The sequence below is a fragment of the Lissotriton vulgaris genome, chromosome 12 (genome assembly GCF_964263255.1).
Source record: "Lissotriton vulgaris chromosome 12, aLisVul1.2, whole genome shotgun sequence".
NCBI classification, from domain to species: domain Eukaryota; kingdom Metazoa; phylum Chordata; class Amphibia; order Caudata; family Salamandridae; genus Lissotriton; species Lissotriton vulgaris.
In genome coordinates this window covers 719,987,452-720,275,809 of record NC_141700.1, presented here as the reverse complement: position 1 = coordinate 720,275,809, position 288,358 = coordinate 719,987,452, and the positions used below count along the sequence as shown (strand labels likewise).

The 288,358-nt window shown below is 43.1% G+C and overlaps 1 protein-coding gene, 3 non-coding genes and 1 pseudogene across 6 annotated transcripts; 1 reads left to right on the top strand and 4 right to left on the bottom strand.

Moving 5' to 3' along the window:
• Nucleotides 1-1,476: 1,476 nt before the first annotated feature.
• On the bottom strand, nt 1,477-1,550 carry TRNAN-GUU (transfer RNA asparagine (anticodon GUU)). Its single transcript has one exon. It is a non-coding gene; the product is annotated as a tRNA-Asn (tRNA).
• A 17,054-nt stretch (nt 1,551-18,604) lies between these two features.
• TRNAP-CGG (transfer RNA proline (anticodon CGG)) lies at nt 18,605-18,676 on the bottom strand. Its single transcript has one exon. It is a non-coding gene; the product is annotated as a tRNA-Pro (tRNA).
• Nucleotides 18,677-25,624: 6,948 nt separating this feature from the next.
• On the top strand, nt 25,625-25,719 carry TRNAI-UAU (transfer RNA isoleucine (anticodon UAU)). Its single transcript has 2 exons — nt 25,625-25,662; nt 25,684-25,719. It is a non-coding gene; the product is annotated as a tRNA-Ile (tRNA).
• A 39,328-nt stretch (nt 25,720-65,047) lies between these two features.
• Nucleotides 65,048-251,509, bottom strand: LOC147678117 (hydroperoxide isomerase ALOXE3-like). 3 transcript variants are annotated; one of them, XM_086945974.1, is made up of 14 exons: nt 251,080-251,294; nt 219,111-219,315; nt 215,954-216,038; nt 192,440-192,562; nt 191,055-191,158; nt 178,884-179,056; nt 157,243-157,386; nt 149,964-150,167; nt 148,946-149,032; nt 140,812-140,981; nt 79,859-79,980; nt 77,409-77,509; nt 76,390-76,560; nt 65,048-69,622 (listed from the first exon to the last, which is right to left on the bottom strand). In XM_086945974.1, exons 1-14 carry the CDS (start codon nt 251,224-251,226, stop codon nt 69,443-69,445), a joined length of 2,016 nt encoding a protein of 671 aa, XP_086802100.1. In that variant the 5' UTR covers nt 251,227-251,294; the 3' UTR covers nt 65,048-69,442. The 3 variants fall into 3 exon arrangements, with proteins under 3 accessions (XP_086802100.1, XP_086802101.1, XP_086802099.1); XM_086945973.1 differs by lacking the exons at nt 65,048-69,622; nt 76,390-76,560; nt 77,409-77,509; nt 79,859-79,980 and adding exons at nt 104,752-105,857; nt 113,067-113,237; nt 114,111-114,211; nt 116,066-116,187 and having other exon boundaries at nt 251,080-251,509; XM_086945975.1 differs by lacking the exon at nt 76,390-76,560.
• LOC147678118 (small Cajal body-specific RNA 14) lies at nt 167,605-167,733 on the bottom strand (annotated as a pseudogene).
• Nucleotides 251,510-288,358: the final 36,849 nt, after the last annotated feature.

Below are 288,358 nucleotides of genomic sequence, written 5' to 3'. Positions count from 1 at the left end.
TGCAACCAAAATAATATGATGGACGGAGTGCTAAAAACTTTTCAGACACTCACCCCCAGTCACTATTAAATCTGGGTTAAATCCATAATCGCTCACTTCACCACCCCAGCTCAGACCCAGCCATATGCAAATCAGTCTTAAACCTGCTTGTCGTGATAACAGTCCAGTTGAACTACCACTCCAGGTCTTCATTGGAATCGGAAACAAGCATCCTTGGACCAGTTTTGGGGTAACACCCCTCACCAGCCAGGCTAGCTTGAATCCAGTGGCAAAGTGAGCAACGGACTGGCAGTTCAGGCTGGACCATTCCCAGGGAGAGCTGGGTCAAGACTGATTTGCATATGGCTGGGTCTAAACTGGAATGACATTTACCCAGACCTGTGACTGAGAGACTATGTTTGATTGGCTCAGCATTTTGTCCATTTTTGATTCTTTTGCTCTATAATATTATAATGGCATGAAGGGGAATAGAAATCCCAGTTTGCAATTTTGAAAACTGTACTGGGTGAGTTACTCACCTCTGGACCTGCTAACTTGGAGAGATCTGGTAAAGGGAAAATTGTTAAGGAACTTGGAGGTGACTCTTGATTTTGTTACAATGGGCCTCTTCTCCCTTTCTGTGTTACTCAGTAAACTTAAGCATCAGTGTGAAGTGAACTACTATTTGATTGTCTTTAGGTGCTCTCACTTCTTTAAAAGCATCTCTATTCTCACAATGAATGTACAAATATAAACCGGAATCGCCATTTTTGACTGACATAATTAAACCGTACGCAGCATGATACATACAGCAGAGTGGCGCAGCGGAAGCGTGCTGGGCCCATAACCCAGAGGTCGATGGATCGAAACCATCCTCTGCTAGAATTACTTTTTTATTGTTAGAATCGCGCTGCTTCACATTTTATCCTCATAAAATTCCCTGCTTTCCCTTTTAAATGTTTTATGTTCATTAAGCACATTATTTCTTGCGCGGACCTCGCGGTCCCCACAACTATCACAGGGAATCACCATGATTCCGGGGGTTCGGTCCTTATCGAGGATCTTTTCGCGTTCTGGCTCCAAGCAGAGGCAGGAGTTTTTTTTTTTTTTTTAAAGCGCAGGCGTCTGCGTTTAGTCCTCGAGATACCAGTACTTTCCCCTGAAAGATTCGAGCCTCACATATATTGAAACATTTCCAAAACCATCTAACGCTGCGCTCATATTCTATTTGAACTATCCACACACCATCTAACGCTATTTCATCGGGTCGCCCTGTAGGTGTCGCTGTCCTCTGCCCCGTTTACACCTGCTCAGGATGTGAACAGCGCATACAGGCTTTGGAAGAAATCACGCTATAAAGGGCTCACAAACATGCGAGCCCTTCCGCTGTGTAGTGACGTTTTATAGATTAATGAGTTTAAGCAAAATAAGTAGTCAACACCCAGTTGTCATGTAAAACAGTATGCTACGCTAATATAGCACACCAAAAGTAATTCCCGTCCCTGGGTGGGCTCGAACCACCAACCTTTCGGTTAACAGCCGAACGCGCTAACCGATTGCGCCACAGAGACTGCGTGAACTGCCGTGCACTGTAGGTCTTCTCGAATGTAATTAATCGTGGTATGTCGTAGAATTAGGCTTTGGAATGCTCATGGATACTACCACCAAAGTATGTGCTTTGAAGTGTGTTTTTTTTAAAACATTCCCAGTAAGCAAAAAAAAAGATGACCCAGTAGTCCTGGAACTGAAATGCTGGCATTTTCAGGCGATTGTTAATATGTGGTCAGAGGTCAGACTTGCTGTAGGAAAGCCAATAGATGGAATGGGCTGACTCATTACCACGTGTTGTGTGCAGTGGTGGGTGTGCATAGGCCTTCGGATGATGACCGCTGGTCAAAAGGCCCTTAATTCATGCATTTCTATGTTTTTGGGGAAAACATGAATGATGATGAAACAGCTAAAATGATCTCTAGGTCAGATTCAAAGAGTGAAAATGGCTCTGACATTTTAAGCAGGACAGCTTTTGCACAGCAAGAAGGCTTTGCATGTTATTCATAATGTGCACTCCACACGTAATCTGTCTGTGGTAACCCGCGCTGTAGTGAAAGTTAATCACTTCTACTGATGATTCTGCATCTGAAGTGCTGAAAAGTATGAAGATTAAGGACTTGTAAATAACAGAAAATAGTGCCTATGTGACTTTTACTGGAGTTGTCTCTATTTAAAGAGAACCGCTCTTTCATACGCACTCCTTTTCTTAAATTAGTTACAATTTCCTTTTTCATTTTTTAAAAATGTCTTTATTGGTTTTGGAAACAGGCATTATCCAAACCTGCAGCAGTTGCAATGAGACATTCGCACATGGCTATATATCAAGATGAAAGGATATCACATTTTATTGTAGTCTGTCAGCAAGGTTCTGCATATGCAACAGCAGCAGCTCACCATTACTCAAAGGACACAGAAGGGACTTGGCTATCAGGAGTGCAGAAGGTGCATTGGCACCAGGGGCCAGCTGAGCGAGATGCCCACCGAACACCTATTTGGTGGTATTTTACACTCAGTTCTGAGGCCATAAAAGCCTCTTTCCCTTATTCGCATTAGGACACAGGGCAGCCTTGCTACACCACTGGACAGAGGCAACCCAAACAAAATTGTCTTCTGCTCTCCTGGTCATCACTCAACACACATTGTTTGGGGGTGTCGGATGCAGAATACCCCAGTGAAGGAACTGAACACAGTAGGCAAGTGACTGTCTACGAGTAAACCTTTATTGTATTATTATTATTATTATTATTATTATTATTATTAAATTTCTAAAGAGCTCAGCTACCCGTAGGTTTCCCGGCGCTAAAACCAAAAAAAATGAGGGGAGAGAGTCAGAAGAGAGCTGTTAGATGTCAAATAGCCAGGTTTGTATCTGTCCACGGAACCTGAGATAGTTAGGTTCAGTTCGTATATGATGAGGGAGAGAGTTCCAGAGTGAGGGAGCCAGCCAAGCGAATGAGCGGCCACCCATTCTGGCTTTCTTGATTCTAGGAACCGACAGTAGGTTTTGATTAGAAGATCGGAGATTGCGAGCGGGATGGTATGATTGTGCCAGGGGGGTTTAGATAAGAGGGGGCTAAGCCGGAGTTTATTCTGTGAATGATGCAGAGGGCCTTGAATTTTGTCCGATTTTCAATTCGGAGCCAGTGCAGGTAACGAAGGGCATTGGAGGTAGGAGAAGTGTTAGGTAATTTAAAGAGAAGTCGTGCAGCCATGTTTTGAACTGTCTGCAGCTTACGCGTCACCTCTTTACTTGCTCCCAGAAGAAGGATGTTCCCGTAGTCCAGTCTTGAAGTAATAAGAGCCTGGACCACTGTCTTCTGAGTATGCAAGGGAAGCATCCAAATGATTTTTCGCAACCACTTAATGATAGTGATGCAAGTGGATGATGTTTTAACCACATGGTTCTTCATAGACAGTTGGTTATCAAAGGTGACGCCAAGGTTGCGAGCAGTTATAGATGGAATGGGTAAAGGGCCCATTTGTGAAGGCCAATACTGGGGTCCCCATAAGGTGGTGTTGGGACCGAACAGAAGAACCTCAGTTTTACCCCCATTTAGTTGAAGTTTGTTGTCTAACATCCAGGCTGCGATGTTACTCAGACCTGTACGGAGGGAGGAGGATGAGGAATGAGAATCAGAGGAAAGGGAGTAAATAATCTGAGTATCATCGGCGTACGAGTAAATAGTGAGCCCAGCTTGCTCTGCAATAGCAGCCAAAGGTCTGACACAAATTGAACAGCAAGGGGCTCAAGATGGAATCCTGCGGTACACCGTACGCCGATTTAAAAGTTTGAGAGGCAGAGGACGAGGAGAAAACTTGAAAAGTACGGTCTGAAAGAAAGCTAACAAACCAGTTGAGAGCTGTGCCGACAATACCAGATGATCTGAGGGCATTGATAAGGATGGCATGGGAAACCGTATCAAATGCGGCACTCAGATCAAGTAAAATGAGTGCCACGGTTTCACCCTTATCAACTCGACCCCTGATGTTTTCCGAGACCCCTAACAGGGTGGATTCAGTCGAGAAGCCACGTCTGAACCCAGATTGAGATGGATGAAGTAGTCCACTAGCCTCAACATGTGTTGACAATTGAGAGTTGATGTGTTTTTCCATAATTTTGGAAAAGACTGGAAGAAGTGAGATTGGGCGAAAATTAGATGGGATACTAGGGTCTGCATTAGGCTTTTTTAGCAGGGGTACTATCATTGCATGTTTCCAAGCAGCGGGTACTGAAGCTGTGTTAAGGGAGGTGTTAAGAAGATCCACAATCAGCGCAAGAGAAGAATGGTCTAGTTTGTCTAGTATGTGGGGAGGAAGGGGGTCCAGAGGAGAGCCGGACTTAATTTTGCGAATTATGTCAGAGAGAGTCGTGATGTCAAATGGCTCCCAAGTGTCGGTCAGAGGAAAGGAGGGAGAACTGATGTCAGGATGAGTTCTGGAATCACAAGAGATCAATGGTACTAAGGGAGTGGAGGGAGTATATGGACCTGAAGTAGAAGACGAGTCCTCTAGTGCCAGCTGTTCAGTGAGTAAGATAGGGGTGGATGGGTGGGACAGCTCAGAGGAAGGGGTAGATTTCTCAAAATTGGAATAGATGGTGTCTATTTTGGCTACAAAGAATTCGGCCAGTGAATTACACTGCGCAGCATCTAGGCTTGGTTGTTTGGGTTGACACAGAGCGCCCGACAAACTCTGAACTACCTTAAAGAGAGCTTTAGGGCGATTTTTTGCTTCAAGAATGGTGATATTAACATGCTCAACTTTAGCAATTTTACATGAAGAGTGGTATTTGTATAAAGCGGCTTTATAAGTTTGTTGTAGGCAGGAGGAGTCCCCTCTGCAACTCATTCTTCTACATACGAGTAAGCTGGTCTTCACCCATGCAGCATCAAGACTGTCCTTACATTAAAAAAGGTCTCCTTCTTGTCCAGACACTTATTGTCTCATTACCTTCCCCGGAAGTGGTCACTGGCCTGGGGGGGTCTATTGACCTCCAGTTTACAGACCGCACTGCAGGGTCCTAGCTTCCCCTCTAAAGCTGCCTGGGGAAATCATGTACTCTGTTTGTATTTATTATTTATTACAGCGCAAGCCATGCCAGAGATTATTCAGCTTCAAACATCAGCTAGTAAAAACCAAGGTAGGACAATCTGGTCCTTGCTAGATTAGGAACCCAGGCTGCCTCAGTTGAAGCCTAGTAACCTGGCTTAATTTTTTTTTTAGAAAATCCCTCTTTGGCCATGCTTGCTAAACTGTTAGAGGTAGATGTTTTTCCAGACATAAAACTACCAATTGACATGAAAATGACATCACTCGAAATGACATCACGTGACCTTTGGTACAAGGGTGACATCACAAGAAATCACATCATAGGTGATATAGATTAAAGCAAATGTTTTTGTGTCTTTTAACATTGATGGCATGAGAAAATTTGACATAAATAACTGAAATTTGAGCACTACCACTGCCTTTAATTAGCAACCAATCTCTTCAGAAGAAAGGGTGGCTGTGCGGCAGCAGCTGCAGGCATGCACTTGAAAATACTGCACTACCAGTGGTGATGGAATGATTTTCAGAGTCGGGGTGCTGTAATCACAGGCGGCTCCTCGGCTATGGCGGAGGAGCATCGCCCCACCTGCTGAGGGTGTAATAAAATGATACTAAGACGAACTTGGCGATAATAGGGTTACCTAGTTGGCCGCACTATACGAGCAGTCTTACAAAACTTACTAATGTTGTTACGCTCAATCCCCTCCAGAGATACCGCCCAACCTCCCAGAAAACAGGTAAATAATCAAAGATAGGAAGGAGCGTACTAATCGAAATTCTGTCTGTAGAATCTGTATTGTGAACTTTGAGAATTGTTGAACTGAAGTAAAAAGAAATCTGTGAACAACTCAGAAGACGTCTCTATGGAGAATTGTTATTGTGAATTCAAATTATTCAATGTGAATTTCGATTAGTACGCTCCTTCCTATCTTTGATTATTTATAATAAAATGATAATAAATTGGTTTTATTATCATTTTAATATTCCCGTTTCCGTATAGAGCCAGCCAAGCCTAGGCAGGGCAGGGCTCGGCTGTCGTTACAGCCAGCACGAGAGGTGCAGCATGATGGTTTGGCTGGCCGTCTTATGTTGGCCAATCCATCAAGCACACTCAAGTTTTTCCAACCTAGCTATGTTGTACAGCTGGGTTGGAGAGCACATGCTCCCAGAAACTTTCTGAGTGGCAAACCAATCAGCTCATACCAAGACTGGCGCTGCTCTCATGCCATTGAGAGCAGTGCCGGGATTGGGTGGGGAGCCTGTGCTGGTGTTCCAGAGACGGCTGGGAAAGAGGGAGCAAGATTTCACTCCAGTCCAGAGCACAGCTAGCTTTGCGATTCAAATGTATTTAGCTGAGTGCTGTGGAGGCCCCTTGAAACACCACATGAAAACGATGAAGGATTAATTTCTCTTTATTTTCCGGAGCGCCTGGAACAGCTTGTGAACCTTCCCGCGGTCGGCGCCAATCACCTAAAATGGCCGCCTTCCGCTTCCGGTCCCGCCCTTCCGTTTCCTGTCAAAGTGACGCTAGACCGTCACCACATATCTCCCCCCTTTTATGCAATGACACAACAGAAATTCTAGTCCTTACTTGTAGTCCATATCAAAGTCCTTGAACCTTCCTGGCATCTTTACAATCCTTCCCGCTCTCGTCTTCTTTGTACCATCTCCCACCTTGCCACTCTGTATCTCTCTGTCACTCCTTCCACTTACTTCCCCCGTAGCGCTCTTCATCACCTCCCTGTCTGTTTTTTCCATGCTCCCGCCTTCCGTTCCTTCCTCAGCTCTGTCTTCTCCATTCCCTTCCGTACTGCTCTCTCCTACTTGCTCCCCACTTTCTTCTACATTACTCTTGTTCCTTCCGTTACTTCCTCCTACTCCTTCTTCTACATTCTCAGTGTCGTCCTCCGTCTCTACTCCCCACTTCAGGATCTTGCTGCATTTCGCCATTCTGTCCTGTGACCACACTTTATCGTCACTGAGTAAGGCCGACAAGGCATACGGCTCTATTACTCGTAGGGGTGGTGAGAACTTGCTCTCCCCTTTCCTTTTTAAGATGGCTGACTTCACTCTGACCCAGTCGCCTTTCTCCAACTCCATTCCTTGCACATTATGTCTCTTGTTGAAATGTTCCGTGTACACATCCTGTGCTCTCTCTAGGTTCCTTCTGACCACCGCCGGTGACCATTTACTTTGCATCACCATTTTTCTCCATGCCATGTTATCCTTCGTGAAGGCATCCCTTCCTCTCAATACTTTGAAGGGACTGTACCCCGTGCTGCCAGGAGTTATGCAGTAGGCCCATAACATCTTCAATAATTCTTTCTCCCAGTCCAGTCCATCATCAATAGCCGCTTGGATGGTTCCCATTATCACTCTATTGAAGCGTTCAACTTGACCGTTGCCCGCTGGATGATAGATGGGGGTGTGATTTACCACAATGCCATTCCTGGATGTAAACTCTTCCCACTTCACTGACACAAACTGCGGTCCGTTGTCGCAAGTGATGACTTTAGGGATTCCTTCCCTGATGAAAACGTTGCGTTGAAAATCTACTACCGCCTCTGTATCCACTTTCTCCTTTATAGCCACCTCAGGCCACTTAGAATACCAGTCAACCATGACGATGGCATACTTCTGCACTCCATCCTTGTTGAGGACGGGTCCCATGACATCAACTGACACCATTTCCCATGGTCCTTCCGGCACTGGGAACTTTCCTAAAGCTGGTCTCATCACGCTCTGGGATTTGTCGCCAGTACGCCTGTCGGGCCAGGGCCTTGGTTTTGGTGATTCCCTGGTGCCCTTCATGTAGGAGTGCCATCAAGTGTTCAATTATGCCTTGCGGTGGAACCACTTTGTCGCCTCTTAGAAGAAACACTGGATTCTCTGCCAGAGACAGCTCATCTCTTACTTCCCAGTACCGTCTTAGTGCCTCCTTTCAGTGCCTCTTCTCCGGCCATCCGTGGGTTACATATCCCTTGATCACTTCCATGTCTTCATCTGCCTTGTAGGCCTCTTCCCAGTCTTGTGCGCTAATCACCCTTTCCATGTCCTGAATGGTGGCCACTATGTATCCTTCCCACTTAGGGCGCACTTGCTCGTTCGCTTCCTCCATGGCTGCCGCTCGACTTAAAAAAACTGCTACTTTGTTCTGCGGTCCTGGTTTATGTTCAACTTTATATACGAAGTCTAGCAGACGCAGTGTCATTTTGGCAATCCTCGGGGTGGCGTGCGCATGCCGCTGGATGTCAGTACCTTGACCAAAGGTTTGTGATCTGTTCTCACCAAGACTTTTGCACCCCACAGATACTGCCTAAATCTCTCCATCGCCCAGATGACAGCCAGCATCTCTTTCTCAATGACGCTAAACTTCTCTTCGTTAGGCGCCAGAGATCTTGAGGCAAAACATCTCCCCACTCTCCGACCGCTGCATTAGCACCGCTCCCAGGCCACGGTCACTTGCATCTGTTGTCAGTATCGATTCTGCATCCAGGTCAAATCCCAAGGTCGTGGCTCCCCCACCAGAATAGGAGGTCAACACATCATCTGTACCTAACAGTGTGACTCTACTACAAGCAATCCAATACCCCCGAGAGGCACTTGAGGGCAAGATAGGCGAGATGTGCTCAGAAGTATCCATCTTGCGCCAAGACTTAGGTAATGTATCAGAGAGGGTGACAGTGAAGGACACTAGACTTTTGAAGGTGGAAGCTGTGGTACACAACCTCAGGGGTGGGGTTGAGGAGCTCTGCAAGATCAACACAGATGTTGTCAGGAGGATGTAGAAAGTTGAGTATGAAGAAATAATCTCCACTTCGTCAGATTTCTGGAGGGGGTTGTTGGTACCACCACAAATGAGTTCTTGACAACATGGCTGACAATCACCCTCCCTCAGAACAATTCTCCATGGGCTTTGTAATGAAACCGGCACACAGAGCCCTAGGCAGAAGGCCCCTTCTATGGGTCTCAACGTGACCCATAATAGCAAAGTTTCTCAACTTCTTAGATAGAGACATGTCCTTTACAAGGCACATTACAAGGGGGATTTGCTCCACAAGAACTACAATACTATGGTGTTCCCAACTATGGTCGAGAGATGCAGCATCAGCGCCATATATTTGGCTCAGGAAAAACAAAAGTATGTACCCTCCAGCTACAGTACCTGATCATCTTGAAAGATGGGTGCCAGGCCTTAGACCAGTCAACAGAGGCAATGGAGAAGGGGATGCAAACCTACTTCAGGTAACACATATTGTCAACGACTTCCCCATCAGGATCTGGTGAGGGGAAATGATCCTCGGGACCGAAACGTCTACATCCTCTTGTCGTCAAAATAGCAGCACTGGAGAAAGATGCAGGAGGCCCGGGACAGCAGTTACAGATCTAAACCCTGGACCCTGGTGTCAAAGCCCTTGAAGGGGCAACTACATAGCCGGAACAGTGTCCAGATGGCTGCGGCCCACTGTACCCTTGGTTAGGGCACAACTGAATTCGGATTCTGGGCACGTGTCTCCTTACGCAGTTTTGCTTTCTCGCATTTTTATTTTATCTTGCCCTTTTCTCCCTTTTCTTTCTCCTTCTTTTATATGTCATTTAGTGTTGACGTTTTCGATTTTATTGGGGGCTGGGCGACAGGTTTTTTCTTGCCCATAGTTATTATATAATGAAGCGTTACAATGTGGCAGGGAGAAAGTCGGGGGTGAGGAGTGTGTTGGTTCTTGAGGGGTGAATTCCAATGTTTTTCTTTCTTTTCTTGGAGTTACTATGTTTGTTTTTGGAGACCACATACAGTCACAGTGACACATGGGCGGCAAGAGGCACGTGAATGTGCGTGAGGCAACTACACAAGTACGCTGTGGTGGTAACCACCACCCATACCAACCCAGGGCTCTCAGTGTTACCATGGAATGTTAACAGGCTGGGAAATAAGATCAAATGTGGTTTGGTAATGAACTATATTAAGCATGTGCAACCTGACATAGTTATGCTACAAGAGACACATCTACAAGGCACTCTGTGCCGTTTTCCAGGGCGGGAAGCATACATGGCCTTGGCCCACTCGGGTTATACTTTGAGGTCCAGGTGTGTGACAAAATTGATAAACCCACCCCTTCACAGTGGCCCGTACTGAAACGACCCGCAAGGTACATATGTGGGAGTAGGGGGCATGTGGGGTAGGCAGGAGATTACCATTATTTGCCTTAAATCCATACCCCGGCTCTAAGCCTCAACACTGGCCAAAGTGGTCGACATCCTTTTAGAGACTCTCAGTTCTCTTCATATTTTGGGTGGGAATTTTAATGACGTGATGCAACTATGGCTAGACTGCCTGGTCTGAGACTCATATGGGGAGGCCACAACTACCCCATTGGCCCGATTTGTAGATACACTGGGAGTGGTCGATCCATGGAGACGCAAACACCCAGACGCCCAACAGTATTCTCTGGGGCTCATAGAGCCTATTTGTGACTAAACTATATTTTTGTACTTGACAGAGATGTGGGGGAGGTAGCCTGAGCAGAATAATTGTTTTTTCCTACCACTCCCCTCTCCTCGTCCAACTGGGAACAAAGTGTAAGCCTCTGGCCATGGAGTGGAAACTAAACACTTGGAATCTCTGAGATCAGGGCACGGATATGGGCCATAGGGTAATCACTGAACTCTTCTTTGTAGAAAACGAAAACTCAGTTGAATCAAGAGCTGTGTTATGGGAAGCCTATAAAACCATTCTGAGAGATAGGGAGCAAAACCTGGTCTCCCAAAATAAAAAGTGGGAAGTGCTGAAATTAGAACACCTAGAATGCAAATCCTCTGCCTAGAGGATCAGTACATCGACTCGCTTGGCCCTCTTACTCTACTCTTTAGACAGCTAGAGACCCTATGTACAGAATATTGCAATTGTCACAGGCTAAGGCTAGACAACAGAGGCTGGTAATGCTGCACCTGTTATATGAGGTTGGGGACAAGACAAGGAAGCTTATCGCCTGGGTTAGCAAAAAGGATTGAAGGCCAGCTGGGTAAGTGATATGAATGAATGAATGAAAGTATTTATAGAGCGCACGATGGCCAAACGGCTTCCTGGCGCTGAGAGCTCTAGAGAACAGAACAGACAGGGCAGAGGAGGTTAGCGGGGGTAGGCCTGGGCAAACAGGAATGTTTTGAGCGCTTTACGGAAGTGTGAAAAGATAGGGATAGAACGCATAGAAAGAGGAAGGGAGTTCCAAAACCGGGGCGCAAGGACAGAGAATCTGGTTCCACCAGTGCGAGTTTTGCGGAAACGGGGAACAGTGAGGAAGGCAGAGGAAGATGATCGGAGAGTACGAACAGGGGTGTGGGTAGAAATCAGAGAGTTGATGAACGTCGGTGCAGAGCGATCAAGAGCCCGATAAACAAGGCACCCTAATTTGAACAGGGATCTCTGCAGGATAGGTAACCAGTGGAGAGATTTGAGGACAGGAGTGATGTGGTGAGTTTTGGGCAGATGAAAGATGAGACGGGCAGCCTGATTTTGGATTGCTTGAAGGCGGCGAGTTTTGTAGGCAGGAATACCCACGAACAAGATATCAGAGATATCTGGGTGACAGCCCACACCACAGACACCCAGGTTGTCCAGGTGTTTGCCAATGTCAATAGTTCGTTCTACGAGGTTCTCCCTTTGAGTGATCCCACTGCCATTACCTACTATCTGGACGGCATTCTGTCCCCGGAAGCATTGGAAGGTGACCTCACCGTCACTGAGATACAGGCAGCGGTATCCAATCTTAAAACAGGCAAACTCCTGGGGCCCAATAGCATCCATGTTGAGTTTTGTAAATGCTATCTTGTAATTCTGGGATCCCATTTGTTAAACCTATTTCAAGAAGTAAGTGAGACAGATATTCATCCCCTGGACCTTCAAACAGCCACCATGACAGTCATCCACAAGGAGGGCAAACCACGAGAAATCATATCGCCCAATTTCACTTTCAAATACCAAGGTTAAAATCCTGACCACCATATTGGTGACATGCCTGCTGCAGGTCATTACACCACTCATTTATAGGAAACCAGTCGGGATTCATGCCAGATCGCTCTCCTCGGTTGACCCTATGTGGAACACACAATTGGATGTCTGTGGTCAAAAACCAAACACCCCCTCATGTTTTTCTGTCCCTAGATGCATAGAAAGCTTTCTGTGTGGGACAGTGGCCATTTCTGGACTGCACACTGATCAAAATTGAATTTGGGCCTAGATTTAGAAACTGGATGCCAATGCTCTACCAAGCACCAAAGGCAGCAATCCAAGTCAATGATTTGTTATCCTCTGAATTTCCTATCGGACGGGGACACGGCAGGGATGTCCCCTCTCCCTCCTCCTTTTTGCCCTTAAGGTTGAATCTCCATCTTGCCACATCCAGGTGCACCCCAATATTTATGGTTTCTGGACCATGGCTACTGAGGACGCAGAGGAGAAAATCTCCTTCTATGCAGAAGACATTCTTTTATATATCACTTAACCCCTGACTAGCATTCCCATGCTGTTCCACACACTAGAAGAGTATGGGCGAAATTCAGGATACAAAATTAATTGAGACCAGTCCAGTATATACTACCCGTGATCTGTACAGAATTGCCTCCCCCCCTCCCCCCCCCCACTCTCACCTAGCAACCTAAAAGCAACTCCTTAGGGTTTTAAGTGCCTTGGAATATTCATGAAACCTCATAAAGAAACATGCCATCGTCACAACCTTGGGTAGTGTCCTATTTCCAGAGGGGTGCGGAACGGTGTAAAGAACTGCCCCTAATGCTACTAGGCTGGGCAGCCCATTTCAAAAGTCTCACCTTACCGCAAATATTGTGCATCCTTCAGAACCCACATTTCCCACTCCTGAGTACCATGTCCACTGACATTAATGGAGATGTGCGATCTCTACAGTGGAAAAGTAGGCACCCCAGGATTGCAGTTAGGACTTTACAATGAAACCCCTATAATTGTGGTATAGGCCTCCCCGATATAGAGGCCTATTATTGGGTGGCTTTTGATGCTCATTAATGATTGGGTACACACACCACAGGACCACCCTACATACAGACTGGAAAGGCATACCTTAGCCCTCCGCTCTCACTTACACTATCTCTACGGCGGTAAAGGCCACCAAAACCTACTCCCGGCAACCCAAGTGACCCTGTGGCTGTGAGACCTGGCAGCGAGAAGTATTGGATGGGCCTGAAAAATCACAAAGTCAATTCCAATGTGGAGGGGGACATGGTTGAGCGAGATTGGCAAATTACAAGGATTTGGGGCATGGGATTCAATTGGAATATCGACTGTAGGAGATGTCCTGAAAAGTGGAGCGCTTAAACCCCTGACAACTTTTTGTACCAAATATGATTTGCATTAGTCCCAGTTCTTTAAATGTGTGCAACTAAGACATGTATGGCTTGCCGAGGGCCTAACAGGTACTGAGATACCGGACTAAGCCCCATTGAGTATCTGAAACACGGTGGATATTCCAAGGTCCCAACTTCTCTTCAGTGCTCTGGGCCTAGTAGTTGCGAAACGAGATGTAGCAAGAAGGTGGGGGGGGGGGGCAGAAAAAGTCACAACTATTCAAGAGTTGAAGAGAGGTATAGACCTTTATAAGGTGTCAAAACAGGTCACATAAATCAGCAGGGACTACCCACGAAAACCCCGTAAAATATGGGGCTGGTGAATCAGCTACTATGGGATTAATCATGTAGACCTCCCTATCGACACTTTGGCAAAAGCAAACCATGATACGTCACGGGTAACTTGGTCAGCAAATAAGAATGTTGTATTTCCTTTTGTGGTTATGGGTATAGGCCTGTCTGCACTGCAGTGTTTTGACTCCTTTGTACTTACTACCTTACCTATGTGTATTTACAGCTGCACAACTCTCCAAAACTCATGTATTTATCCTCCATATCATTGTTGTGTGTTTTTCCACGTGGTAATAATTAAAATTGTAAAATAAAAAAAGATGCATAAAAAAAAGGAAAATCACTAACCTAGCTGAGAAACAACTAAAATGTGTACAATTAAGTAGGCCTAAATCCAAGGGCAGCCTGCCAAACCTGCAACTATCCCAAGATTCCATATGTATTATTTAAAGCCAATAACCACTGGTTCCACCACAGCCTTCTGCCTCGATAAAGAGTTTCAAGGTCTTCCAGGGGCGTAGCTCCCACTGGTGCAGCAGGTACAGTGGCACCAGAGGACAGAGAGGACTGAGGGGGCCACTGAAGTCTCACTAGTCATGTACTTTACAAGTCAAACAGCAAGCAGGTCGCCCCTTTCTTCCTTATACTATGACACTCTGGCAATGCTACTGGCCTTAACATGTGTAGTAAGTGACATATAGATGCAATTAGAGTACACAACTACATCATTCAAAGTAGCAGCAGGAATGAAACATGAATAAGCAAAAATAAAATGTATTCAAATAGAAAATGAATACACCACATACAGACGTTTTATACAAAAAAAAGGTTATTTTTAGGTCGAGCCCTGAGCCAGCGCACAAGCGCTGCTCTGGGGTAGATCTGGGGTAGTTGAGTATGGGAGAGAAGCCATGCCCACTTCTCCGCCCATCTTTTTCATTGGCTTGTGTCTCTGTCCTTCCTAAATACTACCTTCCGATTGGTTTATAGGCTTGTTAGTCCCTCCTTATGACAGCCATGTCGTCATTTGAATAGTTCCAAGGCTACTAGCCCCTTTACTTCAAGTGTTGCACAGTAACTGTTTTCTTCCTGTGCCTTCTCCCCCACCCCGCCTTTCCTGCAGTCCGTGCGTTCTTGCCCCCACACTCTCGTTGTTAGTGCCTTCTCGCTTCCTGCCGTCACACCCGTTTTCAATGCGAGTCCTATTTTATTGCAAATACTTGTTCCCCCTGGGCCACTTCCATATCCGGAGCCTCCGTAGTCATCACTCAGCAGCCTATGACAACATGAGACAAAGTGAAAGTATGCACAGACAAGTTCGAAGAACCAGGAGGTGCACTGCCACATGACTGGAAGAGGTGTGGCGCAGCAGTCAGGGTGTCTGACTCTGGATTGCAGGGTTCACAGTTAAATCCCCAGTGGCAGATTAGCCCAGCACCATATGACTCTGGCCAATAGCTTGTTTCATCTTCCCAATAGCCCCCAGCACCGGGACACCTCTCCGGAGGTAGCTGTGTCCAACTATGAAAAGTTTGTTTTTTTCTTGTCCAACTATGAAAAGTTTGTTTTAACCAGGTTTCGTTTTAATTCTTTCTTTCATATTGTTACCTTCCCCACTGAATTAAACTGGTCCCACGATTTGATTAAATGCCCGTGTGATGGAATATCATCTCAGTCCACATTACATGTAACTATGTTCTGTCGATACTATGAACAACCCCGCAAGCGCTGGATTATCCCCCTTCTTCGTGCAATGGGCCTGAGAACTTGTCGTCCAGCTTATCTGGCCCTGCAGTCGTTAGACTCACAAAATGCCGCTAAATGTGTAGCTCTTTTTTTTAAATCATGCTTGAAAATTCGTTGTACAGTTTGAGCTACCGATTTCATGATTTTACACCCTTCTGTACATAAACTGTCATTATTGTTCTTATCTATATTTTTTTAAAGTCAATCAGTTTTTATATGTAATATTCATTGTGATTTAAACAGGTACTGTACTTATGATGTACTTTTTATGATTTGCTAAGTGCCAATCGAATAAAAGTTTTGGAATTGAATTGACTCTGGCCAATAGCTTGTTTCATCTTCCCAATGGCCCCCAGCACCGGGACACCTCTCCGGAGGTTGCTGTGCGCTTTACAAATGCTGCTATTTCATTTCATGTCTGAGTGCGCATGGAGCATTGTCTGTGCTTATTGTAAATGGTGGCAGGTACCTTTTACTATGAATGCAAGTGTGTGTATGTGTTAGAGAGAGCGCGACTGGGCATGTGTGTGTGTATAGACTCTTCTGAATTAAACAGGAGGGGATTCAAATATTTGCTACAAGTCTTTGTAAACTAATTTTGCCTGTATAAAAACAACAAGTTTTGTGTGGGCGTCTCTCGGGAAATTGCTTCTGTTCAGATTTGTGTTGAAATGGCACTGCAGATGTTGTGTAACTTTGGCATATCATGTCAATCACAGTCACACTGCGTCAAGCTTAAGTGGGTCCCCAGGGGACTAGTAACCCCCCTCCAGGTAGGTCAGGCTGCATGGGGTATGCATGGGGTATCTATCAGCCGCTCAGGATGCTCCGGAAGCACCGCTTAGCGCGCAGCACACACGTTTTCTGTAGGTAGATAGATGATTTGCTGTGCTGGAGCAATACTGCTTCTGGGACTCCTCTGCCAGGTCGTGATATATCAGGATGGTTCATTTGCTTCTCTGTAGAGTTCCCTTTAAATTTCACTGTAGAGGGTTAACCTTGGTCCCTGTGCGGAATATATGGCTGATATACCACATTGTAGTGTTGCCTTTAGCATCACTGTCCAGCCCTTCAAGCAACAGTGATAGTCCATAACGTACAAGCAGTTTGGCAAGTGTGTGCTGTGATATTTTTCCTTTCTAATGAGATGCTTGTATTTAACATAGAAGCAAGGAAACAAAAGTGCAAAACAGGCAATTGCACCTTTTTAGACGCTTTTGAATTATTAATGGAAAATGCTTGCGCAGTCCCTTCTTTAACGGCCATTGTGCAGATGTACAGTTAGTGCTCATGCAATACAGGAGTGTGTCCCTATGCAGGGCTTTAAGTTGGATGAAAAAACTGTGGGTCTCTCAAATGGGCGTGGCCTATGTAATTAAGGTTGTGACTTAAAAACACGTAAGCTAAAAATATGTGCTTAGCACAGAGGCGCAACTAGAGCCAAATTTCGGGGGGGGGGCTGATTAAAGGTTCAGCCCCCCCCCCAAATTTTTTGGGGGGGCTGAACCTTTAATCAGTAGGCAGAGTGGAGCTGCAGGGCCTCCAACAAGGGGTGAAACAACAGCAAGGCCTACTTAACATTCAAATGGTCTTTTAAAGACCTGTGAAACGTTCGGGAGCGGCTCTGTGTGTGCCGGGATCTGTCTCATCCCGGGCTGCCACACACGACGGGGGGGGGGTTGAAGCCCGGTGAGTTCAATGGGTGCTGCACGCCTGGCTTTGCATAGTGTGCCGTCCGACTTGTATTTTGCTGTTTCTGTCATTGCATCCAGCTATATGATGCAACAAGTAAAATCATACCTACAAGTCAGGACTATTGACTTTGCCAATGGTTGGTAGTTATATAAGATAAATAAGCAGCAACCATAGCTTGTATATAATATTGAAAAAGGTTCCCCTTAAAGCCCTGGTGACACCGCAGCAATGTTGCTGCTCCTGAGTTTCAAAAAGTGAAGGGAAATTCAGGGAGAAAATGACTCTTTAAAGGATTTCCCTTCTCCGCCAACGCTCACCTGGCATGACGTTATGCTTTAACTTCTCTTCTACTGAGAAGTGGGCAGTGTGAGCCCACACACATGATGTACCAATATGCTGTCACTGCAGTCTGAAAAACAGAACGGACAGCCTGAGCCCATGGAGACCCGTTTCGAGGCTTCTCCTAGAAAAGCATTTGCAATGCAATAGGTCTCGCATTTGCACGAGTTTAAGCGATTGGGATTGTAAATAGGGCTGGACTGGCCATAGTGGGCACCGGGCAACCCCCCGGTGCACCGCATGGGTGGGGGCTGGTTTTCTGCCCCTCGGGGCCGTTTTTGTTACAGGGACGTTTTTGCAGCATAGCTGCAAAATCGCCCGAAAACCGGCCCGACAAAGAGCTTGGCAGTACCTCCAACCCCCCGAGTGGGGAGGGGGGCCGGCCAAGCACTTTGCCAGGGCCGGTTGTGGGTCCCAGTCCGGCCCTGATTGTAAATGACAATGACTTTTATTTATGTTTTAAAAATGAAAACAAAAATAAAAGGCATTGTCATTTGCAATGTCAATAGCTCAAACTCACATAAATGCGAGACCTATTGCATTGCAAATGCTTGTTTGGTTAGTGAAAGCACGGTGCATCCTGGTGCGTTAGAACGTATTAAAGAAAGAAGTGTGCTGACGAGGAAGTGCGCTCTGTTTACTTTGCCTTTCCCTCGCAGCAGTTTCCTTCATTTAAACGACTTTCAGAATCTGTGTCGTAACTACGAGGCCAAATACATGTAAACATTACCAATAAGTGAGCAGTTTAAATGCAACACGCAAAATGTTTTGAAAAAAAATATTTGTTTTCAGGAGACTGGTTTCGAAATAATGATCCACAAACGGGCTGTATGGAAAGGACACACTGTTTATTCCTGATTAAAATAAAAAGCTGCATTACAAAGTTTGAACGTTCAACTAGTATAGTTCTCAAAAGAAAATCTTAACTATGCCTTTGCGACAAATAAAAGATTAAATTAATATTGTGTAACGTAATTGTAGTAACTCGTGTTTATGTAAAGCGCTCCAATCCGAAAATAATCACTATAAAAGGATTACTTACCTTTTAAAAAAAAAAAAAACTTTAAAAAAAAATAAAAATGGGCTCGTCCGGGATTTGAACCCGGGACCTCTCGCACCCGAAGCGAGAATCATACCCCTAGACCAACGAGCCAGCTGTTTTCGTACTGTCAGGCTGACAACCTTTGTAACTGCTTATCCCCAGTGTACTGTTGCGTGTATGACCGAGTCATCGTTAACAACTTCTTTGTAGTCACAGCTACACAGCTGTCCTTGAGTGACACAGAGGGCGATTTCGTAACCTCCACCTGAGGATACATTGAACATTTCTCAGTGAACTGACTTGGACCGATTCGTCACTGATTGGTTAAGAATGGATTTATGACGTTTTAGGAATTCCCTTTCAGTTTTCAGACCAGCTTTGTTGCAGTCTCTTATCGACGAGTTCATTGTGCAGTCTTTGTGACCGAGCAATCAGCGCCTCTCGGTACGGGTGTCCTCACTGCAACTCCGAGAAAGGGAACCGGAGTGAAATGTGTCTAAGAATCGACACAGCCAAACCTAAGTCCATACTAAGACCAAACAGTCAGGAGACAATAGTCACAATAGTGCTCGGCAATACCCTGAAACGAGCAAAGCGAAGTAAAACAATTTAAAATACCCAGGAAGAAGTTGAGGGCCCGCATTTCAGCTGCAAGCATGCGCATCATTGGCAGTCTTAATTAATGTAAATATCTTCAACATGTTTCAATTTCTTGGATATCTTTTAAAACATTCTCCAGAATACCCTAAAATGAATAATTATGAGAGTTAACTATTGCATATATATAGAAGTGATACCTCTTCTTCGAGGTCGATATTAATTACATCAGGTTTTGTGTGAAATCTATGGTGGAAAGCCAGATGAAGAATTTTCATGAAAAAAAGGCCTGATTGTGGTCGAAAAATGAGGCGCGCAGCGATTCATGGCCCCACCCCAAACGTAGTCTACATTAACTTTCAGCCACATTTATTAATGTTTACTCTCTGCTCCTATCAAGACATCAACCTTTCTCCCATAACCCCTCCCCTTGCCCCCCATCCTAGGCTCACTGCTCCAACAGCTGACCTGCGAACACAAGGGTTTATTGGCATCAGAAAACATATAAAGTCTCTGCTTTTTCATAACTTCTATCTATTAAGAGGTGCCCGTGTGGAGAAGATGGCAGACCTATCGAAGTACTCTGAAACAGTGAGAAATCGACATGTCTGTGCTATACAAGACTCCATAAGTGAATAATAAACAAATATAGTACCTCCTGGTCACTCTGCAGCTCTGCAGACATGCTGTCACACTCCTACCGTTCCTATGTGACTCTTAGAGTATATCCATATGTATCCCTTCCCTATGTATATAGAGATAACTCTAATCACTAGCACATGCAGTAGACCTTTGTACTATCTACCATTCCTATGTGAGTCTTAGAATTTATCCATTTGTATCTCCTCCTTGTGTGACTTTACATCTTGTACATTTGCAATTTTTTCTGTGTGTTTCCTCTTTGTAACGCATGTAATCCTAAGTCCTTATGTTTTTCAACTGGTTCTTATGTAAAGCGCTCTGACACCTTCGGGTAAAGTTTGCGCTATATAAATCGCATAAATCGCATAAATAAAAATAAAATAATTATGTGACATTCTCAAGAGCTCTAGGCTACCAGTACCTTGCTTATAGCCAGATGTCCACTTGTGAGTGGTGCACAGAGCCCTTTCTGTCACTCAGATGGTAAGAACCCTCTTTCCGTGACCTGCTTCACAACAGCGTTCTCCCTTCTAGCAGTGGGGAGCACCCTTTGTCCAAATAAAATATCATTTACTTCCTTAAAATGTGCATAAAGCTAATGAGTTTGGAGTATTAATTTCAGATATTTAATACCTCAGCAGGAATGTCCTGGAGACGCACGATTCTCCGTCTCACCCATCGAAATCTCTTGGAGCATCGAGTAAGAACATATTCAAAGCAAATGGGGAGAAAGGGGAATGGGACAATTGAAACTGATGAGCAGTAGCCTCATTCGGCAGGGATTGTATTTCATTGGAATTATGATATTTCTGAGAAAAGAGAAGAGGAGACCCTGTAATAGTAAGGAGAGATTGTAGTAGGTAATTGATAAGAATAGTAAAGCAGTTCTCTATAGACAATAAAGTAGCTGTTTATCGGGTAATCATAGCTTCAGCTGGCCTTCTTTGTGTCTGTGTAGCTATACACACATAAGGCTCAGCTATCTCAAAAGTCATAAATAATGTCCTTTATTCAAATGACACAATTGAATGACCAAATATGGACAAATTAATACCAGATGACCAAACAATCTCAGTTTGAAAGGGCAGTGGCTTTTTCCCACACTGCAACTCAGTTACACATAAATGCTCCAGGCGTCCATAGGATATGTTTAATAAACAATCCGATTGTGGCGTTGGTTCTGTAGAAATCAGAAGTGCAGAGACAGAATATTGATTAAAAAATATTGACTTGCACAAATATAGAGCTGCAAATATCGTGGGTCATAAATTTCAACATTCAGATTCTCGTGGTCAAGATTTTCGATTTCAGGTAAGTAATATTGATGGTAAAAATATCAATGTGTGTCATATCGTTTGCAAAATATTGTTTGTTTATTAATGTTATGCATTTTAGTATTTGTTTTATATGTGTTTTGTATTTTTTTATAAGAATCGTTTGTATGTTTAATATATGTGTTAATTTTTTAGTAGTTATTTTATTTTATTAGTTGAATTTTGCATTTTTATTTCCATAGCATGTTGTGGGGTTATAGGGGAATAGTTTGGGAAGTAATTTAATTATATTAAATGTATTTATTATTTTTTATATATTAATATTTGTTTCTTTGAGCTGTTACAGTGTTAAATATGTACAGTAATGTATTATTAATTATTAATTGTTTGTTAATGAATTGAAATTACATAATTGGCTATTAATTATGGTAACTGTGTAATTAATCTTAGGTGTGTGTTGTGGTGTTTATATGTGTTAAGGGTGGGAAGGAATTTATTTGTAATTGATGAATTGATAATTGGCTGTTAATTAATGTTAATTAATTAATTGGTAATTGATTATGGTAATTGTGTAATTAATTTTAGGTGTGTGTTGTGGTGTTTATAGGTGTTAAGGAAAGGATCTAATTTATTTTTAATTGATAAATAAATAATCAGATGTTAATTCATTTCAATTAATTATGTTAATTGTGTAATTAATTTTAGGTGTTGGTTTTGTGTTTATAAGAGTAAGGGGCGGGAAGAAATTCAATTAATTAATATATAGTTGTTGATTAATGTTAATTATTTGATATGTATTTTGGGTAATGGTTTATTTTTTTGTCTGTTGGTTTTTACTTTTAAAGGTGTAATGGGTGGGTATTAAATACATTTTAATTACATTGTTATTAGTTGTTAATAGTAAGAGAATTTTTATTTTATAAACATGTTTAATTGTGTTTTATTATTTTAGGTGTGTGTTGTGGATATCATAGTGTTAAAGTGTGTGTAGTCAATTAATGTTTATTAGTGTATTATTTATTAATAATATTTTTTAAATTGCTTATTAATTATGTTAATTGAGGAAATAATTTAATTAGAAATGTTGAAGTGTTTTGTTATTGGTGTGGTGATATAGGGTAGGACATATAATAAATACATTTATATAATAATCAATGTATTTGTTAGCAAATATTTTCTAGTTTAAAAGAATGTAATGTTATAAATCTATTTAATATTTTACCATATACATTATTTGTAGGATTTTTAGATGTAATTAATATTATAATATTTTTAATTTGTATATATTTAATATATTTGATTTTTTATTTCTAAATATTGTTAATTTTTGTAATGATTTTTTATAATTTTTAATGTTTTTTATTTTTGTTTTAACTGTTTGAGTTTGAATATTAATTTTGGTCTCTTCGCTAGCCAACACTTTCCCTACTGTTTCAGTCACTGGAGTAGGAATAGTAATTGCTACCTCTCCACTATCTAACACTTTCTCTACTGCTGCATTCACTGCAGTGGGGATAAACATTTTTGCCCCTCTGCTATCAAACAGTTATTCTACTGTTGCATTCAGAGGAGTGGGAATAGTAATATTCACCCCTCCGCTATCCAACACTTTCCCCACGGTTGCACTCTTTAGAGTGGGAATAATAATTGTATCCCCTCCGCTATCCAACACTTTCCCTACTGTTGCTCTCACTGGAGTGGGAATAGTAGTTTTTACCCCTCCGCTATCCAACTCTTTCCTTACTGTTGCACTCTTTGGAGTGGGAATATTAATTTTTTTCCCATCTGCTATCCAACACATTCCCTACTGTCGCTCTCACTGGAGTGGGAATAGAAATGTTTGCACCCCCACAATCCAGCACTTTCCCTACTGTTGCACTCACTGGAGCTTTAATAGTAAATGTTATTATTTTGCTATCCAAAACTTTCCTTACTGTTGTACTGATTGTATTGTGAAATTGAAGTTGGATATTTTGTAATAGTTTAATTCCTTAAATTATTGTAGAAAGTTTTTTTTATATTTTAAATTATTGATATATATATTTTTACCCTGTCCTGAGATAGGTCTGGTATTTCTGCTTTCTATACACACAACACAGAAAAGATGCCTTCCAAAATGAGTGAACGTTTGAGTGTCTGTTCAAGCAAAGCTATGTAGCCCTCTAGAGATCCTCACCAGAAGGAGGTTCTGTGCTAGGACTACTAATTTGAAAAGAGAAAGAGTTCTTTTTAGGTATTTCCTTTGTACAGCTTTAGCAGTCTGCTGGCCAGACATATTCTTTCCAATAATTGGGCTTATGATAAATAAACTAACAAGTTCAAGAAATGTGAGGGGTTTTATTAACATTTTTACATTTAATATGGCATCTCAGTGCTTTTCTAAGGAAGAACCGGTTGAGCTACATTGAAGATAGCTTTGTGACTTTTTTCATTTTAAGGACATGTTTAACAATACATGTTTACATGTCATACTTTTAAATACCATGCACCCTGCCATTTGGGCAACAAGGCTGACTTAGGGTGCTCTATTAATATTTAAAAGACAGGCTTTGACTTGTCAAAAAGGGTTATTTTGACAGGCATGAATTTGTAGTTTAAAAACTGCACAGCCAGGCTGCAAAATGTTAGGCCTACAGTCATGTTTGCACTGTCTCTGAGATGGGAGGCACAATGGGTGCTGCAGCTCACATTTGACATTTAACTTACAAGTCCCGATACTGAGGACTTATAGGTATGTGAATTATACCAATCAGGGGTATTCCAATTTCATCAAGTTGAAAGGGGGAACAGAGGCACTCTTTTACGGTTTAAAAGGGGCAGGGCTTTAAGTGGACGGGGTCTCTACTGTGCTGAGCACTGGCAGTTTTTTAAAGGGAGCCTCGAAACGGGTCTCTTTCAGGCTCAGTTTTGTGTCCTGGCACAAGCGGTCCGCTGTTTTCCGGACTGCAATGACAGCAGGCACATCGATGTGCGCTTGCTCACTCTGCTCTCTTCTCACTAGTGGAGCAGTTAGGGCATGATGTCATGCCAGGGGAGCGTTGTAGGGGAAGTGAAATCCTTGCTTCTTACATCTCCCATAAGTCTGCTTTTTAAAACACAAGATGCCAAGCGATGTTGCTAGTGAGGGGGCCCTATTGAATAGCGCACACTGCAAATTGCCACTTCTCTTTTTGAAGCTCAGGAGCAGCAGCATTGTCGTTGTGCCACCAGGGCTTTAAGTGGAAGCTTTTTCAATATTGTATACAAGCCATAGTTGATGCTTATTTATCTTATGCAACTAATAACCATTGACAAAGCCAATAGTCCTGAATTCTTATAGGTATGATGTTACTTGCTGTATCATATATCTGGATGCAATGACAGAAACAGCAAAATACAAGCCGGTTTAAGCCACGCCTTTAATTACATTGGCCGCGCCCCTCTGAGAAACCCCCCTCCCCACCCCAGGTTTTTCATCCCACTTAAAGCTCTGAAGAGGGGTAAATTGTAAAGAGTTACGCAGTCAGCAAAAACAGGCAAGGCAAAAATGTGAGGGTACACCCCACCAAATATATTAATATCCAACAATGGTGCAGTTTGAATCAAGAACCAAGAAGCCTGGCACTTTGAAACAGTAGCGCAAAAATAGTCCAATCCAATATCTCGGTATACCCTTTTTTGGACAAGTGGGTCATCTTTGTATCGCCTTCAAAAAAATTCTGGATTTCTAAGAAGGATTGAGAAAAGGCATAAGATTTGTAGGAAAGGGGATTTTTAATAAACTTTGTTAATTGTTTAACGAGTTGTCAAATTTGTACGAAACTAGAACTGTCCAGTATTTCCTGTTCCGAAAAAAGGAACATTTCCGAAACTAACCAAAGCGGCGTATTGATATTTATCTACAGTAGATACATATCAAATATTCTCCTCCCAGGGCTTGCATTTTGGTTAAATCCTACCACTTTCGCGCAGACTGCCTGCAATGAATGCACATACATGTACAAACCTCTAAAATAATCTAAATGACCGTCATAAAACGAAAGTACAGTTACGCGAAGCATACCTGAGTTCAATAAAACTCTGCCCACCTGAGCTTAGACCCGCTAAATTGTAACATTTTTTATCACCCTTTCCTCACATAGTGGCAGCTCTTGAAAAATGATGCGCTGACGTTCAAACACGCACCCTCTTAAACATACTTTGCAATCACCGGCATCTCTTTCGCTGCACCAAAGAATCGTTTGTCGCCTGGAATGGGCAGAAAAGGGGATGCACCATTAGTTTGTGTGTTCATTAAGTTGCAATGTTTTTAGCGCCTCCACCGTGCTCGTTTGTTCTGGTCCGTACACGGGATTCTAGTTGGCCATGCAAATTGCAAGTTTCTTTTTAGCTTGTCTTCTTAATTTGGTTAATATTTTAGAAATATAAAACATTTGTGCAATATCTTTGTGCTACTATGTTAATGCATTGTTTATCAACGTGTAAAATGGAAAATGTATTTCAAACAGATTTCCACAGGCACGCGTGTGTGTACTCTTATTAAAAAGTTGTTGACTCTACCAACATGGCTCCAGTGGCGCAATCGGTTAGCGCGCGGTACTTATACAGCAGTACTTGCAATGAGCAATGCCGAGGTTGTGAGTTCGAGCCTCACCTGGAGCACGACATTTTATATCAAAACACGCTAAGAAACAATGATTCTTTATTACATTTACATTTACATGGTTTAATTCCTACATTTCGTCTGTGCAAAGGTACCTTGGAGATTCTAGTGGCGCCAGTAAAATGCAGCTCATCACGGCAAATGCCATCATTTTCAGACTTATTTCTCTTCCTGGACCTCTGCCTTGAGATTACATTGGGTTGTGCTATTTATTTTTCATTATTGGTATTTTTAAAGTGACAACTGGAGCAACGAGGTGCTTTACAATACAACTCAGTATTCAAACTTGGTCAAATTACAATGCTTTTTCGTTTCCTGGAAGAAAACACTTTTACATCTGTTTGTTCCTGTAATTGGAGAGCTTTAGGCGCCTTTCACGAGTTAAGACGGGAGGCGCTTTAAGCTACAAATGGTTTCCGCAATTTCATTTCCACTACAAGGTGCAACAAAGGTAAATGAACGCGGTCATTACAACGACCGCCTTGTTAAAACGCATGCCATTACTCCCCAAGTCGGAAAAAATACTTGCTCTAGTAGGGGGCGCTGGATGTTGGAATAGTATAATTTACTATTCCAGCTCCAGTCTGTGCAACAGTAGGGAAGATGTTGGATTTTAAATAAAGCACCTTCTTGCCCCTAGAGCAAGTAATTATTCCGACTTGCGGATTAATGACAGACGTTGTAACAACGCGGTCGTTGTAACAACTGCGTTGTAATGGCATGCAATCTCCTGGTTTCATGGTAAACGATGTTTACCCTTTTGGGGGTATTATTTACAAGCCCTTGCGCAGCAGATACACCACTTTTTCCCATATTTTTGTCAAAGAGGTGTCCAGGCGGTGCCAAGTCTAGTGCTTCTTTATTCATCATGAATGGAGAAGCAGTCAACTTTGTATTGACCAGATAGTTACATTACAATTTTGGACATAAATAAATGGATGATTTAGGCCAACCTCAGAGTGGTGCATTGGCGCCATCTAAAGTCAAAGTCAAAGTCAAAATTATGTTTATTATGACCGTAGTCTTTAAACAAACAAGCAGTGAGCATGACACACTAAGAGGAGTGTATACAGTAAAACCTATACTTATTTCTTAAAAAGTTATTCTTTAAAACAATTCTACATTTCAATTCCAAAAATACAAAGTCCAGTTATAAAATCCTAGTCACCTCTAAAAGTTACAAATGCCTTAAAACGTGTTATAAAAAATTTAAAATCCTAATCACTTTTCTCACCATCCTAACAGTTTCGGTCAATAAAACTTCATACAGAACTACATTTTTCCCTAGGTTCTCAGTACCTCTGGATCACCTTTAGAAATTTCCCTAGGGCAATTGCAATGTCAATGGAGGGTACTTCTGTTAGGAGGCTGGCTGCCTGCGTCCTTGTTTTAATTCCGTATTTTAGGAAAACTGGGCGCAGCCATAGTTTTCTCTGTTCAAGGAGAAACAGGCAGTCCAACAGAATGTGCAGCCAGTCACACTTAGTTCTCAGGTTACACTTGCAGCGGCCTTCTTGATCTAGGAATGTGACTTTGAGCTCTTTGTTTATTATCCACGGGTTAATCCCAATTCGACACCTCAGGATCTCTTGCCTAAACCCGCGGTTAGGTAGTCTATCAAGGTAGGGGAACCAGTTTCCGTTGGGCCAAGCCTTTAGCATATGTGCCACTGATTTTTTGTTTGTTAAATAGCTTAAATCAATTGCTTTAGAAACTTCCCTCCCCTTTGTTTCAGCTCCCCTTTGGTACTTATTACCTGCAACGTTTCCTGGTCCCAATCAATCTCTAGTGAGTTGCAGATTCCTTTCAATTTGTCCCTGCAGACTTTTGCCCATTTTAACTCACTTCTCAGTATTTCATTGCGACACCAATATGCGACTTTTTGGCTCTCGGGGTCTTCCAATCTCTTCCAAAATCTAATCACGGCCATCTGGGATTGTATTTTCCAGGATTTTGAGGCTATTTCTAGCCTGATGGCTTGTGTCATCGAAGATCGAGGAAGGGATAAGAGTCTTTTTAAGCAATTTCCCTCTATCACGTCCCAGGACCCTTTACCGCTCAAATAAAGGATCTCTGCGCCATATAAAATTTGAGAGGGTATCATTGCTTCGAAGGCTCTCAGCATAGGTCGGTGTGACATCTCTCCATACACCCCATTAAACCTTTTTAACCCACATATGGAGGAAAGTGCCTTCGCTTTTTGGGTATCCAGATGGGAGTTCCAATTTAAAACTCTATCGAACCACAAACCCAGATATCGATATTCATTAACCGTCTCCAGTTTGAGGTCGCCTATATACCAGGAAAATGTACTTATCTTTTTCCTGAAGCACAGGGTTTTAGTTTTATCTAAATTGATTGTTAGGAATTTTCTGTCACAATATGTTTTGAAGGCGTTAAGCTTCCTTTGTAGGCCCCTCTCGGTCTGGTCTACTATCACCAGATCGTCTGCGTACAATAGGCAGGGTATTTTATTGCCATCCATTTTGGGGCTGGCGCTGCCCTCCACCTCTAAATGTGCCGGGAGATCTGACAGGGAAGATTGAGAAGAGCTGTGGGGCCAGCACACAGCCTTGTCTTAATCCATTCTCTATGGGTATTTATGGTGTTAAGGATCCGACCTTATCCTTAATTACTTGCCCCCAGTTTTCCCTGTGGAGTTCTTTTATTATAGTGAGTAGATCATTGGGAATCTTCAGCCTCTCTAATAACTCCCATAGGCAGGCCCGATCCACTGAATCAAAGGCAGCTCTGAAGTCGACAAAACAGCAGCATAATTTGCCGTTCTGTTCCGTCGACTTCTTCGCCATCGCCCATAGTGCAAATCCGTGGTCTATTGTAGAATGGCCTGCTCTAAATCCCCCCTGTTCTGTGGGTATTATTTGAAACTCATCTACCCATACATTCAATTGTTTCAACAAAATTTTAGAGAACACCTTCTCGCCTATATCTAGCAGATTGATTAGCCGATAATTTTGTGGCTCTTCCTTGCTCCCTTTCTTATGAATTGGCCTAATTATTGCCCCTTTCCAGGTTGGTGGCATTACCCCTTCTTTTAGGACTACCTGGAACATCTTGGTAAGAAATCTTGCCCACCATTTTACCTCGGATTTCAAAATTATAGCAGGAAGATTGTCCGGACCTGCTGCTTAGCTTAAGTTCCCTTATTGTGCGCTCGACGTAGTCTTCATTAAATTGTAGTAATAGGTCATCTGAGATTTCTTGCCATACTTTGTGCTCCACCTCCTCTCTAGAAGCCCTTGCCCCATACAGTTTCCCTATATACCCTTCCCATGCAGCCTCACTCACCACACAGTTCAGGTCTCCATCTGGTGTTCCCGCTACCGACTTTACTAATCTCCAAAATTGCCTTAAGTTTTTATCCTCTATGGCTTCTAGTAGTTCTAGCCAACACTTTTCTTTATAAACCCTTTTTGCGTTAGTTACCATTATCTTAAATTCTTTTTTCAGTTTGGCTAGCTGGGCCTGTCTCTCAGATGTAAAGTTATTTTTTTGTCTTCTTTGTGTTGCGCGTATCTCCTTTTTCTTATTTTGGCACTCCACTGAAAACCCTTTACATTGATTTATTTGTTTAGCCATTATGCGATGGTTCCCTTTTAACTTTATCTTTAGGCATTGGACCACCTCTTCTAGTTTCCCTATGAACCATTCCAATTTCTTATTCTCACAGTTTTCCGGTGCTAATTTAATTTGCAGGGCCTTCAATTTTTCCATATATTCTTCAGTTAGGCGTGTCGTCACCCGTTTGGGATATTCAACCTCCTGGGTGATCACCCTTTCTCTCTGTAGTTCACTTCCCCCTATCATTGATATATACAGGAGTTTATGATCACTCACAGCTTTTTGATCTAACCTAAACTCTCTGATCTGGGTGAAATTCCAGGCCTGCAGGAATATATAATCTATTGGGCATTTCTGTTGCCCTGGGATGAATGTCTTTCCTGCTGGGGAGTCTGTCTCCGTTCTCCCATTTACGCAATGAAAGCCTCTCCCTCCCAGGGTGTGAACAAGGTCGAGATCTTGTTTCGAAATTTCCCCATCTGGGAACTTAGCCGGGTTTATTCCATACACCTCTAACTGTTCCCTATTCCATTGGTCTGCTTTTTTTGGATTTAGTTTATGGTTAAAATCCCCCATTATCATTATTGACTCTGCGGGATATTTTTCTAAAAAACTGTCTACATCCTCTTTGAAGTACTTCATTTCCCTTTCATATTCCTCCCCGTTATCCCACTGCATGTATACATTCATTAAAATCAACATTTTATATTTCTGATCCACCTTCATGAGTTCAATTCTGCAAGCTTGTGCCCATTTGCATTTTGTATTCAACAATTTAAAGTCCCTCATCGCTTTTGTGGATATCAATGTCAGCAGCCCCCCCGAGGGCCGTCCATGGTTTTTCTTTATGGCTGACTGCTGTATCTGAGCGTATCCGTCAAATGTAGGGGTGTTGTCGCATAACCAGGTCTCTTGCAGGCAGGCAATGTCCACTTTATTTATGATTTCCTTTATATACTCACGTTTTTGCTCATTGCCTATCCCATTTATATTCCAGGTTAAGAGACCTAAATCTTGCGACCCCCCTCCATCCTATTCGACGTCACTCAAATCGCCTTCTTCCTCCATATCCAAAAGATTACTTGGGTTGCCTTCTTCCATTGGATTACTATGGGTCGACCAATTGCCCCATGAGGAGTCGTTCCTTGTGTTATTTATTACGACATTCAGGCGGCTTAGATCCTTCTCCGTTTCTCTACAGAGGATTACTTGCCTCTTCTGGAGCCCGGCATGGTGATTTAGGAAGTTTTTATCATTGGAGGTTTTTATTTCCCTCTCTGGGATAATCCTTATTCCCTGTTGAGTTATCTCAATTGAGGCTTTCAGGATTGCCCTTTTTACTAGGCCTGAGTGGAGGGTAATTTTTGTTATCTCCTTTCCATACCTGTTTTCTACAAAACCAACATGTTGTAGATGTTTAGTACCAATCCCTCTCAAGCTGTCGCATTTTTGAAATGCGGACAGAATCCGTGCCCTATTTAGGGGACCTGGATTTCCTGTCGGCTTCTCTTTCCTCCCAGGAGGTATTGGGTCCAGAAATAACCAATTGTTCTTATCCCTCTCCGATAGATACGTGTTTGTTACCAGCGCCTGTTGAGAGTCGATTGGTCTCCCCGTTTGCCGTCCGTTCCTTCTCTCATTGGGATCTTCATGTAGCTGGGGTCTTACTGTCCTTTGAACTATAACTTGTTCATCCCTATGCCTTACTTTCTGTTTCGTCGTACGGAGGGAGGGGATGGTCTCAATTGCCTCCTTGCATCTCAGCGATTTCCTTTGTACCCTCTGGGTCCTTGGGGACTTTGGGTCTTTTGACTCTACTTGCGTGGGTCTAATTGTTGTAAAAGTTGGTGCTGATGCATTCAGGCCTGACTGTATCACTCCCGACACTGTTTCCTTCCCTTTTTTCTTCCCTACTTGGTTCAATTTCCTGTTTTTTCCAGACCTGGTCGTGGTCCCACGTGTGACATATCCCCCGCGCCTTTTTATCAACATAGGTCTTCTTGATATATATACGTTGTCTGCAGACTCGTCTGCCTCCTTTGCTGATTGTTTTGCGGGTTGGGGGTCACTTCCCAGGGATACACTACTTTCTTCTTCTATTATTACCATGTCACTTTTCTCCCTTGACAGGGTTAAATTCATAGACATTTCCTTAAATGGCATTTTGCTCTTTATTTCTCCTAGTTCTTCTTCTATTTTCTTTAGGTGTTGTTTTTGAGCTTTCATCAGACCATTATTTGAGAGACTCACTTCCAGGATTCCTTGTAATGCCTTCTGGAGTAACAAGATTACCTCTATCAGCGAAGATGTAGGTGTTTCCGAGATCGCTGAATCCTGTATTGTGTTTCTGGCAGGATTTACTGGGTTGCCAGACCTTTTGCTCTCATGATGCATTGATGATTTTTGCAATTGGTAGAGCTGCTGGAATTGATCTGGCGCGCCTCCCCAGATAGCGCTCTGGTTCTGCTCTTCATTTCCCCTGGGGTCTTCGTTTCTTAGTGACAGCTGAGAGAACAGTTTGGGAGATGATGATAGTCGAGGCGCCGAGATTTGGTCATTTAAGCTTTGAAGAGTTAGATTTATAGTAATGTGGTTCTCCCCCTCCTCTTTGCTGTCCGGGCTCGCCTCTTCGTGGTTTCCTCCCTTTTCTAGCTGTCTTCGACTTTCGTCCGGTTTGCCGGGGTTTCCATCAATTTCCCCGACAATTTCCACTATTTCTTCATCTATTTCTGATGTAATCGCTGGGTTCAATGATTTATAGTGTTTCCCCACGAACTCCTTTATGGACTTTGTCACTCCCGTGTTCTCTTTCTGTTTGTTATTCGTTTGATTGCCACCTCTTTTTGCCTTCTGTGCATTCTTCGCTACTTTTTTAACTTTTCTTTTCTTTCTTTTACCCTTACTATTGTCCGGGGATGATGCTTGACTTTCTTGGCTCTCTTCCAGAGATTTTGAGCCCTCCGTTATTTTACTCCTCCCTTGTTCGTCCCCTGTACGTAAGTTCGTCCCTCTTTTGGGGACCATTGCTGGGTACAAGAGCTGTTGTGTAAATGAAGGTGTTACACTTGATTATTAAATTTCTCTATTTCACGTTAATCACTTACCTCTGTTCTGCCTAGAAGCCTTCCGCCTGCTCTCCTTCCGCTATTCTTGCCACACTTGCCCTTTCTGTCGTTTTTTTAATGGACCTCCTGCTTCACAGTAGCTCCCGGCTTCTTTGAACCTATGTTTTTAGTTACTTTATTCTTCCTTGCTGCCTTACTGCCTTTAGGACTCCTCCCTTACAGAATTGTGGACTCCTATTTCCCTGTTTCCCTGTTTCCCTGCTGGCTCTGCTGGTTACTACTCCAGCCCCAGCTAAATGTCCGGGTCAGCTTTGGTCAGAGGGGTACTATGGAGTGCTAGCGCTGTCTAGGAGTTAGCGCTGAAGTGTGGCTTGCACTAAATTAAGGCTGCCGCTTCACTAGAGTCCCTCTTCCGTGACTCTTGCCTTGACTCTTGGCGGCTCACCGGCTCGCGTCTCCTCCCCCCCGCGGGCTCCGTAGTGCACCCAGGCGGGGGACGGAGTTTCTAGCGGTGCGCTTTTTCCCGCTTTCCCGCAATCAAGGCGCTTGCCGCTTACCGCTGGTGAAATGCGAGCGGTCGTCCAGCGGCGGTTGTACTGCTGTGAGTGCGGGCACTGCCTCCGTACTCTCTCCGTGGCTCCGACACTCCGACGCTCTCCGTGACTCTCCTGCTCCTGCTTGGCTTCCGCTCGACTGCTTTGGTCTGGCGAGGGCGTGGCGTGGCTCAGGCAGGCTAGGCTAGGCGAACAGAGATCACCGTATCTGCCCTCCTCTTTCTAAACCCTCTCCTCAACATTAAAATCTTTTTCACATCTGTAAAGTTTGGCGCCATCTAGAAGTGGGAGTGATCTACAACTTCCCCCACAGTCTTAAAGTTTCTTGTAGGCATCAACAGTCAGGTGAAGCGGAGATACACATTTAGTGAATTTAAGACTGTGATAATGTATTATCAGAGAGTAAACCACCGGATGGAGGATGGAACAAGGGTGAAATCAATACATCAGTCTGTATTTGTACAGTGCAACCACTGTCACCTTTAAGGGTATCTGGGGCGGGGGGATCTGTGTCACTGTCGAAAAAGCCAGGTTGTGAGCTTCTTTCGGAAGTCTGCTAGGGAGGGTGCTGAACCGAGGTGGCGTGGCAGGGCGTTCCAGGTCTTGGCCACAATGTAGAAGAAGGAGCGGCCCCCACTGTGGTTGTAATGGATGTGGAGGGTGTGTGAGAGTTTGAGAGAGGCAGATCGCAGGTACTTTGCGGGTAGGTAGAAGTGCTGTTGAAGGCTGATGTAGGAAGGTCCTTAGTTGTGAAGGGCCTTGAAATAACAGGAAATAACAGCTTCTGCCTAAAAAATCTTGTTCTATTCCCTGACTTTTTCCTCCTTATGCCAAATTGTATATGTCTGGGTACAGGCTTGTGCCCTTCTCTATGGAAATGTTGAAGGTATTCCTTCAGAATATTCTTTGCTAAAACTAAAAATTGGACGTCTGTCCGGCTGGACAAGTCACTATTTAATATAGTGCCATTGTGTCTATATTTATTTTGTGCTACTATCTTTTTGTGCTTGGGACCACTGTTGTTTTTCCAAAAACGGGCCTTGAATGCATGCATGAGGATCTTGAACTGGCATCTCTTCTGGATGGGCAGCCAGTGGAGGTTTATGAAGTTGGGGGGTGGTGTGGGTCCACCAGTGGAGGTCCAGGATGAGTCTGGCCACGGTGCTCTGTATGGTCTAATGTCTAATACAAAGGTTGGTGGAGCCTGGTTTGCACAGAATGTGGATATAGTTGATGTGAGAATAAATACATGTTTCTAAAGATAAAAGGGAAGCTTAATACCAAAGGACGTAGTAAAAAAAGACTTAAATAAACTGGTGTCTCCCTAAGACAATATCCTGGTCTAATGTTGGGTATGCCTGGATAATGGCTAATGGTGAGTTGAGTGGGTGAAATGGCAAACATTTTTGCAATCCTCATAAAGCTCCATGAGAAACAACCTCACAAAGATTAGACAGTGTTTTGATTTGTCACATCTGCCTGAAAATAGTAACTTTTTCGACAATTTGTGTCTCAAAATTTAAACTTACAGAGAAAAGTAGTGTATACATTACATTAGCCATATGAATCAAAAACACTGCCAAAGATAAGTTTGCATAGAAAAAGCACACATTGGCTGGGTTCAGTTTGCATGTAAATTATCTTTAAACGTGAAGATAAATTTTGCACATGGGAAGGGGAAGTTTACCTGTGGAATTGCATTAACATTGTTGAGGCTAAAAATTAGGAATGCCATAAAAAGTAGTTAGCAAAAAAGTCTTAAAACCCTGTTAGACCTGGCATCTTTTTTACGTGTCTCCCCAGTCTTTTTGCTTTCTGACCTCCAGATTTTGATGGTATGCTGGACTTCGTTTTTGCTGCTTTAGTGTCTCTGCGAGCTTTCTCACTTGTATTCAGTGTTAAAGTGCAAGTGCTATTACTGTAAATTATTGTTAGATTTGAGGGTCTCTAGTTGGCACAGGTAGGTACTTGTGACAAATAGGGACCCTCTCCTCTAGTCAGGATAAGGGAATTACACACCCAAAATAACCCCTGCTCACCCTCTTGGTAGCTTGGCACGAGCAGAAGGGCTTTACTTCAGAGGCGTTGTAAGTTAAGCAGTTGTGACCACATTCAGTAACCCAGTGACAACACTATAAATGGACACCACACAGGTTTTATATAAAAAATAAGTATACTTTATATAGAGTTACCACAAGACCATAAACGACAAAAATACACACTATGATTACTTTAAGGTGGTAGATTTAAGCTTAGTTCAGTTGAGTTCTTAGATGCAACACTTTGCATCAATGTACCTTAGGTTGCATTGTGCTTCCATGACAAGCAATGTTGCAGCAATGGGAAATGCGGCAAAGTTCAGATACAAAGAAATAAAGAGGTGAAGATCTTCCAGAAGCGGCATGCTACTCGGGGATGCGAGAAGGTCTCGGTTCAATGTGTGGACTGCAGCAGCGACACCCTTATGATGCGGCGGCAACAGCTTCAGCGGCAACGCTCTTCTCCACGATACATGAAGCTTCCGCTTAATGAGACAACTACAGCGGCAACATCCAAGATGCGACGGCAGCAGCTCCGACGGCGGCACGCTTCTCGGGGATGCGAGATGCTATTGGTCGATGCGGTGCAATGCGACAGTTCCAGCGGCGGCACCCTCCTTTGGTGTTGCGACGGCAGGCACAGCGATGGCGACACGCTCCGACCTCGTTGCAAGATTCTTCTCCTGATGCGGTGCAGTGCGACAACTACAGCAGCGACACCCTCCTTTGGAGTTGTTTTGCAGCAGCAGCGATGGCGACACGCTTCCTCTTTGTTGCGGCACGCTTCTCTCCGATGCGGTGCAGTGCGACATTTCCAGCTGTCGACACCCTCCTTCGGAGTTGCAACGGCAGGCCCAGCGACGGCGACACACTTCTTCTTGTTGAGTCGCACTTCCAGCTCCTTGCGACACTCAGTTCCTCAGAAGGCCCAAAACAGCAGCAGGCACTCCCAAAAGAACTCTGGGGAGCTGGGGGGTGAAGTCTGTTGTCCCTGAGACTTCAGCAGGAAGCAAGTTCTTTTCCAAGCCCTTGGAGATCCTTCACAAGTTGAAAGCAAAGTACACAAAGTTCCTTTCTCCTTCCTTTGGCAGTAAGGCAACCACTGGAGGCCAATCCCCCAAGCAGCACTTCAGCTTGGGAATTGTCTCTCCTCAGTTTCCTCAGGTTCCTCTCCTCAGTAAAGGTTTCTTCTTGTAGTCCAAAGTGATCTAATTTCACGGACCAAAGACTTACTGAAAAAGTATTATATGGTGTAGTGCAATAAGTTTGATTTGTTAAAATGTATTTGGACCTTATATACACTGTAAGTACACTGTCTATATACCTTGCACTATTAGTGCAGAAAGCCAGGAATAATAAAAGCAAAACGTTCTATAGCACTGGAAAAACACTGTTTCTGTTGTTTTTAATGGCACCAAAATGAGTAACCACTGATAACCACTGTTTTATCAAGGTATTGAAATCACTTGAAAGCATTGAAAAAAAACCACCAGAATTTACCAAAAATAGAAACTGAAAACAGGAAAGCCTATGTATAGTGCATTTACTACACTAAAACTACAAAGGACTCCCATAAAATGTTTTCAGTGACCGTGTGGGTGTAGTTTTGCCAATGTGATTGTTCCTCGAGTGTCTTCACCAGATATCTTTAGAAAGTAGAACTGCAGAGAAACTTGGACGATTTGCACTTTGCAGAAGTAAGTGCTTCTTTGTTTGGGGGAGATGCGATCATATTCCTAGGCATGAGGAACCAGCCTCCAAAATGGGAGGGAAAGGAGCTGGGGGGTTCTTTTAGTGAGCTGCCCATCATCCTTGAAAATGGGCAGGAAAACATTGTGTACTGCTAATAAATATAGGGCGGGATCAAATGGGTGGGGCTTGTAGGCAAGTTTACATACCTTTAGTTTGTGAAACTTTAGACTACAATCTCTGGTCTCAGCAGCAGATGATAAGAAAGAAATTCCTCGTCACAGCACTGTATGAGATTTTGCATTCGACAAAAGCAAGGAAGAGAAAACATATTTGCTTTGCCATGGCCATGCTCACGAAGTTAGGATGAATAGTACTTTACAGAAGTGGTGCTTCAACTTGGGCACCTGTTTTATTATATTATAGGAGGGTGCACATGGGTTCACTCCCTGGGCCTATTTCCACCCTGGGGACCCCATTTCCTATGGCCTGGCCATTTTATTATTTTTATTAAATAGAGAGGGGGCCATGAGGCCCCCCTCCCCAGGCCTACATTGGCCCTGGGGACCCTATCCCTGGGGCCCGGCCATAGTTCTCAGGGTGCCCCCAGGGTTCCCAGTCTGCACTGGGATCATGGGGAGTGCCTCAAGGCTCCCACGGTCCCTGCCAGCTTCCTGCCACCTGTGGGAGCCAGAATTGCTTTTATACATAGGGAGCTGCTGAGTATGCAGCTCCCTGTGTCTGAAAACAATTAATCTGTTGCCCTGCTCGCTTGAGAGCGGGCATGAAAGAAGATGAATGCTCCTCTTCCAGCAAGCAAGAGCATTGATGCTCTCACTTGCTGAAAGCAGAATGTTTGCTGTGGCTTGGCAGAAGAGGTTAAAACTCCCACCAAGAAAGAGCAAACAGCTATGTCCCCGGGGTGGGCACCCCGGGACATAGCAGGAGCTGGCCCTTGGGAGTGATGGTCCCCCGGGCCATCCATGACTCCAAGAGGGGTTGTGCGTGGCTCCCTCATTACATTAAACAACCCCAGAGAGGTCATGGTTCCTGGGGCTGCAGAGGTTCTGTGCACCCCCATATTATTTTAAAGAATTGTGCCAGGGGGGTGGCAGTCCCCAGGGCTGCCGGGTGCTCTGTTAGCCCCCGGATAATGTGATGTTTAGCCTAGTGGGCCCATCCACATACATGGGAAGGTGGCGATCGCCGGGGCGCAGATTGGCACACATACATATTGTAACGTGCCCTGAGGAGGTGATAATCCCTGGGGATGCAGGGGGTGCGCAAGCCCCCCTTCCTTACTTAATAACTATTTGCCCAAGGGAGGTGGTGGTCTCCGGGGCAAGAAGGTGCTGCGCGGACTTCCTCATCTGCATGCATACAAACCAATGCCTTGGGGTGATGGTGGTCTCTAGGGTGGAGGCCAGCGTGCCCCCTCCTATTTCACTGGAATGCCTCCTGGGACCTGGCCCACGTGGGGGTTAATTAAAAATGTATTTATTTATTTTTGAGATTTTTATTGCGCGAACAATTACCCTAGGGTGTCTCGGCGCATGTGTGAGCTAGCAGGACCACAATGGTAGAGTTCACTGGTCAAACAGCCATGTCTTTACGAGCCTCCGGAAGCTCATCAGGTTGGGGGCATTTTTAATATTTAGTGGAAGAAGGTTCCAGAGTTTTGGTACAGCCACTAAAAAGCGGCGGTCTCCCCAAGTTGCCGTTCTAGTGCGAGGTACAGATAGAAGGCAGGTGTTAGCAGATCTCAACAGTCTTTTGGGGGTGTACAGCTGGAGTGCCTCAGTCAAGAATTTGGGTCCTGTGCCATGCACTGCCTTGTAGGCAATGCAGAGGGCCTTGAACTTAATGCGGCTCTCTACTCTAAGCCAATGAAGCTGGCGGATGGCAAGGGTAGTAGACTGGCGGCGAGGAATGTTTAGGAGAATTCTGGCAGCCGCATTCTGTACAGACTGTAACTTTGACAGCACAGATTTCTGGGTGTTGAGGAAGAGGGCATTTCCATAATCAATTTTGGAAAATACCAGAGTGGTAACTAAGGTCTTCCCGGCAGAGGAGGGGAGATAAGGCAGCAATTTCTTTATTTTCTTTAGCGTGAAGAAAGCAGAGGAGACAACCTTGTTGACATGAAGGTTGAAAGTTAGTTTGCTATCAAAGATGACTCCCAAGTTCCTCGCTTTTACCACTGGGACGGGTGGAGAGCCCAGTTGATTGGGCCACCAGATGGAGGACCATTCTGGGGCGAGGTTGCCAAAGGTCATAACCTCGGTTTTATCCGAGTTAAGCCTTAGGCAATTGGAGGACATCCACATACTGACAGCAAGCATGGCCTCCTGAAAATTAGCTGCCACTGCTGTACCGTTCTTGTGGATCGCCAGCACCAGTTGGGTATCGTCTGCGTAGGAAGTTAAACGCACCCCATAGGCCTTTATTACCCTCGCTAAGTCCGCTACGTAGATGTTAAATAACGTGGGACTTAGCGAGGAGCCTTGTGGTACTCCACATGGTAGTGCAGAGACGGGAGAGTAGAAATTACCCAACTTGACTGTCTGGGTGCGGTCGGCCAGGAAGGATGAAATGAGGTCTCTAGCCGAACCGTCTATCCCCAGAGCTGTGACACGGTCGACCAAAATAGCATGGTCGACCGTGTCAAATGCTGCGGACAGATCCAGAACAATTAAGATGGCCGTTCCTCCCTGATCCATGATGGTTCTAATTTCATCAGAAGCTTTTATTAGTGCGGTCTCCGCCCCGTGTCCCTTCCTAAAGCCAAACTGCGTTTCGTCTAAGAGTTGGTGCGTATCGACGAACTATGAGAGCTGTATATTCATCAGAGCTTCGCAAATTTTGGCCGGGAAGGGGAGACAGGCAATGGGTCTATAGCTGACCGAGGCGGAGGGATCCAGGGAGGGCTTCTTCAGAAGAGGCTTAATCACTGCCTTCTTCCACGGGGCTGGATAACAGCCGGTATGAAAGGCAGTGTTGCAGATTTCCATGAGTGGGTGGGAAATCACCTCACTTAAATTAGCCATCACTAAGGGGGGGCATGGGTCCAAAGGGGATCCAGACTTGGTGATGGAAATGAGTCTGCTAATTTGGTCTTCTGAGGTGTCAGCAAATGAAGAGAGAGGGTCATGGTTAATATGGGGAAATTCCTTACTGCTGGCAGTGGATCTAGCCCCTGTATCTCCACCAAAGGATGCATAGATATCTGCCACTTTAGTAGTAAAGAAAGTGGACAGTGCGTTACAAAACAGTTGGGAGGGTTCTACTCCGAGACCCGATGGAGGTGTAGATAGGGAATTGACCACTGAAAACAGTTCTCTGGCCGAATTCCTAGCATTCTTTATTTGGGTCGAAAAAAAAGTAATTTTCCGAGTAGTGATGGCCTTTTTATATATGGTTAAGGCATCTTTGTAGGATTGCTTAGCTATGGGGCAATAGAATTTCCTCCAGCGTCTTTCTAAATTCCGACAATGTTGTCGGTGAAGTCTAAGCTCTTCTGTGTACCATGCCGCCGATGGCGACATTCTATTAGGTTGGATGGACTTTTCCGGAGCGACCTGATCAGCAGCGTTCCTAATCCACTCTTGGAAATCAGAGGCTGAGAGGACAGAATTGGACCCTATAGTAGGGGAGGATAATGTCAGGATGTTTGCCATCTGAGGGCGTGCAAGCCAGCGCTTGTTTTTTTGTGTAAATATCGCAATTTAATTGTATTTTTTTTGTTATTGTATTTTTGGCCTGTTGGGGTCCCTCTGGGATATTTGGACCAACTTAAGGGGGTCAGGGCATTCCTACCCTGCCCCCAATTAATGTTTTTACTGGTTTCTTTTGGAACTTGGTTAAAGCCAAGTCCCAAGATGACTGCCAGCACTTCCTGGTTTACGCGTGAGCAGCCAATCAGAGCTCTGCATGTCCCTGCATGAGCTCGTTATTTTTCGCAAAGTCAACGGATTCACACCAAAACCTGAAAGTGTGATCTGCATAACCAAATCTTCTTTTCTGGCAAATTTGGTGCAATTCCGTCCAGAGCTTTGGGCTGCAGCATTGACTAAAGGTTCTATGGTAATTATAATATGAAACACACCTTTTTTGGACCCCTTTTTTTGGACCCTGGTTGACGGATCACCCGGACACTTTCCATGCTCAACAAGACCTAACATTAAACTATTTGGGGAAAACTTTGTGAAGATTCACCAACGGGTGCCAACGTTTTAGGCAAGTCAAAAAACGCTTGCCAACATAGCCCAAACTATAACCACCTACTGGTGGTTGCCAATAGGTAGTTATAGTTGGGATCTGGTTTCCATAGAAAGAAAGCTGTTGTTTTGCCAATAACTTTGATGCCAATTGATGAATCTTCACAAATATTTAAAAAACTTATGCTTTAGTCGGGTCAGCTGCTGAGTTGAATGATTTGGATTGATCTGACAAGTGGGTGCTGAGAAAAAAGGGTCCCCAAATAGCATTTTCCCATAGAGATTTTGAACACAACTACAGCCTGAACTGCTGAACAGAATTACACCAAATTTGGCAGAAAGCTAGATGTCGGTCCAGAAAGTGTTTTTATGTGATTTGGTGTAAATCTTTAAAGTACTTTTTGAGATATAAAAGGTAAAACGTATAAATATATAAGGACATGAATCCACGGATCCTCACGCCAAAAAAAGAATCTGATTAACTACAACCTGACAGAGAAGCTGTGGCCCCCATTTTCCTTTATCAGAAAACAGTCTGTAGGACTGACATTTTGGCTAAAATGCTCATGAAGGGGTCAGGTTAGATATTCTCTGACCCCATGGGGGGGATATAAGTGGTCTGTAAGCAAAAATTGTTAAGTTAAATTGCATGTACTTTTGTTGTTGTTGTTTTCCAAGAACCACAAATCCATCCCCAGGGCTCAATGTAGCCAACAGTGTAAGTTTGCTGGGGGATCTGTGGATTTTGGCAAGCGCAAAAAAATATATGTATATGTATATATACACAGACCCTCTCAAACTGCCAAACAAGCACTCTCACAGTAACTCTCACACCCAGACAAACCCTTTCACACCCATTTTCAGAGCCACAGATACACTCTCACACCGACTGTGACACTCAGGCACACCCTCTGACACTTTGGCACACACCCAGACATACACTTTCCCACCCACTCTCATACCCAGACACACACTGAATCACACCTACAGAGACTTTATCACAGCCAGTCATACCTATGGTCCCTGGTGCGGGACTGTGGGGGCAATAGAGATTATGGGGTCAGGGTACAGGTCGAAGAGTAAGTAATGGGCAGTAATTGCCTACAATATTTTTTTTAAAGTTTTCTTAGATCCGTAGACTTACCTGCTGGGGTCAGGCTGGCCCCCGGTGTAATTCCACAGGTGGATCAGAGCAATTAAAAAAATGAATTTACAGATTAAATTAACAAGTGTTTCGGAAAAAGGGTGGCTTTGAGAAAAGTATTTGTATTTATTGTATGTATATGATGCCTACATATATGAGTGGATGCAGAGTTTTAAGTTTTTCAAAAAACACCCTGTTGCCTTTGTCGGTGAAGTGAACGCCATCTCTTCTATATATTCCAAGCACAGGTTATTATTGTGGATGGAGCCATGCTATGGTCTCTGAGGAATACTGAAACAGTTTCTAGCACACTCTCTAGCTTAGAACACAAAGCTGTGACCCACAATCAACACTCTAACCATTTTGAAGGGTGGAGTAGTAGCACAGAGGAGAAGGCTGCAGCTGAATGAGGCAGTTTCCAAATGAAATGCAGTTGAAAATGGAGGGTGATATGAACAACTTGAAAGAAAACATTTTATTGGTTATTTTAAATATGTTGGTGCATACGTTAGGTAGTGATTTTGTGAGAAAAGTAAATAGATGTTGGATTGACTTTTGAGAAAATAGAAAAAATGTAGCTGTTTGGGATATGTGGATTATTTGAAACATTTAACTACACATGCAACATTACTTTACAAGTAAGCATGGTGCTTGCAAAAACTGTTATAAACGTCAGACCTACTGGTCCTAGAGAATGTTGCAAATTACGTTATCATGGTAGCTAGGCAACGGGAGCATGTGGGGAAGGGAGTAAAAAAGAACAGACTGTAAGTTTGTATTTGCAGATCTAGTGGAAAAATTGATAAAAAATATGATTCAGTGTTAAGAATTTTTTTTTATTCAACCAGGAGTATATAATGGGATTTTCTGACAATAAATAGCAAAAACTAATTTTTTACTTCCGTGTTGATCAGTTAAATATGAAAAAGAGATTGTGATTTGCTTTGTGATTGAGTACCTTTGAAAGTAAAGGTCGAACAGTTGCCATCAATCTTTGCCATTTAGAAGGGTGGTGTAACATACTTCTGAAAGGTTTTTGTGTATTTATAGTGAGGAGAAATTTTAACTGATACTGAGAGACAAATATACAGACCAACCAACACACGTAAAAAGTATGTGTAGTAAAATGAAGTTTAATTAAAAAAGTATTACCACTTTTTGTTCCTTGAATAATGTACGAGAGTGGGCACAGGGCCTGCCTATAGTTCAGTTCTTGTGAACCACATTCCTCCTCATTTAAAAAAACATAGAACTACACTAAAAAAGCTAGGGTTACAGAAATGTTAAACCGGACGTGGCTAGGAAATAGAATTAAAGAAAGTAGAAATTCACAGAAAAACACAAAGGTCACAGGAAAGTTATAGTTAGGATTTTTTTTTAAAAAACTTAGAAATTCACTGAAAAAAACAAAGATTACTGGGACTTTATAGTTAGGTAATGAATTTACTCGCATAAAACCATAGAACTTTAGCAGGTAGTTACCAGACCTAACTATAACTTGCACCCCCACAATGCACTGCCTATGACACTGTATATATTAAATCACTCATGACATGGTCAGTGACATTGCTGATGACATCTCAAATTATATCACTGATGATATCCTTGACCTACAGACTCACACAACCAATTTGCAGGCCCATCCAAACCTCTCATACTTCATTCACACCCTCACATAACTATTCACATACCCTTTCACATGCCAATACAAGTGCACACAAAAACACACTCATTGTAAAAGTCACTTAAACATGCGTTCTCTTACTCATATAGCCAGTCCCAGAACCACTCACCTTGCCATGCAGTTACTCTCACCCCAACTAATACACCCATAAGGTAATTAACACAGCTATACAGCCACTTACACAGCTAATATAATATGCACATATTTTCATACTAACTGAGCCACTCACACACTTACACCCACTCACACACCCGCTTACTTAGCAAAACAACTGCACAAATATCAATTCATACAGACTTTTAACCATAGACAATAAACCACTCATCCATACAGCTACTCTTACACCAATTCACTTGCCCTTAGAACAAATAACACAACCAGTCACTCACCCACTCAGTCACTCTAATAGACACTAACGCATATCCTCATTATCACTAGTCGGTGATACAAGAACACACTCACCCATACAGTCACAGATATATCTATTCACTCATACATTCACTAGCACATACTAACTTACCAATATAGATAGTGACACACCCTGTAGCCAAGTCAAAAATACCCTTACACAGCTACTCAGTCAACTATACAAGCACTCAAAGAGTCAATGACTTACCACTACAACTACTAAGAAAATCCCACACTCACACATACAAGTCACACATTAACTTGATTAGCCATATAGGTACACAGAAACACACTCACTCAGTAAAACAGCTACTGACAACTGTACAGCCATTCACACAACAACTCAATTACAAATGCAGACACACACATATCCACTCACATCACATATCTTAGAAATACTATCACTAATCAGTAGGTCTGGAAGAATACTACATTAATGTATGCAATACCTTAGTATGTATCTTTAACTCATGTAAATATTTTTTGACACACTTACGCAGTCTGGCTGATGTCATCAGTGATGTAATTTGAGATGTCATGAGTGATACCATGTCATGAGTGTTGTAAAATGTGATGTTATAAGCAGTGCATTGAGGGGGTACAAGTTATAGTTAGGGCAGACAACTATAACTGCTGAAATTCTATAGTTTCGTGCAAGTAAATTCAGTACCTAACTACAATGTCCCTGTAACCAGCCATTATAGTTACCTGACCTAACTATAACTTATGCCCCAGAAATACACTGCTTGTAACCTGGGTGTATGAGTAGATGCATACATATCTGAGTGGGTCTTTGAGTGAGTGCATGAGCGTCTAATTAGGAAAACACACAAGATTTGCCATTGTGCAACATTCCGTCCATCATCTTGTGTGTTGAGCGTCTAATTAGGTGCATGACTGTGTGAGCGTCCAAGTGGGCCTCTCAGTGAGTGTGTGAGTATCTGAGTGGGTCTGTGAGTGGATGCATGTGTGTCAGTGGGTCTGTGAGTGAGCAAGTGAGTGTCTGAGTGGGTCTGTGAATGGGTGAGTGAGACTCTAAGTGGGTCTGTGATTGTATATCTGTGTGTCTAAGTGGGCCAGTGAGTGAGTGCGTAAGTGTCTGAGTTCATCTGTGAGTGGGTGCATGAGCCTCTTAGTGTGTCTGTGAATGGGTGCCTGAGTGTCTGAGTGGATCTATGAGTGGGTGTGTGAGTGTATGTTTGGGTCTGTGCGTAGGTAAATGGGTCTGTGAGTGGGTGTGTGAGTTGTCAGGCCACAGTTGAATGGGGCTGGGGCAGTATTCCCCCCACCCCTGGCCGATTTTGGCCCTGGGGACCCCAATCCTTGGGTCCTGTCATAATTCAATGGGGGAGAGGGGCCAAACAGTCAGCACACAACACAATACAAAGAAAATTCTACAAGCAATTTTTACAAATCATGTAAATTTTAATAATAGAAATGACATAAATTATTAAAATCCAATAAGAAGAATGAAGCTATGAATGTTTATTAGTTTAAGGCACAAAGTGCCAAGAAAATGTAAAACACTGATCAGAAGTTTGTTGTTCTCAATTGACTGGCGCTTAGGTGTAATTTTAGGCCGACCAAGATGGAGTGGAAGTAACATACACGAAGCAGGTCATTGTTATCAATGTCTTCATTATAGGACTTAGTGTACTTTTTAGAAGTCAAAGCTCTCCAGGCTGTATCTGATAAAGTCCTCTTAAAGTCAAACATCCATTGGAGGCCCTGCCGAAGCATCTGGTTTTAGTGGGAAGATCTTCCTGTGGGAAAATTCAAATTGTGTGCCCACTGAAATTTTATCGCTGGCCGGGTGCTTTTGCAACTTTATCCTGTGAAGATTTCTACCTTCAAACTTTTATTGAGTTAAAAAAACTCACACAGGACAGAGTTGGAAGCTGTAGTTGCACAGGTCAAACCAAAGTCAGAGCAAAAAGCTCCAAGTGGGACAAAGCTTTTTTTTTACGCACCAAGGTCTTACCTTAGGTGGATAGCTTTGGGTGGTTACTAGTCCCTGTCCACGTGGGTTAAATATTTTTTAAGAACCAACCTTTCCAACATTTTAGAGTAGCTCCACTCGGTCACTTCTAAGGCTCCCATGACCTTAGGGACAACATTTCCAGTCCTGCAGAGGACATCAGCACAGCCCAGTCCTGGTTCACTTGTCACTTGTTCACTAGGTACTTCAGGAAAATACCACTTGCAACTTTTTGTGCCCCTCTAGCCACAGAGGTGGTCAGCCTCCCAACTTTTGGAGTTCTCTTTTTAGTCCTGGGTACAAGTAGGAGCAACTCTAGACCTTCAGGTCTACACACAGAGGGCAGGCCTGTTTCTCTTCTGTTCATCCATTGGTCCAGAAGTGTTCAAGAGGGGAGAAGTTTCACTTTTGTACAATCACTAGCCAATAGGTCAGAGTGACTCCTAGACACTCCCTAACCAAAGAGAAAAATGTTTCCAGGAAATAAACCTTCCCACTGTTACAGCACATCCTGTCTGCCTTAATGTAAACTTTCCCAGAGTGTACTATTCTTACATAAATCTAACATGGCATAGCTTTTCTGCCCTTGGAGAAGGCTTGTGTCCCAGCCTGGGGTGTGTCTTGGTAATTGATCCATCCCCTCTCCTCTGGGACCAGCTCCCTCTCCTCCAGGGCTGGTGCCAAGCTGGCTATAATTTTCCCTGGAAACAAAGTTCCTCTCTTCCCAGCATCTCCCTTTACAATTAACTATGAATGGGCACTTCTCACCCTTACCCTTTCAAGCTAATTACATTCCTGGGCCTCCTCAACTGCCCAGTCAGTCATATTGTATCAAAGAGCTCACTTCCATGTTACCTCTGTGTGAGCTTTTGTCTGTCAGTCTTGCAGGTGCTACTTGGTTTGTGGGTGCATCAGTGGCTGAACCCATGACCTCCTGAGCTGGCATGAGGAACATGTCCAATAAATTCTCTTTCCAGGGGTCTTTGATTTCTTGCTCTTACTCCTTTTTACAGTGATCTGGGTTAATAGCTAGGGAAGTAGGCAGAGCTACCTCTGTCCATAATGTGACTTATTTGGTCCTCTTGTGAACCACAGACTTGGGATTCATGCTTTCATTTATCGGCTCCCTCTGCAAAAACTGCCCAACATTTGACATCTATATTGTTTTTGGGGTCTTTGAACTTCTTTTGCAAGTTTCCTAATCTCCCAATATCAAATGTACCTTACTTAGAAAAGGCTTTCTTACTATTCTCATTAGTAAAACCAGTTTTATAGATATTTGCATGTGACTTTCCCATGTGTATTGCATGTTATTTTACGATATCGTTTAGGGCGGAGTCCCTTTCAGTAGGGCTCACTAGGTTTACATTTTCTGCTCATATCACTGCTTCTTATCTTTCATGCACACTTGGAAAACCTCTGCCAGCCTCGTGCACACAACTCATCCTGTAGACAGGAGCTGAGAGGAAATGGGAAACAGGCTCAGGGTCCCCTCATTTATTTCTCTAACTGATCTTGTGGAGAGGGAGTAGAAGGAATCATATACTCACAACCAAAAACACTCTTTGCAGAAGGCTGTCCTTCAGCTGGGCCTGGATTAGCTAGAAATGAGGCCGGGCAGCTAGATTAGAGGGCTTCGTTCTCACACACATTCATCCTTCAGGTGTCTGTGCTTCAGGTCCTGGTGCTACTGCTTATCTTCCCCATCTCTACACTATTTCTAGAGCTTGCTCGCTTTAAACTATGGATTCACACTCTGTCTCAATCTCGAGACTCCTTCTATTCCTGCATACCTGAAAATTCCATGATCCCAATGTCTCCTGCCCATATGCCTCTATTTGCGGTACCATGGGCCTCATTTATGAAAAGTGACGCATCGCTGCGTGAAAACAGCAATGTGTCACTTTTCACTGCAGCCTCCTTGCGACACCAATGATGCGTCATATTTAGAGAATGACGCATCATGGCGCAAGGAGTTACAGATACGTCAGTATTTCTGACGTATCTGTATGAACAAAAGTGACGCATTGCTGGAGTGTGTCACAAAAGTGACGCAACTCCAGCAATGCGTCCTTTCACATGGGGCAAGCCCCATGTGAAAGGGCCTGCGTCAGTCTTACGCCTGCTGTGAGGCAGGCTTAAGACATTTTCGCATTTGTGTCCTAGAAGTGGCGCAGTGAAATCTTATAGATTTCACTGCGTCACTTCCATGACCCTTTCTTACGTCAAAACGCCCCCCTTGCATACATTATACCTGGCGCAGGGGTTTACAAAGTGACGCATCTACCTAGATGCGTCACTTTGTAAATATGGCGCAACAAGGCACATTTTTTACGCTGCTGGTGCGTCACAAAAAGTGACGCACCGGCGGCGTAAAAGTGACGCACGGCCTCCTAAATGAGGCCCAATGTGCTTTAAAACAGGTTGGTTCTTATTTACTCCAATGCTGCACTTGGCAGACTGCTCTCCTGAGCAGGTACCGATTGAAACCGCTGCTTTGCACACGGCACTTTGTATTGTTCTGTCTGCTCTTACCATCTGTCATCGATTAAAAATGCTCCTTTGCACTTGGCATTTTATATTGTATTATTATATTGTACTGTCTACATTTACAATAGGTGGGTCGTTTTAGTCTACAGTGTGCTTTAAAATAGGTTGGTCCTGGGTTTGGATTGCAAATTACATTTGCGGTTTCCTCCGTTATTGATCTTTGCCCATCGATTTCCTGATTGAGCTAAAAAGCCTGCTCTGGTTTATGTTGCATCGATCAAAATGCCGTTTTGCCCTTGGTATTTTATATTGTGTTGCCTCTCTTTACTATAGACTGCTTTAATGAATATTGCTGAACATTCTGACAAATATAGTTCTGTCTGTTTTTATAATGGGCTATTTTAATTTTTGTGAGCTGAATATTTGTAATTGTAAAAAGAACAATTGATGGATGGAATACTCAACAATATCATACATTCACCCCAGTAACAGAGATCCGGGCCTAAATCCATTGTTTTGTTTCTCACCACGCCATTCCAGTTTAGATCCAGCCATTTGTAAATCAGTCTTGACCCTGCGTCTTATGGGAACAGTCCATCCCGAACTGCCAGGCCAGGTCCTCCCTGGATCGGAAACAAGAATCCTGGGACCGATTTTGAGGTATCACCCCATATCAGCCAGACTAGCTTGACTCTAGTGGCAGGGTGCGCACGGGACCCACGTCTGGGCATAGCCGTCCCACATGGGGTGACAAATGCAAAAAGAACAATTGATAGATGGAATATATCATAGGCCCCAATTTACAACACTGAATACAAAAAATACTCTAGACCCTTGAGTTCCTACAACATCTACCTTATACCAAAATCAAATCCAGAGAGGATAGGCACTTCTCAGTGGCAGGGCCCAGTCTCTTCAGCATCCCCTCCACCTGTGGAACTCCAACACCCTCCTCTCCTTCAGAAAACAATTGAAAGTTGTGAGCTAAATACTCAGCCCTTTCTTGATTTCCTAGCAGCGGCGTCTACTCCTCTAAGGCAGAGGATCGTCGCCCCACTGCTTTGTAGCAGTGCAATGGTAAGGGGAACTTGATTTGTTTGAAAGCACATATCATAAGAAGCAAACGCGATACATGTGCATCAGTATAACAAAGAGGCCAAAGCCATAATGGGCCCAACATTGCTGGCAACATGTTTTAATTAGGCCTGGGTGGAGTTCGCAGAGTTTTACTTCGCGGGACTCCACGAAGTGACAGGAAAACTCTGCTGCACTTTGTGGAGTTACGACAGCGACAGCGAATGATAGGTTGCGCTGCTTGCACTGATTTTAAGTGCCAGCATGAACGGCCCAGCAGATTTCTCAGCATGAGCGGTCACGACCTGCCGCGACTGCCTGCATTGAGAAATACCGCAGAGAGGAGGTCCAGCACGATTTTTGTCTCGCAAAACTCTGCAAACTGAACTGGCGGAGCAGAATTCCTCACCCACCCCTGTTTTAATGCACATTTGGTAAATGTTGAATATACTGAAATAGTGTATGTTCATCAAATGGAGGGATGAGGAAAAATAGTGTCCGTTTCTTTCCCCTAGGTATGAGACAAATTTAATCAAAAGTGAAAATGGACACTAGTTACACCTTTTAACCTTCGGTTTAAAGGATGAAGAGTACCCTCAAAAACTCAATGCATACGGAGGTGCGGTATATATGGTTCATCCGCCCCGCATTGTAGTTGTGGCAGTTATCATCGGGTTGATCTTCTGTGTGTGAACTGCCAGCCTCACCCGAGGCACCTCTGGGTTATATGGTGCAGTGTCCAGAGATATGAGGGTTTCCCCACTATACACAGTGCAAAAAGGAAAGAAAAAAGTGATGTGCAAAACATTATTTAAAAAAAGGGAAATAACCCCAAGGATTTATTTAAGGGGTATATTTCCACTAATGTTTAAAATAGGACTGTACTTTACGTAGAACGAGTTACTGGGTCTACAAGTGTTTAGTAAGAAAGCGTCGACATGTTTCAGCTCCTTGGGCCCTACGGGTCTATGGAGCTTTCGTCTGGACTTGTACAAAAAAGACACACAAACATAGAGATTATACTCACACTATTTGTGCAGTATCAGTTTGTCAATTTTCGAACTCTGAAAAAGAATTGCATGTTACTGTTCAGATACATTTTTACCACAATACAGTTTCTTCATATTAGTGGGGCAGTGAGTAAACTTTGCTCTGTAGTAGAACTGGTTTTGGTCTTGCTCTATTATCAGAGAGTAAGGTTACAGGGAGGAGGGGTTCAGTAGTTGCTAGTGGCAGGGAGACTATGGGGTACTCAGCAGGTTTTGATAAAACTTTACGGACTCATGGAACGTTATAATAAACCATGGCTGTAATGCCCAAACTGAACAATTGCATAATATGTAACGGAGCTTTTAGCGAAGACATGCGGGGCCCAGAAGGTAGTTAAAGAGAGGCAGCGTCCTATCTAAGTTAGTGGAATGCTTCTCCATGACTGGGAAGACATTGCGCGTTGTTTTTAGACATGCCCCCCCATAGAGTAGTTAGAGAGAGGCTGCGTCCTAACTGAGTTTATGGAGCGCTTCTCCGTGACAGGGCAGATATTGCGTGGTGTTTTTAAAAAACATGCCCGTGGGGAATGGCTGAATGGTGGGTATAGTACACAGACAAGAGTCCTACCTTTAATAAGAGATCGTTTCGCCACCTCAGGGGAGTTCGCTTACTAAAGCCCCGAGCTGTTTGAAAAAGAGATGAATAAGTACTTTAAAGTACGGCTTAGAAAGTATCTTGCCTGTAAAACCCGTGGTTCTCCCCCAGTCGCCATTACCCGCGTGTAGGAAGTCTCCTGACTTGTGCTGGCTCTGCCCCCGGATATCATTGGTGTTCCGGTAGCGCTGTTTTTAAAGGGGAAATGTTGAAGCCAGTAAGTTATTTAAAGGAGCCTCTTTATTTTCATAAAGGCGGTGTTACGGGAAACTCTGTTTTTGTGAGGATAATGTTAAGGATAAAGGAAACTGAATTGCGTGCATGTAGATACGTCGTATCGTTTAGGTATTTATTTTAAACAGAAGGGGGGGGCCTCATTACTGACGGGGATTGTACCCTTCGGTTTCTGAAGGTGATCGTTGGGCATAGTATGTTGGTTGAAGGACAGTAGGCATCATTATTTAAAGGAGCCTCTTTAATTTCATGAAGGCGATGTTACGGTGACTCTGTTTATGAGAGGGTAATGTTGGGAATAAAAAGGCTGAATTATGTGCGTGTGAATACATCGTATCGTTACTGTAGATACGCAGAGGATTGTGTATTTTTGGAGGGGCCTCTTTACTAACAAGGATTGCTCCCTTTGGTTTCTGAAGATGGTCGGTGGGCATAATATGTTGGTGAAAGATAAGCGTCAGCATTGGTTACACTGGGCTTATAATGTATATCGCTAAGCTTAGTTACATTGGGCATTTGTTTGTTTACTGAATGTTGTATACAGGCGGTTGGTTAGACGGAGGATCTATCGTGCAAAATGGTGCCATGCGATATCATCATTGAGGCCATACTCACAGGTACGCAAACGATCAACCCACCGTTGCTCTTTTTCATATAGCACCTTTTCAGCATTATTTGACTTGTCGGTCAGCATCTCGATCACTGTCCAGTGTATCTCATCACAGGAGTGATTCATTTCTATAAAATGTGAACACAATTTTGAAATAGTCCCAGTAAAGGTTTTTTATATCCCAATGGACAGGCTAAGAATTGAATAGATGAAGAAATAAATTAACATCTATGCACCCCCTACACCTAAAACTCTCCTCAGTTTGCCAGTGCTTTTTAATGCAAATTCAGATCCCACAAAGCTCTATCTGATTAATTGGAATCTACCATTGAGCCTAGTCATCAAACATCAAATCAATGGGCCCGATTCACAGAACTAACTTACTACAAAATCATAAACTTACTACAATTTTGGTATTCACAGAAGGCACTTACTCATTTTGGTATTCAAAGAAGGTACTTTCTCATTTTGGTATTCACAGAAGACACTTACTCATTTTGGTATTCACAAAATGCACTTACTCATTTTGGTATTCACAGAATACACTTATTCATACTAACTTCATGTCCGCACTTGGGTCGAAGATTCCGGCCCGTTGGTGGAGATTCGGGCCCGGTGGTGGATATTCCGGCCGGAATATCCACCACCGGGCCGGAATTTCCACCACTGGCCGGAATCTCCACCACCGGGTCTGAATCTCCACCACCGGGTCTGAATGTCCACCACTGGGCCGGAATCTTCACCACCGGGCCAGAATCTCTGGCCCGAGTGTGGACATAAAGTTAGTATGAGTAAGTGCATTCTGTGAATACCAAACTGAGTAAGTGCCTTCTGTGAATACCAAAATGAGTAAGTGCCTTCTGTGAATACCAAAATGAGTAAGTGCCTTCTGTGAATACCAAAATGGTAGTAAGTTTAGGCTTTTGTAGTAAGTTAGTTCTGGGAATCGGGCCCAAAACATTTAAATATTGAGAAGCAGAATAGGCTCCACAGACAAAACAGACAAAGGATGAGTTTTCAAATTATAAATATGTATTACAGGTTACAATGGTTTTATAAAATTCTAAATCATCAAGCTAATAACAATCAGTAAATTAATGCATTTGTTAATTATGAAGTTCAAATCAATCTAAGTCATATAAGAAAAAGTACAAATGAGTATGAGTATGAGCATTCTACTTTGCTCTAAGCTGTCTAAGAAAGGAAGAAAAGCAGGTTCTGCTAAGTTGGGGAAAAAGGTTCTGAACTCTCATCTCCATTGAACCAGTTAAATTACACAATTCTCACATTTGCCACCCCTACACATGGTTCTCATAGAATTCTCCAATCAGGTTAAGGAACACAGAGATAATCTAAGCTCGTAATTTTCTCAGGATTGTTGATAGAGAAACTTTTTTTCACATCCTTCCAATTTACAGTTATTTGCAATATAGCGAGATGCATTGGACCAGCCTCTATATCAGTAGGTGCACTGTAACAACATAATAAAACATTCTGCAATTATCAAGTTTCTCACATGGGAAAGTAAGCAAAGTAACATTACACTTGTTAATTGGACCTTCAGCTTCTCTTTGAAATAAAAAGTCACTTGTTTATGAAACAAGATGGCAACCAGACATTAGCCATTTTAAAATGAAGGACTACATTAGCAATGATGTAACTAAACGTGTGTGCTCACAATTTAGGGCCTCATTACGATTTTGGTCGGAAACTAAACTGCCCAACTCCTTGTCGGATTCAGTTCCAACTGATTTCAGTGGGATCATGTGTTACGATCGACAACATAGGATATTATGGGGAAAATGGGTGTCTGCGGAAAACCTTGCACCCTGTTGTGGGTACTCCATGGTGCCTGCCACACTGTGCATGATTTTAAAGGAGGTTCCCTTTGGTAACCCTCAACTCCAAATGGGAGGCCTGAGGATAAAGGGGGGCCTGAAAGGGCCCCCAAAGTCAGTTTCAGACAGCCTTATTGTGTCTGACAGACCGAGTCAGAAAGGCTGTTGGAATCTGACATCGTAATCGTTCGGGTGGAAACGCTGTCTGTTGAGCTGTACGAATCAGCTCCGGCCGACTCGGATTCTCTGAATGCCAGTCGTAACTGATTCGAAAGGACTGAACGTTTCCCCTTCTTACCACGAGTATCATAATCGGTCGGTCAGAATTGTTTCCGACCGAGTCGGGTGGATGGGTTTCGACATGGTCTAGGGGAATCTGACGTCGGTCAGAGGCTTTACGACCGAAATCATAATCAGCCCCTTAGTGTCAACTTAAATGAGAAACATTTAATATTGATGAAAATCACCATCAATACCTCCATGGGCGTAACACAGACCCCTGCAGGCCCCACGTTACGGGGGGCCCCCAAGCTCCAGGGACTCCCTCGGCACACAGTACATTTGCTGACAGGCAAGGTTCGTCTGGAACATACTTTCAAAGTAACGCCCGCAGCTGAACCTCATAAATTAAATGGTGCATACGTGATGCAATTTTGCGCTGCACACAGCTGTGTGGTTTTCAGCCAAAGTGTGAGGCATAAGTTCAGCCGCGGTGCGTCCATTGGGGCGTAGGGGCGTAGCCCCACTAGCCCACATGGACCCGCGGCTGTGCAAGGAAGTTATATTTCATTTTATTAATCCTCATGTGCAGGCCGTCAGGAATCCGGGCAGCACCCGGCGTATCCGGGAATCGGGGAGTGCTCGGGCCTCGGGGGAGTGCTCAGCGGCAGGGGGGCTGGACTGCTGTGCAGCTTGAGTTGAGTGACAGTCCACGTCACTCAGCTGCAGCAGCAGAGGTGTCCCGAGGCTCGAGTGCGCAAGTGAAGCTTGGGCTGAAACTAGCCCAAGCATGCGCATTGTTATTCTCCTGCTAGCGAGTCTCCAGGCCGCCAGGGGGGTGCTGGGTTTAACCAGGCAGGCGACAGCCCCCGGCGATAGAAAGGGCGACAGGGCGAGCACGCAGTGTGCCCCCCTACACCAGGATTGGCCAGTCAAGGCGCATTTACGTATGTGCGTCCGTGTGTATAGTCCTCTGGGTCGATACACAAAAGCGAAATGAAAGCACACAGCCACGCATCTTTCTCGTTTTAGCGGCCCAGAACTCAGCAGCTGAAAGCCGTGCTCAAAGGCGGCTGCACGCCGGTACGTTCGTGTTTTTATTTGATGTGTGGAGACGTGAAAACCATAAAGCTCCGAACACATGTGCATTGACTCAGCTGCAAACGCCCATCTGTTTGCGGAAACGGGTCGGATGCTCAGTTGAAACGCATTCGAATTCAGCCGACGAAGACAGATGTAAAATCGTGTCGACAGGTAAGCCCGGCACACTCACACCCCCTCAAATCAACGCCAGGCTCGAATTAAGGAGACAGGTCGACATGTATACCGAAAATACCTCAGGCACACGCAAGAGAACATGTTTGTCTGTCCGTGTATGAAACACTCGAGAAGGCGGGAGGAATGCAGAGTAGTGCAGCCAGGGGTCAGCCAACTTTCGCACAGCGCCTCTGTCCCTCCAACCCCCTAAATGCAGCGGCTTTTCGGTGCGCAACCCCAGAGTGTGTTCTTTCAGACGTGGCATTGTATATGTGAGCAGTTTTTACCCCGCTCGACATATGTGTTTATGAGGGTGCAGCAATGCTGACCACAGACCAAATGTACATACAGCTCGCCTCCAAGTGATGTGGAGAGAGAATTAATGACGTGGCACAGGGGAGCTGCACGGGGATGTCTCACTTTCGAGAGGGCTAAACTGATTAGAAAATAGATCATGTTCATTGTCCTTTGTCTCTTTCACTTATCCTCCGGCCTTCTGTCGTGCTGTGTATTTGTTACACACTTTCTTCAGGAAAGTAGTGGCAGGGGAGAGGGAAGGGTTATTGGTGAAGTGGCACACAGGGAGCTTTGGCAACACCGAGGGTGGGCATGGCAGACAAAGGTAGGGTGGGGAAAACGGGAGGTAGGGAAAACGGGAGGAAGGGTGGGGAAAACGGGAAGGGGGACCAGGACACACACGGGGTGGGTTTTTTACACACTGGATGAATATGTTACATACCATGTGTTACACACATGGTATTTGAAGTGCACGACGGGTGAGGTGGAAAGTTTACGTACAGGGAAATGGTTCACACACGGTGTGGATGGGTTACACGGATTATGAGTGAGTTATGCTGAAGGTGGGTGGGTTACATCTCGGGTATCTCAAAGTTCAGAGTTTGGGTTAAACAGGGTGGGTATGTTGCCCTCATGGGATATGGGTTGCACATAGTTTATGCTCTTGGGCACAGGATGGCTTAAAAATAAGGTAAATGATATACATTCATGTTGGTCGAGCTTACACACACTTAGAGGATGGTTTAGAGGGTGGTTTACTTAGAGAGTGAGCAGATTACGTAGTGAGTGGCTGAATTACGACAAGACCTACTGTGTTGCGCCGATAATTGACGTGGGTGTCACACACATGATTAGTAGGGTACAAACATGTTGGACTAGGTGCACAGCAAGCATGGTGGATGGGTTACCAGGGAGAGCCTTATAGATTTATAGACAGTGGTTGAGTTAACTAAAGGGCGCATTGGTTGCATACAGGATGGATGATTGCATACTTCTTTGGTGGATTAGGAAGGGAATGGATGCTTCCCTTGCAGGGTTAGTGGATCAAAAACAGTCTGAAATGGGTAATGAAAAAGGTTGCGGGACTACACACGAGTGTACCAGGTACACACATAGAGTGTGGGTTACACAAAGTATGAGTAGGCTGCCCCGTCTCTTTCTGTCTCACTCGCTGAAACGGTGCTTCGATCCCTGGTGAAATGGATCCAAAAAACAAAGAACAACTTTTGTTGTGATGCCTGTTGTACAGTCTGTAATGTTATGCTGTATTTCTTGTGTTCTGCATTATATAGTGGTGTTTTATTGGCCTGTTGTTCTAAGGTAATGCTTGTGTGCCATTTTGATTTGTTGCCATCACTGCATTATCACTGCATCCATTATACTATTAACCCTACCAATTCACTCTCATATCACACTATCTCCACTAACACCCCACTTCACAGCTGTACTAAAAACTTCCATCAATGCATTAGTAATGATACCCCACACCACCAGGCTACCAACTTCGAGCTCCTTTATCACCCTCACCACTACCCGTCCTGCTAAGTGTTGTGCATCACAGGTTGGTGTAACGCATTTTAGCGCCTGTACTACCTCACTAAAATGCTGTGACAGGTTGAAGAGCCCTGTGTGAATTATTCGAGGTGCTGCAGCTCAGCGCTGCCGTACAGTCATCACTTACTAATCTCTGCTGTTTGTGGTATCTGAGGTAGTTGCAAGAGTGTGAGCTCGGCCCAGGACCAAGGTTGCCATGAATACCAAGTCATCGGAGTATGTGCCAGCTTCTTTACTTTATGTCTGGCACACAGATATAATAACAGGGATACAGTAACAGAGGCAAGCCAGGTTCTCATGTCAGAGGTACAGTAACAGAGGCAAGACAGGTTCTCATGTGGCAGAAGGCAATGTTAGTCTCTGTAATTGTGGTGTTCAGAAAAAATGCACATCAATCCTTGGCCTCTCTGCAGAGAGCCAAGAGTAGCTGTCACATGTGTGCTAATTGTAATCGATTTCTTATTTTTAGCTCTTTCCATGCACTGTAATCTTGGTTTTACTTGCAAAAAGTGTCACTTTTAAGTGTTATACATTTGGTCGTTGAATGTCACAGGAACAGCGCAATTTAGTACCCAGCCTTACACGTCACAGAAACGCAATATTTATGTGCATTTAACACTATATACTTTGTGTGCCCTAACTTTATCAACATGGAGTGAAGCTTGTAGAAATAAAGATCAGACACCTTAATTGTAATCCCGGACTATGCATACTAAACTGAGTAAGCTCTTCTACATCAAACCTCTTACTAGTTTATGTGGAACAGATTAAGTAGCACTTTCACTGCAGGGTCTTTCAGTTCTAATATTAAATTTTAAATATGTGGAATTGAATGTCAGTTACACAGCGGAATAGCGTGGGTTGGTTGCTAGCGCCAGGGTCAGGGCAAGTATTCTTTCACTTTTCGTTAAAAAATTTGCGCCTCTAAAAATGCCCCTAAGAATTTTACGCAAGCCCCCAGGGCAACTGCCTCTCTGCGCCCCCCACCCACCCCCTAACGCTGCACCACACGTACATATCCAAATTGACTTTACCCTCAGAACAGGAAACTACACTAAGATATAGGTTTCATAAATTAGTACAGAGAATATAGTTTTTTAATACCACTATTAATGGTAATGAGAAATGTTTTCGCATTGATAACCTTTCATACGATTAAGTGTCTAATGTGTTATTTTGCTAACTTCTGAATCCCATATTAATTTAAACCATCTGTCTTCCTGGCAAAGATCTTTATAAGGCAGAATTTTACCAGCACTGTTTGCTCCTCCTTTCTTATCCGTCTCAGTGCAGTGCTGGATGAACAATGTGCTTCTGCATTTACCAAAGCAGGCCTTCTACCTTCTAGTTTGCAGCTACTTACACCCTCACATGGTTTCTGTGACCTCAAAGCTAACATTTCATACCATCGTTGCATTGTGTGTATTAGTCAGACAGTATACAGTAGAGAGTGTGCATGCATAACACAGGATGTCCTTCTTATACGTAGACTCTGGTCAGTATGCAGGTCAAGGTTTAAACCTTTTTATATGTGTGACCTGTGATCAGTTCACAGTCAAGCAATGTACACTTTCATAAATATGTCTTGTGGTCAGGGAACTGTTCTAGGACTGGATGTTTTGATAGATGTAATGTGTTGCAAATGTGCAGATCTGTTACTGGAAAAGTGGAGAAGTGTGGCTCACTGGTTAGAGCAGGCAGACCCTGAAGCAGAAGTCAGACCCGGGACCAGGGTTCAATTCCCGACGTGGCAGTGTCTTGAGCTCAAATGTCCACGGACTCGATAATTCTCGCTTCGGTGCCTGACCTAATCATGGGTTCACACTCTGCAACTCTGGGCATTAAGCTTGCTTAATCTCCACAATGGCCCCCCGCGGCGGGATGCCTGGCTTTCACCTTGGGGATACCCTGTAGGGGCTATCTCACAGGGAAAAGCCAGGACGGGTTCCCAAGGCAAGCGCTTAGAGACCCCTGGGTGATAAGCTCTATATAAATCCAAAATACAATACAATACAAAATCTCAAACACGTGGCCTGTGGTCAGTGCCAATGAAGGAGTAAAACCTTTTTATTTGTGTGACTTATGCTCAATGTGTGGGTCTCAGATTGGACCTTTTCATATCTGTCACTTGTAGTCAGTCTGCAGGTCTCAGACTGGACCTATCATACATGTGACTTCAGGACCATGTGCAGTCCAAAGACTTGATAATTTCACATATGTGGCTTATAGTTTGCATGTAGGACAAACAATGGACGGTTTGATATACATGATTTATGGTCTGTGTGCAGGCCGAAGACTAGACCCTTCATGGCACATTCCCACCATAACTATGGCCTCAGCGCCTATTGTGAATGCTGCCGTCTTTGCTGTTCTCTGTTAATTTGGAATTTAGTGGAGTTTCTTGTTCTCTTGAGGAGAGTAGTCTTACTGGATAGCGGTTGGCATGATGGACCCGATTAACGTATTGCCCGGTGATTGACTATGTTGGAGGAGGTGGTGGCTAAATCCTCCTACTGGTGTCTGTGTTCACCAGCCTCCCTGTCTGGCTTTGCTATTCCTTGCTCCATGCAGTTGTTTCTGAATTTGTAAAGGCTGTTTCCCAACTGCTGTGCAACTTCTGCTACTCTTAGAGCTGAGATTTTCATGAAAGTCTTATAGTCTGAATTCAGCAGCGTAATAGGACGGAATGTATGAAGCTCTGTGGTTATACTGAATAAGCAGCTACCTATGTTATGCCATCTATTAATGTAATAACTGCACTTTCACAATTGCTTTATTACCCTTCCTGGTTTCTCAAATGTGCTTGAAAATGCACGATTTTTCTTCTTTTTTTTCAAAATTTTCTTGGGGGGGGTTATCCCCCCAAACCCCCCTTTTGGGGTTCGAGCTCGCTCGCTGCGCTCGCTCGCTACGGTGCTGTATGCAAATCACTTTGCGCCCTACCACTTTCAAATGTCACCCACCGCCCCTGAATGCTTGTGTGCCATTTTGATTTGTTGCCATCACTGCATTATCACTGCATCCATTATACTATTAACCCTACCAATTCACTCTCATATCACACTATCTCCACTAACACCCCACTTCACAGCTGTACTAAAAACTTCCATCAATGCATTAGTAATGATACCCCACACCACCAGGCTACCAACTTCGAGCTCCTTTATCACCCTCACCACTACCCGTCCTGCTAAGTGTTGTGCATCACAGGTTGGTGTAACGCATTTTAGCGCCTGTACTACCTCACTAAAATGCTGTGACAGGTTGAAGAGCCCTGTGTGAATTATTCGAGGTGCTGCAGCTCAGCGCTGCCGTACAGTCATCACTTACTAATCTCTGCTGTTTGTGGTATCTGAGGTAGTTGCAAGAGTGTGAGCTCGGCCCAGGACCAAGGTTGCCATGAATACCAAGTCATCGGAGTATGTGCCAGCTTCTTTACTTTATGTCTGGCACACAGATATAATAACAGGGATACAGTAACAGAGGCAAGCCAGGTTCTCATGTCAGAGGTACAGTAACAGAGGCAAGACAGGTTCTCATGTGGCAGAAGGCAATGTTAGTCTCTGTAATTGTGGTGTTCAGAAAAAATGCACATCAATCCTTGGCCTCTCTGCAGAGAGCCAAGAGTAGCTGTCACATGTGTGCTAATTGTAATCGATTTCTTATTTTTAGCTCTTTCCATGCACTGTAATCTTGGTTTTACTTGCAAAAAGTGTCACTTTTAAGTGTTATACATTTGGTCGTTGAATGTCACAGGAACAGCGCAATTTAGTACCCAGCCTTACACGTCACAGAAACGCAATATTTATGTGCATTTAACACTATATACTTTGTGTGCCCTAACTTTATCAACATGGAGTGAAGCTTGTAGAAATAAAGATCAGACACCTTAATTGTAATCCCGGACTATGCATACTAAACTGAGTAAGCTCTTCTACATCAAACCTCTTACTAGTTTATGTGGAACAGATTAAGTAGCACTTTCACTGCAGGGTCTTTCAGTTCTAATATTAAATTTTAAATATGTGGAATTGAATGTCAGTTACACAGCGGAATAGCGTGGGTTGGTTGCTAGCGCCAGGGTCAGGGCAAGTATTCTTTCACTTTTCGTTAAAAAATTTGCGCCTCTAAAAATGCCCCTAAGAATTTTACGCAAGCCCCCAGGGCAACTGCCTCTCTGCGCCCCCCACCCACCCCCTAACGCTGCACCACACGTACATATCCAAATTGACTTTACCCTCAGAACAGGAAACTACACTAAGATATAGGTTTCATAAATTAGTACAGAGAATATAGTTTTTTAATACCACTATTAATGGTAATGAGAAATGTTTTCGCATTGATAACCTTTCATACGATTAAGTGTCTAATGTGTTATTTTGCTAACTTCTGAATCCCATATTAATTTAAACCATCTGTCTTCCTGGCAAAGATCTTTATAAGGCAGAATTTTACCAGCACTGTTTGCTCCTCCTTTCTTATCCGTCTCAGTGCAGTGCTGGATGAACAATGTGCTTCTGCATTTACCAAAGCAGGCCTTCTACCTTCTAGTTTGCAGCTACTTACACCCTCACATGGTTTCTGTGACCTCAAAGCTAACATTTCATACCATCGTTGCATTGTGTGTATTAGTCAGACAGTATACAGTAGAGAGTGTGCATGCATAACACAGGATGTCCTTCTTATACGTAGACTCTGGTCAGTATGCAGGTCAAGGTTTAAACCTTTTTATATGTGTGACCTGTGATCAGTTCACAGTCAAGCAATGTACACTTTCATAAATATGTCTTGTGGTCAGGGAACTGTTCTAGGACTGGATGTTTTGATAGATGTAATGTGTTGCAAATGTGCAGATCTGTTACTGGAAAAGTGGAGAAGTGTGGCTCACTGGTTAGAGCAGGCAGACCCTGAAGCAGAAGTCAGACCCGGGACCAGGGTTCAATTCCCGACGTGGCAGTGTCTTGAGCTCAAATGTCCACGGACTCGATAATTCTCGCTTCGGTGCCTGACCTAATCATGGGTTCACACTCTGCAACTCTGGGCATTAAGCTTGCTTAATCTCCACAATGGCCCCCCGCGGCGGGATGCCTGGCTTTCACCTTGGGGATACCCTGTAGGGGCTATCTCACAGGGAAAAGCCAGGACGGGTTCCCAAGGCAAGCGCTTAGAGACCCCTGGGTGATAAGCTCTATATAAATCCAAAATACAATACAATACAAAATCTCAAACACGTGGCCTGTGGTCAGTGCCAATGAAGGAGTAAAACCTTTTTATTTGTGTGACTTATGCTCAATGTGTGGGTCTCAGATTGGACCTTTTCATATCTGTCACTTGTAGTCAGTCTGCAGGTCTCAGACTGGACCTATCATACATGTGACTTCAGGACCATGTGCAGTCCAAAGACTTGATAATTTCACATATGTGGCTTATAGTTTGCATGTAGGACAAACAATGGACGGTTTGATATACATGATTTATGGTCTGTGTGCAGGCCGAAGACTAGACCCTTCATGGCACATTCCCACCATAACTATGGCCTCAGAGCCTATTGTGAATGCTGCCGTCTTTGCTGTTCTCTGTTGATTTGGAATTTAGTGGAGTTTCTTGTTCTCTTGAGGAGAGTAGTCTTACTGGATAGCGGTTGGCATGATGGACCCGATTAACGTATTGCCCGGTGATTGACTATGTTGGAGGAGGTGGTGGCTAAATCCTCCTACTGGTGTCTGTGTTCACCAGCCTCCCTGTCTGGCTTTGCTATTCCTTGCTCCATGCAGTTGTTTCTGAATTTGTAAAGGCTGTTTCCCAACTGCTGTGCAACTTCTGCTACTCTTAGAGCTGAGATTTTCATGAAAGTCTTATAGTCTGAATTCAGCAGCGTAATAGGACGGAATGTATGAAGCTCTGTGGTTATACTGAATAAGCAGCTACCTATGTTATGCCATCTATTAATGTAATAACTGCACTTTCACAATTGCTTTATTACCCTTCCTGGTTTCTCAAATGTGCTTGAAAATGCACGATTTTTCTTCTTTTTTTTCAAAATTTTCTTGGGGGGGGTTATCCCCCCAAACCCCCCTTTTGCGTGTTCTACTTTTCTGCATAGAGGGAATCTGATTATAGGGGCAGTAATGCGTTCTGGCGGTCAGGATCTCTGCTATTTTCTTTTGTTGTCACTTTTTTGTGCTACAGTCTATTTGTAGAACCAATGTATTGCTTCCATACAGACAGCTTTCTGAAGTCTGCTTACATTGATGTGAAAAGAAGTTGATTTTGATTTTTCTTTACAAAATGCTGAGCTGCGCCTGAGGACCTGTCTTTTCCCTGGCAGGATAGCTGTAGTTAGTCACAAGTTATTGTGAATGTGTGTCCTCTTTAGTTCATAGCTGCCAAGGTTTCAGATTGCTAAGTGGGACATTGTCATCAATTTAGTGTCATTATGAGTGAAATTTCAAACGCTATGAGTGACCCTTTCTCTAGCAAAATTAAGAATGAAGATGAGGGAAATGTATAACTATCATAAATTACACCATCTTTGGGCCCAGGCCGAGTCTGTAACAGGGCTCAAGAAGCCCCAACACGGATCTCAGCAGTGAGCTAGCTCTCGGATTCCAGCTGTCGCAGACAGTCGCAGCACGGCATGATTGCGTAGCCCCTCCTAACGCACTACAAGGGTTCGCCAGGGAAAGGCAGCAGCATCATCAGAGAATGATTTTATTTTGTATTGACTTTAGGATGTTTATAAAGCGTGAACAAGGCCTGAGGAAGTCAGGGCACCTCATATTAAACATTTAGTATAATCAGAGATGTACAAGAGGGGATACACACAATATAATATTCCTTAGATACACAGACATTATTAGTGGGGTACAATGCCAGCTGCACAACACACAAGGATCACCACAGCAGTCAGAAACACCCCCAGTGGGATCAGCCGCCTCCAAGAGAGGACATGTCCTGGGTTTAAGGTCACTTTCTTGGAGACCAATAATTAAGGGGGCAGCAGCAATGGAGCCAGGCGCCGGGGCTGAAAGATGCAAAATGGACCAGGACAAATATTTGTAATTTCCCTTATTCTTAGAGAATGAATACTTGTCTTGTGTGTAGTGCCTAGTGTGTCACGCTGTATTAAAGTGCCTCGGGTCCGAGCCACAGCCCTGCATCCAGCAGCTCTTCGCAGATTAGAAGTCCTGCTCTTGCAGGCACGCAGGTCTTGAATGGAGCTGCAACATGTGGGTGTGCAGTGCACAGCACTGACACACCACAAGCACAGACACCAGGAAAGAGGATGTGCTCTCTCACACTGTGAATGGGGCACAGCACGGGTGTGTGCAGTGCACAACACTCCCACACCATGATGAGCACAGGAACGAGGACAGTAGCCATCCTCTCTCAGGTCCTGAATGGAACCTCAGCACGGGAGACAGAGTACCGTGCACAAAAATTCCCACACAAGAGGGCTGCCTGTACAGGGACACCATATTGTGGGATTATGATTGATGTCAACATTTATTTACACGCATGAGTAACCTCAATAGCCAGTACGAGTCTGCAACTGAGGCTGAGACTGACTGAAACCCCTGGCCCTGATGAGGAGTCTCCAGCAGCATGGTCCAGTCTCACGGCATCAGAATTAAAGGCACAACAGGGGGATGCGAGTAAAGACAGACTGCAACTACATGGTCTGGGACTGTCGGCCACCCCCCGCCTTAACACACAGACTACGTTACCCATTTAACAAGTCAACACATAATTCTTTGGAAGGCAGGGGGTCTGAGACCCCCTGGCCGTATTTATTAAAATATGAAACAAAATTAAAATTTTAATAAAATAAACATTTACACAATTATTAAATGCAAACTTCAGAACATTAGATTTACATCCATTTTGACATGATATGATGGGCTAACCTTAACAAGTAGCTAATACAGCATGGTTCCTAACCGAATATAACATCCTGAAATTAAATTAGCATTTTAATAATTTCTGGTCCTATGGCAAGGTCGCTAACCGGTGTCAGATCCTTTTACCCAGCTACGCTCTCACGTCCGAGATGCGCATGCGCGACGAGGGCCCGTTTACCCTTGTGTGCTCCGTGAACTCCTTTTAACCATAACAGGAGGGCCCTTACACTCGCGCCTTAGCGTCATAGTGTATGTGTGGGGTGGCTACCAGCCTGAGGAAAGCGTTGACTCCCCTCCCCCGTACCCAAGCAAGCGGATATCCTGCCCCTGAAGTTCTGGGAGAGACCAGTGGCCCCTCCCCCTGGGCGACCCCTTTCGTGAATGGGGCCGCCCCCACCTAAGGACCTTAAATTGCTGCTCACCGATTATGACCTTACCGCCAGATCCACATAATAAATACGACATTACTAATCTAAGAGGGAAAAAGGCCTAAGGAAAAAGAGTTAATGCAACAGCAAAACACACCCAAAAACATATACCTATTTACATTTGCCTGTAAACGGGGAAAAGAGCCTAAGGAAGGAAAACATTTACTCCTATGACATTCGCATAGCGTTACATCGTATACCTACCAGTGTCCTCACCAGAATTCTGCTACAAGGGGATGGAGGGTGGGGAAAATTAAACGGCCCCACAGTGGGGCGAGGAGCGAGCCTGGGAAGCGCGGGCACAAAGAGGCCGCTTCCCGTGCTCCCCAGGCTCTTAACCCCCTCCAGGCTGCGGTCCCGCCCCCTTGACCCGGAAGTGCAAAACTGCTTCCGGGGCAAGGGGGGGAGGGGACGCGCGACCAACCAAGCATCGGCCAGAGAGGGGGGGCCGGGCCCAGCCATGTGTGCGTGGGGGCCGATTGGCCCCTCCTTTTCTAATGTAAAAACTTCTGCCCGCTTGAGCCGCCCACTTAGCTGACTCTTAGTTGCTGTGAATGATGGTGCAGTGCTGGAGCCAATTAGAGCATAGCTGAGCCCAGCATGGTCAGCGGGACCAGAGCCACCTCCTAGCTGGCAGATGAGAGAGATTGTGAACATATAATAGCCCAACACCGGAGCAGAGCAGTGCAGTTCCACCGTAGAGTGTAGTACAGTGAAGACTCATGCTGGCAGAACAGCGTGCGGTCCATGCAGCTGTGCTTAATGAGCACTAATAGTGCAGCACTCCATCTCCGTTTGCCAGCCAACTTCAGGAGGCGCCATAAATGCGTGACTTCGCATTTTGGTGCTGTGATGCAGACCACCACACCAAAATGAGTTAGTCTAACGCTTGATGCGTGGTACTTGGCAGAGCTGTTATTTTGCTCCTGCTTGCACATTTGGGCAATTAATATTGGTAACCCGTTGACATCATGCGAGCTGGAGATTTCACGTCTCCAGTCTGCACCAAGAAAGAAAGAACAGTTACATTTATGGTGGCAAAGAACCAGTGGATTTTGTTTATCATTGATCAGTGATTGGCAATTTATATTGGGCTTACTACCCCTATATATGGCTCTGAAGCACATACCTACATGGAGAGCAGGCTACGCCATATAGGATGTATGGCAGAAAGGGTGTTGTCTTTGGTGCACCCCATGCCTGAAATCTTGGCGGTCTAGGTGTTGTCAGCCAAGCATGAATTCATGTCTTATTCTGTTAATTTGTCGTTGGTCAAGCCAGAGGCACCGTCCAAGGGACTCTGTGAAGTTTGGGACCTGAACGGCGCCTGGCTGCACAAGGTGACCAACTCTCATTCAGCCCCTCCAAGAAGCCTCCAGGGCCACTGATGAGCACTGCTACGGAATTAATGGACTGTCAATGTGAATGGGAATGGTACTATACACTGCTATAACTTTGCAGTGAGGGATCCAATGTTTGTTGTTTTGTTCCTGGTTTAATCATAACATACTTTCTAATGTTACTAAATAGTTCTGGGATCATTTACTGAGAGGTTTCTGGATTCTGCTGTTGTGCTGATACTACTAGTCCATACCAAACATTTTCCAAAGTAGCCTTCTAACTCAAATCTGCCCTTAAGGGGTAGACAAAGCTGTCTTAGAGAAGCAGTGTTTGCCTAACTATGTCAGGAATATGACTGTGTGGCTGGAGAATTTGCCCCACCAAACGCTCTGCTTCCTAGACATCTTATACAGAGTTAAAGTTCTGGGAGCTGCTCTTTTTTGTCCCTCATGTCATTATGAGTCCTGGGGCTAACACAGTTAAAACAAAAACAGCCTGTTGAAAAATAACAACCAATGAGTCAGTAGTTGTGTTATTTGTATAGTTAAAAGAGTTTTCTGAATACTCAATAAAGCGCATAAACATATAATTAACAGCGGAGCAAACTTCTCTCAAAAGCATCAAAGCAAAGACCTGGCTTGTGAAGTGAGTATCAGGGAGCCAGAGCCATTCCCTGGTGGAAGGCCCTGGAAAAAAGAAGTTCACAAAATAGCCCTCAAAGTCTTCTTGCTTCACGAGCAAAAGAGCACACAGGGGCCCAAAGGGAAGAGCGAGGGGTACCAAATATTGTGCCAATGCAAAGCATCATCAGAAGTGAGGAGAGAGGACCAGAGAGCAGGACATGGAAAGGTCATGGTTCTAGGAATTGACAAGCATATGAACTTGGTTCAAGCAAGGCAATACACCCATAGCAAAGAACAAAATTATAGATAAAGGCCCTCCCATCCGCTTTCAGGTATGAATGCTCCACTTTGTGGAAATGTAATATTCTTCCACTTCACAGCAACATTTCAGGGGAGGCCTCTCTGTCCAAATCAGCCGTAACTTAGAGTGTAAGAAAACAACAGTGAAGGGCCTGCATCGTGTCTGCAGAAGCATTTAGAAATGCCTGGGTTCCTGCAGGAAGTATAGTGTCACAAGAAGAGATGAGGTAACTAGGCGCTACTAGAATGAGGCCATGTCTGGCTCCAAGAACACAGACCAAGCAGCGACTGTAAAGGAGAAGGCAGCAGGAGCACGAGGCCAGTGGCGTAACATAGCCACCCATAGCACCCGTGGTGTGGAGGGGGGGGGCAAGCTCCAAGGGCTCCTTCAGCACAATACCCTGGCTGGAGACCTCCTGATTAAGTCTGGAGGGGCCCCTTCCACTTATCTTGCAGGGGGGCTCCATCAAGTTTCGTTAAGCCACTGAATACCTCCTACCCTCTTTGGATCCCTGCGTCCCCATTTTCCTTTCCTCCTAACTTTCTGAGCAGATACCAAATACAAAATTTGTGAAAATAATTTCATTCAACTGGCTTTTTTTGTCATTCCCTCTCTAGATACCTTTTCTTCTGAACTCCTGTCATAGCTACCTTTTTGAGGCAGCCTTAGATTGGCAAGAAACCCTTAATTAGCACAACGAAGCTAATTTCTTTGGAGGTTGGCTCCATGTGTGCTTGACTGTGTGCATGGGTATTTGTAGGTGTTTTACTCTGGATATGTGCATGTATACATCATCTTTGTCAAGACTTGTTTTATGCATTCTCTTGAGCAATTTACTTGTCAATATGGAGAAAGTGCATTATTTCATTTGTGCTAAATTCAAATGAATCTAGTCTTTATTCTTAAGTGTCTCACCTCTTCACTCATTACAAAACCCGAACATCAATTATTCCATCAATATTCCTCTACACCAGTAAAGCCAAGATCATAAAAGTACAAATATCTGCACAGTTCTAAGAAAATAAGGCACCTCTTATGACAATGTATTTCATTTGCAAAGCTTGTTTACCAACAACTGTTACTATTAAAATCAGATGAACATCAGTGTGCATACATCTGCATACACAATAATGTTTGCTTCATTATGTGACCAAATGTTGAGTTGTTTGCATCAAGTGCATCCATCACTTTTACTCACCGAATCAGTATTGTCTAAACATTATTGAGAAACAACAGAGAAATCTCTAGTTTCTTTATTTTTTAGGCTATTCTAAGACAGATGTTTGGATGATACCAGATGTCAATTAGATCTCGTTTCTAAATAAAACATGTTTCTTTCTTTCTTGTCCTAGTATGAAAACAATTGGTTATCTGTTTTAGCACCTCTTAATGTCTATTGAAGTGACCCCTTGTCAAGACAAAGATGCTGATACTTGACTGGTCAGATTGTAGAACAGTGTGGGTTGTGGGCCAAGGAAGATGCAATTTATTGAACAGTTATTTGGCTTTGGATGGAAGTGCAGGATGTTGTAGTGGGTAAACTAGTTCCACTTATATGGAGACGCTGTTCTCAATCAGTTTGGGGTTCAGGTAGTTGTACTTGACAGGCAGATCTTTGTTTCTGTGTTCAATCTCGGTGGATATCTGGGACAGGCGTTCCTGGAAGGCCTTGATGAACTGTTTGGGCTCCTCTTCTGCAAAATGTTCATCAGGGAATGTGCCTAAAGGCCGCTTTAAAAAAGCATAAATAAATAAAAAAAAAGGTCAAGTCTCATGAATCAAGAGAATAACTTAAGGTGACAACAAACAAAAGTAAGGAGTACCATTTAATGTTTTCGAAGTGTTTGTGTTAGTTTAGAGCGGTCTATTCATGGAATTAGTACTGTTTCTCCAGAGCTTGACATACAGATGATTTGCTTTTCCTACTACAGGTCAACATTACTTATGTTATGGAGACCACGTTGGCATAGATACCATAACAGTATCATTTCTAAAAGATGAGGTCCCTGAAAGCACAAGGTGAAGGATGGAATAGATAGACTCTCCTGCTCCTTTACTTATGCCCTGAGGTGAACCCTCCTCATAACCGAGGGTTGAACACAACAAAGGGAAGCAATGCTCGCTAGCTGTATCTTCTGTACAGATAGTTCATACACTTTATTGCAGATGGACAATTCATACACTATAAACTTGTTTGCGCATGCCCCCACCTTGTCGTGAGTCCAGCAAGGAAGCCTTTGAAGAGTTGACAAAACAAGGAGACAAGGATGGGGTATTGGGAGAGGACCTTACACTTTATGTCTCCTGCAACACTCAGCTCAGAGCACTGAATATGGAAAACAAGCTGAAAAAGGCATGGCTTATCAATACATTATTTAAACAGAACTATTGGTTGAAACTGTGTCTGACTAAATACCTGGCTTTTTTCAAGTACTGATTCTGTGTATAAAGGTTTAATCAACACCCACATATGTGTTAGCTGAGTTTTTGTGTATCTGTCAATGTTTGCAGATAAACCCAATGTGCAGAATTGCTGACTTGGAAATTTTGCCGTACTGTTGGACATTTCGTTCCTTATAAATGCAGTTTTTACACATTCCTGATTCTGAAAATCGGGGATATGAATTTTAACTCTTAATATTTGCACAACAAATACATCTTAATTACGCACACATTCTTGGGAATCTGGCCTGAGAGCTTGAGAGTACAGTGGAGGCCACATCCTCTCTAATCTGTTAATGCAAAGGTCCAGGCTCATTCAGTCTTCTAGGCAAATCACTCTACTGATATTACCCTCTCTTCATATTGCCAGTTAGTAACTAAGTACATGTTTATTGTTTAGTTAATTAAAACCATAACAATATAAAAGCCATATGTCATACAAAACAGATAAAAAAGAATTAAACAATATATTCATTTCATCGCTGCTTTACACTCATAAAATGTTATTGTTATAATTCAGTAGCCATAAATGTGTCCATTTTTCTTTGCCAGAATTCTGACCCTTTTAATAAAGCTTTAAAAATACTTTGAGGAATTTAATCAGTCTACCATTCAGTTGTGGATCTGATGGTTTAGGCACGCAATTATAGCAGCTCTACAGGACCTAATGGCCTCTCAGATTAAAGCTTTGTTTGAGGAGAATGGCTCGTTTGTTGTAAAGCTTTTTGCATGTGCAAATTACATGAATGAAGTCTTCTTTGTAGTAATCACACAGCCGGCATGATTTAGGACCTGTATGCACCCAGGTTGGCTGGTCCTCCAAAGATGGTAATTTTCCAAAACGTAATGTAATTAGTTGTTTTTGTACGTCAATTGAAAATGTCAAGTTCAAGTATTTATCACCATCAAGCGTGCGACCTAACCTAAAAATATTTTTGTCAGTTTGTGCTGAATGAGTTTGAGCTACTTTATTTATTGCTTTTTGAAAGACTGATACGCAGATTTTTATTTCATAAGTCAGTTGTACAGGTGTTGAGAGAGATTACGTAAGTATTGATTAAAAGGAGAGTTTCTGTCCTCATCTACTTCGGTCCATAGGGCTTCATTAATTTGTGATGTAGCTGCATTTTGTTTCAGCCGGTACCATGTTTTACAGTAGCATACATTCTCCCTATTTCTTCGTTCGCTATGCCGAATTCAAGACGGATCTGTGCCGGCGAGGCCGACCTTTGTATCTAAAATACTTTTTTATAAATGGATGCTGTTAGTTGGTTTAAAACCTCTCCATCTTCACCATAAAAAGCCGCGCTGGCATATGTTATCATAGGAAGGATTATCGCCGTCATTACTGCGAGCAGTGGTTTATATGATGACCCCTTCAACTTTTTTGCCAGTTGACTGAAGGCGAATGTGAGGGCACTGGTTCTCTGCAACATGTACTTTTTTTGTTCTGCATGATTTTTTGAGTTGTCAATTTAGAATCCCAGGTACTTGCCAATTAATTTCCTCTGCTCACCACAATCACCTATCACCTATCTCCTGTCTTCTTGATTGGTCAGAGACATTTGATATATCATCCAGCTTTACTTTTTCCCCTCACCCCCGTTTGCTCTGTTGTGGGTCTCTTCCTATCTATTAGATAACTCTTCCTTAGTGACAAGGACTACAAGAGATCATCATCGATGTCATTATAACTCGGGGTATCTCAAGGGTCAACCCTAGTGGGCTCACTACTAATCTCCCTATGTACTGGCTCTACTGGCAACATCTCCTTTGGATTCTCATATCACCTTTACAATGACAACCCAAATCCTATTATTTTGCACTCTCTACCCATGCATCTCTGATTGCTTCTCTATGATCAAATGCTGGCAGGCCATCATGTCCCATGTCTAACTCCTCCAAAACTGAGGCTCTTTAATTTCCCTCCTCCTCTGCATTGGCATTCCTGTGTTGAGTTCTGTCCACTTTACTTCAGACATCATGAATATCTCCTCCCCAGCAATAAACCCTGGGGTTCACTCTAACCCTTCTATTATCACTACAGCAGTATGCCATCAAATATTAAATGTAAGAAAAATACAACACTGTCTCTCTGTGTTACAGTATTTATTTCACCACTAGATAGGATTGTGAACTTTACCTGCAAAACCTTACTCAAACTGCCCCCATTCAGCCCAAAGCCAATGAATAGTTGTGGGATACTGGAGACCCAGGGACCTCTCATCACATTCTGCAGTATGACCCCATCATTTTACATTACAACACTGGTTTACACCCAGGGGACAGCATCTAGTTTCTGACGGTTCCCTTCTAGTCACATTACTGAAACCCACTGCTTCCAAAAAATGCCCCCCCCCCGCATTCATGGTTTTCAAAATCACTCTGAAATGTCACCTCATGAGTTTGTGACAAAAAAACAATTAAAGAAGCACACCATGCAAACACTGTAAATGGTTCTACCTAGTTGCTATATTAAATATAATCAGGGTCGTGGGAGGGGGCTTAGGGTGTGACACTCCCTAAATAAATGCGATCTTCTCTTGGTAGTTGGGTCTGGAGGCTCTGAGTCAGGTCTATTATATCTGTGTCAGTTGTTCTCATTGTGCCAAGAATAAAAGACAACATCTTGACCTTTGATGTAAAACAAGATAGAGAGAGAGGGACTGATACATCTGGTGGCTACATTTTAAAATGTAATACAAAATAACCTGGAATCAATATTGGCTTCTCTGCTTGTCCAAATTGTGTGATCCTATGCAAATATTTTATTTCACTCGCAGAGCCTCCATTTTCTTTATTATCACATGAGAGCACTTTTAAATACTAGAGGTCAGATGTTTGCAGTACAATCACCTCTTATATATCCTTTAATAGACTTTAATATTGCTCCACCTAGAATAAGAATCTAGGGCACTTTAGGTTTACATTACCACTGAATTGCCTTTTAGCTCACTGATGACAATGTCGTTGGAGGGTGGGGGAGACCCATTCATGTTTCTGATTTCATGTTTAAAAACTATCACTTTTGATAAATGTCTGTCTATGCAGAGATACAAACTGATGTATGAAGGTGAAATACTTCTGCATGGTGGAGAAATACAATTTTGTAAATTTTGAAGAGACTGTGTCATATTTTTATAATAACTTTGTTGCATGGCTTGTGCATACATTCTGACAGCCAAGCCAGACGCTTGCTGGGTTCTGGCATGGCTTGCCCTATTAATTTTCTGTTCTACCCAACTCTATTTGCGACTTTGGCTTAGTACATGAGACCATAGGCCACTTGATAAAATGATTTGTAAAAGGCCAGAACTGGTCATCTGGAGCCCTGCCTGAATGCACCAATTTGACAATTCCTACCTTGTCAAATCGATGCTTTTAGCTCCCTAGGATCTGCCGTAGTTTTCAATATTTTAGGCTCTACATTTTTATCCACCAATATAGGTAGTCCACCTATAGGAACTACTTGGGATGTAAATACAACAATATTGTACTCAAGGTTTCTTAGCAATAACTGATCCTAATGGGTGAGGTGGGTTTCTGTTAAAGATAGTAGGTGTGGCTTATATATTTTAACCTCTTCCCAAACCAACTACCATTTGATGAATAGTTTGAGACCTGAGACATTCCAGAACATACATTTTAACTTATCCATTAGAAAATGCCTCACAAAACAAAATCAGGTGAACCTTTCTAACTAAAACCCCCTGCTGCAGTAACCAACATAAAACATCAGCTCATATGCTAAGAACTGATCATTCTGACTTATTTCCCCTTCATCACCATTCCACATTCAATCACAATTCCCAACTCAGCATACCCACACCCAAACCCCCTACCACCCTCACCTTCCATGTATCCTGTGGAAGGAATCATCCCCAGTCCCTTGGTTGTTGCCCAGGAAATCATTTATCAGTAGGATTTATCAGTGTTTTTGCCAATACAGGGTAGACGATAATCCCGCTCTTGCAGCCAAATGGAGAATGGTGCTTTTGGAGAAAATTCTTTCCTCAGAGATATTAAGTGCCTTAGAGACCACTAACGGTTCAGCTTATTCATTTAACCTAAAACTGCAAACATTTAAGACAATTTGCAATTTGTATTACATATATAGAGCTGAATTACAAAGAGGCCGGGGAACTGGATGGGGGTGAGAAGACTAAGGCCCTGATAATTCGTCTGGCAGTCCATGGACTGACAGTCTCGCGGGGCTGCGGTGGGGGCGGTCTCCTCACCACCATATTATGAGGGACTGCCCTGGTATCGGCGCAGCCGCCAGGGAACTGCCGTTCTTTAGCAGTTTTGCGGCAGTCAGGAAGCCGCAATATAATTGGAGGGACAACTATTGTCCCAGCAAGCATATCACGGTTTCCGTCTATACCAGGGTTTACATGGAGGATATTACTCCATGTAAACCCTATTGGAGAGGAAACAAAATGGGCCCTACATGGCCCTCTGTGCCTCCTCCACCTGTGGATGCACACAGGGGGGCACAGCATGTGTCCCCTGTGATCATGCACACCAGTTACTGCATGGCATGGACTTTTCTGCCCATGCCAGAACTGTTTTTGGCATTCCCATTGCAATGCCTGTTTTTCAAGGCACCGCTGTGGGAACGCCAAAAAAAGCCAGCCAGACAAGAGTTACACTCATAATCTGATGGGCAGCCTCACCACGGGGTTGGCAGTCCCCCACAGCATAACGAAACTAGTAATCAGGCCCTTAGTGCCCCAAATGTGGGCGCTACGCAGCAGGTATTTTACTCCTTTGCCACTTGCCCTTGTTTGCAAGAATTCTGGATATGGGTGACTCAAATGTTAACTCATTGCCTTGGATACATATAAGGAGATCATGCTGGGTTACAAAATGGAATCTGATGTTAGTCTGAGACCGATGATCGTCTCTGCTAGACTCTGTATTGCCGGAGTATGGGCCTCCCCTTTACCCCCTAGGACAGTTGAGTGGTGGTTGCTATCCAACAAGTATATGAACCAGAGCTAGCCCTGGTCAAGGTAAGGGGCACCAATTCTATCAAAAGACTAGAACAAATCTGGCACAATGTAATTGGGATCCACAGAATAATGCATGCGAATGAAAATGAGCTGGCTTGTGTTTGATTCACAGCTCTATGTGGGTTTGATAAGCCATCTTGTATAATTTGAGTATGAGGTGTTCAAGCCTTTCTTATCTTATGTTATGTTATACTGTATCATTCCTAACTTAAATGTGTCATAGTTATTGTTTCTGCTTCTTTTTACAGGTGCTCTATCTGCATGGAGCTGCTGTTTACCCAAAACATCGAACTCTTGCTTTATAAGGAGAGATTAGGGGCCCGATGTAGGTAGCCCTTTACCGATCGGAATCGGGCGAAAATACCGATTTTCGGCCGTTTCCGATCGGTAAAGGGCTATCGAGATATAGGGGCACATTTTCGGTAATTTTACCGAATCGTTATCATTACCGAATCGGTAAATTTACCGAATCGGTAATATTTACCGATTCGGTAATATTTACCGATTCGGTAATGATACCGATTCGGTAAAATTACCGAAAATGCAATGTAGGTAGGCAATGTTCCATCAGCACATGGCTTACAGAATCGGTATTTTACCATGGAATACAAATCCATGGTAAAATACCGATTCCTGTATACATGCACATCTGTGCATGTACACATGTGCCATGTGACAGACAGACGTGCCCTTAGGGCATGGATGTGTGCCACATTGCACACATGCCCGTTTTGGGGGTGCTAGAGGGTGTCAAAGTGACACCCCCTGCACCCTTGTGAATTCTTTAATTACTGATTCGGTAAATACCGAATCGGTAATGCCTAATCATTCCTATGGGCTTCAAAGCCCATAGGAATGAATGGCCATTACCGATTCGGTATTTACCAAATCGGTAATTAAAGAATTGTTAAGGATTCGGTAACGAATCCAGATGTTGGGACCTACATCCCATTTACCGATTTTGAAATACCGAATCGGTAAAATTCGGTATTTCAAATTCGGTAAATGGGATTTACCTACATCGGGCCCTAGATTGTTTACCATGTCCCCAGGCTCGTTACTCAGGAGCCTGACAGTTAACATTGTGGAGGCAGTAGTGGACACCTTGGGCAGGACCTTAAGGACACTTTTCATTGTTGCTTTGCCTTTGGTCTTGGGAGGAGGTTTCCGCATTGTGCTGGGACTGTTCGGCATCCAGGAGAGGAAATCAAACTATATTGGCCCAAGACCAAAAGGAAAGAAAAAGCAACAGCTGAAAGTTGTAATCATTTTTATTAAGTATTCTCATATTTTGCTAAGAGATCCAATGTTGCCAGAGTCAAATCATTTGAAAAACCAATACATGCTACATCAAAAAATGACATTGTTAGACAGAAACAAGAATTTAGGCAGGAAAACCTTATTTGTTAGGTACCAAATCACTATTAGAGAGAAGGTTGGAACTGTATACGTTTCAATCAGGAGTCAGAATATCAGATGGAGCTGATATACAAGGCATTATCACAAACCAAGGGATATTGTCAATAATCACTGAACTAAGGGCATTTCCAAAATGATAGGAAGGATAATACGCCCACTAGAGACATCTTTTTCTCAGCAGGTACTATGCTATATTTCAAAGTAGTTCTTGATTACTGGCATTCACTGGGGAAACTGATGGCCCACAAAAGCTGCTCCTCTGGTCTCCATTCTGATATGGGATTTAACTATAGAAGGGTGCACTAGACACATTAGTGAAGACTTGCAGTTATAGGATACATTTGACCTTTTAACCAAGAGTAATGCCCTCTAGGAAATCTCCGGACCTCCTTAGGTCAACTCCTAAGTTCACAAACTTACAATGTGACTACTGATATCTTATAATGAAATATCTATGTACTTGTATATAATGCAAACCTAGCCTTAAGACAGCAGAGTACTGATAACCTAGCTTTCCTTGTTCTCATGCACATTTATGTTTTTTTAGATGTGGATAGCACAGATGAGTTTTCTAAACCCTTACATTTCCTTGGTTATTTTACCCCCACTACCTACAGTAATAGAAGCATAATTACAATTACCTGCCCACTGTTGACAGCTGCATGCTGAGCGGAACTTGTGAAAATCACCATAGTCAGATACTTGATCAGTTCAGGGCGGGTCTGCAGCTTAGACGGAACTCCTGAAAGGACAATACCAGAAAAATATATGATCACTCATAAGACGTTTAACTGTGTCAGATCCTGTGTCCCATGGGCCACAGGTGTGTATCTTCAGAGATTGCTCACTGGGATAATGGCAGGCTTGTAGTTTTGTGCATTAAATTGTATGCCTGTGGGATATTTAGAAGTGTGCTACAATCCGGTGGCATTCTGGACATTGTCTGAAGGTAGTATCTTCCAAGTCCCAGTGCACTGAAAAACAGTACAGCACTATAGATACGCTTGAGTTCCAAAACAAATATTATCATTGCAGTGTTCACTGAAATTTTCCAAATTCATCCTATATTTCAATATAGCCTTGTAGCCTGCTGCCAAGGGTAATACTAGTGAGGGTAGAATGTTTTAAGTTAAAAAGGGACACATAGAAAGACAATCATTGGACATTTGGAGCAGAAGGTGATGAAGCAAGGTTTCGTACGTAAAGAGACTTGCTCGGATTCAATCCTCTCGAATTCACACTAAATCAATTATTAAACATGTTTTGTATTACTAATTATGCACCACATGACATTTCAAGTAAGCTGGGGATGCTTGCCTATGTGCTTCTTTACTAATAGTAACTCGAGTGACCTTATATGGCCACCGCAATATGGGAACTTTTCCGCGCATGCGTCTGTCACACTCATGTGACATGACGTACTCTTTGCTTGGTGGGAAGACTTTGCTTCTGCACACTAGAGCTAAATATAACTGCTATAAGTTTCACATGCTAACCGCTTGCTTTGCTGCTTTTACTAAACAGTTTGTTTTGCAAAATTCCTTTGTTCTAAAACTGTTTTTCCTTGACTTTGCTATTAGCTCGTGCTGAGCCAATCAAGTACAATGTTGCTCCATCTTCGGTCCCGAGACTGCGCATGTGTGAAAATCCTGAGCATTGAAATCCTGCCGCCGACAGTCTTACCAGTGATGTTCATGGGAACACGACCTCCTGAACTTTCAAGAGGAAGACAAGTTGCAACTCTTCTATTACATTGTATTCATTATTGAAACATTCATTGTTGGGTGGAATAAAAGTGCATGGGAAAATAAAACTATGCGAGGGAACGTTAATCTGAATACAGAATGGAAGTTACCTCATATCAATATGGTGTGATGACCTCTCCTCGTCTTTTGACCAATCAAAAATGGGGAAAACATACATTTGCAACATTGGGGGGTGGGACACTGCCCTGGAAAAAGGTATATCTAAAGTAGGCTTAGCTAGTTAGATTGTCCGACTTGTCCGAATAGCTGACCTGTCACTGACCCAACGCACTCAATAGGCGATCGAGAACAGAGGTGCTGGCGGAGCACTCTGTCGGAAGGTTCAGAAGCAGAGGTGCTAGCGGAGTTCTCTGTCAGAAGATTTGAGAACCCAATCGGGGTTCTGGGAAGGAGTTTGATAACCCAATCGGAGTTCGACTGTTAGCTGCAGAGAGGGTTGCAACGCTGGCGTTGCACTTTAGCTGTGGGTGCCGGTCTTAACCTGAGGTGGTCCTATCCTGATCCAATTTGGTCCGTACCTGTCCTGATTCTGGTCTGCACCTGTGTTATCCTGCTGGCACCTGCACTATCAGGGGTCTGTCCTTTATCCCAGCCCGTGGCCAGGGTTGGTCTTCACACCATTCTAGGTAATTATAAACAAAGGGGTTTGCCATTGTATTGTTTCCCTTTTCTCACCCTTCCTATGTTTCAATGCTTAAAGAAAGTCTTGCAATATTTTCACATAATTATGCTCTGGTCATATTCTTTCTAATTGAACAAGCTCTAATTGATTTGGTATGGACTCTGACATTTAAGAATTTTCATAGATAAAGTGTTTAAACCTTTCCCGAGTCTGTGGTTATTTTAGACAGGAAATGTAATTCTACTACCTATTTTCTTGCTAACTCCCTTGATCCCTTAGGACTCTAGGTACCGGTGACAAGGATTGGTAAGTCAAAGGTATAGGTCCTAAAAGTTAATTAAACCATCTGACTAAGAGCAGGTTTACCTGTTTAAAGTGTGAATAGTTTTATGGGCCCAGGTGAGTATGGTAAAACGAGCAGGTGAGCCCGCGCTATATCAAAGGCTAATACCAGCCATTATAAGCCCTGAGCCACTTCTTTGTCATCAATGGAACTCTCAACATTCTAATATTCTAAACATAGTTTAAACTTTTTGTTGTTGAACTTTAGATGACAATTCAAGCAAAAACGTTTCTAGATCTTTTAGATTTTACAATCAGGTTGAATGTCATGTGGAAAAAATGTCAAGCTACAATCAGTGAGAAGAATATGCATTGGGAAGACAAGTAACAAAATCTTGGCAAGAAGTTCTGCCAATTGTACCTGTGGATTCTCTCTTCAGGAAGCCTTTTCTGAAAATCTCTTGTACCCACGCTTGAAGTTCTGGATCCGTCTGGATATTCTCGTCACTCTTATAGTAGCAGTCAACAATGCCAGACACATAACTAAAAGAAACAAAAAAATGGAGTAGTGTCAATTTGTGAATAATCACATGGACTACTTCCAGGCCAAGGAAGATGAAGCTGTACCTCTCACTAAAGAAAAAGTAAGCATTGCTCATCTAACATTTATTCTGCATGAGTTTACACTAGTTTGACACAGATCATCTACATGCAAGCGGCCCTTTATGCTTACTGATGAGATTTACCTTAAAGGCTTGGGGAGCCAATTTCCCCCTTTCTCCTGCATATACTCTGGAATCAAAATTGGCTGTTTTGCACCTCAGGGTGAGGCAGTGCGCTCCAACCTTATGGAAAGGGCTGGGACAGGTAGTGGGGCTACAGTTCTTTACAGGTTCAGATGTCTTATTTCCTTCTGGGCTAGGTCACTCAGATCCACCCAGCCTATTTGTTGTAGATAATTTAAGTAGGTAGCAGGTCACGTCTTCAGGGTATTAAGATGGATTTATTAAGTTACATAGAATAAGACAGCAGAGCAGTAAACCTCACAGCTGACCAGATCATCAACCGCCAAGGTTGGAATCCTCACAAACAAGATAGAACACTCTTAGGTAGTATGGGAGGTAGAGAAGGTAGGGACACTAAGAAAGGACTACAGACACCAAGTAGTCATATTGAATGAAGTATACATATACAACACTATTCCTTTCCTAAGGGTTCCCACTGTATCCAGAGGAACCTAGCATAACAAGATCATCTCAGAAGAGCCACCATTTCATGTTGAGTGCTAATGTGCACTATGGCTTGTTTCTCCTTTGAAGGCAACATGATTGAGAAGTCAGTGTCAATCTCTGTTCATGTTCTATGCTCACTACATTGATTCATGCATAATACAGTTGCATTGCACAGGAAAATCATACAACCACCAGGCCCGGACTGGCCGTTGCGGGCACCGGGAAATCCCCCGGTGGGCCGCATGGTTGGGGGCCGGTTTTGGCCCCCTGGAGGCCGTTTTTGTTACAGGGCCGTTATGCTGCAAAAACGGCCCTGTAACAAAAACGGCCGAAAACCGGCCCTGGCACAGAGCACGGCCACACCTCCTCCTCCTCCTGGAGGGGGGGGAGGGGGCCGGCCGAGCACTTTGCCAGGGCCGGTTCTGGTTCCCAGTCCGGCCCTGACAACCACCCATTTCTCAGAAGAAATGGCTTTCATTTTTGAAGTGCCGGATGGAACTTTCTGTGCAAGCAGAAATAATGGAATTGCCTCTTTGTTGTGCACTTCAGGGCTTTGCCACTCCTATCTGTCCACAGCCTTATGAAGCAGCCTCTAATAGGTTGCTTCATAAAATTTCAATTGGGTCATAATGAGACCTACTTCATGAATAATGAGGTAGCCCACAACATACGACTCATTCCAATTGGTGGCACTCACTGGGATGGTAGCCTGCCAAAGTCTGCAGCCCAACATATCTGTGATTGCCTTTACATAAAATAAATCTTTTTTGGAAAAGTTTGTTTAAGAGTTGGAAGCAGTCCCCTAGACCACGTCCTATTTCACAAGAAACAGTATGTTTTACATTCATAAAGGGAAAGGGCCCCAGATATCCCCTTTCCCGTTTGGCTGTGTTTTGTGGAACTTTGTTACATCAAAGGGCTGGCCTTTGCTCAGCTAGAGCCATGGGTGTTACCAAATTTGGCACCTCTCTTGATCCTCCTCAATGTCACCTCCAGGGTGCTGCTGCTGGTGATCTCAGCCAATCAATCAATCAATCAATCATAGCATTTATATAGCGCACTACTCACCCGGAGGGTCTCAAGGCGCTTGGGGAGGGGGGATCCGCTACTGCTCGAAAAGCCAGGTCTTGAGCTGCTTCCTGAAGACGAGGTGGTCTTGGGTCAGGCGGAGGTGGGTCGGGAGGGAGTTCCAAGTCTTGGCGGCCATGTGGGAGAAGGATATTCCTCCTGTTGTGGCTCTTCGGATGCGGGGGACGGCGGCGAGGGCGTGGCTGGTCGATCGAAGGTGGCGTGTTGGAGCGTAGAAGTTGAGGCGGCTGTTGAGGTAACTCGGGCCTTGGTTGTGCAGGGCTTTGTGTGCGTGGGTGAGGAGGCGGAAGGTGATTCTCTTGTTGACCGGGAGCCAGTGCAAGTCTCTCAGGTGTCTGGAGATGTGGCTTCGTCTGGGGATGTCGAGGATGAGTCTTGCTGAGGCGTTCTGGATTCGCTGGAGTCTCTTCTGGAGCTTGGCGGTGGTTCCGGCGTAGAGGGGGTTGCCGTAGTCCAGACGGCTGGTGATGAGGGCCTGGGTGACCATCTTCCTGGTCTCGGTGGGGATCCACCGGAAGATCTTACGTAGCATGCGCAGGATGTTAAAACAAGACGAGGAGACGGCGTTGACTTGTCTGGTCATGGAGAGGGAGGAGTCCAGGATGAAGCCCAGGTTGCGTGCGTGGTCTGTTGGTTTGGGTGCGGAGCCCAGGGCGGGTGGCCACCAGGAGTCGTCCCAGGCGGAGGGCGAGGAGCCCAGGATGAGAACTTCTGTCTTGTCTGAGTTCAGTTTCAGGCGGCTGGTCATCATCCATTCGGCTACGTGTTTCATCCCTTCGTGTAGGTTGGCTCTGGCGGCGGCGGGGTCGTTGGTCAGGGAGAGGATCAGCTGTGTGTCGTCGGCGTAGGAGATGATGTTGAGGTTGTATTGGCGTGCGATGGCCGCAAGGGGGCTCATGTAGACATTGAAGAGGGTGGGGCTGAGCGAGGAGCCCTGAGGGACGCCGCAGATGACTTCGGTGGCCTCTGACCTGAACGGGGGTAGGCGGACTCTCTGTGTTCTTCCAGCGAGGAAGGAGATGATCCATTCCAGTGCCTTCTCCTGGATTCCGACGTTCCTGAGGCGTTGCACTAGGGTGCGGTGGCAGACAGTGTCGAATGCCGTGGAGAGGTCTAGGAGGATGAGGGCCGCTGTTTCTCCATTGTCAAGCAGGGCACGGATGTCATCGGTGGCAGCGATGAGGGCGGTCTCGGTGCTGTGGTTGGCCCTGAAGCCCGACTGTGAGGGGTCGAGGGATCCATTCGTCTCGAGGAAGGCGGCCAGCTTCTTGTTGACTGTCTTCTCGATGACTTTGGCTGGAAACAGGAGGAGCGAGATGGGGCGGTAGTTCTTGAGTTCGGTCGGGTCTGCTGTTGGTTTCTTTAGTAGAGCGCTGAGTTCGGCGTGCTTCCAGCTCTCAGGGAAGGTTGCGGTGTCGAAGGAGGCATTGATGATGTCCCGTAGATGGGGTGCGATGGCGGCGTTGGCTTTGTTGAAGACGTGGTGAGGGCAGGGGTTGGTTGGAGATCCGGAGTGGATGGAGTTCATTGTGCGGATGGTGTCTTCGGTGTTGATTGGGGTCCAGGCGCTGAGGGTGGTGGTGGGGGGCATTGGTGCGGTCGTGGGGATCGTTGGTTGTGTGCTTAAGCTGTTGTGTATGTCAGCGATCTTGTTGTGGAAGTAGGAGGCGAGGGAGTTGTAGAGGTCTTGTGATGGGGTGATGTCGTTGATTCCGGCGTTGGGGTTGGAGAGCTCTTTCACGATGTTGAAGAGTTCCTTGCTGTTGTGTGTGTTGTTGTCCAGTCTTTCCTTGAATGCTGTTTTCTTGGTGGCGCGAATCAGTTGATGGTGTTTTCGAGTGGCGAGCTTGAGGGTCGTCATGTTGTCCGGTGTTGGGTCTCTTCTCCAGGTTTTCTCGAGGGCTCGGCAGTTCTTCTTGGAGCTCTTGAGTTCGTCAGTGAATCATGGGGCCTTCTTGCTGCCGGGTCTGCTGGGCGGGGTCCTCAGTGGGGCGAGGTCGTCTGCGCAGTTGCTGATCCACTTCGCGAGGTTTTCGGCGGCCTGGCTGGGGTTCGCGGAGCTGGCGGGAGGGTGCTGGTTCAGGGCTGCGTTGAGCTGGTCGGCCGTGATCTTGTTCCAGCTTCTTCGTGCAACCTGTTGCTGGTGGTGGTGGATCGTGGTCCTTCTGAAGCTGAAGTGGACGCAGCTGTGGTCCGTCCAGTGGAGTCCGGTGGCGTGGCTGAAGGCGATGTCTTTGCTGGATGAGAAGACAGCATCGAGTGTGTGTCCGGCGAGGTGGGTGGGGGTGGTCACCAGCTGCTTGAGTCTGAGGTTGGCGAGGTTGTCAAGCAGGGTGGTGGTATTGAGGTCATTGTTGTTCTCCAGGTGGAAGTTGAGGTCCCCGAGGAGGATGTAGTCAGTGGAGGGGAGGGCGTGCGGGCTGATGAAGTCGGCGATGTCTTCGCTGAATTGTGTGCGGGGTCCTGGGGGACGGTAGATCAGGGTGCCTCTGAGGGTGGTCTTGGAGTCGGTGTGGATCTGGAAGTGCAGGTGTTCGACGGTTGTCAGGGTGTCGTCGGTGTTGGTCGTGATGCGGATGGTGTTCCTGTGGATGATGGCGATGCCTCCTCCCGTCTGGTTTGTTCGGTCCGTCCGGGTGATCTTGTAGCCCTCCGGGATGGCGATGTCGGGCACTGAGGAGGCGTTCATCCAGGTTTCCGTGAGGAAGGCGACGTCTGGAGATGTGGTGTCGAGGAGGTTCCAGAGTTGAACGGCGTGTCAGTGGGCAACCCTTTTGTTTTCACAGTTCAAGTCCCAACATTAACTCAGAGCAGTGACCTGTCCGTGTGATCACATAATTCCCAATGTCCTCGGTCATTTATACCATACCCAAGCATGTTTCCATCAGGGCCAAATACGAGCTGAGAGGCCAGGTGAGGGGGCGGGTGAGATGAGAGGGAGAAGGAAAGGTGATGGGGAGAAAAGAATATGAAGGGAGACTGGAGCAAGAAGATTTATGAAGAGCCTGAAAAGAATCAACAGTTGCCAGCAGCCCAGAACAAATACAATGATTAAAGCAGTTCACTAGATCTGTTCCCTGTCCCCATCTGAAACTAGGCAGCCTGGGCTTGCACCCAAGACTCGCCCTTCACATCAGTTTGTTGCCATCAGTCTATGAGCTCCAGAAAACCCAGTGATCCAATCTATCCAAGGTTCAAGAATGCTGAGTTACAACATCAACATCCCCACAACTCAGCCACATCCTTCGAAGGACAGTTTCAACTGGTCTGGCTGGGAGTAGCTACTTGCTCCACACAAAAATATCTGTATCATAATACATTTGCATGCACACACATTCTACTGCAGGGACTGCTAGTGCTCTCTTTATGGTGTGAGCAGTACTTGCTTTCAAGGTGAGGGCAAATGGTGATTTATATCCTAACCATGCAGGGTAATACAAGTAATGATTATGCAGTTCACCAAAACATTTGCAGGGGAACTTTTTGAGATTGAATCACTTATGGAATGGTTTACTGAATTGTGCAAGGTACATTGGCTCTTTTTTCCATGCATCTAACGAAGCTCTCGTCCGTTTCTGCTCTTCAACCCTATCCTGGGCATGCACAAATCAGTTATACTTGTCTGTGAATTGTAGACAGCAATCAAACAAAGTTGTGGAGGTCTGTTTATTTCAACTAAAGCTTGAGAGATACTAAGCAATCAGCTTCCAAGTATGATCTGCCAGATGCAGATGGTGCAATCGTTATATAATTTATGAACTACATTGAAATAGCTGAGTCAGACATGTGTGCAGACAGCTGATTAGTAAGTTAATCTTTGTACAATCACAAACAGTAATCTTGGCAAATCATGAATACATTTTCACGGTGTGAGGACTGGTAAGGTTTCAACATCTGGTGTTCCTTCACTAATTAAGAACAAAGGGGAAGCTTAACAAGCATTAACAGGTCTTGTATTCTACCCACCCCTCCTCCCTACTATGTGCAGAAGCCACGGTTTCTACTGCTATATGGCTCATAAAATCATAGTGCATATACAATATGGGAGAACAATTGCTCAATATCAAAGTCAAAGTCAAAATGCAGCTTTATTCGATTTTTGTGTTAAAAAATCATAAAAGCACATATAATAACAATCAATTAAAATATTAAAAATTTAAAAAAATTACAATCACAATTCATTTCATAGTTAAAAAGAATGATACACATACTACAACAATCGGCTTTTCGTCCACATATCAAGCTGCCTGAGAGATTAGATTTTGTGCAGTGGTGGAAGAGAAACGTCTAAGACAAATACAAATCACTAATCATAGTACACCCAGATCACATAGTTTTCCTTGAAGCAATGAGTATCCTAAGATAAGAGGAAACTGATTTTATCACAAATTCCGATTCCAATTGTTTCAACCTAGAGAAAGGTGCTCTACATCCCCTTATCCCCCATTTCCTTAAGATTGGCATCAAAAACCTACTTCTGGGGGTAATATAAAATTTACAGAATATGATGCAATGGATGTTAGATTGCAGGGATGATTCATCACATGGGCATCTCCCTAAATGTGTGGACCAATCGTTACATGACGGAAATGTCACCATGAGAAAGAAGGTAACCACCCGGAACCTAGTCAGCAGCATTCTTGAAAAGGGGCTAGGATCTAGCAGTAAGTAGGGTTGTATACCTACATGAGAAATCAGTTCCTGGTTCGCTATGGCAGTTTGTTTCCCTTTTTCAGTGTGCCACCTTTATTTATCCAGATGTTCCTGAATAGATCTTTTAAGAGTACGTTTTGGGATTTTTTTTCTTAACAGGTTGGGTTGTCAAAGAATTCTTTGTGCCCCATCTCCAATGATATATCTTTAATATAGTTGAGCCATTTGATCTTTCCGGCTCCATCTAGAAATAGGCAATCGCGTACCACTTCTCTATTTAATGATGTTTCTGGCGTCACCCAGATTTTGTGCCATAGGAGAAGTGGAGAAGATTTGATTATATCTTCAATGAACGGTAGCCCCACTTCAGTATGGCTAAAATAAATGGGCATCGATTTGGGTGCAGCCAGTAGATAGCAAATGAAATTATTTTCGATACGTTGTATCTGCTCCGTTTTAACCATTCCCCAAAGACCAGCCCCGTAGGTACCAGTGGGAACGCACTTAGCTTTGTAAATTTGGATCAGTTCCCGCACTGGTCTCCCACCTAATTTTCTTGAGAAATTGATCAAGGCACCATTTGCCCTGCTAAGGGCCAATTTTCTTGTGCTCACTGCCTCTTTCCAACTCCCTCTACTGTCGAAGGTGACTCCTAAGTATGAGAAACTGCTGGTGTTTTCAATCTTGTTTGTTCCCTGATAGATAGCTTTACTTGTTCTTTTCAGGGTACTACATGTCATGCTGTACGTTTTTGAGACGTTTATTATTAAACCACGGGCTCCCATATAGTCAGTGAATGCAGCTACAGCCCTCTGTAGACCGATGACAGTGCGTGACATAATGGCAGCGTCATCGGCGTACAAAAGAATGGGGATGGGCTTCCCTCCCACAGCAGGGTAGTCGAACTGGAACTCCTTGAGGTGTTGTCCCACAGTGTTGATATAAAGCGTGAAGAGAAAAGGCGCTAAAATGCAGCCTTGCCTCATACCTCTTTTAATGTTTAATTTTTCTGAGCACTCCCCCCCCCCATCCCATAGCGTACTCTGGCCCCAGCATCCCTATACATTTCCCTGATGAATGTTAAAATCTTTTGGTCTATGCCCATGTCATTTAACGTGTCCCACAGCATGGAATGGTCCACACAATCGAACGCAGAACTTAGGTCGACGAATGTAATAAATACGCTTTCTTTCTTAGCCTCTGTATATTTAGCAGTTAACAGTGCTAGATTTAAGCCTTGTTCGATTGTACCCTTCCTGGTGCAGAAGCCATATTGTAAATGAGTGATAATATCCTTTTCCTCTTCCCATTCCTGCAGCCTGTTGAGGATTATCCTTCCCGCCACCTTCATTCGGGTGTCAAGAAGGGATATTGGGAGATAACACGCGGGGTTATTCCTATCCCCCTTTATAAAAATAGGTATAACCACTGCTTCTGACCAGGTTGTTATAAAGCCAGAGCAGTTTGCACGGTTTAGGACATTTGTAAGCAACGGGGACCATAGAGATATTTCAGATTGTTACAGGTCAATAGGGACACCGTCCGGTCCCGGTGCTTTCCCCGCCATGCTATCCTCAATTGCCTTTATGACCTCCCCATGTTCGAATACAACCCCCAGGGGGAAGATTTCTGCTCCATCTATCTCTACCTGTAACCCCACCGGGCCAACAATATTGTGGGTTGCCACGGGTATGCATGTGTTATTATATAAGTTTGAAAAGTGCTTGACCCAAATGTCACCAGGAATAGCCATATCAATAGAATCCGATTCTTTATCTTTTAGAAACGGAGCATTCACTGCTCTCCAAAAAGCTGTATTGTCATTTTTTTGACATGCCTCATGAAGGTTCTGCCATGTCTCCGCTTTTAACTCTTTTTTTCTTCTAGCTATGGCTGCCCGATAGCCTCTCCGGTTAAGTCTTACCAGCTCCATAGACCTAGGATCTTCCTGTAAGGCAGATTTCAGTTTCTGGTGTGCCCTACTACAGTTTTTATCAAACCATCCCTTAGTTTTGTTTTTCTGGGTTTTATATTGTCTAGTCAGCTGTTGTTTTAGTTCATTTGTAATCTTTCCAAAAGCGTCTAGTACTTGGCGGTTTCCTTCAGTTAAAGAAAGGCAAATTAGTAGTTGATCATACATTTTACTAACTAATTTATACGTCAACAAATTAGGATCCACTTTTGCCCATTTAATAGTATAACCATTTGTACTTGCTAGACTAAATTGAGTATGGTATGTAACTTTATTAGTTACTTGAAGACCCTCTGTTTCTAAACAAAACGAGATTGGGTAATGATCGCTCAAGGCGGCATCAAGTGTCTCCCAGGAAGCAACCAATGATCCATATCTACATGATAGGAGAGTAAAGTCAATTGTAGAATTAGTCCCTCCGCTGTTAAAGGTAGGTTTAAACCGCTCCTCGGGTGAACAACTTTCATTGATGAAACGCAAATCGAATTCATATTTCAATGCGTTGAGCAAATCCCCTAATTTAGAGTGGACAAAATGAGTCAGTGGATCCTCCCTTTTCCCCATCAAGGGACATATACCCGTGGTGTGGGAAACACAGAGAGAGCAATTAAAATCTCCCACCCATAAGATTGGCAAATCCCCGTCCCTTGATTTTTCTAACTCCCTCAGTAGATTTCTTGGGCTTTTTATAGTTTCCTCCCACTTAGAGGGGTGAGCATTATTATAGATATTTACAATGGCCATACTACTCAGGCCTGACCAGCTAACTAACAAGATCTGGTAGCATTATGCTGTGATAAATTTAAAAACTGTTAACTCTGAGGTGGTTGCAACATAAGTGCATAAACCCCCTTTGTTTCTTCCGTGCTGAGTTACAGTGGCCGGAGTATTAAAAGTTTGATATCCCATTAAATTGAACTCTTTAACCGTCCAGGTTTCTTGGAAGCACAGGATTTTATGTTGATTTACCATATCTTGCCATTCAGAGTTGTCCACTTTATCTTTTAGCCCCGCTATATTCCATGACAAGATCCGGCCTAAGTAGGTATTAGTATTATCAATGTCACTCTCTCCCTTTTCCATCAAGAAGTCGGCTGGAGCTTCTCCCTCAGTTAATGCTGGTTTAGTATTTTGTATAAGTAGGACATGATCTTTCCCCATCTCTTTTGCCCCATCTGGGAGTCAGTCAACTCCCTCCAGTCCCATAAGAGGGGCATATCTATTAAAGGTTGTCACATTAAAGGTAGGGCCTTGCAAGCACCGGTTGTTCTGGTAAGGTGGGCTGCAGTATTTTCCTGTCAAGGCTCGTGGGTAGAAATAACTTAGATCCCTGGTAGCCATCGTGGAACCAGTCTCTGATGTGGTTAGTCGCCCTACGGTCCCTGAAATTAATTATGATGGTATCCCCCTGAATGTCCTTTGGTCTTCTTCCTACCCAGCCCAATCTTCTGACATGCAATATCTCTCCATCGATATTGGGTGGAAGAGGCCTGTTTTTGCTAAGCCAATGAACTACCTTATTTGTAAGGTCCTGGTGACCTTCATATTTCCCCTGTGGCAGCTCTGGTACGCCTGTGAGTACTATGACGTAAGGCTCCGCTTCTGGAGGGAGATCTATATGCTGATCTTGTCCTAGTAAGATTTGAACCATATGGGGTCTATTTGCGGAGTTTCCCTGCTTATTGCCATGGTTACTTACTAACCCTCTTTCACCAGCTAGCACACTATTCTCAGGGTCAGAGGCTGTGCTCGGGATTGGGATAGTTGGAGTGTTATTCATATCAGTGGGCAGAGGGCCAGAGTTTTTCAGGGAATTTGGTTTTACCGGCTCTGACGCTGAGGCGACAGGTGACCGATTGTCTCTATTTGCTATTGATTTAAGTAAATCTGAGTTTGCCAAGCTTGCTTCTTGAAGGGAGCCTAGTTGCTCCGCCAACCTCTTTACCCTCTCAACAAGAGGTAGTACCAGGGATTTGACCAGTTTCTCTAGGTTATTCATTAGATCTTGTGAACAGTGTGGATGTGTATACGGGTTTCCTTGTTCAACTTTACTTTCTACAGGACCTTTGGAGTTTGGGGGGGTTCATTACTAATTTGCATGATTTTTGACGTCTACCCTTTTGTCTATTCCCCCTACCCTGGCCTTTAGTTGGAAGACCTAGACCTGTTGTATTAGTTGTTTCCATCTTTTTTGTGGGTGAACTATTTATTGTTACAATTATCTGTCCGGATGACGAAATCTCAGTTTGCGAACCACAACTAATGTCTACCGGGTTTGGTAACCTACTTCCTTCTGGCGAGTCTGGCAGGTCCTGAAGCTGTAGGGGAATACCAATATCACTAGAATGATCTGTGCCAGAGCCATGATGAGGTGGGGTGCTTGCTGTCTGAATGTGACCCAAGGAAGAGCGTTTGTTCTGCAGTTCAGAGGATAGGCGGCCCTCAGTATATGCGATTTCACCCTCTAGTACTAAGGCTGCCCTTGTAATGAACTGGTCTAATGTTCCTCTCACAGACCCACCTACAAGAGATTTTTTACCCCGACTAGGTAGCGTGGTCATACTGTATGATGTGAATTCAACTAAGTATCTTGAGATAGCATACAAGCAGATTAACAATTGTTAATGGAGAAAAATGCAAGATGTAGTATCTTACTAATGAGTCCAGGATGTCCAGATATTTTGGGAAGGCAAACCACGAGGGGTAGCCCAGCCCAGCCTCGGCCAGCCACGGCCGGCCACAGATGGCCTGCCATTTGCCCAGGCTTAGCCTGGATACTGCCCGCGCGCGCCCCGCGACACGGAGGAAGCGCTGTTATTTTTAGCGCCTCCGGGTGCGGAAATGTCCGTGGGTGGGCGGGACTATCCCGCCGGTAGTTCTGGGGCCTGTAGTCCCCTCGCACAGCGGGCGCTAGATGAAACAATAAGCGGCGGCGGAGCGGACCAACAGGCTTCCTCGTGCTCAGAGCACTGATTAAATGTTGAAACTGGCCCAAAGTTCCACCGGCCAAGGGAAAGGGCAAAGCTAGGTGCCAGACAAGTTTTTCGAAGCCCAAAAAACTTATCAGTTTCTCAATGGATCTTGGAAAATGTGACAGACTGGTATCACAAGAAGGAGGCCTAGTTGAAAGATAAGTCCAATGGCTAACCTAGGAACATTTTATTGGGGCAGTTTCAAATTGGGGAATCTACAATGATACCTTGTGATAATAAAAAAGAAACAGTTTGCCTTAAAGGGCAATGAAGGAGCAATACTCCAGAACAACTCAGAGTAAGCAGCAGAAGATACATTCTTAGGGGTTTATTCACAAGGGCATTATCGCCACTTTAGCGGCACTTTTTGCTGCTAAAGCGACAATCATTTAAACGCCCTATTAACAAGGAGGCGCTAACATGATTTGCGCATGTAAGCTGCCATTTTTGTAACGCCACGCATCTTAGCAACATACATCGCTAATGAGATGCAAAGTAGGCCTACCTTCCTGTAACACCATGACAAAAGGTCGCGAACAGGACATCGCGCTATTTACAACGTGGCCCCGGAACCACAAGCAATCATGAAAGCCATGCTAACCACGTTTTTTGCCAGATCCTTACGCCTAGTGAAAATTTGACTTAGGCATGTTTTGAATGGGAGGTGGATTGTTTGGTTACATCCACACCCCCTTATTATCAAGCTTTCCATTAGCATGTGAAATCATCGCTTGATTTTACACGCTAATGAAGAATATCGTCGTATATCGCAGGTTTGTACATCGCCTGTGAGCAAGGCATTGTAAATACGCTGCTAACACAGCAATGTAAACCAGCGATAGGCGGCGATATTCAAAATCGCGCTAAGAGTGATTTGCGATGTTTAACGCGAAGAGTTGATAATATCCCCCTTAGTGTTTTGTGATGTTGGAACTCCGATGTGCCTCTATAGGCCACTATACTTATGATTTATCTAACATCCTTGGCAAGTTTATTAACATGGTCTGTGTACTTGAATACATTTCCTTAATATGAATGTGGCTTAGGTTTTAGTATTCATATGGAGTAAATATTATTTTGTGTGTGCAAGCTTGCTGCGTGCATTATGTTCCCACTTCTGCACTCCGCATATTCACAACCAGTACTTTAAGTAAGTAAAAATATATTGCATGTTTAAATAAAATCTTTACAAATCCATCAAGGGCACTGAGTCTGCTATGATAGCAGTGGTCGAGGAGGCAAGGTGCATCTTGGAATCAGGAGGATCAGTGGTGGTGATCCTCCTGGATCTAAGTGCAGCCTTTGACACTGTGGACCATAAGATCTTAATCCAACGCCTGTCTAATCTAGGAGTAGCTGGTACAGTGCTGATGTGGTTCACTTCCTTCCTGAGGAATAGAACTTTTCAAGTATGGGAAGGCTGTGCACGTTCCAAATTAATCCCCCTCCAGTGTGGAGTCCCACAGGGCTCATCTCTGAGCCCTACCTTGTTTAATGCTTACATGGCCCTACTGGAGGATGTGGTCACCCCCTTTGGGTTTAAAGTTATTACTTACACAGACAACACCCAACTTGTCGTCTCGCTTTCCCAAGAGAAAGTCTGCAAAGAAAATTTGTATGGCTGCCTTTCGGAAATTCATTCATGGATGAGCAGCTCGCGCCTTAAATTGAATGGCGCAAAAACAGAGCCTATGCTTCTAGGCCATCAAGTAACATCTCTTCCGGATTCAATTTGGCCCTCATGTTTGGGGGCTCCCCCCACTCCTAAGAACGAATGTAAAAGCTTGGGAGTATGGCTTGAGCAAGACCTTTCTTTTAGGACACAAGCTAAAAAGACAGCTGGTATTTGCGTGGGCCTGCTCCGGTCAGCCCGTAAGATCCTCCCTTTATTACCAGCTCAGTCTAGGAAGTTGCTTATTCAAGGGCTCATTCTGTCTAGATTAGACTATAGGAATGCCCTGTTTTTGGCCGCCCCAGAATCGACCATTAAAACCCTCCAACGCGTTCAGAACTCGGCGGCAAGGCTGCTTACTGGCACATCTCGTAGAGTATCGGCCAAACCTGCACTCAAAGCCCTCCACTGGCTTTACAAAGAGGGTTGAAAGATTTTACTAGTGTATGAAAAGGTGTATGTGATTGTCACATGGATGATGTCATCAGTGATGTCATTTGAGATGTCATTAGTGATGTCACTGACATGTCATGAATGATGTAATATGTGACATCATCAGCAGTGGATTGCGGGTGCGCCAAATATAGTTAGTACAACTAACTATATAGAAGCAATTTCAATGGTTTTGTGTGAGTGAAATGTCCAGCTAACTATAACACCCCTAAAAGTTATAGTTTTTTGAGTGAATTTCAAAGGTTTTTTAAATGCTAATTCCTAACTATATAAGGCCTGAAACCTATGGTTTTTTCAGTGAATATATATATATGTCGCTCAAGCCAGTCACACTAAGATGGAGCTTGGTCCAGATGGGTAGTCAGGTTCCCTGTTGCCCATCTGTTCTCCTGGTTATGAAGGAACCGATTAATAAAGATTATTTATGATGTTTAATAGATAGTCAGGTTCCCTGTTATCTATTGGTTTTTTTATTCCTTTTTTCCCTTTTATTCTGTCCTCCGACCACTTTACATCTGTGGTACTTTCCCTCCCTACTCATTATCTAGTTTTATTACCATATATTTGGTCACTGCACTTATTTTTCCACTTTTAAAATCATGATGAATTACTGTTTTTAGAATAGCATTTCTTACTTACCTTTGATCAAATAATATGGCTCAGTCCTTATTTTAATACAGGTAACTTTTTTATGTGCATTCTTTTTAATCAGTAAGATGTATATCATGTATTTTATCACTTTTTAGATGTGAATATATGCACTTTATTTAAAGCCTCTTTGCACACTAGGCAGGGTTGTCCTAGTTTCTGGTTGTTGACACTGTAGCACTTTTTTGCTCAATTGCACACCCAGCTCTCCACTCTTCTGTCCCATGGGGCAGAGGTCAAGTTGAAATTATCAGCACAGTCCCCTTTAGTAAACAAGTATAGTTGGTCTTTCTTGTGACATAACGGATTTATCCAGTTATTTTGCCAAGCCTAATCATGAGCTCTTTTGACCAAGTGACTAGAAAATAACAGAATGGTGTTTACTGTTCATAAATGCATTTTTGCATAGTACTTGTCGTGCAATAATTTCAAATTGTTGTCTTATCCATAATTGCTTTAATTTTATGCAATATGTACATATGAAAACAACTAGGCTTCCGTACATTGGACTCGGGTAAATCCAGTCTGTTGTTTGTGTTTGTAGGTCACATGACCTTTCTAGGAGGTGGGTAGCAGGCGGGGCAAAATGCACTTTAAAAATCACTGAACCCAGCTACTCCTTGCATGTGAAAAAGGGCTGCATAGCCCGAAACGCGTCATGGTTGGTTGTACCACTAAGACCTGCAATTAAAATCAGTTTCCTGAAAAGTTTGTGGTCTGTCTCCTGCTTCGCCGGTCCTGGGGGATTGGAGGTGGTAATGTGGAGTTTCAGCACATATATATATATATATATATATATATATATATATATATATATATATATCACAGCAAAAACGGCGTACCAACGAGCACTTAGAGGAACAAACACGGGAGTCAGGTCAAGGTTCCAGAGAAAAGGGTTTATTAATCCATAAACCTCTTTTACAAGGTTTATGGATTAATAAACCCTTTTCTCTGGAACCTTGACCTGACTCCCGTGTTTGTTCCTCTAAGTGCTCGTTGGTACGCCGTTTTTGCTGTGATATTGATTCCGGCTGCTCCGCCGGATACGAGCCACTTCTTTAAGCGTCCGGTTTGCCAGCAGGAGCTTCTTGAAAGTATATATATATATATATATATATATATAATTTTTATTGAGCAAGAAGAGGAGACAGGTCATACAAGAGAAAAATACCAGTAATGTGCAAACCGCAAGTATGGATCAGATAAAACAATTCACAAAGCATAATCCTTTAGTTCATTTAGCACCACACACCGGAAATTCATATTACAAATATTTGCAGCACCTTAAAACTTTTTATCAAAACACATATTACATCGAATACCCTAAAAAAACAATTACAATAAATATGCCTTACTGCTATCTATAAAACACCTTTGGCCTTTTTCCCCAGTAGCAGTGAATTTCCATACTCATATTGAGGAAGAAACAGAAGAGTATCCTGCCCACGTAGCCTTAAATCTACGGGTTGCCCCTACTCTCTTTGCATATTCCTCCTCAGACAGATAAGTCCAATCCAACTTGGCAAGCCACTGCCCCATTGGTGGTACATTAGATGATCTCCAATTCTGCAGTAACAAGGACCTAGCTACAGCTACTGCACAGGAGATAAAATGTTGTTGGTATTTTAATATCTGTCGTCCTGCCTGGCAAATGCCAAATAGGACCACCCACATTTATGGAAGAATAGGCCTAGCCATGCAATCACTAATAAACTTGAAGCCCTCCTCCCAAAAGTTTTGTAAAGTAGGGCATGTAGAACATAAATGAACCCAGTCACCTGGCCTCTCCATCTTACATCTAAAACATTAAATCAGAGTAGCTGGGAACATTTTATGCAGTCTCTGAGGCGTATAATTTGACAACAATCTAGATAGAAAAGTCATCCTCTTAAAATTAGCAGCTCTCACTGATTTGTTTATTTATTTATTTATTTATTTATTTATTTATTTATGCGATTTTATATAGCGCGAACTTTACCCGAAGGTGTCAGAGCGCTTTACATAGGACCCAGTTTCAACCATAAGGACTGATGGTTACAATCGGAAAAACAGATTTGCAAAATTTTGACTTACATAAGAACCAATTGAAAACATACGGATTTAGGATTACATGCGTTATAAAAAACTTAGGATTATATGCGTTACAAAAAGGTACAAACAGAGAAAAAAATTGCAAATGTACAAGAGGTAGAATCACACAAGGAGGAGATACAAATGGATATATTCTAGGCCTATACTAGTAATATCTCTATCAACATAGGGAGGGGATACACATGGATATACTCTAACAGTCACATAGGGGACTAGTCGTTAGAGTTATCTCTATATACATAGGGAAGGGATATGACTGGATTTACTCTAAGGGTCACATAGGAATGGTGGAGAGCACAACGGTCTACAGCATATACTAGTGATTAGAGCTATCTCTATATACATAGGGAAGGGAAAGGACTGGATACACACGGAAAAAAATTGCAAATGTACAAGATGTAAAGTCACACGAGGAGGCGATACACGTGGATATACTCTAAGATGGTATAAAGGTCTACTGCATATACTAGTGATTACTCTATATACATAGGGAAAGGATAGACATGGATATACTCTAGGAGTCACATAGAAATGGAAGAGAGCACAGCGGTCTACTGCATATACTAGTGATTAGAGTTATCTCCATATACATAGGGAGGGGATACACATGGATATACTCTAAGAGTCACGTAGAAATGGAAGATAGCAATACGGTCTACTGCATATACTAGTGATTAGAGTTATCTCTATATACATAGGGAAAGGAAACACATGGATATACTCTAAGAGTCACATAGAAATGGAAGAGAACACATTTGTGAGCAATTTCATACAGTAGTTGCCAATCTTTAATGCTAAAGCTACAACCCGTTTCCTGCGTAATGTTTGGGAACACATCCTCAATAAGCTTGTTATTCGCACTTTGGGGTAGCAGCCAATACCAGTTTCCTATGCCACATACTTTCATGTCATTAATCCTTCTTGCTATTATTTATGCAATATCATTGATCATTGTATAATTATCTTTAAGGAAACTCATTATTTTAATAAAACGTAACCATAGAAATTGATTTTGGCTACCAAATTGCTGTAAACATGCTTCCCATGTTGTCAGGTTAGTAGCCTTATAAAAATCATCAATCTTCAGAAAGCCTAGGGGCCAGATGTAGGTAAATGTCATTTACCGATTCTTAAATACCGAATTTTACCGAATTGGTATTCAAAAATCGGTAAATGAGATGTAGGTAAAAAAATCTGTATTTTTTACCGAATCAGTAAAATTCGGTATCGGACTTTCGGAAATTACCGAATCGGTATTTACCGAATCGATATTTATCGAATCGGTAAATACCGATTCGGTAAATACAGATTCGGTAAATACCGAATCGGAAAGCAAGCAAAAGTGAAACTTAAGACAACAGCCAATCAGGTGCAACCACCCTCCCCCTTCCTACCAGGAAGTGGCTACACAGGCAGCTGCAACTAATTAGAAGGCTCTAGAGAGGCAGTTGGAGCAGAGAGACTGGGAGCAGCAGCAGACACGGTTTGTGCAGTTTTAAACCGTAAACATGGCAAGCAGCAAGGACACAGAGCAGATAGAAAGAAAAAGAAAGCTCAAATTCAGCAGCATGGAGCTCCAGGTCCTTGTGGAGGAGGTGGTAAAGGTGCACCACAAACTTTTTGGAAGGCAGTCCCTCTCTGTGCCTGAATCTGCAAAAAGGAAGATTTGGCTTGATATCCTTGAGAAAGTAAATGCAGTGGGAGTGACCACCAGAGTCACAGAAGATTTAAAAAAGAGGTTTTATGACCTAAGGAGCCTCACAAAAAAAATTGCAGACCACCACAAACAGGCCTCGCAAACAGGTTGAGGAAAGAACACAGCACCCCCCCTCACTGACCTGGATGAGATTGTGGCCACAACCTTGGAGCCAGAAAGCGTCTACGGACTGGGAGAAGTGGACAGCTCGGCGAAAGCTGCAAGTAGAAAAGGTAAGATGCATGCACAGCAATCCCCCTCACACCCTCATCCATCCCTCACTCCTTGAAGCTAAGTTACCCCAGTCCCGGTGTGTCTGTGCAACACAGTAGCAATGCATCATGGTACATGTAGTCAGTTAATGAAAGACCATGTCATACAGCACAGTAACCACCAAGTTAGGCAAATGATTGCAGATATAATGAAGGGAAGGCAGCATGTAATAAGTGCAATTTCCTAAGTTTAATAGTAGTGGCTGTGAGACATTTGCACCTAGCTGATATGCGCTCATATGTCCACAGGTCACACATCCAGAAGGCAGTCACAGGAGGCAGAAGGCATGGCACCCGAGAGGGATGAAAGTCATGAGCCAGGTCCAAGTGCATCACAGGACACAGGTGTACCGAGTGGGCAGCCACCTTCTCAAGAACCTGACATCACTGAAGAAATGCAGGCATCCCCAAGACCTTCACAGTCCCCACTATTGTTATCTTCACCAGAAATGCCAGCATCACTGGATATTGAAACACCTGCAGAACAACCTAGCAGGAGGCATGTCGTTTCCCCACTGATGGAAATGGAGACAAGTGATGGTGAAATGGTGGGTGAAGACTCACACAACTTGCCTGGAGCTGACATCTCTGCCACACTGCAGCCCAGCGCAGAGCCTGTACCTAGTACCACTAGACGCCGCAGAGTACAAGGAAGAAGTGTAGGTGCACGTGGGGAGGGGTCCAGTGTCTTCCAAGGCCTGGAGGGATCCATGGTCAAGATTCAGAGGATGCAGGGTAAGGGCATCATGTCCTGTCAACGACAAATGCGCAACCTCAATATCAACATGCAGGAAATTGGTAAGGGCATCAGGGAACTGGTGGAAGTAAACAAGAACATGGCTACAGGAATACATGACATGACCCAATCCATGCAGCAACTGTGCACAAAACTGGACTCTGAAATAACATCAAGGCGCAGGGAGAAGCAGCGTGCACAGAGAACTAACAAAGCTATTCACCGCCTGGCAACAGCCACATCCCTGCTATGCAGGCGTAGCATGAACAGTCAGGAAGTCTTGACTCAAAACAGCAATCACCTGACAAGGGGCATAGCCGGAATGACCGGAGCGCTAGAGGCTCTAATTAATGCTCAAACTGCAGAAACTGCTGCTATTGATGTGCCGGAGAGTGAAGGTAGCACCAGTAGGAGCAGCGCGGCAAGCGCCCTTGTTGTAGAGACAAGGAGGAGCAGCAGGCGACAGGGTGAGGCTACAGGCCAAACGCCCAGGGAACAGAGTGAGCCACATACATCTGCCAGTGCAAAGAGTGGCCGCAAATGAACAGTTAATAGTATGGGCTACTGCCATTGGACATACAATTTAGAAATTAGAAAGTCTGTGTTGCACATTTGTGCCAATGACACCTGCGTAGTGACAATATACAACTACGGTGGGTGCATTCAACACCTGTCTGTGTGTGTTTACTCACTGTGAGCATTGCAGTGAAATGCTTACTGGTGCACTTTTGTTCCTTAACATACCTACATATATACTAAATTAAACAAAATTTTGTGCTTTCAACATAGGTCTCAGTCTCATTACTTACTCAGAAATAGTTGTGTGTAATCTCCTCACGTCTGTATCTGCCGTCACTTGGTGTTGACACTCCAGCAGGTTGTGTTTCAGGCACAGCAATGTCGTCGTCATGGTCCTCATAGTCTGACAACTCCACCTCAGTACCCTTCTTCACAGCAAGGTTGTGCAACATAGCACAGGCAGCAATGATCTTACAGCAGGTGATGGGGGTATACTGCCTTGCACCTCCACTCTTGTGCAAGCACCTGATCCTGCTTTTCCAGATACCAAAGGTACGCTCCACCACATTTCTTGTGCTCTTGTGGGCCCGGTTATATCTCCTTTGGCTGGGTGTTGAGGGGTTGAGGTAGGGGGTAAGTATGAAGGAGCGGAGGGCATATGCACTGTCTCCTAATAGGAAATGGGAATACATTACTCGCATGCATACATGCACTTCTTACTGCAATAGGGGTTATAGGGGTCGCAAACTGTGTCTTACCTAGGAGGTATCCTTCACCAAATTCCCCTGCAGTCAGCCGTGCATAGATGCCGCTGTTTTGAAATATATAGGAGTCGTGGGTACTCCCAGGGAATTTTTTCACAAGGTCAGTGATGGCGCACTTTGCATTGCAAATGACCTGCACATTGATGGTGTGGGTGGACTTCCTATTCCTGTATATATATTTGGTGGCAGCAGGGGGACAAATGGGAATGTGCGTGCCATCAATGCAGCCAATTATATTAGGGAATCGTGCCACCTGGTAAAAGTCAGATTTTGTTTGGACCAGTTCAGCATGGGTTGCAGGAAAAGATATGTAATGGTCCATCCTCTGTAACATGGCGTCAAGGAATTTGTGGAAGAACCTTGACAGGCTGCTCTGGGTCACCCCACCTACCGCAGCAACAACACTCTGGTAGCTCCCAGACGCAAGCAGGTGTAGGCTGCACAGCACCTGCACGTGGGGTGAAATGGCGTGTGCCCTTGGGGTAGTGTGCTCCAACAGTGGTTGGAGGTCCCTGATGAGGTCCCTGATGGTGTCTGGGGCCAACCTGTACCTCTGGAGTATCTCTGCCTCTGTGAGCATGAACAGGGTGATCCTCTGTCTGTAGACCTGCTCCTCTCTCCGCCATTCCCTCTCTCCTTCCTCCTGTAGCCGTAGCCGTCTTGCAATGACATAAAATGCCACCATTGTGCAAGAAGAATTGCATTTTGGGTCCATTTTTATAGGTTTCACCTGGTTGCCACCTGATTTCAATCCATGGTAAATATCGACTCTTAAATACCGAATTTGAAGCAAATTCGGTATTTGAGAGCTTACCTACATCTCATTATTCAACTTTACCACTTCTTATTTACTGATTCAGTAAATTTACCGATTCGGTAAATTTACCGATTTGGTAAATTTACCGATTCGCAAACCATTGCAATTCGGTAAATTTACTGATTCTGTAAATTATCCGATTCGGTATTTTACCGATTCGGTAACTTTAACGATTCGGTAAATTTACTGAATCGGACGATTTTCAGACTCCTACATCCCAATTGCTCAATACCGGTCGATAACGGCCGAAAATACAGATTTTTGGCCGTTACCGACCAGTATTGGCCTACCTACATCTGGCCCTTAGTCCATTATTTATTGCCATTATGCACCATAGAAATCACCTGATTCTTTTCATCACAAGTGAACATTACCAACATGATGTGTGCTGGGACCTGTAGTCTTCCAAATAATACCCAAGTGGGCTGCATGCAGTTGCCTCAATCAAATAGTTAATGTTCACGAAAGCACTTGCATAATAACCTCCCCGTTCAAATTATCAGCAAACCAGGTCCGCCCTGCCGATTTTTGCACCAGTAGCGGAACCGCTCCAATGTTCGGCGGTGCTCTCCCCGGCCGGGCCGGACATAAATATGAAGTTTCACAAGGTGCCCAAAAGCAGAGTGCACTCCCTACTAGCCTTCTCCAGTAAGGGGGGTTTACAGATTCAAATCAACGCCAGCAGAGCCTGACGTGTTTCGAGTTATCCACTCTTCTTCATAGGCTGTCTGCAAATTGAGTAACTGAAAGCAAAAAACAAACCAGTGTCTTAGTCCCTTATTTATTGCCATTATGCACCATAGAAATCACATGATTCTTTTCATCACAAGTGAACATTACCAACATGATGTGTGCTGTGACTGGTAGTCTTCCAAATAATACCCAAGTGGGCTGCATGCAGTTGCCTCAATCAAATAGTTCATGTTCACGAAAGCACTTGCATAATAACCTCCCCGTTCAAATCATCGGCAAACCAGGTCCGCCCTGCCGATTTTTGCACCAGCAGCGGAACCGCTCCAATGTTCGGCGGTGCTCTCCCCGGCCGGGCCGGCCGTAAATATGAAGTTTCTCAAGGTGCCCAAAAGCAGAGTGCACTCCCTGCTAGTCTTCTCTAGTAAGGGGGGGGGGGGGTTACAGATGCAATCAACGCCAGCAGAGCCTGACGTGTTTCGAGTTATCCACTCTTCCTCATAGGTTGTCTGCAAATTGAGTAACTGCAATCAAAAAACAAACCAGTGTCTTAGTCTCTTATTTATTGCCATTATGCACCATAGAAATCACCTGATTCTTTTCATCACAAGTGAACATTACCAACATGATGTGTGCTGGCAGTCAGGCTCTGCTGGCGTTGATTGCATCTGTAAACCCCCCCCCCCCTTATTGGAGAAGGCTAGCAGGGAGTGCACTCTGCTTTTGGGCACCTTGTGAAACTTCATATTAACGGCCGGCCAGGCAGGGGAGAGCACCGCCGAACATTGGAGCGGTTCCGCTGCTGGTGCAAAAATCGGCAGGGTGGACCTGGTTTGCTGATAATTTGAATGGGGAGGTTATTATGCAAGTGCTTTCGTGAACATGAACTATTTGATTGAGGCAACGGCATACAGCCCACTTGGGTATTATTTGGAAGACTACCAGTCCCAGCACACATCATGTTGGTAATGTTCACTTGTGATGAAAAGAATCAGGTGATTTCTATGGTGCATAATGGAAATAAATATGGGACTAAGACAATTGTGTAACATATATTAAATAATCAATTTAAAATACAAATACAAATTATTTAATAATAAAATTTACCTACTAATAATAATTATTTACCTATTAAAAATAAAACAATTAACAATTTAAAAGTATTTTTAAAAATTAACTCAATAAATTATTTATTAAAACATGTAATTACTTACAATTAAATTACTTCAAAAGCTATTCCCCTAAAAACACACAACCCACTACAGAAAATAATTTAATAAAAGTAACATAATTATCAATTAATCAATTACAATAAATTTCAAAATATATTTTATTTAATTACAAATTAATAATTAATCTACGATTAATTCTAAATAAATACCAATAATTAAATTAACATATTTAAATAATTATAATTAAAATTCTTCTCACCCTATTCCCCAATAAACCCACAACCTGCTACAGAAAATAAATTACTAAAATTAACATATTCATCAATTAATCAATTAAAATTAATTACCAATTATATTTTAATTAATTGCCAATTATCAATTAATTAACAATGAATTCTAAATAAATACCCACAAATAAAATTACATATTTATTTAATTATAATAAAATTACTTCCCACCCTATTCCCCTATAAACCCACAACCCGCTACAAAAAATAAATGACTAAAATTAACATATTTATCAATTAATCAATTAAAATTAAATACCAATTACATTTTAATTAATTACCAATTAATAATTAATTAACAATTAATTCTAAATAAATAATAAATAAAATAACATTTAATTAATTAAAATTAAATTACTTCCCACCTTATTCCCCTATAAGCCCACGACCCGCTACAGAAAATAAATTACTAAAATTAACATATTTATCAATTAATCAATTAAAATTATTACCAATTATATTTTAATTAATTACCAATTAAAAATTAATTAACAATTAATTCTAAATAAATAACAATAAATAAAATACCATATTTAATTAATTATAATTAAATTACTTCCCACCCTATCCCCCTATAAACCCACAACCCGCTACAGAATTATATTACACAAAAAATAAAAATTAATATTAACTTACCTTAAATTCGATATTTTTGTTGTCTATATTATGTCTAGTCGATATTATGTCCATTCTATATTTTTGATTCGATATTATGTCCATTCTATTCGATATTAAAAAAAATTCTAGTCGATATTTTGGTAGTCTATATTATGTCTAGTCGATATTATGTCCATTCTCAATTTTTTACTCGATATTATGTCTAGTCGATATTAAAAACTCAATATTTTGACTCTACACCGTGGGTGACTCGCCAGTTCATCGCCAAAATCCATGTAGTAAAGAAAGACGAGGCCTCGCAGGATTATAAGGTAACGATTTTTTTGTATGTATATCAGTATTCTGGCTAGCCACCAGCTGCAACTTTTCCTTGAGCCGCCACCAACCGTTCTTACCCCGAACTGCTCCTCGAGCATGGAACACACAAGCCTGTGTTCCATGCTCGACATTCCACGCAGCTCGCTGAGGTGGAATACTACAACTACCTTCCGTGATAGTGTAGTAGTGACACTAAGAACGTGCCAAAAACACAAAAGGCAGAAGAAGATGAGGCAAGGACGAAGCAGCAAGGCTGGAGTGAGGATAACAGAGAGGAACAGGAAAGATGTGGTAGCAATGGGACAGTGAAGGCGGGGGGAAGGTGGCTACGTCTCTCACACGCTTAGTCATTACAGACTCCAAAAACAATAACATTAACTTCATCTGTGTTCTACACCAGTAAAGCCAAACTTATAAAAGTACACATTTCTGCATAGTTCTAAGAAAAAAAGGCACATTTTATGAAAATGCCTCTAATTATCAAAGCTTGTTTATTAAAGATGCTTACTAATAGACTCAGATGAACATCAGTGTCCATACATGTGAATACATTGAAGGAAGTGACCTGATTAGGATCACCCAGGTCACTCGCGACCACCTCTCAGCCATCCATACAAAATGAGGAGTCAGTCAGACAGTAGAGAATACAAATCAATAGCTGTTTATTAAGAATACAGTTGGAGTGGAGCCCAATCTGCCCTGTCTCTAGGAGTGCTGCAGAAGGACTATAGTCGGTAAGCATAAAGATACATTAAGTACATTTCATAGCTGGGCAAAACACGCACGTGGTGGAATTTTCCAAGAAGGTAATGCTTAAGCAATGGAGTACAAAGAACATAATCTCAGCATACTTATCGTTACACAGTTTCAAAAGTTTAAGGCCGTTCTAGTCGGTCCTGGCACCAGACAAGTGGGAGAGGACCACTAACTAGCAAGAAAGGTATGCAGTAATGAGAATAGTCTATTCATTAGCTAACCAAGGCCCAACATTGGAGAAACAAAACGTATGAAAAGTAGTTTCTCGGAAAGGCAAGGATCAGTTTTGATTATGACTAAAAATGGCGGCTAAACATAAAATGGTCTGCAAATGCTAACTTTTTACATATTTAAATACGTAATCAAAACAGCGAAAACATTTTTATTCTAACAACATGATAATGTTTCTTCGGTTAATTAGTGCAATGGTGGTCTGCATCAAGTACATACAACACTTTCACTCACCAAATCAGTATTGTCTAAACTTTATTGAGCGACAGCAAGGACATTTCTGGTTTCTTCATTTTTTAGGTAATTGTAAGACAGATGTTTGGATGATGCAAGATGTCTATTAGATACTGTTTGTAAATAAAAGATGTTTCTTTCCTTCTTGTCCTAGTGTATAATCAATTGGTTTTTAGCACCTGTAAATGTCTTTTAATGTGACACTGGACAAGGTCCAATGATGTTGATACTCGCCTGGCCAGATTCCAGAGTAGTGTTGGATGTGGGCCAAGAAAGATGCAATTTACTGAATAGTTCTTTGGCTTTGTATGGAATGCAGGATGTTCCTGCTGGTTGTTTATTTAGTTATATGGACACACTGTTCTCAATCACTTTGGGGTTTAGGTAGTTGTACTTGAGAGGAAGGTATTCGTTTCTGCTTTCAATATCTGCAGATATCTGGGACAGGCGTTCCTGGAAGGCCTTGATGCACCGTTTGGGTTCCTCCTCGGTAAAATGTTCATCAGGATATGTGCCTAAAGGCCTCTTTAAAAACATAAATAAATGAAAAAGTTAATGTCTCATAAATAGATCAAGGTGACAAGAAACAAAAGTAAGGAATACCGGTGAGTGCTTTCTATGTGTTACAGTTATTTTGAGTGGCCTAAACAATGGAATTGGTACTACTGCTTCAGAACATAACTTACAGAGGATTTGTTTTTCACACTAAAAGTCCACGCTACTGTTATTGTTATGAAGCCCAAATTGGCATGGAGGGCATAACCCTATCATCATCATCATCATCATCATCATCATCATCATCATCATTTTATTTGAGCTAAACAAGTAAAGATCATAAAAGTACAATAATAAAAGTACCACAATAAAATACATTTGGTTCCAAAAGTGTCAGTGCATAGTAAGGAATTATTAACAAAACTATCCAGGCTCTCCTAACCCCACTTCATTGGGTCCAAATGACAAGATTTCGAAATAGAGGAGGGCAAAAACCTCAGCTAAAGGGCCATAATTCTACCATTACTACAAGGCGAGGTCCCTGACTGCACAATATGAAGGACAGAATGGGAGAAGTTCTACTACGCGGAACTATGCAAAGTGACCAAAAAACTCTACTGTGCTTTTCTCATTGATTTCCAATGCCTGGTGTTTGACCCGCACTGGAAAATCAGCACGAGCAGCACCATGCGCAGTGCAAGAGTGTGCTGCTTCTTTTCTTGCCGCTCGACCATCTGCGACCTCCAACATTCAGAAATCTCGTTGGAAGGTGGATTTTCTTTTCTTGCACTCACCAACTTGCTGAGCGTGAGCGAGGAAAAAGTGAAACTATGTTTTTCAGAACTCTGCGTGTTCCGCAGAGTTCCAAGTGTGCAAAACTCTGTGAGCAGAGTGGAGTTCACCGCTCCCACGCCCTCACTTGCTTATGGAGATTAACCCTCCTCATAACCAGGGGGTTGATTGCAACAAAGAAAAAGATGTGCGCTTCGAATGTCTCCTGTACTTTTCGCTCACACACGATTGATGCAAATTGTTTAAATATCCCTCTCCTTGTAGTAAGTATGGCATTAGGCCTTTGACCTTTCATAAATTGATACAGTAAAGAGTCTTTGGAATAGGACAAACTCCATCCTCCCATTTTATCATTGACCCCACACTTTATATCTCCTGCAGGCCTCACCCCAGAGCACTGAATATGTAGAGCAAGATGGATAAGCCATGGAAGACATTGGCTGAGTAGAGGATGGAGGGATGGCTCCTCTATTTGAGTGGAGGAGTGCCGCTTAACAAAGAAAAGGTCTGCTAGAGCTTAAAAATAAAATGGCAGCAGCGAACTGTGCGCTTACGTTTAAAATGTGCATGTCTCTTTGACCCGCTGTCTTGTGATGGCCAGCCAGGCATGGGCATTTTAAACCTTTCTAACCCAGCTGTTTAACACATCTGGGTTAGAGAAAGCAAAGTCTTCAAGCGCTCTTAAGAGCACTGAGAGAGGCTGTTCATTTCAACTCTGATGCTTCTCTCATGCTGGTTAACAGAATGAGAGCAGAACCAGGATTGGCTTGGGAGTTAGAAGCTTGCGACGAGGAGCGAAGACCAATCGAGGAGGATGTTTTGCTCGCGCAGGAAGGTAAGTGTATTTTATTTAATTATTTTTTTTCAGTGCCACCTGCCCCACCACCCTCTGTACATGCCAGCTGCCGCTTAAAGGATGTATATATACATTGAAAGGGAGCCCATAAAATAAATGCATGAATTTTCCAAATATTTGCATCTAGCGCCTTTTCATCCCATATTTTTACAACTATATTGCCAAGCAAAGAATGGTGACAAGCAGCAGCAGGATTATCAAGGAATTAGTTGAAGAGATGCCAAAGTACTATCAGGTTAAACTGCATCTGACTAAATACCCGGTCTTTTTCAAATGCAGAATCTGCTGGCACAGGTTTGATGAAAACTCTCAAAATAGTGAGTTGAGTTTGTGTATATCTGTCAAAGTTTGCAGATAAATCAAATGCATTGAGACCCACGTGGACATTTTGTCTTATTGGTGGACTTTTATTTATTTACCAATGCAGATTTCACACTTTCCTGATTCTGAGAATTAGTGTTGGGATTTCAAACTCTTAATATTTGCAAAACTAAATGAAACTTAGTTGTGTACATAAATTTGTGAATCTGGCCTAAAGTGCTTGAGAGTAGAGTGAAGGCTTCATCCTCCTAAGCTGTTAATGTACTGGTCCATTCAGACTTTCAGGCCCTTCACTCAACTCATACTGCCCTCTCTCACATCGCCAACAACTTATTTTTCTTTGATCACCACAATCACCTTTTGTATATCATCATTCTTCCTGATTTGTTAGTGACATTTAGCACAATATATCACCCAGCTTTATTCTCATTCCTCACCTCCTTCTGCCCTGCTGTCGGTCTTTTCTAAGCATGGGCGAATTTTGCGAATCTCGCGTTCGCGAATTTTGCGGATTTGCGAACTCGCAATCCGCAAAATCCGCCAATTCTCGCGAATTTGCGGATTTTTTTTTGTGTGTTTGCGCGGGTTTCTGCCAGTTCGCGAGGGTTTTGTACAATTTCGCAAATTGCGAACTTACCTGTCGGGTCGCAAGTTTCGCGAACTTGTTGTTTCTACGTGTCCAGCCTGTTTGGGACACTCTTCTTCATCACTGCCACTCTCTGTCACCACTGCCACTCTCTGACTACTCATGCCACCCTCTGGCCCACCCATGCCACCCTCTGTTTCATCACAGCACCCTCTGGTTGTCCAGTCAGTGTACATTATTGTGGCAACGCAAGCACACCTTCCCTGCCTCAAGTGACCTGAATTAATTTGGGGCTGATTAATGTGTCACAGAATATTTTTTTAGCTGGCACCTGCTTCCTTAGTGCTTCCTGATTAGTGATCTCTTGCACTTGCTAAGTGCTTTCATTGTTGCAAAATTAGTTACAACACCTGCCCTGCCCCAACTGACAATAATGAATTAGGGGCTGATTAATGGATTTGAACTTCCAGCCTGGCTCCTGCTTGTCTCCCTTAGCTGTAATTCAGGACCTTTGTGGCATATGTGTAACTATTCTGAGGTTCAGAGCAGGGTCACATAATAGTTTCAACTGGCAACTGAACTCTGGAGGGGCCCCTCAGGAAGCACTACAGGAAATGGCTACTAATGATGAGCCTGAACTTTTGAACCTGGTAAGTAGTTTCAGTTTTGCTAAGATCGTATTTCTGCAATTTTGCACTTATTCGCGGGGCGCGAACTCACGCGAACAGTGCGAGCAAAATCCGCTGCTCGCGGATTTGCGGATTTTGCGGGAGATTCGCAAATCTCGCGGATTGCGAATGTACCGAAAATCCGCAAAATCCGCGAGCGAAACGGATTTTCCGCCCATGCTTAGTCTTTTCCTATCTATTTGATTATTCCTCCTCAGTGACATGGGCTACAAGAGATCACAGCTGGTCCCTCCACAAATCAGGGTCTTTCAAGGGTCAATCCTAGGCCACTGCTATACTCCATATACACCAGCTCCATGAGTGGCATCTCCTTTGGCATCTAGTATCTCCTTCCCACTGATTACACAAATCTTATCCTTTCACACCCTCTACCCATGCATCTCGGATTGCTTCTCTATGACCAGGTGCTGGGGGGCACTCATCTGTCATGTTTAACTCCTCCAAATCTGAGGTTCTTTATTTTCTCATCTACCTCATCTGAATCAGCACCTCTGTCTAGTTCTCTCCACTTTCCTTCAGACATCTTGACTTTCTCCTCTTTTTCTAGAAACCTTGGGGTTCATTCTAACCCTTTCGTTATTAGCGTCATCGCAGCATGCGACTACCTATTAAATATAAGTAAAATACAACCATGTCTTCTGTCTCACTACCAAGACAGTAATTATTTCACTAGTAGTTAGTAAATTAGATTACCACAACAGCCTGTTCAAAGGTTAATCAAAAATTCCTTCCCCTGACTGCACAAGATTCTGAAGTTTGCCCTCAAACTTTACCCTGCCAGGGCACACACCAGCCACTCTCTTCTGCACAAAGCTGGGCGGTTCTCTGCTGAAAATACGACCCTCTGCAAATCATTGGTAATAATATATAAACAGCCACAGTACCTCTACAGATTGCCTTTCTATTATACTGCCTGGCTGTGCTCCTTCCAGGAATTTATGATCAGAGCCTGCTCGTTACACCAGGGGCATAACATAAGCCCCTGCAGCCCCTGCTGAGCAGGGGAGTCTCAAACATTCAGGAGGTCCCTAGCGCCAGAGGGTGGCCCATTCAGCTGAAAACCAATGAATAACTGTGAGACGTGGGAGACTCGGGCTTCTCATCACATTCTTCAGGGAGGGGGGGCATCACTTTGCATTACACCACTGGGCTTCACCCAACAAACAGTGTACACCATTTAGTTTCTGATTGCCCCCTTGTAGTGCCCATCACTGGAATTCACTGCTTACTTAGAATGCCCCACATTCATGGTTTCCAAAATCACTTTGAAACGATACCTCAGAAGTCTGTAAAAAAAGAACAATTGATGAGGCACACTGTGCCAAATTTGGAAATGGGCTGACCTCGTTTCTGAACTAGGTATAATCAGAGACATAGCTTCTGGAGGCTGTTTGGTGTGTAACACCCCATAAATAAATGTATTCTTGGCTTAGTAGAAGCATCTGGATGCCCGGAGGCGGGTCTGCTATGTCTGTGTCCTTTTTTTAAATTAGTGCCAATAATAAAAGACAAAACAGTGACCTTTGATGTAAAACAGCAGAAAGAGTGAGAGCTAGAGATACACATCTGGTGCCTGAATTTCAAAATGTGAAACCAGATAGCCTGGAATCATCGCCAGCCTCCCTGCGTATCCACATTGTTGCCATCATCAACAATACGATTTCTAGGCCATGTTTAAAGTTTCGTGACCACTGGCTTGCCTCTTATTTCACTAATGGCATTGTCGTTGGCGGGGGAGGGGGGCATAATTGTTTCTTAGTTCATGTTTAAAAACTATCACTTTTGAAAAATATTTGTCTATGTAGAGATAGAATCTTATGTACTAAGTGTGATGTTGTTGCATTCCAAGTTAGAACATGGAGTGTTTAGTACAGAGATTCTAATACGCTGCAGTTGGCTGTGGTCCTCCGTGGATGGGGTCTTTCTAATAAAGACTCTTCAAAGATCATCACTTCCAGCGGAATTATCTTTATTTTACACTAAGGTGAAACGCTTCTGCATGGTAAAGAAATGTTTTTGTACATTTTTTGAATAGACTATCATATTTTTGCATTACATTGGTTGCGCAATATACATATCAAAAGTTTTTATGGTTAGGCTCATGCATAGGCTCTTGGAGCCAAGTCAGATACCTGCTAGACACTGGTTTGGCTTACCCTAATATTTTGCCAGTACGCCCAACTCTATTTGACAGGCTTAGTACATGGGGTCAAAATTTGTAAAAGGTGAGGACTGGAAACATGGAGGCCCATCTACATGCACCAATTTGGCAATTCTATGATCAAGGCTTCTTGTAGCAGAGATATAAAGAGTGTATAAATGATAAGACAACAGTAACTCCGGGATGTTGTGTTGTACATGACCATAGTCATAGTCATGAGTTAACTCTCACACAGGGGGATCAAAAGAAAGTATATGTTACAAAATAGAAACATCTATCCTATATTACGTCCAGGCAAATGTTTCTCACACAAAATATAGGGTAGCAAGGTAAAACGGGGCACAAACTGTGGCAGGAAGGGGCACACAAGGTGTTTGGACGAAAACCCTCACTCACCGGAGGATGACATGCTTCATCATAGGGTTCCTCCAGCACACCGGACAACAAGGTACCCGGTGTGGGCTAGAACTTCCCCACGCAGGAAGGAGCAGGAGTGTTTTCTCAATAAAGCAAGCGAGATTGCAATACCTCACGGGTAAAATTGAGGGGCAGAGTGCAAAAACAAAAATAGTGTATGTTAACACTATCTCCGTAGGTATAACAACTTTATTGATACGTCCTACGGCATAGAGAATGAAAGCAATGCGAGACAAGGTTATGTATGTATACCCTGTGATCAGGTCAACATGTTCCTGCCCTAGATGACATCTAAGTTCAGGGCATTCATCAGGACCAGAATCTTCAGTCACTCAGTGTAAAAAAATATGTGAATAAAGAGGAAGAACAATAATAATCAGGCCTCTAATCTTGACCAACCATGTGTCGCAGTAACAATCAGTTTGGTAGGTCAGGTGGCCCTAAGAACAACGTGTATAGTCCGAATCTGCAGTCTACAGAGTCTTTCACCATGTAGATTCCTCTAACGAAAATGAGTTGTGCTCCATCGGGGACTTTCGGGTGAGTGGGGGTTGTCATCCAAACACCTTGTGTGCCCCTCCCTGCCACAGTTTGTGCCCAGTTTCACCTTGCTATACTATATTTTGTGTGAATAACATAGTCATGAGTTCCCAGGGAGAATTACCAGGCCAAGATGGAACAGACAGGGGAGTAGCTTCATGGGTTAGGGGGGTGTTTGGGTGTGAGTTTTTCGGGCGCGAGGGGTTTGGGTGTTAAACCACCCAAATGCAACCTTGGCTTTGCAGTTGGATTTAGGGGCACTTAGTGAACCCATAGAAGTGCTCCTTGAAAGGGTACAAATTTACAATTTTTGGGATTTCATAACATTGGCAGTGGTAGGCTTGGAAACCTGTGCTAGTCTCGGGTTTCCAGACATACTGCTGGCAATCAAACACCCAAAATGTGATGTTATGAATGCTTACAAATAGTCTAACTAGTGGCAAACACTCAGGGTAGCATCCGAACCCATCGTTTTTCGCCCACTCTGTCACTGTAAATAGAGGCCACCCTGTTCATTGTGGAAACAGTCCATCCTGAACCTTGGTCATTTCACCCCTCCACCCTTCATTTTCGATTGGGAAATTTGAGATTCACATCCACAGAATCTCATTAAGTTACGCCCCTGAATATCATTGAATTGTTGTTTTCTCTCTGTTGGTGTGATGCAGTCCCTGCATCACAAAAACAGCTTATTTGATCAAAGCTCTCACCTCTCTGCCATATTAATTGCATCATACCTTATTATCTATGTACCACAATTCACATTATGTAAGACAGTCTGGACAGAATGCCATGCTGCTTTTTCCCAAGTTGAATGGAGGTGCTGTTTACCCACAACATGGCAATCTTCTATATAAGGAGATGAGAGGATGCTTACCGTGTCCCCAGGCTCGTTACTCAGGAGCTTTGCAGTTACCATTGCAGAGGCGGTAGTGCCCACATCCGGTAGGATGTCCATGACACTTTCCAGTGTTGCTGTGCCTTTGGTTTTAGGAGGAGGTTGGCGCATTGTGCTGGGACTGTTCGGCATCCAGGAGAGGAAATCAAACTATAGTGGCCAAAGACCAAATGGAAGAAAAAGGAACAGCTGAAATGTGTAATCATTTTTAATAAGTAGTCTTATTTCGCTCTGACAGATCCAAAGTTGTCAGAGTGCTTTACAGGAAAAAAATAATTAACTTGAAAAGCCAAGATATGCTACATCAAATAATGTCATTGTTACGCAGATACAAATATCAGGCAGGAAAACCTTGTTTGTTAGGTATTAAATCACCATTGGAGAGAAGATTGGAACAGTGTGTGTTTCAGTAAGGAGTCAGAATTTCAGACAGAGCTGATATACAAGGAATAATCACAAACCAAGGGATATTGTCAATAACCACAGACCAAAGGATATTTCCAAAATTATGCAAGAGATAAATGGCCCACTTGAGACTTCTTTTTTCTCACCAGGTACTGTGTTATCTCTGAAAGAAAGGCTTGGTTACTGGCATTAACTTGGAAAAATGATAGCCCACCATGTGTAAATGCTGTCCCTCTTGTCTCCATTCAGATCTGGGCTTTAACTATCAAAGGGTGCATCAGGCACATTGGTGACGATATGTATGAATAGGATACATTTAACCCATTTACCAAGAGCAATGCCCTCTAGTGAATGTCTGGACCTCCTTAGGTCAATTGCTAAGTACAAAAACTTACAATGTGACCTACTGATCCTCTTATAATGATGTATGTATGTATTTTTTAAATAGCACAAACCTAATCTTAAGACAGCAGAGTACTGATACCCTGGCTTTGCTTGTTCTAAGGAACATTTATGTTTTTTTAGATGTGGATAGAACAGATGGGGTTTCTAGACTCTTACATTCACTTGGTCAATTTCCCCCACCACATACAGTACTAGAAGCATATTCACAATTACCTGCCCACTGTTGACAGCAGCATGCTGAGTGGAACTTGTGAAAATTACCATAGTCAGATACTTGATCAGTTCTGCTCGGGTCTGTAGCTTGGTCGGAACTCCTGAAAGAATACAATAAAAATGTACCTTCACTCTTAAGAGGTTTAGCTGTGTCAGATCCTTTGCCCTATTGGCCACAGGTGTGTATCTTCAGAGACTGTTCAGAAGGATCATGGTCATTTGTAGTTGTGTGCATGAAATGGTATGCCTGTGGAGTATTTACTTTTCTCAACATTTAAACAGATTCACAATGCGGTGCTACAAACCAGTGGCATTTCTGGCACTGTTGAAAGGAAGTGTCTTACAAGTTCTAGTGCAATGAAAAACAGTAAAGAATTATAGATAAGTTTGAGTTCCAAAAGAAATGTTCTAATTTTAATTTGTTTAAAAAAATGCAGTATACACTGAAATGGTCCAAATTCATCCTATATTTAAATATAACCTTCGACCCTACTACTGAGAGGTTAAAGACTCAGAACATGTGGGACAGAGCATTTAAAAATGATAAAATATGTTAAAGGTTCAGAATATGAGGGAGAGCGCCTTTAAAAACTGGTATAGCCTGAGGTAGAAGAGCTAATAAGCTATTAGAACATTCAACCCACTAAGGGTATAATGTTCTAAATTAAAAAGGGAGAAATAGAAAGCCAATCATTGAAATCATTGGAATGCTGAAGCCCTAAGCCACTTCATTATCGTCAATGGAGCTCTCAACATTCTTATGTTCTCAACAGAGTTAGGAACCTTTTGTTGCCTAACTTCAGCTGAAACTTCATGTACGAAAGTTCCTAAATTTTCTAGATTCCACAATCAGGCTCAATGTCTTGTGAATTCCGGGTAAAGCTACAATCAGTGAGAGAAATATGCATGGGGAGGACGAGTAACAAACTCTTGCCAACAAGATCAACCAATTGTACTGTATTGTAGCTTACATTTAGTCTCCATTTTGGTTATTCATTTTAAATTAGCATTGCTTTCCAGTGGTTGGCTGTACATGCTTTTCCCTATGGCGAAAATGCCCTATGCTCTCATTTATTTCAGATAGACATGTGTTATTCAGCACTAAGATACCCTTCTGGGGGAACGTGCACTTTACACATATACATGTTACTTTTTTTATAGACATTGTGCTTGGTAGTCTGCACGTTTAGTTTCTGTGTTATACAATTCAGAATATGACGTATTGTTTTTATCTGTGCTCATAGGCGAAAACTCTTCTGCTTTAGTCTAATTAAAATAGTGTCCATGCTGAAGGTGGTGAGAGGTTAACTTCCTGTCAGACTCATCATGCAATGTTGCTGTGACCTATGGCTGACATGCAGTCCAGCTGTCCCCGACCTTCATTCTGAGCAGGAATATAGCCATGGAACAAAAAGGCTTGCACACTCTAGATAGAGTGCATTCCTTAATGCACTAAGGCCAGCTTCCTGACAGTACCAATGTATAGGGTTGGGTCATTCCAATAGGACTGAGGAATGGATTCTCCATATATGCTCTCTTTAGCATAGAGAAATTCATAATAAGAGTAATGTTAGTAACAATATGAACAATTAACATGGTTGAATTGTTTGTGTTTTTCACCATTCTAATCATGCTTATTGCAATGATGTGTTTCATCTTTATCATAATTGCAATTGCAATACTGTATGTTTTTTGTGACACTTCAGGCTTGCATGAGTGACAAACAAAACGGTCAGACTTGTTTCTACTATATCTTTGGGAATCTGAGAGTCATGTTCTAGGTTACCGACAACATTTATAACTCTGTGGGTTTAGGAGCTCAGATTTAGTACTGTAAGCTAGCCAAACAGAGCAACATTTACTGATTATATAGTAAGACTCAGTCTCTGTATTATGACATTTTGTTGTTCTAAATACACAGTCATTCTAGATCAGAAAGTACCGTATAAACGTACCTGAGGATTTCCTCTTCAGGAAGCCTTCTTTGAAGATCTCCCACACCCACGCTTGAAGCTCTTCGTCCTTCTGGATGCTCTCTTCACTTTTATAGTAGAAGTCAACAATACCAGACACAAAACTAAGAGCAACAGAAAATGGATTAGCGTCAATTGGTGAAAGACCACATTTGACACTTCGAGACCAAAGAAGATGAAGCTGTACCTCTTACTGCAAGAAAAGCAGGCATCACTCATTTAACATTTATTCTCCATGTTTTAACCATTAGTTTAACATGGAATATCGACATGCAAAGGGATCCTTTATACTTACTAACAAGATTTACCTCAAAGGCCTGGGGAGCCAATTCCCCCATTGCCAGTGAATCTACTCTGGAATAAGTTCTGCTATCTTGCTCCTCAGGATGGAAAGGTGTTCTCCTCCCTAATGGAAAGGGGCTGAGGCAGGTTGTGGGGCCACAGCTCTAAACAGGTTCAGATGTCCCATTTCCTTCTGAGATAGGTCACACAGATGCTCTACTAAGGGCTCCCACTGTATCCAGTGGAGCCTAGCATAACAAGGTCATATCAAGAGAGCGACCATTTCATGTTTTGAGTCATCTCTGCTCATGTTCTCTGCACACTACATTGTTTTGAACATAACACAAGTGCATTATGTGTTGAATTAGACAGACAAATCTTACAGCCACCCATTTCTTGGAAGAAATGACTTTCATTTTTGCAGTGCCTGAGGGAACTTTCTGTGCAAGCAGGAAGAATGGAATTGTCTCTTTGCTGTTCACTTCAGGGCATGGCCACTTACTATCTGTCCACAGGTATGCAGCCCGTAATAGGTTGCTTCATAACATTTTGATTAGGTCATAATCTGACCTACCTCATGAACAGTAATGAGGTGATCGCAAATTACAACTCACTCCGATTTTTAGCATTCACAGGGATGGTGGCCAGCTACGATCAGCAGTCCAACATATCAGAGGCTGCCTTTATGTAAAAAATCTTTTTTTAAATCCAGCCTGTTTTGATTAAAGTAAACAGGGCTAAGTTTAAAGATGTTATTTTTTTTAAAGTATGTTTCAGAGTTGGAAGTGGTCTCCAGACCGCTGCCTATTCCCCATCAAGCTTTTTATAATACAATCATAAAGGGAAAGGGCCCCAGCCATCCCCTTTCCCTTTTGGCACTTATACGACTTGTTGTGTTTTATAGAACTCTGTTTCATCAGCAGGACTGGCCTTTGCTAAGCTAGATGCTTGGATTATACCAAAGTTGTCATCTCTCTTGGTCCTCATCAAGTCCTCTCCAGGGGGCTGCTGCTGGTGATCTCAGAGGGCAACCTTTTTGTTTTCACAGTTCAGGTCCCTTGCTGATTACCTCAGAGCAGTTACATATCTGTTTGATCACATAATTCCCAATGTCCTCAGTCATTCATTCCATATCCAAGCATGTTTCCTTCCGGGCTAAAAGGGATATGAGAGTCCAGGTGAGGGGGCGGGATGAGATGAGAAGGAGAACGAAAGGCGATGAGGAGAAAGGTATATAGAAGGAGACTGGAGCAAGAAGATTTATGTATAGCCCATAAAGAATCAACAGTTGCCGGCGGCCTGGAACAAATAAAAGTATTAAAGCAGTTCACTAGATCAGCTGCCTGTGCATACCTGTGAATCTAGGCACCTTGGGCTTGCACCCATGACTGGCCCTCCACATCAGTTTGCTGTCGTCTGTCTATTGGCTCCAGAAAATCCAGTGATCCAATCTACCCAGGTTCAAGAGTCCAGTGTTACAAAAATACCCACCCCACAACTCTGCCACATCCTGCTAAGTACAGTTTTGACTGTTCTGGCTGGGAGTAGCAAGTAGAAATATCTGTATCACATAACATTTGGAATGCACACACGTTCTATTGTGGGCACAGTTAGTGCTCTCTTTATGGTGAGAGCAGTACTTGCATTCAAGGTGAGAGCAGAATGTTGGTTGATATCCTAACGATGTAGGGTCATACAAGTAATGACTTTTCAGTTCACAATACGTTTGCAGGGGTACTTTTTTAGATATCGGCGCTTAAGGAATGGTTTACTGAATTGTGCAAGCTTCATTGGCTGATTTGTCCATGTTTCTTATCCAAGCTGACATCCGTTGCTGCTCTACAAACCTACACTGATCATATCTTGCCTAACAGATCAGAAACAGTCATCCATACAAACATTCATTATGGTGACAATCGCTCACCAAAATATTAATTGATGGCACCAACATTCTTCATTACCACTGCTAGAGCTTCAACCCAAATCATACAGTAGTTTTAGATGGGGATTGTGCGGGACGTAATTGATACTGAGGTGTTACGTCCCTTAGTCCGGAAAATTATATACAATTCTGTGATTCTCATTTCAGATCATTCACTGTGACAGGTTGTGAACGCACAAATCATGTACACTTGTCTGTTAATGGGAAACAGCAATCAAGCGCAGTCATGGAGGTATGTGTATTTAAACTCAAGCTTGAGAGATACAGAGCGGTCAGCTTCCAAGTATGCTCTGTCATACGCAGCTGGCCTTATCTTTATATACCATTTGAACTACATTGACATTAAGTATGGGTGAATTTTGCGAATCATCGGTCCGCAAATTCACGCGAAATCGCAAAAAAATCCCAGAATTCGCAGATTTTCCTGCAAAATCGCAGATTTTTTTGCGATTTGCACCATACTTAACTGGAGTACTTTCTACTGGCTAATCAGTAAGTGCTACCTCATTGGGTAAATGTATTGTGCTTTTCCTGCACTACAGCTGCGTAAATGCCCAGAAGAGTTGTGTTCAGTGACCAGGTGTGTCTGTAACTTTGCCACAGCGCCCATAGGCGCCGAGGTCCCTCGAGTGAGCTGTCCATCACAGTGGGGGAAAGGGAGGGAAGAGGTTGCATAGCCTAGTGTGTGTGGGGCCGGGCTTCTGTGCGAGTTCACATGCCTCTTGTTTATAAAGGGTCAGAGACCGATCAGAGCAGCAAATGAGGAGATAGCAGTAAGTGCTGGTCACTGGAAGTACAGGGGGATTGCGCTCGAGAAACTCATGGATGCCTAGACCTCCATCACGTATTACAGCTAATTGTAGACGGTAGATCTGGGGAGAAAGCACACCTGCCTAGCAACGACCGTGCTCACTAGATTCTTGGGCTGATTATAATGCGTTAATTAAATTGAGCTTCAACTCGGGCACCTGCTTTTTTTTTCGCGCCTATAGGCGTCGAGGTCCCTCGAGTGAGCTGTCCATCACAGTGGGGTAAAGGGAGGAAAGAGGTTGCATAGCCTAGTGCGTGTGGGACCGGGTTTCTGTGCAAGTTCACATGCCTCTTGTTTATAAAGGTAATCAAACATATTCAGAATTTGATCGACAACTCTCCTTTTTCAAATGTGACACTCAGCTCTACCGCCAAACAGCAAAATGAATCGGATCGTTTAATACGATTACAAAAAAAGCATGTACGCACGGAACTGCATGGACATTTCCTCCTGAGGTACCTGAAAGGGGGTACAATCCCTTGGGGCTTACAGGTGAAAAATGTCCCTGTAATATTCGTGGAAGATGCAGAATATAAAAAAGGCTTCAGCTTTATCAATACGAAGTGCAGCAGGGACCTCATGGTCCACACTATAGAGACCGCACAGAGGTTGTGCTTACAAGAACAAAAAGAGATCGAGGAACTTATTGAGACGATTAAGACCAGTCCGGCTGTGACGGATGCCAAGACACTATTGGAGAAAATCGAGAAAGACATTAGAACTTTCAGAGATAATACTATTAATGACAAAACTTTTAAATACGAAAGAGACGTGAAGGCATTCAAAATCGAACAAGTATACCCCTTCTTAAAGGAGGATTACTACACCCAACAAGATTCCCGTAGAGCCCTTTCAACCTTTCAAGGCCGCTCAAGGAACAGATTCACAACATTTTCGGAAACCTCTTCCTCTGATTCATCAGGGTCCGACAATCGTAATCCAAACAAAAAACAGGTGGCTTTTTTAGACCAGGGCCAACAGCCAAAGGCCCGGTTCAAACAACCGTGGGAGATGCGAACCAGGAACCGCTCATACAAGTCATAGAGGGTTCCAGTGCTGTAGTCAATTTGTCCAACAGACCGTTAACACCAGACGAACATTCAGTCCTAGCGTTGGGCCTTAAATTTGTGCCTGGCAGGAAAACTGACTATACAAAACTCAAGCTTGAATCTATTGAGTTTTGTCGTAAAATCCGTCTCAGGGTCTTCTTTTAGAATCCGTCTCAGGGTCTTCTAGAGCAGCGAATGAGGAGAAAGCAGTAAGTGCTGGTCACTGGAAGTACAGGGGGATTGCGCTCGAGAATCTCGTGGAATCCTAGAACCCCATCACGGATTACAGCTAATTGTAGACGGTAGATCTGGGGAGAAAGCACACCTGCCTAGCATCGACCGTGCTCACTAGATTCTTGGGCTGATTATAATGCGTTATTGAATTTGAGCTTCAACTCTGGCACCTGCTTTTTTTATCTGTAAGTGCTTCCTGCTGAGGTTTAATTGTTGGGACAGGCGCCTTCTTGCCTAATTGTAACTATTTTCTGACCCTGCTTCGAGGGTCAGAGCAGGATGAGAGAATAGTTGCAAGTAGGCAACGAGGCAGCTCAGGAAGCACTTAGAGGGTTACAGCAGGTGCCCAAATTGAAGTTAATTCCTTTGTAACCATTTTGTAAATGGTTACAAAGAAATTAGCTTCAACTTGGGCACCTGATGTAACCCTGTAAGTGCTTCCTGAGCAAAATGCGTCCCGCTCGCAAATTTTGCCATAATTTCGCGCGATTCATGGATCGCGAAATCGCGGAAAATCCGCAAATTCCGCGAGCGGAACAAACTTTCTGCCCATACCTAATTGACATACATTGAAATAGCTGAGTCAGATGTGTGTGCAGACAGTTGATTTCATAAGTTAAGCTTAACACCTTAGCTGCGGCGCAATTCCCTCCCCAGTGCTGCGCTGTCCATTCGAACTAGTGCTGAATGAACGTCCAATGGACGTGCGCAGCACTGGGGAGGTAGTGCTGCCGTCGGCCAATGCACCGACGCAGCACTTAAGGGCTTAATACAATCATGAACAGGAATCTTGGCAAAGCATGAATACATTCTGACGATTGAGGACAGGTGTAGTTTCAACATCTGCGGTTATCTTCCTTTCTCATCTACTTCTTATCTACCTGTTTCTTCAGTTCTTAAGAAAAAAGGGAAGCTTAACAAGCATAAACGGTTCTTGGCTTTTACCCACCCTTCCTCCTTCCCATGTGCAGAAGTTAGGGGTTGTACTCCTGTATAGCTCATTAAATCATGGTGCGTACACAACATGGGAGAACAGTTGATCAATATCACATTTATGCCCCAAAAAGTGATCAGTCTCTTCATGTGTCTTGGAAAATTTGGGAGACTTGTACCCCAGAAGGAGGACTTGTTGAAAGATATTCAAGTCAATTGGCTAACCTATTAACATTTTATTAGGGCAATCTTAAATTGGGGAATCTACAAGGAGTCATTGTGATCATTCATTACAAAAAACAGTTTGCCATAAAAAGTAATGAAGGTGCCATACTCCAGAACAACTCAGGGTGAACAGAAGAACACAAATGCTTGATGTTTTGTGATGGTGGAACTCAGAAATGCCTCTATAGTCCGCTAGATTTATGATATATCTAACATGCCTTGCCACGTTTATTAACATGGTCGCTATTTTTGAATACATTTCCTTAATATGAACTTGGTTTAGGTTTTAGGATTCATGCAGAGTAATTAATTATTTTGTGTGTGCAAGTTTGCTCTGTGCATTATTTTTCCACTTCACTACTCATGTTCACGAACAGAGAGGACGTAATATGTTTTCTGTGGAATGGTGTTGCTAGTTGTTTGGTTTCTGCACTAACGGCATACTCAGTGGAGAAAATACTTCCAGGTTTGGCAAATTAAAGCATTGTTTTCAGCTACATGTTGATACTCGCCCAACAGATGGTTCACACTTGGAAGTTTTTCCAACACCTCCATAATACTGTTATCGGCAGACAGATATATAAACTATTCGAATCAGGATGGGATGAAATTAGAAACCATATGCTCAGGGACATACTGCCTGTCCAGACATGATACTGAAGACCATCTCGACTGCAGCAAGTATGTGGGTTGTATTACATGTCTCAGCAACTATACACACTACATCATAATTCTGATAGAAAAGGTGGGAGTTTCCTGAACGAATTCACTATGGGTGTGTGATAATCAATGTTTGGTGCTTACATGATATTCATATTATTTACAATTATTATGGCTGAGGGATTCATAAACATGGCGGTAATCCATATTTATGCGATATATATTAGATTAGCACATAAAATACATAGGTTTGTGTGTGAAATGGTGTAGGGGAATTCAGGGTACCACTTCATATTTATAGCCTGCTAGATCTTCAGCCCATAGGAGAGGGTGGAACAGACCTGTCTGCTTTCCAATTTTCCACAGAGGACAAGGCTTTGTGAGTGCCTCTGAAGGCTAGGTAAACCCACGAAGCTCACGAATGCACACTTCAGCCCAAAAAGAGTCCCAATGACAGGCTCGGCTCATGTGGCAGCCACAAACCAGATACATGTAACACTCATAAAGCCGGCATCACCTTCGAGCAGGGCAGAGCCGGCACGGCTCATTAATTTGCGTTACATCAAGCACTCTGAAACTGAGGCAGCTATAGACCACCGGGAAAGAATGTGGCAGTGGTTGTAGCTGATTCGACTTGTCAGCTCTACTGGTAGGGCAGTTGTGCGTATAATGATGCCTCGGTGCTGGGCTTGTTGTTGAGTACAGCTCTCTCCAACTGAGGGCTGCGTCCTTTCTGATGCATGTGGTGCGGTCCCGGGCCCCTCGCCAAGGAGACGGCAAATTTCCACCCAAAGTCCCCAACCCGGAGGGTCGGCTCGTGCACCCCGCTGTAATGCCGTGGTCCGGCGTTCACACCACGCTGTAGCATAACTACTCCCCGTCCGAGCTCAAAGAAGTGCGGCGTACCCCCGGTCCGTGCCTACCAGCCCAATGCCGCCTCAGTACTCAGGATAAGGAGGTCTTTCGGCTCCTCTGGATGCGGTCTCCGTGCAGTTCTCATATTGATGGTGATTCTCATCTCTCGGCGCAGCCCGCAGTAGATAGACGGCTCACTGACGCCATTTTGGGAGACGGGCCGAGGAGTATCCAAACGCTGATTTCGGGCTTTTAAGATCGTTTCAAGCCTCAGCTTGCGCCTCGGCTGATGCCGCCAGCATTTCGATCCCGGAAACTGTTGTATGTTTATGGCCATTTGCTATAATTAGACTACCATGTTCATACATGCCAACATTTCAGAAGAGCAAAGTGGGAGAATTAAAAAAAAAATCGGGAGAATGGGGCATTGAATCGGGTTAACGGCATGTATGGGCTTAGGAAGTGGCTGCTGCAGGATCGGACATTTGAAACGTAAATGCACGTGTTTTATTAAACTTTCAGATGCAAGGAGCGCAATGGCAGGCAGAGAGAGGGCGATGCAAGTGTTGTGCACTGGCCTGGCAGGTTGCTGGCAGTGCATGCACTCCTCCTCCCCCTCCCCCGTGTGACAGCCCGGGCTAAAACAGCTTCCCGTGCACACACAGCCTCCCCAGTACTTCACACGTCTTTAAAAGACCATTGCCTTGTTAATTACGCTTTGTTGGTTTTTCACCCCTTCTAGAGCCCCTGCATCGCCACTCTGAATATTGCTGGAAGAATTAGCACCTTACACAATACCAAACCCTGTCAGCTAAAACCCCAGAGGAATCGGGTTTTTGCTTGCAGGAATCGGGAGGCGGGAGACTAACCTTGAAATCGGTAGTCTCACGCCTGAATCGGGAGGGTTGGCATGTCTGCATGTTGTCCTCTTACCTCTAATCTAGAATTCACTCAGGCAAACATAGGGGAACAACAAGGAAACGGCTGACAACCAGCACGGCCTCGAGCACCGGCGAGGGAGCTGCACCTCCTGGATACAGCGAGGGCAGCTTTCAGACACAGCACAGGAGAGGACACAGCATGGTAACTATACCTTCTAATCGGGTGACTGTAGTTGGAGAGCTCAAGAAAAACATCCCACTCTTGCCGACGCAATGCCCAAGAATAAAGGTGAGACGGGGTAGAGGACAGGGACCAGCGCCCTGAAGAGGAGCTCAGGGTCTGGCGTCGCGCACTCAAGGGACCTCAGGGATTACCACGCAGCGCTAGAAGAGACGTCTAGGCGCTTGAAGGGAGCATTGAGGCAGGAGGCAGCGCTTAGAAGCTGAAAGGAGCCTGGCCGAGGACATCAGACAGTCAAGTAAGGGTCTGAGAGACTCGGGGTACCCGCCCCTCCCCACAGCGATTCTTCATCATCGAGGGTAAGGGGCGCCAGCAGGGGCAATCTAAGGATGAGGCAGGCATAGGGATACAGGCATTACTGTAGTGAGGAGGGCCCCTTGTAAATCTGGACCCAGCGCCACTTTACCTTCGTTCCTCGCAGTCACCAGGCGGAGAGCAGTATGGACACCGCGGGCAAAGTAAGAGCCGGGTCCGCGGAAAGGAGCGGTGGCTTCGGCAAGGGAGGCGAGGCAGGCGTGTGTTACAAATGTGCACGAGGCCGGCTGTATGCCTAGGGTGCACGCGACGTTCAAGTACCACTGGACTGATTGCATGGGGGCTGCAGAGGGGCTGTTTGTGGTGGTCACTGACATGTGCAAAGCTGAAGCGGGGTCCCCTAGAGGTTCAGATCACGGTTTGTTTTCCACGACCATTGCAGGGGATCGGGATTCGATTTATTGCACAGCAGGTCCCTAGTGTGCCCAGCTGGACATTTTTTACTGTTCAGTTAGTAATTAACCACCATCTGTTAATTGAGTAACTTGCGACTGAGATTTGCGCTGCATATGGGGAGAGTAACATACACAAAAAAAGCCAAGTCAGTAGCAGCCTAGGGGATGTGCACAGCTACCACCCCTCCCCCACCCCAGTGATAACAAGGAGAAGAAGGAGAAACAAAACTTTGCCACTTGAGGAAGAAAACGAAACTCGGGAAAAACGATACTGGAGGAAAGCTCAAGAGAAGGAATCACTACAGCCCCAGGCCCCCCCCTTCCAGTGGGTTTTTCCATCCCTCTCGGTTTCCTTTCAGATTGCTGTTCAAGGTCACCTCAAACTGTGTTTTTTGTCTCCCAAATGTCACTCCCTTCAGCCCAGCCTCCTGCTTCAAAAGCAAATTGTAGAAAGTGGTAAAATGCAAATGTATTCACCCCTCAAATGCACCGAGCCGGCAAGCAAAGTAACACACCTGACTTTCTCCAGAGTTTTGGCGTCTTTCTCTGCAAAGCTTGTGGAAGTAGGTTAAATGGTAGAACTTACAGTGCGATTTTAATTTAATTTCCTAATAAACCATTGGAAGAGGCGCTCATGAAATACTTAAGCTACAGCTGCGCAGCAAGTAGTGCCAGCTGCACCGTTTAGGGCTTTTACAGCTGCGCAGCAAGTAGTGCCAGCTGCACCATTTAGGCCTTTTACAGCTGCGCAGCAAGTAGTGCCAGCTGCACCGTTTAGGCCTTTTTACAGCTGCGCAGCAAGTAGTGCCAGCTGCACCGTTTAGGCCTTTTTACAGCTGCGCAGCAAGCAGTGCCAGCTGCACCGTTTAGGCCTTTTACAGCCGCGCAGCAAGTAGTGCCAGCTGCACCCTTTAGAGCTTTTTACAGATGCGCAGCTAGTAGTGCCATTTAGGCAACTTTATCCGTGGGTAAAGTTCTGATTGAGTTAGGACTCCCGCTGCATTGGCAGCAACATTGACACTATGGATTCAGGGCCAGTTTGCCAGGGAGACTGCGAGGTTTGTAGGGCACCAGGCCCTTGTACGTATATGTGGTACTAGGATTTTTTTTCATGTAATATGATTTCAGCACACTGTTCTGAATACCTCTACATGTGGTCTTAAGATGAGGAGGTTGTTGTGCATGTTTAGATTTTGCTAATCAGATTTTGCTCCACCCTAACGTTAGTGATTCTCAGGAGCTTAGGGTCCAATAGTAGTCTGTTGAGATCATGGGCGTACAATGCGGTTGGTGCAGAATGTGGTTCTGTTAACCGGCTGGTGTTAAGTACAGTGTTCACCAATGGTTACTGGGTGCTCGTTTATATTTTGTTCTACCTCAACTATATTTGCTTTGTGAAGGTTCTGAAAGTGGTCAAGTTGGTCCTATCATATGTAAACAATTCCCTCGTAAATATTATCTAGTGCCAGGTGGCATCATGTATTCCTAGATGAAGGGCCCAACAAATACCCCCCTCACTTCCCGGACCGCACATTTGCTCTGATATCTTCAGCCAACATCTGGAATATGTGCCCCCTTTTTGCCCTTTTACTTCTCCTCACCACCGCTTTTTCAGTAACACCCTTCTCATATCCCCCCTACTCTCCTCCGCCTCACTTTCCCAACATGACCACCACTCGAATTAAGTCTGGAAGTATTTGCTACAAAATCAATTATCCTCCCAACCAAACGAAAGCTGCAATAAAACGTTTGAAGCATAACACTATTGAACGTTTCCCGGATTGCCTCTTTGTTGATCAATTTTACAATGGTCGCCTTTAGAGGCTCAAAAACGATTTAATCTTCTTCACCCACGACAGCCCCTCTTGGTCAACCAGCTTATACAATTCCCTTAACGTCACTTCCTCCTCCTCTATCCCTCATGGGAAACAACAAAAAATTTCCTCCTCTGCGAGGTTCAAGGGCTACCTCACTATCTCACTCTATAACAATGGTACTGTCATGATACAAGGCAAAGACACCTGTCTCTCGCTCTTTGACCACCTCTTGCCCTCCCTACTCCCCTCCTCTGCGACCGGGTTTTCCCCTGACTCTCCTTCTAGCTCCACCCATTACTCCCTCTCTCCTCCCCTGACCCCCCTACACTCCAATTGGCTGCACTCTCGAGAAGTACAGGTCAGCCCTCCTCCCTCCGCCTCCCCTATGTCCTCCTCTCCTATTCCTCCCTCCTCACAGTATGCCCCCCGCATCACTTCAGCCTTACCTATAGCTATTACGCTCCTTGTCCATTCTGAACCATTCCGGTACTCCAATCTCTTCTCCTCCAACCTTCTCCACCAGTTATCTTTCCCTTCGCTCCCCTTATTCCTCCCTCCCCCCTCTTTTCTACCCCCTCCTCCCCTCGTTATTTACCCAGATTTCTCCACAAACCCACTACATCTCTCTCCTTCCTCCCACTCCTCCAGCAATGCTGTACCACTCCCTTTCCCCCCTTGGTAACCCTTTCCATTTCCCTCCCTCTGGCCCAGCAGAACCACTTCCTTTCCTCAACTTCCCTTTCTCTCAACCCCCCTCACTCTACCAGATGCCCGTTCCCTCACAGCCACCTCTCTTAGCTGACAGGACCTCTACAACCACCTCGCCTCTTTTCCTCCCAAACCTCTAACTTTCCCATGACTCCACACAGTCCTCCTCTCTCCTCTCTCCTTCCACCTTATCGCCTTGTTCTGCACCCATCTCCTCCTAAATATACCCTGAATTCCTCTCCCTATTGCAACGCCAACAAAGACAACTCTCCCTTCGCCTCCGATTCACCAACTCCCACTCTCAACCTCCACCTCTCTCCACTCTTGAACCCCAACTCACCTCCTTTCCCCCCACCTCTCCCTGCTTTTCACCACCAATTCCACCCCCTCCTGTTTCCATCCAGCCACCCAACCTTCCGTACTCTGCCTTACTCTCTCTGGAAAATAAGCTAGGCTCTTTGGGCAGACTTTCCTTAGTCTTTTTGCTGTATCTCCCTCCCACCCCTTTACCCTAACCCCCTTCCCCTCTACTCTTCACTTATCTCGTTTTCTATGCTCTTGTAAGTGTTTGTCTAGCAACTGATGTTAATTGGAACTGATGTAATCGTGTAATTTTGTGGAACCTCATGTAAAGCTCTCTGATACTTCTGGGTCTAGCCTGCGCTATATAAAACTCTTAAAATAAATAATAAGTAAATAAATAAATACATAAATAAACAAATAAAATAAACCTACCGGTGTGAATCCCAGACATTAGAGGTCCACAACAAATCAACTTTAATTTGTGCTACCAGACTCCTTAAGTTGTGGGTAATTCTACAGAGACGTTCATCTAGATCAAAGAACCATCAGTATTTCAGCATGCCTCAAAAGCAATTCTCTATATAACAAAAATAAGCAATATCTAAAACGAGAATAAATTCCATATAAAATGTAGATTATTTTCCTTTGTACTGATTTAGGAGTGCATTAAGAGCCTCCACCACTGGGAGTCACATTGAATTATGCCAAGGTTTATAACACTTTGGTGATGAAAAAGGTATGTATGATGTATTCACTTTTTAGTTCTCTTTCCATTCCTCTGACTGGATTTATGAGTCTCTTTTTAGTTACTAATAAGAATCAAAAACTAGCTTTGGCATACACAAAATCTAGGGTTTGCATTTTAAGTTATAAGAAAAACCTACTACCTCTTTGCTAAAAGGAAGGTGAAGGGACAATGACAGAGAATGTTAGAGGGCACACTGCAGATAGTAAGAAGGAAAAAGCTGGGCCTATAAGTCTGAGAGTGTGGCAGGTGCAGCATGCAGCTGGGATCTGAGTGACATGCTGTGAGCGCGAGACATGGAATGTGGGATGATGTGGATGTCATGAAAATAAAGGTTGAATACATGTGAGGGACATAAAGTGTACAATGTCTTTGGGGATTTAATGAGTGGGTAGATGGCACCACAGGGTTTCACTTGGCTACCTAAGGCAGCAGAGTGAATCAGGAGAGATATCAAATGAGCAATGCTTGGCCAGTGGCAGGGGAACAGTGCTAGCAAATAAACTCCCATGGTGGATGGGCAGAGACCTCTGGGGCAAGTGTCAGGCGTATCGGGCCAGCTGTCCTTTGTTGCATAATGCCTGTACCGGCTACATGGTTACCTATCCTCCAAGGACAATCTGTGGTACTCTGAGCCTCCTAGTGAATGGGGGGAGGGAGCAGTCTGCACCATGCACCAGTGGTGCCAAATACCTGGAGGATCTGTGGCAGAGGACCTGGGTGAGGCCTGCACTAGAAGCACATGGAGCCTGGGGGGACCATCATGTACTGAGGCTGTAGGGTATGGGGAGTGGGCACAGGTGCTCAGGGGTGTGACCAAGGCTTTTGGTAAGAGATGTTGGGATTTAGAACGGGTTGCGTCCAGTCCTCTCTCTGTGCACATGCTGTAGATTTCACCCCTCCCCCTTGACCCATGTGATCGTATTTAAGGACACGAAACCGGGCAGTCAGTGCTTGGTTTAGTTACCGGTCACATTGTCTTCTCTGGTGACCGAGCTACGTGGAATTAACGGCTGTGTTCGTGTTGGATTACTGGGAGATACTTTGCGTACTGAGCGAGGCTTCGCTCAGAAAAGGATACCTCCTGTATCTGGATTGGGAGTACGAACTTTGTTGGGTAAATTACCTGATTTAGGCATTGGAGTTTGTACGCGGCTGCGTGCGGACATCTTTAAACGCCAGTGCATTCAGTTCCGGACTTTGGATCACACTCAATATCCTTTTGTGTTATTCGGGTTTCTTTTACGAACCAGCTGCTAGTTGGCGGGATTTTGTTTCCTTTGTTTTTGGTGGCCACTGAATTTTCGGGTTATTTGGAAGCGGGACGTTTTGTTTGTTTTTCACCTATCCAAGACGGAAGGTTTTTTTTATGTCGGAAGACTTTTTCCCCTAATGTGTATAAAGAATCCCGGAAGCTACAATAGAGTGGAGTTAACTCTAGAAGACTTCAATACTAAAGAAGAGGCACGACGTCTCCTGTCCGGCGATACTGACACCTTCAGCGGGTAAGACGAGAGGGGTTGTATTGGTTCAGAAACCCTGGATGTGCATAGAGAGAGTACAGGGGGGTGTGAATTCTCATGTGTATTCTTTCTGTTTATCTCTCCTCTGCAGGGTGTGTTTCTCTCTGTGCCCCTAGAGAGCCGTATGAACTGGAGACGTACTGGGTCCTCTGAAGTCTTCCTCTTCCCCGGGACGGGTTCTTTTCTATCCTGGCCCCTCTCCTGGCGCAGGCTGTAGGGTTCAGTGTTATACTTATTGGGCGCTGCAGTCTGTGTAGGGATAGAGGGCTGGGAATATCGTCGCTCCTGCAGCGTGGTTCCGAGTGGGAGACAATCTGACAAAAAACCAAGCCCACGAATAGTTGCGCTGCCCGAGCGAGGATGGATGTAGATAAGAACGAGGAGAATAGGCAGGAAGAGAGGGTCCCCACTATGCAGGAATTAATGGGTGCCATAACTGCTTTACAAACACAATTGCAGGATGTAAAACAAGAGAATCAGGGGTTGCGTAGGGAGTTGGATGTGGCTAGGTCCCGAGAACAGGGAAGCTGGGGAGCAGGTAAACCTGTGATACAACCCGCTACTTTCCAATTCGACCGAGGCGCAAGTAATAGCTCTGCTCCTATGACAGTCAATGTTACCACCCCTACTCCTGTCCCTTTAGCGGTCCCTGAACGCTTTACGGGTGACTCGAATAAATTCGCTGTCTTTATGAATCAGTGCCATCTCCACTTCTTGTGTAGGCCCGCAGCTTTCCCTAACGATTCCGCCAAAGTGGCATTTGTGATCTCCTATTTGGCAGGGACTGCAGCTACCTGGGCTGTGCCGTTAGTGGAGAATGACGATCCCGTCTTGAACAATTATGATACGTTCAAAGAATTGATGCATGCCCTATTTGCTAAACATACGTTTATGCAGGCCAGTGACGCTGAACTATTGAAGTTACGGCAAGGTAAACAGGATCTACTCACATATGTATCCACCTTCAATAGATTGGTGTCTGAAACGCATTGGCCTGTTGATAAACGTACCTCCATTTTCTATCAGGGGTTATGCGAGGAATTAAAGGATGTGGTTTCCCAAGTGGTCAATCCTCCGTCTGATTGTACGGAGTTTATTGATCTGGTGGTGAAGTTGAATCACCGGTTATTGGAAAGGAAGGGAGAAAGAACTAGACACTTTCTGTCACGACCCCTGCCTATTCGGAGTGAATCACGGGGAACAGGGGGGGAGGTAAAACAGACCCCTGAACCAATGGAAATAGGTGGAGTTAGAGGGCTGTTGTCATCAGTAGAAAAAGAAAGGCGTAGATCCAACAACCTGTGTTTATATTGTGGCCATGAAGGACATTATGCAAGGGACTGTGCCGTGAAACCCTCTAAGGAATCTTCGCGTAAGGCGGTGGCTTGTGTGCACAGGGACGCCCTGGTTAAGGACTCTATGGTTCCATGTACCCCGTATCAAATACCCGGCATAGTGAAGAGGGTCCCCAGACATTTTACGATCACCGTTTGTTTGGTTATATCAAACAACCATCGGGCTCCTGTGTCGGCTTTGCTAGACTCCGGGGCTACGGGGAACTTTATGGACATCAAGTTGGCCGAGAGAATCGGAGTTCCCTGGGTTTACAAGGAACAACCGGAACCGGTAAGGGCCATTGACGGTACTGAATTGTCATCTGGTACAATCACACGTCAGACCGAACCTCTATGTATGGTAGGAGACAATGGTGTCATTCTTCATCTCTTGCTGGGCATCCTGGTTCCACCAAGACTATGGAGTTTTGTTTGCGGTGGTTCTGGTGGGAGTCAGTGGCTAGAGACGTACAGTCGTATGTAAAGGCCTGTCCGGTGTGTGCAGTGAATAAACCAACTCATGCTAAGCCCTCAGGATTGTTGCATCCTCTCCCTGTCCTCAAGGCTCCCTGGCAAACAATAAGTATGGATTTTGTGACGGACTTACCTCTGGAGTCTGGTTTTACAGCCATATTAGTTGTGGTTGATTCCTTCACTAAGATGGCACATTTCATACCCTTGGCTAAGTTGCCTACTGCAGGGGAACTGGCCACGATCTTCTTGTCTTCAGTGGTATGCCTGCATCGATTGCCTCTGGCCATCGTTTCAGATAGGGGGGCTCAATTCGTTTCTCATTTTTGGACTGAATTGTGTGCTGCCTTAAAGATGAAACTATGTCTGTCCTCCGCATATCATCCCCAGTCGGATGGTCAAACGGAGCGCACCAATCAGACCATGGAGCAGTAGTTGAGGTGTCTGGGAACATCATTATCTTGTAATTGGGTTGTGGCTCTCCCGCTGGCTGAATTTGCCTATAACAACAGTGTGCATTCAGCAGTGGGAATGACCCCTTTCTTTTGTTCCATGGGGTTTCACCCTCGAGCGATCCCCATTCAGCCTTCAGGCCAGGTACCGGCTGTAACTGCCTTAGGTCTCTCTTTGGTTCAGATCTGGAACACGGCTTTGGAACATCTAGAGAAGGCCAAGGTTGACATGAAGAGGCAGGCAGATAAACATAGGGCCCCTGCTCCTTCCTATCGGGTGGGGGATAAGGTGTGGCTTTCCACCAAGAACTTGAGATTAGGGGGGTCACGTAAATTACAGCCTAGGTTTGTGGGTCCTTTTCCTGTTCTCAAGGTAGTCACTCCTGTAGCAATGAAGTTGGGGTTACCTGATGAGTATGGGATCCATCCTGTCTTTCACACCTCCCTCTTGAAACCCTATGTCGTTACCACCCAGGTTTTGCCCCCTCCTCCCCCTGCAATGATAGGAGAGGAAGAGGAGTTTGAGGTTAGTGCTATCTTGGACTCCAGGAGAAGGAATGGGAGACTCATGTATCTGATAGACTGGAAGGGATATCCCCCGGAGGATCGCACTTGGGAGGCAGCGAGTGGGGTCCATGCACCTAGATTAGTGAGGCTTTTTCATTTGCGCCACCCTTCGAAGCCCCGTCCGGTTGGGAGGCCTTTGAGGGGAGGTACTGTTGGGATTTAGAACGGGTTGTGTCCAGTCCTCTCTCTGTGCACATGCTGTAGATTTCACCCCTCCCCCTTGACCCATGTGATCGTATTTAAGGACACGAAACCGGGCAGTCAGTGCTTGGTTTAGTTACCGGTCACATTGTCTTCTCTGGTGACCGAGCTACGTGGAATTAACGGCTGTGTTCGTGTTGGATTACTGGGAGATACTTTGCGTACTGAGCGAGGCTTTGCTCAGAAAAGGATACCTCCTGTATCTGGATTGGGAGTACGAACTTTGTTGGGTAAATTACCTGATTTAGGCATTGGAATTTGTACGCGGCTGCGTGCGGACATCTTTAAACGCCAGTGCATTCAGTTCCGGACTTTGGATTACACTCAATGTCCTTTTGTGTTATTCGGGTTTCTTTTACGAACCAGCTGCTAGTTGGCGGGATTTTGATTCCTTTGTTTTTGGTGGCCACTGAATTTTCGGGTTATTGGGAAGCGGGACGTTTTGTTTGTTTTTCACCTATCCAAGACGGAAGGTTTTTTTTATGTCGGAAGACTTTTTCCCCTAATGTGTATAAAGAATCCCGGAAGCTACAATAGAGTGGAGTTAACTCTAGAAGACTTCAATACTAAAGAAGAGGCACGACGTCTCCTGTCCGGCGATACTGACACCTTCAGCGGGTAAGACGAGAGGGGTTGTTTTGGTTCAGAAACCCTGGATGTGCATAGAGAGAGTAAAGGGGGGTGTGAATTCTCATGTGTATTCTTTCTGTTTATCTCTCCTCTGCAGGGTGTGTTTCTATCTGTGCCCCTAGAGAGCCGTATGAACTGGAGACGTACTGGGTCCTCTGAAGTCTTCCTCTTCCCCGGGACGGGTTCTTTTCTATCCAGCCCCCTCTCCTGGCGCAGGCTGTAGGGTTCAGTGTTATACTTATTGGGCGCTGCAGTCTGTGTAGGGATAGAGGGCTGGGAATATCGTCGCTCCTGCAGCGTGGTTCCGAGTGGGAGACAATCTGACAAGAGACATATAGGCAAAGGGACATTGATAATGATGCTGCAGTCTCCAGGCCTCTCATGACACCTTGATGTTGGGGGGCAGGTCAAAGCGCTCACTTGCCATGTCTTCGTGGGCAGGTCGGATGATGTCGTCTCAAACAAGTTACTGTGCCGCTTCTGAGTTGCTTGTGTGGTCTTTCAGAAGACCAGCAACATCTATGAAAGAACTTGGCAGCACACATGTTGTGCAGCATGAACGTAGGTGATGAACTGGCTGCAGTCTTGGAAGAGGACAGCATCATACAGGGCACTTGCCAGAAGACATATATGCAACATGGAGAGACAGCTCATGAGCTGCTCGTGAGGTCTTCTTTCAGAGGGAGGACTTTTTCCACAGCAAATAGAAAGAGCAATATAATGCGTTCTCATGTTGCCAACTACAAAAGCCATTGGTCTTATCAGTGCACTCACAGTGACTCCAGACTGCTGCTACTGGTGCCCCACTCGATGTCATGATGTGAATGAAGTGACCAGTAACAAAAAAAATCAAAAAGCCAATTTTGTATGCCTTTCTGAAAGCAAAATCTTTTGATTCCCCCAAAAATATAACATACATTAATTACGCTTTAGTTCAGTCTCCTTCAGACATTGACTACTTTGCATCAGGACTTTTTGGCCATTTTAATTGATATCTTGGATATACTTTTAATTAGTTCTTTGCATGAAACCTTCTGACTATATTGTGGTGCATTAGGCATGTACTATTAATCACCGCTTTTTGACATATTTAGGCAGTTAAGCCAGGCATGCACTCCAATATTTTGTGTATTTATTTTCACTGTGACATCCACTTTATAGATGCTTTTCTCCATCCAAACCACTGACCGAGTCAATATGTAGGACCCATTTTGAAACAGTATTGTGCACAGTGCATCATTGCTTTAGCATTACAAGAATGCCATCAAGTTTAGAATCAACATGTATTGGAAAGGTACAGCACATACTGCATCGCTGTTTTACCATTCCAAGATTGGCACCACTTCTAGAAACAATGTGGTAGCCTTTCGTGTTAGTACTATAGAAAACAAACACAGTCAGTGCTAGCAGGTTTGAAGTTAATATGCTAACACAAGCAAATGAAAGCATGTGCGAATACACCCTCGGGTATACTCATGTTCGTATGCATTAACATATTGAAACAAGACATGATTGGCTAAGCCAGTGATTATATAACTAAGTTACCAACACCAATATGCCAAAAACAAGACTGGCAACCAGCAAGTGTTGGATTGGAGAACCACCCGCATGGCTCAGGATAGCGCTTGCCTTGCTTGGTGGTCCACTCGAATCAAGACGGTTTTACATTTTTTTGTCTCAGCATACATGACAAACCTGCATGTTCACTAAGGAGTTCCTACTATGATAACATGACACCTCAGAGCATGGCTCTGTGATAAGGAGAGAGACCTACAGTGCACCCACCCTTTTGAAAGAGTCTACTGACCTCTCACTGGGCTGCAAGAGACTGTCAGTGATGGCAGCAACTGGTTATAGTAAAAGCACAATCCATTTTTGCCTTATACTGTAAAAGGTAAATGCTCTCTGGCCGCTCCTGGTAAAAGATCTGCCTAGACTCCCTTTCACTGCTTCCATGTAGGACATGGATGTTAAATACATGTGTGCTCAAGATGAGGTAGCAGAGGGAGACAAGTGCATGCATGGTGGTTGAATGTATAGGGACAGGAGTACATTTTTTGAATGCCTGTACATAGATTACTCATGGATACTGGTTGTGAGCTTGTCGAGGTTAATTGTTGAGTGCAGATCTGGAAACTCCAAGCCAACGTTTGAATTGAGCCACTGCCCTATAACAGGAGGGTAAAGTGACTTTCATTTCTAGTGTAAAGACAGCCCCATGGCATCATTCTGTTTCTTTTTCTCCAGATGTGTCACTGCAGAAAGGATTGTGTAGTGCCTGGCTTTAGACACATGTCCCTCTTCTGTGATTAGCTCTCATCCCCCTGCAAGGGAATACCCAATTCCACTTCCTCTCCAAACCTACAACTATAAACTGTGGAGTACCCCGAAAACACCAAACTCAGCTTCCAAGACGGAATCAAAGATGTCGCAACCTGGATGAGCCACAGCTGCCTAAAACTGAAATCGGAGAAGACGGAGGTCCTCATCCTTGGACCCTCCCCCACTGCGTGGGAGAGCTCCTGGTGGCCCCCTGAGCACAGAAACCCACCCACCCCGACAGACCATGCCAAGAACCTCAGCATCATTCTAGACTCCTCCCTCACCATGACCCGAGACCAACGCTGTGACCTCAACTTGCATCAACTCCCTCAGCATCCTCCGTAAGACCTTCAAGTGGTTCCCCCCAAATGGCAATACACTGTCACCCACGCACTCATAACCAGCAGACTGGACTATGATAATGCCCTCTATATCTGCATCAACAAAACACTGCTACACAAGCACCAAACTTTTCAGAAAACCGCAGCCAGACTCGTCCTCGAAACCCTATGATACGAGCACAAGACCCAGCACTTACGAGACCTCCCCTGGCTCCCCATCGAGAAGAGAGTAACTTTCAAGCTTCTCACCCACGCCTACAAATCTCTCCTCACCATCAGCCCCAAAAACCTCAACGAAAGAGTCTCCTTCCATGTACCCAAAAGGAACCTCTGCTTGGCCGACCTCACCCTGGAAGAGACTCCTCGCATCCGCAGAACCAGTGCAGGCGGAAGGGCTTTCTCCTACGTCTCTGCAAAAACCTGGAACAAGCTCTCAGTCAACATCAGACGCCCCACCCCCACTTAGCACACCTTCAGGAGGAGCCCCAAGACCTGGCTCTTGAACTGATCCAGGGCTGCATCCCCTCCCCCAGTGCCTTGAAGCCCTCACGGGTGAGTAGCGCGCTTTATAAACCCCTGATTTGATTGACATCATCTTCTTGCTGATCATCCTAATAAAATGTGATGTCTTTGTTGGTCTTTGTGGACCCCAATGCACAGCGATGAACCTCCCAGTTTAGCAGCTTGAGCAAAGGGTGGGTTGCCAGTGTGGCAGTGTGTGTAACAAAAGCTCTTTAAAATGCTGCCTCTCTTCTTTGACATTTGTCTTCAAACAATTGCATGATGGGGCTGTGGTGTGGGAAATACAACTCAAAAGAAAAGGACGGATGGAGAAGGGAAGAATGGATGGAGAGAAAGATGGGTGAATGAAGAGGAGGTTGGGTAGAGAAAATGATGGAGGGTCAACTTCATTGAGAACTGAAGAGTAAAGGGCACCATTTGGCTACATTGTTTTAGGAAGTACGTTGTGGAAGTAACCAAATGAGAACTGGGTTCATCTATCTCACTCACTCACTCACTCAGTGCCAATTGGGGTTTTGATCAAAGGTGGGGTACTTTAATTTTCTGAATGCTCCCTTGTCCAGCCACACCACCAAAAGCAGATGACGCAAAACAGAACAGCAAGTTGGAATAGGTATTTCTGTCTGCCAGTCAGATATAAAACATTGGTACAAAGCTAGTGCCTTTGTGTCAGCATACTTTTACCAATTTACATTCTGTAGGTTAGTTCACTGGCAATCAATGTAGTTGTTCCATACGAACGAAGTCATCTCATTTTATCAGGTCAAAGTTCTGCCTTATTGCAAACTTTTTAAAACCGTTGCAGACAATTCAGCCCCTTTTGTGGAGCCACAGATACGCCATATTACCATAATGCAGTGTAGTCTTGTTGAAGCTATTTGTTAGTATAATTTTATTGGAAAATAAAAAATATGTAAAGACCCACTGAAAGAAACAAAATTATGTTACAGATGAGATCTGCAAATCTGTCATCTAATATGATGCCAAGATTACAGGCAGTTTTCCCAGGAGTGGAACACTGGCCTATTGTGTGTGGCCAAAGTGCTGGTTCCCACATATATGTCTTATTAGTAATCAATAATATTTCAATCTTGCTATAATGACATTAAATTTATCGTTCATTCATTTTTGGGGCAAGTGTAGCACAGAGGCCATGATGGAGATACTCCCACCTGTACTGGCTGGGGTACGGCACATAATTTGCATGCTAGGTACGTAAAAGTAGGTCTTGATTCCATATTCTTGAAGGAAAGACACAACTTGACTTAAATATGAATTCAAAAGTAAAGAGAATAGAGGGGATTATTGTAGCACTCTGCAGAGCAAAGGTTTTGGTGGCAAGCAGTAATCCTCTAACTGGATTGACAGAGGTCTGTTCCATAAAATGGAAATTATCCATCGGCTGATTTTTAGAACTCCAGGGCTTTGAAGAATACCAGTATGATCAATGGTGTCAAAAGCAGCAGAGAATTTTAATACACCCTCGCTTACACCCACCATGGGCTGTGCATTGTGATTCTAGCCAAACTGCTTTTAAGGGCACCTCCAGAGATGAGTTTAAGGAGGAGAATGCTGCCAGAAGAGGAAAATTACAGTTCAGTCACCTGAAAATTCAGGAAGCTGAGCAGAGGGGTTCAAGAACGCTTGTTACCTCTGCCCCTGTCACACCCAGTATGCAGGCCTACTTGCCCCCATTTGACCTCACTGTTGGTTGGGCTGCTTCCCTGATCATGGGGTTATTAGGACTGACTGCAAGGTCTAAGTTATCAAAACCTGAAAATCACATCCCAAACCAGGTAGCAGCTGCAAAGATATTCACTCTTTAAGACCCACTTGGTGAAGCCTCTGCCGCAGACCGTAGACCCCAGGCCGCGGCCTCTTTGGCAGAGTGTGTGACCTGTGTGTGCAGGAAAACCTGACTATGTTAGGAAGGTTCCTATAGAAAGAGTGTGGCTCCCTAAGAACATTCTGTTGTGGTCATACCTCTTAGACAGAAGTTCTCTTGTCTCCTGCAATGTTAAGAGCGGTCCTCTATTCAGATAGCAAGTCAATCATCTGATGACGGCGCATCTCTGGTCCACAACCTTGGGTGCAATTAAATCAGTCACTAACATTTCAAAAGCATTTTACTCAAACTTGGTTCTCTATTACTCCTAGTTTCAAGCCTTGACTCCCATTCCCCGGCTATTGATGTTCTCTATGTAGGACTTCCTAATGATTATCTTTCCTCTTTTTGGTCTTTCTTGTTCTCAGCAGTACACATTCTATGTAGGGACCATTCTTGTTGTTTTGTTTTCTGTTGTTATTTTTACAATGATTTCCTACCTCTTGTGGGGTTCAATTTCATTGCCTATTAAATATTTAGAACTTTACTTTGTCTTCACTGCTCTCGGTTTATCAATCATTTAGCCCTTTTTGACCTCCTCTTTAGCAGCATCTAGGTAGGTTTGCCACCTCTCAGTGTTATCTGGACTCTATGCTGCTACCTCTTAATTTTCATTTGACAGCCCAACTATGGGGAGCAGTATTTTTGGGTCAATTACTGGTTTTGTCCGATGTGTTTGCTGGTTTCAAAGTCTCACATTCCATGTGGACTATGAGCTACAGAAAACATACCACTGAAATGATCTCATAAGTCCTACCCACTGTGCTCAGCCCCTTCTCTACCGCTCCCCAATCCTTCTGATAAAGTTTTGGAGGGGGGCCAAACTTCAAAACATCTTGTTTAGGGGGAACTAAAAGCAATAAAGTTTGAAGATCTCTGACCTAATGCATTCTGTGAGCTGCATTTTGAATTCACTGACATTGCGCCAACTGGATCAATACACCATGGTCCGTATTACACAAATTGCCCTGGGAGCGCAATGAGAGTTGGCACCCACTTTTTGCACCCCCAGGGCACTTTGGTTTTACACAAGGGGCCACAGACACTTGTGTAGCCCCTCCGGTCGATAAAATGAGAACCATTGAGTTGGGAAACAACAAACATCTGTTATTCAGCGCCAAGATACCAGTAGTGGTGACCGTACACTTTACAAATACACATGTTATGTTATGTTATGTTATGACTGAAAGCACTTGTACACATGTAGTGCCAGCACCATCTTGAAAGGGCATTCCCTCATTTGCTTCGGGTCTAGCCCCATGCAAATGAGGGAATCTCTTTTCCTCTGTACCTGCACTGGATTATGTATGCAGATGCAAGGGCAAAGAAGCTGCCAGGAGGTGCATTGAAAGTACACCACAAAAAGGTGGCACACTGAAAGTGTGCCCCTTGATGTAAGTCCTCTGTAGGGGGCGAAATTGTACCACCCAGACAACACCCTACAGGCTGACACACTCACTACACCTGCCTTCAAGGGGATCTCTCTGCCCTCTTGAATTTACAGGCAGGTTGCCACCTCAACTGTGAAACACAGAGCAGCTTTTAAACAGCTCCATATTTCACTTGAAAGCCCTGCCTCCAGGTCAAGCACCCATTCGCAGCTGCCCTAAAGGCAGTGCATTCAGCATAATAGGGCTCACTTTCCCTGTTTGCGTCCGGTGCACCTTATGCAAATAGGGAAATTGTGCACTGTGCATATTAGGGCCCCTGATGTCAGTAATCTGTCAAATAAAATCCCAGTATATTCCATCACAATAAAATGGAGCAAGATGACAACTCTATGCCGATCACTTCATGTGCCCTTGCTAGGTCCAGAACATTCTCTGCACCTGCTCCAAGATATGCATGCCTTTTTTGTTAAGGTTTCTTTATTTTTCCTCCATGCAAGCACAGGCCAAAACTGTTTCAAAAGTCCTTTTCTTCTTTCGTGTTGAACCTACAAGTTGTAAATATTCTTTTTCACTTGCAAATAGACATTGACTTGTTTCCATTTCAAGGTGGATCAAAGCATTCTATAAAATCAGCAAAGAAAATATAACCCATCATTAGAAGCAGTAAATGTATGGACAACCAAATCATCTCACCTCTCGATGGCTGACCAGATCTTCAACCCATCATCTCTGTAGTAGAAGTTAGGCAAGGACTCGACCCCACGGGATTGGAGATCGTCAGCGATGCAAAGGGAAGTGTAGGTCACAGACTTCATGTGTCCTGTAATCAGCTCCGTAAGACCTTCCACCCCGATCGCTGTGCTCTGAGGATACAAATTCCAGTTTCTGGTGAGGCCTATTTTCTAGGCTGCTCCAGACTATTCTACACATAGACGAAAGACTACAAAAAGTGATTAATAGAATGCTTGAATGAATCTCAGACATAGGTAATTACTCGCTGCATTAATTTCTAATCCACCTCAGTTTTGACCCATCTATTTTCAAATCAGTCTTGATCCGGCTCAAATGGAAACAGTCCACCCCTAACTGTGAAGTCAGGTCCTCCCTGAACCAGAACACAAGCAACCCAGGACTGGTGTCACCCTTGGTATGGGCTCATCATAGCTCGGTTCCAGTGATACTGTGCGCACAGGACCCACAACTGGGCACACCCATCCCACTTAAGGAGAGACACTAAGGTATACAAAAAGTGATGGATGGAATGATTGAAATAATCTCAGCCACTGGTAATTACTCTGGCTGCATCCCCATCTATTGTCAATTTGCACACCATGCCACCTAAGTTTGGAGTCAGCTATAAGCAAATCAATCTTGACCTTGCGCCAATGGGAACAGTCCAGCACAATCTGCCATATCAGGTCCTCCCTGAACCAGATCTCAAGCAAGCCAGGACTGGTTTTGCCCTTGTTATGGGTATATCAGCTGGCTTAGCTTAGTTCCTGTGACGCAGTGTGCATGGGACCCATGTCTGGGCATACCATTCCCACTTATGGCTGCATACTAAAAGTATACAAAAAGTGATGGATGGAATACTTGAATTAATCTCAGGAACTGGCAATTACTAATGCCACATCCCAATCCATATGTATTTTGCACAACATGTCACATCAGATTGTACCCAGCTATATGCAAATCAGTCTTGATCCTGCTCCAATGGGAACAGTCCAACATGAACTGCAGAGTCAGGTCTTTCCAGAACCGGAACACAAGCAACTCAGGAATGGTTTTACCCCTGTTATGGGCTCAGAAGCTGGAAATAGCTTGATTCCAGTGACACAGTTTGCACAGGACCCACTTCTCACTCTGTGCCTTCCTAGATTATTATAGCTCCCTATATCAGAATCAGAGGCCTTCCCTCCACGTAATTGTGATGAGGAGGGACATTCCCTTATTTCAATGACCATATTACCAACTACCATGACTGGTTTGGCCAGCCCAGAAGAATGGCTAGCTCCCCAAACCTAGCCTACTAAGAAACTGAGACTATTGTCTTGGAATATAGCAGGTCTCAGGTCCAAGATTGTTTGTGAAGAGTGTGGGAAGTTGGTGGACAGCTATGACATATTCCTTTTCAGGAGACATGGGCCACTGATAAAATATTTAGAGTGGGTTTCACCAATTACAGTGTTGAACCTACACCGTCCAAGAAGGGACGCCCAGCAGGGGGTCTTATTATCTGGATTAAAATCATTTTAGGGGTTCACATTAAAAAGTATGACATAAACTCCATAAATATACTGGCCCTGAACATCAAATGAATAACTAGTAATAGCTCAGTGCTGCTGGTCAACATCTACAACAGATTTTTCTCCCAGCACCACTATTCTCCCTCTAGATGAGTTCTGGAAAGGGAGAGGCCATCACACAACATAATCCTCACTGGGGTCCTAAACATCGCCTTTGAGCCTCTTGAGTTAACCATGAATGTCACGGGTGAGGAGGATGCTGATCTAAGCAGTCCATGCTTAAGGCAGGTAAAGCCTGCTAAGAATGGGAAGGTAGCATTTCAAGTTGCCTCTCTTACTCTTAAATTAGGGCTAAGGGCTGGCAATGGGCGATCCACCTCTGATCAAGAGCCCGGCAACACATACAAAAGAGGAAATTGTAAAACAAGGATTGACTACATCCTGCTTGATGTTCGCTTGTGGTGCAAGCTAGTGGACATGTGGGTAAACGAAAAAGTTGATAGTGACCACAATTCCTTACCCCCAGAATTATCTGACGTGTTCACTTCCCTTCCTCCCAGCCTTGCTCAGAGATTAGCTTACCCACTCCAACTGTTCTTAATAACAACAAAAGGAGGGTTAAATGGTCCATGATAGAGAGGAGTGCAAACTCTCTGGCACATATCTACAACAACATAGTAGGCCACTCACTGGAATACTTGGGTAACAAGGGACTGGAGAGGCGATTTCTGGTGGACATTTTCACGAGGTTACTGATTAGCCTCAAAAACAATTTCTGCAAGGTAGGCAGGGGCAAGATAAATGCAAAAAACAAGATTGAGTGGTTTGACGAGTCTTGCAAGCTATCTCAACAAGATTTGATGGAGGCTATCCAAGCTGACTCAAGAACTATGGTGGTCAAGAAAAGGAAAGTATACAAAAACACTCAAATTGAGACAAAAAGGAAACAGCAAGAAGGTTTTTGGAGGGAATTATTAGTTGGGGCACAAGCCAAAAATAGTTAAAACAATTGATATTTGATTTCTAAAGGGTCGAAAAATCTAGTCAGAGGAAAACTTTCACATTCAGCCACGGATTTGGGAAAATCACTTCGGTCAACTATATGCAGATCCAAAGGACATTAGTCAAGTACCTGTTGAGTATCCCGATGCAGATTTGGAAATAGATTAACAGAGGGGTAAATCGCCAGGCCTCAACAAAATCCCGTGTGACCTATAGCTCTCTGAACCTGAAATTTGGGGTGTGATCTTAAATCACAGTTTTAATGCTATTTTAAATGGAGCAGAAATACCGGATTCCTGGTTAGGAGCAGAGGAAGTGCCCATATTCAAAAAAGGGGATAAAAACAACCCGGCAAATTTATGGCCTATCAGCCTTATTGACATTGCGCCGAAAATATTCTGACAGCATTTGCTGGAGAGACTCCTCAACTGGATAGGCGAAGAGAATATATTGTCACCCTTGCAGGCAGGTTTGAGAGGTAACACAAGCACAATAGAGCAACTGTTCTGTTTTCTACTGATCCTATGGAAATATTAGACATTCAAAAAGATAATTTATATGTTTTGTTTGTGGGCCTCCAAGCAGCTTTTGACCTAGTCCCACATGAGGAACTTTGGCAGTATTAAACAACAAGCATTTGCAATGCAATAGGTCTCGCATTAGGAAAGTTTGAGCTATTGGTATTGTAAATGGCAAAGTTTTTATTTATGTTTCCTTTTTTTTAAATAGCTAAATTAATAGCTTCGTCATTTACAATGCCAATAGTTATAACTTTCGCAAATGTGATACCTGAAGCATTTGTAATGCAATATGTTTTGTATTTACAAACGGCGAGAGGACAAAAAAAAACTTCGGACCACTGCCTCCTCCCAGGCCTTCAAAAGGGAACTCCAAGATAGTGCCTGCTACGGAACAATTCCCTAGTGCCGCAAAGTGGCTGTTTTAAGCTAAAAAGACAACCTCTGTATAAAACTCTATTGACGTTACCACAATCCCAGACCACTTCCCTCGCGTTAGCTGCGTTTTATCAGGCAGTCCCACGTCACAGAGCGAGATTAGAAACAGGGCTCTCGACAAAAAGCTCGGTTGGTTACTATCACGATTACTCATATTCTTGCAAATTAGACAAGTTAACTTTGTATCTCTTAACTGCTATATTTGGAAAGCGCTCCAGTTGTTTCCCTGAACTGCAGTAGTTTACTTCCCACCAAACCACGGCGAACAATTTACATCAAGAGAAAAAAAAATACTGCGTGTAAACACTGTGCATGAAAAAAAAAAACACTTTCGCGTGCGTGACCAGAGAGGAAGGGGCAGACGCCTAGCAGATTGCATAATCTTCCCAAATAACACGAAGATAATAGAATATAAAATGCATAAATACATAAATAAATAAATACCGCCTTCGGGTAAAGTCCGCGCTATATAAAAATGCATAAATAACTAAATAAATAAATACCGCAAATCACCGCCTCGAATGAAGCAAGCTCATTGGGTACAAAAATATTGACAAAGGTTTTACGTGTGAGCATAGTAGGGAGCGCTTATACATCACAGAACTTCACGGCGCTGTAAGACCACAATAGTAGACACGGGCATGTCAGGAGGTGCTAGAAACAACCTCGCCAGGTCAGAGATCGCAACACCTCGGCGCACGGTCTGTGGGCAGCAAAGCCCATTGTAACGTGCCTACGGGCGTATCTCACTGCTGGACTTAACTCCCTCCCTCCCCTTAAAGTCAATAGTCTACAACACATCGTACAGTCTAGATTCCCTTCCTACCCCCTCCGTGTTAAACAGTTTTTTGCAAATGCTCACAGAATACCTGGCAGGAAGCACACAGCACATGGCCTGTCAGAGGGTTATCTCTGCATATGAAACAAACATTTGCACAATAAAGTTTACCTTCTAGGTTTCCTCCTTTCAATTAATTATTGGCTGTGTCAGTGAAGCCTCTGGTCTTGACCAAATTGAAAGGCAAAGTAAAGTAGGTGCACATTTTTTAATATCCTTAATGAATTGCAGACCTAAATCCATATGGGTCATTGATGATTGTGTACTGCAAGGGAATGACCATAATCTGTGCAGACATTTATTCTCACTATTTTGTAACACTGGAGTCGGTGTACCCCCATACACTAGCACTATAGGTAGCCACTGCAGTAAGTCTCGCTTTATAAACAGGGAGTGCAGTGTCCAGCGGCATAGACCCTAATTTAGAGCCAAATAAAAAAAGGGCCACAATCGCCTGGTCCACCTGAGTGACCCTTACGCTTTTCAGGTGCACCCATGTACCACGTGAATTGAAAGGAACCCCTGAATACGTAAAGATAGGAAAAGTTTTAAGAGTAGTATCGCCAATGTGAAATGTAGATATCCTGCTGCTCGCCTGTCCACATGATATGGCATATGATTTAGTTTTGTTTGTGGACAGACCTAAGTCAGACATAAATAAATCCCACAAAATGATCCAATAGTTTCTGTAGTCCCCTTCCTGTTTAAACCATAAGTGCACAATCATCAGCGTACATTAAAACGGGGAGATGGCGTGTCCCTATCCTAGGAGGATCTATATCATTTTCCAGCTCATTCATGTAAAAACTGAAAAGAAAAATGCATAAATAACTAAATAAATAAATACCACAAATCACCGCCGTCACTCTGCCGGCCTGCGACCAGGAAGTCAGGCAGGCCGGCGCGACAACAGGAAACAGGAAGTAGGAGGGCGGGAGCCTACCCCGCCTCCCACGGAAGAGCCGCGATTGGACGGAGCCGTGTTTGGAGCACCGGAGCAGGCAGGAGCCTACCCTGCGCCCCGGTCCCGAAGGGGGAAAGAAGATTCCTGCAGCCAGGCCCTGCAGCTGAGGAGAGCCGCCGCACGAAGGAAGCCGGTGAGTGGGTTGCGGGGGGGGGGGAAGCATGTGCGCACGAGTGCGGGGGGGGGGGAAGCATGTGCGCGCGAGTGCGGGGGGGGGAAGCATGTGCGCGCGAGTGCGGGGGGGGAAGCATGTGCGCGCGAGTGCGGGGGGGGGAAGCATGTGCGCGCGAGTGCGGGGGGGGAAGCATGTGCGCGCGAGTGCGGGGGGGGCGGGCTTTGTATGTGTGTGTGCGTGCGTGTGTGTGACTGTGGGGGAGGGGGTGTGTGTGAGCGAGTGTCTGTGTGCCTGTATGTGTGTGCCTGCGTGTGCATGCGCTCGCCTGTGTTTGCGTGCGTGCATGCAGAGGGGTGGGGGCTGCCTGCCTGCGTCTGTGTGAGCAAGGGCTGTGAGTTACTCTGCGCATGCGCGTGTACTCTGCGCATGCGCGGCTCAGACGCGCGCTCCCGCGGTCAAATCCGAGACTGCAAAAGCGCGCGTCTGAGTCGTGTCCACTCTCCTGAATACGGGCGACATTAGGTCTGTAGCAGACACTCTCAATGCTCACGCATTGAGAGTACGTCTGCTCGACCTAAAAAGGGGGTTCCGTGAATCTTACTGCAGATCATCATTAGACTCCATGAAGATTAGATAACCATGCTCAAGTCATGTGGGGGAGCGAGGAGGGATGACCAATCGGATCAGGGTAAATTTCTACCTACATACTCAGACCACATCCCAATCTATATGTATTTTGCACTACATGCAAACTCAGATTGAACCCAGCTGTATGCAAATCATCTTGATCCTGCTCCAATGAGAACAGTCCAGCCTCATCTGCTGAGCTAGGTCTTCCCTGAACCAGAACACAAGCAACCCAAGAACAGTTTGATTCCAGTGACACAGTGTGCATGGAGCTTACGTGTCACTGTATGCCTTCTTCTGTTATTATAGCTCCCTATATCAAATCAGAGGCCTTCACTCAGCGTGACTGAAGACTTCTCACCTACTAGTCTTCCCACTAACCACACACTGAGTCTTAGAAAGAGAAATAACTTGTGCGGAGGAGACGCAGTAAATATCCAACCACACAAATCACCCTGACTGCATGGTCAAAAAAATGTTTTTACGAGCGCTTCACTTCCCTCCTGACACCTCAGTTGACTAGACTCTACAATACATTTCACGGGCAGGTAGGGTAACTACACAATGACACTGACATGGTGATACATATAATGGGAAAGACTAAAGAACAATGCGCCCATATCGCTTCTCCATTTGGACCTAAAAATCTATATGAAGATACTGTCTAATAGACTAGAGGACTAAGGGGCATATTATCAAGAACAGCGTTAAAATTATCGCCGCTTTAGCGGAAGGGAACTGCGGCTAAAGCGGCAATATTGGGCATGATAATATACCCTTGTGAATTCCCATAGAAGCCCATGTTCTGGTGTGAACCTGGGCTTCTATGGGAATTCACAAGGGCCAATTGTCAAGCCCATTATCGCCGCTAACGCCGTTCTTGATAATATGCCCCTACATGCCTTATCTATAGAACTGGATACATCCAGTTTTAATAAAAAAACGTCAGACTTCCAATAATATCCGGAGAGTATTACATTTCATAGAAAAGGCCAACAAAAGAAATGTAAAGTGGTCTTTGGGTGGATGCAGAAAAGGCCTTCAATCATGTTGAATTACTTTTTCTTCAGGCAGTTTACGAATTCTGATGAAAGCGAGCAAGTGCACCCATAAAGTAGGTTCAGTCCAATATAATTTCTTCAAGAAGGTTCTTATTATGTTGTTCTTCTACAAACAAAAAAGAGATAAATGGAAAATCCTCTAACCCCCATGTCATGCATACTCTATCTTACAAAGGCCCGGTACTCTGGAACTCGCTTCCTTTTAACCTGCGACAAAACACCAATTTCCAGGCCTTTAAGAAATTACTGAAAAGTCATTTTTTTCTCTGCATGTTAAATTATAGTACTATCTCATGGACCTTGGCAAGTTATTTTGCATATAGCACAAGCGCGGAGATACCCCTTCGGGGGTCGATTCCTGCGCTACACAAGCAAATAAATAAATAAATAAATAAATACTGAGTCTTTTCTCGTTTGAGGATTAGTAGCCCCACTCATTATACAGCCTCTGAAGCACATCTAGTCACAATTCAGGTATTATTGATTTGTAAAGTAAATGTTCTCCTTTAATTGTAGGGGACATGTGCAAAACAGCAATGAAATCCCAAACCACTGTTTGGGTGAATACACGGGGAGATAAATGTATTGTCAGGGCAGATCTACAATGCTCATTTTCTTCTAATACAAACACCGGTCGATGCTCTGACGCTTTGAGGCTTGTAAAAGGCAACACAAGCATCCTTCATCCTGCAACTTTCATGTAGGATTTGTATATGCCTGATAGGGACTGAGAATATTTCTTTTTTATCTAACACTCACATAAAAATGTGGCAATTGTATAATTGTTTCAATAATGAGATTGAAATAGGTAGCCTGTGGGAACAGGTTTGAATCCTAGCTGTTCTACTCAGCATTTCATACTCCTGAGGTTAATAAAATAAGTGTCACTGACTTGAGTATCAATAAATATCTCTTATTTCAGCAACAAAAGACCAAAGCATGAATGTGTGCTTTACAAATTCACATTATATTATAATACAAATCGTCACGAAGGCCACAGAGGTTGTCCCGCTCTTACCTTATCGAAGGTTCCTCCCTGTCCAATAAGGCGTTCTCTAGCAAGTGCATTAATTTCCAAAGTATAGCGATGGTGGGGGATGAGGAGCTGAAGATGGAAAGGTAAATACTAGTTATTAGAAACACAGGAACAAGGGGTGCTTCAAACAGATCTTGTATTAACACTATCTCAGCACTTCCATAACATATAGGGGTCCATTAGGATGACGGGCAGACTTTGTCCGCCCGCCATCCTGGCGTAGTACGGGACCGCCCGCCATAAGGGCGGGGGTCCAGTGGGCAGCATTAGGATGCGCCCGCCACAGTAGCGGGTGCATCCTGCATTCATACCATTGCGGCGGGCGGTGCACTCAGCATCGCCCGCCATAATGGCAGGAAGGCATGCTGTGCACTTCCATGCACAGCATGGCAAGCACCGCGCGTTGCCTGCCATGCTGTGCATGGAACTGCTGGGGGGTACCATAGGTACCCCCCATGTGCACCACCCACCCCCCCCCCGAGTCCCTGGGGGCCCGCAACGGGCCCCCACAAGGATTCTCCGCATGCCTTTCCGTGGCGGCATTGCCTCCACGGAAAGGCATTCAGAGAAGCCCATCTTAATATGGCTGGTGGTGACTGATAGACACCGCCACCATATTATACCTTTTCCGCCCCGGTCGCAAGGCGACCGGGGCAGAAAAGCGGCGGACGGTCTTTCCGTCTGCGGCGGTCCCTCTCCACCATCCTAATATGGCGGGGGGTCATTTAGGTGTGGATGGTGGGCGGATTGCCCCCGCCAGGCCGGCGGTGGCTACTGCCAGCCTGGCAATCCGCCCGCCATCCTAATGTGTCCCTTAGTCTTTTACCTTTCTGCTAATGTTCAGTCCTCCAAGAATCTCAGTAGTTCAATATGCTTTGTTCCTGACAGTATTTAGGCAGCATGACCCAATTTAACAGTATACTCCATCTATACACAGAGCCAATATACATATCTTGGAGTTAACATTGCCACTTTGCACTGTCTTATTCGTCTTTCTTACCTTGTAAAGAGGATGAGCCATTGGGAGCTGCCTCAATGTAGCGATGAAAAATACCTCTGCAAAGACGTGAGTATGCAGGAAGTGGGTCAGAACCTGGTGTGTGGAAAAATTGGAGCTCCTCACCCACATCTTGGCAAGTAACCAGTCCCACTCATTATCACTCGGCAGGAAGATGGGATTCTCTGGACCTGGAGTCTGATTTATCTGCATAGGAGGATGCACAAACAGCTAATTACTGGACCGTACTGCTTACAGACCATGCAGCTGCTGTCAAAAGTTAAGTAAAGAGCAAGACACAATTTATTAGGCTTAAGAGGACATCTGCAAAAATATAATGCCAAGAACATTGGCAATTTTCTAACATTATACATTCTTTAATTCTCAGAAATCTTACAGGAAGAAAATGGTAGTTGATAACATACTGTGAGAAAAGAGTGTGGTACCAACATCAATGAGGGCTAAAGATGCTGGAAACATGTTAGCGGTCAGCAAAAGAATAGCAGCCCAAGGAGTAAGCCCACTAGAAACATTGTACTCAGAAGATGACATGCAGGTAACATTGGAACAATAAAGACAAGTCTTGTAGTCTCAAAGGAAGCAATTTAGAAGGTTTTTGACAATGAGTAGATATATCTACTCTTCCAAACAACGAAGGCAGAACTATGACAACGTCTTTACCACAAATGTTTTTGCAACAATTTTTTTTACAATGAGTATGCCTTAACCACGAATGCCTTAACAACAAATTTCTTTGTAATGCATTAAATGTAAAGGCATACTCGTAGTTAGCAAAACCACATTTAAATGTAAGTATTTTGATCATTATTAAAGGTAAGTATTATGTGTATTATATATATATATATATTCACTGAAAAAACCATAGGTTTCACACCAGTTATAGTTAGCTGGAAATTTTACTGACATAAAACCATTGAAATTCCCACGTTATAGTTGGACTCACTATAACTTGCGCGTCTGCAATGCACTGCTGATGACGTCACATATTACATCACTCATGACATGGTCAGTGACATCACTCATGACATCACTGATGACACCATCCTTGTGACAGACTGACAGACCTCCTTTCAGTGTAATGTAACCCTTGAAACACATATTCAAAAATAGAAACTAAAATTTTCAAAATAATTGAGATACCCATACCAGTTACAACAACCAATTCAGTAATTCCACCATCTATATACACATCCACTCATTCAGCAACAGTTCTATATAGTCACTCATACATATACTCACATCATATGTAGTGATACACATATACATCCTGTTACACACCGACAGTCATCCAAAAGTTACTCACACACATACTCACACATGCAAATAAACTATTGAACATCCATTTATTTGCATATACAACTATACACACACTAGCACATTACTTCTAAGGAAACTTACACATACTTACTCTCTTAAACAATCACTTATAGAAACACATACTTATTTAAACAGGAACTCTTTCAATCTCTCACTCTCACATATACTCACTTATATACATCAATACTCACATATACTAGATTAAAACATATGTAGTTACTCATAAAGACACTAGTGAGGCAGGCATTCACTCACTAACACACATATATACACACTCATCCACCCATACAGTCCTGCACATATGCTGTCTTCAAAACACATACAAACAGTGAGTCAGTCACCAACCCATGCAGCCACTTATACACAATGTGAAACACTGATACATATATTTAAATATTTAAAAATTACTCGCTAATATATGTATTCACTAAGATACACTTAATAAGCCAGTTAACCAATCAAGTTTTTTTTTAAAAAAACATCCAGTTAGACACTAAAAATGTATTCTTCCATCGACCTTTACAAATACATTTGTAAAACATATTTATTTTACAGAAAGACACACATTCAGTGGATGGTGTCATCAGTGATGTCATGAGTGATGTCATTGACCATGTCATGAGTGATGTAATATGTGACGTCATCAGCAGTGCATTGCAGGCGCGCAAGTTATAGTGAGTCCAACTAACTATAACGTGGGAATTTCAATGGTTTTATGTCAGTAAAATTTCCAGCTAACTATAACTGGTGTGAAACCTATGGTTTTTTCAGTGAATTTAATAGGTTTTTTAAATGCTAATTCCTAACTATAACTGGTGTGAAACCTATGGGTTTTTCAGTGAATTTCATAGGTTTTTTAAATGCTAATTCCTAACTATATATAGGGCATCAAACCTCTTAAATGTAATATTTTTTATAATGAATCCTATATTGTATATTTATATAATACTATTTTTGATTTTTTTTTTGCCCTGGAGCGCTCCCGGTGCGCGCCCCGGTGTGCGTACCGGAAAGCACATTTTTTCGGCGCGCCCTGGGGCGCGCTCCGGTTAGCGTCCTGTTAGCGCTATTGCCGCGAACGAAAACATCTTCGTGACGTATCGCGTAGCCGCGTCCGCGTGATACGTACGGCGTAAGCGCACCCGGAAGCACTCGAGCGAATACGATCGCGCAACGTAAACATCCGACGCGCTTACGCGACGCGACATGGGGCGCGCCGCGTAAGCGCGTCAGGTCATGTGACCTGAAAATAACACTTTTTATTGGTGCAGAACAGTTTTGGTTTACAAATGATGAAAGCCCAGGTCATGTGACCTGAAAATAACACTTTTCATTGGTTCAGGACAGTTTTTTTTTCTTCCAAATGATGAAAGACCCCACCTTTTTTCCTTATTCTGACTTTGTCCTTTGACTGAGGAAGACCTGTTTCAACATCTTTGAGAAATATTTTGTACTTTAAAATGGCTACAGTAGCAGCAGCAGCTGGAGCATCTGCACCACCACTACCACCAACAAGAGGGCCACCACAACATTACATTGGTGGTCAAGAAGAGGAGGAGGAAGAAGAAGAGGAGGAGGAGGGGAGAAGGTGGCTGCAAGAAGACAATACCCCATACAAGCCAAGGCCACACATTGTATGGGACTTTTTTTCTATCCCAGAGGGCAAGAAGAAAGTCAATGCGGCCAAGATGACTTGCCTAATCTGTGGCATGGAACTTTCAAGGGGGAACCCGAACAAAAAATAATCTTTTGGTAATAATACCATGATTAGACACATGCAGCCCAAGCATCCGAACAACTATTCTGCTGCAGAGATGAGAGAACTGGCCAGTAACCCTCCCCAATCTTCAACCACCACCTCCAAAAGAAAGCAACCCACTCCATCGGGACCAGAGACAAGGGAGACGATCCCTTGCATACAACCACGGTTTGGGAATTCAGAATTACATGTATTTTTTGTGGTAAGACCATCTCCTATGGTGAACAGAGCATAAAGCTCATCCTCCTTGCTGGTGACAACCACAATTGCCCCAGAAAGCCCTAATTTTTTCCTTTTTTTTCTTTGCTCCAGTTGAGCCATTTTGAATTCCCTGTTTTTTGTTTCTCCCCATAAAAATAACAAAAAAATATAAAATAGTTCATAAAAGCCAAAAAAAGTACAAAATGTTCAAAAAACATTAAAAAAAATATAAAACAACAAAAAGAAGAAAAAAAACTGTTCTTTTTAGAACTACCTCCAATTTATAAAAAAAGGCTACATTTTTTAAAAACTCTGTCATTCTTTTTTCCTCATGGAACGCTCCCCGGTCCGCTCCCCGGTGCACGTACCGGGCGCTCCCCCGGCGCAAATCACCGGCCTTTTATAGCCCCCACATCAAACCTAGGGGGTCAGGGGGGTCTACTCTGCCCCCTTATGGTTATTTCTCCCTTTGTTTTTGCCACCTCTTGTGTCTCGATCCTACCGAGACACACGATGGCGGCCGCTCCGGACTGTTTGGAATGTTGAAAGACACCCGAGAGCCAATCAGCTTTCCGCGCGCGAACTCGCGTAGCGCGCTGGTTAGCGCCCCGGTGCGCGTACCGGGGCGCGGCCATAGATATATATATTTTTTTTAACCTAAATTACTCAGAATCCACTGGAGCACATATCTTGAGACATAGCAAAGGCACATCGGGCTACCAGTCCCTACAATTTTGCCAAGTTTGGTGGAAATCCATTCAGCCGTTCGGGCTAAAAGTGAGGTCGACCGCCCTATGGAAATTAACATGGGGAAAACACGTTTTGGGACCCCCTTTTATCTCGGCCCCCGCTTCACGAATCCCCCCCAAACTTTCAGGGAAGGACCGGAGCGCCGCAAGGCAAATTTGAGGACATTTTCAGGCAGATTCCTCAACCAAAGTTATTCACAATAGAATGTTGAGATTCTGCATTGGAAATAATCCTAACTATAATATTCACTCCATCAATCTCCTCGGTAAAGAAGAACACAGGACACCCAGAGCTTCTATTCAGGAATTTATTCTGGCAGATGAAAAAGTCCACGACGCGTTTTGCCAATATGGCATATGAATCTTGACTTCCCTAGGGTCTCTTGCTTACTTGAGTCAAATTCTAGGCAAATTTTCCAAGATAGAGCGGAGTGCATTCCGACAGCCACAATACTCTTCAATAACAGCGGCAATGGGCCTTGTCCAATCAAAAGCCAAGACTGTCTTTGAAGATTAGAGAGCCACTATGATAATGTTGGGAATGAACTTGGAATCAATGACTCGACAGATTGCAGACAGGTAAGGACCTCTCATTTCATTTTTCAAAATTTCTGAAATCTGATAGATATTACAGCCAACATTCCTTTCATCGCCTCAAGCTGGGCATGGGCGAGCCACACTGGTTAAAGTAGACACCGAGGTATTTAAAGCTGGCTACCTGCTCGATGTTTGCCTGATCCATGTGAATATGGTTTTCATAATTTTCTTCCTCTCGTATGCTATTATTTTGTTTTTGAGGCATTGATAGAGATATTTCTTTAATTACAGTAGCAAGACAAGGCATTCAACAATCTTTGCAGACAAACAGCGTTGTGATCGAATAAGATAGTATCACCTGCATATTGCATTAATTTATGCATATTTTGGGGAAAAGACATTCACACCATCTAGTGCGTTGTTTAGGTCAGCCAAATAATGATTAAACAATAGGGGAGCCAATATGTAGCCCTGTTTCAGTCCTTGTTTAGTCCCAATTTTTTGCGTCAATCTATTGGCAGAGACTTTGACTTGCACCCAGGCGTTAAAGTATAGGCTCATGAGGGCTTGCTACAGTGTGGGTAGGATGCCCCAAACATGGATCAACTATGACCTGGGAGGAGATCTAAAGGACAGGAGCTGCTCCCTTTGTACCCAGGACAAAGAGGTGAACTCCAAAGGTTAGTTGTCTATCCTCCTGAAGAGCTACAGGGCCTGAGCAAAATGCAAGAGGCCTTTTCTCTAATATTAAAAATTATGGCTTTTATGTAATTTTTCTTGTTTTTCCTTCGCTGTCATTTAATGTTACTTGGTTTCCATTGTTGAGCGGCCTAGGAATTTTTATTCACACATTATTATCCCTGTCCTAGGAGTTTGCTTATGCTACTATTCAGGGGCCCTTGTTTTTCACAATCCTTTTCTCTAATGTGTACAGCTTTCCAGTGCCAACCAGACCTGTCCTGGACCCAGCTGGTGGCTTCTTCTGGAGTGTTTCATGGCTCCCAAGTGCTGTTCCTAAGGTCCTGAGCCCTTTGGCTGTGTCTAGCTGGACTTCTCCTCCCATCGCTGAAAAGCAGTGACTTTCAGACCTTCAGAGGACTGGTACAAACCACTGAAGCCTATCCACCCAAGGCGTGACCTCACTGAAATCCATCCACAGATACAACCAGCAACCTTGCCATATTGGAAAAAAAAGAGACTGAGTTGGAAGGTAAAAATCTTGACCAGGGGAAGGTGCCAAAAATTATCCAGGCAGTGAGAGCACTTCCCTGGGTGCAAAATTTTAACTTTCCAGCCAAAGCCACAGCTTCAGCTGGACCTCGTCCAATACCTATCTGGCTTTGTGAAGCCCTATTCGAATATAGCCTGCTGCTCTGCCCAGCTGAAAGATTTTGCCTTTTAGACTAAATCCCGAGTTAAAATCTCCAACCAGGATAAACCTGGTTGATGATTCTGACCCACTCTCTATCGTGGTCGGTTCCGGTCCACCACAAACATTGACTAACATCTGCTCTTTGTAGTTTTTGGAGATATTTTACCTTAAACCGTTAAAAATTCACATCTCTGGGTCCTCTTATTGGATTTTTTGCATTTTGATGATTATATTTTAAAACATTTACTCTATTTTTTCAATTCAGTTTGGGGTTTTTATTTCTTGGTGTTTCGACTTAATTACTGTTTTGGCACTACATAAGTACTTTTCGCATTGCCCTAAGTTAAGCCTGTTTGCTCTGTGTGATAGCTAGCAGAGGTTGAGCTCGGGTTAATTTAATGACTTTGAGGATTCACTCTGACAAAAGTTGTGATTAATCCTTGAAGTGGGCAGTTATCCATTCCAAATGACAATCCAAATTCTTACAGTGGGTAATGGTTTGTAGACGTTTATTTGAAGCCCATGATTTTGGGTAGAAGAAAGAAAGATGAACAGAGTCAAATAGTTAAGCAGGACAGAAGCCACCTACAAAGTGACAAAGAAAAAGAGACAATACATTTAAATGTTGTCAAGAAAGTAACAGCAGCTTACAAAGAAGGAACATCTTTCATAGATGCTGTGAAATGCTGAGAGAACGAACTTAAATGAGGTAGAGGCATGTGTGCTGAAGTGTGCTCCTGACTCAAGAAGAGTAGATTTATTCGACATATAGCACTTAGGGGAGATTATAGCACCAAATAACTTGCTAGACCATTTTCTTATATTTGCATTGCTTAAAAATGTTCTGTAACAGTCATTTATATAGATCAACATACATACACTAAAACAATGTATCAGTAGTTAAAATGCAACTACCCAGAAGAGTGTTTCATTAAGATGAGGTAATAGATTTATTTTTATTTCTTGATTTTTATCCAATCATAATCAAAATCTATTTACGTTTTCTGGGAAAAGTCTTGTATAGAACTGTGCATAATATAAATCCTAAATAAATATAAAGACTAGCTCACAGTAACAAGCACACTTCTGCACCATAAAGGTGAAGTTGTTTTACTGTAAAGGGGCGAGTAGGTTCTAGCAAATTTGAAAACTAATAGTCAATAATTTTCAAGTTACAGTTGAAGTCAGCATTTTCTCAAAATAATCTAAAAAAAAGGGTACTGTTCACGTATATTTATATTTTGACATATTCTGAACATATAACTAATTTCTTGGAATTTCAACATTCTTGACAAGCTGAATGGCTCATCAAAGATAACATCTTACCTGGATGGCTAGGGGTACCATCTCGTCTAGGGGCGAGAGATAGAGAAGACACAAGGGAGCAGCTAGGTACTGCTGATGTCCATCCAACTTATTTCCAGGAAGGTCTTCTAATATCTTATAATCTGCAATGAAGATCTTTCCTCTCTGCAATCAAGGAAAATAGTACAGGGGAGCTCAGTGTTTGAAGAGGACACAACAGTAACATAGTATCCAGTCTAAGTAACCATACTGAAGGTCTTAGTACCTGGGCGACTACCAGAATTTAATCACATTGTGCAAACCGCAGTAACTATGAAAACATCAGCACAACGAGGAAAGGTAGTAGTAACTCAGTTACCATTATTGCCAGCATCACCACTGTAATACTTAGTACTCCTTTCAATATCAACGCCAGAATCACTAATGTACGTCTTTCAGTCCAGTAGGCTTTTGTATCAGTACTCCAGGCTTTTATTAGCGCACTGTTGCATAATCTGCACCAATCATGCTGTGCCAGCTTTGCTATGCAACTATTAGTGCCCTAGTCCTACTTTGTAAGGCCTAGTGCTTTTGTCACTCTAAGTGCTAGTACTAAAACTCAAATATACCTAACTAATGTCACTATTTTGTCTCCGTTTAATCAGATCTAGTCTTGGAAATGGAGCCTGAATCACTCCGACATAACCTAGGTGAGCAGTAGTAACTATCACAGTGCAACAAGTGCATGCCTTTGCAACTTGGTCGTTAATACTAAATGTGATGTCTGCAGGACATATCTCATGCATACACAGAACCAGATCAGGAGGGCAGGCATTCTCTTACATCCCTCCTAAAGCATGGAATGGCCTCACACTCCTCTCTTTTTGAATTCCACAAGCAGTTTAAAACCAAACTTTTCAATTAACCAGTCTACTATAGGCAGGGCTAGGCACACAAGCCTGCTCAGCACCAGGATACCCTTACGCATGATGGAGAAATTTACAAATTCACATAACACAACACAATAATACACAACATAGTTCACCAACACTATTGGGGAGAGAATGTGGCCGAACAGGCTAGGGCAGTCAATCTCAAATCTGGGGAACCGATTTTGAGTCTTGGCAATGACACTCAACATCCTGTGATTCTGGGCAAATCACTTAATCTCCCCGTGCCTAACAAAAATGAATGTGTCCTTGTGTAACGCAACTGGTGCCCATGTAAAACGCTCTGATACCCGATACCTTAGGGTCAAGTTCGCGCTATATGAAACTCCGGGGAAAAAACAAAATTTGAAAGAGTTACATAATGTTCATCCAGCTAGTTTTGTTCTGTTACACAGTGTTCTTTTGAAAAGACAACAAAATGAAACATGCAATTATCAACCTTCTAGAAACTCTGTTACTTCATATAATGACTGTAGCCCTGTGTCAAGCCTCTGTGTAGGCGTAAGGGGGGGCGGGGGCAGACTCTTTTTCCTATGCACACTGCTGAGCCCATCAAGTGCTATCAGGAGTGGTACTCTGTCCTGCCAATTTCCTGATCCAAACAAGCTCTTAAATGTCATTGGCCTTGCATCTCTGTGCCAATCCTTAAAATTTCAAGTGCATGATGTGATAGTTTATATATTAATATTCTATTCCTCTCAGTTAAACAACACTCGAGGAACTGGCTCTGTCTCCCTGTACCATGTATCCATTGCCGTTCAGCCACGGGGCCATACTGTGTATCCCTGTGCTTGTCCCATGAACTCATCCAGCTACAGTTGTGAAAGGCTCAGCTTTCTGTGACAAGCCCTGAGGCAAGAAGTCACAGTTTACAGGTCTTTTATCACTATCTAATCTGTGCATTTATTCTGCTATAGAATACATTCAGACACAGGGGTGAATTCACTGCCAAGCCGCTGAGCCATTGAGCAATAAGCTGATGTGGACAAAATTCAAGTATGCAATCCTTTCCAGGGTAAATACAATTGCAGTGGTCCATGTGTCGATCGATTAGCCCTTATCAATCAAAAGGATTCATGCTCCGTACCACTATTCCAAGACTTGAGCCACCAGAATACTAGAGACTGCACTCTGGAGCCCACTGTCTGTCCACTGAATTCTGAATAAGTCAACCTCAGAGGTGAGGATGCACCCTTGTGCCAATATTATGAACAATTCATTCCTAGAAACAGTACACTCAGTTCCTCTGACAGTCCCCTGAACAACTCAGCACTCAAGGAAACTTGTTCCGTATCATAACCTTACAAGCCATACCAGCCCACAGATGACAGACTGAAAGCAAATGTGAGTTCCACTCACACAGCCCTATAAATTATAGCTCTGCATCCTTAAATCATTTATCCCAAGATGTGACAGGTTGCATCTGCTTGTATCTAGTGCCCAAGTCCTCCATTTCAAAAATATTATCAGCCATGTATCTATGCCAGTTCTATGTGCCCATGCATTCCTAGCCATGAAAGGTGCTCTCTCCAGGCTCCCATAGTCAATTTGCTGGTGACTTGGGTGAAAGAGACAATCTAGTGGTGCTTGGGAGCTGCATCTTCAAGGTGTGAAAGCAGAATGCAGTGAAGGTGCACCAATCTCCAGTTTGCTGTTGATGATTATTCTGAGTTTCCTGGTGTGGCTTCTGACTGTGGGTCTAAGTTTGGCTGGCCACTAGTTGGAGTCCATTGGTGAGGTCTCCTTGTTGAATATCTTTACTTCTGTCTTGTCAGTGTTCAGCTTGAGACAGTTGGCTTTCATCCAGTTAACGATTCAAGTAATGCAGGCTGTAAACTTGTTTCTTGAACTTGGAGGTTTTGTCGGAGAGGGAGAGTATGAATTTTGTATCTTTGGTGTCGTAGAGGATGTTGATGTTGTGTGCATGGATAACATTGACGAGGAATCATGTGTGCATTGAAGAGGGTGGGGCTGAGCAATGTACTTTGATACACTCTGCAGGTGAGTTTGTGTGCTTCCGAATAGTAGAGTGCCAGGCTTACAGCTTGTGTTTTATTTTTGCAGCAGACAGCAGGTCCTTGGATGCCATTCTTGTGCCAATCTCATTATTCACGTGGTAATTTGCTACATAGAATAGAAGACAGTGGGAGCAATTTGGCCAGTATCCATGCAAATAGCAGAGGAACTTCACTATTTTCCTGCTGGTGTCTAAACAGCTTACATTTTGTGGGATTATTCCTTATTATGCCGGTTGATGATTTAACAACTACTGCCTCAACCACAAATTCCTAAACCATGAATGCTAAACAAGGAGCAAAGCCAAACAACTAAGGGCCAGATGTAGTTTGCCAAATACCGGTCGGTAACGGCCGATTTCGGCCGTTACCGGCCGGTATTTGGGATTTGACATGTAGGGGGCCTCATATTTACAGAATCAGTATATTTACCGATTCGGTAAATTTACAGAATCGGTAAAATACCGAATCGGTAAATATACCGATTCTGTAAATCAATATGTAGGTGGCACTGTAATCAGTGCCACAGGCCCTTACCGAATCGTTATTTACCATGGAATACTATTCCATGGTAAATAACGAATTCCAGTGTACATGCACATCTGTGCATGTACACCTGTGCCATGTGGCACACAGACATGCCCTAAGGGCATGTACGTGTGTCACATTGCACACAAGCCAGAAACAGGGGTGAAACAGGGTGTCAAAGTGACACCCTGTCCCCCTTGTAAAATTGGTAAATTTACCGATTCAGTAATTACCGAATCGGTATTTGCTATGGAATCCTATGGGCTTCAAGGCCCATAGGAATCAATGGCAAATACAGATTCGGTAATTACAGAATCGGTAATTACCGAATCTTACCGATTCGGTATTTTTACCGAATATTTTACCTACATAGCTATTACCGAATAGTAAATACCGAATCGGTAAAATTCGGTATTTACCATTCGGTAATTTGCTATTACCTACTGGGCCTAAGTTTTTAATGAGTTCGTAAACAACGAAAAAAACACCTCAAGACTGGCCATTAGATGGTACTATTGTAATAACAATACTTCCACAAAATATTATTACCCATTTAATTTATACTTTAAATCAACATGTATTTTAATATGTAGTCATATTTTTTTTAAATCGGACGAACTGCAAATTATTGAAAAGTGTGGAAAATGATAATATGCTATAAAAGAAAAATCTATAGAAAAATTAAACAATATTGAATAACAATATTTGTACTTATTTTTGATAATAATTCCATAACATATTATTAATACAATTATTTGTTAACAACATGTTGACAGATGTTTGTATTTATCAAAAGAATAAAATAAATAAAAATTAAATCAATTCAAACAATGTAAAATGTAAATGACCTACCTAACAACGTTGAGGGGGAGGAGGAGAGAGACTCGTGGTTTTTGGTGCCCCCAACGTATTACCATGTTGGCAGGATGAAGGCTGTCTGCTTCCCCGCTCTCCTCAGTGCCTGCCTTCCTGGTGATAGTGCCTACCTGACAATGCCAGAGCATTCCCAAAGACGCTGTTCCCTCCACGTGCTACCAGCAGGATAAAAGCTGGCTGCTTCCACACATTCCTCAGAGCCTGCCAGCTAGATAACTCCAGTCAAGTGTCTAGTTGGGGGTGGGGGGCATGCTACAAAACAGGATGAAGGCTGGCTGCATCCCCCTGCTCCTCAGAGTCAGCGAGACAGTAGGCAACAAGTCCTCAGACCACATGTCCAATCCAGTTTTTTAGGTCGAGCCTAGATGAAAGCAAAAGCGAAGCTTTTGCTGTCTAGGGCTCGACAACGTATGTTATCACTCTTGGGGGAATGTGGACAGCAGACTGACACGCGCTTCTCCTGCCGGAGATTTGACCTCGTGGGCGCGCTTTGGCGCCTTGGCTGCTTGTAACATGCATGGCGGTGCGCGCACTACATCGTCAGTTTCGTTTTTTTTGTTTCTTCAAAGGGGCTGGCGTCAACGCGTCTTGAAGTTAGTAAGAAGCCTTGAATTAGTTGCAGTTTCATTCATGTGGAACGTGCAGTGTCGGGCGCGCGCTACATAGTCAGTTTCACTTTTTTTTTTTTGTTCAAAGGGGCTGGCGTCAACGCGTCTGGAAATTAGTGAGAAGCCTTGAATAAAACGGGCTGACGAAAAGCTATGAGTTTGTAATGCAAATAAAAAGAACGTGCGGCGTGTCTCTATATTCAGTCAATCACCAGGGTCCGGGTAGGACTGGACCCCCCACCTAGGGCCCAGGAAGCGGCAAAGCGCCAGCTCGGCTCTCCCCGGAGCAGCGGGAGAGCCGCTCATTTAATATGCGGCGCAGCCCATAATGCCTTGCAGGCCAGGACCGGCCTGCAAGGGCAATACAGCGTTTTCATGGGGGTCTCGTTGGAACGGACCTGCTGACCAGGTGGGGCCGCTCGGTGGCACTGTGGCAAGGTCCGGAGCTCTCCCCTCCCACCTGACAACACTCACCGGGCTCTGCTGGCGGGGGCTACACGAGAGCTCCTGCTCTGCGGGGCTCTTTCCGCAGCACTTCTCTTTGCTCCCGGTGTGACTCCTCGGCTCTGCAGCTCTTCTCCGGGGCCGCGGGACAAAAGGCTAATCTTCTGCGCAGGCGGCTCCGGGGCTCTCCACAGCTCACGGGAGCCCCGGGCCGCGGGAGGACTTTTCCTCTCCTTTCTCGGGTGCTCGAGGAGGCGGGACTTCTGGCCGGGCCGCGATGCAATTGGCCGGCCGGCCAACCACTTCCGGGTCGTCGCGGGCAGCGCGGCGGCCCGGCTGGGCATTGTAGGCGGGGGTTGAACTCACCGAGGGGTAGGCTCTCTCAAGTGAATTCGTAACCAGGGCAAACAGTGGCAACTGAAGACGACAATGAGCGGGATGGCACCCGCGCCGCTCAGCCACCACACGGGGTGACAAATGCCGGGTGGGCACCGGCCAAGGCACATGGAGCGCTCCCAAGCGCTTAGCGACAATGCAGCGCTTCCAGGCGCTATTGGTGAAAGAAAAGCGCTCCCAGGCGCTAGAATAGCAAATAAAGCGCTCCCAGGCGCTTAGAATACGAATAAAGCGCTCCCAAGCGCTTACACACCACACAATGACACTCTACTAAATACAACATACACTCCTCATAATACTACTCAGTGCCACATAATTACACGCACCATAATTACATACGTGCTACATAAGTACACTGCACTCAATGCAACATACACTCCAAAAAATACCACTCAGTGCCACATAATTATACACCACAAAATTACACTCTACTGCATACAAGATACACTCCCCATATTACCACTCCATGCCACATAATAACAGGCCACATAATTACACTCTTCTCAATGTAACTTAAATGCACTCCAAATAATACCGCTCAGTGCCATGTAATTACACACCTCATACTCTACTCTATGCAACATAATACACTTTATCTATCTATCGCCCTAACTCTATCTATCTATCACCATCACTCTATCTATCGCCCTCACTCTATCTATCGCCCTCACTCTATCTATCTATCGCCTCACTCTATCTATCTATCACCCTCACTCTATCTATCAATCGCACTCACTCTATCACATCACCACAACATCACTCAGAGGCACTACAACATCACTATGCGCCACCACAGCATCACTAAATGCCACAGCATCACTCATCGCCACCACATCACTTAACACCATCACAGCAGCAATTTGTGCAACCATTCAACAACAACTAGTTCAAATATGTTCTCTGAATGCTTCAAGCTTTATTACAAATGTCCCAAAAAAGGTGTTAATGTTTCACTGTTGTTCTTACATTTTCGTTTACAAAACCTATTGCTATTATAGATTACAATAACTTTTATGTAAGTATTACTTATTTAAAAAAATTAAGTCATTTTTATTTGTGATATCAATACATCTAAGTTACGTAAATACAACACATATTGCATTACAAATGCAATATGTGTCACATTTGCGGACATTTAAACTATTGCCATTGTAAATGACAAAAATATTAATTTCGCTATTTTCTAAAACAACACATAAATAAAAAAAAATTGTCATTTACAATTGAAATAGCTCAATCTTTCCTAATGCGAGACCTATTGCATTGCAAATGCTTGTTCTTTGCATTAATTTGCGTGCTGTTATAAAGTCAGGCCAGTGAGTCGCAGAATCAAAGAAAACGGCAATGGCAAAGCCAGTAGGTCTTGCTTCCATTTTGAGACCATGCAAGCATATTAAAATATATAACCAGAGTCGAAAACTAAAACAATTGGTTTTTAAAGTGCACCTGTGAGTTAATAGTAGGTTACCAGACAGATGCACTACCAAGCCCGATCTAAAACCTGCTCTCGAAGAAGTACACACGCATGGCCCCGTGGACCTTCGGAGCTCTGAGGGTGAGCTTTGCTTTGGTCAATGTTATCCTGTTTTGACTACCCGCCCCTGACACTCATATAAAATGTAAACAAAGTGGTAATGGCTGTCTCTCATTCAAGCACTCATTGAAAAGTGGTCAAGCAATGGTGGGGAAGGGGGGCGGTGGTAGGGAGGGGGCAGATGGTGATTAGCAACCCTTGGACCAGACTGAAACAGCTGCTATTCCCTCCCCACTTTTCCATCCCAGCCTCAACATTGTCCGCCTTCCGAGTCAAAATCGGGCGCATGGGAAATCTACGCCCCGCTCCTTCCCCCACCCCTGCCAGTTCTAAGTTTCCTCAAGGGGTGACGTGCCTCAGCAGAAGTCCGGAGGCCGGCGATTAATGTAAGGCCTTAGGGGCAAGAAGAGTGACGTTCAACGCACGGCCAGAGAATGGGGGCGGAAAGATGCCACGCATAGTTTTACATTGCAGTCCAGGAAGAGTCGTGGTTTAGGACTCCGTTGTTCTGGACTTCGTTGATCAGGATTTGTTGTTGTTTGGACTTCGTTGTTCAGGTAAGTCGTAATTAAATCTTCGTTGTTTAGGATGTTTCCCGTATTATCATTTCATTCACAAAATGTGGTCGCAAAATGCACACATACTTTTTGTGAATGGAATAGTATTTTACAAACTGGCATATGAAGTATTAGTTTGGTTCACAAAATACGTAATCACTGGGGGTCCAGAAATACCTGCCTGATTAATATCCTTTAGGCAGGTGCCAATTTTTGACCCTCTGTTACTGGCTTTAATCACAGGGATGGTGGCCTGCACGGCATAGCACATCAACCATCCCTACTACTCCATTCTAAAATAAACAAGCATTTACAATGCAATAGGTCTCCCAGCTTTAAAGTTTGAGCTATTGGCATTGTATATTACAATGTGTTACATTAATTTGTTATCAAACTCTGAATTGTTGTATAAAGATGGTAAATGCTGCAAGAAAAAGCAGCACTGAAATTGATAGCTTTCGCAATCGCTATTGTAATGAAGCTGAACAGGCAGGGACAAAAGCATAGTCATAACAATCGATTTAAAAAATAAATGAAAAAAAACACTCACTGAAAGTCTGCTTTCGATTCTGCGACTGTCCGCAAACCCAAAACAACGGCCTCCTCCTCCCCCGAGGGCACCTCACCACGCACGAGTACAAAAACAAGCATTTGCAGTGCAATAGATCTCGGAGCATTAAAGTTTGAGTTATTGACATTGTGTATGACAATGCCAATATTTTTTAACTTTTGCAAATGTGACACCTATAGCATTTCTATTGTAATTTGTGTTGTATTTACGGGACTTAGATGTATTGATACATCCTGTTGGTCATGTAGAAATATATCTTCAAAGGCACTGGCAGTAACCTCTCTAAAACTAGAATAATGAAGAGTCAACTATGAGCCAGGTTACCCAGCCAATAAGGTAAATAAATGATATCCAGTTGTATTTGTATTTCTGACATTTTTGTAAAGTGGCAAGGGACGATTGCCCTGCTTGAGGTCAGAGGGCGGTACGGGGCAAGAGTTGATGACCAAGGGGTAAGAGCCGCTATGTCGGACCCGGGCACCGGTCAGAGCTGAGGGCACAAGAGGGGGTGGAGCAGATGGACGCGGGGCTCAGAATAGAGCTCTTTTGGCAAACGCGCAGGTTAAACTTGGGAAACAGCAATTGGAAATGCGCGGGTGCTGGGGTGAGAGCAGTGGTGCTGAGGGTGGGCGTCACTGTGGTTTCTTCTTGCTCCAAGTTCTTGCCCCGTGGTTGGTGTGTGCTCTCCAGACCATAGTTTCTCTCCCGCAGTGCTTCTACCGCACCCTCACACACACCTGCCCACCAGCGGACTCCTCCCACCACCCTCCCCCTAGCCCCACCTAACACAGCAACCGGGTCAGAAGCAGGGACTAGCAGGCACAACGAGGGAAGGGGGGCAGAAAAGCATGCACGTTCTGTGTAACCTAAGCATGACAATGTATTTGACGATGTGTACGGAATTAACATACGTGAGAAAGCAATTTTTACAGTCCAGCTTTCCCGTATTTGTAAATAGCTTTCTTATTTAATGGCCCACCCTCTACACGCACACCCTCTGGTGTAGGCAAGATACACATACAATACGCCTGGAATTCGCCGTAATATGTTAGTGACTACCTACGGACTTACGACTGTACTCCTGCGCATAGAATTTCCGTGACCACTACCCTGAAGCTCTCTATTGTCTCAATTTACTGCACTGGGAGTGCTGCAGGCATACTGTGTCGTACGTTTGCCTTGGGGAAAACATTTGCCGTAATTTGTGTTTTTTTCAACTGGTACAATTACCCCAAGATTGAGAACGTGTGTACTCACTTTTACAACAACGTTACATTAAGTGCGCTATTGGCAAATGTCACATGGTGCTGCGGTAACCTGCTGCCGTTGATCGATCCGTTCAACCAGCATTCAGAACCAGCCACCCTAGCCGCTGCGCCACACCCTTTTCACATTAAACTGTTTCCCCCCAGCAAATTCCTTCAGCTTATAACTAAGAACCAACTTTTAGTAGCAAAACCAGGGGTCGGCTTGCGCAGGGGAGATAATAAGCCATGGCACGTATTTGTGCACGTATTTCCTTTCTTCGTTTACACACAGGGTAACCGGAAACCATTTAACCCCCGTTCCACTAATTTATCTCCTGCGCGCGTATGCCAGCCCAAAGTATTCCCCACGGAAACACAGGGTGTTTGAGCCGTTGCCAGGACTCGAACCCCGTAGCCCGGCTTCATAACCATCTGCTTCAACCTTGAAGGTAGTTATTACAGAACCTAGAGCCTTTACGTCAAAGTGTGTTTTGCATGCTTGTAAAATGGCCTGCCCATCCCCACTTCGCACTTATTTACACACACGCGCGTGCACTGAAACCTACGCACTGCTCCAGTCTGTACAAATTTCGGTGGAAACGTTTGGTTTGTTTCCTGTCTCAGTATCTCCATATCTCGGTGCAGGTTCGCGCGGCGTCCTCGCGCCGCCTTTAAAATGCTGTAGGGAGCCGTAGCACAGGCACCTGGGGGTCCTGTCGGCAGTGGGCCCCCTCTCGTTGCTGTACGTGGCTGCCTTGGGGTCACATGGTATTACTGACGCATGCAACCGTCAGGGAGGACACCCACGTGTGAGGAGGAGCGGCCGGGGATCGAACCGCCCACGGAGAGAAGCCGCGCCCACGGAGAGAAGCCCATGCCCTAGAGAGAGCCCCGCGGTGGCAGCTGAAGACCGGAGTAGCGGTAAGTGGCGGCGGCGGGGGGGGGCGGGGGCGCTTGGTGCACGTGTGTGTGTGTGTGTGTATGCGACAGCAGGGGTGAGTTCTCTTTATGTGGGGGTGCATGCGTGCATGGGCGCTCGTGTGTGTGTGTGTGTCTCTGCGTATGCGCATGCATGTAGGGTGTTGGAGCTTCCCAGGAGACGGCAGCTGAGCGTGTTCGCGCGCGCGTGGCCTACGCCGATCGCCTTTGCGCGCGGCCGGTGCTGTCTCCTGGGAAGCATAGTCAGCAACAAAAGTTCTCCTGGCGGACACAGCGCTGACGCGCTGTTAAACGCCAGGAGACCTAAAAACTATTTTCTTTTTTAAAGCAGCCCGTGTTCCTTAAAGGAACCAGTGTTGCTTAAAAAAAACAGCTTTTTCAGTTTTGGAAAAACATCTTTCACCTGAGGTTGCCAACATGATTCCCGAAGGGAGCACCTAAGGAGACACCTTCTCCTGTGCAAATTAATCACCACCCCATGGTTTGTGAAAGCAATTGCAGTCATAAACCATCAATACATTTCTTTCTAAACAGTAAAGTGGAGGGGGACATCCCATTCCTGACCCCTCTTATTTGCATTTCAGAAATGATCACAAAGGTCCTTTTACAAGTAGAAAGAATTTTCCAACTCACGAAAGACTAAAAGGGGTTTTGTGCATATTGATACTCACTTCTGTGGCCACAAACTAATTTTGTGAAATGAGGACCTTAGTGCTAAAACTGGCTTAGAAGCAAGTACTAACTTATAGGTAGGCTCGTGCAAAATTGTAATTCCTCTGGAATAATCAGAGTAATTTCAGTAATTTATGTTACTCTTGGGAGGCAAAATTACCAAAAATTATACATTTATTCCTGCTCGCATAATGAGTAATTTGGGGTGAAAATCCTACTGCAGGAGTAAAGGAAAAACAGGCTGTGGGCCAGATGTATATATTGGCAGTAAGCATACTCATGTGCAAAGGCGGCGGAATATCCTTCCTGCCAAAAAGTGGTCGGGGATCTTGCGTATGAACGGTTATAAGCAACACTGGTCCCTAACAAGAAGGTTATGTAATCACAGTATGTGAGAGTAGAAATACAACAATATCTACTTTTTGTGTCCTAATGGACAGGATTATTTAATGCAACCAATAAAAGAAACACATACAAGAGGGAGCATAATGGTACAAAAGGATTCATGCAAACAAAAAGTAGTGGCCGAACAGCATATAACAATCTGGCCGCCAATGTATCTACTGGCACAACTCAGTACATATTATTACATTTATACAGTTGCATCAATGTGTGAGAAGTCGACGACGTTTAGATCACAATAAATGCAGGGATCATCATCAGGACAATGCTCTAATACATTCACAAGTACATGCCTCGACTGAGGTTTCTGTGAATGGTAGAAATGGCTGCTGGGCTGGTGGTCATTTCTAAATTTGGCAGGCAGGTACTTTGTTAGGGTGATGGATTAATATAACTTTTTTTAAACAAATCACACTAAAAACATGAAAACAATGGTTTGTAAAAACTAAGGCCATAACTGGAAATGTTGTATCCCAGAGACATAGTGCAATCTAATAGGCAGGGTGATCATACCAAAATAAAAGCAATTGCACAGAGCTTCTTATGAAGTCCCCCACATAATTCAATTGAGAGGCTTCATGACAGTATCTTCACAGAAGGAAAAATACACTGTGGGCCTGGCTTAGAGGTTGTAGGATGGAGTTAACATCATCAGGATGGAGTAGGACAATACCTCTGCCATCCTGACAGAACTACACCCACCAAACTTTGAATTATTCATCAGCCCTATGGACAACTTTCTACATTGACAGGTCATGGTGGGTCCTGTCTATTCAGGAAAAGTTTTCCTGACAATACCGTTAGACATGATTCCTGGCCAGCCACCTCACAAACTGCACAAACTTTTTTTGTTTTTCAAAAACAACCGACCAAACCGGGAGTTTGTTATTGCAAAACAAAGAACTAATGTCCTTAACAGCCAAGTGCAACCCTAAATAGGGTAGACCATGTAAAATCCATCCTCTTATGACCCCTATCAGGCCACCATAGGAATTATTTAATCAAAGAGCCCAAGCAAAATAATTGGACTATATTTAATTGTTCTGAATGCCATTGGAATATGAATGAGTATTCCCAGTAAATCAGAGAAAGTTATATTGGCATGAAATACACGGAAGAAAGGAAAGTCAGCGATATTCTAATTATAACCTTTATCACAATTATAGCCTTTGTGCTAGGTGATGACTCACAGCATTAGCAATAGTTTTGGTTCAAAGCAGGAGTATCCGAAACAAGGACACAACGAAGCGTGAGACAAGCACTTGCCAGTCTTCAGACTTCCTGAGCAGTCATCAGTCGCAACAAAAGGTCAACCCTGCTTAGACACAGTGTCACCTTTATTTAGAGAAACCTGTGACCTACCCTCACTCCTAACATCTACCCTGTGTCATCACTCAGGAAAAACTAATCAGTAGCCCTTTGATTACAAGGTCTTCACAGATTGTCTGTGGGTTGCCTTTTATGTATTCTTCCCCACTTCATTGCCTGTATCTCCGCTCTCCAGTTAGAGGGATGCAGTCAATACACTTTCACTGTCTATGGAAGCTGGTTCTACTCTACAAACCACCATTCAAACCCATCCCACTGGTCCATGCACTTAGACTTTCATTAGACACAGTCTTACTAAAGCACACTTGATACAAATTCCCCACACATACACGCACATAGAATGTCAACTCAAAGGTCTGGGAGTCACACAGACTATTCTACCGGTCTTGACACTTATTGCCTCTTTGATGGCTTTCCAAACACGTCTGCCACATACCCTTCATCTAGCCCTTAGAATTTCATACACCACTAGTCTGGTGCTATCATTGCTGGCCTTGCTTGCTAGCGCTATCACAGCTGACAATCAGAGCCTTTTGTTACTCAGAATCCCTCTTTGGGCCATCTGTGGTGATCTATCTGGAGCCACCCTCACCTCCTCTTCTGCTCATCAATGATCCGGAGCTCTCCTTTGCAGATTGCCATCACCCTTTGACCCCCCATTCCCTTTGATAGCTGTTAACCTATTTTGCTGACTTCAGCCATCTGTGTTTCTGAAACCTTTCCTGACATTCTTCGCCGACCACACATCTGTTTAACACATCCACCTTTAGATTCCTCTGCCAAGTTTCAGTCCCCCTGCCATTGGATCTGCCATCAGACTACTGCCAGCATTGGACAGCATCTGCTATCACTCAGCAGTGAGAGTGTAACAGTCCATGCTTTTTATTCCGTTTGAAAACTTTTATTTTCAGGCAAATACCAGTTCTCTATGTGGGTGAAAAAGGTGGAAGTTTCTGGGGGTGACAGAATAAGAAGCATAAACAAGAATGGTTTACAAAAGGGATATACCAATACATTGATTGACATGTGCCGTATAATTACAGAGGTATCCTTTTATCCCAGTCTTCTTCCTTCTCTAGGTCCTCCTGAACTGTCTGGGGTTGGCCGTCCTCCTGGTCCTGTTCCAATCCTCCTTTTCTGGGTTGTTTTGGTCCTCCTGATTCTTATCCTGGCCATGGTCCAACTAATTCAGATTCATTGAAACTGGTTTCCTGAATCTAGCACTCTTGACTCTTCTTCTTCTTGACCCTTGTCTTCCTGGTTCTGCTCCTTCACTTGCATTAGTTATTCCTGGGCTTTCTGAACCTGGTATTACTGATCTTCACCCTGATCCTACTGGTCAGCTGTGTCATTCTCCACCTAACACTGTTGGCCTGGTTTGTCTAGATTTGGCCCTCCTAGACTTCTTGGTTTGGGTCATTCTGATTTGCCTTGCCCTGGTCCCTATCTTTGTGATCCACCGGGTACTGCGTTGATGTGTCCTAGTTGTCCTTATTTGATTTTCTTGGGCTGGACCTTTTAATTTTGGTCTTGGTCTGGTCTAACTGGCCCTTGTGGCTCTGGTTTTCCTGGTGCCCTTGAGCCTTAGCCGCTTGGTCCTGATACCTCAGTTCCTGGTCCTCCTTCTCTACTTGGCTCTTCAGGTTCTGGTCCCCTTGATGGAGATCCATCTGGTCCTCCTAGCCCTATTCCTGTCTATTGCGATCCTTTTAGCTCACCGAATCTCCCCAATCTAGTCCCTGGACCTATTGCTCAAAGTTTACTTGAACCTGCCCTGACTAGTTCTCTTGGTCTTCCCTGTTATGATAATCTTGGCCCTGGCTTCCCAGTTCCTTCCCATTCTGATTCTGTACTAACTTGTCCACTTCGGGCCTGATTTAGATTTTGTCGAGCGGGTTACTCCGTCACAAAGGGGACGGATATCCCATCTGCCTAAATAGAAAACCAATATTATCCTATGGGTTTTTGGTTTTGGCGGACGTGATACTCCTACCATTTGAGAAGGAGTAACCCCTCTGCTGAAATCTAAATCAGGCCCTTAGTCTTGATCCTCTGTCAGATCATACTGTTCTTAGCCACCCAGCTTGGTCATCTGGCTCCTGAAATCCATGCACTCCTTGTCCTGGACCTCCTTATCCTTCTTGTAATGGTCCTACTAATCTTGGAATGCTAGGTCCTGCTAAGCCTGGGCTTCTCTGACTTGAGATTCGCTTTCCCCTTGTTTGTGGTTCCACTTATCTTCTTTGCTCTGGCCATCTTAGCTCTTGCTCTGCTGCCGCTGGTGGCCTGGCCATTCACTAATTATTCTTCAGATCCTGTTCTCACATTCTTCCTCACTCTCATTCAATCAATCAATCAATCAGATATTTATAAAGTGCAGTAAATCACCGGTGAGGGCCTTGATACGCTGGAGTACTAGGCTGCTGAGCGGAGGTCTGATCAATCACACATCTAGGTCCTTAGTTCCCTTCTGAATTGCTGGAGCGACAGAGCGATCCTTAGGTGCAGGAGGAGGCTGTTGCAAGCCTTGGCTGCCAGGTGCGAGAAGGAGCATCCTCCTCTGTTGGCTTGAAAGATCCGTGGGGTGTCTGCAAGGGAGGCCTATCGAAGGTGTCTGGTCAGTTGTTAGGTCAGGCGCTTATTGATGTATGCTGGTATTTTGTTGTACAGGACCTTGTAGGCATAGGCCAGCATCTTGAACTGGCATCTCTTCTGAATCAGGACCCAGTGTAGTTTCTTGAGGTGAGGTCTGATGTAGGTCCTTCTGGTGAGGTTGAGTAGGAGTCTTGCCACTGAGTTCTGGATTGTCTGGAATCTTTTCAAGAGGTGTGCAGTGATTCCTACATAGAGTGTGTTCCCATAGTCTAGTCTGCAGGTGATAAGGGCCTGCATGACGGTCCTTATGAAGTTGACAGGTGGGAGGGACAAGGCAGGTGGGCGGGAGCTTGTACTGGTGGGAGTGAGAGAGGGACGATGAAGACAGAGATTGACCAAAGACAAACCAAAACAAGCGAAAGCAATTAAACTGTTTGAAAAGTGAAAGAAGCCAAAACCAAAGGAAGCAAATGAAACTGTGTGAATGCAAATCAAACCAAAACCAAAGGAAGCAAATAAACTGTGTCAGACCCAAAGAAGATTAAATCTTAATGTCACCAGGCAGAGGTTACCTGACAGCAGGACGGAACCACCAGCCCCAAAGCTGGGAATGAGGCACAGTCACAGATAGATGGGCAGCAGCGGCTGGTGTTCTTATTCCTGGTCCTCACAGTCCATGTTCTCTTCCTGGTTATGTGACCACTAGACAAGATCCTTTTGTTTCTGGTCCTTCTTGCTTGGGTCTTTGTATGCCTAATACTCTTGGTTCAGGTCATCCTGGACCTCCTGGTCTTTCCAGTCACCCTTTCGTCCTGATCCTCTTGACCCTCATCTCCTTGTGGTGGTCCTTCTGATCATTCTCATACAATTCCTAGTACATCAGTTCCAGATCCTGCTGGTCCCTTTGGTCCACCTGACCTCTTAAATCCTGGTCCTCTTTGACCTTGCTATCTTAGCCCTTGCCTTCCTGAGTTGGATCATCTTGGCCCCCCCTGGCCCTGTGCCTTATCCTTATGGTACTTCTGCCATTTAACCCAATGGATTGGGCCCTCTGGTTCTCTTTGTCTGGACCCTTTTGAGCATCATTATTTTGGTCCTGGTTTTCCTAGCCATTCGGTCCAGTCCGCTGAGTCTTCCTGGAGCTGGCTGTTCTGGTCCTCTTGAACTTTCTCATCTTGGTCCCAATACCCCTAGATCCTGGTCTTTTTGCTCCATGTGGTACTCAGGGCCTTGCTCCTATGGTCCACTTGGCATTCCTGGTCCTGTTCATGGTCCACTTAATGGTTATCCTTCTACTCCTCTTTGCTTTGGTTGTTGTCTTCCTGGCTCTGTTACTACTGGTATCCTTGGTACTAGCCCCCCTCATTTTCCTTGCTTTTTCTGGTCCCCTATTCCCATTGGACATACTCCTCATGCTCCTAATCTTCATAGTCTTCCATAATCTGCTCCTAATAGTCCTGCTCCTGCTCGTTGTCTTTGTGTTTCTACATCAACTGATCATGGTCCTCCTTGCTCTGGTCCTCCCGTTTCTGGTCACCCTGTTCCTCATTTTCCTGACCATCTTGTTCCAAACCAGGTGGCCTGGACCTCCAGGGTATGGTCATCCTGGCCCTGTTATCCCTTTTCATGATATTCCATTTCCTTCTCACTTTAATCCTGCTGTTTCTGGTACTCTAGGTCTAGATTAAGGGTGGGCAGAATTGTCAGAATTTGATTCTGTGGTTCAAGCTAGATGGAGCCTTTTCTCTCCCTGATGTTCTGATCAGAAAGCCAGCCAACCAGCAATTGGAGTCACTCTGGTAGTCCTTGGTAAAAAAGGCTGAACAGATCTCAAGCAGCAGGGCAGGCCTCTGAGGGTTCAAGACAGGCTTTCGGAAGCAGAGCAGTCTTTGCAGGTGCAACAAAGCAATCTTCTGAAGAACACATCAGGTCACACCAGCAGGCAGACCTCTAAGAGTACTTCTGCTGGTCCAGAAAGTGAACTGAAAACTAGTTCTGCCAGTCATAATTTTATACTTGGTGCCTTCTTTGAAGTAGGAGAAGTTTCAAGAGATTCCCCTTGAAGTTCTTGAATTTCCTGCCTCCCTGCCCTGGCTGAAGGCACAATGGACTAGAGTGAAGTTCATTGTGTGTAGGCAGATTACAGCCTATTGAATTCCAAGTAGGGAAGTAGGTATCTTCGTCCTTCCTCCCAATCCTTCGGGCCCATGCAGGCACACCTAATCCTTCAACTGCGTGGCTTTTTGGGAGGAATGTAAAAAGACCAACTGCCAATTACACCCAGTCATATAGGCACTTAGTGCAAGAAAATAGCACATTTTTTAAAGTGGCATTTTCAGAATTGTAACTTAAAATACAACCTTACCCATTAAAGAGGGTTTTAAATTACAATTGCTTATACACCGAATATTTTTGTCCACCTGTTCCCAATCAAACATTAACACTTATGAAATGTATTAAGATAACCCAATGTTACCCTTTGGGAGAGGGAGGCCTCACAGTAGTGAAAAATGAATTTGGGAGTTTTTCACTACCAGGATGTGTAAAACGTAAAAGTATATGTCCAACCTTTTCATTACAATGCAACCTGTTTTGTGGGCTGCCAAGGGCCTACCTCAAGGTGGACAAATATGTGCAAAAAGGGGAGTTTAAGGCTTGGCAAGAGGTTATTTTCCCAAGTTCAAATGACAGTTTAAAATGCATTCAGGCTGCAACTCAGACCTGGGACATGTTTCAAATGGCTATTTAAGTGGGCAGCACAATATGTGCTGTAGGCGCATGAGTATCATTTAATTTTCAGGCCCTGGAATCAAGCTATCCTGGCTGAAGAGGGGGGAAACCCCGAAACCAGTCCTAGGATGCTTGTTTCCGGTCCAGGGAGGACCTATTTTGTCAGTTCAGGCTGGACTGTTCCCATGAGGCACAGGGTCATGACTGATTTGCATATGTCCATGTCTAAACTGGGATGGCATGGTGAGCAAAATAATGATGGATTTAACCCAGATCTCTTGACTGGGCTGAATGTTTTGAATTGTTCTGTATTCCGTCCATCAATTGTGTATCTTTTGCTTTCTCGCCCTGGGTATATGGTATACCACCTTAATAGGAACTTATAAGTTAATGAAATATGTCAATTAGGTGTAAGCAAGTTTTACCATGTTTTAGGGTGTGAGCACAATCACTTCACCTCTGGTTAGCAGTAGTAAAGTGAACTAAGTCCTGAGGCCAGCAAAAAAGATTTCAGAAAAATGGGATGGTGAAGGCAATAGGTTTGGAGGAAGATCACCCTAGTGCTGAGAGGTCTAAAACTAATCAAGCATAACTCCCCTTTAAAAAAAAAGCCTAAAGCTAGCACAAGGCCTTCTATAAGAAGCTCAAAAAGAGTCCAGACCTAAAAAATCATCAAAAAGAGAATCATGAACATTAAAAGAACCACTGCAGCATACATGCCATTATTTTAGAAGATGAAAGTGAGATACTAAAAAAAATCCAGAGAATGTATTCCCCCTCCCACACCCAATTGACTTATGTTAAAGCAGAGGTCATTTCAGGCAGGAACTGTCAAAATAAAGACATTTTGGGGTAGAAATCTGCCTGAATTGGGTCTATATGCATTTATGTACCATGATTTACAACCATACTCATTAATCTTTGCCGTCAGCCAAATACTCCTAGACTGGAGTGCGAAATATGTGTGTGCTATATCCTCAAACTCCTGAAATAGAAGTTTGATTCCTACATTTCTTATCTGAATATTGAAATAACCAAATTATTTTATTCAAAATTGATTGTGCTGTTTTTTCATCTGCAAACAGAGAAGCTTAATTCAAGCACTCACCTCTGTATAAACTATTGCATATTTGTGTATGTACTCACTTTCAAATGCCTCACACATGTTGTATTCCAATTACAAAATGCCTACCACTCTACCATTGCTCGGAGTCCCTTTTTTCCTGAAGTCCTGCTAAATAAAGAGCTCGTTCATACTATTTATTCGGTCAAATTGTTCATCATCTCTACTATTTAGCCTGTGGCAGGATAAATAGCAAAGGTTATTACGGATACATATATAGCAGAGATTATGCACTATTTGGCTGACCTCTGATTAAATAGCCACTTCCATATACTTAACACCTCCTCTGCCACATGAGCATGAGGATCTATTTCAACATAAGCTGAGCACACCTCAACCCTCATGCACAGAACATAACTCTGCCACAACAGACTCCTCTCAATCCTCTTAGTTTGTACCCGGCCTTCGATTTCTCCATTGTAAAGCACTACAATGCCACATCAAAGGTATTTTGACCATAAAGAAAAACGAAGGGGCATATTTACAATCCTTATTGTCACAGGAACGTCTCTTTTATCGACATTCCTGTGGCGGTAGGGGCGTCACCTTATTTACAAGGCAATGTTAAGCCACTTAACAATGCTTAACACTTCCTTGTAAATAAGGCACCCTTTCACGCTATACTTAGCTTGAAAGGGATGGACAATGTAAGTTGTGGTGGGCATTCAACTGCAACATATATTGATTTTGACGCTGCCCCAAATTTACAAGGGTGGCGTAAATATTTGGCAGTGCAAAATTACGACAAAAAAGTTAGGACTTAATGTGGCGTCACAAGGAGAAATGCTTTATCTCTCCTCGCTTTTGCTTTTTCTATGTGTGTTGCATTGTGCAGCACACATAGAAACAATAAAATGCCATGCATGATTGTTTATGTGCAGGAAGGTGTCCCTTCCTACACATAAACAAACATTTTAAAAATGACGAGTTGCAACTTCTATGTGTGCTGCGCAAAGAAGCACACATAGAAGTTACTAATCGCCATTTAGGATTGTTTATGTGCAGGAACAGACACCTTCCTGTACATAAACAATCGTTCCCATTGCCTTGCACTATGGTGCAATAGTGCCTGCATTGGCTCCAGGCAGCTGTAATTAGTGCCAGCACAGGGGGGAAAGCAGGGCTGCATCGTATTGTTGTAAATGCGGTGCAGCCCTGCATTTCCAAAGTGTCTAACGCCACGCTCCGCCACTTCCCTTGTAAATAGACCCCTCATAACCTTAAGTGCTCCAAAATGCTGCTCATGTTTTAAGTGAAAAGTAAGCAACATATTTAAATTATCTATATATGCCCAGAGATCTGAAATATAATGAAAAAGACTCCTGTAGGCTGCAACTCCCTCAGAAAGATGTAAATGTAAATGTAGTGTATTTATATAGCGCACTTCTACCCAGAGGCCTCGTAGCGCTGTATTCATACCGCTGTGGAACCCATCCTGGCTTTCCTGTGAAATGTCCACTCCTGGGCACCCCCAAGGTGAAGCCAGGCATCCACAGCGCTGCTGAGGCCGTTGTGAAGATTAAGCAAGCTATTGCCCAGAGTGGGACCCATGATTAGACTAGGCACCGAGGCGAGAATTATCAGGTCCGGGGAAATTGAGTCCAAGAGCCGCCGAGGCGGGAATTGAACCCTGGTCCCGGGCCAGAACTCTGCATCAGGGTCTGCCGCTCTAACCATTGAGCCACGCTTCTCCACCGTAACTAAAAAGTAACTTATGAAAATCTAAAACAAGCATAATACTTGTGTTGTGTATGAGTGTTAATGAAGTTTGCACTGCTGCTGCATGTGGTGTACTTGTGCAGTTTGCTACAGTGAAAAAAAACTAAAAAGTAGTTGCAACTGCAAAGAAATGCATACATATAATTTAATCTGTTATATTTCAATGTACTTTTGAGTTGTAAAGTAGTTCTTCATGTATGACTGACAATGCAAGCACTCCATAGGAGGTAGACTGATACACCAAACAGCCAGTAGTGTGAGGTGGGTGGAGCGAAATCAGCCAACTCTCTGTATATGTTTAGGAAGCGGTAACAACAGGTCTTGCAGACAAACCATGCTTTCAAACCATGCCTAAAAACAAAAAAGGAGCCTCAGGAGCCTCGATTTGATCCCTATTTAAACCTACACCAGCTTGCTGGCCTTTGGCACCAAGATCAAATGTACATACCTGCAGCTCCGTTGCAAGGTTTGTGTTTACTCCTAGGATATCTTCCACCATGCTGTCCGTCACTGGGAAGTTGTCCGGGATTTTGCTGCACTTCTTTATCATCATTGGATCCACGCCATTGAGGAACTGGTACCCAAAGAAAGCATCTTCTTTCCAGTGATGGGACACGTACTCTACGTGAAAGAGAACGCAGAAATGGCGATAAGATTACGCTGGCTAGAAATGAACACTCTTTTCCCTTTGTGACTGCTGTTCGCATAAAGAAGATAGGGTTTTCTCCCTTATCTCTTCAGAATCTGCAGCCCTACTTTTGTGGTTTTCCGGCTTAGCGCTTATTACTTTCCAGTGCATAAATGCCAATATATACAATTCAGGTGGGCTTTTTTTTAGCAGTCTCCCACCAAAAACCTCCTCTGCTTCAGTATAAATCAATGGGGAAAATACATTCCCCTAATCTCCCACTTTCCAGTATTAAAATGTTGGTATGTATGCCAGGGACTGTTTTCAGCATGGAAGTGGCAATTTATCTGACCTCTGGCCAAATAGTAAAAAATCTCATACTATTTACGCTGCAGCTGGCAAAAAAGTAGGCATTGTTTGCTAATTAACCAGCGGCCGACTGAAAACGTCACTGTTTATTCAAGCACAGGTAAAATAACAAAAATTATGCATTCATGGCAACAACCCCAATTCAGGCAGGAGACTCCTGATATTTCAAGCCAAAAATGTCTTTATGTTAGCTGTCTTCGGTCTAAACATGACTCTGCTTTAATATTACTCATTGGGGAAAATACATTCCCCAATAATTTTTTTAACAGTGTTGCCCTCTTTGGAAATGTTGGCAGTAATGAATATGTACTATTTGATTGGTGACTGGAAAAATAGTGTGAAGAAGGTCTTTATTTAACCCCTTCGCTGCGGCGGCTATTCCGCCACAGCGCTAAAGGGGCGGGGCGGCTGCGCGGCGGCCGCATGCTGGTGACGGAGCCGCTCCGTCACCAGCCGCGGTTGAGCTATGCTGGTGACTGAGCGGTTCCGTCATGACCCGCCCCGCTCATTAGAACGCCCGCGCACGCGCGAAATCAGCGCCGCGCAGGCGCGGCGGCTGGGCCATGATGGAACCGCTCCGTCATCAGCACAGCTCAACTGTAGCTGATGACGGAGCGGTTCCGTCATCAGCATGGGAGGGGTTAAGAGGACATAAAGAAAAGGGAGTCTAAGCATTGGCAGCTTGATGGCCATCTTGTAGGAGGAGTACAGGAAAGTGTGTGAAGCATGTGAAAGTAAGTGCATATACACATGCATAACAGCATGTACATGCATGAATTAGAATAACAAATTTAGAAGTACAACTTCTGTTTTACGAGGTTCAAGTTATGGAAATTTGATGTTTGGGATGAAATCGGGAGTATTTGACGGTCAGCATATGACTCTCTTGAGTTATGTCTGCAACAAACAGCATGCTTTTAAAGCATTTTATATAAATGTTTCTTTTTGTGAGATTGCAATGTTTTTAATGCTCTATCTTTAGGATGATTTCTGAGCATGGACTCCTTGGCCCTTATTTATGAGGCCTTGCGTCAGTTTTGCGCCGCCGGTGCGTCACTTTTTGTGACGCACCAGCGGCGTACAAAATGCGCCTTGTTGCGCCATATTTAAAAAGTGACGCATCTAGGTAGATGCGTCACTTTTTAAACCCCTGCGCCACATTATACCCGCAAAAAGCCTCGTAATAGTGACGCAGTGAAATCTATGAGATTTCACTGCGTCACTTTTAGGATGCTGTTGCGTCAAAATCTTGCGCCTGCCTCACAGCAGGCGTAAGACTGACGAAAGCCCTTTCACATGGGGCTTTCCCCATGTGAAAGGACGCATTGCTGGAGTTGAGTCACTTTTGTGACACACTCCAGCAATGCATCACTTTTGCGCTTACAGATGCGTCAGAAATACTGACGTATCTGTAAGTCCTTGCGACATGATGCGTCATACATTAAATATGACGCATCATTGGTGTTGCAAAGGAGTGCGCAGTGAAAAGTGACGCATCGCTGTTTTCACGCAGCGATGCGTCACTTTTCATAAATGAGGCCCCTTGTGCGCTACATATGGTAGGTTGTACTTCCTTGGTGTTGCCCACCTGGCAACACAGCAGCAGCTAATACGCATCAGCAAACAGTGAATGCAGAGAGACTGGTGGTATCTGAGCTGAAGATGGCGTGCCTTTCCATAAGGCAACTGGCGCTAGGGCACCCAATGCTTTGGAGCACTTGCAAGAGGTAAATTGGGTGAGATCCCAGTAATGGGACTTTTCAGGAAAACGGGAAGTGAAAGCAGGTAATTCTTGTCTATTCACTCAGCAGCAAGCTCAATAAACAGAAACCTGTTCACCCTATTCACCAGAGTAAGTTTCAAGCATAGATACTTAGTGTTACCATGTCATGCGTGGCCCCTGTGTACTGCCAAGTACCACGCATAAGGACATAGGCTAACACATTTTAGTGCAGGTGCCTGCATCACTACTGCATTAGTCATGCATTTTATAGCTCCCAGATTTCGAAGAGGCACTGCATAAAATAACCAATGCACCTATTCACTCCACATGTCAGATTGCTGGAGAAAGATTGCAGTTCTCGCTGTATCCTCCTTCCCCACCTTCCCATCTGTTCTCTCTCCTGCTTGTGTCCTTAACCCTACTAATGTGCTTTTGTTTCCTGATGAAAACATCTTTGGAATTCTGGGCCTCTAGTCAGGTAGCATCGGCGGCAGTGGTAACGTCACGCAGGGTACACTTTAGTCCAGGGGTCTCCAAACCGGTCCTGGAGGGCCGGATCCATGCCAGATTTTTAAAATTACTACATGTATCTCAATGGGGATATCCAAAAAATCTGGCATGGATCCGGCCCTCCAGGACCGGTTTGGAGACCCCTGCAGTCAGTGCACAAATCTGTCATCAATGTACCTGTCCAATGAGAGTCAAGGACCCTGACTGGACCCGCCTCTCTCTTGTAGATCGTACACATTCAAATAATGCTGTGATATATTCCACATAAGGCTGACAGGCATGGGCTGAAGTTCAAATGTTTACTTACAGAATAGAAAGCAGAAATACAAAGATGGTCCACCAATCAATTAGTAAAATAGTACATAAATCATAAGTACAAAGACCTCAGTAAAGTTCAATAGAAAATCCAGCATAGATTCGCCTTCTGAGGTGGGAAAAAGTGGACTCTATAGCAGTTAAAATGCAGGTCCCTTTATAGGACTTTAGACAAAGGACTTCACACATACACTACAGTAGAGCATGTGGGCATATTATCAAGGGGGTTTATCTGCGCTTTTTTGGCTTTAAAAGCCAAGAAAGCGGAGATAAATTTATCTCCCTATTACCTAGCTGTCGCTAACACCAGTTAGCACCAGCTAGTAGGAGATAGCGACCATCTTGGGCCCCGCTTTGCATGTCAGTGATATTTATCAATAATGACATGCAAAGTGGGCGTGCAAAGATGTTAGCGACTGGAAACAGTCGCTAACATCGCTATCTCCTATTACCAATTAATGGAGATATTCGCGCTAAGCGTGAATATCTCCAAAAGCTAACACCTGCCCTGAGCAGTTCTTAGCCATGTTATCCAATGGGAGGTGGATAACATGGCTAAGAGCATTAGCTCGGTAATGCATGAATATCGCTGACTTTTCAGCGATATTCATGCATTGCGGCCGATTTTTATCGCATTTGCGATAAACCTTGGTAATACCAAGGTTTATCTGCGATAAAAATCGCCGCAGCTGAGCTGTAAACTTTTGTCCCTAACCAAGCAATAGCGATAATTATCGCTATTGCTTGGTAATATGCCCCATGGTTCCCAGGATGTCATCAATGGGGAACAAGCAAGAAGAAACATTTTACTACAGAATTCATGTGAGGATTCTCTCATAATGCTAGTACATTAGATTCAGCTATTCTCAGAGTCTGTTCAGGTAACATGAGTTGTTACGAAGTATGCAAGGCAGCCTGGTACAGCTAGGTCGTCCATGTTTAATATGGTGGTGGTGTCTGTTACACACCGCCAGCCATATTACAATGGGCATTTTTGAATGCCTTTCCGTGGCGGCAATGCCGCCACGGAAAGGAATGCGGTATTCACTCCAGGGGCCCCCTGCGGGCCCCCAGAATGAGGGGGGGTTGTATTGTACATGGGGGGGTGGGTACCTGTGGAACCCCCCTTCATTTGCATAAACAAAGCGGCAGGCACCGCGCGGTGCCTGCCGCTTTGTTTATGCAAATGCAGGAAAGCATTTTCAGCATTGTGGCCGGCGGTGCAGAGAGCACCACCCGCCACAATGCTGAAAATACAGGATGTGCCCGCCACTGTGGCGGGCACATCCTAATAGCCCCCGAGGGACCCCCGCCCTTCTGGCAGGCGGCCCGAACACCGCTAGGATGACGGGCGGGCAAAGTCCGCCCGTCATCCTAATAAGGCCCTGAGTATGCAGGATAAGACGTGGGGGCTGGTGGCAGGTGCGGTGCGTCCATTGGGGCGTGGGGGCGTAGCCCCCCCGCCCTTAGCTCCCTCGGCGTCTTTGAACTTAAGTAAACTGAATCAGTTTACTTAAGTTCAAAGACGCCGAGGGAGAAAACTGACAATCATGTCAGTCAGCATGATGTCGGACCACCCACCCCATTCAGAGACTGAAGGGGGTGGGCGGTCGGCGTCATGTTGACTGACATGATTGTCACCAGGGGCAGGCAGCAGCTACACAAGTGCGCAGGAGTGGGGACGGAGGGCGAATTTTCGCACCGTGCCCACTCATGCGCACTTGTGTTTTCCCTTGTTTCACATGCCCATTAGGAGCCCCTCGGCCTCCTAATGGGCGTGCTGCGGGCGAAGATTAGCCAGTGCCCCTAAGCCATGCCTGGCACTGTTGGCAGCACCAGGATTGGCTGAGAGGGGCTGCCAGGGCCGTTCGTGAACAAGGCCCCAAGGGGAGCAGCAGAGGTGGCGTGGACCGGCTGAGGTAAGTTTTCCGTTTATATTATATTTCATTCCCTGCCAGGCTGCCACCCACCCCTGCGCGAACAACCCCCCCCCCCCCGCGCGACTGGCGCCGAGGGTACTAGGGCGCTTTACACGAACGATGAAATCCGATATATATATACTGCTTTCCTATGCAAGATCCGACAAACACACAAGACATAGGCAAAAGGACTGCGCGCGCACCCACCAAAACTGACTGGTGGCACAAGTCTCGGGGACAGCATCTATGCATGCCTGATTTACAGGACATCCCCGGGGGGTACCAGGCCTGAAGCACTCCACCGCCAGGGGTCACACTAATGCATCAACGGAAGGCTGTGTGGTTATTTATCCACATACTATCATCCTGGCGGAGGACGGTGTTTATCTTTTTTTGTTAAGCCAGTTTGGCATGCACTCCCATATTTGTTTAAATTTATTATGGGCCGGACGGGTAGCTGCGTTCCCTCCATGTAGGTATATTTTATTTGTAAATGTGCTGAATACTAAATATGGATGTGGTAACTTAGGACACATCGGCCTTTTTGAAAAATATGTATTTGTGCTAGTAGGAAGGCATACAGCATTAATCTTTTTTTTGGCAACAGGTTTAAATTTTTTTAAATGTAATCTTCCTGGCCACTTTGTAAAATGTTAACAGTAGATAATTGCAGTTTCTTAAATGATAAATAATTAAATCGTATTGCTTTATTAACCTTCCTGCTTCCTCAAATTTGCTTGAAAATGCACCATTTGCCACTCTTTTGTCAAAAATTCCCCCTGTAGGTTGTTCGGGGTTGCTCGCTCGCCGCAGTGCAGTACGCCAATAATTTTACGCCTCACCACTTTCAAATGTCACTAGCCACCCCACCACTGGCTGGTGGGGGGTGGCCCAAAAGACAAGAGGCCGGAAGGTTATTCACATCCCCAAAAGCGAGGCTTACCCTATTAATCTGTCCAACTGGTGCCTCCCGTGCAAGCAGTGTGCACAGGCGATCTCAGGCACGCGCAGCTCTAGCACAGTCTGGTGTGTACAGTACCCCTGCCAAGGACAACGTGAGGAATAGAATGGAACTGAAGGTATTAAAACAACAAACCCTTTTGTGCTCCATCGCTGTGTTTACACCGTCCTTAATCCCAGCAATATTTAAAGTCAGCATTTCTATGCCTGACAATAAAGCGCCCGCACCCGGCCCGGCCAGTGGTGGCCCGGCCTAGATGAAGCCACAATGTGCCCTTTATCCAGCCTCAAGCCTCATTTGCATGAGGAGGAAGAGCGCCCGTGCCAAAACTGTAATTAAATGTGCAAAAATGCAAAGAGCGGCGCTCACTCGCCCTGCCCCCACCGCAAGGCCTTTCACACCTGTCAGTGTCCTGGACACCCGCCCGGGCTGCAGCAGCTGCAGAAACAAAACGGCTCTTTCAAAGCAGAGCAGCAAACAATACAACAAGCAATTAATTTAGTTTGCAGCAATGCCGCCAAATCTGAAGTGCGTCTCTATGCGGGATGCAAAACAATTTGCTACTGCTTCAGAATTCTCAATTTAACATGCTGCCCGCCCCGTAAACGCATCTTCAAAACAGAAAGATTGTCATCTTTTTGTAGGCTATTACTGCAGACATTTCCACAGTCCTCCGTCAATCTTAATTTTTTTCTAGGCACATTACTAACCATTACTGAGTTCTGCCTGATGGAGAATAAATGTATTTTCTAGATAAAATGCCCGTATCTGAAGAGCGCCTAAAAAGTGCCGCACAGAAGAACCAGTTCCTTTCTTATGAATAATAATAGCAAAGAGGCAGGGCATTTGCCTCAAACGTGAGACTCTAATCAAGCAAACATGCTCAGAGCCAGCAATGCGCCTGATCTTGTGAAGCGGGGGCAAAAGCGAGTTAGATTATAAAACAGAACAAGAGGCAAAGCAGACTTTTGGTGCGCATGCGCACGATGTGAAGCATTGTGTGCCTACAAGAGTCTGGACAGGTCAGGCAAAATAGAGTGTGAACGCAGGCAGCCAATCATAGGAAAAAACAATCATTTACAAATGCAATAGGACTCATATTTACCCGAGTCCTATTGCATTGTAAACAAAAATGCGGGCGCTGAAGAAGGCCGTTACGGGAGTGATTTGGGGGGGTGGTGTGGCCAGAGAAGTCACAGACTGGAGGAGGGAACAGGGGGAGGCAAGGGAACAAAAGAGTTGATGAAGCAAAGGGGCTGATAGCCATAGAAGGATAAACATGACGTCATGGCAGTAAGGAGGCGGGACTAATATGCCGGCAACCAATCAGAATGCAGTGTTTCAGATTTGAGCCAATCAAAGCATGGGCAGAAAGTGGGTGGAGATTCCTCCACAATACTGTATACAGCATCTCTTGACGAGACAGCGCATGCTTTGCCTAGCCGAGACCTAAAAACAACAAATTCCACACACTTTAACCCCTTCGATGCTGATGACGAGCTCAGCTCGTCATCACCCACGGGTGTCGTGTGCTGATGACGAGCTGAGCTCGTCATGGTGCCACTAAAATGGCATTTTCCAGCACAGGGGGGGGGAAACGCCTAGCATCCAAGTGGTTAAACCCTTTGATGCTCATGACTGAGGAACTTTTACCCCTCTGTGTGAATATATTCGCCTTTGGGAGCAAGGGTACTGGACCTCATTTCTTTTTCTTATCCTATTTTAGCTCCCAGTCCCTCTCTCCATGTGTGTATATGTAACATATAAGTGCCTTATACCAGAGTTGAGGTGCTCAATTCGCCCTGCCTACAGAACACCACCATTATTCTTACTTGACCTTACATGTCAAAGAAATAGAGGAGACAATAAGCAAACGCACAGGAGATAGGGCACCTGGTCTAAATGGGCTCCCATATTAAAGCTTAATAAACAGGACCCAAAGAAAGAATTATTTTATTACTTGTTCAACTACTGTTTAACCTTAGAAAACATCCTGGGGTTCTGGTGCAGGTCAAATATTCCATCCAATTTATAAAAAAGGCCCTTACTGAAATCCGTACAGCTATCAGCTGATTGCCTGCAGGACGCAGATTCAAAATATTTCGCCAGCCTATTACTAAAAGACTTACAGGAATAGTATACCAATGATAAACTAATATCATTCATCCAAACTGAGTTTAAAGTCATGCCAAGCACAACAGAGAATCTGGTAGCCCACTTGATGATTATTGGAAAATCTAATCATAAAGAACAACTGCTGTAAACCCTTATCGGAGATTTCACAAAGGCCTTTGACCATCTCAACAGGGACCGTCTCTGCCAAAAACTAGTTCTTGGAACATCCTGCCCAATCTATTAAAGACCATCCAAATTTTATACACCATACATTGACAAAACTCAAACTAGGGTCAAATCTGGCACTTTCTCTAAAAGGGCCTAAGGAGAAGCAATGGCAGCTCCTCTGCTAAGGCGGTGGTGCATCTCCCCACTGCTTTTAAGCAGTGTAAATAAGGGAAACATAAAATTATAATAAAAAAGTTATTATCATTTTATGTTTCTGTGCTGTTTTACGGGCGGGTGGGCAGGCGGGTCCGCTCTGCTCCAAGAGCAGGGAAGGAGAGGAGTGGTTTGCCCACTCCGAGGGCACAATAACTGTTTGGCAGTCCCTCTGGGGCTGGTCAAACAGTCATGCACACTTCACATGTTTTCCATGCAGGCTGCATTACAGCCTGCATTGAGAAAATGCCCAAGCTCCCAGTCCCTGTCTGAGCGTCAACCAACGGCGCACAGACCAATCACAAAGCTGCATTGTAGAGTTGCGAATGGTCAGCGGAGCCTTGGTGCTTCCTGGTCCCGGGATGATAAGGTAAGTTATTTTTGTATTTATGTTTTTTAAATCCCTCATCGCCCCTGCCCCCTTCTGCCACCCCTGATCAGTGCCGGTCGCCACTGTACTCAGTTAGATTCAGCAAATTTTCACCCTCCGAGCAAAAAGCTAATTTCAGTATAATGACGATGTTGTTCTTCTGTGTTTAAGAGGGTTAGGTTTACAGAGGCTATTAAACACCTTGAACACATACTGCAATGGAAACGAGATGGCTGTTAACTTTGACAATACAAATGGAGTGGTCTTTGGCTAAAAGTTTAAAAAAGGCAATTGGCCCTGAAGGGAAATCTCAAGAAATAACAACTAAAAATATTTGGGAGTATGCCTGCAATAACAGACTGCCCACCATTTACACCTTACTACTTTAAAACCAAAGTTTGCATCTGTAATAGCTGCCTTTCCGTAGGAGTGGGCAGATTGTTACATTCTGCCCATGGAAATGGCGGAATTTGGCGACTCCGCATGACTCTTGAAACACGGAGTTCTGGCCAAATTCTGCCAATTGCCACACATGGGTTTATGAGAAAGATTTGGCGTCTCCTAGTGCGGTCGTGGCCAGTTGCTTCTCAATTAGATTTTCTGCCGCTTGAGTAGATTTTCTACTCGAGCGTTAGCAAAATCAACTCGAATGGCAGGGCGCTGATATTTATGGGCTGCTCACACTACTGCCTCTAAATTGCAGCACAAGTAGCATGACATGCATATTTTCCACCCGTTGGTGTAACTCCACCGAATCTCACTTAATTTGTATGTAATTCTGTGGAATTTCACAGGGTTACACTTTAGGAGTTCTGCCCACCCCTACCTTTTAGATACTTTCATATAAAACATCATCTTCAACATTTACCCCACTATTTAAAGTCATTAAACAAAATTCATGCCTACAATTGTGTTTGGCACCAAAACATTCTTCGATAGGTTTAGCTTGTTCCTCTATATATCACATTGCAAAGTATACCATCTGTTATTTCACCTTCTTTACCATGTGTTGCAGGCCCAGGTTCTAGCGCCAGGACACTCCTTGGAGTAGCAGTGCACTCTACAAATACCCCCACATAGATATAGACATAGATTCGATTGAAATTCAGTTGGTTGGATCAATAAGTTGCTCAGAAAACGTCCCTCCTCAAATATATGTTCTTATAGAAAGCAAGCCTAGATGCAGTAAGATATTACATTTGGAAGGAGAGTCAATCTGAGGAGCCTGCAAACTCAAATGCCTGGGAATATCAATAGCTGAGGGTCTGAACTTTTATGGGAACAGGCCTCATCAAATAATGTTTTTTAAAAATCTTTTGAACAAACAAGCACAATACTTCTCATTGACTAGTGGCAAACAAAAATTTAGAAACAGAAACCATTCTTGGATGTCAAGTAACTCTTATAAATGGCCATCGCCACATGTCTTTCTATCTGAAGCATTAAACACTATTATACAATAAAGCTCTTACAATTATGATTTGACGCATTCCCTTTGCAAAAAAACGCAATATGCAACCCTCAAAATAGAATAGTCGTACATCTGGCACCTGGTCCTAATTGAATGTTTTCACATTTCTATGTGGTGGCTTTTCAAACTGCAGCTTCATCAGATACTTTTTGTTATAGCAATAAAGGAAGCTGATAACTAACGATTTCAAAATCATTTCTATAAGAAGCTTCAAATTCCTCTCTGAAATTGAAATTTAAACTATTTTGTACTCTGTGAATCTTGGTACTGGGAATTGAAATTTCACCTCAACTAAATACTGTTTTCTTTAATTACATTTCGTTACGATTGTTTACAAAATAAAATGATGTTAACCTAATTTGTCGTGCTCTGTAGAGACAGCTTTAGCTTCCGCATCAGAATTAGGGGCGCATCAGTGGTGGCGCACGGGTGGTTTTGCGTGTCGCAAGTGTTATGGTGCATCCCTGCTGATTTGCATATATGCACCAGACCTTGTAAATCTGCCCATACGTATTTAAGAAAAATAAACATCCAATATTAATATAGTGCGAGGGTTTTGTGTCAGCTCTTTGGAGACAGCTTTAGCTTTCACTTCAGAATTAAGTATTTAAGAAAAATGAACATCCTATATTAATGTAGTGCGAGGGTTTTGTGTCAGCTCCCATCATGCATTTCAAGCTTTTTATTTACAATTTGAATCAATTCACAAAGCAGCATATAAAGGAAGGGACAGGATGTCACATCCCTTGAGCCTTTAGCTTTGTTGTCGTCAGCCCACAGCACAGTCTTTGGGTGTGTGAGGTAATGTACAGTGTGTGAGACATAATTTTGTTACTTTACTTATAAGTCTGCACTGGGGACAAGGTCGACCTGGGGGAGGAGACCCCGGCACACAGTCAAAAAACAACCCCCATGCTGACCTTTGACCCAAGCCCATCTGGCAGTGCCAGATGGACGTATACGCCACACCGACAGCCACACTCAACTCTTTTTTAATGTTTTATCCAAATCTTCCCATTTACAACAATCCCTCGCAGCAATAGCATTAGACGCGGAGAAAGCGTTCAATAGAGTTGAATGGTCTTACCTATTTTATACCCTTGGATGGTTTGATTTTGGCCTTAAATGTATTTCCTTAATCTCTTTTCTTTACTCAAATCCTTGAGCTGCTGTTTGCGCTAATGGTTTAATTTCTCAATTTTCTGATATAGGCAGAGGAGTACGTCAAGTTTGTCCCTTATCTCCCTTCCTTTTCAATTTGGCTCTAGAACCATTTCTTTCCAAAATACGTAAAAATCGAAACATACATGGCTTGGAATCACCAACATTTCATATTAAACTTGCAGCTTATGCTGATGATATATTGCTCTTTCTCTCATGACCAAACGTATCGATTCCTGCTTTTCTATCAGTGGTACAATCATTCTCCATTATTTGTGGTTACAAATTAAATAAGGGTACATGCAAAATCTTACCTCTGACCAAATATGCTTTTAAATCAGACTTTACCCCGACTAATTTCACGTGGCGCTCCAACCATATTAAATATCTAGCATTACATTTTACCCCTTCACTCCCGGACACGGTAGCATTATGCATGAATAAGTGTATTCAAAAGAGTTAACCACTAAATGGCGTCCTCTTTACTTGTCCTGGTGGGGTCGTCTGGACACTATAAAGATGATGCTTTCCCCCATAGTATGATATACTATTTCTCAGCTCTATTCTTTTCAATAAAACGTTCTTTTGAACTTAAAAAAAGGAATGCCATCCAAACTTTAGCAATCATGGATTACTTAAAATGAACTTGAAACACACATACAACTATACACTTCCTCGTCAATAGGAAGTTCCTACCTGCAGTATCAGTTGTATGGATACAAAAAATCCTCCTCAGGTCTTCAATTGATGTCCAGGATTCCCTATGACCATAGAGGCATTCGAGTTTGGTTTCAAGCAATCTAGAAGCATGACAGAAAGAGGCATCACTAAGAACCATCGCATCACAGGAAGTATAATGCATAATGGAAGTTTATTTGAACATTGTGTTCGGTGATTATTCAAAAGATGGAATTTTCCCCCAAAAAGCACGAGTGATGTTACTACAAATGATATTTGAGGATTGTGAAAATGCAGGATAAACTTGAGGAGAAGTTCTGAAGAGAAATATTAAGGGGGAAGAGAAGGAATAGTGATATATGAATGTATCTTTCCTGTAGGAAGGAAAGAATAAGATGGAAATATCTGGCAGTGAAAGAATATTTTTGGGACAAGGCATCATGACAAAAACTCTACAGTGTGAGGGAGAGAGTTGGGAGAGGACTCAGAAGTAACAAACTATTTTTTCATTGAAATAATAATTGATTGAATAGTACCAGTGGACAAAACATCAATTAATCAAATCAATAATGAAACAAACAATCGTGGGAGTAATAAGAAAGAAATGTAAACTCTGCAGACTAAATAAGACCTTTATTAAGAGTCAAAATGGATGTGGGCATAGCAAATAGCCATGGTGGAGTTACTAGGTTGTTTTTTATGTGTTGCCAAGTGAAATTGGTCAATATGTAATATGTATGAAGTATTTTTGTTTGAAGTTGACCATTGTTTACAAAGGGTGCTGGGGATCAGCAGGAGCATGCCTTAGAAGCATGTCTGTGAGCATTGCTGTGAATTCCCATGTTTGGTGAATGGACAGTAAGTGAATAGAGTCAATACATTACCTAATTTAATATTGTGCTCTCTCTGGGTAATTCCCCCAATTCAAGGAGATAGGGAGCATGCGGCTAAGGTGTAGACAATGTTTGCCTGCAACATGCCCACATCATAGCTATGCAAGCTTATATGAAAAACACTGAATTCCTTCCTAGAGCTATAATGATGGTATGTGATTAGAAATAGTACCCAATGTTCTATCCATCATACCGCTTTCCACAAGGAGTGGATACAGGTCATGGCTCCTTGTAAAGTATTAAATGTGTTGAACAACATGTATGCCCATTTGTACTATGGTTTGTAAGGTGGTAACCATGCTTAATGAACAGTGAACCGTCCATGGTAACAGCTTGAGTAAAATATCTTGACTTCCTTTCTAAAGAAAACCTTTAATTGTTTTATTCATTCAGTCAATTGGAAGAGGCTACTCTACTGTCTAATAAGGAGTCTAATTGCTATAGACGGTAAATCTCCCTTTGAAGTACTAATAGATATTTGTTTTGATCTCTATGACCCCCAATACTTACGAAAAAGTCGCATTGAGGCCAAAATTTAGCGTTTTGGTGAAGGAATATTTAACGTTTGAGTCTAGTTCCGTTTCCTCAGCCACATCAATGCATCTTGGAAAGCCTTTATGGTACACTTTCCACCTAGCAGAGGTCAAAGGAGAGAGAAGAGACAAGAAAAGGCTCATTGAAAACTTCACAGTCTGAAAAGTGTTCTTGAAAAAAGCCTGTATTGCACCACAAAATGACTCTGTCACCTTCGTCACAATTGGTATTCAATGAATGATCCCAGACAACCAAGAAAATACAAATGTTTGTAAGTGTGTATGTGTGTGTGCGTGCATACGTGCGTGCATGTAGGATAGGATTGAATTGGTCTTCTTTGTCCATCTTAGCCCTCACCAAATATCTTGCAAGCGCTAACTCCTCCTCCTTCTTCAAGTTCGTTTATACCTGTTCCTAACATGGTATTCCCTCACCCCTTCTCAGAAATCCTGCTGTCATATATATACATAGGAAAATCCCTTTATATAAACTTCTGGACATTAAGCTCCTCTTCATGAAGTAGAACCATAAAAGACTTCATTAGGAGAAAACCCTCTTAGGATTTTGTCTGTCCTTTAACAGACCCTGTAAGGGTGATCAGTGCTCATCTTGTCTCTATTGCTGACCTAACACATCACCTAAGTCAGTTAAGATAGGAGTGGTGTTTTTCTATGGAGTAAGGTTTTAGGTCATATGATCTATAGGTGGTTCTTCTTGCAGAATTGACTTTTACCTTCAAGACTCTCCTTGGCAGGGGCCCTGTCAAACAGATTGAGGTACCTCCTTAGTCTGGGCAAACAAGAACAATTTTTCTCCTGGTGAAGCTGGATCGAAAAGCTTAAGGGCACCCACGTTTGCTTGTGAAAGAGACTAGAGGATATTTTGGCTCATGATTTGTAGCACACATGCAGCAGTAGTACCCTTTTCATAAGTGTTCAGCTTGTGTGATATGTTGTGGCAGCAAGTTATGCACGTTGGTGTGATGGAGTAGGTTCTAGCATAAGGAGGTGAGGCATGATGCGTTGATGTGTAGCATGGTGTGACATGCAGTACTGGGTGATGCACAGCATGACTTTCTTTTTTTTTTTTTCTTCTTTTTTTTACTCCTCATCTCACCGTGTCAAGTTTTTGTGGAACTTTTACAGCCATAATCCATCTCTAGGGGCCACCAGGCTGACCACCTTTACTTGGGTGACCAGACCTCCTCCCCTTTAGTACCGGGGACATGGTGTAATCATAGGAGTGTCCAAATCAGTCTTAAGTCCCTTCCCCATCTTATAAAAGGATGCCAGATGTTAAGCAGCTTCTCCTCAGCCGTTTCGTATTCCAACCGGGCCATACTAAATGATGATCTTAACCACTCCTCACTACTCGGGGGTAGGTGGTCCTTCCACCTCCTACATATCTCTCTCCTAGCCAGCAGTATCAAATATAGGAGGAGCCCTTTTTCCACACTAGTAGCTGACTGAAAGAACAGGCCGTCATCCCCAAAAATCACTAGGGAGGGATTGACTTCAATCACAGAGCTAAAAAGTCCTGATAGAGCCTGTCCTATCTCAGTCCAAAATTGATCTAGCTCTTTACAATCAAAAAACATATGTATATCGTTGCCAACAATTCCTGACATCTTGGACATTTAGGTGGAGGTAGAGGGGCAAATTTCCCGATTTTATAGGGAGTGTACTAAAGTCTATTTTTTTTTCTTTTTTTTACTCCTCATCTCACTGTGTCAAGTTTTTGTGGAACTTTTACAGCCATAATCCATCTCTAGGGGCCACCAGGCTGACCACCTTTACTTGGGTCACCAGACCTCCTCCCCTTTAGTACCGGGGACATGGTGTAATCATAGGAATGTCCGAATCAGTCTTAAGTCCCTTCCCCATCTTATAAAAGGATGCCAGATGTTAAGCAGCTTCTCCTCAGCCCTTTCGTATTCCAACCGGGCCATACTAAATGATGATCTTAACCACTCCTCACTACTCGGGGGTAGGTGGTCCTTCCACCTCCTACATATCTCTCTCCTAGCCAGCAGTATCAAATATAGGAGGAGCCCTTTTTCCACACTAGTAGCTGACTGAAAGAACAGGCCGTCATCCCCAAAAATCACTAGGGAGGGATTGACTTTAATCACAGAGCTAAAAAGTCCTGATAGAGCCTGTCCTATCTCAGTCCAAAATTGATCTAGCTCTTTACAATCAAAAAACATATGTATATCGTTGGCCAACAATTCCTGACATCTTGGACATTTCGGTGGAGGTAGAGGGGCAAATTTCCCGATTTTATAGGGAGTGTAGTAAAGTCTATTCACCACAAAGAAATGTTTTTTTTTAAACATGCAGGCTTTATATGTTTATACAAGATCTTCAAAGATGGTTCTAACATATCCTCTGCTTGCATAGCCAGTTCGGAGTTGTTCCAAACCCCTTCTACCGCTGGAATCCCTGTATCATCTCCTTTTATTAATTGCTGATACCAAACGGAGATTTCTTTAGAGATTGGTGTAGATGATCGAATAAGCCTTTCTACTACCTCATTGTTCCCCATCTCTTCTGCTTCTGCTGTATGCCAGGACACTAGTTGAAGATATTTAAACCTTGACAGATCTACCCCAACCTTGGACCTCAAATACTCCCATGGGTGTATCCCATCCTCATCCATTAGCTCCTCCCACTTCATTATCCCAGCTCTTTGGATGGGTACAGCCAGGGCATCTTTTAAGCAATCCGGGGTACCAGGTGAGTCCCAGATTGGAGATGAGGCTGAATAATACCCAATTCCACATCCTACCCATATCCTGTACCATGTCTCCAGGGCTGTTTTTAGAATCTTTAAATGAACCCTCTTGAAGTATCTTGGGGAACCGAACTTATACATAAATTTGTCATTCCTCCCTTCGATTCTAACCATTTGCCCCAGGGTGAATCATCTGGCCTAGTGAGTAACGTGCGGAGACTCTTAAACTGAAAAGCAACAACATAAAGGCTGATATCGGGGAGGGCTAAACCACCTTTTAATAATCTTCTTCTGAGTTTTTTCCAGGATAACCGTGTCCCTTTATTTCCCCACACAAAACTCCGAATCTTGCCCTGTATCCTTTTTACATCTTGCTTGGGGAATAGTAGCGGTATAGTAGAGAAGAGATATGTAAGCTTTGGAAGAACCACCATTTTTACCAAGTTCACTTTCCCGTATGTTGTTAATAGGAGATTTTTCCACCTACTGAACAAACGATTCATTTCCTTAGTAGTTCTGTCTAAGTTTATTTTAGGGATCCTATCTAATTCCTTCACTATATAAATCCCCAGATATCTGAACTCCGAGCTCTCCACTCCTGCCCAATGGTCTAAATTCCAACACATAACCTCCGTCTTAGATCCATTCACCTTATAGCCGGACAGTGCTCCAAACTCTGCTGTCAATTCCTCTATCCGGGGTATGGCTATAGCTGGGTCTCTCGTATACAGGATCAAGTCGTCCGCGTAGAGGGCCAATTTGGAAATATACTGTCCAGATTGAAAGGGTGCTATAATAGGATCGAGCCTTATTGCCTGCGCCAAAGGTTCAATGTATAAATTGAACAGTAACGGCGAGATAGGGCAGCCCTGCCTGGTTCCCTGCTTGATATTAAAGACTGATGTTAGTGTTCCATTTAAAATGATCCTAGCTGAGGCTCCCCTGTAACAATTCTGTAGTGTACTGATGAAAAGTGGCCCAAACCCCATTGTTTCAAGGACTACCCAGAGGTATTTCCAGCAGACTTTATCGAATGCCTTGGCAGCGTCGAGGGCTATCACTGCCAAGGGTTCTGACTTTCGTACTGCTAGATTGATGTTTCCTAGTAGGAGATGCGTTTGATCCTCAATATGCCTACCCGCCACAAAGCCCTTCTGGTCCTCATGGATCAACATGGGTATCAATTTGGCCAATCTCCCTGCCAAAATGCCCACAAAGATTTTATAATCTACATTTAGCAGGGAGATTGGTCTGTATGAGTCTGCTCTCTGAGGATCCTTTCCGGGCTTCAAAATTAAAACTATTAAAGCTTCCCTCCAGGAGTTTGGGACCCTACCCTTTGGTGAATAGATCGAATTAAATATAATTTCTAAAATCGGACATAACTCCTCAGTTAGATGTTTATATAGCTCACTGGGTAATGCGTCTGTGCCCGCAGCTTTTTTGTTCTTTAATTTCTTAATCTGTACTGAAATTTCTTCTATTGTGATAGGGGCATCCAGAGTGTTCCTCCCCTCCTCAGATAGCCTAGGCAAATTCTTGTTGCTCAACCATGTATATATGGCTTCAATAGGCGGATTCACCGCTTCTCTATATAGGCTTGAAAACAAGGAAAGAAGACAGTTCTGCATGTCCTCAATATTTCTTGATGTTTCTCCATTATTGTTATTGATTATTAACTCCTTTATGTCATTCCTTGCACGGTCAGTTCTAGATTTCCACGCTAGTAATGCTCCTGCCCTTTCCCCATATTCAAAATTATCCATCCTATTGGAATCCCACTGAGCTTTACATTTAATGTCTAGATGTCCTCTATAAGTTTGTTTAGCTGATTCTAGATCCGAAGGAGTTTTCCCTGCTCATTGATTTGTATATTCATCCTTTCCTGCTCCAACTGTCCTATTTTAATCTCAAGATCTTTAAGTACCCTTGCCTCCGATCTGTTCTTGGCACAGACTATTGCATGAAGCTTCCCTCTGAGCCCTGCCTTATATGCGTCCCAAATATAATCAAAAGTAGTGGACCCCATATTAAATAGAAAAAATTCTGCTGTATAAGCCTGAATAGATTGTATTGTCTCTGTACTAGAAAGAATAGACCTCTTTAATGTCCATCTAGACTGTGTCTGCGTTACGCCTTTCACATAGACTAACTGGAGAGGGGAATGGTCAGATAGAAGGCTGGGCTTTACTTCTATTTTCTTTATATCGTTAATTGAGTGCCTATCTGTAAACATATAATCTATCCTCGAGGCATGCTTAGATTTCTTGCTGTAAAATGTATGTCCCTGTACTGCACCCTGCTTAGTTCTCCACACATCCTCCAAATCTAGATCATGGATCATATTCTTTAGTGTGCGCCGTATCTTTGGTGCCCCTACGTAATTACTCCTGTTGGATCTATCCCTTATTGGGTCCAATAGCACTTTGAAATCTCCACCCACAATATACGGTGATGCATCCAACATCAATATAGATTGCAATTTCAAGATGTAGGAAGGATCATGTACGTTAGGGCCATAAAAGGAGGCACACACAACATCTATACCATTCAACAACATCTTTACTACAATCCATCTCCCAGATGAATCTGTGTGGACCCCCTAACTGTTGCCGAAGTACCCTGTTTCACAAGTATAGCCACTCCCCTGTTGTGTGCTGTCTGAAGCGAAACCTCAAAATCTTTTATCCATTTAACCTTCGAGAATATAGATCGACTTTCGAGTACACTCAAATGCGTCTCCTGTAGTAGGCAGATCTGGGCACTCGAGATTTCCAGATATTTAAGAATAAGTCTCTGTCTACGTGGACATCGCATTCCATTCACATTCCATGTGACAAAGGTGGTCCGTTTATCCCTTAAACTTTGTTCTCCCATCATTCTTCCTACTACTTGACAAGCATAATTCCATACCACTAGTGAGATGAGTAATTTTCTGGATTTTTTCCCTATGCCCCCCCACCCTGTGCTCCCCCTCTCTCCCCACCCCACATGCCTTCCCCCAGTGCCCTGCCCCCCCATTGGGAACCCTCCCTTCCAATAGGCTAAGCCTATTTGGCTGGGCTCTCTCTCTTAGATGCAATTTTAGTATTTATTAAACAATAATGCTCTGTTTATTCATTAATCGCCATATTACAGCTCTTAGCGGCTCTGGTCATTCATGGTTTTTGACCCCCTACAGAAAAAAAGGAAAAAGGAAAAAAAAAAAAAGAAAGAAAACAACATAAGGGGGAATAGAAGATACACCACTTATAGATACGGAAGGGGGAGAACTTCCTATCCTTATCATTCACTTCCTTTAGAGCTTTTTTTTTCTTTTTTAATTTTCAAAATCAATTCATCAGCCTCCTCCCCTGTTTTGACCAAGTGCATGTGGTTGTTCCACATCACCCTTAGAAGTGCCGGAAACTTTAACCGTGCCTTGACCCCCAAACTATTCAATCCATCCAGTCTTTTCCCCAGTTCCCATTGTCGGTTAGCCGTCACATGGGAGATGTCCGACCTTATTTGGAAATTAAAGGGGTTGGAACTATTGAATTTCTTTCAGTGCTGATGATAAGATTTGCTCTTTTACCGTGTAAGTCAAGAAATTCACCAGGATTTTCCTTGGTTTCTGCCTGGCAGGATTCCTTCGAAAAGGATCTCGATGAACCCTCTGAATTTCCTGCACAGGGTCAACCGTTTCATCTCCTTTCAGTACAGTCCCCCTTATCAACGATATCACAAAGCCCTTTAAATCAGCTCCTTCCATTGCTTCTGGCACATTGAGTATTTTTAAATTATTCCGCCGCGAGTGGTTCTCCAGCCTCTCAATGTCTTCTTTCAACTCTCGGTTTTGTGCACTTAGTTTCGCCACTACCTCATCCGTAGAGCGCACTGACTCCCTTATCAATGGAACTTGTTTCTCCAACACTTCTGTCCTTAACATGACATCATCTAGTCGTTTTGCCAAAACTTCACATGAAGCCTGAATAGCGGCCTGGTTGGCTTCAGAGGTCATAAAACGGCTAGCTAATTCTGATTGATTGCTTTCCGAAACCGTAAATCTGTTTGATATTTCTTCCTTCATAGTTAGAAGGATATCCGCCAGCGTTGAAGAGGACACATCAGATTTACTAGTGGCCAACTTACTGGCACCAGTACACGCTAGCCCTCCCTGCAACTCGGGCATTACGGGCTTTTTCTGATGTTCGGTATGCAAGGGACTAATTGGGGGAAGATTTCTCTCCCCCGTGGCTCTATCACCATCTATCAACACAGAGAACTTGTTGGAGAGGGGCACGTCCGGGTGTATGGTCAATTTTGCCGTCAGCTCTCCCCCTTCATCCGCTGGCATCTCGTCCATCCCCCCATTGTTTTTAGCTATTTCCTCAGTGCTTTTCTTTTGCTCTACCATTGTACCCTGCTTTGTAATGCCCTTTTGTGCGGTTGAAACCAGTGCCGGTGATGGTGTTTTCTTGGGCTTTAGTGATTTAGATGGCGCCTGAGAGGTACTAGTAGCCATTACTTTATAGTACGTTTTCAATGAGGGGGTAATCTTAGTGTATGATGGAACCCCTTTCTTGGTTTTAACTTTCCTTTTAGGTCATCTTACCGCAGCCTCCTCTTGACTTCTGTCCGGACTACTAGTTTTGCGCTTGCTTTTGCCTTGCCTTTTCGGTTTTATAGACGCAATAGGCGGGGACACTCGCATGGGGTACCCAGAGTTTTCACGAAGGGTGGTCTTGTGTTAACCTGGTTTTTTTATGAAGTAAGGTTTCAAGTCATATGATCTTTAGCTGGAGCACACCCATGTTTGCTTGTGAAACACACTTTAGGTTATTTTTGCAAGTGATTTGTAGCACGTCTGCAGCAGTAGTACCCTTTTCATAAGTGTTCAGCTTGTGTGATATGTTGTGGCAGCGAGTGATGTGTCTTGGTGTGATGGAGCGTGTTCTAGCATAATGAGGTGAGGCATGATGCTGTGATGTGTAGCATGGTGTGACATGAAGTACTGTGTGATGCACAGCATGACTTTCTGAGATGGTATTGTCTAGTGTGATGCGATTTTGAACAGTGGTGTGGTACTGAATGGTCACATAGGGAGAGATATGTTGTGTGATAAAATGCATTGTATATTGAGTGTTGCAGTGTATGTTGCGTCTTAGTATTTTATGGTTTGATATGATGTGGCACAGTTGGTAGTGTATGATGTGTTCCAGCATTTGATGATGTAGCGTCGAATGGTGTCTTGTGCTATGGTTGGACGGATGTGCTGTGGATTGAAAGTGAGCTGTTGTATGGTGAATGTTGTGTGATCCGGTGCCGGGCTGATGGTAGTGGACCTGGCTTTCTTTTGTAGCCCTCTCCAGCACAGGGACAAAGTGTGATGGATATTTCCTTTACCCTCTTACTTGTTCTATAGCCTTATGTATCACATGCACAGTGAATCAGCCATTTCTGAAATGGTGGCCCAGATTTCTCCCCTTAGTAAGGACAGGAAACAAAAGAATTAGCCCTCTGAATCTTGCCATAAGGCACTGTAGGAAAGTAGATCGGCTTCTATGTTCACCCCCACTTTTTGATTGATGTAATGCTGTTTCTGACTAGTCTGACTGGGATCCTGCTAATCAGGACCCCACTCTCTCTGCTTTCTCCCCTAAATTGTTATGGAAAGTACTTAGGTACATCCTAGATTGGATACTGGGGTACCCTTATCAGTCCCTAGTATATGGTACTAATGTATCCAGGGCATTGGTACCCCAGTGGTCCCCCATAGGCTGAAACATGTATTATGGCACCTAAGGGAGACCATTCAAACTATCACTACAGGCTAGCCATAGCACCACTTACAAGAGATATAGGTTTCCCTATATCTAACACCACTTACAAGAGATATAGGGTTCCCTATATCTAAGGTCACTGTGCTTAAAACCTATAAGTCACCCCTACAGCCTTCTCTATCCTCAGGGCAGGGTCCTCAGTTCTAAGTGTGAGGGTGCCACTACATGAGCAGGACACCCCTACAGCCTTCTGACTCCATTCTCCCGGGTTGTAAGGGAGAAAAGCCATATAACATATAGAGGGGCACTGCGTCACTACGCGATGACCATCTCAACTCTGGCTGTAACGAACCCTGTCCTATTTAGTATCAAACATGTTGGAATCATACTTGCACACCGTTAACAGTGTAGGAGGTATGATAACAAGCACTGTAAAGGCCCTCCGTTAGGTCCCCAGTCCTCCCAGTACCAGTCTTCTAGACTCAGACAGCACAACAAGGCTGCTGCTGACCAGAGACACGATTTTGCTCTCCTGCTGCTGAGCCAAGCTTGAGCAGGAGAAGGCAGAACAATAGGCATTTTGACACAGGGAGTTTAATGTATTGGGGCAGGGTGGGAGCACTTGCCATGGCCACATAGTCTGTATGCAAAGCACATTTGGTGCCCTCCATGCTTAGTCCAGTTCAAACCAGTTCAGGGAGCCGTTGACTCCCGCTCTGGTGTGAAACTGAAAAAACTACAGGGAAGTATCCTCCCCCTTGTTCAGCCCCTCCTTAGGGAGGGACCCCTGTATCATCCCAACCCTTTTCTTATGGCACTTAAGTGTTTACCTGTGGGTGGGTCCTTAGATTTGTCGTGTGACACAATGCAATTCAGGCACCACTTCAACTTCGACCATCTGGGCCCTCTGTACTTTGCTGAACTTCACTCTGGGCATCAAGGCTGCAACCTGGAAGACTCCTGCTGCTACTGATCTCTTTGCTCTGCTTGTCTGTTGCAACATCTTTGCCTGTGCTCCATACAGGAACCCGTCCAGGGCCTGTGTACATCCATGACACCTGAAAGAATCTCCCTTGAAGTGAAGGAGTCACTTTCCTGCATCTTTAGGCACCACAAATAAGCTGACTGGTCTGCTGATCTTGAGCTCCAACGGAGTCTGGAAGGGTCAGCGACACAGTTTGTGGTTCGTCGCATTCTGCGAGGCCTGCCCTGTCCACTCACCAAGTTTGAGGCCAGTCTCCCATGGTCAGAGGGGCAGGAACTGAACCCTTGTGCACCACATTGACTTGCAGTTGCAAAGGCTTGTTGACTTTATTCCACCAAGATCTGTGGGATCCTAGTAGCACCAGCCTTAAGCAACTCCAGCGACCAAGATCTTCATCCTCACTGCATCACTTGCACTGTGGGCCTGCATCTTTGGTAAGCTGTTTGAGGTCCTCTGTGACTCCAGTGCCTCCAGCCTGTGGGTTCTCTTGAGGGTTACTTTTGAATTCTTTTGGGCTCACCTGATTGTGCAGGGCCTGCCCTGCCTTCCAAGGTTGTGGCAAGTCTCCTGGACCTTGCTGGTCCCAACGTTGCTCTTTCTTCTACTTCCATGTTATTTGCAGATGCCACGGCTTGTTGGTGCTTCCACCGGACACCGACCCCTCAACTCTCGACATCCAACATGGGGCAGCTCATGAATGGCTCCTGGTCTTCTCTTCTACAGCTCAATCAAGTATTGAGGTTAGAAACACTAGCTTCTAGACTGGGCGACAAATTCACAACGGAAACATCGTTTTCTCTTTAAAGTTCAAATGTGTTTTACTTTAGAATCCACGGAGGCGCGATTGCGTCCGAATGCTCACCCCTGACGAAGGGTCATGGTTTTGTTTGACCCGAAATGCATTGGGTGTCACGATTAAGTGGATTATTGTACTAATAACATTGCGACATAAGAAGGTGATTATGTTGGCAAGGAAGACAATGTAATGTTGCATAAGTGAATGGATTTAAAAAATTGGATGAACTGAATAAACACATTTGAACTTTAAAGAGAAAACAACGTTTCTGTTGTGAATTTGGCGCCCAGTCTAGAGGCTAGTGTTTCTAACCTCAATACTTGATTGATTTGTAAAGGCACGTTTTGGCTACGTGCGGCGACGAGGGTACCTGCCTGTAAATTTCAAAACTTGGATGAATATGGTTTAAAGAGTGCTCGGGATAACATTGTTTTTTCTTCTCTTCTACAGCATCACCTGGTCCTCACAACTGCAGTGCCAAGAGCCCGTTACCTCTTTTACAACACCCAACATTGTTGGGCATTCGTCTTCCGTGCCTCCCGATCACTTCCAAGTGGCATGGACTCTGTCCCCTCTGCATTCAGGTAAATCTCCACTTGAATTTACCTTTGGGTTTCACCGGACACTTTCACCTTTTCCCGGCATCTTCCTGAAGTCCTCAATTGGGTTTGGTGGCAGTCTCTGATGCCACTTCACACCTATGCACTCGGCTCCCCAGGGGCAGGTAATCCAGTTCCCAAGGTATCCACGGGTGGGATGGCTCTCCACCCTCCTGTTTTCCACAGGGTCAACTAGAAAGGGTTCTTCTTCTTGAAAATTGCTACCGTAACTTACACTTTGATGTGTATGGAGAACCCAGTTGTGTTCCTACAATGCACATGACCTCCGTGGGCTTCTAGGTGCGCGCTTTGGGTGGTTCCTGGGGTCCCAAGCGATTCTACATCCTCTGAGTATTGTCTTGACTTGAGCTGTGGTTTTCATACCACTATTTTAGTATATGGTTTGTTCCCCCCCCCCCCTAGTGACCACTGTGTATTCTGGGCTACTTACCTGTTTCTACTACGTATTCTGTGGATCACTGAAATAATATCTACTACCAAAATATCGAGTTCCCAAAATATCGATGACAAAATATCGAGGGACATAATATCGACTTTCTATCTTCACTAAGGTAAGTACAAAAATATCGACTTTAAAATATCGAGTGTTAAAAATATAGACTGTCAAAATATCGATTTTTTTATGTCTTTAAAATAAGTTAAAACTATTATAATAATACATATATTTAATATAAACATTGTTAAAATTATTAAATAAATGTAACATTATTACATAATTAATGTAAATTTAAAAATTAATAATAATAATACATATATATATAAATACATGTTATTAATAAAACATATAGAATATATTTACCATGGCACAGCAAAAGGTTTAAATTTAATGTAACCACTCCAGTGGGTGCTACATTACAGAGATCGTTGGATAGCGTAGGGGTAAAAATTACTATTCCCACTCCAGTGGGTGCTACAGTAGAGAAAGCGTACGCCTGTACCCCAAAAACCCAAAACTGACCCTGAACCCTAAAAATATCCCTGTACCCCAAAAACCCAAAACTGACCCTGAACCCTAAAAATACCCCTTTACCAAAAAACCCAAAACTGACCCTGAACCCTAAAAATACCCCTTTACCCAAAAACTGAAAACTGACCCTGAACCCTAAAAATACCCCTTTACCCAAAAACTGAAAACTGACCCTAAACCCTAAAAATACCCCTTAACCCAAAAACTGAAAACTGACCCTGAACCGTAAAAATACCCCTTTACCCAAAAACTGAAAACTGACCCTGAACCCTAAACATACCCCTTTACCCAAAAACTGAAAACTGACCCTGAACCCTAAAAATACCCCTTTACCCAAAAACTGAAAACTGACCCTGAACCCTAAAAATACCCCTTTACCCAAGAACTGAAAACTGACCCTGAACCCTAAAAATACCCCTTTACCCAAAAACTGAAAACTGACCCTGAACCCTATAAACACACAACCCGCTACAGAAAATAAATTTAAAAAAATTAAATATTTATCAATTATTTATTTTAAATTAATTACCAATTATATTTTAATTATTTACCAATTATTATTTAATTAACAATTAGATTAAATTTACATAATTAATTAATTATAATTAAATTACTTCCCACCCTATTCCCCTATAAACACACAACCCTGCTACAGAAAATAAATTACTAAAAATTTATTATTTATCAATTAATGATTTTTAATTAATTAACTATTATATTTTAATTATTTACCAATTATTAATTAATTAACAATTAGATTAAATTTACGTAATTAATTAATTATAATGAAATTACATCCCACCCTATTCCCCTATAAACACACAACTCGCTACAGAAAATAAATTACTAAAAATTAATTATTTATCAATTAATAATTTTTAATTAATTAACTATTATATTTTAACTATTTACCAATTATTATTTAATTAACAATTAGATTAAATTTACATAATTAATTAATTATAATTAAATTACTTCCCACCCTATTCCCCTATAAACCCACAACCCGCTACAGATTTATATTACTCAAATATTATTAAATATAATTAACTTACCTTATTTTCGATATTTTTGTTGTCTATATTTTTTCTACTCTATATTATGTCTAGTCTATATTTTTGATTCGATATTTTGGCTATTCTAGTCGATATTAGTCGATATTTTTGTTGTCTATATTTTGTCTAGTCTATATTTTGTCCAGTCTATATTTTTTACTCGATATTTTGTCCAATCGATATTTTGGACTCGATATTATGTCTGTTTACCGTATTCTGTGCTACTTACCTGTTTTTACTGCAAAGTTTGTGTGCATTGTGTATATCTCCGGCTAGGAGATATCTGTATTTGTTAGTGAGTGTCTTATAACACATACATATTTTTATGAATACACTTTGTGGTTCTTTTTCTTTTAATCTATACCTATAAGATTGGATTCTGGTAAAACAAGCTGCTTTACACTCCTGAAGGCAGCCCTCCACAGCTACCACTTCGAGATCTTTCTACTGTTGTCTAAGACCACTAAAATCACCATAAAGGTTGTCTGGATCAGTGAAGGGTATCCACATATGTAACTGACCATAATATACTGAGCCAGCCTCTCAAAGGCACTGTCACCATAATTCTTCAGAATTTATATCTTCAAGGCTACCGGGCTCAGCAATAGCAACATTTTAATTATCTTCTGGCTTTCTGTAATGATGTCTTTGACTATTGAATAAGTCTTTGATCAAGATAATTGTCTCCAGCCCTTCCTTAAAGTTAGTGGTTTATTGTCTAATTACTTATAAGTGTGGACTCTCCGTTTTCTGCAACAGACCTGCTCACTAATTAACTTAGGACTCATTAACACTATTTATTGTTCATGGGAAATAACAGGAACCCTGTCTTGGTTGAGCTGAGCTTCAGCAGTGTTTCAGGTTTCTTGATGTCTGAAGCAGAGGAGACTTTCAAGTAGAGTTGCATATTATTGATGAATGTTGATGCTGTTATTTAATAATAGAGCACTACGCGGCTCCATTTAAAGGTTGAAGATGACAGGGGATTGTTTGGAGCCATGAGATGATAGGGACTTTTAGTGACCTGGAGGTGTCCTTATGAACAAACCTGTGTCAGTTGAAAAGGTAAGAGGAGAACCAGTTAAGGTCATTGCTCGTGAATCTGATTTGAAGCTCTGGGGGGCACCTGTGGGTGCAATGGTTAACTTTATTAAAGGCAGCTGGAAGATCCAGTAATATCAAGAGGCTGGTGTAATCTTCGTCTGTGGTCAAGAGGGCATCTATCATTTATGATGTGTAACGTTGCAGTCATTGTGCTGCTGCATGAGCGGAGGCCAGACTGTTAGTCTTGCAGGAGATGATTAGGATTTATATGATCTTGAATCTGAACTAAGACACCTTTTAAATGATCTTGTCGATGAATTATAAGTGAGTGATGAACCTGTAGTTGGCGTAGACATCAGGTTCTAGTGGGCAACAACCATTACAACGCAGTCATTACAACATATTACTTTACAATGCAGCGGTTACAACACGACTGCATTTACATCACAAGCCATTACAACACAGACATTACAACCCATGTCACTACAACACATGCCATTACAATGCTTACCATTACAATGCATACCATTACAATGCATGCCATTACAATGCATACCATTACAACACATGCCATTACAATGCATTATAAGGTAAGTAAGGGAGTTTTAGGGTGGGTATGGGTTTGGGGGTACATGAGAATAGTAATATTTACCCCAACACTATCCAACACTTACCCTTCTGTTGCACTCACTGGAGTGGGAATAGTATTTTTTACCCCTTCACTATCCAACACTTACCCCACTGTTACCCTAAAAGTATTACGCGTTGTAATGGTATGCATTGTAATGGTATTCGTTGTAATTTATTTATTTATTTATAAAGTTTTATATATGGAATGCGTTGTAAAGGTAGTTTCTAAAAATGCGTTGTAATGGCATGGTTGTATAATCAGGCGTTGTAAAGGTAGTTGCGATGTAAAACCCGCATTGGAAAGGCATGCATTGTATTTTTTTGCATTGTAACGTCATATATTCGGTTCTACTATATGTTTCTTTATGAATGGGAGGATTTGGCCTTCCCGGAGAGCTTCTGGGAAGAAGCCTTGAGTGAGAGAGGCTACTGTGGAGAGGCAAGGGTAAAGTCTGCTGAGATGAACTTCTCAGTAATAGAAATGACTAGCTGACTGTGACCTGCATGTGATAAGATATTCCTAATAATTCTGCCAACCGATTGTCTGACTTAATGTAAAATTATTGTCTGCAAGGTAGGCAGGAGACAGGGCCTACAAGTGAGCCCAGCAGCTTTTGTGTCTACCAGACAAACTCCCTTTGCAGGCACCCTACAAGGAAATATTGCTAAAAATCAAATCAAATACAAATTTGATATGACGACAGACTAATAGCATGACATGGTGGAGCGAGCTTTCTTGATGAATACAGTAAGGTTTACAGACAGTAAGGCTTCCGCCGGATATTACACAATTGTGAAGAATGGTCCCTGAAGGTGGAGGAAGTGGTAAGTACTATGCAGCCTAAGGAACAGTTCTGGAATCAAAATCCTTAATCAAGGAGTCCCTAAGACTAGCCCAGAGCTTGCAAGACACTCAGAGCCAAACTGATGGAGTGCATGGCCAGTAGTAACTACTACCTAATACTTCGATGCCCTAAGCTGGGTGACCAGTATTTTGCATCTAAGAACAGTTTATAGTGGTGTAATTATAAAGTCCAAGTGTCAAGCCCTCCCCTGAGGCCAGGTGGTGGCAACGTAATGACAGACTATGCACAGATGCCTGCCTTCCTGTGCCCAGGGTGTCCCCGCAAATGCAGTCCAGCAGGTCGCCATGCACTGGCAGTGAGAATGGTTCACATAGTGGATTTAGTAAAATAGCATACTGACTGGGCTATGGGGACACTCAGTAGTAATGAGGAGAAAGGTCTGCATCGTAGCATCCAACGGGGTGGATCACATGTTGATGAACTTGGTAGCATGGATCCCGTAGACTCACTTGGTATCAAATTAATCAGTACCACCAAGAGCTGAGGTATATCTGAAAACTGTCCCCTGTCTACTAATCTAACTTTGAATGGTTTACCTGGTGGGGAGGGGCCAGGTCTGCCAACCCGGTTATAATGCTTGCCACCAATAATGCATCTGTGGGATTGGCGAAACAGGGACATACCACATCATCACTTAAAATCATCTCATGGAATATTGCAGGAATTCGCCCCAAACTGACAGATGAGGCATGGTTAAAATATATCAGGGGCTTTGACATAATTTGCCTCCAAGAGAAGTGGCACAAGAAAGATATTGTGATGGTTGGTTACTGAGCCTTCGCGGTCCACGCAACACCTTCGACAGCAGGGCGGGCAAAAGGTGAGTTGGTATTGTTATTTCAGTTAAATATAAAAACCTTTGTTGTTAGTACATCACCATGGTATCAACTGATTATGGTTTCTAATATGATACAAGTTAAGCTACCAGTGGTGAACTTGTACTATAATATTTTCGACCAAAGCAATAGTCATGTCATCAAGGCACTACAGGTGGAAATCAACAACATTTCTGGGAAATGGCAAATGTTATGCATTCTATGGGTGGAGGATTTTAATAGCTTTACCTGCCCATAAAGATCTAACCGAGTTTGTGGGATGGAGGATACAGGGGATCAGCCACACTTTTTCACACCCCACAGGATGAGGAATTAAGCTCTATCATCATCGAGAATGAACTAGCCCTCATTAACAATGTAGTTATTAGTCCCTCTTTACAGTGCCCCACTTATGTTGTAGGTGGCAGGGAAAGTTTTATTGATTTTATGTTTATTTCACTGAAGATCTTGCTGCTTGTTGGAGACTTTGAGGTTGAACCAAATAATGCGAGTGACCATAACCCCCTCATAGCCTTTCTTAGTATATTAGCTCAGACAGGAAAAGGTGATGGTCGCTTGATCCATTATAACTCCAATAAAGAAGTGAGACTAAACTGTAAAAAAAAAAATAAACCCTTCCCAATTTGAGGCAAAAATGATCACAGCTAACCAAGACTCGATTATGTGGTGTCTTGAATATAATTCCCCTCCTGCTGAGGTCATCCTCAAATTTGAATTGATTTGCACGGATGTAGCAAAAAACTTGACCAAATTAATTAAGAATAGGGATCCTCAGGAGGTTAGGGGCCAGATGTAGGCGGCAAAATACTGAGCGGTAACGCATAATTTCGCAGAATTTCTGCGTTACCGACCGGTATTTGGCTGAGAGCAATGTAGGTGAGTTAAAACCTACTTGCAAAATAAGGAATTGGAATAAGGAATCTGAAATTGCGATTCCTTAAATGCAATGTAAGTAGCACAAAAAAAAGTGCACTTCAGCCTTAAGGAATCACTAATTACCACCAATTTCAAGTTGGTGGTAATTAGCGATTTCGTTTAAAAAAGCGCTTTTTTCAAAAGTGCCATGTGGCACACATCCATGCCCTTAGGGCATGCATGTGCGCCGCATGTGCTCACATGCGAATTTCAGGGGTGCAACATGGTGTCCTTTTGACACCCTGACACGCTTGATATAGCTCTTGCTAAGGAATATTAAGGAATCGCAAATATTCCTACCTACCTTCAATTTTGAGAGTCCTTAATAGCGAATCAGTAAAATTCACTATTAAGGACTCGCAAATTTGAATTTTCCTACATCTGGTCCACAGTGGTTTAAAATGGATTGATCTAGAGCTCAAAAGATTCTAAAATGACCCTCCATGCTAACCCTTGTAATAAGCCCTAAATAAAAAAAAGAAAAGGAAGGCTTATAAAAGTACAGTCAGATGAAGGAAAGAAGAACTGAGGAGCCTAGCCTGGGAGGATTTAGAGAGAGCTAATTCCCTCAAAGACTTCAAAAGTTTCTGGGACATTATCAATCACCCTCTTTCTACTGAAGAGGTGAGACAGCTGGATTTACGGATTTTGGGGGATGCCTGGGTAACTCACTATTCAGTCATATTTAATCCAAACGACCACGAGCCAGAGGTGATAGTGGGGATTTCCTCTCAGACTCAATATTGGCTTCCCAATTAAGTACATCAATCTCAGCTGTTGAGGTTGAGGAGGCCAAAGTGAAGAGAATATGCATGAAAGTACCAGGTCCTGATGTAGTCCCGTTAGATGTGTTTAAAAATATTCCTAAATTGTGGGCTCAGGTATTGATGAATGTCTTTAAAGCCATGGTGATTGGCCTTATCTCAGCAACTTGGAAGGAGGCCATTGTGGTTCCAGTGCTCAAAAAAGGTAATAGGAATGACCCTGCCTGTTATAGACCATTCTCCCTTATTGACGCCACTGAGAAGTTGTTGGGGAGGGTTGTTATTGTCCGACTTGAGACCTGGGCAACCAATACAGGGGTCATGGCAAAAACGCAATGTATCTTTAGGAGGGGAATGGGAACAACAGAGCAGTGCCTTAATGTGTCCCTGAGCATGGGAAATGAGATAAAAGTTAGGAGGGGTTCTCTCCACCTGGCCTTCATGGCCAGGTATAGAGAAAACCAGTAAATCGTAAATCGAGAAAAGTTGTGGGCACGTATGAGGAAAATGGGTGTCGAAAAAGGTTTAATTCCCCTTCTGTGCAGGCTTCACATTTCTACCACGGTTACCATAAAATACAGCCCACAAGGGAAAAAATACCAGGCCTATAGTCTCCACAGAAGTTGTTTGGCAGGGGTGCATTATATTCTATTTTTAATTTGTACCAATAGCTTAGAGGCTTTTTTTTAGTACATAAGGAAATTGACTGCCCACAAATTGGGGGCACTCCGGTCCCTCTACTTTCTTATGTGGATGACACTGTGTTAAATGCCCTGACAGCAAATGGCCTTCAAAAATAACTTAATGCTTTTACAGATTTTATGCTGGCTCTTGACCTAAAAGTACATTTTTTTTAAATCATACGCTATGTGATGTGGACCCAAAACAACCAAACTTCGAAAGTTTGCTGTAAGGGAGAAGAGAATTGATCATTTGAATAATTTTAATTATCTAGGGAATATTTCTAACAATTAGATGATTGGGAACCACTTGTTACTGCAAGGGTGCATCATGTTGGCAGGGTTGTGGAGGAGCTTTTCTGTTTTGCCTGTAAGCTGGGCAACAAGCCATTGACCGAGCTGGTTGCCCTCCATAAAGCCAAATGTTTGTCTGTTGCAACATACGGGTCAGGGGTCTGGGGTTATCATTAAAGTATTAAATCATTAAAGTACCCTTTTTATGAACAAATTCATAAAAAGGGTACTGATGACCCCAAATAGCACCCCCATGTTTTTCTGTCACCGAGAGCTGGGGCTTGAATTTCTAGAGGATCGTATAGTCTTGGCCCCCTTGCTCTTACGGGCAAACATTTGGCTGTCTGAGGAGTTAACGTTCTTAAGGGAGGAACTTAAAGATTGCATAAACCTAGACGGAACATTATCAATCCCTTGGCTCCGATTTATAAGCGATAAACTCCATGAGTTAGGCCTGGGAGATCCAACTAGTCATCAAAAAAATGCAAAAGCCATCATAAAAGAAGCACCTTACTCAGGGGTAAATACTCGCCACTCACAACCCGAGTCGACAAGTCTTCCATGTTTATTCCCTGCACAGCAGGAATTTTATTTAACATTTACTATAAACGTATAGGCACGATTTTATCTAATGAGATTTTGTTTGCATACTCTGCACTTTTTAGTGGCCTTCCCATGCAATGGGGATGGGCCGATAAACCTACGCCTTGCCCTTGCGATAATTTGGCAGTCCAAAGCACTGTGCACTTTACGCTTTTTTGCCCCTTTTATAAAGAGACTAGGGTTAAATCTTTAGCCCCACTTTTAAGAGAAATTAGGCCATGTTCTTATATTGAAGGTTTGGATTATCTGCACTCTCTGGCCACCGCTCTCATATGTACCATGGTTTCTAATTATATTAAAGTCGCAATGGTTATTAGGAAACGTTATGAGTCATAGCATACGAATATGAATGCTGTAACCTTATACACAACCTAAGTACTTATGAAATTGTAGGATGGGGGTCATGATTTGCTGTAGTGGCATGCGCTTTGTACTATGGATTTATATAATTGAATTTTATAAATTAATTTTAATAGTTACCTCGCTGCTATGTACAGAGGCGACGGAAATACTAATTTATAATGTTCTTGTGCTTTGTACTATGGATTATATGATTGAATTTTATGAATTTATTTTTATTTATTTGCGAGTTTATATAGCGCTGGAATCGACTCCAACAGGAGTATCTCTGCGCTTTAATAGTTCTTATGCTGTTATGTAAAGAGGTCATGGGGAATACTAATTTGTAATGTTGGCTTTTAAACGTTTATGGTTTCTTCTTGGAACCGAATGAAGGTACTTTGACTTGACTTGACTGGCATACAGTTTAACAATTTGAATGAGAGTTTAATTCAAAAGGTTACATTTTAATTTGTTTGTTTTTGGGTGAGGTGATGTAACTACTGTATATACAGTCAGAAATATAGCCAAGAATGGAACAGAATGCCCAAATGAGTTGGGACTCTGGACCATTGATGATACTCATCAGGTGAAAAATTCAGCATGCATCAAACAGAAAATGAAAACAGAGTTTGATGGCAGCCACAGAGATGAGTACACAAGGGGCTTTCCTTAATCTGGTGTAGCCCTGCTACACAGACATAACTTATTAGTGTGCTTAATAGCATAGACAAATCTTCAGTCAGGCACATTGGCAACATTTTGTCAGGATAACTGCTAGGATAAGATTTGTCTGTTTTTGTTTTTGAAGAATGGAAAACCCTATGGCACAGGCGGATCATAACATGATGGTAGAATGACTGCTGTGGAGAATAAGGGTCTAATATTAATCCTGGTGGATGGCCCATAATCCAATAGGGCAATAGAGTCAATTACTCTGTTGCCCTGGTGGAAGGACCTCTCACCAGATTTAAAAATGACCGCCAGGCAGGCAGTCATTTATCAAAGCATTGACAGAAACCACCTTGACACCAATTCCTGTCAATGCATTTTACTCTCTGCTATGGGGCTGCATCAGCCAGATGCAAACATGTGGCACACAGTATTTCATTTTTCTTTTCAAAAAGAAATTCCTGATACAAGATTTTCTTTTTGAACAGAAAAAATATTATACTCACTTCGCCATAGGGGTCTTCTCCAATGGCGGGGAGAGCATTATAATGATTTATCTGTTCCTTACCAGGGGTTTTACCTGGCAGTAAGAAACAGTAAAAAAATGGGTGGGCATGTAGCCATTTCTCTGATGACCCTTACTCCCCAGGGCTATTTGGCGGGATTAATCACAGTAGGGACACAGTATTCTCCACAGTGATTCACCCTAAGCTCCACCTGCATGTAAATGTGATGGGCACACCACTATATTGGTGTGGAGGGAACTCTGTCACTGTTGCGATGAATTACCCTCTGTGCCAATATATACATTAGGCCCTTAATTACATACTGTCAATAGTTGTATCACGGATACCTATGTAAGAGAACCAACAGACTGTGGCAAATATTTACCTATTACCATGTTTTGCACTAGTTTTCACTTGTATTTTGTGTAAGTTTATCACCTTGAGAACCACCAAGGACTCTAAATCAAAACTGCCAAATAACATTTCTAATATCTCTATACATAGTGTCCAGAAAAGATATATAGTGAATATTTATTCTGTATCAGGCTGCTGCACTAGCCAATCCTAGAAAAGTTCACATGAGTCTAACTTGTTCCTTAATTGATTTTACAGTATGGCACATGAATACATTGGGCAACAGTCATCAGATGCTGTGTTGCATATGTGCACCTGATGTCAAATGTATGTGCCCCAGAACACTTTGGTATTACAGAAGGGGTCACAGATGCTTGCCTGGCTCCTGTCATACACTTTGTGCAGCACACATTTTGAGAGATGTGTATGCTGCCTAATTTGCAATGCACAAGAATTGACCTCATGCAATTTTTCCATTCTTTATCCATGCATAATATTCAGACACAGACGAACAGGCAGAGAGGGACTTTTGGAACACACTACGGGGTCACAGAGACACCTCAGGGACCCCCCAGGAATGGAATGCAGTTATGAACTGTACTTCCAGTGCAGGATCTTTGCAGCCCAGGCTCTGCCTGCAGTGAATTATTGAGAGGGAATTTGAACTTCCACTCAGTCTCTCAGTACAGCAAACACTACAGAAGGTATGCAAACCCTCCAAGTTAGTGCTTGAACTAAAAAAGCATTGGAACAAACAATAAGCACATTAAGGTGACATGTTCCCAGTCATCTACTTCCACCTAAAAATGACGTAAAGGTCAAAAACGAAAGAGCAAATAGTAATTTTCATTTCACATACATTTCTGGTATGACTGACTGAATAGATCTTTGTTCTAATATCTGATTATCCAGTTAGCTACAATATTAGTCATAGTTGACATGTGTTAGGATTGGTTATATGAGACATTTCCATGATTTCAGTGCACTTATAGGTGACATTCTTTCAAATACTTGACAGTTCAAGCGACACGTACCTTTTCCTGTGTAGAAAACAACTTTCAATTAATGTTCTGTATATTCACAGTGCTTTCTCAGTCGCAGGTTGGGACCTCATAGCACTGCACATATACAAGCCTCTATTCCTCACTGTACTAACCAGGATTCACTTGTGTTTCTCTCTGATTGCAAACACACAAACATCTGCAGAGATGGTATTAACAAATTGATATTTCATTACAGAGAAGAGTGCATTTATCACTGATTACTTTACTTTGCATTGATGTTTAATGTAAGGTGTGTGTGTGCGTGTGTGTGATTTTGTATGCAGCCACCTGAAGGTGAAAACCCAGCAAATTAGTTACAGAACATGTTGTCCTTTTCAGCCACTTATTTGACCCACCCCCATACTCTGAAACTGCCCTATTGCACTCAGGACCAGTTCAGTGCCCACAGATGTGTCTCTCCAGTGACTGCCAGATGGAGCCAGAGCGTGTCTTCAGGTTGGGCTGAGGCAAAGACCCATGGGTGCATTTTGGAGAAGGTTTTTAAAGAGGGAATGGGTAAGTGGGTGCCCAAGGTGTGGTAACGCAGTGTGGGATCTGCACCATCACCCGGTATGCCTATTTGTAAGACTGCATTGCTGCTCCTTTCTCTACTAAGAGAAGCCATCATGAAGCTCTATAGACATTGATCAGTAGGCACAGGAATGGAGTAAAAGAATGGAGGGAGAGGCTGACTCTCTCACAGGAGTGAGTTTAAGCCACCTGAGTTCCTGCTATGCAGTGATTCAGATTACCCATGAAGAAAACTGCTCAATACCACAGAATAACGTTGTTGACTCAAGAGAAGACACCCTCCTCAAAAACATCCTCTCTCTACTTGCTAAATTATAATGTACTTATTTTAATAGATTTTTCTGCATAAATTGCCATAATTAAAGTGATGAAAGTATTATTCTGTTCACTTACGAAGACAAGTCCTTCCTATAAACTACAAAGAGTGAGGCGTGTTGCACCCCAGTTTCTAAGGTTTTAGTGCTGTGTAAGTTTACATAACATAGAACGACTCACTTGTATGTCTGCTGTCTCTCTTTCAGTTCATTGTGTCTCTGTTTTAGGAGGCGGGGGCTGTGAGTTTCTGCTGAGGCCAGCCTAGCTGCTCAAAAAAGAAAAAAGAGAATATTGATGTTCATAACATAACATAAGGTTTATTTGAAAAGTGCACATTCACAGTGACAGGTATCTTGGATGTAAATAATGGATTTGTATTTTAATCAACCTCAAAAAGGATGAAAGGTAAGAAAGTAGAACTCATACAGGTGAGGTTAATCTGACCCAGGTAGAGAAGGAAAGGGTTAATTAGCAACACATTTAAATCATCTAAGGACAAGTTCTGGTGCATTGCCCCTCTATGATGTCCAAGGAAGATGGCAGAAAGCTGGGAACCAGAGGATACCTTTGACTCTGGAAATGTTCCCTCCTACAACCCTCTGAATCCCCCACAAACCCTCCATACCCACTGATTCTGTCACCTCCATTCAAAAGCAACACACTGGTCAGGGGTATCAATCCCCAAATTCCTTACTTAAAAAAATTCTTCCAGTACTCCAAACGGACCATAAGATGGAGTTGACAAGAGTCCTGGTCACAGCACATTGGGAGTACTGCAACATCAACTTTACTAGTCCCTATCAGAAATCTATCGCCCGCTACAAGCCCAGGTACTCAGACTGTGCATGAACTTCCGCAAACATGAAGGCATCATCAAGTCCTCCCGGTGGAATTCAGGATCAAATCAAAGGTTCTCTGCAGTCCATAAAGCCAACTCTTTCGAAATCTTAGGACACCTACAGGAACTGGCCCACACTATTCCCCAGCCACAAAACGCTGATCATCATCCACCCTGCTGATTCATTAAGGATCATTCACGAGCATTAAATATGGTGACTGATCTTTGGCTGTGCAGGTGGCTAGACTTTGAAATACCATAATCCATAATTTGACATCTGAACCCAAGCACTTATGATTCAGCAACCTTCTCCCAGATCAGGGGATGTTTTCAAAGAATGTCTGATGCTTGCACCCCCTATCCGATAGAATTCTAACTTCCTATTTTCCCTTATAAAATGTGTTGTACTATTGTGCACTCACTCAATTTCCATTGCATCTTTAAAATTATAGCAATTCTTTGGCAAAGTTCTATGCTGCTCTGCACAATACTGGGCTCTGTGAGAAGGTTCTTGAAGCGTTAGTTGGAGCTGGGCTGTCTTGAGTGTGGCTGAATCCTAGATTAGAGTTCTCAGCCCTGCTCATCCCTTATACACATCAGAACTGAAGCTAGGGTAAGACCATTTCTGCCTGTCTCTTGCTCCAATTAATGCATGTATTCAGAAAATTACCAGCTAATTTGCAACCACCCACCACTCACAGAAGGACCTGAATGTTTGCTTTCACAATTTGAAAAGTAAAATGTTTATTAACATTCTCAAACTTTATCCCAGGGAGAGCTTCAAAGCTCATTTCAGCTTTCAATCTTCCCATTTCAGCCGCAAGAACATTGTGTACTTCATCTGACCCATTTATGGGTTTTCTGAGAAAAAGTTTCTTGATTTTAAGAGCATATCATTTTTGGTTGTTCTTCAAAACGTTCTGCCCTTCTATTCCATTACCTATTGATCGGGCACTCATTTATACCAAGTCATAGGTAGTTTATTATTCAAAAAGTAACTTCATTATAATATTTTGGTCTAGAAATTTACAGATTCATTTTACAGGGAATTAGATGTCGTATTGAGAACAACTGCTCTTAATGGGACAAGTCCAAGGTTCAGCCAGAGACAACTGTTGCAAGGTAAGAATTTGTGGCATACACCTGGAGCTCATCTTTGAAATAAAATGTTTGTTGCATACTCTTTTATTCTGAATGATTATACATTTGATTTTAGGAACAACACACTGCAGTACTTTTCTTTGGTTGTTTAGGTTTAATTAAAAGCCTTCATCTGTAGGTGACGGGAACTAAAAAATAACAATAGAGCAGAAAGTTTATCTTTTGTCTGGTAAACGTGGTCTTCGATCTGATGCTTTCTCCAGGTTGATAACTGAGTTATTCATGTCCATATTGAAAAGAACATAGGTCAGACAGCAAACCTGTTCCATATGTTCACAGGAGTTAAAGGATCACTTATCAGGTTATTCACTTCAACACTATATTTGTTGGGAAGTAAAATTCCTAGTTTGTATTATGTAACATACATCCTATTTCATTTTGAAGGAGTTTAAGTAATTAAAGGCCAAGTTTCCAAATGGAGATCTCTTGAGCTTCTTAGTCTTGGGAATTCAAGCCATTTGTCGGTTTTCTGAGTATATTTGTTTTTTAGCGTATAGAAAGAGAAGATATGTTCACTTATCCGTTTAAGAAAAAAACTAAATGACTTCTGTGTCAAATCTTTACCCATAAGACATGCCCAAGGTGTGGGGAAGTAACGGTGGTGGTGGTGGTGGTGGGGGGGGGGGGGGGGGGGAGGGGGGGGGGGGAAGGCGGCTGTCAAGCAACCCTGGGTGATGTCAGAAGGGAGCGAGGCTAACAGGGAGAGATACTGTGCCCGCAGGGGCCAAAATTTGCTGTCACAAAGGGCTGTTGAAATTGTCCCTATTGCCCCTTTAGAGTGTTAAGTTTTTCAAACTAGGCAAGATTTTATTTTTAAACATGTTGCAAGTCTGAGAACTTCACAAATGCCCCTAGTTCATACCACACTGCACAGCAAACGATAATTGAAGCAGTAGCATTTTAATTCCCATCAACAGAAGCCTCAATGCTCACTCTGCTATGCTGTTGTCAGTTGAACTTTAGAACTTTCAAACAGATCTAACCACAATTGTTGAGAATTCCATTGTTTGGGAGTTTATATATATTTACCTTTAAAACAAATTCAGTTCACTGCATATTTTCCATGACTTTTTAGTTCTATAATTATAGCCCAGCTACTACTTGTGTGTGTTTTTTTTAATGGAGATCTTTATGAGTAACTATATTTGTTCCTGTATGCTGTTACTAGATATGTTTATGTTGTGATTCTTTGCCAGCAGATTTTGATTTTATTTCATTTCCAGATAAGAATCTAACACAAACTAGGAAATCCAAAACTGAAAAAGTTACAAGTCATCAGTAAGACAGCAGATTTGGGAATGTTTGAATACTATTGTCTAATTTTAAGCAGTGTTCTACCTGTGCCTTCTGGGAGCTCTAGTGTGATGTACCCCTCGATCCAGCGGTAGCAGGGGAAGTGGTAGATATTTCCTGAAGGAGATTCAACAGTGACTTGGTCGCAGAACCAGCTGTCCTGAGGGAAGAAGGAAAAGGGCTCCTTGTGAAGGCGGATGAGCTCAATATGCCCCAGGTCCTGTTTTTCATGGATGTGGTACTTATCAGTCTGAAGAGTAAGAGAAAGAGCAGCATTATTTTACTGTACAGTTTTCCATTTAGATGTACCATACCTTTCACCAGAACATTTAAATATCTTCAAAAAAGACAATTCTCAGTTTCTTGAATCCACTGTTCTTATGTTTCAACAAACAATACATTAATTAGCATACCAAGGGCTGTATTTTTCAAATTCTTGCTAATAGCTAACATTCGAAAAAATGCAACATATTTTGCAGATTACAAATGACCTAAATATCTTCCCCAAAACAAGTGATGTCTGATTACTCAACCAGAAATTCCATTTACATCTAAAAAGTGGCAAATTGAACAAGCATTTTCAATGCAATAGGTCTCGCTTTAGGAAAGTTTGAGCTATTGGTATTGTAATTAAACTTTTGTAAATAACTTTTGTGAAGATTATGTTCAGTGTAATTTATTGTGACGAAAATCCAAGAACAGAAGTGAAATAATAACATCTTTTTGTGACATTTGTAATAAAGCTTGAAACATTGAGAGAACATATTTCTACCAGTCGTTGTTGAATGGTTGCACAGATTGATGTTGTGGTGGCGCTGAGTGATGTTGTGGTGGCGACAAGTGATGCTGTGGCGTTCAGTGATGCTGTGGTACTGCATAGTGATGTTGTCGTGCCCCTGAGTGATGCTGTGGTGGTGCTGAGTGATGCTGTGGTGATGCAATAGATAGAGTGAGTGTGATAGATAGAGAGAGGGCAATAGATAGATGGAGGGAGGGCGATAGATAGGAAGAGTGAGGGCAATAGATAGATAGATAGATAGAAAGATAGAGTGAGGGCGATAGATAGAGTGAGGGCGATAGATGGAGTGAGGGCGATAGATGGAGTGAGGGTGATAGATAGAGTGAGGGCGATAGATAGATAGATAGAAAGAGTGGGGCCGATAGATAGAGTGAGGGTGATAGATAGATAGAGTGGGGGTGATAGATAGATAGATAGAGCGAGGGCGATAGATAGATAGAGTAAGGACGATAGATAGACAGAGTGAGGGTGATAGATACAGTGAGGGCGATAGATAGATAGAGTGAGGGCGATAGAGTGAGGGCGATAGATAGAGTGAGGGCGATGGGCGATAGACAGATAGAGTGAGGGCAATAGATAGAGTGCGGGCGATAGATAGATAGAGTGAGGGCGATACATAGAGAGAGGGCGATAGATAGATAGAGTGAGGGCGATAGATAGAGTGAGGGCAATAGATAGAGGTCGATAGATAGATAGAGTGAGGGCGATAGATAGAGTGAGGGCGATAGACAGATAGAGTGAGGGCAATAGACAGATAGAGTGAGGGCGATAGATAGATCGAGTGAGGGCGATAGATCGATAGAGTGAGGGCGATAGATAGAGAGAGGGCGATAGATAGATAGAGTGAGGGCGATAGATAAATAGAGCGAGGGCGATAGATAGATAGAGTGAGGGTGATAGATAGATAGAAAGAGTGAGGGGGATAGATAGATAGAGTGAGGGCGATAGATAGATATAGTGAGGGCGATAGATAGAGTGAGGGCGATAGATAGAGTGAGGGCGATAAATAGAGTGAGGGCGATAAATAGAGTGAGGGCGATAAATAGAGTGAGGGCGATCGATAGAGTGAGGGCGATCAATAGATAGAGTGAGGGCGATCAATAGATAGAGTGAGGGCAATAGATAGATAGAGTGAGGGCGATAGATAGAGTGAGGGCGATAGATAGAGTGAGGGTGATAGATAGATAGAGTTGCAATTTGTATCATGATCTATAAGACTAGAAACAACAGGATAAGTATATGTTGTGACTTTGAATGTGTATATCAAATATCACCTATTACCGAAGAAAATGGTCTTTATTGAATGACACAGAATGTACTAAACAGGCCACTATTATGTATTGAATTTTGAAAATGTATGCAATTAACAATATACAACCCATTTAAGGCTTTGTATATTACGGGTGTTATATATATGTAAATATTTGTAAATAATGTATATTGCTCTAATATCAGATATGATATAGAATATGTAATAATTCAATTTCTATATCATTCTTAGGGGTCTTCAGATATATTGAAATTGTCCTGAAGATGGTCTCATTAAACAGCTCATAAGACACCGAAACGTCGACCTACGCTCTTTCTTCATCAAATTCACCACATCTATTCCATTAAGGAAGAAAAGAGCATACAATTGTTCCAATGAAGTGGCTTCATTTACTTTTTAATAATTTTTGCTTCTTGTAACATTGTTTATATATACTTTTTGTACCCTTCCACTTGATTTTTTTATAACTGTATTAAATACAATTATTTATATATACACCCGTTTGTTTCCGCTTTCTACATTTAGATCACTGTGTGACTATTTTTAATTTAATCAATAATTATTGTTGCTTAACTGCACAGTAGACCTAGAGTTATTTGTGTCTTAAATCAGTTTATACAACTTAATATTCTAAACCATATCAACAAAATCCCTTGAAGACATCTTTACCCATACGTGCTCAGATTCAGTCACTTCACTTAAAAGATTAGTGCTACTCACTCAAGTGCAGAAGTAGGAAATTCAGGGCTAAGAGGAAGTACGAGGATGCATTACAAGTCCTCAATCAAGGAATGCATGTGCCACGAGCGCTGTGAGGGGGCTGGGCAAGCATGCCAGCATTCACGAGCAGATGGTCCTGTTCATGACCTGCGGAGCGCGTGAAGTGGCTGGTGGCAAATGGACTCAAAGCGGCCAGTCGCTTTGATGTTCTTGGCTTGTCTTGCTTGGTGGGGTAGCGGATTTCTGTGCACGCTTTTCTCACATGAACTGCATGGAATCCGGGGAGGAATCCGCTTGTTCAAGAGTGGTTGTTTCCCCTGCAATAGTTCAGAGCTAAAAATATCTCGACCTAAAAACCCATCACTGTACAAAGGGAGTATTTTAAGTCAGATTATGGTGTATTTCTAAACACATTTGAAAGCTGTAGTGGTGAAGGGACACAAGGGTTTATATGGTTTTAAAAAGAAGCACAACATTTTACACTACTGAATATTTTTAAAATAAGCTATATGTACCATCAAGGCTATTTACATGGTAAGGAAAAGACTAAAAATAATACATGTGAAAAAGAAAAAGACTTACTTTAAAAACGAAATCTTACAATTAACAGTGTTGTCAGAGACTCAAAAAGGGTGAAGAGTGTCACTGGAAAACAAAATCTCCTGAGCTAATTCATTAAATAATTAGCATGGGACATAGGGTAACAACTTTTTCTACCTGTCTTTATCAAGTAAGGAATGGGAAGGGGGAACAGTCTGGCACAGAGGTGATATCTTCTTTTATATGTGAGAGGCAAATTGATACACACTAAGCATGGGCAAATTTTGCGAATTCGCGATCCGCGAATTTGCGGATTTGCGAATTCGCGATCCGCAAAATTCGCGAATTTGTGAAAAATTGCAGATTTCGTTTTTTGCGTGTTCGCGGGGTTTTTTGCGTCTTCGCGAGCCGCTTGCATAGCGAAGTTACCCATGCAGTCGTTTATGGGAGAGGGAGAGATAGATAGATAGATAGATAGATAGATAGATAGATAGATAGATAGATAGATAGATAGATAGATAGATAGAAGATAGATAGATAGATAGATAGAGATAAAGAGAGGGAAAGAGAGAGGGAGAGAGAGAACGAGAGAAAGAAAGAGAGGCCGTATCTCTGAAGGGCCAGATTCCTGAGTTGCCCCTACAGAACATACAGCTTTTTATTTTTAGCAAAATGCATATGAAAATTGTGCTGTAAAGGTCTCTTTTAGTTTAACCCCTCCTGACAACTCAAAATAGGTGTTCTTGCCATCCTCTCCCTTCTTCCTGTTTTTTATATCTGTAAGTGCTTCCTGATGAGGTTTAATTCCTTGGACAGGTGCCTCGTTGCCTACTTGTAACTATTCTCTGACCCTGCTTCAAGGGTCAGAGCAGGGTCAGAGAATAGTTGCAAGTAGGCAACGAGGCGCCAGGAAGCAATTAGCAGCAGGTGTCCAAGTTGATGTTAATTTGTTTGTAACCCTTTTGTAAAAGGTTACAAAGAAATTAGGTTCAACTTTTGCACCTGCTGCTGTAACCCTTGCTTGGCTGAAAATTCGTCCCCGCTGATTCGCGGATTTTACCGCGATTTCGCGAGATTCGCGGATCGCGAAATCGCGGAAAATCCGCAAATTCGCCTGCGAAACGGATTTTACGCCCACCCTTAATACACACACACACACACACACTACATATTGTTGCCTTGTCTGAGTACAGGGTACTGAGTCTTCGAGTCTTAAGATGGCTGCCATAGCACCTTTGTTGATGCGGTGGCAGCCAGTCAGATCTCGTCTCGAGATCTACCAGTACCGCGGTCGCCAGTAGGTAGTTATTGTTAGAATGTAGTTTACATAGGAAGAGCGTTAGATTTTGGTGCAGTCACTTTAGATGTTGTCTCGAAATTTCATCAAGCGGGGGCCGAGAAAAAGGGGGGGTCCCAAAACGGTTTTTTTCCCTGTTAATTTCCATGGCAAATTTACGCACGGCTGCATCCTGAATTGTTGAACAGAATTATACCACAATAGGCAGAAAGGGAGCTCTTAGTCCAGAAAGCACTTCTTTGTTAAATGGTTTAAATCCATTTGGTAGTTCCTGAGAAAGTTAAAGATTTCTTAGATATACATCTGAGGCCGTGGTGGATCCACAACCCCTCCTAATTTTGAGCATGAGATATTATTGGCTGCCATCACTTCAAACCAGGTAGTCACAAGAAAAAACTTAAAAAATAAAGAAAAAGGGGCAGGGTGCAAACACCCTGACCCCCTAGGACTCAAATGCATTAAAAAAACTTTTTGGGGCAGGAATTGCAGTGGATCTGTGATCCGGCTGACAATTTGTGCAAGCAGGTGCAGGTTCCCATGCTTCAATTAATTAGGCCCCGGGATGGGCCAGGACCCGGGGGCAATTCAAAATCTTGACGGGCCACTAGGGCCCCCCGCAGCCCCGGTGACCACCACCTCCCAGGGGATGAACACAAAGGAAATGCGGGTGGCCACATGGCCCACATGCAGCCCCAGGGACTGACGCCTCCCTGGGGCTATAATAAATTATATTGCATGGGGGTGCTCTGGCCACCCACACAGTCCAGGGACCGCAAAAGCCCTGGGGCAACTCTATATTTAATTACATATGGGGCCGCGCTGTCCACGCAGCCCCGGGGACTACCACCACCCGGGGGTTTAATTAATGTTGGGGGGGCCACGCGGCCCCCCTCATGGTGCCGTAGATGGCCCTCGGGACCACCACCCCCCAGGGCTAGCTCCAGCAATGTCCCAGGGTGCCCACCCCCGGGATATTGCAGTTTGCTATAGCTTGCATAAGCTTACGAAAGTCTCCAGCAGTACATTCAACAATCTCCAAAACCACAGAAAATAAAACAAACTTGAACGTGAATAACCTAAACAATGTGAGTAATCTGGGGCCTGTGCGCACAAAAAGCTCAAGCAAGTCGGAGTCAGACTTCAAGTTGACCTGAGGGCATGTCAAAGCCAATAGTTCATAATACTTCCCAATGTACAACACAATGCACATTTGTGCACCACTGCCTACAGCACTGCACACTTCATCTCCCAATGTACAACATAATGCACATTTGAGCACCAATGCTTATAACACCGCACTTTGAGACCAAGAAGTACATTCCAAACCTCTATCTCTTTCATGCTTTCAAATGCACATCCCACACATTCTATTCCTGGCAAGGCTGTTCTTCTTTGTGATAGCTCTCCCACTTTAAAACTACAAGATTACATGAAAGACATCTTCAAGGAAAAAGGCACATGCAGGAAAAATTATTTCATACATTCAAGTTAGGATAAAGTAAAACACCAAAAGTAAATTAAAACAATGCTAGTCAAAGGTCCTCACATGGTTTCAAAACATAGAGTGCCTCTAGCACTACACCACGGTACAAATTATAATGACCGGCTCCCGCCGGCACTCAGGATGGATTTTGGTTGTGGAACCCACAGGGGCCTTGGGGTTCTTCGGGCTCCCGCAGCTGCCCCAAAGTTTAAATAAAGTGTCATGGTTCTGAGTGGGACTAGCACATCCAAGAACAATAAATACAAATTAATTTATTATTCACTAATCATTTATTATTCACTGTTCCACACAAGGAGAGGCCCATAATGCACGGGGGGTTTTAATTATATTTTATTATCCTGGTACTGCCCCTAGAAGAGGCAGGGGCATCAGCAAATATTTCTTAAAATATTTTGGAAGTATGTGGGGGCAGAGCAGTCTCCAGCAACATAATATCAGTGTACGTTTCCTGGATGCTGAATTAATGACCACATAAGAGGTTACCATAATTTTTAGAGCACTCCGATCTGAAGCTGTTTTCTCTTCAGCTGCAGTGCAGAGACCGCTTGTGGTTGGTACTATAATTGTATTTTAAAGCCTAAAGAAAGTTAAAAAAATACTCAAAGACATGTTTATTGTTGTTTAAAAAATGCTTTATTTAGTGCTGGCAAAAGAGGGCAGCCCTGTCTGGTGCCCTGTTCTAAGCGAAGGAACCTCGCTCTAGCGGCCGTTCTGACTGCAAACCTTAACACGGTCACTTGCTCAAAATCCATTTTCCAGAACACAAAAATTGCTCTGCTGAAAATTGACAAACTCTTAGACATAAGTATACGACACTCTAATTTGGAATCGCTATGGCATAATTACACATTACTTTACAAGGGGAAAGCACTACACAATGACTTATCCCCTCTCCTTCAAGGAAATCCAATCCAGATATAACCTTGACTCGCTAGAATTCTATAACTTTTTAAATATAAAGTTGGCGATTACTAAAGCAAAACTCTCTACAAGGCCTCCTTCTCTCCCAAACTACCTCTCCAAACTATACAGACTTTGCCCCCAGGTTTCCTGGATCTATAAATGAATATGCCCGCAACACTCTAATCTCAGTAAACAACTCACACATTTCTAGAAATCACACCCCTCTTTTCCAATATCAGATTTGGATTGGTCCAAAACCTGGGTGTCAACCATGAGACACAAAATCAACCCAGCACTCTCCCAGATGAAGTTTTGGCTGCTCCAAAGAGCTTTCTGGACTCCAGCGCGTCTTTACTCACACAACGTCAGAGATGACGCAATATGCTGGAACTGCAAGGATAAAGTCTTCGCTTTTCCCTCTAACGTTTTCTCATACTCCCCCACCAGAGAGATATTGACTCTGGTATTCGGCTTCCTCAAAGCCGTGTCTCTTACTGACAATGATAGGGCCCTATTAGATCTACTCCTCACTGCAGCGGTCAAGATTACTCTCAATAACTCGAAGGACACCCGCAAAGCCGCCTTTACCTACTGGTTAAATTGGGTCACCAACCTAAGAGGGGATGATAATATATCACTTCAAAACTCGCCGTGGCAACCTCCTAACAGACGTATGTGGGACACTCTCGACAACTACTTTAGCGTACACAAGCCACCATGAACCTCCTACCCTACATTCACAAACTTGTTTAATACAACTTTGCTTGATCTCTCCACGCTACTCCTCTGGTCACCTCTCCTACCAAAGTCAGCGGCTGTTATCATCTGTGGGTCAATGCACTGATACTACATATGTAACATGTATGATTTATGTTATATCACTTTTTGTTATTTTTTGGATTTGCTAATGTTTATTACTGCCCATTTAAATACTATCTTTGCAGTCACTGTCCAATCTTGTATGTCTCTTTCCTATGTTCTTATGTTTTCACGGTCTGTATTACTTTTTTGGGAAACAACCAATAACATTTTTTTAAATGAAAATGCTTTATTTAAAATATTTTGTTACAGTCAGTATTAATAAAAATTGCAGTTTGTGCATTATAAAATATGCACTCTACTATCATCTTTTGGTTATTTTTTTCACAAAGTCAATAGGTCTGTTTTATATATGTTGATGTGCTCATCTCTTGGTAAAGCCTATAGGTCTGCATTTTAATTTATATGTTTTCTAGCGCCTTGATACCCTTGGGCTTAGTTGCGCTCTACAAATTCCCCTTAATTCATTCATTCATTCATTCATTCATTCTTATATAATGTGGGTTATGTGCCTGCAGGTGATTGGCACAGGGCCAGGCTGATGTATGGGGTTGGGTTGGGCATTGATGGGGGGTTGGGTGCAGAGTCTTCCTGGCCCAGCAACCAACCCCACACCATGGGGTCTGGACCCAACAGGGGTTTTCAGCATATGTATATATATTAAAGTGACTTTATTGTCATAATATATTACTTTACATTGAAAAAAAACTACGCTATAGTTATGTAAACATGGCGGTCAAAACATACCATTTTAGACTAACAACACCATTGAAAATCACAGTTTCGGGGCGCCCTAGTTGGACCAAGGTTACAGACTTGAAACTATGCACTTGTGATGGTTTCTCTGTAATGGACACTGCTCACTTTATGTTCTTTTGCGGGTTTTTTAAGGATATACGGAAAAAATGTATTGTACCCCTACTAAAGGACAAAGGGTTCAAACAAGTGAAACCTGCCCTATTATATCTCCAACTGTTAACCAATATGTGGGAAATTTTTAATGTTGCCACTTTTTTAAATATAGCAATGAGATTGAGGACAAAATGAGTTAGCCTTAGATAATATTCTTTTTAGAGTGTGTTAATTATTGAACTTTTAATTAAAAAGAATTGTGTATGTTTTTTAAACTCACTTATGAAATTGTTACTTAATTTGTATTGTTTTTGTTAAATATTCTTTCCTTAGTTTATGTGCCGCTAATATTAGTTAGCCATATTGCATTTGAATGTCTTTTCCCTCTTTTTGGACCTATGTATACTTTTCTGGTTTTTGTTATGAACCGAATAAAGTATTTTGACTGACTGACTGACTTTATTGTCATAATATATTACTTTACATTGAAAAAAAACCTAGAACATTACTGACAAATTCCAAAGCTTAAAACTACGCTATAGTTATGTAAACATGGCGGTCAAAACATACCATTTTAGACTAACAACACCATTGAAATTTACCAGTGACAGTTATTAGTGATCAGTAACTATAACTTGCGCAAATTGTCGTTATCAATTTTGTCATTTCAGATGTCATTAGAAATGTAATTAATGCATTCACTGAACATTTCATAAGAGGTGTAGTAAATTATTTTTAGGCATGAGTTATAGTTACTTGAGATAATTATAACTGGTGAATTTCAGCTTTCCCTGTCCTTTATTGCACAGGGACAGGCCCTGACTGGTGGACAACCTCACTATATTTTAAATTTTTTGCACCAAGGATTCGGAAATCCACCACAATTCTCCACAGGGCTGCATTGGGACTCACAATGCATTCATTTGTTTTTGTTGTATTGCTTTTCAATTTTCCTATTGAAAAATGCATGGGGAAAACATGTTTTGGGACCTCTCGTTTTCTTGGCCCCTCTTGATGGATCACCCCTAAGATGTTGAGGAGGATGAAAAGTTATGGGATGATTCATCAAAAGGCACCAAACTTACTAGCAACTCACAAAAAAATCTATATATATATTCTAAATTTACCAGTGAGAAAAAATAAAAGATAAAAGTGATGTGCTACTAACCTAAATTAGTTGCATCCCTCTAGGCACACCTTTAGGTTCCTTCAAAAGAAATTGGACTCCAAAATTGTTCGTAGAGTTTCTAAAATATTCTTTTATTCCAGTGTATATTTGTATTAGTAATGACATTTTTTAATTTCATTCTTTAAGGCAGCATATTCTTCAAAAGCATCGAGTTTTTTGCATATAGTATACTCAATTGTTCCTATGCATTTCTGGCTGGAAGCCGTTCTTTAGGGAGCATCAGTAAAAAACTAAAATCATAGCACATTTATCCATGGATTAAGTCACATATATTATTCACTTCTATTATCCTTATATACCTCAGTGTGATGTTATAAAACTTTGCAATATGTGTGTTTATATGTAGAGCCCGTGTACATCAGTTTGAGTATTAGTGCTCCCATCGTGTTTTTAAAATGTGCTCTAATAGGGCCACAAGAAAAAACGTGTAAACAGACTTACTGGACTTTAACTCGATCCTAGTTAATCTACTGAAGAATAAATAAACAACGGAGCGGTTAGGCGATCGAATAAACACTAGAAAAGTGCTTCGCTGTGGTTATTTAAACTAATATATCGAAAGCGATCCACCACTTACTCGTGTGTTACACGTTCTCCACGAAAACTTCTTTGTTCGTGCCGAATACAAGCGGCACTTCCGTATTATATTTAACATCTAACCTGATAGGTTGCGCAAATGCGGTCATGTGCGCAAAGAAATAAATGAAGGACTATCCGCCAAGCGCGGTGAAAGAGAACAGCTGCTGCGGTTCCTAATCTCTATATTAGCTAGCGTATTCAAAGTATAAAAAAGGAAAAATAGTACCAGAAAAGGAATTGGGAAATATTTCGCATTTAAAACATCACGCAACAAAATAAATAGAAAGTGACAGGAGTGACCCCAAGAATAGATGAGTGTATATGTTCTTAAAGCATAGTGTATATACGTGACGTAAATGATGATATCCATTCCTAATCAATAAAGAAGTGTAAAACATAATACATCCTCTTGAAAAAGTTCATATAAATCATACTATATATCATAATATATGCTCATAAGAATACATCACCAATACTTGTACCAAGGTAGCAGACACTTACGCAGCAAAAAAGCTGTTACACAATTTATCAGAGATAACATGCAAGTTCTATACGGTCATTGAGACCATTTGGTTTGCTAGAGTTCAATTTACTTACCCAAAAGTTTTCACGTCGCAGTAAATATTTGTTATTGTCCCTTCCTTCAATTCTTTGAACTATTTCCAGAACCAGAAATTTAATTTGTGAGATATTATGATGCTCTTCCCAAAAATGTGTCGCAATTGCAGATCTCATGTTCTGTGTTCTGATGTTAGATTTGTGTTCGTTAATGCGTATTTTAATTTTACGTTCAGTCTCTCATTAGATGTATCACAGGTAGCAGACACTTTTAGTTTGATATTGTAACCCTTCATGGGGTGTGTTAAGGTATTGCCCTTTATTACATTATTACAATTATTGCAGTTCATGCATGGTCTGGTTTCTTTCAATAATGTTGCTTCAGTTTTCTTATGTTTGAGTATTTCTCCCATGTTTTTACTCCTAGTGTGGGCAAATAATGGTGGTTGTGAAAATAGAGAATTAAAATCAGGTTCCATATCAAGAATTGGCCAATGTTTTCTAATAATCCTTTTGAAGTTGGTACTTAATGTTGAAAATTTTGACACCACTACCATTCTGATGACGCAAGACGCCACCCTGTGGAGCACCCAGAACATTTGCACCAACTTAACAGAACAGTATCCTAAGATCTCATAGGCTGTGCACTTGAAAAAAGTTTTGTTTCATTATAAGAAATAAAAGATAACATTTTTAAAAATTTCAATACGATCACTAACCTAGCCCCGTCACTGAGAAGCCAAGTAGGTCCTCCTCTTACAGATAATATCTGTCCAGTGATTCATCACCTGCCTCTGGGTGCCAGAGACCCTGGTGTGGCAGTAATGCCACACCACACTCTCCTCCCCTACTGTAGCCCTCCAAGATCCAGTCGCCTGCTGGCAGCATGAGGTCGAGGTGGAATTACAGAAAATAAATGAGGGCTACAACATCTGACTCATTGCAAATGTGACAGGCATTACACTCTCACACTTCCATCACCCACAGAGGATGCCGGAATCGGATACAATGGTGCCGCCTGTCACTGCCATAGCTGGGAACAGGGAAATGGGATACCCAAACAAAAAAGGGAGCAAAATATTCAGGTCTGGCGTAGTTCGCGGAGAGAACTCCGCAAAGTTACAAAAAAACTCTGTGAAGTTCAGCGAATGGCTGAGTGCAGTGCGAACTGCAGTTTGTGCTGGTATTCCTGCCGCTCAGGTAGAAATTCTACCCAAGCTGCAGCTCGCACTCGCCAACTTACCATTCGCGATTGCAATCGCGAGCAGGAAAAAACTGCACATCGCAAAGCAGAGTTTTCTGCACTTTTTGTGCTCCGCGGAGTGCAGAGTGCAGAAAACTCTGCAAACTCCACGAACGGTGCGAAGTTCACCACCCAGGCCTAAAAATATTGAAGATAAACACACAGAGGCACTCAGAAACTAGCAAAAAAAGAATATGAAGTTGAAAAAAAGTGAAAGGTGAATCAGAATGTGATTGATGGTGGTTAATGGGGCCTGGAAAAATGTGGCATTGCTAGGTAGGAGCAGGCTGGCGTAAAACCCAAATGGCCGCGTGCTTGCACAATACGGACTACTATTCACGCTATTTTTTTGGACCCAAAATGTGTCTCAAGCACACTTTTTTGACCTGAGGCGCCGGAGATGCATTTTGTGTGGCTACGTAGGAGCAGGCTGGCGTAAAACCCAAATGGCCGCGCGCTTGCACAACACGGACTACTATTCACCCTATTTTTTTGGACCCAAAATATATCTCAAGCATACTTTTTTGACCTGAGGTGCCGGAGATGCATTTTGTGTAATCATGAGTAATTGCAGGTATTGTTTAGGAAATTTCATGTAATTACAGAAAGGAAACCACATGCGTTTCGTACACACCTCTTATAATAAAGATTTGTTATATTTATTACAATGAAGAATCTCTTATCCTTGGCAATAGCATCTGCTCCCTCAATTACATACAGGAGCTCAACATCAGTGAAAGACATTTTGGTGAGAGCACACATAAGACTAAACAGTAAACCAATCTCTTGGGAAACATAATAGGTTTTCAAAGGCCATAGCTACAAAGCAATGAAAAATAATTTTTTTTCTACATGGTGGGCAGATTGTTGTTGTGAATCTGGTAAGCGTCACACGTTATGATTTGTTTGGGTGAGCACCTGCACTTTTTTCTATGGGAGCTAAAATGGGAAAAATAACAAAGGGCCTCATTACGATGTTGGTCAGAAAGGCTCCCAACGGCATTCACTTTGTCTGAATCCGTGTCGGAACCCGTGTTTCCAACCAACTAGGAAACTCATCCGACCGACTGATTACAATAATTGGACACTGTCAGACTTTTCGACTCGGTTCCGACTCATTTCCAAACGGCATTTGGAGAAACCAAGTCAGTTGGAGCCGATTCGTACAAGTCTATGAACCGCGTTTCCGACCGACGTATTACGATGTCAGAATCGGGCAACCTTTCCGAATCAGTTGTTCCGACTTGGATCGGCTGTCAGAAAACCGTCTTTGGGGACCTGTAGCAGGCCCCCCTTCACCCGGAGTCCTCTGGTTGGGGCCCGTGGGTGTACCCATGGGTCCCCTCTTTCCAACCATGCACAGTGTGGAAAGCACCCTGGGGTGGCCACCACAGAGTGCAAGGTTTTCTGCAACCACCCCTCTATTCAATGGGAGCCTGTGTTGTTGGTCGGAGCACAGGCTCCCATTGAAGTCAACAGGAGACTGATCGAACGGTGTTCGGAAGCATCGAAATCCATCAGTTGGACTCCCTGTACCAATTAGGTTAGAAACCATTCCGTCAAGGAGTCGGTCGGAATGCTTTCTGTCCGACATCGTAATGCTGGTGACCTGCAAAACACTGGCTTATATTGATTTGGCATCCTATTGTTTCTTTATTTTGGTGATATTTTGATTATTATGTTATCTTCTTTTAACTTGGTTTGGATGTTTTGTTATTTATCAACTGTGATGTTTCTTTATCATATTGCAAATGCACCATATGTAATTCTTTCTCATGGAATCTCTGCTGCATAAGACAAGCTACCGGGATATTCTTTCTCATGGAATCTCTGCTGCATAAGACAAGCTACCAGGATATATCAATGATTCATGAAAGAATCCTGTGTATTGTAGGAAATGACCATGTATTGCTTACCCCCCAGTTTTTTGTGTTAACTTTTTTTGCTGACTGTAGAACTATGCAATTTACCCATTCTAACCAGTGGTAACGTGAGGGTGCTCCTTCTTTCAGCATGATGAATTTGGTATACCCTTTTGAGGCATATTTTACTTAGCTATAAAAGTGACTAATAAGGTACAAAGAGTATCCAGGGCTTGTAAGTTAAATGTAATTAATGGACTGTAGCCCCCATTACGCCATTCTCTCCAGTGACAGTGTAAAGCATGGCTTCAGGCCTATAATTGTAACCTGACTCAAGCAGCTTTTAAACTGTAATTCGACTTGGCAAAATGAACACTTCTGACAGATCTAAACCTTTCTTTTAAATAATAATAAATCATCCAGAAGATGTCCTCCTTGCCCAAAAGGCAGGAGCATGATATTTAAAAGTAGGTTATCGAGAAATATAATATTGAACATGTCCTTACAATGAAAAAGCCACAAGAGATATCTTCACTGTAGTAAGGCTGTTTGTTCCTTAGGAAAACACCGGGATGCAATAATACATGTAATAATGCTATCCCCAGCTGCTAGAAAACACTTTGAAATTTAATTTTTGGACTCTTTAAAATATTTTTAAAGACAGATAATACATAATACATACTAAGTAAAAGGTACATTTAGAAAGTTACCTTTTCCCTGCCTAAAGCATCTGGAGGCTAATTTGCATTTGCCTCCAGCTGCAGCCCTGAGTGCTTAACCTTAAATGAGGTGTGAACACTGCTCCCAAAACAGCAGACAAAAGGCTTGGGTGTAGGGAGCTGTTTCTGTTCCTCTGGCAGGGTGGCCAACTGGCAGTGCCCAAGAACTTGAGTAACCTCATAGGTGTGTTCCATGTCAGACGACAGCTGCACAGGCAGCTTCTTTGCAACCCCAATCAGGCAGGCTCCAGTCATAGTGGGGGGTGCCCCTAGAACTGGTTTGAAGTGACTAGGTAGGAGCAGGCTGGCGTAAAACCCAAATGGCTGCGTGCTTGCACAACACGGACTACTATTCACGCTATTTTTTTGGACCCAAAATGTATCTCAAGCATACTTTTTTGACCTGAGGCGCCGGATTCCCCTTCCTAGGGTGGGGACATAGGTTCCACACATGTGGAGAAGGGTTTTACTATCTTGTATGTAGGCAGAGAGGGGCACTGTGTTTTTTATGTAAGGCACCAGAATATGTTGCAAAATGGGTAGCGTCACTCCTGGGAACTTTTTCCCTATTTGTTAGGGATTGGGCTAGAATTCTCTCCCAACCACAGGCTAGTTTCAGGCAAAAATCTGACATTCACAGAGAACAACGTCCTGAAAACACTCCTGTGCATGTGGAAGATCAGAAAAGGACCAACCTAGCTGTTTGAGACCTTACAAGAGATCTGAAGGACTTAACCTTCTCTCCCGCTTGCACCCAGTACAAAGATATCGACACCAGGGTCATAAAACTGACCTCCTGTTCAAGCTACAAGGACACATCTAAATGCAAGAGGCATTTCCTGCAACTGCATAACTGACCAGTTCCAACTGGAACTGTACTGGGCCCTGGTCCTTGCTTGTGTTGGATTGAATATTGACCACTTAGTTCTGTACCCAAGATCCTGGACTCTTTGCTGGTGTCAAATCCTGAAACTTGGGACTTAGAAACTTTTTGCAAACTTTTTGCTGTTAGAACCAGCAGGGCTTGGTTGGCAATCTGCCAAGCAAGTCTTATTAAACGCATTGGACTAAAGATTCAGGTGGCTCCCACTGAGTTCTTCTCCACAGCAGAAATTCGAAGTCAGCTGTGCCACGCTGATAAAGCTCCGGCCTTGGGGAGCTAGCCTAGGCTACAGACTGCAGCCTTACCCAGCTAGAAGAACCCAACTCCAAAAAAGTCAGAAGATATAAATCTTCACCGGCCAGTGAGAGACCTTCTGTGAGTGTGAAATTCAAACTTCTGCTCAGAGCTTTCTAAACAAAAGTCAATATCTTTCCTGAAACCTTGTCTAAGGGACAGCCTATGACGTGAAGCTTTCTTTGGTATGAACTTGGTCCCTGTAACCGACCCTTGCACCATCAACGTTAGCAATTCAATCATAAACTAATTGTTGAATTGTGCTGTTTTGGTGTCATTTGTTTATTAAATGTACCCTGTTTCTTCTAAATTGATTTACCTTCATTGCTGCTTGAATACTACATAGATACTTTATACCATGCCTCTATGTAAGACTCTTTAGTCTTTGCCATGGGTACCAGGGAGTTGAGCTCAGGTTAATTTACAGTCTTTAGTCCTTTACCCTGGCCAGGATTGGGATTATTATTTGAGGTGTGTACCTTCTAGCTAGGAAGTAGCCTGAGAAACAGCAGCTGATCCGCTGTGTATTTTGGTTGTTTGGGCCAGATTTGGGAAGGGTTCCTGGCCCCTGGTCCAGTTTGGGCGTGGACGGGCGCAGACAGGCTCAGATGGGCTTGCCTATGGTTTTGTTTTAGGCGGCATTAAGAGGAGAAATGGGCTGGTGCAAGCTGCCTCCTGACAAGAGCCCTGGCTCTTAATTGTTTACAAATTAACCACTGTCCAAAAATGTGTTGAAACTGCTGAAAAACCTCTGAAATGTAAGGTTGTTGTAATTTGACAGCGATTAGATTAAGCATTAGCAGAAGACAAGCTGTATTTAGCAACTATCGTAACATTCAGCGGACTCCATTTTGTATTTGCGGCAGCCATTTTGTCTACCACATGCCGCCATGTGCTCACCATGTGCTTTGTCCTACCTCCTTGTTAACTGCGTCTGAAATCTGTCCAGCAACAAGCTATATTTAGTGTTTTCCACTTTTGCGCATTCCCAGTAGGGTCTGCAGCTGTTAGTAATTAGTTCCAGATAGGAATGTGTTTACTAGTTCCCAAAAACCGTTAGCTCTGCCCACTTATCGATTGTGCCTTTCAGTATGCCCTTATATGTACATAAAACTTGCTTCTGTGTTTGTACCGCTTTCTTTTGAGCCCCTGTGTGTATAAAGTTGCCATGTACTCTTAGTTCGGTGTGCTACGTCATACAATACCGGAGGGTGTTGTTTGGATTGTAGTACCCTCTCATGAGGTGTAATAAATATTTTATTTTCTCTTCCAGTTTCTGTGCCAACTTCTTCTTATGGTCTAAGGACTTTGTGCAGAGAAGGACGAACCCCTTGCACTGGTAGGCCTTGCTGAGGCTTACTCCGACAAGGTCACAGGCAGTTTTGTGTATCTGAATCATACATTAACTTAGAAAGAAATGCAGCTAATTGTCAGTATATTTTAATCTTATGGTTACTGCACATGCTGCAGAGAGAACAGTTGATCCAAAGCACTACAGATGTAAAAAGTAGGAAGCACTACTAATATAGATTGTAGGGATCATAAAGAAGAGCATTTCGAAGTGTCTGCACAGCAAAAGGCAGTATGCTTTACATTTGGTAAATACAATTTATTTTGGGGGCATGTCAATGCTTTACTGATAGCACACTGAGAAACTTCTAAAACTGTATGAGTCACAGTTCTGGTGAGATACTAAATGAACTTTTTTGTGATAAATTAAGATTAAAGCTCCCAGTTTTCCGTATTTACTGATTTTCATGGATAAAAACAGACAGAAAGCATTCATTTTCTTGGCTGTATCGGTTTTTATATATGGAGAAAAAAACGAAATCGGGTTGCTTTTTGAATAATTCGAAATAATGTCTGCCATGACTGCCAGGCCAATAGACGCATGGATTAATAGATGAAGGGGACTAAAAAAGAAAGGAATTTTAGTAAAGAGGCTTTAACAGTAGTAGATATGCACAAGGTTGATACTCAAATTTGCATATTTTCATACACATGCACTAATTTATCTTCTTCAGGTGTCCACAGCACTGAACCTGGCAGACATTTGAGTATAAGTGCATATTTATTGGTTAACTAAATGTGGAAATATACTAATTTCAGCTTAATTTTTCCATAAAACTCAAAGGAAATATTGATAAATACAGATTATATTAGCAAAAAATAAATATGGATAAATACAGACGGAAATGGCAAAAAAAAAGTATACCATTTAACCGGGAGCCCTAATTAAGATATATTGTTATTGCTATGAAGTGGAAACATACAGGCAAGTGAAGTAATCTAGATGAAAAAGCATGAACTGGTGAACATGGCATGTGTCACGCCTGCTACAGAACAATCTTCTCTCTGCTCAGCGAGCATCTCTGCTAAGATTGCTGCAAAGTTTGTCACAATAAAGTGTAGTGTCTGTATTCTACTGCTACTATCATCAGTATAATTCTACAAAAGAAGGAACTATATTTACAACACCATAATGAATTTAATTTAAAACTTCCTATTTTTTTTGTGTAAGAACTTTTTATTTATGGGAATTCTCGAAATTATCATTGTCAAAGTCCATTTAGTATAAACTATCTTTTTAACGTTTCATTTAAACATTTCCACTCTTTTCAAGTCCAACTGGTGGGGAAGAATTCGTATGGCATTTTGGCACTGAATGTGCAAAACTCCAAGGGCTCATTTATGAGGTTTTGACATAGGGCATCGCAGCATAGAATGTTGATGCACTGCCCAACGTCAAACCAAAAGGCCAGTTGTGCTCCTTATATACGTGATACGGAGCATTCCTGTACTTTCTTCCGCACCCGTACGCAGTGGGCTGCAGTTCACCAATGCATGCCCTGTGGTTCTGAAAATTCTGAACCTGTGTTTTAAATATCATGATTCTGTTATGAAATTGGTATCAGCGAACCGCAAATGACGAATGCGGTATGCATGAGTGTTTTCATCATGTTACACCAATGAATTCACTGTGTATTTGAAGGTTCTGTTTTGAATCATCGGGTTCCATTTTGTGAATAGCAGCCATTTTGTGCATTGCCCTTACAGCAGGCTCTCACCATGGCAGAACAAGTATTTAAGGACATAACCTTAGCATGGGTTTGTGCTGACTTCTGCATGACCTGACGAAAGCTGACCCTGTTGCTTGAGGCTAACCTTGCCAAGCCAGTTCCTGCCCTTTAGCTGATCAAGATTATAGATCCGAGCACAGGACAGTGTAAAGATTTACTACACACAAACGTGCCTATCTTACTTCCATCTGTTCCTGTTCCTGCCTCCACGAGCTATTTATGACATGGGCTGTGATCTTAATTTTTTGGGTTTATCCGGCCTTGTCAGCTAGAGAATGTACGCATTATGTGGACATTGTTTATGGCCTGGACTTATCTTGAAAGTGGGTTTGTCATCATACAGTGCTTTGTGTGCACGCCCTGGGAGTGACCAACAATAATGTACTTCAAAGAGAAAATGTGTTCCTAGGGCATAATAAACGGTATAAAAGGTCTGTGCGGAGACCATTCAAGCAGGCTACCTCATTCAGTTGCTTTAGGTGTGACTGGGCGACGTAGCCTCACAATTAATTGTAATAAAGATGTCTTTTCATATTTCAGATTCTCTGTTGATTTCTTTGCTGCTTTTGAATGGACTACTTATTGGTAAGACCCCTGAGAAGGAGTATGAGGATTTTTAGATACATCAGATGGCGCGACCAACTGTGGGCCTCATCAAGAAGTGACTATCTGGAGGAGTAATCATGTCAGAGGACAGAAATCTACCGGGGAAGGCAAGACAGAAATCTACTAAAAGAGGTACTCTGTGCACGGAGGTTCTGGGGGATTATCTGTCTTTGCGGCTCAGTATATTTTGATTTTTCTGACTTAAACTCTCTAAAAGATGTCACTCCTGACTGAGCAACCTTTTTTTGGCGTAAGTTTTTTAAGAAAGAGACTGTTAGTGCCGTTAGAATTTGGCAGTTAGAATTTGGACAAGGTTTGTATAGGTTTGTATATGCGAATTGCAATTTGTGTAGGCAAGTAAGGAAGGGATTTTTTTTTCTCCATCTGCTTTAGTTGAAGTATAAGTGGGTCGCTCCCAGTCCTTTGTTCTGTGGTTCTTTGCTTGGTTTGTTTAGTCCTTAGTACTATTTGAAGATTGCAATTTTCAATAACCGAGGGTCTTGTATATTTACAAGTGTATCGATAGAGATAGCCCCTTGAAGTTTGAACCTAGATTAGTGAGCTATAAGATGCCTGATCTTAGCAAATTTAAAAATTTGTGTTGGCCAATTTTGTATACGTTTGGATTAGCCGGTCTCCCCTAAAGGGAATATCTAAATAGGTTAGGTTTACTAACATATTTCTTCCTTGGTGATTTTGTATCCCCAGGGAATTAAAATATGACATGATACATAACAAGGATCCTTTGCTCTGTGCACTTTTATGAATGGAGATGCAGAACGATTTTTGGTGTTCTGCCAGCTACAGCTAGTGAATTGAGTGTATTTTTGGTTTCCTGCACATTCTGTGGTCTGTTGGGCTGTTTCTGCAGTCTTTTGGAACACTATTGAGAAGTGTTTCTTGTAAATATGACTTACAGCTACGTACAGTCTGGACTGTCCTGTTTTCGTCCTAAGTGTTGATTTGTGGGTTTAATGTGTGTTTGGATGTTTATGTGGTTTTTCTCATTAGTGTAACTTCGGTATGTACATAGCGTTCACGCAATTTATGAAAGCACTGTATTGTGTGTCCTGAATGTTTCAACACTTTCTGTTTATGTTTGAAATGAGCTCAATGTGTGTGTGTGGGTCACATTTAATGGATAAATAAGGCCCCAAACAAAAACGAAATTATATATTTTTGCAAAAATAAATAAATTTACAGCATTTTTCCTTAAATGCACTGTATTAGATGTTCACAGGCAAACCTTTCAGCTGCAGTATATTTGATTGGAATGTTTATTCAGCCAGCACTTTTCCAGTTAAACACGGGTGGAATTTTGCATAACCGTCCTTTTAACTAAATGTGCCGCAAAAATGTGACGCAGGACTGTGACGCGTTTTAAGTTAGGCATATGCGCTTAGGTTTGTGAGTTACTGCATCTAAATGATAGGCAAGGGATGCAGCGGGCTCTTATATGTAGAACAATCACAAAAAAGAAATAATTGTTTTTTTTTTAGAAGACAAAATAATTATTATTATGAAAAATAATTATTAAAAATAAGTGCTACAAAAATCGTTTTTTAATATTTATAAAGCTTAACACTCATACTATGACCTCCTAGCAATAAAATTTGATTTAAGTTATGTTGTATCACTAAAATGACAAGTATTCGTGTGTATAATTTCCCCTTGGCATAGGCGCAAGCAAGCTCATTTTTATAAAGTATAAGTTATTATTTTCAAATGCCTGACTCATGGGTTATGTAATAGACATTCTAGTAATGCATATTATGCAAGAAAATTGTAGGATATTCATTTTTTAATGCCCAAAATATGAAAGTCGATTTTGAGTAAAATCACTGTTTAAACAGCATTTTGCTTTCATTCAGAGTACTTTTTAAAGTGTCTCGGGCTCATGCAAATACATACATTTAGGTTTTGATATATATTTGCAGGTTGTGGCTTCTTATGATTCAGTGGGTTAATGTGCCAGTACAAAGGCTTGTTTTAATATCAGGGTTGAAGGTTCTAGCTTCAGCTAGGCCTACGGAAAGTTTGTTCATTTAAGACTGATGAGGTGTGTACCATAGGATTGCAACAAGCATTTACTCTAAAAACTGGTCTGTGTGTCCTTAGGTTTTGAGAACTATTGACAGTGAATGTAGTTTAATGATCTGGGAATAGAGATAATTTTAGCGCCTAAAAAAAAGAGAAATTATTTTTCAAAATAGAGTTAATTATTGCAGGTTAGAAGCCTTCTGGCTTTGACGGGTTCAGTGTGGCAGAAGCTGGGGGCTGAGAGGATGGCTGGCTCGAGCCGCGCTGTTATCTTTTTAGTTTCCCTGTAAATAATGGAGAAGGCTGTCATGTTGACATTTGTGACCTCTTAATTAGGACTTTGCCTCCGAGGAATGCAGAATGACCTCTCTGAATGGGCCTCTAGAGGTGGGGTTTCTGGTTTCTCCGTGAGAACATCAATAAAATTAAAGAACTTAATTTAAAAGGGAAAATAAATAGGGGTTTCTCTGAAGGTCCCAAACATGTGTTAAATAATCTGCAGAACTGATACATTTGTGTCTTCACTGTAAGGAGAATAATGTTTGCTAGCTGCGTTTATTTTACAGAAAATGAAGTGTTGCATTAAGTCTTAGATAGAAAATAAGATGCAGCCCTTTTCCAAGAATTTTGAAGGCTACAGGCTACAGGCCTACGTAAAAAAAGATTTGCTCATTAGGTATTATTTTTTTCAGTGCACATTATAGGTGCCACATTCATATGGAGTATCAGTGTAACAATTCCTTTTAGAACGGTAAAAATAAACTGGCTTGATGTTGCGAAGTGCACTGACAAGAGAGTAAAAGTTAAGTAATGAAAATGTATTTTTGTGTATGTTACAATGTTTTTTGTGTTGTGTATTTTTCTGCTTCTGCCAACAGATTATTCACGGATTGTTCTAAGGCAGACAAGACACATGAGTTTGATTATTTGAAAAGAGATGTGTTTTTGCGTAATTTCTTTGGAACAAAATGTTCATTTTTTCGTTTGTGTATTTGGCCCTGTCATGAAATATTTTAATTGGACCTGTATGTTAGAAGAGAGACAGTGAAGTTATGTTTGACAGTAGACTCCAACTGCGTTGTGCTCACTGTCAAAAGGAGGGTATGGAGCTTAGACCTGACAGAATTTAGACAGGCCCAAATATTGCATTTTGGGCTGCAGGTTTACAGTGCATAAAGTACATATGCCATGGCGCTGTGTGTCACCGCTTATCCACATGCTGTTGTTTTGTCTGTGCTGCCTTTTTGTGCTTGATATACAGCGAGTATATCTGATGGCTTGACATGTGCATTTTTTATTTTGTGTATGTTTTGTTTTATGTTGTTACTATTACAAGTTCTCCTGTGTTGTGAAGGGATCCGTATGACGATACGTATCGTTACACAAGAGTTGGATGGATTTGGTATAATAATAAATTTCACAGATATGGTTTTCATACTGTGAGGAAGACAGGCAGCACTTTTACCAGTGCATGCCTAAATCTGGCTATATTGATATTGAAGAGAACTAAAAAGATATACAGGTTCAAAGTGTATCACCTGATGTTAGTCACTTACTGCACATTCCCTTAAAGGAATAGGCAGCCGTAAATTGTTATGTATCCTTGATTAGACCTAAGGATGGAATTATAGATCTGTGACTCAAGGTGACCTAATTTCAATATTGCATTACTTAATCATGTTTTGTTTCCCAAATAGCATATGGCTTTGTCCCTTGAAAGGAAACCAGGTTTCATTTTTTTTCTCCTGAAGAGAGAACAGGAACATTAGTTAGGATTACCGTATATGGTGTAGTTGCCAGTGGTAGAGTTAGAATTTGTGTAACTTTGGTCTTTTGTGTATCCCCCGTACTCTTGATGCTGTGTCACATGCCTGAGGTACCCGAACAAACTCTTGTCCCTCCTATAGATTTTTCTTTTATTGCTTCTCCCCTGACCAATGTCGCATCATGCTTAGTTATTGGGGATTTTAGTTGTGTCCTAGTTCCATATCCCCTTCTCCATATTCCTTTCACCAGTCAGCCCATTTATTATTATGGGTGTATTGTTTATGTGCACACTTCTAGACTGTAGTGATGTATCAGGGACCCCCCATGTTAAGTAAAATGTTTTTTCAGACTGACTGTCTGGGTAGTGATAGGCTGGTTAACTGACCCAATATTATAGTAAGACAAGTGTTTCCATCTCAATAGGAGATATCTTAAGTTTACCCTTTTGAACATGGCGAAAAAATGATTTTTAATAATATGCATTTTTATGTTGTGTAGTATAATGATGTTTTTAATAGGCTATGCTTTATTCACCTTTCGAGTATCATTTGTACACACTACACAGCCCATACCTCCTCCTACTGTTTCCTCGCATTCTTTTCACCCTCTGCCTGAACACTAGTCTGCTAGAAGATTAGAGTTTGTCAATAATTCATTCGTTCAGCTTTTACACCAACACCAGTTAGTGATGAATATAGACCTGGACTCAGATTAGCATGAGTATAGGTTATTGCCTATGTAAGGGCAAAAGGATGGGCTGTGGTTCTGAAAATTCTGAACCTGTGTTTTAAATATCATGATTCTGTTATGAAATTGGTATCAGCGACCCGCAAATGACGAATGCGGTATGCATGAGTGTTTTCATCATGTTACACCAATGGATTCACTGTGTATTTGAAGGTTCTGTTTTGAACCCTCGGGTTCCATTTTGTGAATAGCAGCCATTTTGTGCATTGCCCTTACAGTAGGCTCTCACCATGGCAGAACAAGTATTTAAGGACATAACCTTAGCATGGGTTTGTGCTGACTTCTGCATCACCTGACGAAAGCTGACCCTGTTGCTTGAGGCTAACCTTGCCAAGCCAGTTCCTGCCCTTTAGCTGATCAAGATTATAGATCAGAGCACAGGACATTGTAAAGATTTACTACACACAAACGTGCCTATCTTACTTCCATCTGTTCCTGTTCCTGCCTCCACAAGCTATTTATGACATGGGCTGTGATCTTAATGTTTTGGGTTTATCCGGCCTTGTCAGCTAGAGAATGTACACATTATGTGGACATTGTTTATGGCCTGGACTTATCTTGAAAGTGGGTTTGTCATCATACAGTGCTTTGTGTGCACGTCCTGGGAGTGACCAACAATAATGTACTTCAAAGAGAAAATGCGTGCCTAGGGCATAATAAACGGTATAAAAGGTCTGTGCAGAGACCATTCAAGCAGGCTACCTCATTCAATTGCTTTAGGTGTGACTGGGCGACGTAGCCTCACAATTAATTGTAATAAAGATGCCTTTTCATATTTCAGATTCTCTGTTGATTTCTTTGCTGCTTTTGAATGGACTACTTATTGGTAAGACCCCTGAGAAGAAGTATGAGGATTTTTAGATACATCAGCACCCTTGCACCATCGTGCAAGGATGCTTGCAAAGTGGGACTGATTGATTTTGTGCAGGAATGAACAACACAAGGAGAAATTAAAACATTTGTCTTTGTTTTGCCTCCCTAACACCACCCATAGGGATGCGTATGGTTTTGACACATTCCCAGGTTCACGACTTCTCGTTAATCAGGGAATGTGTCGGGTTCCATGGGTATTGCATGGGAACACCCACAGCAACACCCATGGAATGCCCCTTCCATGCAGTTTTCTGCGTGAAAGTGGCACATATTTATAAGGCCATGAAAAGCTTTGTAAAGTGGCTTTACGTGGCCTTATAAATATGCTGTGGCAGATTGCGCCAAAAGTGACGTTCTGGTGGCACAAAACCGCCGGTAGGTCCGCATAAATGAGGCCCCAAATGCTCATGTTGAAGGGTAATGAGCTTTCCTAAGAAATTTCAAAGAGAGAGAGTGTGACTCACCAAACTAGGGAGTGCCTAGGAAGTGTGTGTACCAACTAAGCACTTTCATTGACCATCTTGCAAATACTTCACTGGGCCCAGTGGGGGTGGATACGGGTTGTGTGTCAGGGGGGAGTGGCATGAGGCGGGTGCACTGATCAGGATTAAGCATGGGCGGAAAATCCGTTTCGCTCACGGATTTTGCGGATTTTCAGTAAATTCGCAATCCGCGAGATTTGCGAATCTCCCGCAAAATCCGCAAATCCGCGAGCAGCGGATTTTATGGCTTGCTCGCACTGTTCGCGTGAGTTCGCGGCTTCCCAGTACAACTTTGCGCCCCGCGAATAAGTGCAAAATTGCAGAAATACGATCTTAGCAAAACTGAAACTACTTACCAGGTTCAAAAGTTCAGGCTCATCATTAGTAGCCATTTCCTGTAGTGCTTCCTGAGGGGCCCCTCCAGAGTTCAGTTGCCAGTTGCAACTATTATGTGACCCTGCTCTGAACCTCAGAATAGTTACACATATGCCACAAAGGTCCTGAATTACAGCTAAGGGAGACAAGCAGGAGCCAGGCTGGAAGTTCAAATCCATTAATCAGCCCCTAATTCATTATTGTCAGTTGGGGCAGGGCAGGTGTTGTAACTAATTTTGCAACAATGAAAGCACTTAGCAAGTGCAAAAGATCACTAATCAGGAAGCACTAAGGAAGCAGGTGCCAGCTAAAAAAATATTCTGTGACACATTAATCAGCCCCAAATTAATTCAGGTCACTTGAGGCAGGGAAGGTGTGCTTGCGTTGCCACAATAATGTACACTGACTGGACAACCAGAGGGTGCTGTGATGAAACAGAGGGTGGCATGGGTGGGCCAGAGGGTGGCATGAGTAGTCAGAGAGTGGCAGTGGTGACAGAGAGTGGCAGTGATGAAGAAGAGTGTCCCAAACAGGCTGGACACGTAGAAACAACAAGTTCGCGAAACTTGCGACCCGACAGGTAAGTTCGCGCTTTGCGAAATTGTAAAAAACCCTCGCGAACTGGCAGAAACCCGCGCAAACACAAAAAAAAAATCCGCAAATTCGCGAGAATTCGCGGATTTTGCGGATTGCGAGTTCGCAAATCCGCAAATTTCGCGAACGCGAGATTCGCAAAATTCGCCCATGCTTAATCAGGATGCAGCAGCAGACTACAGTTTATGAAGCTTAGGCAATCACAGAGCTAAATACCAACCAGTGAGGGGACAGCTTTCAGTTGCGAACGGAGGTCCAGTGGTTTTTATTTTGTAATTCGTTTTTTTATGCAAGTTCCTGCCCACCCCCCCCATAGATGCCAGCCACCGCTTAGTAAGTCAAAAATGTGTCGCTCAGTAAGTCAACAATTTGTCTGCAGATATTTATCATTGTTATTTTGTCAGTAGCTGTTTCCCTGTCTATATTTGTGTGGTTATGTTCACCTTGACCCACTGTGGTGATTACCCTAGTAAAACTATCAGACATTACAGAAATTATGGTTTTAGTCGACTTCGCAGCTTTAGGTTACTAGTTTTTTAATTATATTACCAGCAGTCCAAGTGGGGATGGAGTTCCCAAGCGATATTAATCTTACCAAAATAGTTCCCAATTTTGTGGTTAAATAAACAAACGTCAATGAACTCTTATATAGTTGACCTTGATTTGACTCAGGTTGAAAAGCCATAGGAGGGACATAGAGAAAAAGAAGAAACAGACGGCCTCTACAGGGTACCTACTAACTGAAAACAAAAGTAAATGTCTGCAATTGATTAATCAGCAAATCTAAAGGCTGCTTCGAACAGTGTATATATAGTCTTCAATTGGAAGAATCATTTGAAACTTCATAGTAACAAAGATTGATAACACTTTGAAGGTACTCCAAGAGTGTTTTCAGTTCTGAAATGTATACTTTTAATAGGAATCTAGAAAAATAGGTTTGCACCAGGTACAGTATAATTGTGTATTCCAAAAACTATTACTTCAGAAAGTACTTCAATTTAATTTGTTACACTTTTTGCAGCAACTTTTCTTACACTGTGTGCAGCTTGTCTTATGCTGTGTGAAGTAAATTTTTAAGCTGATGACGTACATATTCGCAGTGCTTCTGTCACAGGCTGGACCTCCTGGCACTACAAATACCTTTCACTTTTCCCTATCCATCAACCACTATTCAAATCAATGACACTCTGATTCTACACACAGACATCTGAAGTGAGCACTTTAACCAACTCAGCCTTCCCGCCAATTCAATGCATTTCACACAGATTAGTTTCACTTGCATTTATTTTTCATTTAATGCCTGTGTGTTATATTTTATATGCAGTTCCTATCATGTTAATGTACTTGGACAGCTGGATCTTACTCTGGATTTGCAGGTAGGTATTTATGGTCAGGTATTGGGCAGAGGGTTCGGGGTTAAGGTGGGTTGGGTCTGGCTCGGATCGTGAAGTACAAAGTGGCTCCTTTATAACCTTCCTGTAGTGGAGGTGAAACTGATTACTGTTGAAAATGAGTAGTATAGGACATGAGTCCTAAAAAAAGAAGTGGGGAGACTCACCAAGTTAGAAGTTTGCAAGTGACATCACTGCGTGTGACATCACGGAGCGTGACATTGCATGTGGCATCACAGGAAGTGACATCACAGGAAATGGCATCCAGACTCCATCATCGCACCCCAACTCCGGAACATCATCAACAGCTCTTTCGCATCCGCTACCTTCCCGGAAAGCTGGAAACATGCCGAGCTGAGCGCCTCCTGAAGAAACCCACCGCGGACCCCACGGACCTCAAGAACTTCCGTCCCATCTCGCTGCTCCCCTTTCCAGCCAAAGTCATCGAGAAGACTGTCAACAGACAACTCTCCGCCTTCCTCGAGACCAACGGATCCCTTGACCCCTCACAGTCCGGTTTCCGGGCAAACCACAGCACCGAGACCGCCCTCATCGCAGCCACCAACGACATCAGGTCCCTGCTCGACAACGGGGAAACTGCTGCCCTCATCCTCCTGGACCTCTCAGCAGCCTCCGACACCGTATGCCACCGCGCCCTGATACAGTGCCTCAGCAACACCGGAATCCAAGGAGCGGCACTGGAGTGGATCATCTTGTTCCTTGCCTGTAGAACCCAAAGAGTCCGCCTCCCCCCGTTTCGATCCGCGGCCACCGAAGTCATCTGCAGCGTCCCGTAAGGATCCTCACTCAGCCCCACCCTCTTCAACGTCTACATGAGCCCTCTCGCAGCCATCGCTCGCCAACACAACCTCAACATCATCTCCTACGCCGACGACACCCAGCTGATCCTCTCCCTCACCAACGACCCCGCCACCGCCAAAGCCAACCTCCAGGAAGGAATGAAAGACGTCGCAGAATGGATGAAGATCAGCCGTCTGAAACTGAACTCAGACAAGACGGAAGTCCTCATCCTCGGACCATCTCCTTCTGCCTGGGATGACTCCTGCTGGCCACCTGCCCTAGGCACCGCACCCAAGCCAACGGACCACGCACGCAACCTGGGCTTTATCCTGGACTCCTCCCTCACGATGACCAAGCAAGTCAACGCCGTCTCGTCATCCTGCTTCAACACCCTGCGCATGCTCCGAAAGATCTTCCGATGGATCCCCACTGAAACCAGGAATATGGTCACCCAGGCCCTCGTCCCCAGCCGTCTGGACTACGGGAACACCCTCTACGCTGGAACCACAGCCAAACTCCAGAAAAGCCTCCAGCGCATTCAGAACGCCTCAGCTCGACTCATCCCTGACATCCCTCGCCACAGCCACATCTCTGCCCACCTGAAAGATCGGCACTGGCTCCACGTCAGCAAGAGGATCATGTTCAGACTCCTCACCCACGCACACAAGGCTCTCCACGACACGGGCCCGAAGTACCTCAACAGCCGCCTCACATTCTACACACCCACCCGCCAGCTCCGATCCGCCAGCCTCGCCCTCGCCTCCGTCCCACGAATTTGCAAATCCACCATCGGAGGAAGATCCTTCTCCTACCTGGCAGCCACGACATGGAACTCCATCCCCACTCACCTACGGCTGGACCATCTCTCTTTCAGGAAACAACTCAAGACCTGGCTGTTCGAGCAGTGGCGACCCCACCCCCTCAGCGCCTTGAGACCCTATGGTTGAGTAGCGCGCTCTACAAATTTTGTTGATTGATTGACACATGAACTCACAGACAGTGACATCAAATTTAAGACGTCACACATGTTTTGCATATGAATATATTTGAGTATATTATGAGATTTAACAAATGAAAGCTGATCAGTACATAAGCTTGTGACTTGAATTCCCTGATTGCAGGAATTAACAGCCCAAGTATGCTGATTTCTTCTGGGCCTCTGAAGCTGGGCATGCTGGGAAAAATCAAAGGGCGGATGTGAGTTTTTTTTAATGTTTCCAGTGTTGCTTCTGCACTGCGTGTGATACTCACAGCAGTGTTGGATTTGGAAAAACTTTACTAAGGAATCCCTTACATTGGTGGTCAAGGTGTGGTATCAAAAAGAGGGTGGAGTCAGGAGGGCAGAGTCATGAAAAGCAGTCTGTGATTGGGGCTGGATTTACAAAGATTTAATGCAACGCAGCATGTGAAGTTGCTGCGCTGGGATGCATGAAAGGGAGAGAGAAGATCAGTACCATATTTTCAAAGATATGGCAAAGTTCTGCTCTCTCTTAGCACAGGTGCACTTGTAGTTGCCTATTGCCAATGCAGGCACCCTTGTGTCTTGTCGCAAGGGGTTCTGTGTTGTGCTCAGTATAGTTTTTGTACAGAAAGACATCCTCTTCTGTGCAAAAACTATCCTTTAAGGCTATTTCTTCCTTGCATATACGCTACAGAATGGCCTGACGCAAGATAACACTAGTCAGTGCTATAAGCTGTGTTGCATTACTTTTGTATTTACAAAGATACCCAAATCAAAAATCTGACTGGCTTTGTGAATTCCAAATAGATTTAGCATTGCGGCTGTGACAAAAATGTGATGGAACCCAAATGCAAAATCTTAGTAAATCTAGGGCTCATTGTGCAATTTTTTTTTTAACTTGGCCTCAAAGAAATTGGCAACAAGAATAAACATAGCAGTTAATCTGTTGAAACTTAATTGGTTGCAAAGACTGAATTTTTAAATATCTTCTGGAGTTAAGGCACCTGCTGCGGAGATCTTTGTGTACCCAGTAAATCTTAGGGAATAATAATAATGGTAAGTTAAGTCTAGTGGTTAGTACATTTTCTGGAGAGATCTGTGCTTGTCTAGTCACAGTCTTGACTCACAGTGGCATAGAGAGTTATTGTGTTTCCCGCAAAGGGTTAATATGTTTCCTTCAAATCACTTTGCGCAACATCCAGATTACAGATTTTTGTTTTGGGTAGATAGGTAAGTGGAATACTGCTTTTAACAGAGATCCGTTGTTGCCTGCAGTTCATAAATATAGCAAGGTGCTATGAAGGATGATATGACTTCTAAAACTTGTAACCTTATTTGCTTTAGTAACATTTTCTGTTCAACGATTTACACACTTGTGTGATTTATTATCAATATCTAATGTGTGTGCATCATGTAGAGTGCTCTGACGCCCTACATATGACTACAAAAGAAATACAAAAATTACTCAAGCAGACTTAAACATCTGACAGTGCATGATTAACTCTTATATATTGAACAAAGTCTAAAGCTTGCCTTTCGAATCATAGTTGCTCTTAAGTACCTGTGATGAGATGAAGTGGTAACATGCTATGTTACTTTTTTCTCCTCCATTGCATTGGCATCTATGTGTGAGGCTCATATAGCTCCTAGCCAGGATTAAACGGGAACAAAAGGAGGGCTGAAGGACGCTGAACGCTAGCCTTTGTTTTGGACCCGCCTGCTGGAATCTAAAATGGAAAAGCCCTTCTACCCGCACGTTGCTGCCCTGAAAGGAAAGCAGACAATGTGCAGGCGAATGTGTCCGGGGGGTTGGAAAATTACACAGCTTCAGCCTATTTCACGGGGGCCCAAGTTCTCTTGGCAAGGAGGACGGCATCCAGCCCGTGAAAATAGTAAGTGGACGCTATCTACCCGCGTGTACACAGACGTGTGCCCTGGAGGAGTATAGAGATGGAACTGTTGACACAGCAAGAGAGTAGAAACTTTAAAAGAAAGTGCGGCAATCAGTAGCTGATGAAGGGAGTCGAGAGTGTGTCACGTTCAGGGCAATGGCCACACTGGGTGCTGTCTGACCTGGAGGGGGCTCTATCCGTGGGAGGGGTGGGGGGGGGGGGGGGGGGGTGATGAAAGGTGCATAAAGAGAGACAGCAAGTAAGCATCGAAACTCACGGGCAACCCCTAACGGTCGTCACCTCGGGCGGGGGGCAGAGTGCCTACGCCAGTCCTGCGCGCGCGCCCACATCTTTCCGTCTGCGCCTCTACTTACAGCTCCTGGACGGAAATCACGGCCAAAGTGATCAAGACTCCGCTTTTCACCCTCGCCCTGGGACCCCACCAGGGTGATGGAGATGCAGTCCAGGGTGCCGGCACAGAGGGCCGTGCCTGTCACCACCTGTATTTTGTAGTCCGCCATGTCCACGAGAGCAGCTCTGTGGTCCTGGGTCACACGGTCTGAATCCCTTCTTTTTTTAAAGGAACTCAGCAGCGTCTCTATCAAACCCAACCCCTTTTACACACAGGGAGGCTGGACCTGAGCCACCCTTATCAGAGAACCCAAGATTAAATGGCGGACAGGAAGACACTTCAAAAGCTTTTCGTAACTACCGCTGTTTCTTGAGAATTCGCTGAAGAGGTTCAGTTGACCACGTCAGGTATTTCCAGAGAAAAGGTGATAAAGAAAGATTAGTTGGAAAACCGTCAAAAAGGTGAGAACACAGTGACGAGAACGAGCGAGATAAAGGGGCAGGGAGTGTCTGATAGTGAATCAGACACTCCCTGCTCCCAGGGAGTGGATCCAGACCTATCGCTCAGCCACCAAGGTTACATTTCACCTGCTGCAGGATTCTGAGCAAAGCTTCGGGCACCAGCACTCTTTGTTTTACAAATTAAGCACTAACTATAAAGTAGGCCCCAACAGCTTCCTAAGGGACACAATCAGCAATGTAACAATTTTGCATAAACACCTAGGGTCTCATTACAGATGGTGCCCCGGGGGTGCAAAAGGCATTTGCACCTGCTTTGCACGCCCCCGGGGCACTTTGGTGGTATTATAGAAGGGGATGCAGACGCTTCTGTGTCCCCCTCTATAATACCGATTGCCCTGGTGCACTTAGAGCGCCATTGATATCAACAGAGGGTGTTCCTTCATTTGCATAGGGGGGTACAATATGTAAATGAGGGAATTCCTTTGACTCTGCGCCCGTGCTATATAACAGACACGGGCGCAGTGCCAAAGAAGCCCTCAGGGGGCATGCTGACAGTGCGCCGTTTAACCGCATCACTGCGGCAGTTATTTTTCCGCTACGCGGCTTTTTTCTAAAAGCCCAATAGATGACGAGCTAAGCTCGTCATCCGCACACGACCACCATGGCTGATGACGAGCTGAGCTCGTCATCAGCATCGAAGGGGTTAAAAAGTGGCACACTGTCAGTGCGTCACCTGACAGCAGCTCTCTGCATGGGGTAAAGGGGGTCCCATGGACGCTGGGGGAAGCGCATACACCATAATCGGGCACATTATCACTGTTTGCACCCGGCGCACCATTGCAAGGTGCGCCAGGTTAAAAAAGAGAAGTTGTGTTAGGACAGAAGAAAAATGTTTGCCACCTCTTTGCAAAAAGATAACTGTTACTGCAGTAGAGGTAGATGAAACACGTTTATCTTCTTATTATTAATTAGATTTGTTTTGAGCTTGCATATTAGGAACCCATGATATTACTGGAATGTTTATACATAGACAATGCTTTCAGATCCCTCTCATAAGAGATCTGTCTTTTGTGCCAACATGAGGGGTTACAGGCTCCCAACATGAATGTCCTGCTGAGCTCGGATTAGTCATTCATGTTCATTCAGGGCAAAGTTTCAATTAAAGTGGTCTGTTGTGTAGCTCCTGGAAGTAATTCAAAGCCTCATTATCAAGGTGGCATCGGCAGGCCAGCTAGCCAAGGTTATTGCTAGTTAGCTTTACTGGGACACAGGCAGGAAAAGTATAATTTTGTAAAAGTTACTATCTCTAAATGTTTATTGAAGATCCGATTTCCCCATTAAATTAGATTTTCAATGAATATTTAAAATATTCCTTGATCAATTTTTGTATCTGTATCCTGACAAAAGTTACATATTGAAGTTTATAATCTGTATTTTGACATTTTCTCGGATTCAGCTACAGCCTTGTCAGTGAAAATGGCTTTTGTACCCTATGTACTGGAGGACCACACCAGCTTTGATTTTGCACATGTTCCGCAATTAAAACTCAGGCGCATTTCCTTGTGGGCATCAAGGTGTACTTAGTGGTGCCTTATTAATATTTAAAAACAGGATTCACAGCCTGACAAAAATGGTCATTTTGGCAGGTTTCAAGGCAGACTTTTATGCTGCTGCAGTCAGACTTCACAGGACAGACCTGAAACCATGTGGATGGCACAATAGGTGCCACTGTTTACAGGTGAGAGTTAATTCCCAGGCCTTGGATGCATTTTCTGTACCACATACTAGGGACCTAATGCAAGTTAAATATATCAATTGTGGATAAGCCAATTTAGCCATGTTTTCAGGAAGAACAGGGGCACTTTACTCCTGTTTAGCAGGGTTAACATTATATCCAACAAGAAATGGGTTGTGGGAAAGGTGAAAAATATGGGGTGACCATTCAGTAATGGAAGATTTGCTACACATGTTTACTGAGGTAGAAATCAAAACCTTACAGCATCTTTCCAGTGACTTTTCATGAGAGCAACATAGGGTAGGTGTTGTGCAGTTCCTACAAACGGTATACACTCAAAATATCGAGTTTTTAATATCGATTTGCATTAATATCGATTAAAAAATATAGAATGGACACAATATCGACTAGACAGAATATAGACTACAAAAATATCGAATAGGATAGCATTAATATCGAATCAAAAATATAGAATGAACATAATATCGAATGGACAGAATATAGACAACAAAAATATAGAATGGACAGAATATAGACTACAAAAATATAGAATGGACAGAATATAGACTACGTAAATATCGAATTTGAGGTAAGTAAGTTAATATCAATTTTTAAAGTGTTTTTTATGTTAGTATATGTTTGAAAAGTGTATATATATTTGATTATTTATAGAAATTAATTTTTTTATGGTATTTAATTTTTGCGTAATATAATTCCGTAGCGGGTTGTGGGTTTATAGGGGAATAGGGTGGGAAGTAAATTAATTGTTAATTAATTATTTAAAATATAATTGGTAATTAATTTTAATTAATTGATTAATTGATAATTATGTTAATTTTAGTAACTTATTTTCTGTAGCGGGTTGTGGGTTTATAGGGGAATAGGGTGGGAAGTAATTTAAGTATAATTAATTGAATATGTTAATTTATTTATTGGTATTTATTTTGAATTAATTGTTAATTAAATATTAATTGGTAATTAATTAAAATATAATTGGTAATTCATTTTTATTAATTGATCAATTGATAAATATGTTAATTTTAGTAATTTATTTTCAGTAGCGGGTTGTGGGTTTATAGGGAAATAGGGTGGGAAGTTATTTAATTATAAATAATTAAATATGTTAATTTATTTATTTGTATTTATTTTGAAATAATTGTTAATTAATTATTAATTGTAATTCATTAAAATATAATGGGAAATTAATTTTAAATAATTTATTAATTGATAATTATGCTAATTTTATTAATTTATTTTCTGTAGTGGGTTGTGGGTTTAAAGGGGAATAGGGTGGGAAGTCATTTAATTGTTAGTAATTCATTTTTTAAATTCTTTTTTTAATCTAATTTTTAATTATTTTTTAACTGTTAATTAATTTACTGTTAATTGGTAAATACTTTGTATTAGTAGGTAATTCTTTTTAATAATTAATTTTTATTTTTATTTTTAATTGATTAATTAATATATTATATAAAATTGTTAATTATTTTAATTAATTTGTAATTGGTATTAATATTTTTTTTATTTTTATTTATATATGAAGTATTTATTTTCCATGCTGTTGCACTCACTGGAGTGGGAATAGTAGTTTTTACCCTTCTGCTATCCAACGCTTTCCCTACTGATTCACTCACTGGAGTGGGAATAGTAATTTTTACCACTACGCTATCCTACGCTTTCCCTACTGTTGCACTCACTGGAGTGGGAATAGTAATTTTTATCTCTATGCTATCCAACGCTTTCCCTACTGTTGCATTCTCTGGAGTGGGAATAGTAATTTTTTCCTTCCCGGTATCCAATGCTTTCCCTACTGTTGCCCTCACTCGAGTGGGAATAGTAAATGTTATGCCTACGCTATCCAACGCTTTCCCTACTGTTGAACTCTCTGGATTGGGAATAGTAATTTTTACCCCTACGCTATCAAATGCTTTCCCTACTGTTGCACTCTCTGGAGTTGGAATAGTAATTTTTCCCTCCCGCTATCCAACGCTTTCCCTACTGTTTCACTCATTGGAGTGGGAATAATAATTTTTACTCCTACGCTATCCAGCGCTTTCCCTACTGTTGCACTCACTGGAGTGTGAATAGTAATTTTTACCCCTACGCTATCCAACGCTTTCCCTACTGTTGCACTTTCTGGAGTGGGAATAGTAATTTTTACCTCTACGCTATCCAAAGCTTTCCTTACTGTTGCAATCTCTGGAGTTGGAATAGTATTTTGACCTTCCCGGTATCCAATGCCTTCCCTACTGTTGAACTCACTGGATTGGGAATAGTAAATGTTATGCCTACGCTATCCAACGCGCTTTCCTACTGTTGAACTCTCTGGATTGGAAATAGTAATTTTTACCCCTACGCTATCCAACGCATTCCCTACTGTTGCACTCTCTGGAGTTGGAATAGTAATTTTTCCCTCCCGCTATCCAACGCTTTCCCTACTGTTGCACTCATTGGAGTGGGAATAGTAATTTTTACTCCTACGCTATCCAACGCTTTCCCTACTGTTGCACTCACTGGAGTGTGAATAGTAATTGTTACCCCTACGCTATCCAACGCTTTCCCTACTGTTGCACTTTCTGCAGTGGGAATAGTCATTTTTACTCTCCCGCTATCCAACGCTTTCCTTACTGTTGCACTCTCTGGAGTGGGATTAGTAATTTTTACCCCAACGCTATCCAACGCTTTCCCTACTGTTGCACTCTCTGGAGTGGGAATAGTAATTCATACCCTCCCGCTATCCAACGCTTTCCCTACTGTTTCACTCACTGGAGTGGGAATAGTAATTTTTACCCCTACGCTATCCAACGCTTTCTCTACTGTTGCACTCACTGGAGTGTGAATAGTAATTTTTACCCCCCGCTATCCAACGCTTTTTCTACTTTCGCACTTTCTGGAGTGAGAATAGTAATTTTTACCCTCCCGCTATCCAACGCTTTCTCTACTGTTGCACTCACTGGAGTGGGAATAGTAATTTTTACCCCTACGCTATCCAACGCTTTCCCTACTGTTGCACTCACTGGAGTGGGAATAGTAATTTTAACCTCTACGCTATCCAACGCTTTCCCTACTGTTGCATTTTTTGGAGTGGGAATAGCAATTTTTACCTTCCCGTTATCCAATGCTTTCCCTACTGTTGCACTCACTGGAGTGGGAATAGTAAATTTTATGCCTGTGCTATCCAACGTTTTCCCTACTGTTGCACTCACTGCAGTTGGAACAATAATTGTTACCCCTACGCTACCCAACGCGTTCCCTACTGTTGCACTGTCTGGAGTGGGAATAGTAATTTTTACCCTCCCGCTATCCAACGCTTTCCCTACTGTTGCACTCACTGGAGTGGGAATAGTAATTTTTACCCCTACGCTATCCAACGCTATCCCTACTGTTGCACTCACTGGAGTGGGAGTAGTCATTTTTACCCCTATGCTATCCAACGCTTTCCCTACTGTTGCACTCTCTGGAGTGGGAATAGTAATTTTTACCCCTACGCTATCCAACGCTTTCCTTACTGTTGCACTCACTGGAGTGGGAATAGTAATTTTTACCCTCCCGCTATCCAACGCTCTCCCTACTGTTGCACTCTCTGGAGTGTGAATAGTAATTTTTACTGCTACGCTATCCAACGTTTTTTCTACTGTTGCAGTCACTGGAGTAGTAATAGTAAATTTAACCCTCTTGCTATCCTATGGTAAATATATTGTATATTTTTTATTAATACTATGTTTTGATATATATATATATATATATATATATATATATATATATATATATATATATATATATATATATATATATATATATATATATATATATATATATATATATATATATATATATATATATTACCTCCTGGCGGTCGCCAGTAGGTAGTTATAGTTAGGACCTACCTACCATAGGAAATCCACAACATTCTATTGGCAATAACTTTGGCGTCGGTTGAGGAATTTGCGTGTAATTTTCCAAAATTTAGGCCAGCTCCGCTCTGCTCCTTCCCTGGAAGTTTTGGGGGGATTCGTCATGCGGGGGCAGAGAAAATTAACTTCAAAAATACATATATATCTATATGCGCGCTTCGAGCGCTTACAGGTACGCGTACCGGGGAGTGCGCCCGGCGCGACACGGAAGTGTGCAAGCGGAAAGCTGGAGAGTCCGCCATCTTGTGTCTCGGTAGAATCGAGACACAAGAGGTGAAAAAAAAGGGGGAAATGATTATATATATATAATATATATTAGATATGATTATAAGGGGGCAGGGTAGACACCCCCTGACCCCCTAGGTTTTCTGAGGAGGGCCTAGAAGGACCCTGTGGTGCAAACAAACTATTTTTTTTTAAAATTTTCACGAGGTAAACGCTGGGTGCGTTCCCATGTATGCTTCCCGGTATGTGTACCCTGAGCGCACCACGGGGAAAAACAGTCTAAAAAATTAGAGTAAAAAAATAATTTATAGTGCTTAGAGGTAGGGTAGCTCTAAAAAGAGCTGTTGTGTTATGTGGGTGATTTAAGTACCTACAAGTAGGTACCGATGCAGAGTCTAAAATTCAAGAGGAAGACTCTATTCCCCTCATCTGTAAAATGTACACCTTCTCTCCTTTAGATGCCTTGCATGTTGTAACGTAAGTTGTTGTGGTATATGGAACCCATACCATAGTCTCTGAGGAAAGCAGAAACATATTTATTCACATGTTTCCTTGCTTTCTCAATCTGTGGACAAAATTGGTTGAGCCAGTTCCATTTTTGCCTTTGGCATATATTAGAAAATACCAAGGCAGTTTTTGGAAAAAGTGACATAAATTGCCCAAAGGTGTCCTTTAAAAGCATTTCCAGACCTACCCCAGTCAAAGTGCCCAGGTCATTGCAACCACAGTGCACAATTATGAGGTCAGGGTGTGGTAGATGCATAAAGGATTTTACCAATAGTATGAATTGGTGACTTCTCAATTCTCGCTGTCTAATCCACATAATATCCACATTTGGTAAATTAAGGTTGTGAATACCTCTGTTAGCTGCTGGTTATTTTTTCACTCCAGTGAACAAAGCTATGACCCACAATCCAGACTTTTGGCATCTTCAAGGTAGATGTGGTTGTATTCAGATGAGTTGTGGAAATGAAATGGCAGTTTGAAAGTAGGAGTTATGAAAAAAAAGTGGTTGAGATTCAGTGCACTTGAAAAACAAGAAATGATTGGTGGTTTCTTAAAATTCTCCACTGAAAATTAGGGTGCATGCTTTTGTTTTTTGAATTAATGTATGAAAAATATACATTATTTAAATAATTTAATAAAAATTATAATAATTAATAGCAATAAAAAATAGCGATAAAAAAACTTAATAATTCACTGAAAAAAACGTAGGTTTAACAATCGTTATAGTTAGGAATTAGCATTTAAAAAACCTTTGGAATACAATGAAAAAAACATAGGTTTCACACCAGTTATAGTTAGCTGAACATTTTACTCATACAAAACCATTGAAATTCCCATGTTATAGTTAGTTGGACTCACTATAACTCGCGCGCCCGCAATCCACTGCTGATGATGTCACATATTACATCATTCATGACATGGTCAGTGACATCACTGATGAAATCTCAAATGACATCACTGATGACATCACTGATGACATCTCAAATGACATCACTGATGACATCATTCATGTGATAATACGATGCACCTCCTCACACTCTAATATAACCATTGATACACCCAGTGTTAAATACAGACTACCATTCTTGAAACCATTGACACACCAATATCAGTTACTACATACGCACTCACTGATTCCTAAGACAACACACACATCCACTCATTCACCCATACAATCACTCATACATACAGTCACTCATCAATACAACACTATCATATGCACTCATACACCTATACAGACACTCACACAATGCCACTCATCCATGGAGTTACTCACACACCTAGTCAGTCATGCAAAGAATCAATCACACTTCCATTTCCTCAACTATACAGTTATACACACAACACCTTACTTATTCAAACATATACTAACACATACTTACTCTCTTATACAATCACTGATAGAAGTACACAATGATCCATACAGCCACTCGCACATTCACTGGCTCTCATGTATAGTCATTTATATATGCCAACTCTCGCATGCACTGTGTTTTACATATGTACTTACTTGGACATGTAGCACTGAGATATCCATTCACTCACCAACACACCCATGCACACAGTCAACCACCCATATAGCTGTTTCCACATGCACTCTTGAACTCATACACCTAGTGAATCAACTGTTCACACATCTATGCACAGAGTCACACACCTCCCAGCCACCCACACACACACTCAGTCTCCCATTCAAATACTTGGGCAACCAATCAATAACCCATATAGCCACTCATATAGCTACTGATCAACACATGCAGCAGCTTACACAACAGACATACTGATGCACACATTCAGACAGTTTAATCACTAACCCATGCATTTAGTAAGACACATTTAACCTCATGCGCGCTAGCGGAATTCCGCTTGCACGCTGAGATTTTGTAAATCGCATGTTACGTGACGAGCTGGGCTCGTCATCAGCGTGCGAGGAGGCTACGCCATGACGAGCCCAGTTCGTCATCAGCGTGGAAGGGGTTAATCACTCACTCATACAGTCAGTCACGCACCTACTAAATCCTTCATCCAGACACTTATACATCCACTCATTCTTCAATATGTAAAACATATTTAAACTTTACAGAAACACACAGTCACTGGATGATGTCATCAGTGATGTCATCAGTGATGTCAAATGAGATGTCATCAGTGATGTCATCAGTGATGTCATTTGAGATGTCATCAGTGATGTCATCAGTGATGTCACTGACCATGTCATGAATGATGTAATATGTGACATCATCAGCAGTGGATTGCGGGTGCGCGAAATATAGTTAGTACAACTAACTATATAGGAGCAATTTCAATGGTTTTTTAAATGCTAATTCCTAACTATATAAGGCCTGAAACCTATGGTTTTTTAAGTGAATTTGCAATGTTTTTAAAATGCTAATTCCTAAATATATAAGGCCTGAAACCTATGGTTTATTAAGTGAACCTATACTACTATTATAAAGAGAGAACTTGCACCTTTTGGCAAGGTAATCTCGGGAACCACAGGGCCAATCTACACACCCAAGACATCTTAGAAACCTCAGGGCAAGCAGAAGGACATAGGCTACATAAAAATAAAAATATAACGTTGTTTAAAATATTAATAAATTAAAAAAAGTAGTCCCTTGCAACTAGCGCCGGCCGTGACGTCTGCGTGAGGGGAGGAGCGGCGTTCACCAGAACCAGGAAGAGCAGACTCGAGCAAGGAGTTGAAACGCGTTGGGACAGAGAACGTTTGCAAGCTACTGATGAAACTTGTTTGTTTAATAAAGCACTGGAAACTTCATGGAATCATGGCTCAATGGCGTTTTCTACTTAACAGAAAGATTGTGTTGGATTTACGAGCAGGAAGTTCTGTGCCTGCAACATTGAAGCCGCCTTATTAAGTATGTGGCCTCTTTCACTGAACATTTTGTGGTGATTTATTTGTTAAAAAGAGGCCGGACTCACTCGGATTATTCTTTGGAAAAGAGGGAACTTTCCAATAATAACACCAAAGAGCACGAGTGCAGGAGGTGAGGAGAAATACCTTTCTAACTCACGGATTCCAAATGAAGTAAAATGCAATATGGAATATCATGCTGGGTGAGCTTGCATATCTGACGAATTGTGGTTTTATTTTTCGCGCACTGAATTGGCTTTTAAAAATGACACTCAGCAGTGTGTGCAAGATGCCTAAAACACTGCATGAAAATACTGAGGGCCGATTTGCATTCATTGCGCATGCTGAAAGTAAATGACATTCAGGCTCCGAGAATTATTTAATCAGGGGCCTATAAAACATAGTCATTTCAGTAAAGCAAGTGATGTGATTATTTTCCCGTGAACAAGACTCGAGCAAGGAGTTGAAACGCGTTGGGACAGAGAACGTCTGCAAGCTACTGATGAAACTTGTTTGTTTAATAAAGCACTGGAAACTTCATGGAATCATGACTCAATGGCTTTTTCTACTTAAGAGAAAGATTGTGTTGGATAGCACTCTTTCATGTAGTTATCCCGGACAATGGTGTCACTGTGAGCCATTTACTTTCCTACGGCCAATCGATCCAAGCAGCCCGACTGACTTGGAGAAATGGATTTGTTGTACCTCAAGCTGACATTGCACTGAACATTGTACTGTTGCTATAGGACGGGGAGAAAGTTATCTCACACCTGTGTGGTTCATTCCTGGAATCCATGGGTTGCCCTCTTGCAGACTTGAAGGCAAAATGGGATGAGATGTTAGGGGCAGAAATAATAGTAGTATAGATAAAGAGAGAACTTGCACCTTTGAGCCAGGTAAACTCGAAAACTACAACACCAATCTGAACACCCAAGACATCTTAGAAAACCTCAGGGCAAGCAGAAGGACATAGGCTACATAAAAATAAAAAAAAACGTTGTTTAAAATATTTAGAAATAAGGACGTTTATAAAAATAAAGTAGTCCCTTGCAAGTAGCGCCGGCCGCGACGTATGCGTGAGGGGAGTAGCGGCGTTCACGAGCAACAGGAAGAGCGACGACATGAGCGCCGGGAGGAGCGTCTGCGTGAGGGGAGGAGCGGAGTTCACCAGCAACAGGAAGAGGGGAGAACATGAGCGCCGGGAGGAGCGGAGGAGCGGTGAGAAGCGGAGGAGCAGTGGCAGCGTGGGGAGGAGCAGCGGATGAGGTAGCTGACAAGCGGTCAAACAGTGGAGCGGTAAACACTCCAGCGTAGGGAGGAGCGGCGGATGAGGAAAGTCGGGACCTGGGGGGGGGGGGGGTTTACAAAGCCGGGGCGGGAGGCGGGAGGGGGTAGGCGCTATGCGCTATGCCCAATGTCGGGGCAGGCGGGCGGTGGGCGGCGTGAGGCTCAAGGCACAATGCTCAAGGCGGAAGGCGGGAGGCGGGAGGCGGTATGGCCAATGTCGGGGCGGGAGGCGGGAGGGTTGCGGACTGGGCAATGTCGGGGGGTGCACAGAGGCTTAAAATGCTGCCCCCGGCCCCTTTCTGCCCCATGCAACGCTGGGGCGGGCTGCTAGTATATATATATATGTATTAAAAAAAACATTTTTTTATTTATATTAATTATTTAATAATTTTAATGTTATTTAAGTATTTTAAGTATGTTTAAGTTAGTTATATTTATTATTTCATTAATTTTCAATTACTTTTAACTATGTAAAAAATTCGATATTTTGACTATCTATATTTTTTACAACGATATTTTTGATTCGATATTTTTGTACTTACCTGTTTGGAGATAGAAAGTCGATATTTTGGCATTCTATATGTTTTACTCAATATTTTTGTAGTTCTATATTTTTGCCATCGATATTGTTTCAGTGATCGCCTACAAACCTATATAGGATCTGCGCATTTAGAAAACATACACTGCAAGCTTGGTGTCCAAAATGATTCTGGACACCCCCACAGAGTTTGTCAGCCTGTATACCAGCTAGCTCACAGTACCACTAGAAACCCCTCTTACGAAGAAGCGAATAGTTCTTGGCAACTATCGAACATGACAACTCTGTCCATCAAGGATCATGGACACAGTGCAGTATGTTTTGCTCAGTCACTCATGCTCACTTTGTCTCAGAGATATACACAGAATAAACTGTTATAGTTCATATCGGTACCCTACTATAAGTCCATGGAACATTGTACACTTTCCCTACATCAGCTCCTGTTATTTTATATGAACGACCCTTATAAGGACATAATTCCAAATAAGGACAGAATGCCTTATACGGACATCATGCCTAATAAGGTCTGCAGCCTTTTATGGACTTAACCTTTCACCTAGTTCTATGACTAGGGTGGGTTCTGCCAGATCGATATTGCTTAGACCTAATCCTTAGCGCATATGAATAATTGATGAGTACACTCTCCAGGAGGGACACTTCACCTCTCCCATCAACGAACAAGGTTTAATCCCCAACATCATTCTCATACCGAACAATGGGGAACACACGTACATAGACTGTAAAAATACAGCACCTTTTGCTATCAGAAAGCAGGAGGGACCGAGACTTCACGCTGACACACTGACCAGAGACGCTGCAGCTCCGGAATGCCATTGCTCCAGCTGACAGGGGTCTGACTATCCCTTGTGGGGGGTCCAGCTCAAGTCCAGGACGAAGTCCCACACTTTCACTATTCAGGTAATGGGGCTCGACTAAACGCCTAGCGGGATTCTTGGCTCCTAGGCTTAGGCTCTATAGCACCTACTCACATGCTAGGTACACTTAGGTACATCTAGTCAGGCATCCTAGGAGCATGCTCTTTATTTTATAAATGCATTTCTTATTTATGTATGTGTTCATGACTATTGAAAAATGGTAGAATAATACTATTCCTTTTTATTCACTGTACTGCTGGTTCTATATCTCTGCTACTGTGTTACAATCGTAACAGCGCACTCATTCTACATGAACAAAGCTAATGTACAGTAAATTCTTATTGTAAACATATTTGACTGTTTCTTCTCTGTATCTCTCTGAGAGCAAAAACAAGCAGGCACGAGTGACTGGGTGAAAAGTAATATAATGTTCCCACAAGTCTGAGGTTATTGTGTTCTGAGGTTGCCAAAACTAATCTCTCTGATAGCAGGAGAGTCTAGTGGCACTGCGAGCTAGCTACTGCAAACCATAGGCTAATATATGCGGCGGTGGTGTATAGAGTCAGTCTGCCCCCAGACCCACAGTATATGTTATCCGTAAACATCGTAGGTCCTGCATGACAGGGTCCTTTAGGGACGACACTACATGGTGCCCAACATGGTATAATAAAGGCACACTTACTCAACAGTAGAATCTGAGTAACTCAGTCGTGCTTGCTCTTATTCTCAGACACCCTACTTCAAAAACCCAGAGACGTCTGGAGTAAGTGGAAAAAAAACCTCTGTCACAGCTGAGTAGGTGAGATATCCTATGTATTGGCTGGTGGTTAATCAAGCTTGAAAGTAAAAATTCCCAAAAATTGTGCATAAAACCTTTGCATAAATCCTTTAAATAAATTCCTGAGACAGTTGGTCTGTGTTCAAAACACAATGGTTGAAGAGGGAGATTTAGACGCCCTAAACCAAGGACTAAATCAGACTGATGAAGATGCAAATGCAATACATATTGCACCTAAAGTAAGACAAGCTTTAACAGTTAAACTACTCAAACATGGGTTACCACCCAAAGGAAGTGTAGTAATACTTGTGATAGAGGCACACAAAGACTTCAAAACAGAGGTATTCTATTCATGGGTTATATTCCCAGCAGCAAATGCTGTAACAAAACGTTTTCATTATTACTTACATGATGACATAACAGCTGTCTACACTCCGTTTGAGGAGACAGAAATTCCGCTTACTTTCAATGAACATATTTTCTGGTTTAATGGGGCCATACCCCACATAAGAACACGAGCAAGGCTTGGTCCTTTAAGAAGACCAGGAGCCACATGGCCGATATTAGCGACCTACGCTCCACATCTAGACATTGACACAATACCATAAGATGAACTACTTGTTCAACACAAAGGGGCCGATTCCGATTCCGGCAGCAAATCGTTTCACCTGACACGTACCTGTCATTTTTGCTGACCGAATCGTACACCAGCCGTCCGATGAGCAAGTACAATGTGAAGTAATAAATCACCAAATGATTTGGTAAAAATCGTTTTACCCGACACAGATCGGTTGGAAAGGAGCCTGACGCGATAGACTCGGATGTGAATGATGCCCCACACCCAAGCACATACACAACGCTACAGACTCGGACGCGAACAATGCCACATAGTCCAGCATTAACACAACCATTAGATACGTACTTGAACGATTCCACGCAGCCTGGCACATACATGACGCAACAGACTTCGTCTCGTCTCCCTTGAACGTGTTATGGTAAGATTCGGAGCTTAAATACACTTCGTCCGAATGCTGCAAGGTGATGGAACTTTTGCCCTGTACGACGCGGATGAAAAATGCATCGTACTTGCGAGTCCGGAAATGTTGTAGGCCGAGCCTCTGTACGACTCGATTTCCATGTTTACTGAGCCTGTTAGGTAATGACATAGTGCATGAATCGGACCCCACGATTCGGTCAGATTTTTCCATGAAAACGCATCATACTTGCACGTTTGTAGGAAAAAGCTCCGGATACGATTCGGTCAGAACGTAATCCTACGAGTAGCATTAGGAAGGCATTTTTTCCGGAATCGGAATCAGCCCCAAAGAATTGATAAAACTCTATAGAAACATGACAAACTTTGTCTTGAGGACACTCGCTGTCCAACCAATGGTAATTACAACAAATCCATCTCCTACATAGAACACAGGGACTGAAATGACTCCACAAACATTACACGCGGTAATGGGCAAAGTGCCCACAAAATGTGAACAAATTCCTTTCTTGGTAGCTCAGAAAGTGACCCAGTTAGAAGTAGTATTCCCGAATACTACACCATTTGAAAAACACAGAATGTTAACAATCGGTTTGCCCATGGGGATAATACCGCTGTGAGAAACCTGCAATTCTTGGGTGCAGTCTTTGCTGCCATATATATCAGGACACATGGTATTCCTTCATTAGCAGTAATACCAGATGTATTAAGACAAATACAAAACGACTATAGAGCAGAATCTGTCCTAAACTTAGGGATGAAGTTATTAAATAACTATGACCAGGTCTCAGCCATAACACTAGCTAACATTAAAGGAGAAGCAGCATCAATGGCAATCCGCCAACGCCTAAGGGAGGTTGGCTCAGTAATTCAGGAGGCTGAACTACCCCAAATATTTGAAACTGCTTATGCAGAACTAGGTAGAGATAGTTTAGGGGTAAAAGCTTTAAAAACTACAGGGCAGTCCTGAAAAGGACACTTTTAAACAAACACCTACTTCTTCTAAAAAGAAGTGGGATAATAAAAAAGAAAACTTTAAAGACAAGAAATCTCAGTCTTGAGGTAGGTCTCCTCAACTGGAGCTCTCTGAAAAGAGGTACAACCATAGGAATCGGGATAATATTAGGAAACCTGACAGGTATCAGGATACTGATACATGTTCCTCTCGTTCCTTTCAGGGTTCGAAGAAAGGCTCCAAAAGAGAAGGACGGTCAGAACACAGAGAGGAGCACACACAGTCCAGAGACAAGTAGCATACTCAAGACTTTACTACTAAAAAATAAGAGAAGCAAAATCCAAAACCTCAATTTAAGAAAAAGATAGTTGCAGGTCTGAAAGTCAGACATGCCCAGAATTCTGAGGACACAACTTCTGAATGGGGAATGGGCTCTGACGATGCTAGACAGTGCCGCAAAAGTAACAGTAGCTTTCCTGAACCTGAAGGAATTTCTGGTGACAGCGGAGTTGAATGATTACATCATGGTGGAAATACCAGACACTAGGGTGAGTGTCCCACATAAGTTATATGAAGTAACACTCCGGCTAAAGGGGGACAAGCTCAGAAAAGTAAAACGTTGTCTGGTTATGACATCTTGTTAGCAGAACAAGATTGGCCGCCTGCATTCGTTATGGAGTGCCCCAGGGGAGAAGATATAATTGTACCTGCATTTTCTGACCACGTTCCAGTTAACTTAAAACATGCTTATGCCAAGGAGTGGGCAGTATCCCAAGCTCCAGCACTGTACATAAATCACGCAGGTTGGGATGGGAACTCAACCTACCAGGTGATTCCATTAATAGTTTCATTAAAGGCTCAGAGACAATACCCAATAAGGCAAGAAGCTAAAAAACAGGCCAGGGAGATCTTAGATCAACTTGAATATCAGGGGGCCATTGAAAGATTTACCTCTCCAATGAACAATCCTTTGTTTCCAGTTTCTAAACCAGATAGCACATATTGTCTAGTTTTAGCTTACAGACACGTAAACTCATGCACAAAGACATTTGCTGTCCAAAATGCACACAGCGCTGCATTAATGGATAACATTGTGCGCAAAAAATACAAAACCACACTAGATATCTAAAATGGATTTTTCTGCCAAAATATGGTGCCTGAAAGCAGGTATATGACCGCCTTCAGTGTGTTGGGGTCCCAACAAAAATTTTGTTGTCTAGCACAAGGGTACAAAAACAGCCCAGTTGTATTTTCAGCAAGGGTAACAGAGTCACTCCAACATTTTGATGAAGAAGCGTTTTCCTATGTGGATGATATTTATCTGACTGACGACTTGATGAGGTATTATGGGATTTGCTGCAGCGGGTTACAAGTTCAACTTTAAAAAGTCGAAAATAGGCGACTTCAATGTCCTTTTCTTGGGATATGAGCTGTAAAGTGAATGCAAAAGTCTGGCAGCTAACGTTTTAGAAAAGTATGCGCTGCTACAGACTCCAAAATCATTGAAAAATGTACAATCAATAACATGATTCCTAAATTTCGGCAGAACATACATTTTAGATTATGCACAGAAGGTAAAACCTTTATATGAATTAATAAAACCTGACTTTTCAGCCAAAGATTAGACACAAGAACATACCAATATTCTTTGTTTAATCCAGGAACACATGATTGCTTCCAAACACTTCCAAACACGCGTAAATGTACACCATCTAGTGATCTGGATCATAGCGGGTCAATGCGAATACACATATTTGACCTTTAATGAGGGAGAAACCGTACCAATTGCTTACAAATCACACCTGTATACAAATGCAGAAATGCGTTTCACATCAACAAAAAAAATCATGACAGCAGTTCAGACTGCCATAGCTAGAGAAAGAGCCCTGGCTCAGGGAAAACAAATCATTGGTGTAACCCCAGTACCAGCTTTAGAAGCTGTTACAAAGGCCAGCATCCCAAATGCGAAAGCGTTACATCAGAGGTGGATACAATGGGCTAATTCCCTTACTGCAACTGATGTTGAGTACAGATTTGATCAGCGTTTAAAATTTCAAGCATTCCTGCAATATGAACAAGCATATCCTCTACCAAATTAAATCTTGCCTCTTGAACAATATGAATATATTATCTATATCGACGGATCTGCACATCCAGCTATAGGGAGTAACCAGCAACAGTTCCATCCTGGCTGCACAAAGACGCAATCTCTAGGAGACTGCATGTCTCAGTTGGCAGAATTAAAATCACTAATACTTGCACTGAAAAATACAGAACACAAATTCCCTACACTTATCGTGTGTGATTCTTTTTACTGTGTACATTCATACAATGAGTACTTAACAACATTGGGAACAGAACAGGTTTAAAGATGCAAAAGGTGGCTCGTTCAAAAATGAGAATAGACGGAGATATAATGGTAGTTGTCATTGCTTCATGCAAGGGCAGCACAGCAGTACCTAAAACATTTCCATTTAAATACTCCTACAAATTAGATGCACAGAACATTCCATATGCTCAAATTCCTGGAATGGGGAATAGAGTTATACCAAATATGGATCGTAGGCAAGTGTTAATACTAGCTGCACATGAGGGTTTGGGCTCTGAGCACACAGGCGTTACTTCGACCATTTCTTTACTGAAACAGCACAATTGGTGGCCAGGGTTATCCAAGCAAACTAAAGACTATGTCTACAAATGAAACATCTGCCAGCAAATGAAAGGCTCCAATGTTCCACGCACAGCACAGACCAGACCCCATTACTGAAGTCAAACAAACCTCTTGCATGTGTGTATTTGGACCACTGTGGGCTTACAGGTATATCATGGTTGCAGTGGATTCTTGCTCGAGATTCCTATGGGTTTGGCCTCAGCTTTCTGCTGACGCTCGAACTAATATAAAAGATTTGCAAGACTTCATCGGTACATATGCAGTTAGTACGTTACACTCTGACCGCAGCCCTGTGTTTAGCTCTCTGGTTTACAAAGAGGCCATGGAAGGAATGGGCGTTGCATTGTGGTTCTCATCTCCGTATCATCCTGGGGAAATTATGTTGTGGAGAGAAAAAAATGGGACTTAAAGCAAACTTTAACAGCTAGAGTATTAGGCAAGGACGGTAGTTGGGTCACACACCTATATGGGTTCAGCGGACATTAAATAACCAGCTAAGAAGCTCCCTAGGGGGAGTCACTCCATATGACATATGAGGTCCTCTTTGAAACATGAATGTGGGTACCTGATCTTGATTGTGAAGTCACAGTGGCGGATGAAAAACCATTTGATATCCATGATTGTTTGGCTGTTTTACAGGATCTGAAGCAATCCAGGACAAAACAAAGCAATGTTCATCTAAAGCAGACCACCACTGAAGAAGTCAAGGTAGTCACGGCAAGAACTGTCTGGATACCAGGTGTCAGGGATCTGGTCAGAGAGAAAATTGCAGACAAAAAGAAATTTGGACCTTCTGTACCAGTCCTTGCAGTACACAGAACGAGAACTGTGCTGCTACCGACTCTTGACAGAAAAAAAGGAGAAAATATTAGTCACAATTGACTTAATCAAACCACACTATTTGACCGATACTAAACAGTAGACCCAGTGGACTTTGATGTAGCAGACGTCCTCCTCTAGCTACAATCCAAGAAGTTCAAACAGAAAGACTCATCACGTTTGAAGAGCCACCTGTAAAGAATGAAGGACTAAGCAGCAATGCTATGGAACTTGTTCCACTTGAACCAAACATTCAAATTCAAACCGAAATTGAAAATTATTCACAAGTTGCAATTAAACCTAACACAGATGTCTACATCAACATGCCTTGTCGAGAGGAAAATAACATTTCACCCAATCCCGATGGAATTCCAACAACTGGCTATTTCATTAACTTTGGTACGTTTTCACTGGATCCAAGCAAGGCAGAAACGATGCCAGCCAAAACACCATTCAAGCAAGAATTAAATAACTTTCTTCTTTTTCTTCAAAAGACATGCCTGGTTTCACCTTGGATTGAACTGTGGGTAATTTCTGGGATAATGTTTTTTTCTTTTATGGCTAAGTATAGTTTTGACTTTCAGTATGCTTATTAATGGACTATGTCTTCAACAAGATTCCACAGCCCGAAAGGTCAACATCAACCTGAAGACACACACATTGTCACATCGTGAACAAAGAGACTTGGCATGAGTGAACATCACAGCTGTTCCTATACCTGATGGTATAGTATGGGACAAAGTTGATTTTAACATATTCGGACCGACCGAACATTTAAAAATTAATCATGTAATTAAAATCTCATTAAGTGATTTCATTACCTCCAGTACATTTACTGATGATTGGGACACTGATACAGTTAATAACATGTTATCTGAGCTAGAGAAAACTGCTGCATTTTCTAAAAATGAAATGTTAGATTGGTCATTAGATTATGACAAATTGTTGTATAGTTACCAACATTTTGGTCATCTCTTGCTGCACAAATCCATTTCACCAAGGAATGTATTTGAAAAGTCTAACGCCGGTCCCGCAGCGTGGGATGCGCGCGGGGCCTGCCCGGGCTCAGCCCGGGCGAAGACCGGGCAAAGACAGACGGACCCGTCTTAGCCCGTCATAGACCGAAAGAGGCCGGGCTGGGCCACGTCTCTTGGATTTGGAAAGGGATAGAGGAGAGTCCAGAAAAAGCAAAAAAGAAAAAGAACAATACCCCTGCCACTCCTAGAGCAAGGAGGAAGGAGGTAGACTATACACAAGGTAAGAGGATGGGAAAATGAAAAACACCCATGCCTATTGCTAAAATAAGACCATTAACTTCATCAATCACTAACTTTCTGACAACAGCAATGGGGGCAATAACACGTGAGATAGAGTAGGTGGAGGAGAGACTGGGGGAAAAACAAAGAGCCCTCCAATACAGTAATTTGTCTGTGATTGTCCATGAGCATGAAGACCACACAGAGGACACTGTCCGGGCTAGCTTGAGTGTGAGCAGTGATGAAGTTAGTTTGGTCATCAGGAAGGGGGAATTACTGACACGCTTGCCCCTCCACCGTGCAAAAACCCTAAGGCCTGCAGAAAAACCAAAAAAGAGACATTGCCCATGGCGACACACAAGAAAACCATGCCCTCCCCCAAGAAAGATAGCTACAAAGGCTCACTCACCGGCTGTGGCAGTGGACAGGGTGAATATTGAGCCTCTGGGAGAAGTGTATTAACAACACACCAAATAAATTCAGTGGAAGCCATAATTAAGTCAGTAATCGACCCCCTGGTAGGGGTCTTAAATAGTATTGATGTTTCTCTAAAAATATTAATTGGGTCTAGTATTTCAATGGCAACCTCTGCTCCAGGGGACTTCACTAATCCGACTACTCCCTCCTTAAATGCAAATTTGGTCACAAACCGGGCTCCTACACCCTTTTTACTCCCATTTGATACCGATCCCTACGAGTAGTGACACAAATAATATCATGACACAAATGCAACCCCCAAATTCACAGTCAATTAAAGCAAATAAAGCATGCCCAGGTTCCCCCAAAGCCAATGCGGAAAATTGGAAAATGGAGAGTTTATTCACAATGGCAGGAATATTCATTCATTTTTAGTTGATTTGAATAAAAGCCATACGAGAACACTCCATTTACCCCCAGAAGCAACTCCTTATGTCATTGTTCCTAAAAATGTTCCCCCCTTTCCTCATAGTAAATAAGAAGATTGGAAACAACTTAAAAACAAAACAGTGCATTGGTTGGTGAAAACCTTGGCTTGGCCTGGTTGTGATATATTACATGATAACATCAATAATGTTGAACGTGTGTCCTGGTTAGGTTTACACACAAAAACGGAAGCAGGTGATTGTATCATGGTGAACTTTAAGGACCGGAACGTGGGGGCAGATATACAATAACTGGCGCATCCCTGCATAACAGCAGGGATGCACCAGTTATTGTGCGCCATGCCACCGCCACCATGGATGGGCCGCATTTACAATGCGGCGCGCCATGGGGCATAAACGGCACAGATGTGTCACGCAACTGTCCCGTAAAAGTAGAGCTTTGCTGGAGTTGCGTCACAAGCACGACGCAGCTCCAGCAATGCTCTGGGGTGCCCTATTGTTACAATGCTGTATCAATCCTTATGCCTGCATCAAGCAGGCGCATGGTTTTGACGCAGCATGGGCCCAAAAGTGACTGAGTGAAATCTTGTAGATTTCACTCAGCCACTTTATGGAGGCGTTTCTGCGCCGGAACGCCCCCCCCCCCCCGGCGCAGGAACCCCTCCTTCTGGTGCAGGGCTTTACAACGTGATACATCTCCCAGATGCCTCACGTTGTAAGTACCCCGCACCATGGTGCATCTTTTGAGCCGCCGCTGCGTCACAAAAGTGACGCAACGGCGGCGTAAAAGGGGCGCAAGGGGCTTGTAAATCTGCACCTTGGTATATTGGCTTATGGATAGGCTTGTTTGGAGTGAAAATGCGGGTGGCTCTATTGAAGCCGTTCCATTAGGATACTTTTACAAGCCACTGTTTAATACCGGCACTGGCCATGTGCCCTCACAGATTAATAGGCCTCCCCTGTTTTCTATCCCAACATTTAACTATTTTTCACCCCTAGACCATGTGGAATACTGAATGATCAACCCCGGTTGAAGACTGGAGCTGATTCTCTATCTCTGATGCACGCACCCGCAATAATAGATGGAGCTGGTTATCATGCGCCAATAGTAACACCAAGGGCCTCATCCAATATTAGTACCCATGAGAATGCCATGAAGTCATTGTGAGCGCGTTCCGACATATCACTGGCTGAAGTGCTGGTTCACAGCACGTCACTAGAAAAGTCGATGGAAATGTTTGATGTCCCAGTTAATCCTGCTATTTGTTGTATAGAGAATGACCACCATCACGACTCAAGTGTTATTGTAAACGGCAGTGTATACTGGAATATAGCAGGACTGCAAAGTAAATTGGAAATTAAAGAATGGTTAGATTTTGTTATGAAATATAGTATAGTCTGCTTACAGGAAACCTGGTGTTATGATGCAGCTTATATAAATGGTTTTTATTTCATACACACACCAGCCAAAGCTCCCATAGGTGGAAATAATAAAGGAGGACTATTCACTTTAATTTCAACTACACTAAATGGCAGTATAAGGGAAATGAAGTTGGAGTCTCCACATTTTCAGATTGTTAAGATTCTGTTTAAAAAAACCTGATGTTTGTGGTCGTTAATTTCTATCATAATAATTTTAAAGATACAAATATTACAATGGCACAGGAACTGGAAACTGCATTGACAAAGCATATTGAGAAAATAAAAACGGATTTTGTAGTACTATGGGTGGGGTGATTTTAATTGTAAATTATGCTCTCTGTCCAAATCTAGGGCCTGTCAACACTTGCCCAGGGAAATGGGGGGGGGGGGGGGGGGCTATCATTTCGAACACAGTCTATGTGGGAATATTTTCAATTCTCTGTTGATTACATTTTCACTATTTTTAACATTAGATTTTATAGACGACACAAAATAATGTGTTAACATACGTTGGCAAAGGCCAAGGCACTCTGATTGATTTTATTATTTTGTCTGATCACTTTAATTTACATATAGCTACTTTTAAGATACCAAAAGTAAATTTTAGTGACCACTATCCGCTAATATTGAATCTGACGGTTCCAACCGATGAGCCAACTATATCAGAAAGAGTATCTCCTATGTCCTATTCCAAAAACAAGGGGTTAATAAGGAAATGGTCCTTTTTTAACCCAGACCTCGTTCTAGAGGAGATAATAAAGCGCAATCTTGAGCAAGTTCTGGAGTGTCTGGAAGTAAAATTAAATATCCCAGTAATGAATAAATCATACAAGGCAATAAATGAGACGATTAGGGAACTTTTAACCAAGAGTGAGCGTGACGGGAAACAAAAAAATAAAAGGTGGTTCCCACATGCATATTAAATTAATTAAAACTTTAAAAACCACACCACGTGATAAGGAGGCAGTTAGGCAGGCTCGCATAGATTATAGGAGTGGAGATCAGGAAAGATGCCTGGATTAAACAAAATCAGGCGTCACAGAGTAAAGACTCCAGACTCTTCTGGCAGACGGTAAATAAGGAATATTTCTGTGACACACAAAATAGATTTATTGATGTAACTATTATGCCGGAAACGTGGGTGAAACATTTTACTGACCTTTATGGTAACAGCATCGAATCATCTAGTGGCTTTGACACTAAATATGAAGCATCTCCCCTGAAACCGCCAACCCTAGAAGAGGTAGCTAGGGCACTTTGCCAGACTGTAAAGAACAAGGCTCCCAGGCCTGATGGGGTACCTGCAGATTTATTTTTAGCAGATACAACCTTGTGGCTACCAGTGTTAACAAATATATTAGGCTGATATGCGGCTTTGGGTCCACCAGATTCCTGGAGATCGGTAATAATAATGCCCTTATATAAAAAGGGAGACAGATCAGACCCTAAATGCTATTGTCCCATCTCCCTAATTGATTGTTCTTGCAAAATAATGGGCCGATTAATATTGGAGAGATTGGAGGTCTGGATGGCAGAAAATGGGAAATTTTCTAATATTCAGTATGGATTTAGAAAGGGTCTGGGCACTGTTGAACAGTGCCTCAATCTGCACCTGGTCATCGGCAAATACACAATGTCGAAGCCAGGGACCATCTACCTTGGGGTTATGGACCAGACCTCTGCCTTTGATTGGGTGCAGAGGGGGAGACTAAGGAGCATTGATCCATCCAATGTACATTACCTAGCAGCAATGCACCACGGAGTCACAGGGAGAGTACGTTATGTAGCAGCTGGTGAGTTGTCGCCTCCAATAAAGATGGATTGTGGGGTCTTCTTATATATAAATGATTTAGAAAGCAAGATCAGAACTGGCAACATAGATGCACCAACTGTAGGTTTCAGGTCTCTACCGGCCCTATTATACGCTGATGACTGTGTTTTAATGTCGAGGACTGGGGTGGGATTACAAAGACTTTTAACCGGTTTTGGATTTTAGCTGAGGGTAGAGAATCTCCATTGTACGACACAATGTTAGATATAAAAGGTAATATTATCTCTATGGGCTTGCGCAGTGTAGCTCAGCTAAGGTCCTGGGCCCTGACGAGCCCCCATAGATTTTTTTTGGGAAACTTCGACCTTTGGGTACTGCTATTGATCAATGTTTTCAGTGCCATAGCCAAGGTAGGGCCACAAGAGTCCTGGAACATGACAATCATAATTCTGTTCTACAAAAAAGGAGACAAGTCAATGCCAATAAACTATAGACACATATATCACTTACTAGATGGAACTGCTACATTGATGCAGCGTTTACTGCTGAACAGATTAGCGGTATGAACCAAGAAGAGGAATATCCTAATACCGGTACAGTATGGTTTTAAGTAGGGGAATGGAAAACTGGATCAATGTTTAAATCTAAGCATGATAACAAATTATAAGGCGTACAAAAAAGGCAAAGCCTATATGGCTTTTATGAATTTCTCAGCAGCTTTTTACTGCATCTGCCATTTCCAGCGGTGGTGAATTATGGAAGAGATGGGTATAGATGACACAATAACAACATTCATTCGACAGTTGTACTCTCAAGCCACAGCATGTGTCCGGTTTCAAAGTCATGGGGAATGTGCTAGGCAGTTTCACATTCAGAGGAGTGTGAGGCAAAGATGTATTCTCGCCCCTTCCTGTTTTTAATTTATAATAATGGGGTAGAAGCAGCTCTATTAGGGTCTTCTCTAGATGTTCCCCTAGGGAACTCCGCCCGAGTCCCAATACTCCTCTACGCAGATTATGCAGTGCTAATAGCACGGACTAGGTTTGCACTGCAGACACTCATAAAGGAAAATGTGAAATTCATGAAAAATATAGACCTTCAGGCCAATAAAGCGAAATCCTTTATATTAGTAGTGACAGGACAGCGATTGAATTAAGTCCCAACCTTTCATACAGCTGGACATAAGCTGAAAGTGGTGGAAACCTATTCCTATTTAGGGGTCTTGTTTGATAGAATGAATACTTGGTCTAACATGGTAGCCAAAAGATGCATTTTATTGGAAAAAAAGTATTATGGCCTTTTTTACGTTCAGCAAAAAGCTGGGATCCAGACCGCGTGAATCAATAATAAAGATCTATATTGCCAAAGCTATTTCCGTAGCCGCTTATGGGGCTGGTGTGTGGGGCATGGCTGATGTAGTTGCCCTCCAAAGTATTGAGGTCAGCTTCTTTAAGAAGCTGGTAGCCCTGCTTAGAAGTTGCTCAAATTTCAATTGTCATACTGAGTTGGGTGTACCATATATAACAAACTCTGTGCAGTTAGCTCTTATATTACTGCGGCACTCAGCGTGAAGAAGGGAGACGGTAGACCTGACCCAGAGCATTATGAGGGATTTAAACCTTGATTACGTGCACAAGTTTATCGGGCTGCAGTATATAAAAAGCACGCTGAGTTCTATAGATTTGCAGGCACTATTTCAGAACCCTTCTAATTGCCTGAAAATGTGTAAAACGAGAATTAAAAGCTTACTCCTACCAAAGATGGCAAGAGAGAGACTGGTAACTAACTGCAACAAGCATTTGCAATGCAATTGGTCTCGCCTTTCAGACCGTATATGTATTTAGCTATGCAGCACATTGGCCTGGGTGCTGAAACATCTACTGTTCTTTAACATGTTAGAAAGTAAGCACCAAACTGCATGACATGCCAGGTATGGGAATTCATGGAGAGAAATATTGGTGTTCAGTGGAAACTGGTATAGTCCAAAGCTCTGTTTTTAATATTAAATCAGGGCATTAGGTGGTCATATCTCTGAAAATACAAGATTTGAAAAAAATATTATTGTCTACGGGTGCTCATGGAAGACGGTTTCTATGGATTGGAATCTAGAGAATGCTAAAGTGATTCTGGTATTTTACTGACCTCTGCTGGCCATTTCTATCAAGAAAGTTAAATAGAGGCAGTTGACAGAAATTCTTTTAAAAGAAAGTCCCTCAGCTGAAAGCAATTCAGATTTTTATTGACCTCTACTGGTCCTTTTTATTAAGACAGTTAAATAGAGGCAGTTGAACAGAAAAAAAGTCCCTAAGCTGAAGCAGACATGCCCTAGGGCTGAACTCCAGAGCCCACAAAAGTACATACAAGTATATACTAATGTATAAGTATATACTAAAGTATGTACAAGAGTTCTCGGATGCGCAACCTAAAAATGGCTCCTATAATTACCTTTGATGCTAACTCTTATTTAACCTTTATGACAAACCCTCGAAGGAGATTTATCCTAGTAAGGTTTCGACTAAATCATTCACCGGTTATGATAGGCCACCCCACGAGCACTTATTCTATTGAGGCCTTGCTGGCTTGCCCGTGTGATGGAACGTTAGCCCAAACAAACTTACACTTTATTTTCTTCTGTACATTGTATACTGCCCAGAGGAAAAGATTTACTCTCCCTTCATGCCCAAATATATTCAGGCAATGCCGTCCAGGGCTATATTTTTTACAAAATGGGGCAGATCCCTTGATATGTACCTGTTTAGCATCATTTCTATGGTTTTCACTAAAGAATGAGCAATCCCTGGACTAGGACAGAGGCAGGAATTCCAATGTCCACAATGATTACCATGATGTCAATTTGATCCTTCCAATTTCTCTCCTAATAGTAACTTAGAATGTTTTTAGGATGTTATTGTTTCATATATATATATAAAATATGGTCTAATTGTATATCTGTGTATATTTGATGTTGATATACAGCAAAATGAAAAAATAATGAAAGAAAAAAACAGATCAAAATGAAGCAGGTTGAGGTTTTTGCCCTCATTCCCTTCATTATCATCTAAACTCAAACATGGAATATTGCCATTTGGATGCCTTGGAATGGGGAATGGCAAGATATGACAGTATGCAGCTATCAAATTTTTGTTATGCACTGACATCTGTGAAAACAAAATGTATTTTATTGCATTGCTTTTATTGTACTTTTAGGGTTTATATTATTAGATCGAATAAAGTTAAGCCTGGCTTGCCTATTGGCTGAAATGCGAATGCGTAAAATAGCCATGTTAATGTTATTCAACCCCGGCTTTACTTACATTTCTCTAGATAGAGAACGTTGTTTTTATTTGACTGATATCACCCGCTATCTATGATTCGTTTTCAATGGCATTCTTAAAAGTTTGTTTGTAAAACATTAAATGCCAGTGTCAGAAATATGCAACTCTAAAGAGAAAAGTTGTAAAATCCCTTTAATCAATTGTTTTGCTTGTTGACAAGGATGCGGGGTCCATTCCTCAAGGTGTTTACAGCAAATCCAGGAACTGATTATAAATATCATGTTCTTAGAAGCTGACGTGTTTTGGCTGCACTGCAGTCTCTGGTGATAGCCTGCTACTCCCCTACTCTCTATTGTCCATCCTCCATCTCAATTTGCTTTGGCCTAGAGATTAGACAGACACCTCTGGAGCTCATGTGCATGACTTTCTGGTTGACTGCTATGAGGTATACCTGTGCCATACCAACAACTTGGATAACAATGGGTCAAAGACCAAACTATCTATAAATTATCTGTGTGTCTAGAGGGTACAACCGCGAAATCTACTGAAAGTATGTCGTGGTGAAATAATTGTTCTCATCAGATTACCAACCTGTACCGCCCTACATCATTTGGGATCCTTCACCCGAAGGAAAGTAGTTTTATCCACTGTAGATTAGGCAGGTTGTAGCCTAATCTAATGGAAAAAGTCTCAAATGTGAGTGTGGTGTACTATGGCATCAGGGGGTAAACTGATTAGCAGTGCAAAATGTGATAAAAATAATATGTGTTAAGTGCGAGAAATTGTTAAAATTGGGTCGTGGAAATGGAAAAACAATTTTAATAGAGTCCTATCCACTCCCAAAACTAAAAACAGTGCATAGTAGTGTAAACAAATAACTACTAGAGTTGGTTTTTGGTCGACATGTTTCTGCAGTGAATATGGAGCCTGTAGGTCTCCTACTGCTTCCTCAGGACCTTAGTATCTGCTACTGCATAAAGTGAATAGTGGTGAGATAAATAAACAATATCACCTGAGATTTGCCTGTTATGATGGTCCAAGGATCACCCAGTGTCAGTAGACGAATATATGAAAGAATACACAGAGAATTAAGATAGTAACAATACATCCACAACATATGTATTATATTGCATTTGCCAATTCATATTACTGGTCAAAGGATTCTTTTTGAGTAATCCAGTAAGTGCCGTATGGTTATTTAGGCAAAAGAATTATTTAGTTTCCACTCACCTAATTCTTAGGGAATGCACGCCCAGACCCCACCTGGCTACAGCTCAGGTAAAACGGAGCACCGCTCCATTGGAGGGAAGGAAAGGAAAGTAAAAATAAGGGAAGGACCAAAAGCTGCATTGTGTACATTAAACGAGAGGCCAGTTGGTCAGGGTCATTTTATAATGTATAGATACTCGGTTGATAACAGAGTGTGATATATCTTTTTTTGTTGTCCATTCAATATGTTGGTTACGCATTAGATAAACCAAGGAGAGCTATGAGCTGTTAATTGCCCCGTATCTTGTCGTACGCTTTGGATGCTTCAGGCTCGACCGTCAAGGGGCCGAGCGTACTAACAAAATTGCGGAAGGAATTTTGCGCCATCGGCTTGCGATATAGTTCCGAGGCAAGACCAGTTGGGGTACTTGAGATTAGCAAGTCCAAAAATGCCAATCTATGGACATTATATTCCATAGTGAACTTAAGGAACTGATTCCTTTGGTTAAGCCATTCGTGAAACTCTTTCAACTGATTTTCTGTGCCTCGCCACACGACGAAGATATCGTCTATGTAGCGTTTCCATGTCCGCAGACACCTAAGATGGGGGTTGGTGTCTGCGAACACGTGCTCCTGCTCGAAGTTATGCACGTACAGATTAGCAAATACAGAGAATACAGAGAATCCTCAAAGCAGAAGAAATTCTCTGTCATCGCCAGAGTAGCTAGTGTCATAATCAGTCTGACTGGTGTTATTGAGTTCAATTCTCTAGCTGTTAATAGTCCCTCAACAACCTCAAGGGTCTCTGTTTGTGGCATTGATGTGTATAGACTTTCAACATCAAATGACACCAAAAAGTCAGTATGTGTGTTAAATTCAATATCAGGTAATAGCCTAAGCACATCTTTGGTGTCCATTAAAAATGTTGGCATTTCCCTTACCATGGGCTTTAGAAAAAAGTCGACAAAAGTCGACAGGGGCTCAAGAAGAGACCCTATCCCAGATATTATGGGACGTCCGGGGGGAGGGCGTTGAGTTTTATGGATTTTTGGTAGTTGATAAAAATAGGGTGTCTTGGGATTTGGTGTACGAAGATATTGTCCTTCCTTGATGGTAATCCACCCTTCTGTGAGTGCCTCCTCAATGATAGACGGATGTCCGGAGTACCGACGGACAGGTAAGCGCCGTTAATGCACATTTGTATTTCAGGCGGGAACCGAGTATGTTACTCAGGAAGGGGCAGCTCCAGATGACAAACTCGGTTCACAGCTCTCGTGGCATGACAGTTTGCTCCGCAAAATAAAACACGGAAAGTGCCCGATTACCTCCTCGCGCTTAGCTCCTTGACATTTGAACGCTAAGCTTGTTTAAGCGGAGAACATGACACGGCGCCATGCACTCCACAGAGCGTTTTATATTCGAACTTGCCCGATTTTGTTAGTACGCTCGGCCCCTTGACGGTTGAGCCTGAAGCATCCAAAGCGTACAACAAGATACGGGGCAATTAACGGCTCATAGCGCTCCTTGGTTTATCTAATGCGTAACCAACATATTGAATGGACAACAAAAAAAGATATATCACACTCTGTTATCAACCGAGTATCTATACAATATACAATGACCCTGACCAACTGGGCTCTCGTTTAATGTACACAATGCAGCTTTTAGTCCTTCCCTTATTTTTACTTTCCTTTCCTTCCCTCCAATAGAGCGGTGCTCCATTTTACCTGAGCTGTAGCCAGGTGGGGTGGGGCGTGCATTCCCTAAGAATTAGGTGAGTGAACATTAAATAATTCTTTTGCCTAAATAACAATACGGCACTTACTGGATTACTCAAAAAGAATCCTTTGACCAGTAATATGAATTGGCAAATGCAATATAATACATATGTTGTGGATGTATTGTTACTATCTTAATTCTCTGTGTATTCTTTCATATATTCGTCTACTGACACTGGGTGATCCTTGGACCATCATAACAGGCGAATCTCAGGTGATATTGTTTATTTATCTCACCACTATTCACTTTATGCAGTAGCAGATACTAAGGTCCTGAGGAAGCAGTAGGAGACCTACAGGCTCCATATTCACTGCAGAAACATGTCGACCAAAAACCAACTCTAGTAGTTATTTGTTTACACTACTATGCACAGTTTTTAGTTTTGGGAGTGGATAGGACTCTATTAAAATTGTTTTTCCATTTCCACGACCCAATTTTACCAATTTCTCGCACTTAACACATATTATTTTTATCACATTTTGCACTGCTAATCAGTTTACCCCCTGATGCCATAGTACACCACACTCACATTTGAGACTTTTTCCATTAGATTAGGCTACAACCTGCCTAATCTACAGTGGATAAAACCACTTTCCTTCGGGTGAAGGATCCCAAATGATGTACAGGTTGGTAATCTGATGGGAACAATTATTTCACCACGACATACTTTCAGTAGATTTTGCGGTTGTACCCTTTAGACACACAGATAATTTATAGATAGTTTGGTCTTTGACCCATTGTTATCCAAGTTGTTGGTATTTCATAGGCGTAAGGGATGATAACAATGCAAGGTCGGTAAATATTCCCTCTGACCCCCCCTTGTCTTCTTTTTATGTATACCTGTGCCAGCCAGACCATGGTGGTAGGAAAGCTGATTTCTTCAGAACATTATCTGCCAGACGAGGTTTGCAGGGTAAGGAATGCCCAAAGGCATGAATCAGTCCATGATATCCTTAGGATGGAACGGGGTATTTGCCCAGAAAAGGGTAATTATCAGCCCCACCTTCCCATAGACTGTGGTCTTGGCACTGAGCTCTCACACACTAGAAAAGAGATGGATGGAGAAGTCATGTTTCTCAATGTGCTCTCCCTAAGTATAAGGTCCAGGGGTCCAGGAGAAAAGTAAGGGGTAGTAGGTGGATGCCATAAACAGTGGGAAGTTCAATGGTCCAAGGCAAACCTGTTATGAATGGAGATGACCCCAAGAATGGCATTGTTAAATCTGGAGGTACTGGCTCCAGATCTGGAGGTACTGCCTGCACTGTCACTGCAACAAGAAAGTAGACAAGACAGATTCCTCCAAGACACAGACGTTGTGTTGCCCTTGAGGGGGATTGCTAGTCCACCACAGAAGTTCCGGAGTGCAAGGCACCTGCTCATTCTCAGGGAATAGTCGCTGAGATGACAGAAGTATATAAATGCAGCACCCCAAGGCACCATCAATTCTCAAAGCACTGAGGTGCAATTTCAGGCCAACTGAGATGGAACCCAGTTTAGATACACCAAGTGGTTTGGTCTCAGTGAAAGTCTAGACGAGAAATATTTCCTATGTGGGTCACTAAAATTGTAGCCACAGCAAGAGGACCAAAGGGCTGATACCTGAAGCAGGTTGGTCCCACTGGCAGGGGATCTTTTAGTGAGACGATGCAGAAATTCAATCCCATGCTGTGAAACTGTGGGTCAGATACTTTTACAGGCAGGTCCCCAAGAACCTATAGAGAGAAAGTTTTCAAAAGCTTCCAAACTTTACTTTGATATTTACTTAGTGTCAGTTACAGGCTGATCCATGACAATGTTGTCCTTGCCCTAGTCCCTGGGGAACATCCCATTTCTAATGTCACACATGTTCCACTCTTAAATATTAAGCACCCTAACCTGTTGGCAGCAATGTCCACTTTTGGGTGATATTTATTATTTAAAAGAGCTTTCGTACCTGTCAAACAGGTAATTTTTACTGGTCTGTGCAGCCAGGTTTAAGCTGCTTCTGACAGGCTACTTAGGAGAGGCCTGAAGCCATGTTTTGACTTTTATTAGAATGGATGATACAATAAGTGCTGCAGTCCACAGGTGGCAATACACTTTCCATGCCAAGGGTGTATTTCTGTTCTATAAACTATGGCCTTATAGAAAAATTAATTGCATCAATCAGGTATAAGGCACAAAATGTTTAAAGGGGGAGCACAGGCACTTTACTAATTCTTAGTAAGGGTAAAGTGCATATAGTTCTATTGTCAGTAAACAGACCACAAAATGGGTTCACATCATGCAAAATATGGTCATTTCCTACAGATAGGATGCAGTATTCGAAATTTACACCTAATAACAGTTTCTGAGAGCCATTCGAGTAAGCTGTAGCTGGGGACTTGAAGTGGGTTTTGGTACTACAGGAGGTTGACTTTCTTCTGGAGCAGGTCCTTCTATATGTATGGTGGATATAAGGACAGGTCTTTCTTCTGCTGCTAATTGCCTTAGGTCAGATAATGAGGTTGCTTCCTGGAAGGTGGAAGCCTGATAATGGTAGAATATGTGTTTGCTTTCGTTCAGGCAGTATTCAGGCATTTCCCAGTTTGTGAGATGGCTGCCATGCAGTGCTTAATTTGTGCCGGTATTTTCCGGTGCTTGGCACTGGTACTTATCTTTAAACACCGGTACTTGTTTATGAGAGTTCACCACATGGTGGTGCTCCCAGCCTATTTGTAACAGCACAGCACCAATATTTTGTGAAGCAGTGCATTAAAAAATTAAAAACTTGCACTTACAAGTATCCCTACAGACTGGGATGACCTGCGTTATTCCACAATGTCACCCTTGTTTAAGTGTGAAAATAAGTTGGAAATGCTGGCACTGCCATTAGGTAGCAGTGTTAGGAGCTGTGGGTGGTGCGGTGGAAGCAGAATACTTTGATCCCTGGCACTTAAATTTTTACAATTTTAGCACTGTTGCCATGGTTAGTACAGACATCAAAAACGGCCCCACCAAGCTGGCCATATAGCGCATGCAGTCCAGCCCGGAATTCAAGACTGCAAGTGGCATGATCTTCAGCAGTAGGCGTAGCAAGCAACATGGTCATGGGAGCAAAGAGGAGGCTGTGTAGCAACCAGCACTCACTGGTGCATCTCTTAACCATGTTGCTACTATAGTATCCCATTATGGCCAGGCAACATCTTCAGCCCCCCACCCTGGAGTACATGGTACATGGCACCAGTTTGGTTGGACTGATGTAGGCTAGGTAAGCATTATTTTCTTCTCTGCGGTTCCTCTATGGTAATTGGTCCTTGTTTTTAGAGAGATTTGTGCAGGTTTACTCTGGATTTGGAATGATTGTGATTCCCTAGCCTGTGGAGGGCCTCATTGGGCTCATTAGCATCTGACTTCTTGGATGCCTTTTCAATATACAAGACAAATAGACAGGAGAACATTATTTGAAAATATTTGAAGCTCATAGGTTTGTGTGGATTGGTTGTGATACTCTGGAGAACAACTTGCTTAAAGAGACTAGGGCTGAAATCTTTTCCAACTAGTTTCCTTAAATGTTTCCAAAAGTATTAATATACTCTATAATTTGGGAAGCAATCCTCATAACTCACTTCATTTTCTTCCACAGTAACCTCTTTAATTTGTTGGAGCTGAGTTAAGAATCCTTGCAATACCCGTTCCTTTCTTACTTCCTCCTTCCTATTCACAAGTCAGTTCCTCCACACAAGTGCCCTTGAGAAACAAAGCTGAGCATGCTGCTGAGTGCCAGCCTCTTACACGCTACTGGGCATATTTACAAGCCTCTATCGCCACCACAACGTCACTTTTCACAATGTTGTAGTGGCGATAGGGGCTTCGCTTTATTTACAAGGCAGTATTAAGCCACTTAACATAGCGTAACGCTGCTTTGTGAATAATTCACCCGTTCAAGCTATACTTAGCGTGAAACGGGAGGCAAATGGGAGTCCCAGTGGACATTGAATGAGTAAATAGAGGGGCTATGATATGGCCAGTTTTTGAGCAGATTCTGATGGTTAGAAGGGTTGATTGGACTGAGTTATCCAATAAATGATTGGCCGGTGACTGAGTTTTAAGACTCCGCAACTTGTTAGTGGCCCGTTGACGAAGTTTCGCATAGTGCCAAGAAACAAGCAGCACCATTAAGGTCGCTACCACTTGGCTTTTCTCTACAAGCCACCTGTCCCTCCTCACCCTATATTTCAGCCCCATTTGGCCTCTCAGATCACCCCAGGAATGGACCGCTGTGTTCTGCTTCAGAATCGCTTTGAGCCGCTGGGCAGCTTGCAGAAAGCTGACTGAATGCCCACTCTTTCCCCAAACCCCTCTAGAGTGCAGGCTGATTGCTCCCTCAGACAGCTCTCTCTGGTTATGCTCTAGTGTGGCTCACTGGTTAGAGGCGGCAGACCCGAGAGCAGAGGACGGCCCGGGACCAGGGTTCGATTCCCGGCGCGGCAGGTTTCTGGACCAGGGTCAGCGGACTCGATAATTCTCTCGCCTCGGTGCCCACTCTGATCAGCGATCACACTCGGCAACTCTGGGCATTAGCTTGCCTCATCTTCACTAACGGCCCTACCAGACCGCCGGGGATGCCTGGTCTCACCCTGGAGATACCCATTAAGGGACCATCTCTCAGGGAAGCCAGGAAGGGTTTCGCAGCGGTCGAAGCGCCTTGGGACCCTACGGGTAAGTAGTGCGCTATATAAATGCCAATACATTTACATTACATTACTGTGTTTGTGCACAATCTGCAGTTTGCCAGATGGAACAATGCCGCCATTAACTCGAAAGTTAACCTGGCAGACTCCTCTGCCTTCCTGTCAGATTTTTACGTTTTATTGCAAGTCAAGTCAATAAGTCTTTATTGCGACACAAGTCATAAAAGACATAGCAATAAAATAACAATCAATTAAAATATAGAACACTTCATACTTATTACATCCAAAAGTCCTAACGATCAGTGATAAAACATGGATTAGCTATTTGATCATACTTTAGACTTTAGACAGGGTGGTCTAGACAGAATTATTGTAAAATAATAAATATAATATATCTTAAAAGGTTGAATAAACCATTTAAAATTGTTATAAAGTTAAAAAAACTGATACTTTCGATTAAAAAGGGCGGGATAGGACGCTGCAGTCTATTTTTGCTTCATTTTATTGCTTCAAGAGACTTGCTGCTGCAGACCCATATTTTAACAGTTTGGTTCCTTGTTCTAAACTGGGCCCCTTCAGGGCTAAGGCTCAGGCAGGGCTAACAAGCATTTGCAATGCAATCGGTCTCGCTTTTGGGACCTTATATATATTTAGCTATATAGCACATTAGCCTTGGTGCTGAAATTTCCTCAATTAAGACCCAGAACTAAAAGTGGCTACCTTGCACATATTGTAGAGTTCCAGATTCTTTTTTTAAACAAAGCCATATATTGCCTCCAAATCGCCTTAAATAAATGGGTAAGCAGTTATTAAGGAAGAGCTTTAAAATAATTATTTATAGCAATGGCAAATATTTCTTTACAATACTGAATTTTGAATAATTCCGGTTGGACAAAAATATTCATAAACACACTAACAAATTAAATTTCTGGATTATGCAAATACTTAGGTGTGAACTAATCACATTTCGGAATTTTCATTAGTATTTGAAACTGTTATTAACAAACTGCATATTGGAGATAAATGGAAACATTACCCTGTCATCTAGTCTCTTACTTCTAATCATGGTCTTCCAACCCAGTTCTTTAAGAGGGATGAAAAAAAGTGGGGAGGTGTCTCAAACATGGACGTGGTCAACTAATCCTAACTAGGAATCCTTTCCAAGAGATGCGGTATATGAAGTTAAGATTGGGGCTTAAAGTATGTGAACTAACATCTTCTGCTTCACACAGTGTGGCCGTTGCCAGTAGGTGGTGCCTCTGTGAGTTATTGGTTATATTCAGACATATCACACAACAATCAATATGCGATTAAAACAACCATACGTATTAGTTATTGTGACCAGCTGCATGTGGCCCAAAAATATGTGCTGACTGTATTAAAGGTTGTTACCTGAAAGAAAAGCTCCAACTGCACGCATACACTATGTTTAAAACTGACAATTGCAGAAAAATAAAAAGGCAACACGTGCTCGGTATTTGCCAGCTGCACACATACACTGTGTTTAAAACAGTGTGAAAACAGATAGAACAAAAAAGCAGGACCTTGTGAGACAGTGAGGAACATCAGCTATATGTAATTACTTTGGGGCATATTCACAAGGAGCTATCGCGGAATTAACGGCACTTTAGCGCAGCCAAAGTCTTGATAAATGTACCTCCCCATTCAAAAGCTAGTGCTAACACCCCACAGCACCAGTTTTCCCGTGATAGCAGCCGCTAAAAACATTGCCACAGAGGATCCCCACAACTATCGCTAATGAGATGCAGAGTAGGCATTCCCATGCAAAAAGCCGCAACAACACCACACCTCAACATTCACAACGGCCAGCCAGATCAGCAATAATAACATAAAACGCGCGATAAGGCGCCTTAGCAGCAGGAATTTTGCTCCTGCTCTGAACTGGTGAAATGTCGGATGGCAGCCTAGACCACACCAAAAGAACAACAGATGCCATGGAGCAACTAATTATGCCCACAGGACACCCAAGAGGGCCACAACACCCACCGCACCCACACCCAGGACCCCTCCCGCCGCTAGGTCTGGCTGGGGGTGGGTAGGATTCCAAAGTGTTTGATACCAAACAAGACATGTTTCCATGCAGCCATTCCAAAGTTAGCATTTACCGTAAGGTTACAATGCGCTTAAGAGTATATGGTCTGGCTGCATCACAGAACAGCCTCAGAGAATAGATTTCTAAAGCTGCAGAGGGGTTCTGCTCATGCATGGACACCCTCTCACACAAAACCAAGCACTCTGCTTCAGGATTTTTAAGGCCTGCCATAGGAGTGACTGATAGGTTTATATGTGTCAGTGTTTAAAGGTAGATATAGATAGCCTATATCTTAGTAAGGGGTGCATGCACCACCTTTCCCAAGCTGCAGTAGCAGACCTGTGGTGTCATTTTGGAAGGCTTCCCAGGGGTGGCATAATACATGCT

Excerpts from the sequence above, each read along its gene's own strand:
- LOC147678117 (XM_086945973.1), bottom strand. The coding sequence starts at position 251,226 with ATGGCGGACTACAAAATACAGGTGGTGACAGGCACGGCCCTCTGTGCC. Across the intron at positions 140,982-148,945 it reads AGGGAGGAACCTTCGATAAG|AGCACAGCGATCGGGGTGGA; the intron begins GTAAGAGCGGGA and ends TTGTATCCTCAG. Across the intron at positions 116,188-140,811 it reads ATCTGGTCAGCCATCGAGAG|TTTTGTGTCTGGTATTGTTG; the intron begins GTGAGATGATTT and ends TGTTGCTCTTAG.